We start from the raw sequence: 288,358 nt of genomic DNA on the forward strand, positions 1-288,358 counted from the left end.
AAAAATCGCACATACATGCATTTCGAATGACTTGGTCGTGTAAAGGTTAATGTTTTGTGGTCATCATGCTTTAGCTATAAATCCATTATATTTACCCCTTTATTTGGCAGAGTTTTCCCATAAAACCTTCGTGTTATGTTTTTGTTTGTTTCTATGTCGCTTTTGAAATAAATCATTAAATAAAACCACAAGTACATGCAACATACAGATCAATGACTATATGTATACATGTATGTCTGTGGAGGTATTTATCCATATGTACTTAAACATAATAGCAGCTGTATGCAATACTCATGCTCGTCGTACAAATACGTTACTGGAATTTTTTTCATGTGTGAACGATTTTTGTTCTAAAGTGCATTCTTTAATGCTAAGAATTTATTTTGTGTAATTTTGAAAATATTACTACGATTTCATAAAACAACAAAAAGTTGACTTTAATGTATTTATAATGCCATGGCATTGTAGTGTAAATTCACGTATTCGTATATAAATTTATCTTTATTTATGTATCCCGGTATGTCTGGCTGAGTTTGTGTGTGTTGTCAAGTTATAATTATCACTAATTGAACAATGTACATAGCAGATAGGTCCACATAAATCTGTAGGTGTAAATGCGGTGGTTATGGTGAATAATGCCTTAAAAACCAGCTTAAAGCCATAATAAGGAATTATGATAGTATTTTCGTAAACTGTTAAGCTTCAGTAGTATAGTTTAGGGGAATTCTCAGAAACAGTTTGCTTATAATAATCAAATTCAATTGAATAGTTTAATCTTACTGACCGCTATGAAATAATTAAAAACACTGTGCTACAGCAAATACTCATTCAACTGTAGATTTGAAATTATTTGTATAAGTTCTTCATTGTTTGTGTAATTGAAGGATATATTGTGGTTATATATTTTATTTAGTATCATAGTGTAATTGTAACTTCCGGTCATTTAATTAATTTTAATGAGTTGAAAATAGGCATAATTACTACCTTGACATGACTATGAAATAGTTTAGGATATAAATCGAAATTTTCATTTGAATTCCACACTTTTACATTTCACATACAAATATTCCATTTTATTTCAGTTGTGTGTTGTATATTTTTAATTACAAAACAAAATTCTACGAAAAATGCAAGTATGTATATTGTTTTAACAATTTACCTTAAGCCCTTTGTCCATTAAAAAAATAAAATAAATAAAATCCATGTCAGTGATGTACTAGGTACATTTATGTATGTTAACTTTACTACCGGAAGCAATTTTTGAAAACAAAATAAATAAAATAAATGTTTATTGTGAGATTTATAACCGATTTTTGTTTCCAATTCATTGGCTGTTCGCAAAGTTGTAATAAATATTTGTTACTTTTTGACATTCAATGGCACGCACGGCAATGAGTTTGAATACTTTTTTTCATTCGATAGTTTTGTAATTCGAATTTTAGGTGTTTTTAAGTTTTTAATTTGTTGGTTAATGAATAGCAATGGAAAATATCATATTTAAATAACGTGAATTGTTTCTAAAAGTTATAAAATTAGATTTTAGTGGTTATTTTAATATTTCCTATACGTTTTTAAAATGATAATAATATTGTTATTGTTTAGGACTTCATCAAATTTTAAAAATGATAAATAAAATGATAATCAACCATCATTTTATTTGATTTAAATATTTAATATGCTTGAACTTTGTAAATATCTATTCGATTTCAATTCAACACTGGACATGAATAATTACAACTATGCTAGAAAATACAAAAAATATTATTCTCTCCACGTAAATTAAAGGTTGTTCCATATAGTTGTTTTCATATAAAAATCACTCGTACGTAGTATGCATAGCTTCTGTAAATGGTTTTGCTACACACGTGGCGTATGAGTTATTTATATTAATCTGCTGTTTTTCAATAGCGAACGAGTACTTTGAGTGAAATTTAATATGTGTTTTGTTATTGTAACAAAACCAAAATACATGATTCATGCAGACCTAGTATCTGCAGAGGTAGGAAAAAACCATCAATGAGGCCAAGAGACTGGGCAACTGGTCTGTTTACAAGTCCTCTGTGAATAAATTCAAGAACCTGGTTAGGAACGTGAAGCGCAAATCCTGGAGGTCCTTCTGTAGCGGCGTTGAAGGTTCCTCTGAGATGAGTCGCTTGCGCAGGATCTTGTCATCTTCGGCCACTGTCCCGAGCTATATTCAGAAATCGAGCGACAGCTGGACTACTAGCGGAAAGGAAACCCTAGAGGTTTTGAAGGACGCTCATTTCCCTTGCAGTGTTCCCCTATCTGAGGGTAACACTGCGATATCTTATACTGGGCCTTTTGAAGTCACAATTCTCATAAATGAGGAGAGACTAAAATGGGCCCTGCGTAGTTTTGACCCATATAAATCTCCGGGTCCTGATGGCATCATTCCGGCGGATCTGCAACGGAATGAGGATTTAATTATTCCCTGGTTGACTCGTATATACTCGGCCTGCTTGGCTTGGTCATATATTCCGGAGTCGTGGACCAGATGTACTGTGGCCTTCATTCCCAAGGGAGGGAAGGCACCTCAAGGACTTTAGGCCTATTAGCCTATCGTCCTTCCTCTTGAAAACTATGGAAAGGTTGATTGATCTACACCTTCGTTCATCGATTAACCCGAACCGACTATCCTTGTCTCAACATGCATATATGAAGGTAGATCTGTTGAGACTGCTTTACATTCGCTTGTGGGATTCGTAGAAAAATCACTCGAGCATAAGGAATATGCATTGGTGGCCTTCTTGGATATTGAGGGGGGTTTTAACAATGTGACGCCAGAGACGATCCTTTCGGCTCTAGGCGGTCTGGATATAGATCAATCTATTATCTGCTTCATAGGTAGACTTCTGACTAATAGAGTCATTATCTCTTCTATGGGAACTGCTACTATTTTTAGATTAGCGAACCGGGGCACTCCACAGGGAGGGGTTTTATCTCCACTCTTGTGGAATCTTGCCATTAATATGTTACTCATGAAATTAGATTCCATGATGTGCAAAACTGTTGCATATGCTGATGATGTTGCCGTAGCTGTTTCTGGGAAACACTTGGACACATTATCACAATGCCTGCAAACTTCACTCAGTACACTCAGCCAGTGGAGCACTGCAAGTGGACTAGGTGTGAATCCTGGGAAAACGGAGCTTGTGCTGTTCTCCAGAAGGTACAAAATCCCTCCGTTCCCATTACCGCGCCTTAACGGTGTGGAACTTAAACTCTCGGACAGTGCTAAGTATCTGGGAATTATACTCGACTCTAAGCTATCCTGGAGCCTTAATATTCATGCGAGAGCGTCCAAGGCGGCTGTCGCTATCTATGCCTGCAGAAGGGCCATTGGGAGTACCTGGGGAATAAGCCCTAGAAATGCGAAATGGCTTTTCGATATGGTGGTTAAGCCCATACTAATATATGGAGCACTAGTTTGGTGGAAGGCTCTAAGTAAATCCACCTACTGTGGGATAATTGAGAGAATCCTGCGAATATCCGCACTAATGATCACGGGTGCGCTGCGCAGTACTCCGTCTCGTGCTTTGTTTGTAATGATGCACTGGCTACCGGCTGATCTGATGGCAAAACAATTGGCCATAAATTCGGCGGTTAGGTTAAGTACTGTTAGAGCATGGAGGTATAGTTGTACTGGCCATGCGTCTATTTTGGGCAGTATATCTTATCTCCCTGTTAATATTGACTACTGCACTCCCTTACCCTTTATTGACAGACGCTTCTCTGTGTCATTGACGGGCGGGTCTCCTTCTTCAATGGATACGTTTGTCATATACACAGATGGCTCTAAGTCTGCGGATGGGGTGGGTGGAGGCTTTTACATTCCCCATCTTCAGAAGAGGGTGTGTTTCAGGCTACATGATCAATGTAGTGTAATTCATGCTGAGATTTCAGCGATCAAAAGGGCGGAACACTGGATGAAGTACTATAGGCTATTTGGTGTGAATCCCTATCTGGCGTCTACTCGACATCCAGATTGGTACATGAATGCCGGGTATCTCTTAATGAGATGGCGAGACATTCTAACCTGGTGTTATTCTGGGTGCCTGGTCACTCTGGTGTACCTGGCAATGCTATTGCAGATGAACTGGCCAATGTCCTCACGGGGTTACCTCGGGCTAGGCTACGAGCTCTGATGTCAGTGCTCACGGGGCATTGCTTGATAGGTGAGCATGCTAGGAGAATGAATACTCCATATAATGACTTCTGTAGAAGTTGCCACAATGAAGACGAGAATGAGACGATTGAACATCTCCTCTGTCTTTGCCCTGCCTTAGCAGCGGTGCGGACTGCGACAATAGGTAGTCCATTTTTGCACGGCCTAGCGGATCTATCTACTCTGGATGTCAGGAAGATGGATTCGTTCATTCGTGCGTCAGGTTGGTTCGGCATTGAACCCAGTTCTGACATGTGAAGGATCTCTTGAGGTCCTGAGCATGATCTTTAGGGTAACACAAAGGGACCAATTTCATGGACCCAAGTGAACTGGTTGATAACTAGCTGCCTTTATAACCTAACCTAACCTATGGGCAACTTCTTAAGTATATACAAAATTTCACACTGTTCAATCCTTTTAAATGGCATTTAGTTATTTGAAATTTATTAAGTTACATTTGTGTTTTCATCATTATTAAAAATCAGGCTAATAATTGGCAAAATTAGTTTCCATTCATGTTCATTTTGTTCACTGTCTGCAAAACATTCAGAGAAATCGTTTGAGCATTTAGTTCAGTCAAAAACCTCAGAATATAAATAAACGACTGAGTTAAAAGATCAAACTTGTTCACTTATTTGTTGTGAAAAAAATTACCAATCAGTAAAATAATTGTTCATGCCTAACTCTTAGAGATGGACAACATAATTTCAAATATAAAAAAAGTGGTTTTTAAAACTCGATGTAGAGTAGAGACATTTAGATATATTTATACGAAACTACATGAATGAATCGGAATTTAGTCGTATTGGATTCTTTTGAATATTTTTCCCGAAGTTAAAAGGCCTAAAATAACAAACCAAAAACCTGGTAAACTAGTGTAATTTTATAGAAGCCTTCAGTATTTTGTTTTAAAGGAATGCATATGAAAAATTTCTTAAAATTGTCATGAATTTATATTAATGAAATATTTATTGTATATTATAATCTGTTTCTGTGTATCTGTAATTTGACGAAAACATTTCTCTATTTTCTTTCGAAATTATTTTAAATTTTTGCATGTTTATCAGAAAAAACATTATTTTGAAAACTGCCTCTTCATTCTCGCACAAGTATGGTTTACATGCATTTGGAAAATGTCATTACAGTATATTAATTTCCGAATAATTTTAACTAAAATTTATAAGCATATTAAATATTTTAAAAATTTGTTCACATAACTATAACTTTTCAGCATATTAAGAAATAATCATTTAACCCTTAAAAGATATCAAATAAATATTTTTCTAATAAATTTTCTAAAAGAAATTGCATAGGATTTTTCCAAAGTATCAATTATCTTTATTACAACATTCATTACTCAAGTCATTTGCTAAGCAATCTATGACATTTATCTTTTTTCTTTTTCTGTTTGCAATATTTTACTCCACATTCAATTTAACTAAAATAAATGATCTGAGGCTAAAGAAAATGTATCCCATTTATAATATCCTGTACAAGGCATTCAAATGTAAAACCATTTAATCAAACAATTGACAAAATTTCTAACAAAAACCAAATAAACAATGGATTTAATTAAAAAAAGAAAGAGGGAAAGAAAAACAGGCCAGAGAAAACAAAACTAAAAATAGGAAATAAAATACATTCAAATGCACATACACATATTGTAGATACATACAAATAAACAATTAAAATTCTACTTAATTTCTTGGTACACCAATACTATTATATACTCACACACTCAAACATAAAAAAATACAATTTGTGTCCTTTCATATGAGGGTATGTTTATACTTGCCGAATTTTATAAAAACTTTAATTTTAACTTGACATTATTTTTGTTTTTAGAATTTCTTTTATTGTATGTACTTTAGTATAGAATAGAAAAATTAAAAGTATGACATGAAAACTATAGTTATAGTTGAGAGCAAAACTGTCAGCAATAAGTAAATGTAATGGCAATATCAATCTGAGTACAGCTTTGAACACCGAACACTAGAACCAATAGAATGTAAAACTCTTAGTTGGACTAGTGTCACCTCAGAAACAGTTCCAGAGTGGTCGGAAAATTAGTTTGATGTATGCAGCCAACAATTATATTTTTCATCGGAATCTTCGATATCGTCATCAGCTTATACCAAAACTACACAACTCCACCCTCCCCTCCTCATGGGCAGCACCTAAAATACCTACCACAGCAACAATAGCCTTCGTCACTATCAGCATCGATTTCACAACGAAGATTTGTTGTGACATCCATATTGTATTTCAACTGCAATGTCCTCCAAGGAGGGATTTCAGACATTATGCGATTTATAGGACAACACAACATTGTAATTTGGGAAATTCCAAAAAAGTGGAATATAATCTGTAATTTCTAAATGGATAGTCTAATATTAATAAAATTTCACATGGCTTGTTATTTAGGTTTTGAATTTATCAGATTCAGGGCCCCTCATCAGGCTATCTAGGGTATATGAAAAATTATGAAAAATTATAACATTTTCATCACATTTTCGAGGTTCCCCCTTGAACAGTAACAGACGCCGAGAAAACTCAGTCTCATAAAATTATAGTCGTTCTGGCACAACTGAGATCATAATGGAGCAAGGATTAGATTAATTCATTGTGGTGCCGTATAGACCATACCGAACATATGACCAGCATGTAACTGTTTGGAACTATTCAGTCATCTCTACTTGAAGGAAATTGTATGCCATCAGTCGTGGCTTAAACAGACTGAAGAATCGTCTTATATATACTTTCAACAACTAATATTGTGATATGTTACAAACGGAATAAAAAAATCAATATACACCTCATATTTTTGGTGAAGGGTATAAAAGCAATGTTGAAACGTACATATGTACTTCTATATGGCAAAACTGAGATCATAATGGAGCAAGGATTAGATTAGTTCATTGTGGTGCCGTATAGACCGTACCGAATACATGACCAGCATGTAACTGTTTGGAACTATACATCCATCTCTACTTCACTACATACTGTGGTTTATAAACTTTACGTGTTGCATAATCATAATTTAATGGAACTGACATCTATTCGCAACCTCTAGATTAAATATTGTAAATTTATTTTAGCAGTTACAGTAATGGAAAGTTTTAAAATTACGTACAAAATTAGTAAATTATTTTAATCCTCACTGTAACCTATTATCTCTTGATATGAATGCATTTTACTTTCTATAAAAATTTGTTATTTTAGTTCTACGTAACCAGACTAGTAGGAACAAGTAAGTGTTTTATATTCAGCTGGGCCGAATCTTATATACCCACCACCATAATATAATACGAGCACCGACTGCTGTTCATTTTCTGGTTCTTCCGATTTGGGTAGTTTCAAATTTTATATTACTAGAAAATATTAGTGGTAAATTTCACTTTGTAAGATTCATGCATTTATGTGTTATTAAGATCCGAACAATGTTTTTCATATATTTTGATCCAAAACATTTTAATGAGTCAACCAATTATTGACTGATCGTCACAAAATCTAATACTATAATTTTTGCTGATTCCAAAATCTTCAAACAATTAGGTATGTGTGGTTTACTGGTGTCGAATTTCAAACTGATTTCGATATTTGATTTAGATTAATGTATGTTTAAGTGATTTTTAGTGGACCTTATATGAGGGGTATGATTAAATATGGACTTATATTCCCAAAATAAAGAAGTTTTCCAAATTTTCAGTACCAAACTTTATCAACAAAGAATATTTGAAGGAAATTATATGCCAGACAGAAGGATCGTCTTATATATACTTTCAACAACTAATATTTCTATATGTTACAAACTGAACGATAAAATCTATATACCCTCCATCTTTTGGTGAAGGGTATAAAAGCAATGTTTACACGTATGTACTCCTATGTGTATATAGGTTTTATAATTAACTTCAGTTATCTCAATAAAAATTACAAGAAAAAAGATTTTATTTTAAACTACACTTAACTAAATGTGGGCACAAATTTTTTCAAATACATAAATACATACTATCATTTTCTATGGAATCCTTCACGCACACCCACAATTATAGACAGTGGGTTTTAAGTTTTAAGTTTCTCTTGAAATGGTAACATTCATCAGATTTCAACTTTTACAAATCATTGCTATAATCTAAAGGGTAGTGAACATCATCAATAAAATATGTATATCTAGTAAACAGTAAATAATTTTAGTTTTAAAAGATTGAAGGAAATGGCAAAGATTTTGGAAGATGAGACGTAATTAGTTTTTACTCCAGAAATTCCTTTATAAGGTCCCCAGCAGAAAACTGTATCTTGAAAAAAAAAAATCGAAAACAATGCAATAGGTAGATATAAATATATCACTTAGTCATATTTAACTGGAAACAAGTTTTTGTTATCAATTTAAAAGCAGGTTACTGCTTGGATAAATAACATCTAAATAACAAGTATTAATTGTTAGCTTTTGTTTTTTTTTTGTTTTCAGATTATGTTTATGTTAGTTTATTTGGAAAAAGCAATAGGGCCAAACTTGTTACGGTAGTTTTCAATTATGTCACATAACTTTTCAAAACATGATTTTCGGCAAATTTGTTTTACCCTTCACTATGAGTGGCTACGGTATATATAAGTTTGTCATTCCATTTGTAGTTTCTACATTTTTCATTTGCGACGATAGCCTTCAAATAACTTACATACATGAATCACCAAACCGGGTTCGCTCGCTATTTAAAATATAAGAAAAAAAAGCCAGGACAATCTCGGTTTTTGATCTATATCTGGATTATATTAATATAGACAATATTAATATGTAATGATAGATATATCAAAGACCTTTGCAACGGCGAATATCAAAATTGGGATAAACATTTTTTAACCCGATTTTTTTTTTCACCATAAAATTTGTTTGTCATAAATTTTTTTTTACTAATAAATTTAAAAAAAGAGAACATTTATTTAAAAAAGAAATTTTAAGCCATTAATGCCTGACCCCCTAATCCGTAGTCCGATTTTGATGAAAATTTACACTGACATTACTCAGGGAATTTATATTGCCGAGACAATTTTTAATTTTTTTTTATCTGCCATACCTGAGCCTGCAGGGTCTGGTTATTTTTCTACGGATGTTTTATACAGTCATGTATTCTAATACCCCCAAATGTTTATTATGATTTTCTAAAAAAAAACTAATTTTTTTTTTTTTGAAAAATGAAATTCATGTTTTATATGCTTTGGAATACATACATATATGCCAATCCACAAAATCGTACTTGTAGCTTAGCAAAGTGGGCTATTTTTGGATTTCGATCTCCAAGAATTTTCTAGAATTTTTCTGAAGTTTTTCTATTTTTGGGTATTTTTCTACCCATTCGGCGTTAATGGGTTAAAACCCATAATGGTATAGTGGGCTAAATAAAAAACATTACAATGGAAAATATATGGAAATTTTGAAATTCATTATAATTGACAAACAATCAGGATATAATGAAGTTTTATGGTGTATTTTTTTAAAAGGTTTATCTTATATAAAATCCTAACTATATAGCCAATGTAATTTATTTTTATTCGTACCAAATGAATTTGTCATTTCCAAATTCCACGAACATGAAAATGTAAATTGAATGCGGCCTAGAATGCTTAGTTTCTATTTATCTGAGTTAACTTTTTTTTATAGAAATACAGGCTAGTGCAAATTACAGTAATAAGAAAATTGCTCATACTTTCTCATACCTTCTCATATTACCATATTTCTCCTAGCTACTTAGATTATTTAAATTTCACTGATCTAATACTGCAATAAATCAGACCAAACCAGACAAGCTATTGTGTTAAAAACCTGACAAATAATTTAGTGGCGGCAATTTACTATATAGTAAATTGTAAATGTGGCTACATTAATGATGGATATGAGTTTTACACCACTAACATTAAGTTTCTTTTATGATTTAAATAATAAATTTAAAATAAAGAGCCACTGTGACTGTGTGTATATATGTTTCTATATAAATTCATATAGAACCAAAGAATTACAAATAATAATATAAATATATGAGACGAGGGTCAAATTTAAAGGACTTCGTTGGAAAGGCTCCTATCTTTATAAAGATCTAGTTGTTATTACTATTAGCTGTCAAGAACAAGGCCGACACTCTTCTTTTTGAAGATGATACGCAATTATTTTTTACTCCAGAAATTCCTTTATAAGGTCCCCAACAGAAAAATGTATCTTGAAAAAAGTTGAGTTTTTATATGGACTCAAGGTTCATGCGTGCAAAATACCTAGATTAAAACTGTTAACAATTTGAGAAATGCAAGTCAGCTTTTTTTAAAAAAATCCGTTTCTTGTCAAAACAGCATTGAAAATAAGTCAATTGGTTACTTTATATATCCCATGTACTAAGAGTGAAAACAACTTTCACATAAGTGTCTCTAATCTAGATTGTAGCCACTTTAAAAGTTAATTCTGTATTGCATTTTTTTATGAGTAGTTCGTTCATTAGGGAAGCCATTTATAAGGCCACTCTAATGTTTTCTTTTTACCGCTGGCATGTAGTCATGTAGACGTACAGTATTGGCCATAACTAAAGCACCCCCTCAATGGATTTTTTCAAATCATTATTTTTTTGATAAAAACGGCTTTTTTGGGATGTATTTTGTATATATTTTATTAACTAATATTGTTAATGTTCATTTAATATTCATTTAGTAAAAGATAATTTTATTAAAAATTAATTTAAATTAAAAAAAATATAAAAACTCAAAACGCAACGGACAAAACAAAAGCACCCTCTTATAAGATGTTTAAAAATTTGACTCGGTACTGCATATTTGCAATGTGAGTTATCGGGAATCACAATGAATGGACTTAAAAATTCCAAAAGTTAAAAATATAGGAAGACGTAGTGTGCAAAATTTAAGTTTTATAGAGTTTATTGCGAAAAAACAATGACAAGGAACAAGTACTCCAGTAAATTTAAAATTAAAGTTATTGAAGACGCGAAGACATGAATTTAGTAAAAAATATTCAATTAATAGATCAGTTATTTCCAGGCTCGTTTCAAAATTGTTTAAGACTGGTCGAAAATCTCCGGTGCATTCGTTCGCGAAAAAAAACACCATATTATGATTCCTTGATCAAAAGAGCAATACAAAAAGATCCACAGCATCAGCTATTCAAGTAGGAACAAGTTTAAGATTATGCGTTAGTGAAAGAACAATCCGTAGAAGAGTAGTAGAAGCCCGATTATTCAGCTGACGACCAGCAAAAAAACATTTCTATCAGCTAAGAACAAGAAAGCTATACTGAAATTTGCCAAAGCCCACATCGACTGGAGTGTCCAAAAATGAAAGACAAATACAACTTAAAAAGTTCCGCTGGAATAAGGCGTGTACGCAGACCAAAAGGAGGAAGACTGAATCCTAAGTATTGCAAAGGAACAATTAAACATGGAGAAGGCAATGTATTGGTCTGGGGTTGCTTTTCTGGTCAAGGATTTGGGCCAAATCATAAAATTTATGGGATTATGGATCGGTTCATGTACCGTGATGTATTGAAAGCTGTAATGTTGCCTTATGCCAGTGAAGAGATGCCAATTATAGGGAGCTTCCAACAGGATAACGATCCTAAGCACCCCTCCAAAGTTTGTAAGATTTGGCTACACAGCAATAAGATTCAAGTTCTTCATTGGCCTGGTCAATCTCCCGATCTCAATCCTATTGAGAACTTGTGGCACATTGTTAATATGAAAATAAATCGTGTAAATTGTTGAAATAAGGATCGGAAATTTTCACGATTTCTTTCATGCCGTTAAAATAGTCAGGGAAGGAATATCGAAAAAAAGCCATAAAAACATATTATCTTTTATGCCAAGAGATGTTCTTGTGCCATCCAAAACAAAGGATTTGCAACAAAAAATGAACTACATTTTTTTTTGTATTATATCCTTGAAGGGGTGCTTTAGTTTTGTCCGTTTCATTTTCTACCTTAAAATATTTTTTGATTTTAAGTTACCTCTTATAGAAAGGTTAACTTTGAAAGTATTTGTTTATCAATACTAAACATATTAACAAATTAAAATAATACATAATAGATATTTAAAACTTTGATTTTATACAAAAAATACCATTTGAAAAAAATTCATTGAGAGGGTGCTTTAGTTATGGCCAATACTGTATGTGAGTTTATATATTTAAAAAAAGAAAGAGTTTATGTGTGATTAAGGTCAACATATTTTTCATTTTTTTCTAAAGGTCTACTTTATAAAGAATTACATGTGTGCGTCTGCACAAGTGTGGAATGGCCACTAACCATGATGAGAACTATAAATGTTTATATCTGTGAGCAAAAGTAAAGTGAATGTGTAAAAATATGTCCCCATATATATATATATATATTGGGTCAAATAAGAATAACTATGTATGTACATAGGTATTTGCTTATGTGTCCAGGAAAGTAAAAAATAAAATACAAATACATATTAGGAACTACATATGAGGAAAATCAAAAATTTTTAAAATTTGAACTAAAATATTTTTAAAAATTTTGTAGGTTCTATATGATCCCCTCTCCCTGTAGATCCACTAAGAAGAAACTTTTGGAAATTCCATGATTTAGGGGGTAAATTCGGTAGTATTATGGCTTCTGAACTATTACAGATACCAAAAACATTTAAAGTGCATATTTATCTAATTAAAAAAATTGCCGACTGGTGTTTGGTAATTTGGTTTTTATGTTCCATTCACGGGGTATTAAATTAAAAAAAAAACAAGTAAGAAAGTATGGTCGGTCAAGCCCGACCATATAATACCCTACACCAAGTAAATGAGTAAAAATATTTTTCTTTTAAAATATCAATAATTTATATTCGTGAGTGATTTTCGGAAGTGGGCGTTATATGGTAGCTATGACCAATTATGGACCGATCACCATAAAATTAGGTCGTGTGATTTATGTCTATATGAAAGTTATTTATGTTGAATTTTGTGTATGTACCATAATTTTTAAGAGATTGAAGCATGTTAAAGTAATTTTCGGAAGCGGGTCTATATGGGAGCTATGACAAATTATGGACCGATCGTAACAAAATTTGGTGACATTAATTTCGTATATATAAAACTTATTTGGAGCGAAATTTGTGTAGATACATAGCTAAATTAAACATTTATGACTGATAAAGTCCAATTTCAAGAGGACATTTGTATGGGGGCTAGGTGAAAAAATGGACCGATTTCAGCCAGTTTCAATAGGCTTGGTCTTTGGGCCGAATATATCGTACGTGACATTAAACGGAAGTAATTTTAAGGTACTTGTAGAAATATGCAAAAATTTGCGAATCCCTCTCAAGAATTTTTGCATATTTCTTATGCAAAAATTTGTTTTCTTTTAATTTTATACACTATACCAAATATTGTCCCCTTACTATCCGTCATATTAAAATAAAAACAAGTAAGAGTACTATATTCGGCCGTGCCGAATCTTAAATACCCTCCACCTAAATATGATAGTATAAAAGCTGAAATAATATAACAATTGTTAGAAAGACTAGTTTACGCAGAAGATATTTTGTTTCAAATGTACAAAAAATTGTATTACAACGTTTGACACAGTTAATTATTGTCTTTTAATTGAGAAATTGTCGTCTAAATTAAATTTTTCTAAATCTTCGTGTAAATTATTATTTTCTTACATAGGTAACCGTAAACAGTTTTTTGGAACTGGGTTAAACGATCTACAATATCTGAGTGTTAAAGTGGCGCACAGTGCGCAAAGGGGAAGTGTTGTCGAGTTTAAGTCTGGACCTCATGAAATGAAATTTAACAATTTATACGCTTAATAATTACTTAATATGTTTGGATCAACATTTATCCCTTTTAACCACAAGTGAAGAAACAGAGTATAAAAAAGGGTATACAAATATATTTAGACAAATTTCAAAATATCTGGTTGTGGGACTTATGAGGGAGCTATGACCTATTATGATTCGATTATTATAAAATATTTTTACGTGATTTTTATGTATTTATATGAGAGCTGTGGCCAATTATGGACCAATATTCACAAAATTCAGTATTATGATTTTTGAATACAAATTACTGATCTGTGTACTATTTTGGTTTAATATATGGACCTATTATGGTCCTAAGTATTTAAGGGCCATTTTTGTAGAATTTCAAGAGTGGACCTTATATGGGAGCTATGCCGAATTATGGACCAATATTTAAAAAATCTTGTAGTACGATTCTTGGATACAAATTACTGATCGGTGTAAAATGTTGGTTCAGTATAGATTTTTATGGATATTTATGCAGGTTAATATGTTTTCCTGAAGTGGTTCTTATATGGAGGCTATGACCAATTATGAGCCTGTCATCATAAAATTTGGTACATCGATTTTTGTATATATTGAATAAATTTGTTTTGAATTTCAACCTGATAACTATATTTGTAAGAAATTTATGAGGATATTAGTGATTTTCGGGAGTGGACCTTATATGGGAGCTATGGTTAAATATGGACTGATATTCACAAAATCCAGAAGTATGATTACTGTATACAAATTACTGATCTGTGCGTAATTTCATTTTGATATCGATATGTTTTTAATATTTTTTAAGGTTAATATCTTTTTTCGGAAATGGGCAGATTGGGCGGCCAATCTGCATAAAATTTGGTACACTGGTATCTACATACATGAGTATAATTTTTGTATGAATTTTAGCATGATAGATGTATTTATAAGAGTTTTATGAGTACTTAACTGATTTTTGGAAGTGGACCTTATATGGGAGCTATGGTCAAATATGGACCGATATTCACAAAATCCAGTAGTATGATTTCTAAATATAAACTATGGATGTGTGTGAAATTTTGTTTTGATATTGATATTTTTTAGATATTTATGTAGGTTATTGTGTTTTTCGGAAGTGGTCCTTATATGGGAGCTATAACCAATTATCGGCCGATCTTCATAGAATTAGGTACAGCGATTTTGGTATATATGAGGATTATTCATGTCGAATTCCAACTTGATAGCGATATTTGTAAGACATTTATGCTTATTTAAGTGATTTTCGGAAGTGTACTTTATATGGGGGCTATGGTAAAATATGGGCCGATCCACGAAAAATTTTGTAATATAATTTCTTTTACCACGGAACTTATTTTTGCTGAATTTTATGTGGATATTCCTATTCTGTAGGCATTTATAGACCATAGAACCATATTTCGGGAAGAAATTTGTATGGGGGCTAGGAGAAATCATGGACCGATTCTTATAATTTTCACCATAGTTACTCCTTTTGTCATAAAAGTAACGAGTGCAAAATTTTATGATATTAGCTGCAATATATTTACAAAAAATGTCCAAAAATATGTGAAAATTATCAATTTTTTTTTGAGGTTGTCCCACATTTTCATTCATAACTTTGGTTCCACTATACCGACTTCACTGATTTTCAATACCAAACTGCTTAGGACAATAATAAACATTTTTCTTGCAACTCTACTAAGTTTGTTTGCGTATTTTGGACGTGAGCGTGTTTTACACAGACGGACAGACGGACAGACAGACGGACATGGCTCAATCGACTTAGAATTTCATAAGGATCAATAATATATATACTTTGTTGGGTCTCAGATGAATATTTCTCAATGTTACACACGGAATGACAAACTTATATATACCCTCATTCTCCACTTATGGCGGTGGAGGGTATAAAAATAGGTAATGCAATATCAATAATTAACCTGCAGCAAAAAGAAGACAGAAATATTTGCATTGAAGATCATAAAAAAAATGCAAACACCAAAATTATTACCATATATGGTCATAAAATTTGTCTTGAGTTGAGAGTGCAACCGAGTAAACACACAATTATACATACATATGTATAATAATCTGTGTGAATGCAAATGAGCTGGCAGAGAAACTATTTTCTAGCATGATAGAAATTGATGAAGAACCCTTATCACCATAATTCAAAACTAAATGAATGCAAATGTATGTAAAACAAAAATATGATGCAATTATGAAGTATAAAATACAAATGTAAAGTTTTATAAACAAAAATCATTATTGCTAGAATAGAAATCGCAACAGTATCTTATGTTCTAAAAGTCATAGACCAATAAGACCAAAAGAAGCGCATTCAAATTTTACTACAAAAATCCTGTAAAATTGTCTTACCTCGAGAGAAGTCGTTTTGTCAAATGTCCACAGATATGTGTACACAAAAAGTGAAATATTTTCGTTTATGCAAATATGTATGTATGCATGTGTAATGTAAATACACACTTATGTATGTATATTAAGGTGGCACTTATATTGGACTTTTTTCATTTTATATGGCAGTTATTAGATGGCGTATGTTTAAAATACATGTATTATTATTTACTAATTATACATGTATAATGAATGTTATAAAAAAAAATTTCTTTTATATATAACATTATTAATTTTTTATGAGTTTTATATGAAAAAAACGTAAAAAACTATTGTTGAAATTTCAGTACAAGTACCTTTTCACACGTTCCCGTACTAAACACATTTAAATCTTAATAGAAACTAAACTATTGGTCGGATTGCTTTGATTTTTTTAAACGATTCTAGATAAAATTTCCTTGGAATACATGTGGAGGCGGGACCATCAAGGAGTGATTTCAGTTTGAAAATTAAAAAGGTCCCCAGGGACCTTCTCACCCGCCGGAGGGTTAATTTGTAAAAATGGTGCCGCTGAAGCACACTGATTGATCACCAAAGCTTATGGTGAAAGTGTTCATTGGTAGCTACTCAAGTAGCAATTTCAAAATGTTTCGGAGCAGCAGGATTAATCACTTGCGATGAAAACTGGATCTACTACAATTATCCGAAGCGTAAGAGATCGTATATGAAGCCCGGCCAGCCAGCAGAATATCCATGACACTAAGATAATTACTTGTATTTGGTGGGAGCAAATGTAACAACTCATAGTAACAAATTATACATAGGGTATAAGAAATTTCAAATGACAACGGTTGCCGTGTTAAAAATGTCCTAAATATTCAATACACACACAGATAAAACAGATTCGTAGTAGCAACCGAATCGAATGATTCAATTGCACACATAGAATTTTTCGGTTCTAGCAACAGAATGTCAGTACATAATGCAGAAATTCGGTAAAAGCAACAAAACTTTTGTTACCACTTCTAAAATTTTGTTGCCACAACTGTAAAATTCAGTCACTAATGCAGACTCATTCGATTGGCAACAAATTGTGTTGCTACTACGAATCTGTTTTGTCTGTGCGCATTCAGTACCTCAAACTATATCTTAAAGTAATTGAAATATGTGTTCTCACAAAAAGGTTTTCTAAACTTTTTGACTGTGTATTAGGGTATTCAATTAATCGGGTTTCTGGTTTAATCGGTTAATCGAGCAAATAATTTATCGAGGTTTAATTTAAAATTATTCGATTAACCTAATAATTTGTATTGTAATTTTAAATTGAAAATACAACAACGAATTTTTTGTACAAAAACATAAATAACAGCAAATACGGTATTTGAGATCATTTTTGTAAACATATCGCCTATTTGCTGCAACAACGTCATCACTTAAAATCCGTGTTTTTTGAACTGAGTAATATGCGCCGTTCTATAATCTTTATCAGTTTTCAAAAAAGTCAATTATTTTTTGTGTGAGAGTGTTTTTTGTTGTATACATCAAAATTAAATTCATGTTTTCTCGTATATCTGATAAGTATATCTGATAAGTAAAAATTTGTTTTAAATACAGATTAGAAAGATACTAACATGTACTATTTATATTTCTGAAATCGCATGATTTGTTGAAAATATATTTAAGAAATAGTAAAATGAGACGTTTTTCTTGAAACGACTTTTTTTGTATTATGACATTGTTGCAGCAAATGAGCAAATGATTTTTTTAGGGTTTTAATGAGATCTTCTGAAATAATCGTTTATAAAAAGAATATAATTTAAACGATTTTTTTCTTTATATTTAATAAAACTTTTCTTGGAAAAAACTCTCTCGCTGATTGTATATGTTTCAGAAATCAAAAGCATGATAAAGAATATTCCTTTTTGGATTGTTTTAGATGTTGATTAATTTAATAGTTTTGTTTAGTTATGATAAAAGACCCATTTCCAAAAAAGTTTCGTCTATACATGTAAATACAAACAAAGTTTCAAGTACATGTAAATTAAATTTATCAGTTGTTATGCATACTTACTAATCATATTTATTTTATGTTCAAAAATATCTAATTTTAATTTGTATTTGAATTGAAAGGGAAAAATAAATACAAAATAAAAATTTTAAAGTGCAAAAAAAAGGAATTTCGGTTAATCGGTTAATCGACAAAAATTAATCGATTTATTTTTTATTTGAAAATCGGTAATTTTAAATTATTCGAACAGTTAACCGTCAAAAATTAATCGGTTAACCGATTACCCTACTGTGTATTCACCACAAATGTAACAAAACACATTTCTGTCATTGTTAAAATCAATTATATTAAAGAAGTACATTTTTAGGCTTCGAAAATCTACAGAGTAAAATATAAGGGCCGCCCTAATATATATGAGTTTTATTTGCACATACGTATAAATGTGCAATTAATGAATAAGAGAAATTATACTAGCAGGAGTAAATAGTATAAAGAAAAATGTAATTTATAAAACAACAAGAACAATATTAATGCCATCGAATGCATAATTCAGTTTCTCTTTCATTCCTTTTATAAAAATATTTACAGAAACGAATATTTAAACATTAGTAAGTATGCATGAAAACATATATATACTTACATATATATAATTATTAAATGAATAAAGGTACAATGCCTGGCAAATAAATTGTACTGTGTTACCAATTAAATTACAAAAATAATTCTATGATCGTTATATCTCATATATAAGTTCATATCAACTCCCTTTATAGAAATTTACCAAAAATCTGGAGTTGTGATCAAAAATAATTAATTTGAAACATTTCATTTTGTTTTTATTTAATAAATCTTTATGCTTATCTGTAGATACCAATTCGTAGCATTACAAGTGTATGTTAAAATATTTAATAAAGGGCTCCTCGGGAATAGTATTACTTTTATTGTATAATTTTAGCACACTGAATACAAGTATGTCAAACATTTTAACATTAACCGTACTAACACGGGTACCCCGGTACCCGAACGAACTTTGATATCAAATTTTTCTTAAACAAAGTAAAATACAAATTTAATGTTCCTCAAGTTCCTTCAGATAACCATTTTCTAAAGTTTTTTCCCATCCAACGTACTCTTGATTCGATTGGATTGACTCTGGAGCCACACAAAGTGGCGACCCTTTATTGGCAACCGCACAGTTTTATATCGGTTATTTGTATCTGATGGTACCGCAGTATTATGCCAAACATCTTTAGGGATGGTTTTATTTGCCAAAAGCTCTAGAGCATCCCGGACGTTAGCGTATTTGATTATTGTCTTTTGTCAATATTTTTATTTGCTAACTCATATTCTTGATCACAACAGACAAGTTTTCCGTTTTTATTGACACCATATCGGGGTTTACCTATATCGTACGTTGGGTTTTGCTGTAGCTCTTTTGGAATATAGGCTTTGTTTTGTCGAAGGAACTGACGAGACTTATTCCTCTAACTTGTAGTCGATTGGTCAAAGGGGAGAGGTAAAATAGTGTCTATTGTTACAGTATTCCAGATTGTTTTTAGAAATCTGGTAGATCTAGAACGATGCTTTCTCCTACATTTACCTGTCGCTGACCAACTGGTGGCTTGCCTGTGTAAAAGGATAGCTGTTGGCTGTATTACACAACCAAAATATTTTAATCTATGTATAGCTGGCTTTGAGGACATATAGAGTGAATCTGGTTCTACCTCTAAATGGAAATAACTGTTTGTTTGCTGTCACATTTCAATCTGGAAAATAATTTTAAAGTATCAAAATATTCCAGACATAAACAGAGCGTGTTACGCGTAGGATTTGTGGAAAACTATTGAGACTTACCGATGCTTTGTATAAAGGATGACTGTAATTTCTGTGAAGAACTGGAGGAGGATCTTCGTTGCCACTCTTTATACCCATGATCAGAAAAATTCCATTAAAAGAATCAAGTTTTTCCATTGAAATCAATAATTTAAATAATAATAGACAAATAAATACACACGGGTACCCCGGTACCCTTGTCAGGAGTCTGCGTTTGTAAATGTCACTATGGTTAGTGTTAAATTCGTACGTGCAGTTTTCGTTTTTTTTTTTGATTTTTTTGGTTATGAATAAAAATAAAGAATTTTAAAAGCTATTTATGGAATTCAAACATCAATATTTAGGGATGTTTGTAGAATTATGCAATTAATTGCTGATTTCAAATTGAGTAGTTAGTTGTCAGCAGTTTTTAACACAGCTACTATATTTAAGTTTCTTTTAAATACTGCAGAAACTAGACAATTTTGTAAGTAATATTTTGCATTTGGTTTGCAAAAACCTTAAATGCTACTTAAAATATTGAAAAAACATAATTAATTTTTGAGAAAAAATTATTTTTTAAAGTTAACATTTTTTAGCTAAACAAAATTTAGAGATTAGTATCCAGAAATAGCGCTACTGGATCCTATGAATAAGGCCCACATTTAACGCAGATATATCTCTGATTTGCTGTGATATACTAATTTCAAAATGCAAAATTGGGTTAGCTAGTCTAAATACATATAATTTTGTATACCACTTTATAATCTTTTTCTTAATTTGTGGTGAATAAGGATAAATGTTGAGCCAATCGGGTAATATAAACCAATTACTAATCCTATAGATTGTTCAATTTCACAGAATATTCTTATGATTAAAAGACAAACTCTGTAAAAGATGGTAAGAATCTGTAGTAATTAGAATCTGTCGATAAGTTTGAAATAATTCGGTATCTCAAGAAGTATTAAATAATTACGAAGTTTCACACAGTTGGAGCTGAGGAATTTTCGAGTTGATGTATTAATGAGAGCTAAGGCGTGCCTTCTCAAAGTTGGTCTCCTCGGTTCTCAAATTTTCTAAAAAAATCGCCAAAATCCATTTATGATTCGAAGGAGCTGAAATTTAAATATAAATAGTCCTTGAGAGGAAAAGATGCATACAAGTGCAGGTTATGTCCTTATTTTTAAATTATTTATATATTTAAAGATATTTAATGCAGTTGATCTTGACAATAGTTTATTCCGAAGATAAAAATTATGTCAAATTTAAATTTTTATTCTAAAAATTTTAACAGTAATTTTCACTTTTTATAGTCTGCTTTTACACACAGCAAGTTTTCTTGAAGCAAATCTCTTCGATTCCCTTGTAGACTAGCTCGTCTGTTTACACACAGTGTTCAGTTTTGTATGTCAAAACCTAATAGACGCCATAGTGAAAATGATAAAACAAAAGAGAATTGAAGAGATTTGCCAGTACAAGTAAGTGTGTACCCCTCTTCTTTCTTCTTGCCTCTCTCTCCTATAAGCTCAGACTTGCGTCAATAAAACTTGCCCTGTCTAAAAGCAGACATACATAATCTGATTTGTCGCTTGCTTATAACATTTTATTAATTTTCTTACTTTTTATTTTGTAACTTTTAATCAAATCAACATTGTAACTTTTCGGATCACGTATGTGTTTTGACCGACACTGAACATCATTTAATCGACTTTTAAAGACTAAGATTTTATCAGATTTTTTGTAGGTTCCTTTATATCTTCATTGGTTCTTAATTGTTCATGAATATTACCTACACATTCACATTAATATTAAAAAAATTCACGACTCAGTTCATTTCTGTGAAATTGAATGAATACAATATTCTACAATAAAGAAGATTCCAACAACCAATAAATAACTTAACAAGTACAAACTCGAATGAACGTTAAAAACACATTAAATACTTTATGGAATTGTTTTTCAATAAACATAGCCTTTATGTATACATTTTATGTTCATTTTGAAAGGTTACCTGTGGATGTGTATACAAAATAAATGAAATTGTTTATTGGCTGTTTTCTCATTTATTAATTATTAAATATGTATGTGTGAATTAATATCAAATACTACTCTTACATATATCTGCATACATAATTGCCCATATGAATTACAAGCATACTGCATGCTACTGTGTTGATACACTTGTGTTTACAGGCTTTTTTTGAATGAATACTGGCTTCAACATTTCCGTTTAAACATTATTTATAGTATGACTTTAATAAGGTTAATAAAATTCATATCAGTACATCATAAATACATACAAATGCATAGTACGTACTTATAGTACTTAAGTATGTATACTTTGAAATTCAAACTGTCTGTAGCTGTAGCAGTACTTTCAAATATTATTAGCCCGACAGTGATTTTCTATACTAGAAAATAGTTCAATGAAATTTTAAAATAAAACGTTTAGATAAAGGTTTTTGTTTTCAAAGTGAAACTTTCCTTGAGGCTAGCTAACTGAATGGATGACTGGCTGAGGGATGGTATGAGTGTGTAACCAAACTGGAAAAGTAAAATCTAACTTTAGTTTTTCCAATTTTAAATTTGAATGAATTGAAATAAATGCTTAAAGTTTTTGAATTTTAGTTGTAACTACTCGTATTTATAACAATACCTATTTATTGCAAATATATGTACAACAATTACTTTAGTGCATAGTCTTAAATATATTACACAGAATTGTCCATATGTACTTATTGTACTTGAATTATTTGTTTATATTTGTGTTGCAAATGTTAAGAATCGGTCCAAAATACCTTCTAGTACAAATACAAATATCTTCACGTAATATGGCTGTATGATATATAAATATCTATATTAAAGTGATTTCCCAAACTCTTACCTTTAAAAATATAAACACATTTTATATTTTGTTTTTAAGTTCTCTATAACTAAACATTAACGAATTACTCTTTTCGAAAAAAAAAAATCGGTAAGAAATAGTTTTTATAATGTGTTTATTTTAAATTTTGACTTAGTATCGATTTGAAATATTTTTTTATGAAAATATATGTGTATTTGAAAAAAATTGGAAGAGACTCGGATCCGCTATTAGCAAAAATGTAGGTAAAAAACCTGAAATTATAAATTTCAAATGTGTATACATATCTCGTAAACTATAAGAGATAAAATATAGTTTTAGCTATGATCTCTCTTCTTGTAGAAATCTTTCAAATAGGATCGAGAACAAACACTTGGCATCATTTTAAATTTTTTATATACCCGATATACAATACTTTTCGGTCTTGAGGCTCCGCCCCACCTTAGTGTTTAAAGTCTAATTTCAAAACTAAAACTCAGCTATACCACCTCTATGGTCCTGGAAGGTTTAATTGAAATAAGATTATCGGTTTAGAAGTTACATATTTATTTCCACTTTATTCATTTCTCCACAATGCACAGTGTCAGATTTCATTGTTTTAGCTGGATTTAATTAAAAAAACAAAACTCCTTTTTTTGAAAACAAAATATGTAAAGAACAACAATATACTGGTATCAGAAAGTGAGATGTTTTATTTACCTTAAACATTTTTAATAGTTCTTGATAAAAATAATCAATGTTTGGATACAATGAGTTTTGTTGCTTTTTGATATTTTTAAAATTTTTTTTTGCATATTAGACTACAATATTTTCACTACATAAAAGTTTCATTGCATTTTAAAATAAAGCCTTCTAAATTTGTTTGGCAGTGATATTCAAGACATTCATTTAAGGTAAGATTTTTTTTTAATTTTAAGTTTTTAATAGAAAAAAAGTTATATAGTTCAGTTGAGTTCAGTGACATTTTTTTTACTATAGTGTTTACTATCCTTTCTATTTCTAGAAACAAAAAAGAAAATCTACCCCAATTTACTCCCGGAAATTTTTCACCCATAAAAGCATCATGACCAAACAAGTTGTTTGTAGTGAAATTTTCGAAATTTGGCTTTTAACAAAGCAACAACAAAGCAAAGACATGACCGTATTTTCGATTTTATATGTGGAAATATTAGTACTGGAAACGACAAAGTTGTAGACTTTTGTTTATGAATTTTAGATAGTCCATAAAGTCTGGGAGCCGTTGCTGCTGATTTTCGGAAGTCGGCTTCATATGGGAGCAATGACCAAGCATGGGCCGATCGTTATAAAATTTGGTGATATGACTTTTGCATTTATAACATATTTGTGTTAAATTTTATTGCAATACCAATATTTTGAAGAGATTTATGCTAGTTAAAGTGATTTTCGGAAGTGAGCCTTATATGGGAGCGAGTTTGGCTTATACAAAACTTATTTGAATTTGGTTTGGATATCTATATAACTAAGATATTTATGAGAGTTTAACTATTTTCAGATAGGGCAATCGTATGGAGGCTAGGAGAAATAATGAACCGATTCTACGCAAATTCAATAGGCTTTGATCGAAATATCTTTAAAACTGCGACCTGTAGTTTGATTACAAGGTTTATATGGACGGACAGACGGACGGACGTCGCTAAATACACTCGGAAACTGATGCTGAGCAGATTGGTGTATGGTATAAATATTAAAATTTTGATTTTAACATTTGTATGGGAGGTAGGCGTAATATTGCCACGCCCACCTCAAATTTTTCTCCAAAAATGTATCAAATCTTATTAAACCTGTGTTTCAAAATTCATTGAATTATCTTTACCCGTTTTTAAAATTCAGACTTTAGTCCCTCTAGATTACACAAATCTGACACTGTGCAATGCTTCGAAACCGCTAAACAGGCAGCACTTTATTTGGTTATACTTTATATAAGATTCCTCATACGCCCATGTGTGCCAAGAAATTTGATACTGGAATTGTACAAAAAAAATATTGCATACTTTTTGGTGTAAAATATATAATAATGCATACCTGCGTATACTTAATATGAAGTCTAACATATTTTGTATGGTACTCATACGACGTGTAATACAGCCATAGTCGTATCTATTTACACACACTGAAAATTTAAGTATTCTTCGAAATAAAACAACATTTTGGTACTTTAAAGATACATTTGAAGAAAAAAATGTTCATTACTACAATCCTTAAAGGGTGTAGATCACGTTCGTTAAAAAATATTACGAAGAAAGGTCCTAGTTATTGCTTAAATTCGCAAAAGTAGACCTAACCTTCAGTTTTCAAAAATATTTACACAAATTTATTCTTTTTCAAAAGTATTTACACATTCCTTAAAAGCGACTAAAACCTCTATAGTCTTGGAAAAAACGTCATGGTTTTTGCTAGTCAGTTTTTGTTATTAGTTAAATTCAAATGTTCTTAAAAAAAGTCTATAAAAAGCATTCAAAATGGTGAAAATAAGGGAAATTCCCCTCGAGATGCGAACTGAAATTGTAACCAAATTTAGAATGGGTGTATCGGCGTTGGAATTAGAAAAAGAGTATGGAATATGTCGGAAAACAGTATATAATTTAGTAAAAAAGAAAAATACATACGGAAGTCTTCAAAATAGAAGTAGAAGTGGTCGAAAAATGAGAACAAACAAAGAGGAAGATTGTTCAATTGTGAAAGTATTCGCTGAAAATCCAGATGCAAGTCCAATTAAAGTTGCTGAGGAGTCAGAAAACATTATTGGAAAACATATAAGTGACAGTACAATACGAAGAAGATTAAAGAATTATGATATAAGGACTTATGTTGTCCGAAAAATAATAGATATATCTCCCAAAAACAAAATAAAACGTCTAGAGTTTGCTAAGGAGTATATCCATAAGCCAAAGGAGTTTTGGCAAAATGTATTATGGACAGACGAATCTTCTTTCCAATTTGAAGGTTCATTTGGAAGAACATATATGCATCTTTCAAAGGGATCAAGGCAAAAAGCATTGCAACCTTTTAATAGATTTGGTGGTGGCTCGGTAATGTTTTGGGGATGTGTCTCTTATAATGGATATGGGGATCTAATACCAATTAAAGAGACACTAAACCAATCGGGATACCTGGATATATTAAATGACCATGTGTTTCCATCCGCACGAAGACTGTTTGCTAGTGAAAATTGGATTCTTCAGCATGATAATGCTCCATGCCACAAAGCATGGTTACCAACTACCTTTTTAAATAGGGTTGGACAAGATGTTCTTCCGTGGCCACCACAGAGTCCTGACCTAAATATAATTGAGAATGTCTGGGCAGCCATAAAAAGGAGGAGAACATTGAAAAATGGCCGTAAACGAGAGGAAACAATTGAAGAAGTGAAATGTATATGGAATAGCCTGGAAATTGACTTTGTGCGAAAATTAGTTGATTCAATTCCAGATAGACTACAAGCTGTTATAGACGCGGATGGAAATTTATCTGGTTATTAAAAAAAAACGTTACTTTTTTGTTGTTTTATCTTATTTTTAATGATGTGTAAATAATTTTGAAAGGAAATAAATATGAGTAAATAATTTTGAAAACTAATGGTATGAACTTCTTTTTCGATTTGAACCACTAATTGGTAGATTTATTTATAAAATTTCTTAGCTATCATTATCTATAAAGTCTATGGATTGTGATAGAAATCTTTTTTTTCCAATTTTATTTACAAGGCCGCAAAATTTTGATTTTATCCTAGCTTACTTAATTTTTTTAGTGTGTGTAAATATATACGACTATGGCTGTATAATGGAGACTTTGTATACATATGTGGGATACTAAAATAAAGTTAAAATAAATCTGTAACTTCCAAACGTATACTCCGATTTCAATAATATTTCCCATGGCTATAGAGGACGCATAGTTGAAGTTAGGTTTTGAATTTGAACTTTAAACATTAAGGAGGCGATGCTTCAAGGCCGCAAACTAAGATACCTCGGGTATATGAAAAATTAAAAATAATGCCAAATTTTTGTTCTCGATCCGAATTGAAAGATTTGTCTATATATGGAAAATACTACAAGAGATCTATAATATCGCTATATCTCAAGATATTCCCATTTTTTCTTCAGTTTGTTTTTTTTTTTGTTCATAGCAGATTCAAATCTTTCCCAATTTGTCTTAAATACTTATTTTTTGTTAATAATAAATATATAAGCACTTATAAGTAAAATTGTTCAGTCAAAGTTATATACATTGCTGATTCAAAAGTTGTTTGCATTGAGGGATCTCTGTGTATTGCCAGTTATTTTTTATTCTGGAAATTAAATTCATGGTTTCTTCCTGGATTTTGTCATATTTTAAATTGTTTCGAAATGGCTAAAAATCAATACTATTTAAAATATTTAATATGCCATCTACACTAACGGAAAACTAGTAGTTTTTGCCTCTATTCGATTGATTGAAAAAATTACTAAAATATCTTTAGTTTTTTCTTATAAACTGCTTTCATATAAAAATAAATCAAAATGTTTAAACATTTTTTCAAATTTTACAAATAAAATTGTGGAAAATATAATTTTTTTACAATTAAAAATAAGTTTTAAAACCACTTCGAACATAAAATGGTTAACATTTTTTAAAAAAATATAATTAAAATTCTGTGAATAGTACATTGAATTTCATATTGTTAATTCAAACTACACTAATTTACAATCAAAGACTACAAACAGCAATGAGCTTCCATTGCTCTTTCTAGTCTTTGAATGTATATATACACTTTAAATCACATAATCACAAAAACTGGCTACGAAAATAGTGCAAAGCAAAATATTTTCTTTCTGTAATCAACTGTTTATTTCCTATCGGTATAAAAAAAATATTATTTTAAACACATATTCATGACTAACATACATACATATTTAAACTATGTAAATTACGTATGTGCTTTCACGTAAATAAATTTTTCCGTGTAAAAACTACGTGAAAATGAAATATTATATACATACGTAGTACGTACTCATGTATGCAAGTAACATGTCTGCTTTATATTTAAATTCTCCAAATTAATGTTCATTAACTGCAGTCAACGTCAAAGGAGTGAATGGTTGCAGTTTGCAACTAAGGTAAACATATTTTAGACTGCAGTTTTTTCTTACAGCTAAATATTCCGTGATTAAGGAAATATTGGCTTTAAAATTCGGTATTCTGGTGCACTTTGTCTTCTGTATGCAAATCAAACAATTAATTTAATTTTTTTTTTAATTATGTTTAATTTAGATTTTAATTGAATATGTTTAGCGGTATAGCAGCATTAAAACTAAATGTACTGTTTATATATTAAAGCTGATTCAGAGGCATATAGAAAAAAACAACACACTATACTTCCACTTAGATTATTTGTTTCAGTTTCTAATTCCGTTTGTAGCAATTCAAAATGCCAGAAGCAGACCCAGAAAAGTCTGAATGTTTTGCATTCATACAGAATACTAAGCTCAGTTAACAAGTTACTTAAAAGCACCATAAATCCTCAGTGCAAAAGCAACACTAAGAAAATAAATCCGTTTTTCAACTGTGTTCAAAGTTTTCAAATTATGGGCGTATAACTTAAAAAAGGGGAACTTTTTAAAATTTGTAGCTTTTATTTTGAAACACTTGTACAATTTAAATTCACTCATAGTATTTGCCATTGTTAGCTATGACCTTTTCCCATTTTTCTGGCAACATATGGATTCCAAACCAAATGATCTACATATCTTTTCAGGCCAAGAACAAAGCAAACCAATATCGGCTACTCTGTTCCAAAGTGGAGTGTTTTACAACGATCGAAACAAATGGTAGTCGGACGGGGCAATGTTTTTACTATAAAGCGGGTGTGGCAAAACTTCCCAACCACTTCGGATTCAATGGTCAGCGTATCTGCTATGGTCAGCAACTCAAAATAAATAGGAGTCTTTTGCTCTCACCAAATACAGAGAATTACCTCAGCACCATGGGTATTTGGATATGGTATCGACTCGGCTGGATGGCAGAGTTTCACATACAATCTCTTACGTTTCGAGTTATAGTAATGGATCCATTATTCATCGCCATCAATAATTCGGAACAATTGTCATACAGGATTAGGTTTATATACATAAAAATCAAAAGCTTTTTGACCATTTCACAAAAGCTTTTTGACCATTTCATAAAAAATATCAAGTATGTGGAAAAGAGTTTATTTTATGACCACGGGAGATCTTTGCGAATAGCCAAATAAAGTCAAGGTAAACATCGAACATTTCAAAATTTAAACTGAAATACGTCTTACCCCCATTAACACGAAGTCTGGTTATGCCTTAACTAATAGTTATACAGTCGGTTAAAATTATTTTTGTATGAAAACTATCAGTATAACTACTTATTAGCTAAAACATAACCAGACTTCGTGTTACTGGGGGTTAAAGTATAAGAAACAAATTAAAAAAATAAAAGTATATTCTTTGTTACCATATTTCCTTTATACAAAAGTAATATAATCTCTGTCCATATTTGTACAAGGTAGGAAGGAAACCGCAGCGAACATATATATGCACGATGTTATATTCATACAGTAGGCATCGATAAACAAATCAGAAATATCGACGATATCTCACACACACTTAACTAAAGACCCTTTATTATAAATCACCTAGTTAATACATTGCATTCAAAACCAATTAATCAAATTGTACGTATTAAATCGTTTTTCATTTTATTTTAAAATTTAAACGTAATGAAGCAGTTTTTCTTTGTATTTATTTATATATATTTTTTAAGTTGATGTAAAAAATCATTTAGCATAAATATTATTAATTATTACAGCAAAAACTCATGATTTTTTAAAATAAAATCTCATATTTCCGGTTTGGGCAATTGCAAATTAAAAAAGTGCAATAAAATTAAGGCCAAATAAAACAAATAATATTAATTAAAATTCTCACACACAGATTAACTTAAAACAACAATTTTTATTGCCAACTGAAATTTGTGTTTATTTATTATTTGTTTGTAGTGTTTTATTGTTCAGCGAAATACCTATTATTAGATTTTGTTTTTTTTTTAGTGCCTTGATTTATTAATGCATATTTTTTTTATCTACTGAAATGTGTATTTTGTTTTAATTTTAATGTGGTTTATCGGTTGTGGTTAAAAAATGAGCATATATAAGTAAATTATGCTTATTGAAGTTAATTTTGAGCTACAGTTATTTAATATTGTTGATGCTTAAATATATAATATAAAGGGTCTTCCAATAGGGACTTCCTAACTTTGACAGTTTATAGCTTCAATACTGCTGAAACTACATCTGTCGAATTGGCTGTCATTTATTCAATTTTTATATTCAATGCAAATGATGCAACAGTTTTAGCAAAACTGGTGTTCTGTTTAGGCAAATTTCCAAGGAAATTTAAACAAAACATCATCGATGATGCCCATTTCTGTATGTATGGGACATGAGATCTATGTCACAGCTTGTAGTGTATTATTGTTTTTTGGCTTCATCGGTCCATATGTAGAGTAACTTCGGGTAATGTGGACTACCGTTTTGTTTTTTCTAAATTTTGGCCACAATATATATGGATATTAAAAGAGTTGTGAAGCAATAAATTAGCTAATGTATTCTCTAATGGTTTTTGCAGTTGAATATTTTTTCCGTTAAAGGATAAAAAATTTATGTGAAAATATTGTAAGGAACCCAAAAATCAGCATTAAAAAAATTGGAGGGTAATATGGACCACTATATGAGGGTAATGTGGACTAGTATTTAATACATAAAATTCATGAACCAGCTAATCATGAATGATTAAAAAATTTAATTTCAATATATTTTTATTAATACCAACTAAAAAGTCGCGTACTTGGCTTAGATAGATTGCTTACAAAGTACATAGTTATTGTCGGGTAATATGGACCAGTAGTACATAATCAAGTAATTTAAGTGGTCCACATTACACGAACTTGGGTTACAGTGGTAAAAAGATATTTTTACCTAATAATCTAAATGTGCTTAAATTCTTACCAAATATATGCAAAACTACGTGTCCACTTTAACTATATAAAACAACCAAACATTAAATTCTACCAAGTAACTGTACCAAATTTTGTTTCTTACTTGAACCGAAAAAATGTTGAGCAGGCGCATTAATTTCAATACAAGAATAAAAAGTCAACATGAAAGTCATGAAAGCAAATGTGCAATTGTCGTTTCAAACAAATTGTAAAATGTACGACAAATCAGTTTTATCATACCTTCAATAGTTTCTTTCACATTAGACGCATAGTCAACAATACCCGAAGTTACTCTATTTGAGAATGACTTCATCAGCGAGCGCTACAGGTTGATGATTACTAAATTCGTTTGGTCTGAATTGGACGATATGGTTTCAGAAGAACGACGCTACGTCCCACACAGCTCATGCCATGTTGGATATTCTTCACAATCAATGTCAGGGTGTAGTCACCTCACATCGGGTGTAGTCATCCACAGTCGGTATTCTTCAGCGGCCCTCAAAGCCAATCGATCAAAGCATTTGAAGGATGTCATGGGTTAGCCATCGATCAAATGCATCTTGATCTACGAGCCAGAGTCATATACAATTGGACATTTCGAATGAGCACCTCCTAGTGAAGCCGACGCGGACGTTTGCTCGATATTATATACTCCACATAATAACATCGACAGATTTTTCAATTTGTTTTAGTAACATTTTAAGATAGGAAGCTCTTAAATATAGACCCTTTAATATCGATATATGAATCAAAGTTAATTAAATTTTTGTGCAATCCATTATTAAGTTATTTCAGGGAAATATTTCTGAATGGCAATATTAGCTGTTATTCGTAATGGAACGATTTGAAAAAAATGTATGCATTCATTTAATAAAATTTATTTAACCTATAATTTACATTAGCGTATATATAAGGCAGTTAAACTGGCTATCAATTTCCCTGATTATATTTATTAAATTAATAAACAAACATTTATTGTTTTTAACTTTTTCTAGAACATGTTATCTAAAATACCAGTTTACATCAATTAAATTCAAATAATTATGCAAAAATTTAACATTTATTTAAATAAAGATAGTTTTTCCATCTCCCTGTCTGCTTTTTTTTTCTAAATGTTGAAATTAAAATTTTGCTGAATGAATAGAAATGAGGTGAGACTGTCAATAAAGAACAAAAAAAGTGAAGAAAAGTTTGCAACATAAATATTAAACAAAAATTTGTATAAAGTTGTGAAAAAAAAAACTTATGAAATTCTTATTTAACAACTGAGCACCACTATACAGAGAGACAGACGGTGTTATGGTTCTAATTTGTTATGAATATGATGGTACAATTTAAGGTACTTTATTACAGTACAACTAATAAAGTGTATTACAATCTAAGACTTGTTTCATCATTAAAATATTTATAATGGTTTTTTGTCAAATTACATATAACATATTCAAATTTTCAGACCGTTTTCAAAATAAGCATTTTTTTAATGTTTTTGAATGATTTTTTATGAAAATGTATATTATTTCGCTATATATCCCCTCACATACCACCAATCGACCAAAAAGCTCTTAACCCATTCCTGCCTAATGGGTATTTAAATACCCAAAAAAGTGACGACAGTAAAAAAATTCTACCGAGTGCCATATTATAGATTATGACTTCAACTTGCGTTTTTATTTAGAAGAAGAGATTGATTAGCCCAGAAATAATTAAAAAAGTAAAATTTGTTGCTTTTTGACTTTATCTTCCGTATAGGTAAAATGGTGATTTTCTTCATGTCGGAAAATTCTCGGGAAAAGCGTTGCCAAATAAAGGAAAATGCGAAAAACCAAAAACACGCAGTGGATTTAGATAGCTTTAGACATCACATCTATAATGTAAAATAGTAAAAAGTAGTTTGTAAACACACTTGCTCCACACACGGTGTATAATGTAAATGGGTATTTAAATACCCAAAAGACCTAAATGAGTTCCAAATATAACAAATTTTTCCATATCAAAAAAATTTATATTATCGTAAATAAAAAGAAAATTTGTATTTTTTATTTATTTAATTAAAGTTATAAATTATTTAGCCATTAAAATTTTAGATTTATCTGGAGCTGCTCCATTGTGGTATTGCTGGATGCATGGAGCTGGGTGCAAATTCACATTGCACTTCAAACATCCATATTCGGTTTTCCATTGTAATGTAGACAACGATGACGAGTGGATAGTTTTCCCATTAAATGATCATACCTAAGCCCCATTTATGCCCCGGAAGTCAGCCTTTTCCCGGAATTTTGATGATTTGATTTTACCATACCTCTACTGGGAAATCAAATTGCGACATTTTGGACTTTTTCTCATATTTGCGACAAATACAATGTAGCTTCCATGCATTAACCATCGAAAGAATTTGTAATAATGAACAATACCACTTCTTTAACCGAACCCGAATGCGATATTTTCATACAAAGTTTTACATTATGTCATCGTATCATCAGAAGGCAACTTGTAAAACTGTTAGTTTAGTCGCCCAGACCATTTTGGTATTGTTTCCTTATCGATTTTAGGTCCCTTGAACCCTTACTAGAGCTCCTTGCTGACGTATGTCCAACATTACTAGAGGTTGAGGTCACTGGTACATCATCGTTCTCTCTTTCACTCGACCGCATTTCCTCATTTCAATTTTGCGAGTTAGATTGTCATTTAATTTCTCATTGTCACTAATGGCATTGATATCATCAGGTGGAATTATATTGATATCAACAGTATCTGGTTGTCCGCAAAAATTTTCTTCTGCATCAGACCAAATTTCAACAATGTCTTGTATTCGACAGTAGTAAGGATTTTCTGATGACGAATCAATTTTATATTCACCCTTATCGTGGTTGTCGTATGTAATTTACGCCTAAGACATTTTCGTACTAGATTAAAGAAACAAGTTACATTTTATCTTTAATCCAGTACGAAACTGTCGTAGTCGTAAAACACACACGCCAACAACGATAAGGGTGAATATAACAAATATTCCAATTTACACTTTTACACTTTGCTTTACAATATAAATATTTTTAAAATATTCCAAAAAAATATCCCTTTAAAGCCTGTTGGGTATTTAAATACCCATGTCCTATCCCGGGTATATAACGAGGTAAAATTTTTATTTCACTCCAAAGAAATTCTACGGGTCACCAGGCACATTTATAAAAATTAAGTTAAAATCGTACGAGCGGAACTATGGTCAGGCATTAATGGGTTAAAGGAATAGACCTTAATTTAACTAAAAATGTTTACAGTAACCAAGATATTGTTGAAATTGAATTCAAACAAAAATTGTATGTATAACACAACAATATATTGTTACGTTTTAACCTTTTCAAAACGTTTTGTTTATTCCCTTTAAATAAACCGGATACTTTTGATTGCAAATAAAAGCCGTTTAGTAGTTTAAAAATTGTAAAAACTCTTTATTTATTTAAAATGTACAAAAACCACAGAATTAAATAGTCACTCAATGTTTTTTTATACACGTTTATAAATTCTCAGAAATACAGACACAATTTAAAATATACACGAATTTACTTGAAAAACACAACACACTTTAAGGCACTCAGTTGATGTGTATTCGAAAAGCGTCTCTGATAAACTCACTTACGACTGCAACCTCTGCCACTATTTATAACACTGCTCTTTAACTGTCAAAGTTCGAATATTCTAGATCTTACTAATATATACGCCATCTGTGATGGGTGTACTTTCTACAATGTTCTTTAACTGAATATTCGAATTCAAACAGCGTTGCCAACTTACGATCAATGGTCAACTGAAAGCTTTTATTTAATAATGCCCACAGATATGTTACAGTTTGCTATTACTGCACTGTTATTTGAAAGTATTATGCTACTTTTAAATCAGCCCTTAAAATCGTTATATTTGAATTCAAGTACAATTTCGTAACAATATTGATACAAAAAAAACAGTATAGTTGACGCTACCATGCCGAAACAAGTTTAATTAAGCCTAAATATTGCTACAATTAAGTTCCAAAAAGTACATTTTATTTCCACATCATTGGTACTATTTGCAATTTTCGTTTTATATCCCCGCTGCAGACTGCACACACAGAACACAAATACCAACACGAAAGTTATGATTTCAAATATTTCTGTGTTCTTTTCTTTAATTAAACTTTTGGTTTTTTAATTGATAGTTTTTTTTTCTTCTCGAAACTGTCCTCAGTATTTTTGATCTATTAAAAATTTTACGATATTTTTCTCTCGCTTTCTTCACAATTATTTTTTTTTACTTCTAATTACTTGTGCTTTAGTTTTTATATATTGTCTAGAATTTATGGCACTACAAGAAAGTGAAAAGAATGAAAAGTTGCTTGAAGAAAAAACGGCAATAAATTATGGGAAATTAAGTTTGTTTTTGTATGTGTTTAAATTTGAATGGAAGTATGAAAATATTGTATGATGGTATGTGTGTATCTTAGAATCTGTGTCTTGTAACTCTTGTATGTAATAATTTTACTTTTATGTCAGTTTCTAGTTTTTTTGCTTTTACTTCATAGTTTTTTGTTTTTCACCCACTTTTTGCTTTTCATAGAAATAGAAATCAAGTCACTAAATTAAGTTTACTTGGTTGATTTTTAAAAAAAGGCTTGAAGGGTTTTCCTAGAATCAATGTTTTGTGTTAATTACGAAGCGTTAAAGATAAGAAAGATGGCAAAAACATACTAATACACAGAAAAGGAAAACTTTTTCAAACTAAATTTTGTAATTTGGTGTCAATGGGTCTATGCCATTGAATTTCTTTAGCTTTATGAATGAATGAGTGCTCTTGCACAAGTGATGAGTTTTTAAGAGGCTTTAAAATTATTAGATTTTATTTTAAGTAATAGTTGCATATAAAATAAATTGTTATATGAAAAGGTTAATATAACATTAATAGACTTAGGGCCATTATTACAACTTGCCGTTATAGTTAAAGTTAACTTTAAGGGTACCTTTTTCTATTGCTTAAAGTTATCTTTAACTATAACGGCAAGTTGTAATAATGGCCCTTAAAAACTACAATAATGTTTTGATTGATTTTTTAGTTTAAAAAATATTCACAATGGAAAACATTCAAACGCTTCTAGTGCCTTTAATTTTGTTAGTATAGCCATAAATATTTGCATATTTGGTGCTTTTATGTAAATTAAATATTTCTGATGTACAATTTCAGTGATTTCATTTAGTAAAATGATTTGTTTATGATTATATAATAAAACTTCTACATAACACTTAAAAATTTGGTTTTATATTTGGTAACGTTTTTGAACTTATTTTCATACGTGCAGCTTTGTATCTGACTTCATTTTTCAATGAAGTCACGTACAGCCGTCATAAGTAAATTCATGTGCCTGTTTCGAAATCGTATATAATTTGAAGTGATAATGATTCACTCCACTTTTTTCACAAGAAGCATTAAGTGACTTTATCGGAGACCTTGACCTTTCGAAGGAGAGGTCTGAGCTGCTAGAATTTATACTCAAATAAATGAGACTTTCGTACTCAAGGTACGAAAGTCTCATTTTATCGATGTCTCAAAAAAGGACTTCTTCCATTATTTACCTCAGAAAATTATGTAGTCTTTTGCAATGAAATTGGTATCCTTTTAAACAAAATGGGATTCACAAGCCAATATAGCAGAGTTTAAAATGTGTTTTACTATGTAACTAGCATGCATTTGTATATATGTACCTATTGATCATTTTATGAAATTAAAGGAGGAGGATAAAAACGTAGATCTTGTTTTCAAAAAACTTAAGTACTCAGAACACCCATGGGGTAGATTCGTCGATTTAAAAATTTTTAATTTCTTGTTAGGTCAACAAAGTGGGTACACTAAATTTAGTTTGTTCGTCACCAAAATCAGTGTAGAGCAGTATTATAATCGTATCACTGATTTTTAAAATCAATAAAAGTAAATGCTTTCATTAAAAAGTTATACGTTAATACAAAATTAATATTTTGTTAAAAATTAATGTGCTGAATTCCCAATTATTGATAAATTCTAAATTTATTTTTGGGGGATAAGCTAGTTCCTATGCACATTTCACTGGTTTTTTTTTAGGCCAGATCGTCAGGAAACCTTTCGCTTTCTGTTTTTTATTTTCCAAAAATTCTATGTAAAAAGCCCAATGTATTTGGCATTGCCGAATAATTTTAGAGTCACTCCTTTGATACTATGGTAACAAATTGAGTGATTTTGTGAATAGTACTAGTAATGTACCACTGTCACCATTCCAATAATCATTTTAACTAGAGTTGTGTAGCTCATGAATGACCTAGTTCAATTGAACGATTCACTCAACTGAGCGAAGTGAATCATTCATCATACTGAGCGTTTTCAGCTCAGAACTGAGCGTTTTCAACTGAGCGGTTTCGTTTTATGCTCATGTTTCTTTCAGTACTCATGCAAGAGCTGCACAAGCACATTCATTTGTCATCTTCAATGTTTCACATGTTTCACTTTACTCGTCAATTTTGTAACATTCTTTCGCTCACTGACATTGAAAAGTGATACAACGTTTGTATGAATTGTTTCAAGAATTATTAGAGTTATTCAAATTGTTTTTGTTTTCATGAAGGAATTTTTATATGTGTGCTCTTGAATGAGTGTGAATTTATTTATGGTATGGTGATGTAGAATGAAATAAAGAAAGAGTATGCCTACAGTTTGTAAGTAAGGAGTGAGATCGAAAAATTCTTAACATACATATATGTTTATAAAAAAGAAACCACTAAACTTACAGCTTTAATTTTTTTTTATTTGATTGAAATTATTATTACAATTTACAAAAAAAATTATTTTTATAGTTTTAATCACTAGTGATGAAATTTTGAACCTTTTTCGGAAACCCTTCCATTAACGTTTTTATAGTGCTTTCTGTCACTTTGCTCGAACATGTAGTCCATCTCCGTTTAAAATCTACCACACTTTTGGACACCTTTTTTGTACTCTTCAATTCTCTTTTAACAAGAGCCCAATATCTCTCCACTGGCCTTAGCTCCGGGCAGTTTGGAGGATTTGCCTCTCTTGGTACAAATACCACATTATTGTTCTTGTACCACTCAAGGGCTTGTTTGCCATAGTGACAGGATGCCAAGTCAGGCCAAAAATAAGTGGACACATTATGAAGTCTTATGAATGGAAGCAGCCTTTTTTGTAAACATTCCTTGATGTAAATTTCGGTATTTATAGAGCCCGTTGTAACAAATGAGTGGCTTCTTTTGCCGCAACTGCATATTGCTTGCCATACCAAGAACTTTCTGGGAAATTTTGTCTGCTTTTGGGTCCTAAACTTTTCTTCAACATTCCCTCGAGCATCAGCAACATAAAATTTTTGACCTGGAAGTTGCGAAAAATCTGCCAGAACATACGTTTCGTCATCCATTATGCAGCAAGAATATTTTTTTATAAAACTTGACTTCAATTTCCGTGCTCTGTTTTTGGCCTCTAAATTTTTAGTAGCGTTCCTGTCAGGAACTTTTTGAGCCTTGTATGTTTTTAAACCTGCATTAGCTTTAACTTTTCGTACCAAATAGTCCGAGCACTGAGCTAACCGGGCTGCTTTCCTACCGGATGTGTTGGGAGCTCTTTTGAAAATGCGTTCTATTTTTTTGGCTTTAGAAACATCATGTGGACCATTCCTTCTACCTGAACCAGGTTTTCTATCAACTGACAAGTTCTCCCGGTACTGTTTAATAACATTGGAAACAGTTTGACGGCAGACCTTTGTATGCTTGGCCAACTTTTTGTAAGACCAAGTTGGGTTTTGTTGAAAATATTTAATAATTTCAGTACGCACTTTTTTCTGGTCACTCATTTTAATCAGATTAACAAAAAAATTAATATAATTGACATTACACATAATAACTGACATGTTTTTCAAAGGTAACTTTATCAAAAAAAAATTCAAATAATACTTGGGTTAAAAAATGTAATGAAAAACGTGTGTTAAGAATTTTTCGATCTCACTCCTTATATTTCATAAAATATAAATGAAAAAGGGAAATACATAATTGTTATTGTTAAAATAATAATTGTAACTAAAGTATGTAATTAGTAAAAAAACACTATTTCAAATATACATTAGTGGGATTATATCTACCAAAAAACATAATTAAAGAAATACAAAGTACTGATATTCTTAATTAAATTAGTAATATTATTTCAATCACTTTTTTTTAGAAAACATATATCTTATGCACTTTTTTACTATACTGCTACATCAACGGAACATTTGTCAGCTGTCATGAGCGACATATCGTGGGTTTTCGCTGTTTTTTGGAATGATAGTTTTACGTTATTTTTTATTTCGTAAAACAATAAAATCTTATTCCTTAAATTCAGAAATTCTATTTATGTATATATTGTTATATCTTAAAATAATTAAGTTAATGTTGAAAATATTTTTATACCAATTTTTACTAGAAATTTTGTTGATCATATATATATAAGTTGTAAAAAACAGGTAAAAAATATATATTTTGAAATTGATAACTAACATTATGTAAATGGGAAAACCCCCAAAAAATTGCAACAATATTAATTTTGGTTTAGTTATTGTCACATTTTTATTTTGGATCAGAATTATCAGATCATCAAAATATTTTTCCTTTTTTAAGTTCCAGTTTATATCTTGAGTTTTTTGTTAGTTTTATTATTTTGTGGTAAAATAATACCTTAGAGTTAGTGAATGTTCTGCTTAACAAATATTGTGTAAACATTTGCTTACCATCGGAAATTAGAAATAATAAAAAATTAACTCTTTTTTCCGCAAAAATATTAGTTTAAATAAAATACAATTTGATTTTTTAAAATTTTAATCAATTATTTCACGCATAAATCTCTAATTGTCAAAAGACTGTGTGTTTTTACAACTAACAACAGAAATAAATGATTTAATTCACTACAAGCAATTCTCAAAATGAAATGGTCATTATACAACATACTGAGATAATGAGCTAAAAGAGCGACCTAGTTCATTTCAGTGAGCTGAGCTGAAAAGAGCGGTCACTTCACTGAGCTAATAAACCCAACTCTAATTTTAACACAACCGTATATATTTGTATCTAAGCCCGACAGTTTGCAAATGTTCAATTTGGGTTGATGTAGAGATTATACCTAGGAAGGCAACTAAAGAGTATTTCTATATGACCAACCATTGATCGCAGTCAATGTTGACCAGCATCAATCCATTTTCGTAATAAATGATGGTATTGTTGGACTTGATCAACTCTATTCTACAAAATTGAAAATAATCAATAAAGTTTTATCACAATTTCAAGTGATATTGGTGAAAGAATTTTTCATCTACTTAAAAATTTCGTGTAATTTCGATAATATTTAAAAAAAAAAATATAAGCAAGTTCCATATAGTTATCTGGTCCTTGTAAAAAGTTACACGTATTCAATATCGAAACATCTACAATGAAGGAAAATTTTGTTCCGAATTTGGACGCGCGTATATTGTTATAGGCACAAGATAACTGTAAGCAGCTTGCTAATATTATGTTTTTATATTTACCTCGTATTTACCACATCCATTGATTGAGGGGTATTTATTCTACGGAATTCTACTTCATGTATTTCAACATTCATCAAGTTTATCCACATTAAATGACAGCATTAATTGTGAAGTACCTTTAAAAGATCTATACACAGAGAAAACAGATTCGTGTTCACAACCGAATTTGTCGCCAATCGAATTCAGTCGGTTGCATGTACTATCGACTGAATTCGGTTGAAATTAATGAATATATGGTACTCCCAACCGTTTAAAAAAATAATTCGGTGATAACGACTGGTACGATTCTTTTATTTTTGTGAATTGAAATAAAAACATTTTTTTTTTTTAAATTTATTATAACATACATAGTATATGCTTCAAATACAAATGGTTTATCAGATGCAATTATAAGGGACAATAATTGTACATTGTACATATAATAAATGAATTGTTCTTGATGAGATTCAGCTTGGCAGGATTAGTAGTTGATTCTACGCTCCATCATTCATTTCATGATTAGCTTAAAATCATTATGTATGAAACTGCGTTTCGGAATTAAAAGTAACATCCTTCGTAGAGAGTTGATAAAAAATAAAAAATCTATGTATGGATGTAGAAGCATAAATATGATTAAAATTACATTTGAAGATACTGAACTTACCTATGTATTTACTCTGATATATCAAAATATTAATCACCAATTAATTATTTATATTTTTCTATTTTCTGATGTATTTTGTATTCTAAAATTTTCAATTAATTTTAATTTATTTTATTCTGATGTCAGAAAATCAACACCATTTCATTATTGCTTTCGGTAGAGAACATCGAATTAATTTGTATTGTAATCAATTGTTCAGGTAGAGTAATCGAATATTTATTTCTGCAGTTAAGGTTTTTATTACAAAAAATTTTATGATTACAACAACCAATAATTTGGATTTGGAGCGAACAATGCTAAATTCAATTCAGTTGTAATTTTCGAATTAGTATAATAAAATTTAGCAAAGACACATATCGGTTAAAGTGAACAATTTTTCAATTGTTGAAATCATGATTCGATTGCCATTGTGATTTTGCATTTCTAGACATTGAAAATGGGTTGTGTTTATATATTTTTAAGATTAGCAACTAATTTTCGGTTTATCTTATTAAACCTTAATATTAATAACCCAATTCCGACCAATCTTTTTTCTGTGTGTATGATCATTGTGGAAATAGAACATTCTCGTTTTTTCATTTGATAATTCACGAAACTGCTACAAGATGTCAATGTGTATATAAATAGTAACAGTGAGCAGTCAGTGTAACTTAGGCGCTGTTAGAGTTATATTCAATCGTATTACTAGTATGTTTTTAAAGTATGCAATTTTAAAACTACTCTGTGCTTTTATTTGCAATTTAAAAGAATCCGGTTTATTTAAAGGAAATAAACCATCGTTTTTAATAGGCAAAAACGAATACTAATACCATTATATACTTTCAAAGCACAAGTTTTATAAAATAAATTGACCATTCACTTTTTTTTTAATTTTGTATATTATGGAGAAGGAACCGATTTGCTAGATATCAAATATATAAATTGATGTAGTATTGAAAAAATACTAAGGGGTGAAATGTAGCTCTTTTCAAGCCTTGAATAGCAATATGTGATATATTTTGGGTGGTATTTTGAGGCATTCTAGGGGGGGACTACTGACCCACTCTAATAAATAATATCAGGATTTTTGAAAATCACAAGATAATTTTTCTATACTATCGACGACAAGATCATGTACCTGTTATCATGGTATACCCTTAATAACTGTAAAAAAATTTCGTTATTAGTTAGATTTATTTAATTTATTATAAAATTCCTTACTTTACTTTGACGGCGTTAGTGAAGCCCAACTATCCAGCAGTTAAGCAAATAGGAAATTTATCACTTATAGACCGTAATTTAAACCACTTCGCTGACTTTAATTTATATATTTTCGGTAATTTGACACGTATGTGCTCCTTTTAGTGCAGAGATTTGTTACTTTATACATCCCATGTAAACTAGCGTAAAGACAATTGTCACTTTGGTGTCTATAAGTAATCTAGTGGTGGTGGTATTTTGTTTATCATAAATTGAAAGTGTTTTAATTTATTTTTCTTATCTTTAATTCATTTTCACAATTAGTTTCTATAATTATACACGCCTAGCTATTTGATCTGACACTCTAATTCATAAATTCACTTGAAAAATGCCATTACTTTTAAACAATATTAAAGCTGTTTATTTTCCAATTCATTTTATAAAATATTTACACAATTTACCCCTCCCCTTCAATTCCAAGTAGTTTTAACTTTTCTCATAGAAGTGTAGTTTGCCAAAAGACATTTTTCTTATAGCTGGTCCCTTAATTATGGCTAAGTTCTTCACTACATTTTTTTTAACATGCCAACACCAAAATACTTTATTTTCAAGTTTAGTTTTTTTCGTTCTCGCAAATTACTACAAGCTGTTAATACCCCTAGGGGAATAAAAAAGTTGTTTTTTGGTACACAAACGAAAAGCGTAAATAATAAATAAGAAAAAATTATATATAATTTCTCATTTGTCTTATTTACTGTTTTCATTTTCATATACAAAAGTGTTTGTTTACTTGTCTATTAACAGAGTGAATAAAATGTGGAAAAATATTTACTCAAAAAATAGAAAGAAACGTGGTATCGTATTCAAAACTATAGAAAACTAAATTAAGTTGGCGGAAAATACGTTATTTTTTATGTTTTGCTGTAACTAACAACAACACTTGTGATGTGAGTCATGTGCCGGCATTTGAATTCATCATTTCTATTAAAGGCAGAATTGCCAGGAAGTAGCGATGAATGTGGGTTTTAGCAAAAAAAAATCAAAATTAGTTTTATGTTGAAATATGTCGACAGATCTACCTTCATGTATCTTCAAAGTTTGAACAAGGTAAAGTTTTGGATTATTTTAAGAGCTTCATAGTTTTTGCATATGGTAACTAGACAAATATTATTTGCAGGATTTTGTTTATAAAATTTATTTGCTTAAATATTTAATATGTTTTAAGTCACAGTCTTATTTAGACTGATTTAAATTTAAATAAAACTACAGCCTTTAAACTTCTTCAGTAGTATTTACACCATTCAGTCATTTTTAAAAAACAGACAAAATTCTTAAAAAAATATGATTTTTTTTTAAACATTCAAAAAATAATAGTAAAATTTCAGGTCCATGCCAATTTACACAACATTTAAATGCGAAAATAAATACACAAGGCCAATTTATTCATTCATCCACTCACTCATTCATTCAACCATTTCTATTTGTTGTGTTTCCTGTTAAACAGTTTCTATAATTCTCCATTTAAAGTGGTCAATAGAGCGTTTTTTTGTTTTGTATTTTCTGTTTGCTTGTGCATTGAAAATGTTTATTTGTTGCTAGCTCCCAGAGACGACCTTGATGTGTTCATCTTCCTGTTGAAAGCTAAACAGAGACAAATTACAAAAAAGAAAATTGTGAAAAAAAACTAGGAAGTGAAAAATTGTTGATATTCCTTTGTCATTTTATCTTTTATTTTTTGATATTTAGCCAATAGAGTTTTTCTGCTATTTAAGTGGTTGCCTTATGTTTCTGCAAATCCCTTATGTTTCTCCAAATGATTTTCTGCAAATCCGAAAAAAATATATATTAAAAATCTTGACCTAGAATTATGTTGTTACATCGTTTGTGGGGAGGGTTGTAAAAGTTTTGTCGGTAGGTGTGTAAATATAAAGATTATTCAGCGTTGCAACTCTGAAGCAAGCAAGATAAAACTGGACGTGCGAAAAAGACGCTTTTTTATACCAGCAACGCTTAGTGATTAGCCTCGTGCCCTGTTTATTAACCACTCAGTTTTTACTCTTGTAGAAATATACTTGTCTGATTTGCAACCGAATACTGAAACTAATTAATATATCGGATTTAAAACTCGTAATTGACTCGTTTTGGTAAATTTTTGTCCCTCGGTAGAAAAAAAACATATTTTTTTTATTAATTCTTTTTTAATGGAGTTTTTGGAGGATTACATTTTTTAAATATTTTTATAAAAAAAGTACCAATAAGAGGGATCAAAATTTTACATAAATTTAGATTAAGTTGGATTTTTGGTGCTAATTTTATTAATTATGGAGATGTAGAGATACCAAATCGGGAGAAGTGCCTAAAAAAAAATAAATTTTAAGACATACAAATTTTCAAAAGGGAAAATTTCGATAATCGTCCTCACGAATCGACGTAGTGCAGTGTTTTAGGTGTCTAAAACTATCTTCACATAATTGCATTTCTAATAATACCATTTTGGACCTCATCGGTTGATTGGTTTCTGACTCTATAACGGACATATGTAGAATTTAATATACAGGAATTTCATGTCAAGTGAACCAACTTTTGAAATCGATGTCTTCCGATCGGTATGAAAGGAAAAAAGGTTAGTCCTATTGGATAGTAATTCAGACAAAATTGTTCAACAAGATCGGTCCAGAAGTCTCCGAGTTAGAGAGTTTGATATTTTGGCCAATTTATTATTCTTAGTCAAATGTGTCCCAAATAGTAGTTTAGATACATAGCTATTTTTTCAATATTTCGAAAAAATTAAAAAAATATAAAATTAAAAAAAAAAATAAAAAAAAAATTTGTAATTTTTTTCCGAAATCTGAAATTTTTTTATCAAAAGAAAGCTTAGGTCTATTCCTTTATAAGCTTTTGGTCGCTTAGTGGATGCGAGTGGGATATACATATATCAAAATGAATGTTTTGTAACTCTAAAATTGAATGCCTTGAGTTACAAAACATTTATTTTGATATATATCCCACTGTCATCCCACAAAGCGACCAAATTCCACCTAAATGAATGGACTTAAGCTTTCTTCTGAGCAAAAAAAATACAAAAAAGTTAGATTTTGCCAAAAAAAAAAAATGTAGAACAAATCAAAAAAAATTTTAATTCGGAAAAAAAAATCAAAAATTTTTTCTTTTTTTTTAAGATAGAAGAAATAGCTAACTAAACTATTTGGGACACATTTTGCTAATAAGTTGGATGACAAAAAACAAGTGTTTAACCAAAATATCAAATTTTGACAACCTATAACTCAGAGAGTTTTTGAGCCGCAATCGAGAGAGAGATTTCTCCATAGAGGTTTAAATCAGGGACCGTAACAATTATGACATTTATAATAAAAATCACAACATAATTGTTATTTTCTGAGTTTTATTTTTTTTGTCAGAAATAATTGTTATTTTTGATTTTTATTTTTTTTTGTCAGGAATATTTGTCAGACTTTGAGTTTTATTTTTTTTTGTCAGGAATATTTGTCAAACTTTGAGTTTTTTTTTTTTTTTGTCAGGAATATTTGTCAGACTTTGATTTTTATTTTTTTGTCAGAAATAATTGTTATTTTTTGATTTTTATTTTTTTTGTCAGATATATTTGTCAGACTTTGATTTTTATTTTTATACCCTTCACCACGAGTGGCAAGGGTATATATAAGTTTGTCATTCCGTTTATAATTTCTTTCATTTGCGACCCCACAAAGTATATATATTCTGGATCGTTATAGATAGCGAAGTCGATATCGCCATGTCCGTCTATTGAAATCAACTGTATGTTGAAATCAACTTTCCGTAGCCCCCAAATAACTTACAAACATGATTGATACGTCAATATATCGGGAATTCTTCCGGCTCGGTTGCCATTTAAAATCGAGAAAATCGGCCCACAAATGGCTGAGATAACGGGACAACCTCGATTTTTGGCCTATTTTTGATCTATATCTGGATAACTAAGTCATTAATATAGGCATTTTTTTTACCAAAAAATTTTTTTGGTAAAAAAAAGAAAAATGTAGAAATTACAAACGGAATGACAAACTTATATATACCCATGCCACTCACAGTGAAGGGTATAAAAATAAAAATCAAAGTCTGACAAATACATCTGACAAAAAAAATAAAAATCAAAAAATAACAATTATTTCTGACAAAAAAAATAAAAATCAAAGTCTGACAAATATTCCTGACAAAAAAAATAAAACTCAAAGTTTGACAAATATTCCTGACAAAAAAAATAAAACTCAAAGTCCGACAAATATTCCTGACAAAAAAAAATAAAAATCAAAAATAACAATTATTTCTGACAAAAAAAATAAAAATCAAGAATTTAAAAAGCATGTTATTTTATGAAATTATAGTTGAAAACAATCAAAATGGTATGCTTGACTTGACTCTCCGATATTATCCTGTGATGGCTTTTTTCCTTAGAAATTTCAAGAATAATTATTATTTTCGGTCCCTGGTTTAAATAGCGAGTAAGAATTTTGTGTAGAAAATCTGGAGTTGCAATATCGAGTTTTTGTTATGGAAAACTATAATCAATAATCTTAACAATGAAAACTTCCACATTTGGTTTGTGCTTCAATTATTCAATTATTAGTAGGAAATCTTAAGCTTTAAAAACTTATATATATTGTCTATATGCTGTGCACATAAATTATAGTTGTAATAAATAATTTAATAATTTGTAGCTCATGGGCCATATATTTATTTACAAGAAAACTTTAGCATTATGATGCTTCATTTAAGTTTTTAAAACAAAAAGTTTTATTATCCATTTTGCACAAATATCTCATTCGCATATTTATTTAGCTGTAGGAACATAAACAAAACTATTATAATAAATTTTAACGAATAGCCCACTATCATCCAGTTATTACTTATTATCAATTCTCTATTTCCGCCAAATCCCAACCCCCATTATAATGAAAATTTTCTATGTAGCACAAGTAAAATAAAAAAAAATTTATCGTTTATGATATGATTTGTTTTCTTTACTTATGATTTGTTTTTCATTCGCATTAAAATAAAAATGAAATAAAATATTTGTTCTCACAGGGCCGGCTTTCAGTGGTTTAGTGTAAATCTTTTTCGATAATAATGCGGCTAAATTATGCCAACCATTATCGGATTTTGTAAATAATTAAAATAACATAAACAATAGGTTTAGAGCATGTTATAACAATCGATGGAAATATTTTATACACAAAATATTTTGCACATCTTTCCACACATTCATCCAAACAGGAACAAAATACATTTATTTTAAATGATCGTTTTGATGTCCTTAAGAATTTGTAATAAAAAACTTTAAAGAAAATAATTTTTCCAGAGACTTTATTTATGGTTTTAAACAAAAACAAACTGTTGTTTTGACCTATAGCCGTACATTTAAAGGAATTTTGATTAAGGTGCGTTGTGTATGGTAGTAATGGCGTCATGTTAAATATAAAAAGATTTTATCATTTTCCTATTGAATTTTTATAGTATTGTAGATTAGGTTACTTTTTGCTGGCCTAAACAGAATACTAACTAGGGTATTCAATTAATCGGGTTCCTGGTTTGATCGGTTAATCGAGCAAATTATTAACCCGGGTTTAGATTTAATCGGTTAACAATCGGTTAATTTTAAATTATTCGAATAACCGAATAATTTGTATTTTAATTTTATATTGGAGTTCTTTTTGGATTTTTTTAGATTTTGAATACTTTATTAGTTTCGTCAAGTTCTGATTAAAGACTCGTTTCAATAATGGGTTCAGTTTCGTCTATTTCCATGTCGACCTCGGACTCATTAGGACAGAGTTCATCATAGAAACATTCTACATAAAAGGTCATTTCCTTAGTTTCAGTTTTCGTACAATACTTCAAAAAACTATTGCTAGAAGGAAATGTTCACGAGTTCAGAAATAAAATTTGTGCGTTTTAAACTATATTTCTATATACAGTGCAACAAAAATAAATTTCGGTTAATCGCTTAATCGCACAAACTAATCGGTTTATTTGTTATTTGAAAATCGCCAATTTTAAATTATTCGAACAGTTAACCTACCAAAATTAAACCGTTAATTGATTGAATACCCTAATACTGAAAGATTTAACTAAGTTGACTTATTTATTCCCTTGATATTAATTTCAAATAGCGAGAAAATCGAAGCTTCCATAACGTGAGAGATTTTTCTCTAAAATATATGGAGCTTCAGTAGCAAGGATTTCTCTTCATAAAATCTTGCATTCCAAAAGCGAGACAGATTTATTTATACAAAAGCTTGAGCTGCAATAGCGAGAGCAATTTTGCTAAAAAAAAATCATAAATCAAAATAATCTTTATTTAATTTTAGCTGGAACAATCGACAACTTTTGTAAACCATCACAATGTGTAAATGTGACCAAAATTATAATAGTACAAATATGTTTGTTGCTATCATCAACAGCTTTACAAAATACGACCTTAGATTCAAATTACATCATAAAATACCTTTCAATTTTATTATTATCTCATGTAGCCTGCAGTTACACATGCTACTAACTTGAATCGAGTTGATAATACGTTTTATAATAGAAAATTTTACAAAATATATATGAAAGTTTGAGTGCTACACACACACAAGTTAAATTCTAAACTTATATTGAAATCATAGTAAAGCGATTGTCAAAAAACAAAACAATAATAACATTTTAATTTTTCATTTGTTGTTTATAATTCACATTTGTGGTTTTAAATGAAATATTATGTTTTTAATTAATGAAATTACAGCAATAGCCATTTGAAAAATAAAATTCCTGAGAAAAAATTAAATTGATATTTCAAAAATTTACAAAATATATTATAGTGGTAATTACCATTAAATATTTTTTTCACAAACCAAAGTTATTACTAGGTTACACTGTTTTTATAAACTACACCACCATAGTCATGCGTTTGTGCTGATGCTTGTAATGCCGAAACATATTAGTCTAACACCCACCTTAAAGTTCAACGATCGATTCAAAATCACGTGCTGAGTAAAGCTTGTGCCTATTGAAACTGGCTGAAAGCGGTCCATTATTTCATCATTCATAAATGTTTAATTTATATAGGTATCCACACTTAATTGTATGATGATCAGTTCATAATTAGTCATACCTCCCAAATAAGGTCCTCTTTGGAAAATCACTTTAACGAGCATAAACCTCTTAAAATAGTCGGTATCGAATTAGAATTCAATATAAATAAGTCGGTCGGCCTAGTCTCATGGCGATGTTTACTTAATTACTCATATCTGCAATATAAGGCCCACTTCAGAAAATCACTCACGAAAATAAATGATTGAATTTTGAAATGAAAAATGTTTTTGCTCATTTACTCATGATGAATCATAGGATATATGGTCTGTGAGAAAACAAAATAGCTACATATTTGCAATTAATCATTGTTTTTATTCGCTAATATGAAAGACCTTTTGATTTTTCAAGTATCTCTATTGATTCGGAAATGATTTAGCCATCTATGTATAATTATTTGGTAATTCCCACGGTTAACCAGAACGATTCAGGGCGAAAACTATTAAAATACGCTGAAATCGGTCCATTTTCCTCCTAGCTCCAAAAAAACTCAAGTCATTTTTGTAATGGTATTCTACACAAAATTCCAGGATATCCACGAAGGATGTTGAAAATTAATTCTTTTCAGTTTCATCCTTATAAGTTTGACCTTTGGTTCAACGATGCACAGTATTATAGAAAATAAAAAATGGAGGGAAATAAATCTTGAACTTCTAAACGGTTATTTTGAGCTCATGAGTCCACCTTTGGTGCAGCCAGGAGTCCCCAAAGTAAGAAACTTCGGGTATATTACATTTTTAAAACCATCCCATTTATTCGTTTGTTTTCCGATTTCAAAAATTGCATATATAGAATCTGCTTGTTGATCACTACATAAAACATTGTCGCACAGTGGCGCCCGTAGAACAAGTGAGGTTACAAAAATCAAAAATTGCATGTGCCCCTTAAAAAATATTGAATAAACTTTTACAGTAAATTGTCCAACAATTTTAAATATGCTACTCTAATTATAATCTGATTTTTGGCGTAGATGATATAGCCCTTCAAAGTTGACTGATTTTCAGTTTTCAAAAAACAGACCATTTTTAGGTAATTTGGTCCGCTTTCAGATATAATATATCGAAAACTATTCACTAAACATAGAACAAACAAAATTAGTGCTGTTTAATTTGCATTTGTCCAGGTGAATAGGTTCCAATCGATATTTACCAACTATACATTTTTTTCAATATTTCTCAACTTTAATGGAAAATAAAAAACTATCAATTTCTATATTTTCAAAATAAGTTCCTTGATTATTCCTTTATCTGATGCAAAAGTTTCCAGCCGCCCGTTCTTGCCGCATTTTTTGCTATAGGTAAAATTTTGAAAAAAAGACACATTTCCGTGAAAAAACCAACCAAAAAAACTTTTTTTTAATCTTTTCTGGAATAATTTTAAATCACAAAAGCCTTTAAAAAGAAACATAAAAAATTTAAAAAATATTTTATTTTACTTCCCATTAAATTGATTTTTCCACAAATTTTAACTTTGCTAACCCAGAAGTAGGCACCTGCAACTCGTAGAGCCATTTTAAAACACTCATTTCATAGGCCGATCAAGTATCTATCATATGCTTTTTAAATATTTTGATTGTCTCATTTGGTTCATAAGTTATGATTTTTGCAACAAAAAACTCAAATGGCGCCAATGAGCTTCGCACGTTGGCTTATATCTCAATTTCATCGGCCAAAAGTCCAACTTTTGGTTAAATCCGATTTCAAACATTTTAATGCCATTCATTCATACATTGAAACTATGGTAGCCAAAAAATTAGATAAAAACATTGTCAATTGTGTACGTGGCATGCTGTTAAAGTCAAATATTTTATGTCATTTTATAAAAAATTTGATTTTTGTAAATTTTATCAGAAGTAAATTATCATTACTCGCAAACTATTTTCGATAATTGGATGAATTTTCTTTGTTATGTTGGTAGGATAATAGTTTTTAAGAGCTGATCTGATTTGTCACTGTACCCTTTATACCTTATGTGTTATTAATTTTTTTCTCAGGTACTATAATTTAGTCAAATTTGAATTTCAGTGGAAGAAAAGTGCTTAGGGTCAAAAGGTTTAAAACAAATTTTACTACCAGGAGAAAGGCCAAAGTATCCTCTTTAAGCGTTACGACCTTTTTGTTGAACACATTTTTCATTTGAATGAAATTACTCCGAAATTTTTTTTTCTATTTTTATTTTACCTGTTCATATGACTATCGCAAAGTACAAGTCGCAGTTTTGAAGATATTGCGATAAAATTTGGTATGTCCCGAGGATGAAGCATATTGAAAATGACTGAATTCGGTCCATTATTTCACCTAGCACCCATACAAATGTTCTCCCGCAATTATACTTTATCGGTCGTAAATGGTTAATTTATATAGGTATCTATACAAATTTTGCTCCAAATAAGTTTTATATAAACTGAATTAATGTCACCTAATTTTATGATGATCGGTCCATAATTACTCATAGCTCCCGTATAAGGCCCGCTTCCAAAAATCACTTTAACGAGCATAAATCTCTTAAAAATTGTTGGTATAAACACAAAATTCACATCTTCATACTAAATTCTATAAAAAATTAAAAGTTCAACTTTAACCTTAAACTGCTCACCAACTGCTGTATCGATTTTAATGAAATTAAAACTGGAGAAAAATTCAAGAAGTTATCTGTGTACCAAAAAATTTCTAAAATATCTCTATCGGTTCAAAAGTTACAGAGTTTTGGCTGATGAAAAACGATAATGAGCCACTGTGCGCCCTACATTATAAGAGATTAATAGCACGTAAAAATGACACGTGTTTAAAAATTTTACATGACGCGGGTACCCTACTTTAAGCCCCATAGCGCCGCCGCTGTGATACTTGTAGGGCCCATTTTAATAGCTTAAACTCGAATACTCCTTGGCTACGCTCACGTCAAATTTATATCGATCGGGCCAGCCGTTTAGAAATGACAGATTTGTTTCCAAATAATTTTGATTCTGCTCCACTGTACCGTGTTAGATGTTAAAAATAAAAATGATGTAAAAAAGTTAACAGAGACCACACATAAGCTAAAATTTTAACAAAATATCGATAATTGATTAGAAGTTGTATGAAATATAGTTTGATTTCTAGTAACAGTTTGATTTTCTAGTAACAAAAAATCAGTTAACTTCTACTAAAATTGTTCATGTACAACAGAAAAATTTGGTCATTAAGACTAATCATTCTATTAGTAATAAATTCGGTTATCACAACCTAAACAGTTTTCTCAGTGTAACAAGAATAAAAAAGGATATTAATATTTAGAGAAAATAATGACAATAGTAGTGGTTTTAATTTGTTTGTATATATTGTGATTTCAAAAATTTAGTCTGTTTGGAAAATAAATGAAAAAAAGAGAAGATTTCATAATTTCCGCTATCTAACATGGGTACAATTTCACTGGTATATTACTAATAAATTAATTGTCGGGGTCAAATGTATAATTTTTGAATTTTTAGGATCATTCTTTAAAATATTACAGGTTTAGAAATAAGTTTGTAAGTAAAACAGATGTAAACTAAAACTTCCATGTTCTTGAAACCACAACCAAATGTGTTGGCTTCTTTTGACTCCAATTACCCAAAATTAAATCTATTATAAAATTTCACTATGTTTTAGCTAATAAATTAAAATTTTCAAATTTATTTTGTAGATGCTTTAAGTGTAAATTCTTTTACCAGTTGAATTATATGAAGTGGTATGGGGTGTGAATCATTGAAGACAACCAGCATGCTTTATGTTATAATACAAATTTTGTTCATGACAAATATAACAATGAGGACCAGCAACTTCTGCTTTATTCAATTCCTCAAACTAATATTTCAATGAAAATTGCTGTAAAAACTAAACATATAAACAACATGACAACAAGTAAGAAAGTATTTGTATGATTTCATCATTTATGGTAGATTAACAAAATAAAAGTTTTCTTTTCATAATTCTGTCTATGAAATTTAATACATGTTTTCCCTAAAAGCATAAAAATCCATATAAAGAATAAAATTGAGCAGAATATAAAAGAAAAGTTTTTTATGTTAAAAAAATGACAAATAAAAGTTGCGCTGGTGGTGGTCATAGATTTACAAACCTTAAGGGAAATTTAAAGTTTTTGTTTGAATAGAAAAACACTTGTAACTTTTTTTTATACTTTATTATATATTTTTATATTTATTCTTAGCTTTATATTTTATTTTTATTAGTTTTTATTAGTAATAACTCATTTCTATTTAATCTGCTTTCATAAATTTGTATTCAGAAGTGGCTGAGTTATTTTAATAATATTTTCATCTTTTCATTTAAATGCCTTTAAGTATTAAATATTTTCTTAAATTAAACTTTTTATTTCTTTAAAATATTTTCTTTTTTTCTTCTATTTTATTTTACTCTGTGCGTGCGTGTGTTTTTCACTGCGCTGTATGTAGGTCAGTTTAGGTGACGTTAGAATTGCAACAACACAGTTTCATTAAAACGTTGTGGCACAAACAAGAATTTTCATGAAAAATTTTTGTTTTTTTTTTTCTTTTTCTGCGTTTTTCCCGCTGGCAATAGTGGTTGCCTTAACGAAAGTTAACGACTGGCAGTTGCCACTTAAGATGTTTGAAACTGTTGGATTTTTGTTTAAAAATTGTGCTTTTGTTGCTGTTTTTCAGCGCTGTTGATGCTGCCACAGTTTGATGTAAACAATTATTTGATTTTGCTTTGAGCATTAGTTGAATTGCAGGAGATGTCAGTTTCAAAAGTAAATAAATACTCTTTTGAAAATCTCTTAAATTGTAAAATTTTAAGAGAAGTATAATTTAACAAATCTAGAAATACAAAATCCTTGTTTCTCTTTATTGTGGACTCTGAATCCATAAACCTAAGTCTGCTGTCAAAACCCTAATTCATGAGAATGTATTGCCATGTATCTTGTTATTGTATCAGTCGTATGTGTGGAAAGAGAGTAATTTTTTCCATTGTTATTCCTCTCTCCTTCCGTTCTATAGGTTTATTCTATGCCATAAACATTTAAAAAACTGTTAAACTTCAAAATTTATGTTATAGTTTCCGAAAAACTTTTATTGCCATAGAAATATTGAAATACATAGTTAAAACTTTGTATTTAACGATTATGAATGGTTCTATAGTAGTAACAAAAGCGTTTTTTTTTTTGCTCGGGATTTATACAATTTATTTCATAATGCTTTGGCAGAATTAAAGATATCCTTTATAACATTCTTTTTTCAGCGTAATAGGGAGAAGCTGTGTTAAATACAATTTAACTCATAATCAGCATAAATAATGTTAAAGTGTTGCAGCATCATTGTTATAAATTATACAATTTATGTAAGGTAACTTTTTACCATTTCATTATACAATAGCTAATTCAAAGATGAAAATGAGGATAATTAAAAATATTTAAAATAATTTCTCAAGAAGTTAGGTTTTGTGTGTTTTTTTAGTTATTTGAAATATATGTATTTATTTCTTATTCTTTGGTTACAAATAAATATTAATTTGAGTAACCCCCAGTAACACGAAGGCTGGTTATGTGTTAACTAATAGTTATACTGACAGTTTTCATACAAAAATAATTTTAACCGACAGTATAAATATTAGTTAAGGCATAACCAGGCTTTGTGTTAATGGGGGTTAGAGATTTAACTAGTTTAATATTGCCTTGCGGTTTCCATTCTATTGCATAACGTATAATATTGTAATTTCGTTCTCAATATTTTAATATTTATTTGGCATGCTTGGCCGAATGCTTGTCAATGTGCTTAATGTGCTATTAAAAAATTCAAAATATAAATTTATTGTATGTATTTATATTAGTATAAATTTAATTTAAAATCCAATTTTTGTTTTACACAAAATTGTATAAATTTAAAAATTTTTTCAAAAAAGGCATAAAAGAGAATATTATAATTTTTTAGTACTGAATAATCATAAATCAATAAAAACACAGCACTTTAGAAAAAAAAAATTTTTTTAACCCGTTAAATGCATTATTGTTTTTTGGAAATTAAAGCATACTTCATGTGCTACTAAAAAAATAAAATTATAAATTTATTATATGTATTTATATTAGTATAAATTTAATTTAAAATCCAATTTTTGTTTTATACAAAATTTTATAAATGTACAAATTTTTTTAAAAAAGTCACAAAAGAGAGTATTATAATTTTTTCGTAATGAATAATTATAAATACATAAAAACACAGCATTTAAAATAAAAAAAAATTTTAACCCGTTAAGCGCATTATTGTTTTTTGGAAAAAAAGACCTTAGTTCACAATTTATGCTGTAACTATGGAATGGAAAGCGATAAATTAATGAATTAAAAAATTCAAAACATAAATTTATTATATGTATTTACATTAGCATAAATTTAATTTAAAATCTAATTTTTGTTTTTCACAAAATTTTATAAATGTACAAATTTTTTAAAAAAAAAGCCACAAAAGACAATATTATAAATTTTTGTAATGAACAATCATAAATACATAAAAACACAACTTTAAAAAAATGTAAGAAAAAAATGTTTTAACCTATTTTGTATCAGAATATGTTTTTTAGCAAGAGGAGTTCTTTCACTACAACTTAAATAAGTAAAAAACCTCAATAAACCCGCACGATTTTTTTCTGTATATAGAAGCTGAAAGTTCATATTATAAGAGCATTTAATGGAATTTACCCGATCTCGCCCTGATTTTTTTTAAACTCAATCTATATATCGAAAAAACCCCAATAATGGAGAACTTTAAAAAAAATCTTAAAAAATATTTTCAAAACATTTATCTAAACAAAAATTATTTATTTATGTTCTCAAATACCTGAAGTTGATGGTTCCATTTTAATATTTCTACTTTTAACAGATTTAACAAAAAATATAAGCTCTCGAAATATCACAATTTTCAATTTTAACCACAGCACGCAAAATTTGTAAAAATTATTTGACTTTGACCGCTTACTGCCAATAAAGTAAGTTACTCACAACTGTAATTTTAGCAGTTTGTGGTGTATTATTTAATGCACTTTAACCCAATACCAAACATGGCTGAAACAGATAAAGTTCAGCTTTTGAATTAATCGCCACTTTTGGTACATTTCAACCCTCTGTGCATCATCTGCAGAACCTACAATAGTTGGATTGAGAACGTTTCCAATGCTGGCAATAGTTCGTGGCGATAGATCAAGCATATTGAAATTGGTCCATGATTTCTAATCATCCCCTTGCTATATTCTTCATATAATAACATAATTATGCCATCTTTCACTATGGACTTGTTTAACTCAAAATATACAGTGTGGAGCACACGTGAGTACATGTTTATATTTTGTGCACTTCTTATAGAATAGAAATAAAGCTAATAAAGCAAATCCAAAAGTTTTTTCTATCTTTTATTTTATGTTTAATATGTAACAAAATTAATTACAATTCAAAACAAAAAACATCCAGTTCTAAATAAAAAAACAGACAAAACTAAAATAACTCGCATGTACTCAATTTTGCACTCCACAATAACTTTATAGAAGAATTATATTTTTTAAATTTTTTTTCAAAATCCGTTACGTAAATAAATTTTTACACGCATTGGCATATTTTCTACCAATTTTTCATTATGTTTAAATTATCCGGAAATTGGATATATCGTGAAATGTGTGAAGAGCTCGGAAGGCTGCTCAAACTCTTTGATAAAACGATTTTATCATTTCCATGTGTTGCTAAACGCTATATCCGCTATTGATATATAAACGCTACTGCATTGTCAAAACAATCCGAATAGTTCGACAGATGTAGCTTCAACAATATGACAGCTGTCAACTGTCAAAGTTCGGAAGTCCCTCCTACTAATAACGCCATTATAAATTTAGTATAAATTCTAAAATTTCGAGAATAATAAAGGATTATTGAAAACAACATTATTGAAAACAAACATTTCAATAATTTCAATAATTAAATCATCAAATGAAATATTAATAAAAATATTTGGAATCTGAATATGTCCACGAAAGATACCATAGAGATTGAATCAAAGATCAAACAGAATTCTTAATATTCTTTTAATTATAAAACTTTAACTATACTTAATTTGAGATGCATAAGGCTTCCACAATTTCTCGCACTTTCAATCTGCGATCGGCTAAAACCATATCATGAATTTTTTCAATTATTTCGGGTCTCCAGAATGTTCGGCAACTTACGTGTTTTGTAAGCAATAGCAAAATACTATAAACCACCTTTTTACCAATGAAATTCATGGTGCAGAGTCAACATATTTCCACCAGGGGGTGGAAGTTAAGGTTTTTCAGCAAAAAATAATGCTTAATTAATTTTTTTTCCAATTTCTCCTCAAAGATCGCCCAGGTCAGCCAAAAAAGTTTGATGATCTAAAATTAAAAAAATTACTCCATAAAGATTGTTGTGAAACTCAACAAGAGTTTGCAAAATCATTGGCAGCTAGTCAATCAGTTATTTTAAAAAGTGTCAGAGTAGCAGGATTCTTGCCGTGAAATTGGGTACCATACGAACTGAAGCTGAGAGACCTTGAAAGACGATTTTGCATGTGTGAACTGTGTTTGCACTGAATCAATACTTGCGATAGAGATCGTATATGATCGTATGTACTACTATTTTGTATATCGATCGATGCAAACTTCTCTCTCTGGGATACGCTTCACTTTAGAACAGAGTATCAGAAGTTGGCATGATTCGTCCATACAAAAGGTAATTTTAGAATACCGAATTTCAATTTGGCCAAGTTTAACTCTGTGAAGTCCTAACGTTTGGCGTTGTTTAACTCTTCCAGCCATGCTTTTTTGTGTATAAGTTTAATATCCAAACAATTGCATTTTTACTTTAATCAAGGTTAGTTTATTATAAAAGGTAAGAAAAACTTAATCAAAACATGAAAAAACCACCCCATTCCAAGGCTTTTTGTGGAGTGAAGTGGTTAGTTTACTAACCACGGGGGTTGGCATTAAAAATAAATATGATACAAATTTTTGTTTCGTATAAATTTTATTTTTGACTAAATTGTCTGACCGATGAACAATAAACACTCTGTGCTTTATTTTACTGAATGAGTGAAAGTCTCTTAAGTCTATTTATCTAAACAGAGGACCCTGACGGCAAAGTTTTGCAAAAAATCATAAACGATGACTTCAAAAAATATAGTTGTTTAGCAAAATGGCAATAGATGCCAATAAACTATGTTTTAAAGACTATAGAAAATGTGGTTAGTAAACTGACCACCCAACCGCAAAGAGTTAAAGTTAATCATACATGGATATTATACTTCTGGATTTTTTGCGATTACCCCATGACAGCGAATTAAATATTTTAAAATTGATTGATTCTGGTTCTTGTAAAATTCAAAATCTATCTTTTCTTACATTTCCTTACTACAATTGGTAGATTTCTTGTTGACACAAACTGCAGTGTGTAAGTGAGTAAAGAAAAAACAAAAACAAAACAACTTGCATTATTGTTTTCGCAAGAAAATTAAAATAAAGCGAGTTGCCAGTTTAGTCTTGATGCACGGGCACCTGCATATTTATCGTTAAAAGGTTATTCGGTAATACAAAATTAATATTTTAGTAAAATTGTTTTTATGCTAAATTCCAAATTGTATTGAGAATTTAGCATAAAAATAATTTTACTAAAATATTAATTTTGTATTCCCGAATAACCTTTTAACTATTTTATTTCCATTTTAAAAATATTTTCATTAAACCGATCAAGAAATATATTTCTTCCCTTATACCTGCATTACTTATGCACTCATTCAATGCATGTTGCTATTGTTTGCAAAAACTATATTCTTAGTTGTATTCTTTATTTCTCATTTCCTATTTTTTTAAATAGTGTTCCTTCATTAATGCTCTATAATGTCATTTTGACATCTTCTATGATTTTTAATCATTTGTCTGTTGAATGCGAAACTCTCCAAAAACACAACAACGCATGTCCTCTCTCCTTGCTCTCTTATTATTTAAGATTTTAACATTTCACTTTTACTCTCACATTTATTGTTCACTCACTGATAACAACATGCATACTTCCACAGACAATAATTTGCAGCCGTATACGCCAAAATGTATGCAACATATAACAAGCCGTATTATTTTCTGTTAACTGCTTATTAAGCCTGCAGTCATTAGCAAACTGTGTGTGTCAGAGAAGAGCATAAATGCATGTTTTTGTGTCAAAATGTTAGTGTGTGTAAGAGTATGCGTATGTTTTGTAGCGTTGAATGTCTGTTTGTTTGTGTTAGTGTATTGTGTCATGCAAATAATAAGTCTGGTGTTAACTAGCTAAACTGTTGTAAAAGTCATTGGAAGATTATGTTTTGTATTATTTTTTATATACATGTACTTGTGTAAGTATGTGGTTGTGTAGATTTGTATGTGTGTGTGTTTGTTTGTAAGCTTGATGGTTATTTTTTATCTTTTACTCAGTTCATCATTCATTTTATTTATTTAATTTTTTTTTTTTTTGCTCCTTCGTTTTAATTTTGTTTGTGTTTGTAAGTGTGTATGTTTTGTTATTTTTATTCTTTAGAATTGTATGAGTAGAACACATAAAATTTACGATTCTAAATGCGCATTGCATTTGTTGTTATAACTGGGATCCTTCTGCTCGATTCCATTTACGTGTTTTTTTTTCTTTTCTTCTTTCTTTTTACTTCTACATGTAGTTTTTTCCGTTTATATATAATTTTTTTGTATTTTCCTTTTTTTGTTTTTATTTCAAGAATCCTAGTGTTATTGTTTATTCCAGTACAAAAGGATTTTATATGATTTAATACTGGAGGGGTCATTATGTACAGTTTTATTTCATTGCTGGCATTTGTTTTCGATTTCAAATGAAAAAAAAAAATATTTTTATGTGAAATATAAGAAACTATGTATGAAAAAATAAAAAAAAAAATAAAAATTAAAGGAGTCATTCTAATGAAAAATTCCGTTTCTATCAAATGATTTTCGTAATTAAAAAATGTGAATTTTACATGTTTATTACACATTCCAATGGGGAGACTTTTTATACCCACTACCAAAAATATTGGGCATATATTGATTTTGTCATTTCGTATGTAACACCTTGTCATAAACCCACAAAAACCGATATAGCTATGTCAGTCCATCTGTCCATCTGACTGCCTGTCTGTGTGTTGAAGGCACAATAGGGCTTTCAGGAAGGACTTAGAGGAAAACAGTTTATTTAAATATGTTTTCAGAACTATCTGGTGTTAAAAATGGGCAGAATCGGTCCAGGAGATCCAGATTCATGGACCAAGATGTCAGACAACTTTAAAAAAAGAGGATATTTTTTTTTTGCAATTTTCTTCAAATGCATTGCTGATAAAATTATTGAAATTTTATACACGTTTTAAAAGAGCATTTTTTGTTAAAAATGGTAGGAATCAGTTCATGATTTCTCCTAGCATCCATACACATTTTTTCCTATAGATTATTCCACACAACATTCAGCAAAAATAAGTTCTACGTAAAATGAAATCACATAACTATATTTTGTTTTGTTTAGTTCCCATATAAAATCACTCTTTAAAATCACTTAATAACGCATAAATCTCGTATAAATATCACTTTCAGGTTAAAAGTTTTATGGGGATCGGCCTAATAGTAATAGTTTTTACATAAGGACCACTTTCGAAAATCAGGCAAATACGCATACAAATATTTTATAAACAACGCTATCAAGTTCATAATTTTGTATTGCAAATGTGCAAAATCTGATAAAATTAGGGACATGCAATAAATAAACAAAAAACGTACACAATTAATAAGGACCATACATTGATTATTCATATGCAAATTAGGGTGGCTTCTTTTCTATAGTAAACGTTCCCTTCTAAAGTTAATATATGGGGATTTCATGTCAAGTGAACCAACTTTCGAAATCGATGTCTTCCGATCGAGATGAAGGTTAGTCCTATGGGATAGTAACTCAGACACAATTTTTCAACAAGATCGGCAAAGAACTCTCTGAGTTAGAAAGGGTCAAAATTTGACATTTTGGCCAAACTGGTGTTTTTTATTCATGTAACTTTTTTCCTATTTCTCTTAGCAAAATGTGTCCCAAATAGTTTAAATATCAATTACTTCAATCCTTATCGTGTTTTCAGCATACAAAAAGACGGACAGATTGACGGGCTAGATCGTCTTAAAACCTGAGACCCAACAAATTATATAATTTGACATTATTGTAAACCATAGGATATATAGATATATTTTCAGTTATTTTAACAACCGCTGTAAAAGTGTCTACGCCTCCAGTCACCATGGAAAATTACAGACATTCAAAATGTCCTAGAAACATTGAGTATCTTATCAAAGAAAAGAACACTCAGACTTCAACGGCAACAATCGCCATCTCTGAGCGTAATTGTTAAACGTAATCAATGCTAAAAAAAACTTCACATCGCCTTAAAGATTTAGTATCTGAGATATTTTGGAGAATGAGCTCAATTTCCTTACTGTTATAAATTTTATGTTAAACCTATTCAAAATATTATAAATATACTCTGAAAATTTTACTTAAATCGGAAATCATTAACTCCTGAATCGTGAAGGTCAAAAGTAAAATGTTTCAACATTTAGAATTTCAAATGGAAAGATAGCGAAATGCTATATATTTTTGGACCGATTTTAATGAAACTTGAGCAAAATATAACATAGAGTCCAGCATTTACAATGACAGCACAATTGCAGTGGAGGACTGCATGTACCTTGAAACTTAAATAGCAAAAGTTGTTGTGCTGCCCAGCTGATGATGGTGATGCTGACTCTTAGTTACTTTGCCCATTTAGAAAAATATGTTGTTGTGTAAATATGTCCTTACCCTGATGCCCTATCGTGCCTTCAACTGACGGATGGACATAGTCGGAAAATTTTACCAGGACCCAGAATATATATGCCTTTTGGGGCTAAGACCAATATTTCGATGTATTACAAACGGAGTGACAAACTCAATATACCCCCGTATTTTTGATTTGCACTTCTACGTAATCCTTAGGGAAAATATGGCGTCTCAAAACATTTAAAATTTCATAATATAGATACATATATCTTATACTAAAGATACACAGTAGTCATTAAAACTATCGTTAAGTATTACATACTTTAGTCAAAACCAAAATACATCTCTCTACTCTATACATACTGCAGAGACTAGCCTGTCATGTGATCACTAGAAGTGATATTTTTCTCAGAAACACTGTAAGCAGCAACCAAGTCTCTCAACTGTATAAATTACCTAACATAGCAATTTGTGCTAAATCAAGCCATTTTGAAGTAATCTTTTAAAAAAATAATAATAAAATTTAAATGCTTTCCATTGAAACTATTTTGTTTTTAGTCTTAAAAAAACTCTCTCACTGATTGTAGATGTTGGAGAAATCGAATGTAAGACATGATAAAGAATATCCAATTTCTCAGTTCTTTTTTTAGTCTTTTCTAAGTATATAAAATCCTCCATCATACCATTTAACAGTGGGTAATTTGAGCTACTTTTTAGGCTATTATTAATTTCAGCCAAAATTTTGGACCGATATGGCTGAGATTTGGCATTTTAGAGTTTTTCACAGCTGGGTTTTTCGATTTTTGTAATAGTGAATATTTTTATGGTTGCCACCATATGAAAAAAACAGTAAAAACTGAATATCTCGATACATTTTTTTCGAAATTGAGCAGTATTAAAATATGCAAGGCGGCTAACGAAATGGAGTACAAAATCTTGCTTTAAAAAATCGTTAATTTTTCCATGAACCTTGTGCCATCTTAACGATGAATTTTTACAAAAAGTTTGTACCTTTTGCTTTAACAAAGCCAAGTCTTGTTTTGAATCATTATTTAAATTAATTTCACTTATAATAAAATTGGAAACAGCATCAGTTTTTTTCTTTTTATTTTTTTTTACAAATCAAAACATTAAAAAGTTCGCTATGTTTTAAGTTGACCCAAAAATAACAAAAAATAAATTTAGAACTTTTATATTAACACTATAAAGTGCAAAAAAAAGAAATTTCGGTTAAGCGGTTAATCGACACAAATTGTTTGAAAATCAATTTTAAGTTATTCGAACCGTTAACCGATCAAGCTTGACCATATACCCTCCCCACTATGGTGGTGTAGGGTATAACTTCTACACGCGAACTACTCCACATTAAATGTTATAAAATACTAAGCTTTTTAACTTGTTCTGGTTTCATATAACATTTTATAATAAGGAGTGCAACTTAAATTGTAGTTTTATATGTAAGAAGCTACTTCATGTGAACTTCTCAACAGCAAGAAGATTTGTAGCTTCTTCCGGTTTCATATAATAGTTTATAATAAAGAGACCAAACTAAATTTCATTATAGAGAGACATGAGATGAAAGTAATTGCAAAACCAATCCTAAAACCAATTCCTAAATTGACACATTTTTCAGGAGCCAAGTGAAGCATCTAAATCTAAAAAGGTTTTCCCATTCAAAATGAAAGTCAAAAATAAATGTTTGATTTAGAACGAAACATGTTTTTTTGTTCATTTATTTATCATTCCATAATATATGTATTTTATTCAATATGCCTAAATTTATATGTATGTTAATATGTATATGTAAGTGTGTTTGTGTAAATTATGAATTTGTTATTGTTGAGTTTTTGGTGAATTTAGAATCAGATTTAAATTAAATTACTTTCATATGCGTCTGTCACAGTGTATAAATGTGATTGTATGTGGGTGTGCATTGAGTAGTCATTATTTTGCTTTATTTGAATTCTCAACATTTGCAATCTAAAAACCAAATGTTTAACTTGACCAATTCGGATACATTTGCAAGTTTAGCAATATTTTGATCTCTCCACTGCGGCGGGGTAATCTCTCCACTGTTATGGCTTATCGCTATTAACTCAATTCCCATTGATCTAGACAGAAAAGGCATAATAGTTGTCGCTTATGTAGTCGATGTGGTGATGCTTGTATCAGGATTGTTTCTGAATGTGATTAGTGATATTATGTTCACTGCTTTAGGGTTGATCGACAACTGGGCCACGAAAAGTGGTCTTGGGGTAAATCCAAGCAAAAACGAACTTGATCCTTTGACTTGATTTGTCACTGTTAATATATGGCTAAGTTACTGGTGGTGTTAGTTGGCAGTTGACTGTAGTTAATCAAAGAAAAGTGGATTTTATATTACTTATTCCTTTAGCTTATTACATATTTTGTTATTTTTATGCCATTGCAGCTTGCATCACGGCATTATTTAGTTCCCAAAAAAGTAGGCAGCTGTAACGTAAATTCAACGTAATTGTATCAATTCTCGTAGTACAATAACAGCTGCAGCAGAATTATATTGTACAACTGCCGTTAAATCACCTGCAAAAAAGAAGACAGAAAAAAACAAAAATTAAATCTTGTAATAAGATTTTCAAGTATATATGTGTTTATTTGTAAAACTTTATAGAAAATGTGAACAAGTTTGAGGTGTTAAAGAAAAACAAATGCAACCATTACTAATAGCTAACTTATGTATTCAAAAATATATTGAATCGGCAAAAAGTTTTGGATTAAACAAAACACAAAATTACCTATTCAGCTCAAATATCATTATCACTAAGCTACTGTTACCGACATAACTGTAATTACCATTACAGATACATAATTGTAAATATCATTATCGACATTCTACAAATAATTTGGAATTATTGAAATCTAAAGAATTTAAAGTATTAAATACCAACTTTGTCAACTTATTTTTAATTTTTGTAAATTTTATTAATAATTTAATTCACGATGAAAATACCATTATTATTAAATACCCATTCCGAAATAACAGCAAGTACCATTACCGAAATAAGCTAAAATACCGTTACCTCTAAATATGTTTTATATAAAATGCAGAACAATCGGTGCCAGTATTATATTGGTGGTGGGTAAATAAGATTCGGCACAGCCGAATATAGCACGACTTTATATACGACTCGACGAAGCTTATTCGATTAATTTGATTAATTTTAGATACGTAATCAAATTATTCGAATAAGTTAAAATCTCTTATTCGAATTATTCGTTTTATTATTGGTTGTATGACTTTAAAATGTGGTATTTACAATAGATGGCGTATATTTTGCATGTGGTTTTAATTTTTAATAACATTTGTATTTCTATAATTTGTTCTCACATAGGCCCTAATTTTGTAAATCACTTCACAAAGTGATATTTATATGGAAAGCAAAAACAAAATTTCAAAAATTTTAAAAATTTGTTTTTGTTTTATATACAAAATTTTCAAATTATGAAAGGCAAATCAATGCTTGAATTTTGGTGCGTTTGTTCTGTTAAGAATTTGTATATAAAACAAAACCAAATTTTTAAAATTTTTCAAATTTTGTTTTTGCTTTCCATATAAATATCACTTTGTGAAGTGATTTACAAAATTAGGGCCTAGTTATTAAACATTATGTCACCAAAAATAATAATTTGCAAATCAATCAACAAAATGCATGCCAGCATCTCTTATATTCATGAATGATCTCTTCATATTGCTCTCGTATATACATTTAATACAAACGTGTCACCTTAGTTAAAAGTTTTGTGTGTGTGGATTTTTTTGGTTCATTTTTGTAAATACTATTTCTATTTCTAATACAAACTCGTATTTTACTTTTTGTATCAATGTGTGAATGTGTTCAAATGCGGTTGCATGTATATATCTATGTATTTATGTATTAGTGTGTTGACAATTTTTCGGAGGATTAAGCCATTTTAAATTTAAAACTTAATTTGCCATTTTGACAGGTGTATTGATGGCGTAGTTTCTCTATCTCACATATCTTAACAATATTACTCTTTACTATATAGTATATGTATGTATGTATTCCGAAATAAGAATATATAAAGGTGCCTAAGTATAAAGCATTTGTGTATGTGTTCAGTTCACTATACATACATATATTCAGTAATTGTAGCCGCAGTAAAGTGCGGGTTAGGTAATGTAATTGAGATTGTGAGAACGTGAGAATATTTGTACTTACCTAATTTCACCACGACTGGTGTCATAGTTTAGTAAGCGCGTATTGTGTCGCCAAGTTATATACGATGACGGCAGAGGAATTTTCAATATGACACATTGTAGTTCAATGGTACTGCCAGCCTTATAATATTTCTCCGGTATAGTTGAACCACCTTCATCAAGTAATTCCACATGAGGAACTGTAAATACAAGTAACACAGCCATATAAAAGAAATTAGTTTAAACATGGTGAAGTTGAATGGTATCTGTATGTGAGTATTTGTGTGGACTTGTGAGTAATGAGTACACTTGTATGCCAGTGTAAATGTGCGGTTCTGAGCCCTAAACGAATACAAACAAACCATTTAAACACTATATCAACAAATTGGTAATGGTGCAAAATGTTCATATGTATATAAGTTCATAAATGAAGGCTGTTGATTTACTTGAATGTGTATATCTATGTATATTTCTTTTTTTGGAGTATGGTATCCTGAGGTGTATTTGAATATGTCATCGTATTTCATTTCTTTAAATTGTATTGTATGATATGGGCTGTGGAACGGTTTGTTTTTTGTGCGTTTATTTACAGAGTTTTTGTATTAAGAGTTGTTATTTAACAAAGATGCCCTCTTTAAGAAGTTGTGCTAAAAACGTTTGAGATACTAAAGGTCAAAAGTCAAAATATTATTGAAGTAGTGGCTAATAACACCACTGTATAAATATCTTTGTTTGAAAGCGCTGCTGAATTGAAATCTGGATAAATGTTTAAAATTGTGAGTTTGTTTGATATTTTATTTAATTATTGTCTTATTGAACAACTAATATGAACTGTTAGACCAACAATTGATACATAATAAAATATGATTAATTTTGTTAATTCTGGAGCTGAGGAATCCGAAAAATATTTAAAACTAGTTGATCGCCCCGGCTTCGCCCGGTAGCATTTACTAATGTTATTTTTTCAAGTTTCTCCAACCCACGCACACCAGCCTGTTCTTATTTATTTGCAAATAAAATATCTAAATTTGTACTGCATACTTTAGGGAGCTTTTTTATTACAGTTGACTGGACTCACAAAAAAAGAAATTCCGAGTTTTACCTGGAATTTTTGAATTTTTTTCTTTACAAACCATCTCCTGAAAATGTCGAATCGAATAAAAAAAATCAGCCCAATCGCTCCAGCCGTTCTCAAGTGATGACATTACATACATGAACCATTTAATTTTTAGATATATAGATATTTTTCAATTGCAAATAATTATACATTTTTTATATCATCTTATATATAAATATGCCACACGTTTCTTTTTTGTGGTACACTTTTAAGTATGTCCACCAATATTGATAAAATATATATGGTTAAAAAGGTTTTTTCTCTAGATGTGCACAATATAAAAAAATATTTAATGATATCTTTCCATAAAAGTGGTCGAATTTCGACCACCAGGCGATCCTGGTTTTGATAAATATATAAATGGGAAAATCTGAAGAATATTAATTTTATTATAAGAAAGTAATTACTAAATTTCAGCATCAGTTAATCTCGTTGAAGCACTATAATTTTTGGCAGAATGGGAGAACAATTTCATTGCACAATCTGAAATCAGCTAAATAAACAAATCTGTAATAGTTATTGCCTTGGAAAAAATGTCTTGAATATGTATCTAAATGTCTTTGTCTGTCTATGAATGCCTTTTTTTCCGAGATAGAAAATTTCTAACCAACAGATAAATTGAAATTGTTAAGTATGTGAACTATGAGTAGGTAAGAGTGAAGCATTTTTTTTCTTTACAATTTTTTTTGCAGGTTTTAATTTATTTTAGCACATAAATGTTGCATATAGCTTCATGTTACAGACACTTACACACACATAAAAATAACAAAAATGAAAGAAAACAAAATATCATCATGTTTATATAAAGTTTGTCTAATTTTTTATGACCAAATTTCAGAATTCAGGCAATACAATCAACATCTACAGCATCTCTAATGCCATAGATACAGATATACATATCTCAGCAGTATCGACATGTAACATGTAACATCAACGTCGATACACATATACACAAATACTTACAGCACTTGAACACATACAAACCATAAACAATTATACAAAGGAATAGGAAAAAATGTAAAGATATTTTGATTTTGGGCAGAGAAGGTTGAAAATAATTGTTATTAGTTTGGATTTAAATGGTCAAAGGGTATATTTTCAAAGGAATATTTAAAAATATATGTATGAACGGGTAGTTGTACTATTTGCTATATTTTTCCTTCGTCTTTAAATATATTCTTTCAAAGATAATAATGCATCAAAACAAATTTTGGAAAAGAAAGGAAATGAAAATAGTTACAGGAGTTTTATAGTTAGAGATGAAAATATAAAGTTAGGGACGTTTTATAATATAATACACATAGTTGATATTATTATTTCACAAAAAAAAAGTAAACCAAATATGGCTAAATCCCCAGATATTTTCACATCACCGAAACTGACTTATTCTGGCAAATAATTTATAAATTAGCGAATTTTAATAAATTATGTTTACTCTATTGCTATGGAGGGTAAATAAGACCATAATTTTTTAATTTCTCGCCTCTTAACTTCTCCTATCAACAGGAATCAGTCAGTAGACTTCTGTTAAAATTTGCTGCATCTTTTAGTTTGTGTTTGACAACTATTGACAGGAGACTATAAAATGGAATTTCACCTGCTCATTAAGCATTTTTTTGCCAAGACTAAGCTTGATAAATACTATGGAAACTCTACACTATCAATGTCATTGGTAAAAAAGTGTATTATTGAATTTCGTTGTGGCCCTACAAACACGGAAGAGGACGAACGTTCCTGACGCCCAGTTGAGATCTCTGCACCCGAAACAATTGGAAAAATTCATGATATGGTGTTGACCGATCGGAAATTTAAAGTACGAGTGATTATGGAAGCCATAGGTATTTCACAATTCTTCAATTTTGAATGAACACTTCGGTATGAAATAGTTTTTCGCAAGATGATATGGTGTTGACGGATCGGAAATTTAAAGTACGAGTGAATGAACACTTCGGTATGAAATAGTTTTTCGCAAGATGGGTATCGTGTTTTCGCACAATCGACCACAAACTCAATCGTGTGACAATTTCGCCGGTGTGTTTGGCGTTGTTCAATAGCAATATGGGTGAATTTTGGGGCCGTTTCCTAACAGTGAACGAAACATGGATCCAACACAATACAAACAGACCAAGCAGCAGTCAAACCAGTAGGGTTTTTGGGGTGAATCAGCGCCAAGGATGACCAAGTTGGGTTCGTCAACCAATAAGGTCATGACGACCTTTTTTTGAGATGCACATGGTATAATCCATATTGACTTCAAAGGGGTAAACAATCAATGGCGAATATTGGGAATTTTAAGAAAAACAAAAATCCATGAGTTAGGCTACGAACTACTCCTTCATCCTTCCTATTCCCTTGATAGCCCCGACTTTTTCTTCTATTTCAAACCTGACCCAGCAAAAAATTGTGCTTCCTCGGAAGCAGGTTTGTAAGGCAGAGAGCACTTGTATACTGCTGCCACTTCGCATGAAAGATTACATGATTTTTATATGGAATTCCTCGCGTAGAGGCTCTGCATAAGGAATCCAAAATAAGCATATTTCACAGCTTTAAAATTAACCTGATTTCATCGAATTAAATATGTGCAAACAATTGTGCACATAGATTTTAGAGCTGCTGAGAAGCAATAAAATCATACGGACCCAGTGATTGCCTAACAAGAAGTGCTGATTTTTTCTTCACCACCTATACGAATACCTTAATGTATGCCTTCCAAAATCATTTTTGTAAGGCAATAATTTTAGGATGCAATTAATGTAGCAGTAGAAGACGCAGTAATCATATTTATTGCTTCCAAATCCAAAATATGTTTTGCTGGGGAAGAATTGGGAGATTTGATTCCAATGAAGAAATCATCTCACAAACCAATACCTATTTTGATGAACTCGACAAATCTTATTTTTTAGAAGGTATAAAAAAGTGGAGAAACGTCTTGAGTTATCCACATATTGATTATGGACCGATCCTCACAAAAGTTGGTAGAACGATTTAGGTTCATAAAAAACTTGTTTATCCAATTTCATCACGATATTAATTATGATAACTCAAGGGGACCTTGTATGAGAACTAGGGATAACTTTTGCCCGATTTTCGCGATACTTTACAATATAATTTCAAAGTACTTAGAACTAAATTGTTCAAAGTAGTTATGACTGCTCATTCCGGAAGAACATTTGTATGGGGGCTAGGTAAAATCATGGATCGATAGTGCCCATCTAATCTAAATCTATTTTTTCCATGTGTATTATCTAATGTTTTACAGATTAATTCTCTACAAACATCTGTTAATAAATGGCGTTAAAGTCTTATGTTGTAGCCTAGTCTAATGTAGACGTAAAAGTTTCGTAGTTTTCACTGTTTTCGAAGGTTAGAGCCCCAATCTGGGGTCAGTCTAAAAAAACTGGTAGTAAATCTGAATCTTCTAACTACTGTTCCGATTGCAAAATGATGTATAAGCCAATCGTAGATGGGGATATAGGCAAAGTCGAAAAATCACAATACAAACATCGATACAAACATCATTAGAAATGTTGTTTTATTTAAAATTTAACATCGATTGAAAAACAACTGTGGACAAGAACTCTTTAACGAAGTCTGGTTATGTTTCAACTAATAGCTATACTGACAGTTTTCATACAAAAATAATTTTAACCGACAGTTTTAGTTAAGGCATAACCAGACTTCGTGTTAATGGGAATTACTCTTCTTATATAAAGATATATCAAAATCAACTGTTCTTTAAAATCTTTATGTCCAGTATGTATACAATTTGGAAAATCGGGACATGTGGCAACACTAGTATGCATCGAAATAAAACAAAATTTAGCTTCTTTCTGAATAAATAAATTGGCAAGAAAAACTTGTCTATTGCAAGTATTAAAATATTTTTACATAGTTTTATCTATGAAGTTAAATGATAAAGATACACGAGGACTATAGCAAGTAATAACAATATATAAAATGTATTTATTTTCAGAAATTATAAAAAAAAATATTTAAAATAATTGGTTTATTTGTTCACAGTTTTATCCATAATTTTCTTTCAGAGGTGTATCACATACATATTATTAATCTAGAAAAAATTTTCTTTTCAACAATACTAAACACATATGACACAAACTGATGCAGCGGTTGATTAACCCATTAATGCCTGACCATAGATCCGCTCGTACGATTTTAACTAAATTTTTAAAAATGTACCTGGTGGTTCGTAGAAGTTGTTTGGAGTGAAAAAAAAAATTTTACCTCGTTACATACCCGGGATAGGACATGGGTATTTAAATACCCAACAGGCTTTAAAGAGATATTTTTTTGAATATTTTAAAAATAGTTATCTTAGTAAAGCAAATTGTAAAAGTGTATCTCTGTGTAAAAAAGCAAACAATATAACTATAAAAAGTGAAAAATTGGAATATTTGTTATATTCACCCTTATCGTGGTTGGCGTATGTGTTTTACGACTACGACAGTTTCGTACTAGATTAAAGATAAAATGTAACCTGCTTCTTTAATCTAGTACGAAACTGTCATAGGCGTAAAACAAATCATTTATAAAAATTATTCGTCATCAGAAAATCCTTACTACTGCCGAATTGCAAGACAGTATTGAAAATTGGTCTGATGCAGAAGAAAATTTTTTTCCGAACAACCAGATACTGTTGATATCAATATAATTCCACCTGATGATATCGATGCCATTAGTGACAATGAGAAATTAAATGACAATGTGCAATTGTTGCACGACGAACAAAACCTGACTCGCAAAATTGGAATGAGGAAATGTGGTCGAGTGAAAGAAATGCATGGAAGCTACATTGTCTTTGTCAAAGTCCCAAATGTCGCAATTTGATTTCCGAGTAGAGGTATGGTGAAATCAAATCATTAAAATCCCGGGAAAATGCTGACTTCCGGGTCATAAATGCGGCTTAGGTATGATCGCATTGATCATTTAATCGGAAAATTATCTACTCGTCATCGTTGTCCACATTACAATGGAAAACCGAATATGGATGTTAGAAGTGCCAGGTGAATTTACATCCACCACTACCACAATGGAGCAGCTCCAGAGAAATCTAAAGTTTTAAAGGCTAAATAATTTATAATTTTAATTAAATAAATAAAAAATACCAATTTGCTTTTTATTTACTATAAAATAATTTTTTTTGATATGGAAACATTTGTTATATTTGGAACTCATTAAGGTCTGTTGGGTATTTAAATACCCATTTACATTATACACAGTGTGTGGAGCAAGTGTGTTTACAAACTACTTTTTACTTTTCTACATTATAGATGGGATGTCTAAAGCTATCTAAATCCGCCGTGTGTTTTTGGTTTTTCGCATTTTCCTTTATTTGGCAACGCTTTTCCCGAGCATTTTCCGACATAGAAGAAATCACCATTTTACCTATACGGAAGATAAAGTCAAAAAGTAAAAAAAAATATTTTTTTAATTTTTTCTGGGCTAATCAATCTCTTCTTCTAAATAAAAACGCAAGTTGAAGTCATAATCTATAATATGGCTCTCGCTAGAATTTTTTTACTGTAGTCACTTTTATGGGTATTTAAATACCCATTAGGCAGGAATGGGTTAATCGTGAATTTTGCTCATGTTTTTTCCTATATACATTGTGTAAATAAATAATAAGTATACGTACACGTGTACCACATACATTATATGTATTTCATCCTTAAAGTATGCAATTTTATATAGCTACATGGTTGATAGAACTTAATGCGTATGAGGAATATTTAAGTCAAGTAAAATGTGCATGAAAATATAAAGTATACGCAAGAATTAAATTTTGTCATATAAGAATTTTAAAAAATCTCTTCACAAATTTTTTAATGAAGTTTGCTGTAACAAAAATACGACTTGTAATTTTTTTATTATAAGTATAAAATATTTTGTACAATTAAAACTGTTTCTGTCTTTAATTCAAATAAATGTAAATAATTTTTACAGTACATCAAAAAAGTAAAGTAAATCAAAGCAGCCCCATGTTAAGCTTATAGTTAAATTACAAATATCATCATTCATTTTTGGGAAGGGCTACCATGGCTAGCTTACTTTCGTGATACATTCTTTTGTCCACATGTCAAGTCAAACATCTTCAACACTTCATTATAGTCTCCATCAGCCAGTCACTCAGCAAATGCTTGAACATGATGATACATCAAAAAATTTGTTTCAGATTTTCCATAGGAATTTCCCAAAAACTAATTTATAATTTGATGGGGAAACAGAAAAAAAATAAACGTAATGAAAGCAAGGTGGGTGCCTGCGTTATTATCACTGATTTAATGTATCCGATCGCATAATATACTATTTAAACAGTAGTTTATTCAGAGGGAAATCTGAAAAGTTCCTTAATTTTAAAATTTAAGGGAAGTCAATAAAATATCAAATATTTTAAAACTAAAAAAATTATTAGTAAAATCACGAAAATTTCCAAAACAAAACATTTTAATTTGTTGAATAAAGTTATATTTCAAATATTGTTTCAATAGATTTCAGAAAAACTAAATTAAAAAAAATAAATTTCCAATAAATTTTGTAGAATCCCCACAATTTTAAATCCCCAATATTATACAAAAAAACGTAATTCTAACAAAATTTAAATTTTTACTAACAAACCTGCAGAATGAAACGGTAACAAATAATTTTACATTATATTGACTAAACGGCGTTGCTCTGCAATGACTTTTCAGCCTTCTCAGCAATCACTTTTCAGCCTGCCCTTGTAGCTATGTGAAAGCACTTGTCATTTAGGTCCATCAGTAAAATACACGTACCGTATAATCTTGAAGTGAAATCACAACAGTGGACTGTTTTTATTTCCGCTTTAACTTGACATATTTAGAAAGGAGTTCAAGAACATTGACAATGTGACGATGATGAACAGAATGAAAAATAGGTGTGATGCGTTAAGAATATATGTGAATATGTGTGCAATGGCAACATATCAACATGATTGATTGTAGACAATAATACGAGTATATGTATTCACAGACATACAAATACGTATATATGTATGTATTTCCTCACATGAATGACATATTAAGTGCGGGTACAATAAATATTTTGGTTTGATATACTAGCAGTATATTGATTATTGGATTTTTGCTCAACATTTAATTTCAAAATTTGGATTATAGACGACGGAGGAAAATTTTCGAATCTATAATTCAAAAAGAGACACCCTAATGTACATGTATGTATGAATGTATGTATATCCAAAGGAAACTTACCAATTACATAAATAGACTAACAACACTAAAGGCGGATGTGATGAATCTTCACACTCATAAATATACTCGTCACGTTCGTTGGCGTATTGGATTAAAAGTTTTCAATCGCTTGGTTCTTCAAACTCTAACGAGTATCTGAGATCACCGCTATATGTATGACGACCAAATGAAATAAGTACCAGTTCGTCGCCTCTTCAATGCATCCATGATACCTTTTCTTGTTTCATTTATTGTATTTGTTGTTGTTATAGTTGTATTTTTTGTTTTCGTTCATCGAAGCAAGATTGCGGAAAAGAAAGAGAGAGAGAAAAAAAAAAACAAATCAGCATAAGAATAAGAATAATAAATAAATGAACGAATGAATAAATTGAACAAAACTGAGTACATTATGAAATAATAAGAAAATACTGTTGAATTAGTTAATATTAAATATTTCTCGGTAAGTACGTGCTTGTGCCGGCAACTTGACTAAATCCAGCTGCAGCAGCAGCCCAACCAAAAACCGAGTAAGCAAAACCAGAGCATGTGGTAAAATTGTGGTTGGATTATGTATATTTAAATGTCTAAACAGCAACAAGAAGCGTCGCAGCAGACCTCACAGTAAGTGTTTGATTCTTGTTATTTTATTTAAATATGTTTATACATATTTATTTTTTTGATGTGTTCCCATAATAATTTATCTTATTTTTAAAATGCAGAGGAGTGGTTGATATTTTTACAGAGACTGTTTTAAAAGTTTCAGGTTTGTTAATAAAAACTAACCAAATTCTCTTAGAGCTGGATTTTTATTTTGGACCAAAAGTTAAATTTAATTTAAGTAAACAGTAAAAGAGTATATTAAAAAATGTTGGAAAATTTTACTAAAAGTTTTTAGTTCAATTTTTCGAACTTTTCACACCCTTCACCACCAAAAGTGGTGAAAGAGAGTTTATGTAAGTTTGGTATTCCGTGTGTAACATTGAGAAATATTCATCTGAGACCCAACGAAGTTTATATTTGATTGATCCTTATTAAATTCTAACACCCAGTAACACGAAGTCTGATTATGTTTTAACTAATAGTTATACTGACAGTTTTCATATAGAAATAATTTTAACCGTTAGTATAACTATTAGTTAAGGCATAACCAGACTTCGTGTTAATGGGGGTTAGTCGATTAAGCTATGCCCTTCTGTTCGTCTGTGTAGAATATGTCATAAAGCTCAGGTTGAAATAATATCGTAACTGGGGTGAAACGGAATGTTTTGAAAATAAAAATTGTTCATGACAGCAAATATTGGTGAAGTAAAATAGAAACTTTAAGAAACACAATGGCCCATAATCATAGTCAGAAATAAAGTATATTTTAATAGAAATAAAGTCGTCTTTACTTAAGAGTAAACTTTAGGTCTACCATAGACAAGTTAAAGTATATTTTTGACGTTAAAGTCGACTGTAAATATAAAACAAGCTGAAGCTGTTATTAACTCATTTAACAACAGCATCAGCTGTTCGTCGCCATGTAAAAAAGTTCGGCAAAAATTAAAAAGAAATTTGCAATTATTGGACAGTTATCAATAAAATTAGTACCAAAATATTCTAAATATGATATTAATCTTATCTTTTCCATTTTTCCACCACAAAAAACTTTTTTCTTTAGTTGTCCCGGTTACTTTTATTGTTCACCTTTTTTGTTTTAATTTTCTATGTCAGCTGTTCAGCGGTGCCACTTGTCTATATTTTGTTGCATATTGTATGAAAACATTTTCTACATTTGAGGTGGCACCCAGTTAAAGTCGGTTCAATTTAAAACATACTTCAATTTTGACTATAGTTGGGAAATAATATAAAGCGGGTTTTTAATTTAAAGTTGTTTTTAAAAAGAACCGACTTTAATGTTTGACTATGATTATGGGCCAATAATTTTAAAGTAAATTTTTTAAGTTCAGGATTTAATATAAACAAAAAATTTGGAAAGCATCTAAGATAATGATAATCAAAAGCAACATAGAAATTTTTGTCACAAACACTTACATAATTACAAAAAATATGTATATAAATGAATGCAGCAGTAGTGTAAATAGTAACTTTAGCATATTTTGGTTGCCGCAATCATATAAATAATAAATTTGTAATCATGTTAAAAATGGCTGTGATCAAACTACATATATTTTTTCTCTGGTTGTGCAAATACAATTTCTCAATTGGACTTTAAGATTCACATACGCACGTACATATGTTTAAAGTTGACCAATTTGGGTGTGAAAATCATTTCTAAACATTAACTTTATATTTATTTATTGAATCTGCCTATATCATTAGGCCTTACAATAAGTTGTTAAATCTTATAACTAAAATTAAAACTAATTGCTCTCCGACGAGAGCATTTAAAGATAAATGGACCTCATCTTATCGGGGTGGTAGATCTCCTCTACGAAGACTTGATTTGTTTTGGGTCTATGTGAGATGCCGAGCAAGCGGATTCGGGTGGCATTGTAGTTTCAGTATATATCAGTCATGGGCAAACACATACCACAATGAGTATATTTGTGTGCGTTAAGCAGCAGAGAGATGACTGACTGTACTGACTGTAATAAAAGAGAGAAAATCATAAACATAAAAAAATCCGCAACATAACCTTGCTTCTACAAATGCTAAACAGCAACTGATTTGATTTTGATCTCTGCGATCGTAACAAAGCAACAAACAAGTGGTCATTTCAGTAAAACACAGACACACTAATACACACAAGCTTATAGTGTAGGTGTGTCAACAAAGCGTCAGCAGAATTTTTTGGCCTATGCACGCGTGCATTAGAATCCCAATTTTGCTCGTGACTGGTATATATTTATCACGTACTTTCTTAAACTCATCCTTCACTAGTGGTACTTCCAAGTCCCTGTGGATATTCTCATTTCTTCTTATTTCGTCATGGTCCTAAGAATTTTCGATTACGCCATCTGTATAAGTTCAATACTGGAATCACTGGCCGTTCCCCACAATTGGATTCTATATGTCCAAATTGGATTTAAAACACTTTTATACAGGATGACTTTATAGTCAAGGCTTAATTTTGGTTGGTCATTGATTAACAGTGAAGGCTAGAGGAACTTAACTTCATGTTAAGTCTCTTGGCTTCTATATGACGACGCCAAGTGAGTCGTCTATCCAAGTGAAAACCAAGATATGTAACAGTATCTGTCTGTGGAATGTTTATATTACTTAGTGTGATAGGTGGACAATCACCCCTTCTGAGTGTAAATGTGATGTGTTTGCTCTTGAGTTCATTTACTCGTGTTCTCCAGTTGTTGAACCATTATCTCCACGAGTCCTAGATAATTGGCCAATTTCATAGAAGCTACATTTGGATCTGCGTGGGAGCTAAGCGTTGCCATATCATCAGCAAATGTCGATATGGTAAGTCTATCGCACACAGGTAAATTAGATGTATATATGTGGAACACCAGGTTTAACTGCATAATTTCCTGTTACATAATCGTAATATTGAACTCTAAAAACTCGATCTGATAAGTATGACTTGGTGGCAGTAGACATTTAATTTTGTGTATTAACCCCTTATGCTATGCCTTGGGCGATTTACTTGCTCGATTTACTAGGATAACATTTCGGTTATTTAGATATGGTATAATTTTACATTGTAATACTTTCTCAAATAACTTTGATAAGCAGGGCAGTATACTTATAGCTCTGTATGAAGATGGCATTGTTAAATCTATTCCTTAGGTATCATTATAATCTGAGCAATTTTCCAATTTGTTGGGAAGACGCCTAGACTTATGATCGCAGAAAACAGTACAGATAGCACAATTATAGCTGTATTAGGAAGATTTTTAATCATGGATGGTTTAATTTTGTCATAACCTGGAGATTTTTTTGTATTTATGTTATGCTTGACCTTTCCTAAGGACTCACTCTTATTGGATCATACTCTGTCTCATAAACAGGAGGATCATCCAGTACAAAATCATTGTTGGGTGGGTTTGGCTTGAACACGTTACTCAGATGCTCGGCAAAAATTAATGCTTTGTCCTTAGCATTTCTTGCCCAATTACCACCGGCTTTTCTCATTGGACTTGTTCCATCTACCTGTGTTTTGATGTTACGTGTGGCTTTCCAAAGAGAAAAGTTCGTGTATTTAGTATTCGTCAAAATAAAGTTTGTAGACACGATTAATAGCTTTCCGAATTTCATAGGATTCGACTCAGAATTTAAGAAGGTCCATTAATATAATTTATACTGCAATCAAACACATGTAATAATAATAATTTTGGAGTAGTCAGTCAGGCATTACCTGTAATAAGTCACTTGGCGATTGTTTTTTCGCTGTAACATAATGTTATTAAGACATTTCAAAATTATATTGATTTTAACGACCACTTTACGTGTTTTTTGGAAATTTTATTTCCCAATGAAGTTTGTTTTGTTTAAGATATTTATAGCAGTGCAACATAAGTACACTGTTAAAAGCCATTTCAATGTTACTGTCACATATTTGTGTATCATTAAACATTTTAGAATACATCATTTTGGGTATGTCATTCACATCCTGCCTTATGGCATCAATCTATCTACCAAAGGTATGACTTAAGATTAATGACTACAAATATTGTTCAACAGATATGTTGAAGAGTGTTTATGGTACAACATACATAATTTACAATTATTTTTTTTTTGCAGAAAACAAAATAGAAAAAGTTAAGTGCTTCTAGACACTGTGCTTTAACTTGCAAATATTCAAGCAAAAACTAATGCTTGCTTTATTATACTAATTCTTTTTGTAGTAGGATTTGGTATATTGTAAATCTATAAGGGCATTTACTTCCCCAACATACTACGTAATTATATAAGACTTCAAACAATTGTTTTTCTTCGTCAGTCTGTGTAAACATTTATACTCATCTTCATCAGCTTCATTCAAAGACTTTATATAAGAATTGTTACGAACCCATCATGTTGTGTGATTTAACTGCAGGTTGTTCCTGTGGGTTTTGGCATCAGAAATACAAACATATTCCATTTTCTAGTTATACCTACACATATAAATTATGATGGACTTGTTTGTATGGAGGAAAAATAAAGTGTCGTTCCCTACTAAGTGAAAGTTTAGCTTGTTTAAGGAGGCAATATCTCAATATTTTTTTCATATTTCTCACAAAGGGATCATCTGAATATTGGTGAAAGTGTTTTAAAGGGTCCTTCAATTCATCTCTGAATTCTAGTGATAGTCCAAAAAATATTCGAAGTTTTATAATTTGTGGTACAAATTTTAAGTATTAGGTAAATGATTTAAAAATGTGGATTAGCTTTTATTCTAAAACAGTGTTAGTTATGACCGAGCCAAAAGAACTGCTCATCTTTTGAGGCCAAAAACGATTCAAGTTAAGAAGCGTATCCCAGAGAGAGCGCTTTGCATTGATGGAAACAAATATTAATAGGACGGAGCCCTATTAATAGTTTTAAACAGGTATTTTATCCGAATTTTATAATATAACTTATCATCCTTCAGGGGAAAATGTAACCCTTACAAGATGCGTCCCCAGGTGCGTATAGGAGATGGGTGGTAAGACGGAAATAAAATTACGTACACGTAGCTGCATATGTCTTAAATTTAGCGGTAGCAAACTGCGCCTGTACTAGGGATAAAACGATGCCACTAGGGTATCGATACATGTACTCGATACTGTATCGGTAGTAAAGTATCGATACTTACTTGTATCGGCTAACTTCTTCACATGATAAGAACCAGTGTAAAGCTGATTTAAAGTATTGCCAAAATACCGCACGCTTTTGAAGCATTTTTTCATCTTTTTTTTGTAAAATATAACCACACAGCCGATTTTGTGGGTCCCATTTCTAGGTATTTTTGATCAAATTAAAGTTTTACGACACAAATTAAAAATTATATTGAAAAAAAGCATTTGTTTTGTTTACTAATATGAAACGAGTATTTTTGACCGATACGAGTACTTTTGACCGATACCTACTTGGTACACGGTGCTAAAGTATCGATGTTAAAAGTACTTGGTATCGAAACAAAAGTATCGATATTAACTTGTAGTTACTCGTATCGTTTCATCCCTAGTCTGTACTCCAAAATCGAATAGATGAAAATATAGTGTGAAAAACGATTTATTCCATGCTAATAAAGCTCAAAACTAAACGAACCACTTATCTGCATCCCCTTAATATACTTATTTTTGTATTACTTATATATAGAATATAAGTACATAGTTATAAAAGTGTAATTTATTTAAATCCACAAAGGATTTATTAATTACAGATAAATTGTTTAACGTAATACAGTTGTTACCTTGTGTTGTCTAAGCATTTGAATTTCTTAATGAGTGTTTCTTTTCTGTGTTTTTATTTTGATTCTTAAAAGTGGCTGATGAATCTGAGGTTGTTTGTTTTGCTGATAAATTGATGTTCATAGCCAAGCAATGTGTAGCCAATGTTCTGGCATTTGTTAATAAGGGTTATGAATTGGGTTTCAGGTGCACTTTGGGCAAAAATAAATTACCTTTCAATTTATTAATTAAATACATAAAGAAAAGAAAGCAAACAGATTGTAAGGGAGAAGGTGCCAAATATTCACTTTTTTTAAACAAATTTAAAAATTTTAGTATTTTATTGCTTCCATACATTTCTATTGCATCCGAATGAGAATTTTTTGTAAAGTAAATACTTGCATGGGAAACAGTGCTGTTTTCAGTGTTTTCTAAAACTGTCTACAAGGCAAAAACTTTAAGCGTCACACACAGTATCTGAAAGTGGTATACCAGAAGAAAAATTAATAGACTGGCAAAATAACACCAATGGAATTCTAAACTATGCACTTCACTTTAAATCACAGAAAACTACAAAGAACAAACATTAAACAGTCAACAGAAAATAAAGAAACACAAATGTTTCCTTCACATCACAGCCAACAGAAGCTAAAGAAACACAAATGTTTCCTTCACATTAAGTTCTAGACACAACTGAAATTAAAACATCAAAAAAGTAGTGGATAATTAAGATGACCCAATAAAATGAAAATAATGAAACATAGAAAGGAAAAAAACTCGGTAATATAGAGTAAGACAGGCAATATGGAAGAAATACAAAGCTACATGCGTCTGTCAAAAGTGATCATTACAGTGATTTAGACAATAGAAAATGTGGCACAATAGACACAAGCACAGGAAAAGTCTACAAAGGCATATAAAAAAACAGAAAGGTATCAAATGACGACGGTATATATTTACTAAAAACCGGTAAACAAATGTCTGGCTTATTATGTTAAAATTCTGTAGAGAAATACACGTGTAAAGAAGTGGGTCAAACTAATAATAAGACGCAAGAAACGTACAACATAACCTAAACTTTAGATTCAAAAAATTCTCAAACGAAATCTTAATGAATTCCAACATTTCATTTAATACCTATTACATATTTATTTTTGCATATACGTTTAAGAGAACTGCGTCTTTTATTCTCTTTACTGAGACGACATAGGAGAACTTCTCTTCAATCAAGACAACAATACGACCCTGGACTCCACTGAGACTACCCCAGCAACCAGCGGAAAAACGTGTCGTTACAGTACATAATTGAATAAATTAAGGTACATATTAAATTGGCAAAAGTTAATTTTCTACTATTACGATTTAATTTACTATGTATTTTATCTTGGCATTTAAAAATAATGTTGTACAATTAAAAGGGATTAATACATAAAAATCCACCCACACCAAGCACTTTAATGAAATTATATACGCGAACCTTAAACCTACACATATATAACGACAATAAATGGTTTCGGCAGTAAATTATGTAGAATTCACTTAACCCCAGAATAGTTTGGCTGTTATTATGGTTGTTGTATATTTATTCAACATATTGTTGTTATTATTTAGTAGAGGTTAGAATATACTATTTGTTTAGTAAATGATTGTAGACCAGTGATCGGCATAAAAAGAGCATGGTATATGTATTATAATAACCTGCTATGTACTTTATTTCTATTTCATATGTCATATTTCATTACGATATTGGGCGGCATGAAATAACCCCCCACGAAATAATCCACCAAAAACAAAATAACCCCCCAAAAATTAGTACAGAGAGCAACAACAACGATTTCTGGGGAGTTATTTAATTTTTTGGGGTATTATTTAATTTTTTTAATTGGGGATTATTTCATATGATTTTTTATTATATGAAGTTAATACGATATGAAGCTAATGGCAGATGCTATTTCAAATGTCTCCCAAAATTGAAACTGTCCATGTTGTTGGATTACAGTTTTTATTTACAGTATTTTATTTTGTCAAAAGTAAATACAAACATTTAGGGGATTCAAACCGTCTGCTATTAAGTTATATTGTCATAAGGTCCTAATATATTATGAAAGTTTAAACAAATTGTTGTTGTGCTTCAAACAAAAAAAGTGTTATTTTATGATAAAACAATCAAAAAAATTCAAAAAGTTTTATTTGTTTGAAAAACAACAAAAATGTGTTTAAACTTTAGCAGACCGGTTGAAACCCCCAATTGTTTTTGATCACCTTCACTGTGTTTGGGGTCCTATTTCATTTTAAAAATTGGGGTTTTATTTCATATGAAATAAGACCCCAATAATGGGGTGTTATTTCATTTCTGTTTGGGGCATTATTTCATTTCGTTGGGGTTTTATTGCATATTAAATAAGGCCCCAAATTTTGGGGGGTTATTTCATTTTATTTTTGGGGTGTTTTTTCATGGGTGGTTATTTCATGACGCTACGATATTGATTATTATAAAACAATTCTGAATGTTCAAGTCTTTTGTGTTGCCCGTTTTTTGATACACAATAGAGTGTAATTTCAGAGTACTTAGAACTAATTTGTGAATTTAGGTGGATAACCGCATTATCAACATATTTGTGACAGCTCAAAAAGTATTCAGACTACTGAATTTTGTGAATATCGGTCCATAATTGGCCACAGATCCCATATAAGTTCCATTTGCGTTAAAAACTATAATAACCATAAAACTATTGTAAAAATTAAATTAAAATACATAGAAATCACGTTAAAATATTTTAAGACAATCGAATCATAATAGGTCATAGCTGCCATATAAGTCCAACAAACCAATATTTTGAAATTTGTCTAAATATATTTGTATACCCTTTTTTATACTCTGTTTCATCACTTGAGGTTAATCAGAAAAATTGTTAAGTACTAGCTGACCCGACAGATGTTGTCGTGTCCTAGTTAAAAAAATGCTTGTGTTCGATTTGTGAATTTGTGAGAAGCGGTTTGAAAAGGGTAGAAATAGTTAAAAAGAAAAAAACGTATTATTGAATGCTAATTTTAATTCATATAGGACATAGAATAACATATACATAGAAGCGCTACTGAGCGACAAAGAACCTAAGTTTGTTGTCAAAAACGTAAGTCTTGCAACAACAGAATATATGTAAATCAATGTACATATTTTGAGTTTTTATATAAATAATCGAATTTTGGTTTGAAAAATGAGTGATCACAGATCTAGCCCTTTTTCTTGATTAAACGCTTATTGGCCAAGTTATTAGCAATTTTAGATATTTTGAGTTTTAATATAAAAAATCGATTTTTGGTCAGAAATATGAGTGATCACAGATCGAGCTCTTTTTCTTCATTAAACGCTTATTGGCCAAGTTATTAGCGAATTTAGATATTTTGAGTTTTTATATAAAAAATTGATTTTTGGTCAGAAATATGAGTGATCACAGATCGAGCTCTTTTTCTTGATTACACGCTTATTGGCCAAGTTATTAGTAAATTTAAAGATTTTGAGTTTTTATATAAAAAATCGATTTTCGGTCAGAAATATGTGTGATCACAGATAGAGCTCTTTTTCTTGATTAAACGCTTATTGGCCAAGTTATTAGCGTATTTAGATATTTTGAGTTTTTATATAAAAAATCGATTTTTGGTCAGAAATATGAGTGATCACAGATCGAGCGTCTTTTTTATTAATAATTTAAGATATTGTGAGTTTTAATATAAGTAATCGAATTTTGGTCTAAAATATGGGTGATCACAGATCGATGTATTTTGCAGATGTATTCAATAAGTGGGCGTATTAGTGGACGGGGACAATTTTTATTTCTATAAAAACTTTCGCGGACTATTGCGAACATTAAAAAATATAGTTAAATCGGTCCGGGCGTCCTGGGATTTTAGACATATCGAAAGGAAATTGGCGTGGTCAACTTTTCTTTCAGTAAAAACTTAAATTGGTTTACTGTGAACATTTAAACAAAAAATTAGCGAAATCGGAATAGCCGTTTATCGATTTTAGATAAATCGAAAAAAGTGGTCGTCAAGGTGAGAGTGGTCATTATGACACTATGACCAACTAGAAAATCGTGTGAATACCCCAATTGTATATACATGTCCAACTATATAGACAGCCAATCACTTACATACACAAGTTAATTATATATAAGATTACAATTATATATTTTCAGAGACTACATATACTTTTTATTACTGATAATTTAATTAATTTTTTTATGTAAACATATTCAACACTATAAATACATATATACCTGAGTGTGTATTCGTATGCAAGCACATATTTACAACTCATGCGGTACGTACGTGTGTGTGCATGTTTGTATAAATATTTATACTTTTTCTTGATGACGATCTGCGTGATGTGAAGATGTGTCTAGTACATACATATGAAGTGTGTAAGTGTGGGTATAAGGATTCAGACCACAATGTTGGTTGTTTGCGAAAGGTAACAGGTGAATACGATAACAAGTTTTTTTTTATTGTGCTGTTTTTGCAACCAATTTAACCAAAAATTTATATCTACATACGAAAATATCTATATATAGTGGTTATGGTATTATTGTATTTTCTAGATGATGGAAACTGTTAGGGGGCAATCGGAATATTAGTTTCAGGAATGATATTCATAGACGAGTGTTAAATTTGCAGATATGAACAGAAGAAATTTTACACATCTTTAGATGATAAAGAGTCTGTTCAATTTGAAATTTAAAGTATACATAAAAGAGAAACCAAGCTTGCAACATACGTTATCTGTCAAATTTAAAATTAAGGGGAACTGCAGTGTATCAGTTTTTAATACAGAAAATGTTATATTTTTTACTAGGTTGTTATAATCTGTACTAGGTGCTTTAATAATAGTACTTCTCAGTCTGCCCTCATAGATGTATATATTAGTATATTTAATACAAGGATAATCAAATTCATGTACGAATATGTGTGAGTATTGTTGTTGTATTATAAATATATGTGTGCATAAACTTTGGGAAACCATAGCCAATATTTGTTGTAAATAACCACAGTACAAACTCATACACAAATAAAAAGTACAAAAAACTATCAGTGCACAATGGTTCCGCCCATAGGCCAAAAATAAATAAAACCAAAATAAATAGACAAAATGCAAAAAAATTTTCTCTTAAATATCCAATCTTTTTAATGTCAAACCGATTTTTGCTGGAAATCTAACGGGACTTTTTAAAAATAAAATTAAAGCATGAGCAAATATTCATTTGCAAAGCGCAACTGGAAGAATAATTCAAAGCAAAAGTGCACTTCAAAGCGGTCTTGCAATTGCTGTAGTCTACAAAATTAAATTATTTTCAATGGATTTTGAAGTTAAAGGTATGTATTTTATCTTTAGAAAATAATAAAAACTATCTTGTGTTGTAATTCTTGTGGAATTAATGTTTAAACTTCATTATGTTTACTTAAAGTTTTAGTTGTGTTCCCCCAAGATTCCCCCGTAGGTTTCTTTTTCTGATTATTAATCTGATTCTTAAGATAATAAAAGTGCTAAAGTTAGTTGCGGAAATTTGCGGATGGGCGTGTAATCTGTAATATACTAACCCACTCCACAGAGGGATGGCTTCATAAATTTTTTAGCAAAAATTATAAGGAGTGGTCGCAGAGCGCTGCAATTTGGCACCGAGAATTATATGGACTAAATTAAGAAAAAAATTAAATTTTATCAAAATCGTCTACGCCCAACGCCCACTGCCCATACAATCCAAATTGATTTTTTCGCATAAAATTGTTTATATCTAAGCAAAAGTCTAGAAATTTGGTATATACATTTACTGAAACCAAAAAGGAACGCATGCCGAGTTTCAATAAAATTTTTTGGATAATTCGTTTATTATTCGACAAAAAATGTTAAGTTTTCATCCTGTTCCGAAAACTTCCGAAACTATTCTTTTTTTTAATCGAAACAAGACACCTTTCATTTTATTAAAAAAAGAGCTTGGAGGAAAGTGGGGCTACTTTTTTTTTCTCCATGGAAAATCAAAAATACAATAATTATTAGAGACTTATAGATTTGGGCATATCTTCTTAACGGTTTATGGTATCCCCATAATTTTTTTTATTGATGTAGAAAGATTATATTTTTAATATGTTAAAAGTAAATGGTATTATTAGGGAAACTATACCACTGAATTGCGTGAAAATATAAGTAAATTTTTGCTTAACACACTTGCATGGACTTTACTTAAATTTTTTAAAAATAAAATAATTTTTTCTTAAAACTATAAGTGTACATTTCATCTCTACAAAACTGCATCATTTGATTGTTGAAATTAAGCGTTTGAAAAATTGACTTTTTCACACCAAAATCCCTCTGTTATTTCTGCATCGGTACATAAAAATCTGATCCATGGAGCTGAGGTAAGCAAGCATGTAGTAGTGTCAATAGGTGAATTATCGGAGGAAGCAGCTGAAGCGAAAAATAAGCATATAAAATAGTTTAGATTGCACATACCCGAAAAATTTCGCGCAATGCTACAAATACACAACTTTTAAATAGCCTGTTTTAAGTTCAGATCCATTTATTTCTGGAGGACAAACTTACCAACAAAGAAAGCAAGTAGTTTTAAATTTGATTAATATTTGATATACGTATAATAATTATACGTATATTAGTCTTATTTTATCTTACTACCTTATATTACTTAATACCTTATATTAGTAATACCTCATATTACATTGTATAACTTTATATAACTTTTTAATTTATTTTTTTTTCAGTGTATAATTCAAATGAATTAAAATGGAATAAAAATTTACTAAAATTGTTTAAAACAGACGAATTTTCATACTGAAATATTTTATTTCAAAAATTCATAAAACAAATCTAAAAGCCAATTAACCCTTGAAAGATCATAGGGCTACTGTGGCTACGGTTGTTAATATTTTTTCTTAAAAATTTGCAAGCTTTAAGTTATTCGGGCATGCTATGAGCTGACAAATTTTGAAGATCCTAGCTTTTTTAGTTTTGGAGATATTGATTATTGACCGCTTGTTCATATAAGAGAAACCACTGTGCAGTGGTGAGAATGTACATATATCAATATGTATGTGTTTAGATATTTTGGTATGTATTGATATCTATACATATTTATACAGCTACCAAAACAATGTAAACAAACTTTTCAAATCTACTTCAACTTATGAAGTGATGCGTGACAAAGTGTGGTAAACCACAAAAACCGGTTAACTTTCTATGTACAAATAAATGTATAAATGTACATTTATGTACGTATGGTGTATAGGTAAGTGTTCACACATACATAATACAAAATTCTGTGCAAAGTGTAACTGTTAGTTTATAAAACAAATTTGTAAAATATACTGGGTCAAGCCATTTTATTTTGACCCAGTTTGGATTTGTACTTGCAATATTTTGCGTTGATTTACTGCAGCTTTTACCATATTTGGAACAGAAAGGACTTTTCATTGATAATTTTGGTTATAGAAAAACTACCGTTACTTTAGGACCCAATGAATCTCATTTTGTAATCTCCGTAAAATAATTTAGCTATGCATAGGCAATTGTCAGATGCTACGATGTTGTCAGCTCTGTCAATGTACATGTAATGAAAAAAATTTAGCAATAGGTAAATGGTGAGATACAAAACTCGTTCGTTACAAAAATTGAAAAAATCGAGATAACGATAGATTCTGGAAGTCCTTTTAGAACTTTATAGTAAGCAATAGAGATTGTATGGATACATATTCTTTTCTATATTTTTACTTGACTTAAAATTGCAGTTAGCAGCAAAATTTTCAAAACTCTCTCATTACATATTCCGCAGCAAATCTCGCTGGTTTAATGTTTTAATCAGTCTATTTGAGGTACGTTAATCTCTAAATTGTCAAGATTTTAATTACTCCAGTTTTGGTAATGGGCGAGGTTCATATATATGATAGGAAAACTGCTGTATCTTCTGTCACCAGGTCAACTTCGTTTTAAATTCAAATTTTCAAAGGACTGTTAAATCAGCTAGGGAGATTAATTACAGGTCAACCTTTGCACTCTTAAACCTTTCCGCAAAAGACAATTAATGAAATTGATCCAGCACTGCTTCCCATCAGTGTGGAAATTAAATACGAAAAGAGGAAAGATGCTGAAACCCTTTTATCAAACCACTTTGGGACAAATAGGTGAAGCAATAATGACCTGCAATTTTATGCTATGATATGGATAATAAAAATAATATTGACCATGATATGGAGAAAATTAACGAAGAATACGGTGAATGTCAAGATTTCACCTTATCAGTTTAAATATTTATAGGTATATTTCTTTTCTAAAACTTCTAAAAATGCACTTTAATTACTGTTTTACTACTGCTACCATAACTTTAATAATTTAAAGTAAATATTAGGGGTCTGTTAAGTCGGTTTCGGTTATTTTGAAAAGCTCAAATTTCGAATATCGTAGAAACCGGTTTATTCTCCTCGAATAGCCGGTTTTTTCTAAAAGTGCGTTTTTAAGAGTTTTAGTGTATTAAAAACTTTAAAAAATATGTAAAATCCAAAAAACTTGTTTAAAACAAATACTGAGTGAAAGATCATTTCAAATGTCTAGCATTATAAAAACAAAAATAAAATCGATTTTAATCCAAACATTTAAACAGTGTTTTATTCCTAAGATATAATTTTATCCTTCAATTTACTGACATTAAAGATCTTCGGGTAAAATTTGACCCAAATAGAAAAAAGATATATTTTTTCGATTTTTTTTTTCGTTTTTTTAAACTTGACGTAGAGTTTGACATTTGAAATTTAATAAAAGTCATAAAATATCAAAAATATAAATCTCTCATTTTAGAAAAAATTCCATTTTAATTTCAAAATGGGGAGAATTTAACCCAAATACTTGTTATAAAGGATAACAAAAACATAGCTTTGGTATTTTCCCGGGTTATCCCAGTTTTCATACAAGTATAATGTTCAGAGACAGATACATATATATTAGTGCTATCAAAGATATATTGTACTGCTACAAAAGCTCTGAAAACATTTCACTTAATTGTGCGTAACAAAAATTCATGATTTTTACTCCAGGTCAAATATGACCCAATGACAACATTTTTTTGTTTGACAATTTATTTTTCTAATAATCTAACATAGTTTTTGACATTTGAAATTAAATAAAATTCATAAAATATCAACCACTCACTTTTAGAAAAAATTAAATTTTAATTTTTAAAATGGGTCAAATTTGACCCGAATACCTTATGAAGGTTAAAGGAAGCAATCAAAATTAGAATTAAAAGTTTTAAAAAGGCTTATTTTTTGTTATTATAACACATGTATGTATATTCTTTATCACAATTATATGATCCCTTTTTTGTTTTGTTATGTTTTTCCACGAACTGTTATTGTTTAAATAACTACTTTAATATTTTTCCAGAAAACCGGTTAACCGGTTATTATTAAAAAAACACAAACCGGTTTTTATGAAATTAAAATTTTTCGAAGAAACCGAAAACCGGTTTCTAAAAAACGTTGAACAATCAATCACCCTAGTAAATATCAAAATATAGAAAAGTAGAATGATAGAATTTCTTTGTGGGCTATAGTGTGCTGTAAAACTCATTCGAGGATACATGGTTTGTAGCAAAACTCGTTTGTGTCGAAAATTTGTTGCAAAACTCGTTCGTTCAAACTTTTATCAATTATTTCTCTATGTTTCAGTTTATTTAAATTTTTCAACTGTTGAGTTTTAGTCAAGAATGTAATAACATCTCAAGATTTAAAGAATTCAACTAATTTGGTCCATTTAATCAGCCGCAACAGGTTTTTCGCATTTTTCCAAAATTCAGTTTATGTGTAACGAGCGAGTTTTGCATTTCACCTACTCATTTTTACGATGCTTATCTAAAATTAGCGGGATCGGCTTAGTGAGAATGATCCCTCTCGTATAATGAAAATAGTTATAATAGAATATCGGGATAAGTATAATAACACTGTCCAACAAATAGAGATATTTTGATTGGAACCGAGTCTGAAATATATCAATTATATTCAAAAATATGCCACTTTAAAAATCCTTTGATCAAAAATATTGCACTTTTTCATACTAAAAAATTTGTGGATCAAATTGTTCCTAATATTTGCAATCCTATTTATTCAGCAACGACATAAAAATAATCTTATGATATTTGTTCGTATATATTTTAACACACAACTGTAGTCAAAAATATCTTAAAAGAAAAAAAAAACTCATTTGCTCAGTAAATTGTAATAACGTAATTCGCTCATGAATATTCAAGATACTCATTTACTCAATATATTGTAATATCAAATATTGTAATATATTTTTCGCCGTATACATTTTGAAAATTATCTGTGTGTTTGATTTCACGGCAAAACACTATTAAAATTTTGATACAAATTTTAGTTTTAGAATCTCAAGGAATATATAATGTGTAATAAAATCTTTATTTATTAACAAAACTCAATGAAATTTTCAACGTTTTTTTAAAATTGTCATTCTAAATAACAAAATGTAAAAAAACTTGTCAAAATGTCAATTCCTAAAAATTGGACCGAAAATCCCAAAAAAATTTTACAATTTTGCCTACATTTCCTTCTGGGCTGGGAAAATACTTTGGCGATAAATAGGGAACACATCGAGGTTTCTAAACCTGCTTCCCGTTTTTGATCCCAGCTTTGGGATTTTCGAACATGTGGCCCAAAGTTGAAATTTTGATAAAAAATAGGTCACATTCCGAAGGACGAAGGGGCGACGTACTCGAAAAATAGGACATGCTTTTTATAGTAAAATGTTCTTCGTAAAGATACCTTACAGAAAAATATTAAATTGTTATATATTCTTAAAGAAAGTTTATTTGTAATAAAAAAAGAGTTAAGCCACCTTTTCGGCCAATCAACAGCAAGAATTAACTATTTTTTGAATATTTAAATTGAAAATCGTTTATTTTTGGATCCCAAAATGATATTGTTCTGAAATCTTTTGTGTGTTATTCGTAATTTAGTTGTCTAACAAAGGTATTGCAAAATTTAAAAATTTCAATTTTGAAATGCCTATAACTCGGAAATTATAAGAGATAAATAGCACACGCAAGCAAGCGCTTTCCAAAAATATAAAAGCTAAATTTAAATCGGATGGAAAACAAAAAAAATGCAAGTGTTTAAAAAATTTACATGTCGAAGGTACCGTAATTTGACCTTCGATAGCGCCGCCCCTGGATAAGTTGTAGGGCATATTTTAATAACTTAAACTCGAATACTCCTTGGTTACGCCCATGTCAAATTTTATCCCGATCGATGAGCCGTTTAGAAATGCCAGATTTATTTCCAAAAAATTTTGATTCTGTCCCACTGTGCATCGGTGAGTCATTGTGTTACTATTGTACGTAGTTGAGATCAACTGAACGCAAATGGGTGGCATCAGAATATACAAATTAAATCTAATATCTATAGCAAAAATATTCTTACTTTTTATAACTTACTTTTCTTTCATTGTAAGTAGTTTAAATAAAAATAGACTGATTCGTAACATGTCCACTGTAAAAACATACGATATTACAGCGTACCGAAATTCTTAAGAAAAGTATTAAATTTGTATGAAAATTGTATAACCTGTAAAAGCATGGTATACAATTAAAAACTAACAAGATTCTTTCATATCTTTTTATTTTTTTACTACCGGGTCTAGCTAGTATATATATAAAAACTCACAAAGGTTCAAAAATTCATTTGGTTTCACGGAATTTTTCGTTTCGTCACAAAATAATTTTTTTTTTAAATTTCTTAAAGTTTCTAGGTAAACATTTTTTTTCATAAAGTCGAAAAATTTGCTCTAATAAGGAACTTCAATGATGTTCCTTTTTGTTTCTGCTAAATCCAAAAGAATAAAAAAAAATATATTTTTTCATTTAAAATTTTTGGAATTATTTTACGTACGAATTATTTCAGGTAAGGTATGTAGTACATATGTTAGTACATATTCTATTTCTATAAGTATATATAAGTGGATATTAGAGCTTATAAGATTTTTTCAACCAAATAAATTTTATAGGGTATTCCACTCACGAATATGGAAACTGTCAGCAATTCCGCACACGTTTCAACACAAAAAGCATTGAAAACAGCATGTGATTTTGGACCACTCCAGTCAAAGAAACGTTATTATGAGGATGTTCTTGAAAGTATATAGTTGTATTTGATGTCGCTGATGTTGACGATGTAGTACCGTGTTGTACGAGTAGCAATAGTAGCAGCAACATCAATAACCATCAGTGTTGCTACTAGCAACATGCATCAACATAAATAGTATTACCACTCTATTTCATAGACTACACCACAGCGGGAAAATAATACAGTGAAGAGGATTTCCTAAGGGCCTTATTTTGCTGACACAAGGACCCCCAGCCGTATTCCCAAATCGTTTTAATATAACATGCTGTGTCATTGGAAACCAAAGCCTTCCTTACTCTCTTCTTGTAGCTGGCTGATAGAAGTCCTACTTAAGAAGGACAAAAGAACATGTCGTTGGTGTGCCAAAAGAATTTGTTAATCATCGATTTATAGCGTTCGCCGATGATAGTAATAGCCAGCGAATTCGACAGATCTGGTTTCAACAATATTGATGGTATCAACTGTCAAAGTTCGAAAGTCCTTATTGGAAGCTCTTTATATAAAAAAATACTTCATGTGAACTTCAAAACATAACATTTTATAAAAGATTAAAATTTTTAGACGATTTTTGTAATAAAGAGCGCAAAATAAATTTTATTATAGAGAGGAAGAATTGCAAATCCAGTCTTGTTTGAATAAATGTTTGTTAGGCTTTGTTTTGAAATCCACTTCGGCATTTTAAGAAGGAAAAGCTAAGTTTTTCTAGAACAACTTCTGAGAGAAGGCAAGTTGCTTAAAAGGCCTGCAAAGTGAGGTCCTAACATTTCCCCGCTGGCTACTTAAGCTAACATATTTAAATTATGTAAATAAATCAGCAGCTGCACAACTTGTTTGCAAAAAAAAACATAAAAAAACAAAAGATCAACAGGGTTGTTGATAAAAAATTTATCAAACTCATTGCCCAATGGTAAAAGTTGCTTTTTTTCCTATTTTTTTGGATTATTTTTCCTTGGTTGAAATTTTCCTCAAAATAATTTGAACAGGTTTCTGCAATTGCTCAACAGATTTTCTGTGTGTTTTCCCGTTCCCATATCTTAAAGGCAAAATTTTGTTAATGGACTTTGTACAATCATGGAATAATTGCGCTGATGCTGGCATTTCATTATCCTGTACTTTGATTGAAGAGAGAACAAGATGTTTTTTGAATGGATATAATGTATGTATTTTTTTGGTTTGGTTGTATATGTAAACTATCAAAGCTAAAGTACAAAATTGATATTAAATGAGAAAAGTTAGTGGTTGATATCTTAAATATTTGGTATTAGTGGCCATAAGCTTATTTTCAATATGCTTGTTTTATCAGATAAAGTGTTTGTTGAAAGAATGTAAATCAAATTGTAAATCAATTGGAGTATTAATGAAATTTACAAAATTATCAAAATCTGCATGCATATCTCTAATCCCAAATAATCCCAAACAAATTTTCTTGATTTTATTAAATACTAAATGGGTAATAAAAACGCAAATTTTAGCTGTTGCACCAATTTTAAATTATGTTGCAAAGTAGTAACACACATACGCAATCATTATCATGTAAACTTTGCGGGATGCTTTACTTTAAACTACACTTCTAAATGTTTATTATTATGTCATGTGGAAAGCCATTAACAAGTTATACATCTAGACGAATTTATTTAATGATAGTCCCAATTCAACAATAAATACAACTCTGCAAAAAACAACATATATTTTGTTTTTGTTAAAATATTTCTTAGCTGTCAGACTTGAAATATTTCCTAACTGTCAAAATTTAAAATTTCGGGAGGACATTTGTATGGAGGCTAGGTGATACAATGGATGGATTTAAAAAAAAGGTGGGGGTTAGAATAATATTTTTGACCGTTAAAAATATAAAAAGGGTTTTGAAATTTGCTTCAAGGTTAGTCCTATTAGATAGTAGAGCCGTAAATGAATAATTCTTTTTCTTCTTCTTTTTTTCGTTCAATTGAAACGAATAAGGCAGAAATGAATTGCAATTCATTTACAATTCATTTGACTTGAATTGATTTTGAATTAATTCAAATGAATTAGAAAAAACAATTAGAAATTCAAATAAATGAAGTCAAGAGTGAGTTGCAATCAATCAAATTCAAGATCTCTAGGGGGAATGACAAATTTCTCCTACCAAAATGTACAAAAATTGTTCAAAAAGCAAACATCTAGGCGAGCATTTAATAGATTCTGACGATGTTGATTCCAATAGTGTGCTGCTATCCGTCAGATCTGCAAGAAAAACGCGCGAGATTTTAAAGGAAGATGGTCCGTCTTCAATTATATCATCAGAATTAAAAATCGTTTTCACGTTATTTGTGGAACAGAATATGTAGGATCCATCGACTCATCACCATTTGAGACAAATTGTCCAAAAAAAAATTTTCCACAATATACAAATATGAGATTATTTAAACAAAACATGATTGTTAAAGTTTAAATCTAAGAAATTTTTGTCTTTGGGCTACATTAGGTTATAAACAAAACGAGAGTAATGCCTGCTGTTTTTACATAAAAAATTAGTTGAATAAAAAAACGACAAAACGATTGACTTACAAAATCAATACAAATGAGTTAGAAATGAATTGCTAATTCTTTTTTCTAATTCGTTTTGATTTATTCAAAATTAATTCAATGCAAATGAATTGGAAATGAATTGCAATTCATTTGAATTGACTCAAATTTCATTCAATTAATTTTTTTGTGTGAATAATTCGCGAATTAATTAAAAAATTCATGATTGATTACAGCTCTGTTGGATAGTATTTCAGACACAATTCTTCAATAAGATCGGTTAAGAACTATCTGAGTTACAGTTGGTCACACAAACAGGTGTTTTTCCCATTCACGTAACTTATTACCATGTAGCTTATTACCTATTACTTATTCTTAGCAGAATGTGTCCCAAATAGTTTAGATAACTATTTTTTCAATCTTTCGAAAACAAATAATAAAAAAAAATATTTAACATTTTTAAAATTTTTTTTCCAAAACCAAAAACTTTTTTGAATTTTTTTTTAAGAAATGGGCACTTTTTTGTCAAAATAAAGCTTTTTTTTTTTGCAAAATCGAACATTTTTTTTTTTATTTTGTTTTTTTTTTTCAAAATGGTATCTTTTGAATATCCCATTCGCAACGCACAAAGCGACCAAAAAACTCTTAAGGGAATAGACCTAAGTTTTCTTATGAGAAAAAAGTGCTCATTTTTTAAAAAAAAGTCAAAAAAGTTTTTGATTTTGGAAAAATTATGTCAAAAAATTTTTATTTAAAATTTTTGACTTTTTCAGCGTCGAAAATTATTTTTTTTATCGTAGCGGAAATTTTTTTCTTCATGGCAAATGCTATCGAAAATTCGATGTACATAGGTACACGTATACTTAATATTGTAATAAATATCTCTCATACGTACTGTCAAATATGAGTTATAAATCTATATATATATATATATATATATATATATAAGAGTCCATTTTGGAAAAGAAAAGTCAAAAAGGTTTTTGATTTTTCAAAAAAAAGTAAAAAATTTTATGTCTTGAGTTACAAAACATTTTTTTTATAGATATCCCACTCGCATCTCACTAAGCGACAAAAAGGGTGTTAAAGGAAAACACATAAGCTTTCTTCTGAGCAAAAAAAAAAATTAAAAAATGGGTCCATTTTTTTAAAAAAATTCAACAAAGTTTTTGATTTTGCAAAAAAATTCTAAAATTTTAAATCTTGAGTTACAAAATATTTTTTTTGATAGATATCCCACTCGCATCCCACTAAGCGACCATATAGGTCGCTTAGGAAAAGACCTAAGCTTTCTTAAAAAAAATAAAAAGGGCCCATTTTGAAAAAAAAAGTCAAAAATATTTTTAATTTAAAAAAAAAAAATCAAAACTATTTTATTAAATTTTTTTAATTTTTTTTTCGAAAGATTGCATAAATAGCTATCTAAACTATTTGGGACACATTTTGCTAAGAACAATAGGTAATAAGTTATATGGATAAAAAAAACACCTGTTTGGCCAAAATGTCAAATTTTGACCTCCTATAACTCAGAGAGTTCTTGACCGATCTTGTTGAAATGGTGTCCGAATTACTATCCAATAGAACTAACATTGGTGCAGATTTCATCGCGATCGGAAGACATCGATTTCAAAAGTTGTTTCACTTGACGTGAAATGCCCCATATATAAAAGTGAATGTGTGTTTATATGTATGTATATTTATTGGTTTGAAGTCTATAGACGGCTAAACGGCTAACCAGATTTGCTTGACTGTATGTTGACAATAGAATACTTATTGTTTTGAATTTTCAAGTGGGCGTGGTACCTCCCATACAAAGTTAATTTTAAATATCAAATATTTTGGAAACTATAATAGCTATAGTCCTCAAATTTTGCATGAGCAATACCACCATTTGTATAAATATATGAGGCCAAAATTGGAGTAGAAGCCACAGAGGGAAAGTTATAGCAGCTATCCATATTAATTTCTAGTACAGAAGTGCGCGGACTACCAACAATATTAAGTAAATGTTAAAATTTGTATACACTTGAAACCCTTATATTTATAAAAGGCAATGTGTGTTTGTTTGCTTATCTGTAATGACACTCGACCCACAGTAAGGCAAGTAATGAACAGTCTAATCGGAGCGACCTTTATAACTGGGAATTATAACTTCGGAAATGTCATTTGATTTTAATCGATTGCAGTTTCCTATTTGCTTAGTATTTGCAATGACAACTGATAATTCTTCATTTGATTTTCGATTTGCAAAGTTGTTCCAAAAAATATATTTTTCTTAATGGTGCGACATCATTTTCAAAGTAAAAATAAATTTCTTGCAAAATTATTTGTTTAAACGAGTAAATAATAACTTTTTAACTTAATTTAAACTGTTTTTATTTTTAAATTAATAAAATAATATTTATAACAATTAAACTAAGTTTTTTTACATAAATTTCGCAGTCAATTATGATTTGTTTGAAATTTCTTCTTTCTTTAATCGCGCCAGCTAAAACTCAAATGCAAACAATTGCTAAAGTTTAGTGCCTTAAAAAAAATAAAAACTTATAACCTTTAATTAAGTTTTTAAGCCCTCAGCAAATGGAGAAGATTTTTGATTTTTCAGTTTATTTTCCATTGTTTTTATCATATTTTGTGACGGTTATGCTAAAAATTTTATCACAGTTGTTAAATTACTGCTTTCCAGCTTACCACTTTCTCTTAAATCTGAGCCTCTCTTAAGTTTAAGTAATTTTTTTTCTTATGTCTTCTTTTTATGAACGAAATGTATAAAATTTTCAAGGGCATTTTTTATGATTGCAATTTTTTTTTTTTTTTCATGCACAATCCGGTTTTTTTCTTCTTTCCCTTTTATTAATTAAATTGTTGTTTTTTTTTTCGAAGATGATTTCAAAACGTCTTTAAAAATAATTAATATTTAACTTGAGTAATTCATTGATCTAGAAACAGTCAAACTGCAAAGTACTCTGTACTTGAGTTAAAGTAAATTTTCTAAGATAACAAAAGTTAAATAGGAAGTGACCCAACAATATAATTACATATAATTTGATCTGGTCCTGAATTGTTGAAGGATATTTTAAAATCTGATATCCACGGAGTACAGAAGACCTCGTGCTCCAACCTTTCTTCGGGACAAAAGACCTCGTGCTCCCACCTTTCTTCTGGACAAAACACCTAGTGCTCCAACATTTCCTTTGGACAAAGCACCAGAAAATTATTTTGTGGGAACTTTCCTAAAACGGGAGTATAATCAAATAAAATGTAAGTTATTGACACCTTCACCAACTTATGTCATAATCACTTCACATGTGTAAACTTCAGTTTCCTAATATTTGAAAATCTTAGTTATTCTGATACCACTTTTAACTATAAAACTTTTTAATCCCACTTATGCTAAATGAAAAATAATTTTTTTTTTTGAAAACAAAATTTTTTTACAACTTTTCTAATATACTATACTAAATAAAGCCAAATATAATATATAAAGTAATTAAATAAAATAAAAACTTTATTTATATATATACAAAGAATAAAAGAATATTTAATAATATAAAAAAAGAATTCAAAATAAGAAAATTGTTCAAAATATAAAATAATTTAAATTTTTTTCACATAACCACATGTGTGAATTACTGAAATTTTTCTTTTAATCCAAAAGAAATAAAAACTTTATTTATATAAAACAATAAAAGAATACTTAATAATATAAAAAAAAAAAAAATACTAAATTTAATGAAATTTTTTTAAAATATAAAATAATTGAATCTTTTTACGTAACCAAACGTGCTGTACAGCACTAACATTTTTTCTTTGAGTTTAATAAAAAAAAAAAAAAAAAAAACACATTGTAGTAAATTATTATTCATTCATAATTTGACTCTTTCATTTGTTTCATTTCTTTTAGTATCATTGATCGATTTAGATCAACTTTTACTTAAAAAGAGAGCTCTCGTTTTTTTATAAGTTCTCATTGATAGCAAACATGAATGAATGAAACAAAATATGAATGAAGAGTAACTTACAGAAATATGTATGTAAATTGTAATTTAGGTTTATAGTAAGATTTTTTTTTTTTTGCTGTTAATATTTAAATATTCACTTAAAGCTTTGAACTGATTTTGTACAATTTAAGATAATATAATGTCACAGGCCTGAAACATCAATACACTCATAAAAAATTGTTAATTATTAATGAAATAATTAAAAATGTTTGATGCTAAATATTTTTTTTTGTAAATAGAATATAGAAAATTAATAATTTATATTTGAACATGCGATATGAATTTAAAAATTTTACTAATATTTTAAATACCTGTTTGTGAAAAATCTATGAAAAATGAATTGTGAATAAAAACTACATAACTTAATGTAACCAAACCACTTCTGAATTGTATTTGGGTTACCAATAGATTTCATTTGGAAAATGGTAACATGGTAGGGATAGGGCTTAGGGAAATATAATATCTGATTTTCCCGCATCTGATGTAAAACCAATTTTTGTCATCTTAGAGAGTAGCTTAGCACGTGATATCTTTTTGTAAGTGAGGTTTCAAAGTGACCTAACAAGACCCCCTCCCCATCCGTCGAGCTAGACCCTTAAAGCAAGCACGTGCTAAAGGTTATGGTCATTTTGAAAGAAAATGCGGTAGCAACCCCAGTCAATCACAGTATCATTACAAAAGTGGCGCCCAACGTGGGGCAATATGGGACAATTCAATATTTCACACCATACAATAAACATTTATTGTCAAACATCTTGGTACCGGGAAAGCCACATATTGTTCCACAATTACAACTTTAAGTGTACGTAGACTCCAATCCAGTTTTTAGCTTTGGAAATTATAATTAAATAGGTTATAGAACGATTTAAATTATACCAGGTTGAAACTGGTTGGGAATTTACATTTGCATAAGAAGTTTTCAAATTAATATTATCGAGTGAATCTATTGGATGATTTGGTCTAGTTGGTTAATATCAGGAATACCAGAATTTCGTTCTTAAAGAGCTGGTTACTGGTCCGAATTAATTCGACAGGACGGGTTTCAATCATTAAGGGGAAATATTATAGAATCACAAGATAAGAGATATATATTTTTGGGGTGAGTTTTACAATTCAGATAGTTTACAACAGATTTGGTTTGGTTACTATATTAAGTTATGTTTTAGTCATTTTCGAAAAGAAGAAAATTTAAAATTTCGTTGGTTCGATTTGTTTTATCGAATAAAATTTAACTGATTTATTATTTAAATATTCAAAATGGCAGTTAGACATAGTTCTGATAATCTAGTTGCAGATTTACAAAATGAAAGCAATACTTGTTTAATTTGTGGTATAATGTATAGTTCAACTAGTACTTTAGTTTCTACAAGATGTAAGCATATATTCCATCGTGAATGTGTTTTAGAGTTCCTTAAAACTAATCCTTATTGTCCAATGTGCAATAATGCAGTTACAAAGACTAGCTTATTAGAATTCGTTTTTCCGGGAACTAATATTAATATACGACAAGATACAGGAACCATTAATAGAACCGAAGAAAGAATACTATCAGGAAAAAAGAAAAGCAAGAAACAATTTAACGACAATAGGAATGTTTATGTCCAACAGAATAGTATTGAAGAAGGCGAAGTTATTGACGATTACCCAGACATAACTCTTTTAGAAAATAGAATTCGTTCCAATGTTCAAGATAGTTTACACGAGGAATTAACACAACTTAAGAACGTGGTAGAACGATTGTCACAGCAATTCCTTGACCTTAACTTAAATAAATCTAGAGAGCCAGAATGGCCTAGAGAGCCCTTTCATATACCTTCAAATAGACAGAACTTTACTTCTTATCGTTCAGGTATACAGAGCTCGACAGCAGCCTCTGCGCATATTATTCAAAATGAATATACTTTTCCTCCTCAACGAACAAATGTTACCCATTCAACAGATCCACCAGTAAATGCAAGTCGTGAGAGACCATCACTCTCCATTACCTCTATTAACAACAGTGGAAAGATTGCCAGTCTAATAACAGGCTGGAATATTACTTTTAGTGGATCAAACATGCCTGTAGAAAAATTCATTTATATGATAACATCATTGACAAAAGATTGTTTATCTGGAGATTTTAAATTATTATGTGAACATAGCCACGTATTATTTACTTCAAAAGCAAAAGAGTGGTATTGGCGGTACCGAAGTACTGTAGCTCAAATGGAATGGAATCGATTATGTAGTGCTCTTAGAGTACATTTTAATGATCATTTGTCAGATCTTGATGTTAGAGAAATGTTAAGAGAAAGAAAACAAAATATGAACGAAAGTTTCGATGATTTCTATCATTCCATTTTACAACTTTGCGATCGACTTAAATATCCATTAAGTGAACAGGAATTAATTGAAATTTTAAGAAGAAATCTTAAGCCTTATTTAAGAAGGGAATTATTTTATCTGCAAATAAACAGTTTTTCCCATTTACGTCAATTGATTTTGAGAAGAGAAACTTTGAACACAGAATTAGATAGAAATAAAAAAGTATTTAGAAGGCAAATTAATGAGATTGATTTGGACGGAAATTTGGAAGATGACAATTTACTAGTAGACGTATGTGAAATTAGACAACAAAAGGTAGATGGAAGAAATGAAAAAACAATTTGTTGGAACTGTAGAAAGGATGGCCATAGGTATATAGATTGTTTGGAAGACAGAACAATATTCTGTTATGGGTGCGGTTTAATTGGTGTTTATAGACCTCAGTGTGAAAAATGTCAGGGAAACGCCAAGAAGAGCGTCAGCACCAACATCAGCTTACGCTCGAAAACCCAATAGACGTACTACCTGAAAAGGTAACCTCTGTTCAGAAAGGTGAAGTTCTGAACAATTACAAATTAGATTCTAGTACTCAGACACATCCATTACAAGAGAGAGCTAAACCAATATTGTTTCCGTTAAAACCGTACCATGAGAGATTGAGATTATATGAATTAGCAAGAAAACGAATATTCTGTGAATCCATAGAGAAATCACATCACAATAATACAGAAAGAAAGATATGTAAAAGAAATACACGAAGAATAAGACAGTTTTATAAAACTTTGAAACAGAATGGACACAAATTTAAATCTTGTATTGAGGCTATCGGAAAATCTGAATCTGACATTAGACCCTACATTCAAGTAGACATTTTTGGAATGAAATTACTAGGACTATTAGATTCCGGTGCTTCATTATCGTGTTTAAGTGGTTCTGCAGCAGAAAAATTTATTAAGGAAAATCATCCATATAGAAAATTCTCTAATTTTGTTCAGACAGCAGGAGGACAACAATATAGAATCCTGGGATATGTAGATACCAATATCAATTATAAAAATATGAATAGAATAATAAAATTATACATAATACCGGAATTAAAGCAGGATTTATACTTAGGTATTGACTTTTGGAATTCATTTGGACTTACGAGCATGATTTTTAAGAATATTTCAGTTGAGATCGAAGAACTTAATCAAGCCTGCGAGGAAAATTTGTTGACCCCAGAACAGAGATATAGGCTTAATAATATGATATCACTTTTCCCAGATTTTGGTAAAGAAGGACTAGGAAAGACGACTGTTTTGGAACATAAGATCAAAGTTTTTCCAGGAACGAAACCCATTAAGCAGAGATATTTTTCTGCGGTTGAAAAGAGAATACATGGGGAAATAGATCGTATGTTGCAACTCGGGGTGATAGAACCCGCTCCACCTACTTGTTCTTGGAGTAGTCCTATAGCTTGTGTTCAAAAAGAAGGAAAATTTAGACTATGTCTAGATTCCCGCAAACTAAATAGTGTGACAGTTCGAGATGCTTATCCGCAGCCCAAAATTAATGGTATATTATCAAGATTACCCAAGGCAGAATTAATTTCTTCCCTAGACTTAAAGCATGCTTTTTGGCAAGTAGGTTTAGAGGAATCATCTCGTGATATGACGGCATTTACTGTGCCAAATAGACCGTTGTATAGATTCAAGGTGATGCCGTTTGGCTTAACAAATGCACCTCAGACATTATGCCGGTTGATGGATATCATCATTCCACCTCATCTAAAAAACAGAGTTTTCGTGTACTTAGATGACTTGCTTTTAATAAGTGATTGTTTTGAAGAGCATATGTCCTTATTGTTTGAAGTAGCTAATGTAATGCGTAAGGCTGGTCTCACATTAAATATTGACAAGTGTAAATGGTGTGTTAAAGAAGTACGTTACCTCGGATACGTTATTGGAGCTGGTTGTATAAAACCTGACAAGGAAAAGGTGTCAGCCATTAAGAAATTGTCTCCTCCTCGTTCGGTTAAGGAAGTTCGCCAGTTTTTAGGCCTAGTAGGCTGGTATAGGCGCTTCCTGGAAAATTTCGCCTCTTTAACTAGTCCACTTACAGACCTTACGAAAAAGTCCAAAACATTTCAATGGAATGCGGAAGCCCAAAAAGCTTTTGACCTTATTAAAGAAAAATTGACGACAGCTCCCATCCTAGTCACACCAGATTTTGACCGTCCGTTTATAATTTCTTGCGATGCATGTAAAACTGGAGTGGGTGGTGTTCTTGCTCAAGAAGATGACAGTGGTGTTGAAAGACCCATTGCATTTTTCTCCCATAAATTGAATAGGGCTCAACAAAACTATTCAATAACTGAATTGGAATGCTTAGCCGCTGTTTTAAGCATAGAAAAATTTCGGGAATATGTCGAAGGCCACGAGTTTAGCGTTATAACGGACCATGCATCGTTAAAATGGTTGATGCGACAATCCGATCTAAATGGTAGACTCGCGCGCTGGTCCTTAAAACTCCAGGGATTTAGTTTTAGTATTTTTCATCGTAAAGGAAGTCAGCATGTCGTACCTGATGCTTTATCACGGTTACCATCTGATAATGAAAATAGTTCAGTACAAAATGACATTGATAGTATAGATATTTTAGAACCTGAGATAGATTTATCCTCCCCAGAGTTTGCTTCAGAACAATATATTCAGCTTTGTAAGGAAATTAAAATTAAGCAAAACAGTTTACCTGATGTTAAAATTGTAGATGGTTTCATCTATAAACGCACGGAATTTGCTCGTGATGATTTTTCAGAGGCTCGATCATGGAAGTTGTGGGTCCCACAGGGACTTACTTCTTGTGTGATCGAACGCTCTCATAACCCCCCTATGTTTGCACATGGAGGAATAGGCAAAACGCTTGAAAGGCTGAGGAGAAACTTTTACTGGCCTAATATGGCTTCTCAAGTTAGATCATTTGTTTTAAACTGCGAAATATGTAAACAGAGTAAATCTCCAAATTCTATATTAAAACCACCAATGGGTTCGCAAGCAAAATCATATAGACCATTCCAACGAATATATTTAGATTTTATTGGACCATACCCACGCTCCAAAGCTGGCAATGTAGCCATTTTCATAGTTCTAGATCATTATACGAAATACCCATTATTAAAAGCTCTTCGTAAAATGTCAACTTCGTCCATAATAGAATTCTTGGAGAAAAGTGTCTTCCATTTGTTTGGAGTGCCCGAAACAGTTGTAACGGACAACGGCTCACAGTTTCGTTCATCACTATTTGGAAGTTTTTTGACAAAATATGGTGTTAAGCACATGTTTACTGCCATTTACTCTCCACAGGCTAATAGTTCGGAAAGAGTAAATAGGTCAATAATATCAGGGATAAGATCGTATCTAGGCAAAGATCATAGGTGTTGGGATACGCATCTTAGTCAGATTGGAGTGGCCTTGAGAAGTTCCTACCACAGTTCATTGGGATTTTCACCTTATTTTGTTTTATTCGGACAACAAATGGTCACACATGCCAAATCTTATGAACTCTATAGAAAGCTAGATGTAATAGAAGAAGGTTTATATACCATAGATGACTCGGACAAATTACATTTTATTCGACAGAAAGTCCAACAAAATTTGGAGAAAGCTTATGAAACTAATAAAAGGGTATATGACATGAGAACTAGACCAAATAATTTTTCTGAAGGTGAAATAGTTTATAGACGGAACTTTTCTCTAAGTAATAAAGCCTTAGCATATAATTCCAAATTAGCTCCTAAATTTTTAAAATCTAAAGTCTTAAAGGAAATAGGTTATTGCAACTATAAAATCGTAGACATGAATGGTAAAGACGTCGGAGTGTATCACGCTAAGGATCTACAAAAATCACACCAACCTGAACTCCAAACATAATTTCACCGTTTCCAGAATCTTTTTCATATAAAAATTAATTTTAATTCAAAATCTTCTGCTTTGTGACGGTTATGCTAAAAATTTTATCACAGTTGTTAAATTACTGCTTTCCAGCTTACCACTTTCTCTTAAATCTGAGCCTCTCTTAAGTTTAAGTAATTTTTTTTCTTATGTCTTCTTTTTATGAACGAAATGTATAAAATTTTCAAGGGCATTTTTTATGATTGCAATTTTTTTTTTTTTTTCATGCACAATCCGGTTTTTTTCTTCTTTCCCTTTTATTAATTAAATTGTTGTTTTTTTTTTCGAAGATGATTTCAAAACGTCTTTAAAAATAATTAATATTTAACTTGAGTAATTCATTGATCTAGAAACAGTCAAACTGCAAAGTACTCTGTACTTGAGTTAAAGTAAATTTTCTAAGATAACAAAAGTTAAATAGGAAGTGACCCAACAATATAATTACATATAATTTGATCTGGTCCTGAATTGTTGAAGGATATTTTAAAATCTGATATCCACGGAGTACAGAAGACCTCGTGCTCCAACCTTTCTTCGGGACAAAAGACCTCGTGCTCCCACCTTTCTTCTGGACAAAACACCTAGTGCTCCAACATTTCCTTTGGACAAAGCACCAGAAAATTATTTTGTGGGAACTTTCCTAAAACGGGAGTATAATCAAATAAAATGTAAGTTATTGACACCTTCACCAACTTATGTCATAATCACTTCACATGTGTAAACTTCAGTTTCCTAATATTTGAAAATCTTAGTTATTCTGATACCACTTTTAACTATAAAACTTTTTAATCCCACTTATGCTAAATGAAAAATAATTTTTTTTTTTGAAAACAAAATTTTTTTACAACTTTTCTAATATACTATACTAAATAAAGCCAAATATAATATATAAAGTAATTAAATAAAATAAAAACTTTATTTATATATATACAAAGAATAAAAGAATATTTAATAATATAAAAAAAGAATTCAAAATAAGAAAATTGTTCAAAATATAAAATAATTTAAATTTTTTTCACATAACCACATGTGTGAATTACTGAAATTTTTCTTTTAATCCAAAAGAAATAAAAACTTTATTTATATAAAACAATAAAAGAATACTTAATAATATAAAAAAAAAAAAAATACTAAATTTAATGAAATTTTTTTAAAATATAAAATAATTGAATCTTTTTACGTAACCAAACGTGCTGTACAGCACTAACATTTTTTCTTTGAGTTTAATAAAAAAAAAAAAAAAAAAAACACATTGTAGTAAATTATTATTCATTCATAATTTGACTCTTTCATTTGTTTCATTTCTTTTAGTATCATTGATCGATTTAGATCAACTTTTACTTAAAAAGAGAGCTCTCGTTTTTTTATAAGTTCTCATTGATAGAGCAAACATGAATGAATGAAACAAAATATGAATGAAGAGTAACTTACAGAAATATGTATGTAAATTGTAATTTAGGTTTATAGTAAGATTTTTTTTTTTTTGCTGTTAATATTTAAATATTCACTTAAAGCTTTGAACTGATTTTGTACAATTTAAGATAATATAATGTCACAGGCCTGAAACATCAATACACTCATAAAAAATTGTTAATTATTAATGAAATAATTAAAAATGTTTGATGCTAAATATTTTTTTTTGTAAATAGAATATAGAAAATTAATAATTTATATTTGAACATGCGATATGAATTTAAAAATTTTACTAATATTTTAAATACCTGTTTGTGAAAAATCTATGAAAAATGAATTGTGAATAAAAACTACATAACTTAATGTAACCAAACCACTTCTGAATTGTATTTGGGTTACCAATAGATTTCATTTGGAAAATGGTAACATGGTAGGGATAGGGCTTAGGGAAATATAATATCTGATTTTCCCGCATCTGATGTAAAACCAATTTTTGTCATCTTAGAGAGTAGCTTAGCACGTGATATCTTTTTGTAAGTGAGGTTTCAAAGTGACCTAACAAGACCCCCTCCCCATCCGTCGAGCTAGACCCTTAAAGCAAGCACGTGCTAAAGGTTATGGTCATTTTGAAAGAAAATGCGGTAGCAACCCCAGTCAATCACAGTATCATTACAATTTTAAAGTTCAAAGTTGCTTAGAAACAGCTTGATTGTACATTTCAGATGTAACATGTTAGAAAACTGTTGCAAAACAAAGTTATGATGTTGCTGCTGTCGTTTGTTTCTTTGTTTGTTTGTGTTTTCTTGTTATTGTTATTAACTACATGGCAAATTGTATGTACATGAGTATAAGTGCCACTACATGTTTCCTAAAATATCTAAACACGTGCAACGGTACAACACAGCTAAAGCTACATAGAAATATTTATGTACAAATAAGAATAACAGCAAAATATTACATAGAAACACAACCTACACTTAAACATTTTATGAGTACATACACTCAAATAAAAATGTTCGTATAAACATTAATATGGCCCAAAATTTAAACTCAAAGCTGGAATATGAAGGAAAGCATTTACCTCTTTCACATTTTTACTGAGGGTGAATGCAATAAATGCAGTATTGAACAGTTATTAACTGCCATACATTGAGCAATTACAAGCTTCACGTACGATTGCTAATGCTTCGGGTTATCGTAATAGATCTATTTAACGATTTGGTGCAAAAATGATTTTCGGATTGAACGTCTTTGAACCCCAATTCCCAGCTTTCTGATGAATCTTCTGCTTCCAATGATTTTGGATGCTCTTGTTGAGTAATGCCTCCAGTTGTTGGTCTTCTAATTTCTTTGGTTTTGTATTCCGTGTCAGACTCACCAATTCTGAACCGAAGAAACCATCGATGGAACACATTCGCCATAAGCTTTGGTGAGTAATCGTTGTGCTTCAGCGGCACTTTTTAATTAAAGAAGTAAATCAAAACTTCCCGCATATGACGCTTTGTTACACAAAATTCGACATACATATTTGATAAAAAAAACCTTGTTGTTTATTTGATAGAAAAATCAATAATTTTTGTTTCTCCTTTAAAATGACACAAGTCTAATGTAAATGCTTTAGATAATTCTACTGAGATTGTTTTCTACAAGTTTGAGTTTTCTTTAGAGAAATTTTTGATATTTGTTTCCTTAAGAATTGTTGCTGACTCAGCTGAATAACAACAAAAAAAAAATATTAAAAAAAGATATACACAAGAATTGTAAACAATTAAAAATTTATTTTATTTGTGGAATGATTAACGAAGCAACTTAATCTATCCATTAAATTGTTTAGCTAAATTTAACTCTGTGGTGATTAAAATGCGATTATAGGGGCTATGTTACTTGTTTTAGATATCCTGCTAGGGGTAAAACCCCATAAAGAACCGGAAAAAAGAACTAGACAAACTAAGTTTTAAAACAATATTTTGATTCTCTTTGGGCTTAGTTCTAGGTAGCCTTTATTTTCACATATTACTGATATCATTGATTTGCTATAGTTTTGAAAATGGTATTGATATTTAACAGAAAAAAAAGAATAAAATCTTAACATTATAAAACTTTCTATTAAATCAAACTATAATCTAACTCTTTATCTGTTTAAATTCGCTTTAATATTTTTGAATTCCCTTACCTAATAATCGTAAAGAGTCTATTATGTTAAATGATTTGTAATAAATGTAACAATATTAAAATCTTAGAAAATGTTATGTAATGATTTGGAAATATTACGCATACACACCAACCTTTATCCTTATAAACGTATACACAAGCACACTAGGGTGTCCCTATTTCGCTGGTTTTAGATATTCGATAATCCTATGGTCTAAAATTATCTAAAGCGTCTTTCTTTAAAGTTTTAAAGCGCTTCCTATCATTAAATTTAAATAAAACAAAGTGCGTGTGAGATATTATCGAAATTTTTTATTCGTTTGAAAGGAATGCAACATCATGCAAATGTCCAGCACGGCTTCGCTGTGTGACGCGCATCCGAAATATGAAAGTTTCCATGACTGTGGCGCATTTCCATGAGTATTTGAAATATCTATCATTAAATATCCATATTGTCTATATTAATGACTAATGCCCATTTTTTGACTTGTTATTTAAATATGTATTTAGTTAATTTTTACTTAAAACAAGTAAGAAGTATGGTCGATCAAGCCCCATCATACAATACCCTACACCGAGTAAATGAGTAAAAATATTTTTCTTTAAAATATCAATAATTTATATTCGTGAGTGATTTTCGGAAGTGGGCCTTACATTTGTATGGGGGATATGTGAAATAATAGACGAAGCCTAGTGAAACTGGCTGAAATCGGTCCATTATTTCATATAGCCCCCATACAATTGTCCTCTCGAAATTGGACTTTATCGGTCATAAATGTTTAATTTATATATGTATCTACACAAATTTCACTCCAAATAAGTTTTATATATACAAAATTCATGTCACCAAATTTTGTTATGATCGGTCCATAATTAGTCATAGCTCCCATATAGACCCGCTTCCGAAAATCACTTTAACTAGCTTAAATCACTTAAAAATGTCGGTATATACACAAAATTCAACATAAATAACTTTCATATAGACATAAATCACACGACCTAATTTTGTGGTGATCGGTCCATAATTGGTCATAGCTATCATATAAGGCCCACTTCCGAAAATCACTCACGAATATAAATTATTGATATTTTAAAAGAAAAATATTTTTACTCATTTACTTGGTGTAGGGTATATTATATGGTCGGGCTTGACCGACCATATTTTCTTACTTGTTAAATATAGAGAGTTTAGATATAAATAAATCTTTTCAACTCAAAAATAGTATTTTGTCTAACTAATATAATAAGGAACAAATAACAGTTTAGATCAAGAGGAAAATTAAAAAGACCCAAAAAAAAAAAATTATAAAAATATTTTATAAAATAAATTAGCAGTTTTAGATATTAAAAATGAAGTAGTTATGTTAGCAAACTGAATTTTTGTGATATTTTAGTTTTGATTTAATAAAAAATTATTTTTTTTATAAAATTTTTTTTTTTTACTATTTGGGAAAGGCACTTGCCCACCCCAGAATAATAGTCTAGCTACGCTTATAAGTGTTACATAATTTGTCTTATTTAAATAAGATAAAAGTATGGTAACACTACTAAATATTAAAAATTTATCGATAGTTGTGCTTAAAACAGCTGTTCAACCTAAACAAAAACTGATACATTTTGCACAATAAGAAATAAAAGTTTATTAAAAAATAAAATTACTGGTAGGAAAATGCACAAAAGAAGCTCCAATTGCCCCATATCGGAATTGTAGTTTTAGCAAGACGCTGTTTTTGGATTTTTCACTCTATTGTAGTGAAAAAAACCAAACAATAAAAGTCAGCTGTCAAAAACATATGGTAGTTTATGAAACTTAAATAGAATTTAAATGGCCAACTTTGGCCATTTAAGTATCATTTAAAAAAGCACTGAGAAACTCATCTAACTATAATCGACTCCGCTAACTATAAGGATACAGAATATATATACTTTATAGGGTCGGAAATGAAAAATGTAGAAATTACAAACGGAATGACAAACTCATATATACCCTTATCACGAAGGTGAAGGGTATAAAAAGGCATTTTGAAAAAAAAGTCAAAAAAGTTTGATTTCGGAAAAAAATTTCAAATTTTTTTTTATTTTTTTTCCAAAGATTGATGAAATAGCTATCATATACCTAAAAGTGCCAAATTTATATTTAGTATTCTTTAATAAGTAAATAATACGGTATATTATATTTTAATGTGTTTAAAATATACATAGGATGTCTAACAAGTACCAAAACAAAGGCTACGAAATTCAAAAAAGTACCAAACAACTTTATAAAAGCTCATTATTTAAGTAGATTAAGATTCATATTAAATATTTTTTCTATCTGTATTAGTTAAGAAGATATAATGTTACCGAATTTATCCGCTAAATCTTTCCAAAAATTCATTATTAGTAAATCTACATATGGAGAGGGGAATCTATAGTCAAAATTTCATGTCTCTACCTTTTGGCATTTGGGCTGGGCGGTGTGGTATCAGTTTGTGACGTTACTCAATTATGTAGATGTTAAACATCTATAGATGTTGTTGTAAGTAATGGAATAAATTCATAAATCCTGTCTTTGAAATCGAGTGGCTTACTATATTAAACCCTTCAATTTAATCATTTTTTTTACTCAAAACTAGAAACATAAAATAAAATCTGCAAATAAAAGATGACGAAGAACAATTTTAGATCTAAAGATCTTCAAAAATCCAAAAGTGCAAAATAAGGACTACCCTAATACACTAACTCAAACTCATCGAAAATATCCATATTAATTTGGTCTATTGTGTGGGTATAAAAGCACAAGTGTAAGTATATCTGTATAGATATTTTATATATAAATAGCTTTAGGAAACTAGTTTCGCTTAGATAAGTGGTGAACGTACCTCCATAATTTTACATTAAGAAAGTAACTACTGATAGTTCATTAAGTTAGAACTGATGACCTGTCAAAGTAGAAATGTTTTCTGAGTAATAAATACCTTTAAGTGTGCAGGGTACTTATATATATGAACAACACACCTTAAGTAGGTTTCTGTAATCAATGCACACACATTTGTAACGTGACCAATAACTTTTTAATCTTTAAATAACTAAATCACTTTTACTTTTAGGAAAACATTTTCTCTTTTGTGCGATAAAACAAAAATCATGATGGGCAGGTAAATTGATTTTGTTTGGTCTTAAAAATTTTTTCCTAATTTCTTCTGAATTAAATAGTGATACCGACATATTTATGATTTTAATGAAAAACCTACTGCTTAGGGAATATCATCAAAAATATTATTTTTGTCATATAGCGTTCCTAGATGTTGTGGAAGCATTTGATTTAGTATATGATAGTTTTATCTTTGAAACAATATAATCAGAACTCCAGCCAAAGACTAAATTAAACGGGTATACACTACATCTAGTATCAATTTCTCAAACGATTAATGATAGTCAGAGGTGGCGAGTTGGTCATCTGGACTTCCACAACACCAAGATGTTCAAAATTAACTGGAAATTGCTGCTTCAATCGTGTGCACTCTGCATAAACAGCTAAAAATTTGTTTCTGTGTCCACTAGATGACAACGGAAACTGAAACGTTCCGTAGTTATTCGATAGGAAATCAAGATTACAGGTCACTCTATAAAAGTATGATGGTAGGGCCAATCTGAATTTGAAGGAAAATCTTATTTAGAAGTTAATAGATTATTTTCATTACGAGCCGTGCTGATTTCTCTTCTTTATGATGTACTGACCGTCGGCCACGTCATGATACGTAGTATAAATCAATGGACTGACGATATCTTGTTCGGCTTTTTCCATGGTTTTGAGCTAGGGAGACAATCCTAAATAGCAACAGGGTGAACGGAAGAGGTTTTCGGGCTACAAACGCTCTCTGTTGTACTACAGGTCTTTAGAGTTAAGAGATGCGACGACTTTGACTACAAGAAAAGAGATTGAAGTGCAAATATATCTAACGCATTTAGAAGTATGGGTCTATGCTCAATACTACTGTTGTGGAAGAAATACAACAAATACCATGGTTGAACAAAACAGAGGAAGAAAGTTAACACGGCTAACCCTGTACCAGCTATTGACCGAACACAATCCAATTTTAAAGAGACAATATAAATCTACAAAAAGAACTTTTATCATCTCCCTCTATTATTGTTTTCGCAACAGCTACCAACGGTTGTGCAAGCTTACCGAGTATCAAGCGGCTACAATAGAGTGAAACGCATGAGTCTGAGGATGAGCTATTGAAACCTTCACTAGCATGTCATCACTAGCTTAGATACAAGTGGCCATTGATGGTAGTCAACCTGAGTGTAAAATGACGACGGAAAGATGGCTTCCTTGGAAGATCTGGCTGACGATGATTGACAAACTTACATACGATAGAAACCGTTTCCTTGATTCAAGTCCATTTTGGAACCTATAATAGCTAGTGTGGACAAAGTATTGAGAGCTGCTTATATCTTCCTCTACTCGAGTTACTGCAAAAGTTACCAAAGCTTTTGCAAGCATACCGAGTATTCAGCGGCAATGATGTGTCTTAGGCAAAATGGCGAAGACTTCTGATGGGACGTTAACTTATGAACTCACATATAGTGGTTACTTCACTGCGTTCGATGGTGCAAAATATCTGAAGGGTGTCAGGGTTATCGGTGTGGTAATGAAAAGGCCTTAGGTTTCTTCACAACTGGATCTGAGGAGTACCTTAACTCTGTGACAAATTCAATGTGGATCCCTTTCGAAAGAGAATGGATCCTCCACCTTCTCTGGGGGATGAAGCTATATTAGTAGTAATAAAATGTCCTCTTGGTAAGGATTAATGAGAAGTTCTCTGGATCAGAATTAATTCAGAATTGGTTCATAATCTCTTTATCAGCTGTGTTCCTCTGAAAGAGTGATAAAGTACATGATGAATCAAATTGAAATAAATATTGCCATAGAGAAATGCAGCGATGCATATTAAAATACAGAACTCCGAGGCCTCAACGCATTACTTGGTATATTTCTTGAAGAAGCAAATTATGTACTTGGCAGTTATCCAAGAACTCTGGCTTGTAGATAGTAAAGTTCGTGAATTATGGACAAGAAATAATGGATTCCTTTCTCCAACCCTCGAATTTAATGTTAGAAACTGTATTTTGGCTCGGACAATTTGAATATTGAAGCGCTTGAGGGAAGGTTTACCAACCTTGATAATACCATTACTATATGAACACCTGCGACGCGGATGACTTTCTCCCACATGCCGTTCAATTCTTGGTAAAATGGTGCAGCACAAGAACAATGGTCTCATCTTTGGGTACCCCATATTGTAGATCACACTGTGCTGGAATGCATTACTATAGGAACGAAAAAATGTTGACAGTTTTATAAAAATTGGCTAACTAGATTTGATTTTCCCAAAAGTGCTGAGTGGTGAGTCAAAAGTCTGATGATTGCGGATACGATTAACGCCAAAGCGTCTGGGTGTTTTAGGAGACAAGCAAAAAGGCTTCGCAGTATGAGTCTATTAAAGAAAAAGTAACATTCTATGTAGAAGCTGGAATATAAACAACCATAATTCATCAAATACATAATATTATGTACAGCAGCTGTTATATTATAAATAATTGTTTAATTTTTTTTAGTATTATTATTAAAAATCATATCTAATTGAGTGATCTCTTCCAAATAAAATAATAATTGGGTCATAATACTCAGCAATTCGACTTTAACACATGTATCTCTTAACATACATAAACTAAATTTAGTTTTACTCATAATAAACAGTAAATAATCCTGTTCAGCTTATAATTTAAACTCTCCTTATGATTTTCTAAGAACGAAAGCAAATAATTCAATCATATTCATTTTCCTAAATGTTTTTTTTTTTACTTTTTGTCTACATTTTTGAAACGAGTGTTTAATCTTACAAAAGCATGTTACATCATGCGATTGTTATTATTTGTTATGGAAGTAAACAATGTTAAAAAGCAAATTGATATCGAGTAGTAAGTAGCATTCTTCCAAACCATACAACTACTATTATTTCTATCAATTTCATTTTTCTATTCTTCTTATAAAATTTGTTGTTGCCTCAAACAGATGTCTATTTATCATTGTTCGTTAAAAATGTAGATGAGTGATATTGTGTTAAATGGTAATGGGTGAATTCGTGGAAAGTGACGTGGATATGAGATTGGCAGACATGTGGATGCATGTACAATAAAAAAAGATTGACAAAACGATTCCTTCGTTTTGATAAAATTCTAGGAACTATGGTAGGATAACTAGTTAAAAGGGTATTGTTTGGTAGTGTGAAGGATGCAAGCTGAATTGCTGTGAAACATTTGAATGAATATATTGTCTTAGTTACTTCTTACATTAAAAAAATGGACACATTATATCAGTATATTCATTTACAGATGCTCTGCTTTTGCTTTCTTCGTTGTTTTTAAAAAAATTCCCTGCAACAATTGAAATAAATAAAAGACTTACTGTTTTGCCTTGCAAATCATTGACGCGACAATGCAGGTAAACATTTGCTACCAGTTGTGTGCTCACATTTACGGTTGCAATTGGATCGGCAAAGAAGGGAAATGGTTCATGTGTGGTTGTTTCCGTTATCTCTAGTTCCTCATCTTCCGGTGTGTCTGTGAAGGGTGATGAGAATTCTTGCCAAAAGTTCTTCGGAAATGTATCAAAAGGATCACCAGTCCGTGGTCGTTTCACTAGAATTGGATTAAAATCAAATAAAGAGTAAATTAAATTTTAAAATTTAATATAAGTATTAAATGGAAATTATTAATTAAAATTAAATGCCATTTTCATGTTTGTTTAAGTTATTTATCAATTCACACAATTTTCTTATTTATTCATACATGTACACAAGCAACTAACAGCCCTGCAGTTTTAGGTACAACATCCGAACTAAAGATTTTTTTCATGGACCAGTACTCAGAGGATGACCCCTACTCATGCAAAGTATTATGCTGGATCTAAGAAAATATGTTATGGAAGAGAGGGAAGAGGTAGTAGAGTTTGTGGACTTGGGATTTGAACTTTCCTACATTGAAAACAAGTAAGAGTACTATATTCGGCAGTGCCGAATCTTAAATACCCTCCACCTAAATATGATGGTATAACAACTGAAATAATATAACAATTGTTAGTAAGACTAGTTTGGTTTACGTGGTAGTTCACTACGTGCGAACAATCAATTAGAGTCGAACGGACCCCGTTTTTGATGGTAAGACTAGTTTACGCTGAAGATATTTTATTTCAAATGTACAAAAAATTGTATCTAAATCAGAAATTTATAATTGAAATTCCTATTAGAACGTACGAAATTTAACAATTTATATACTTAATAATAAGTTAATACGTTTGGATCAACCTTTTTTCTTTTAACCTCAAGTGAAGAAACAGAGTATAAAAAAGTTTATTGAACTATATTTAGACAAATTTCAAGATATTGGGTTGTGGGACTTATATGGGAGATATGACCTATTATGAGTCGATTGTCATAAAATTTTTTAACGTGATCGTTATGTATTTATATGGGAGCTGTTGCCAAATATCGACCGATATTCACAAAATTCAGTAGTATGATTTTAAAAATGACTGATCTGTGTACTATGTAGGTTCAATATATGGAAGCTATGACCTATTATGGGCCTAAGTATTTGAGTGCTATTTTTGTACAATTTCATATAAACAACGCCATTAACAAGAGTGGACCTTATATGGGAGCTATGACGAATTATGGACCAATATTTAAGAAATCTTGTAGTACGATTCTTGGATACAAATTACTGATCGGTGTAACATTTTGGTTCAGTTTAGATTATTTTGGATATTTATTGTTATTGTGTTTTCCGGAAGTGGTTCTTATATGGAGGCTATGACCAATTATGGGCCTATCATCGTAACATTTGGTACATAGATTTTTGTATACATATATTGAATTTTACAAATTTTAACCTGATAACTATATTTGTAAGAAATTTATGAGGAGTTTAGTGATTTGGTGTTGTGATTTTTTTAAGCACGACACTTATTTTTCCTGTATTTTGTGTGGATACTGCAATTTGGTAGGCATTTACAGACCATAGAACCATATTTCGGGACGAAATTTGTATGGGGGCTAGTAGAAATCATGGACCGATTCCTATAATTTTTACCAGAGTTAGTCCTTTTAATATAAAAATAATGTGTGTAAAATTTGATGGTATTATCTGCAATATAACAAAAACAAAAACAATTTTAAAATTATCATGTTTTTTTAGGTTGTCTCACATTTTGGTTTATAACTCTGGTTCCACTGAACCGATATTGCTGATTTTCAACACCAAACTGCTTAGGAAAACAATAAACATTTTTCTTGTAAGTTTACCAATTTTGTTTGTCTATTTTGGACGTGAGCATGTTTTACACAGATAGACGGACATAGCTCAATCGACTTAGAATTTCATAGGGATCAATAATATATATACTTTGTTGGGTCTCACCACTTATGGTGGTGGAGGGTATAATGACGGGAAACACATCAGCGGGAAGAGTATCGGGAACCATTTCCCAAATTTCATCAGAAAACATTCCATTGCAGTACCGATAGAACAGTGAAACTTCTCAAATATTTGTCACATCATCTAAACCTCAACTGGAAAATACAGCCATGAAGATGTGTTGTCACAATGACATAGTTTTCTCTTTGTAATTACTTCATGACGTGTCGATTAAGTTACTTGACATAAGTGAAAAATAGTAATTACATTATCACTACCAAAACTCAAGGGAAACATTCATATAACCACACACAATTTAGTAGTTGAAGTTTGTGTTTGTTGAAACATAAATAAATATACTTACAGGGTGCTGAATAGGATACAAAATGCTGGATTGCTGAATAAACAATGCCAAATATCCAAATTGTTTTTGATTCCATATCTTAATTATAGAGAGAGAGAGAGAGAGAGAAATAGAATATTAGAAACATATTAGATTTTATATTTTTGTAACTATATTTATAATATATACATTATTTTAGGTAATTAGAACAATTTAATTAATTGAAATGTACACAATTTGTGGAATGGAAAAAAGTTTTACTAAAAACACTTTAACACAACTGAAAAAATAAACAATATATATTAAATACGAGGTCAGCGTTAGAAAGTAGTGTTTATGATTTGTTAATAATGATTTGCTTTCAATAACTTATGTGTCATTTGGAAGGGTAAATATCGGTAATTTATCCTCATTTGTTATTGAGCATTATGTTGTAAAAAATAAAGCTTTTTTTGCTTAAAAAATGTCGAATTTTATCGAATCGTCATATGAGGAAGTTTTTATTTACTTCTTAAATTTGAAAAAAGTGCCGCTGAAGCACACCGATTGGTCACCAAAACCGATGGTTAAAGTATTCCATCGGTTTTAGCGTGCTATTCAGAAGTGGTGATTTTGACACGGAAGACAAAGATTACCCAGGCTAACCAGAAATGTTTGAAGACCAAGAATTGGAGGCATTACTTTATGAAGATTGCTGTAAATCTCAACAAGAGCTTTCAAAATCAAAGCAGCAATTTCAAAATGTTTGCAGCAGGATTCATCCAAAAGCAGGGAAATTGGGTACCATACGAATTGAAGCCGAGAAAACTTGAAAGACGATTTTGCATGTCGGAAAAAGAAAATAATTTTTCACGAAATCGACGCCAATCGTCGCCAGTGCCAAATAACTATGGCGCTAGGGTAATTCTCTGTATTTGGAGGGAGGAAAAGGGTTCTAAAGCTCCTTTTCTTTCCATTAGAGTTGTAATATAACTATCTATTCGTCCTCTTGGCAAGTGTACTCAACCAGTGATTACCATGTTCATTAAATGCAATCTTCCAGAGAATAAAATTTAACTTATTTTTTCAACGACAACGGAAGTAGCCTTTCTTGGATGGCTCATCTGCCTTTTCACTTGCCATGTTTGCATACTGTGTCCTGATAAACTTCCAAACATTAAATATTTTAGATTAAACATGACTGATTCCCAAATCACACATCAAAACGATGTACTTAGATCAGTCACAGATGCTGGTGAACCATTTTGGGGAAGGGGAGGGATGTTGTTACATAAAGTAAAATTTAATATACATTTTTCTATTTTTCTTTTATCATTTCATTAAAACTTTTCGGGTTTTTCGTCTTCCTTTAGGCATAAGAGATACAATTGGAAACCAATCTAATTACTGTTCCATACAGAATGTTTGAGTCTGAAATTATCAAGCAGGAGTTATTAACTTCAAATGAAATTATATGAGCTGCCCCATGCAATAAGGCAATCGATTTAAGTTGCTGGGTATAAATATCGACAATCTGGAGAATTTGTTGTGCAAAGAGATAACAGATTCGTAGTAGCAACCGAATTTGATTCCAATCGAATGATTCTACCTTAGTGATCGAATTTTATAAAAGGCATAACAAAAGTTTTGTTGCTTTAACAAAAATTCTGCTTTATAAACGGACTTTCTGTTGATAGAGCCAAAAAATTCTATGTGTGCTACTGAATCGTTCGACTGGCTACAAATTCGGTTGCTACTACTAATCTTTTTTCTCTGCGTGCTTTATCAATGGCCTAAACTGGCTTAATCACATTGTAGTAACATATTCCCTAAATTTGTCACTGAAGTGATTCATAATGTAGGCATTGTGGGACTTCGAGTGGAGGTGAGCAATATACAATATCCTTCCGAACTAAACTAAGATATTTAAATATCTATAGTTTACGTTGTTTGATTTGAAGTTCTGAATTTAAGGAATGAAATCGAAAATTACACATTAACTGTACATGGGCGATACATCTACTAAAAAAAATGCACGTGATATGTGTAACTTACTCTGATTCACGAATACCTCTACTTAAAAAAAAAATTAACGAAATTTTATTTTGTAAACTAAACGGATTTGAAACATTTCTATACAACATTCCCTTAGTTTTAATAAATTTAAATTAAAACCAAGAAAAATTTAAAAATTTTGTGCATATAAAAAACTTAACGAAACCTTATTTTCTAAACCAAAAGGATTTGAATTATTTCTGTACTAAATTCACTTATCTTAAGTAAATGTAAATTGAAACCTGGAAAAATGTCAGAATTTTGTGAATTTAAAAAACTTAACGAAACTTTATTTTCTAAACCAAAAGTATTCAAATCATTTCAATACCACATTTCTTTTGCTTTAAAAAATCTAAATTAAAACCAGTGAAAATGTCGAAATTTTGAAAATTTAAAAAACTTAACGAAACTTTATTTTCTAAACCGAAAGGACTTGAGTTATTTAAATTTTACAATCGTTTAGTTTAAATTATTGTAAATTAAAACCAGTGAAAATTTCGAAATTTTGAAAATTTAAAAAACTTAATGAAACTTTGAAACCGAAAGGATTTGAATAATTTCAATACCATATCAATATGAATTTGGAAAATCTAAAGAACTTTTCATCCAAACCCCCATATACTATCGAAATTGCTAAACAAAGATGTCCATCTGTCTGTACATACAAAATTATTTCCATGTCTATGTCGTTCTTGCTAAACAATCAACCAAAATAGATTTATTTTGTTGCCAAAAATGTTTTGCTCCATTTTGCTATTGTTGTTTTTTATTGATGCCATCTTGTATTGTGTCTTGACAATTGATTGAAATTTATGGCAAACAGTAGATACATATTTATTTTTATTAATTTATGCATACATGATTTTATAGCTAAAATTTAATTAAATTGAATTTTGGTTCATTTAGTTATTTTGAATTTATTTAAAGAGCATTTTTAGTTGAATATGTAAGTATTGCAACAATTTTGTTAAACGTTATGTCAATAAATTGTTTCCGATTGATTGGTGTTTAATTTATAAATGGAGTTTAATAAGTAATTTTAATGATTTGATGTAATGATATTTTTTGACATACATCAATATATGAGTTTTAAAGGCTAAATTTTATACTAAAATGCCACACATTTTATGAAAAAATTCAAAAACAAGCATGGTCCTGTAAGTTGTCAACAATAACTCAAATAATATTTTCTATTCCAATGAAAAATTAAGTTATCCGATGTGTTTTTAGTTTCCATTGTTTAAAAATCCATTTGTGTTTTTCAATTTATGTTAGTAAAATAACTGTCTGGTCATAAAACGTTTACATTGAAAATCCTCAAAAATAAAAATATAAATATTTAGTATTAAAAGGAATAAATTTTAATAATAACAGATGAATATTGTAAATGAATATCCCCTTCTACTCTATTAACAACTTTGGATTTTGGTGCTTTATTATTGATTGATTACAGCAAACTTTGTCATAAATAATATTACTTGTAAATAATCATTATCATTAAATTAAAATAAAATGATAATCATCACCATGTGCATTCAACAATCATGTGCAGGATTTTATCCATTTTAATATAACAAGCCATTTATTATTTTAATAACTATAAACATTAAATTCATAATTATTCTGCAAGGATTGAGCTTGTTATCAATATTATTGATTTATTTATTTTATATTTTTATTTGCTGTTATTGTTTTTTGAATGTAAGTTTAGACTTGTAATTAATATTTATAATTTTGTGTAATTCTCTTGAAAAATTAAATAATTAATTAAGTTTAAAATGTATTAAAATTTAATTCTTTGAACTATATGGTATATTTTGTTAATTAACTGTAACAGCTGTTTAAATGTACAGTAAATAAAAAAGTTTTGTTAGACAATTAAATGTAAAACTAATCATTGAACTAGTCTTTTGTGATAATAAAAAAAGATATTGATGCAAGCAAAATGTTATGCAATGGAATTTAATAATTTAATAAAAGTGCAGAGTCTAAAGGTAGGGTCACAAAAGCGTAGCAACTTTTTTATCACAAATTTGTTTGACGTTGTTGAATCTAACAAGTGTTTTGTAAGATCAGGCATTATCAAATTAAATAGAGCAAAATATTTGTTTTAAATTGTACTAGATAAAAAGAGCATTTGACATAACTAAAAGAATTAAAATATATTTTATTTAGTGGTTACATCTGTTTCGTCAAATATTTCCCATGTGTGACCCTATCTTAAGTCTAGGCAAGTCTAGGCTCAATTTAAGGTTTATTTAGTTTACAATGAGCCACAGTCATAGCATTTTACCTACACTCGTATTTTAAACTTCATGACAATGACAAAATTATAGCAAACATTTGACTTGTTTTGTTTGAACATTGTTATTAAAACCATTTTTTTATAATTTTGTCATTGTTATTTGGAACGTGATGGTTAGTCTATGTTTAGTAGTTTTCATTGGGCCTAAGTCATTGACATTTATATAGACTAAAGGTAGACTCAACGTGGCAAATATATTTGAACTAGCTGAAACCGGTCCGCGTCGCTGGTCCTTAGAAAACATCTGTTTTATATAGCATCTCGATCTAGATATTGTTATACAGTGTTGGAAAAAACTAAAGCACGGATTCCCCCGACCTGACTTCGCACCCGAAACACTTATTGTCTGTAGCCAGATGACGGCGGATGTGTTGGTCATATGACATCGTTGAAAAAATATAAAATTGGCCGTGTGAAAAACATGAATTTTTCAAATATATGACGGCAATAGTCGACGATCGGCATTGTGCTTTGTTAATAGTTACAGTAAAGGTAAGACGAAATGGGAACTGGAGCCGCATAATTTCAAATGGTAGGTCGTTAGAAATCATCGGAAGATTGTTGCCAATTTTGTCCCGTATCATAATCAAACCTTCAATATTAATAAATGTTGTGGTATTCAGTATGATAACACTCTGCTACAAAATGAAACTTTTTGTCAGAACTTGAAAAACCACCTAATGGAGTTTGTAGGCCTAGGTGAAGACATACTAAAACCGTTTTCAAAGATTTGGAAACACCCTCAAAATTTTGAGATATTTTGAAAAAACTGTTCTAGAGTAGGTGGTAGTACTTTAGCCCCTATAACTTCACATTTTTAGACCGATCTCAAAATTTTAAACAATTAAAGTTAGGTAAAGAACTAAGCTTTCATCAAATGTATGTACAAAATCTATATTCCTAGAAATTGTGTCAGTTTTTATAAATAGTTTCGCTTTCTTTTTTATTTTTTTCGTAATTTTTCAAATTCAACAATAGTTATTTTAATTTTTTTTATGAAAACCTATTTTTCATTGCAAAGCTTTTTAAAGACAATTTTATATAGACAAAAATGAGACATTACTTATTAAAATCGGTTTATACTTGCAAAAGTTATTAAACTTTTTCGAAAAAATTTCCACAAAATTTACCCTGTAAATTAAAAATTGTACAACATTTTTTTTTGTTTATTTTTTTGTTTTTTTTTTATTCATATGGGCTGGGGGAGAAAATACTAAAGAAGGTGTTAATGAAAATTTGAATGACTTTTACAATTTTCATCCGATTTGAATAATTAAAACGATAGTTTGTTAAGAACTAAATTTCCTTTATATATTGGTATACACTTTTTTAAGCTTCCATATCAAAATAAGCAATGAAAAGCGACTAAAATCAGAAAAGTTGATAAATTTTGTTTTTCTTTTAGGTATTCTTAACAAAAACAATACTTATGACTTACAAATGTATCAATTAATGCACGTCATTGTAAAGCGCATTCAGTTTTCCAACCCCCTTTAAGAATTTAAAGTCGGACAGAGACTGACTGAGTTACAAATCGATAAGTTGACGAACATCACGGAAAACGGTTTTTTCAGAATAACTTCTGATTTTGAGGGTATTTCTTAAATTTTTTGATACAATTTCTAATGTACTCGGTAAGCCCTATAACCCACGCTAGGTCGTTTTCCAAGTTTTATTCAGTCGTAGCACCGTGTAATTGACTGCCTGTTCATGGTTCATTACTGTCTCAATCGAGATTCAATTGAATTGGCGTTGGCTTTTTTAGCTTCATTAGCGTTTGGCTTATTTAGCTTCATTTCCAGTGAAATAAATTTCAAGGAACTTCGCATCATCCTTGGGAAGTGGTAGCAATGATCCAATTCGGTGGTACATTTGGTATTGAAGTTTAAAGGTGGGCATGATGCCGATGATGTTTACGATATTAGTTGCCCCGTACGACGTCATTTGAAAGTATGAGTTCTACTTTCGGATAATTTGAAGTAAGTACTTGGAAATCGAAGTGGCGTCGGAAATGTACTTTAGAAGCGGTTCAGGCGGCTCAATAATTGGTGGCAGAACAATTGGTTAAGTTCCCAACAATTGGTTTGGGAACTTAAAAGTGCTTCAATGTAAGCTAAGTTTGTTTATTACGACAGTCAGATGTCCTTACGCTTTCTGTAGTCATCATTTTATTGTAATGATATGCTCTTGATTGAGCCATTCGGGAGCGATTGACTTCTAGGGAAGTCTTACAGCTCTAGGTGAAGATGAACTATGACGCATTTGCTGAATCCATGATTCGCGTTCTCTTACAGTTGCTACGACTCTAGATGTAGATGCCCTTTCCCGATTTTCCTGGTAATGGGATTGGCGTTCCGCAGCTGCTTTAGCTCCTTTTCTTTCCCTCATCTACCGTGATTTGGTTGTGTTTTTACCAATGCCTGTTTTTTTGGTGGCCTTTGTGAAAATTTTATTTTTAAAAAAGTTACCAAAAATTAAATATTATCAATTTTAGTTTTTATTTTCAACCAAAGGTACGATTGTAATTGTAGAGGAGCTTGTAGTCGTATAAATTTATTTATAGATATTTTTATTGAATTTTTACAATTTGTAAATAATTTGTTTACTTTTTTTGAAAAAATTTTGTTAAAATAATTGCAGAACCATAGTCAATTTCAAAAAGAATTTCTCACAATTATGACCCTTATTAAGCGAGATTTATTTTCAAGCGAAACAGTATTTTTAAATAAAAATAATGTTATTAACATTATAACGATTAATGAAATACAAATCTGTGTTTGTTCATGCATTTATGTGTGGATAATGCAGTAACGAGTATTTGGGGTGAAGTTAGGGGTTTATGCTTTATGCAAATCTTATGTATGTATTTGTGGTAACATTATTTTTCCAGGATTTCAGGATTTTTTTTTTGTATATATAGGCTAACGCAGTTAAAATTTGTCTTTTCCTTTTAATCATCACCTGGCGTATATAAGTGTGTGTTACACATAAAAGTGCTAAATTTTTGAAAAATAAAGTTTCTTTTTTTTGTAACCGGCGCAACGATTTGTTTCTTGTAAGTAAATTATACTGTCTATTTTTGTTTGCTAAATATAGAGTTATCAAGGTTTTATTAGATAAATATTTTTTTTTTGTTTCGCACATATTTTGATTAACAAAATATGTATAAAACCATTGATAGATTTTATTATGAGCAAGAAAAGATTTCTCTGCCTAAAGATATTTCTTTCACATAATTAGGTATAATTTTCAACATCAGAAACTACAGAAACCAAAAAGGAAAATAAATCTGTTTAATTGGCCCTAACGTAGTTGATTGGTAGCAAAAGAACTCGGTGTCATTTGGCGTAATTTCTGTACCTTGGAGATCTCAAATCCTGCAGCTCGATTTTTTTGGCCATCCCAACGTTAATCTCGGACGGGATAATTACACAAGAGTGCTAGGAAAAGGCAAATTCAAAGTTTAGAGTACACTGAAAATAGTATAAATCTGTGAGTAAAAGTTTTCCCAGAAGAATCACAAAATCTGTATGCTTAAACAAAATTTCCACATCAAGAAAACAAGAAAAAAAACGTAAGAAAAAAATTTATTTAATTGTGAAAAATTTACAAAGAAATTAAAAATTGCAAAAAGGGAAAATTTTTAATTAAATAATAATAAAGAACCTTAAACTACATAAAGACAGTGCCAGAACTTTTAAGTGATTTTTGTGAAGAACATTGAAATATTAGATATCTAAAAAGAAATAAAATCGCAAATTATAAAAATAACAATATATTAAATAGTTACTTGCGTTATTTCCCCGAAAACGGCAAAAGTACCACAAAAATCCATATTTGCGACGGGCTTAAGACAATTTTTTAACTTTAAATTAATTTTTTTTAAATATTTAAGTAAAAGTGATATAATTTGACTATTTTGTTTCTATATTTTTAATGTTTACACTGTGAATGCAAAAATCACGATAAAATTAAAGAAAATAATTGAAAATAAACGTCAAAAAAGTAAAAAAAACTGTCAATTTAGTGCCAAAACAAAATTAAAAGAAGAAAATAAGAACAATATTGTTTAAATGATCTAAATTCTATAAATAAATATAAAAAGAGAGGCTTTATAAATGATATCGTAAGTCTCAACTGAGATAAGTGAGCAAAAACAATCGTTGTCAGTTATAACAGTACAGTGCGGGTAAATAAAATAAGGGTGACATAAAAAAAATAGAAAAAATTAGAGAAACGAATTTTATTTGTATAAAATTACATACGATTAATCATTTTTTATTTAATAACGATTAAAATTTAAATATATAAAAAAAAAAAAATTCCCTTTTAAATCCTATTTATACCTAATCCTGTTTCCACACCACTACAACCTGAAAGATCTTTCATCGTTGGAGTTCCAGTATACCCATACCTATGTAAGTGATTCGTTTTTTTTATTTCCTAATCTTATATATAAATAGGCCACACGTTTTTTTGTGGTACACTTTTAAGTATGTTATTGTCCACCAATATTGATGAAACATATATGGTTTAAAAGATTATTTTCTATAGATGAGCACAATATAAATTTTTTTTAAAAAATTATTTCCATAAAAGTGTTAAAAAGCGTTCTAAATTTGCTTGAAAAACAACAACAACATGTTTATGCACATCTAAATACACGTGTATTTGTACAAAAACGTGAAAAAATATTTTTGCGTATAGTAAAAGTAACTGTATAATTTCGTTATTAGTGGTCGAATTTTGACCACCAGGCGATCCTAGTTTATCTAAATGCCTAAAAGAAACAAAGTTATAATAATGAAAAACATTTGTGTTGGTGGCTATGCTAACAACATTTTGTATATATGTTAAAAATTAATTATGTTAAATTTGTTACTTTAATTCCTAAAATTCCCTTTTCCTTTCCCCCTATAAAAAAAATAATATCACATTCAGTTGGGAAATAAAAAAACCATTAAAATAAGTGCAAACATAAATGAAAAATATTAAGAATTAATGCAAATATTAATAAAAACGTTTTTAATTATTTTATTCATAAGTCAAAACAAGTTTTGCTAAAAATAAACTCATTTTAATTGGTCAATATGAATTCGCCGCAATTTGTCAAACTCACCACAGTCTATTTTTAGATCACAACGTTGCATTTTTTTTCATTTATTTGCTTGCACAATTTTCATTGTTTTAAATTTTAATCAAAACGTTATTATATTAATAACTTAAAATAAAAGTAAATTTATGATTAATTTGATATGTAAATCTAATATTTGATTAAAATTTCAATGTTTTATAAAGAAAAGTGCGTTATTGATAAATACTTTATAGTCGGAATTCTGACACAGTGAAAATTAGTTGTCCGGGTTCGAATTTTTAATTTTTTATTGAATATTTAATATTTGATATTTAATATTGGATATTGGATTTTTATTGGAATTAATTATTAATAAAAAGAATAAATCAAATACAATAACAAATAAGAACATCCAATACCCGTATGTTTATAGGGGGGTCAGACGGCATGTATTGTGACATGTATTCGATACATATGGAATTCCATGTGTATGTCAAAATTCACGTTATACATACGATTCATAATTTTCACGTTCAAACGTACATATGTAATTACATGTGACATAACCTCTGTTTGTTTATAACAGCTGATGTTGTGTTTGTTGTGAAAAATTTATAAAATAAATAAATAAAAAACTAAATAAAATGGATTCAACATCGTCTCTAATTGTTATATGTAGCAGCATCATATCAACGATAATTGCACTAAAAAAAAAAAAAAAAAAAGATAATCAAATACTTAAAAGAAATCGCTCTATATGGAGCCATAAGTGGTTGCTTCGAAGAGATGCAGGTCTAGGTTTCACCAATGCATTCCGAAATTTTACAAGAATGTCGTATACTACATTTTCAAAACTACTTGAAAGAGTGTCTCCGTTAATAATGAAACAAAACACTGAGATGCGCGAAGCAATTTCTGCTACTGCTAGGTATTTGCTTTGACCATGTATCTGTACACATATTGTCTTAAATTAACTTTTCCATTTAGATTGCTTTTAACTTTACGGTTTTTATCGACTGGTGAAAGGTACAAGCAGTTGTCATATGGTTTTCGGATTTCGCCAGCATCTATAAGTGTTATTATACCGGAGACGATTGACGCTATTTACTCTGTTTTAAAAGACGAGTTTTTGAAAGTATGTATAAAATTGTCGAATATATATACATATTTAACAATTAGGTAAATATTTTAGTTTCCTCAGAACGCTAATGAATGGAAATGCATTGCCGATAATTTTGCAGAGAAGTGGAATTTTCCCTTTTGTATGGGTGCCATAGGTAAGAAGCAGATAAAAGTTATGTTATATAACATTATTTTTAATAAATTTATTTATGAAGATGGAAAGCATATTGCTATTCGAACCAGAAAAGGGTACGGATCTTACTACTATAATTATAAAGTCTTTAATAGTGTTATACTGATGGCCATTGTGGACGCAAACTATAATTTTTTGTATGTAAACGTTGGAAGTAACGGAAGAGCAAATGATGCAGCAGTGTTCAACGAGTCCGCACTATGCGACGGAATAAAAAAAAATCTCTTTGATTTTCCTGCAGATGCTGAACTCCCCGGTACGGATAAAAAAGTCCCTTTTGTTTTTGTTGCTCTTCACAATTTTTTACGAAAATATGAGGCTTTAGACACAGAGTTAGTGGATGTTGAAAATACTAGTGCCCTGACTATTCAAAGTGGATCCTGGCGGAATGATGTTAGCATGACAAATCTTTAAAAGTGTCAAGGTAATCGTACAGTTGATGAGGGAAGGAAAGTGAGGGACACATATTCCGAATACTTTAATACAGTTGGTTCTGTTCCTTGGCAAGATAACGCCATACAAAAGTTTAACTTTTAAAATATGTATACTAATTTTGAAAACTCAATAAATAAATAAAAATCTATAATTTTTATTTTTAAATTTTATACAGATTTTCTAGTTTTATTAAGACAATTGTCAAAAATTCAAGCAAATTGCAAAATAACATAACATTACTTTTTATAAGTTTACAGGAGAAGTAAAAAACGATATAAAATGAGATATTGAAACATTTTCATATCTTGATCACAATGAAACTACACAGAAAAAACTATATTTCAATTCAAATATTTATCGCATATTGAACAGGTTTCAAATATTTCATAATTGAATCAATAATTTTGATAATTGAATATACAACTTTCGTTATTGCTTGAACTTTAATAAAAGAAAAATTATTGACAATACGTAATTGAAATCACATTTCAGTTTTGTGTTTTCAATTACAAAAAATGTATTTCAATAACTTTTCTAATTAAAATTCAACCAATATCGAAAATTGTTTATTCAGTTATCAAAATCAAATATATTAGAAAATTTTGTTTTTGAGCACATGAAGAATACTTGTTTCAATTATGAAATAATTGAAACCAGTTCAATGTGCGATAAATATTTGAATGAAACAGTTTAGGAAATTTTTTTTCTGTGTAGAAATATATTTTATAAAAAAAAAATAATCTATTAAAAGTACACTTTATGCTATGTGTCTTACGTTATTTTGAATTGTTGTTTTCTGAAAACAAAATAACGTATCATCTATTTGTATGAATAAATAAATACTTAAATTAAAATATATTTTTTATTTTAAATAAATAATTACAAATAACTACTTATTAAAATATGCCACTTCATTAAATTTTCATAAAGACTTAAAAAAATACAAAATATTGAAATTTATTAAAAAGGTATACGTTATTTTCTGACTAATGAAAAAACACATAACTGTTACGATTCCTCATATTGTAAAAATGTGCATAAAAAAATTTGTACATAACCAGTAATACTGACAGGATTATTTTAAAAATTGGAAAATTGTTGGTCTGCATTGTTATTAAATAACATCATTTCTTTTTTGGAATCAAAAATAGCTAATGTAATTTTTTCTATTAGTCGATCTTTTATGGCCGTATTTGTTATTTCATTGAGTTCCATTTTAATGTAGTTACAAAATGCTTCATCCTTTTCGTTAACTAACTTCTTTGCATTGGTCGCAATACTCTCTAATGCGGTCGCTGCTGCTGCAAGCTTGATAATGGAGTTTCGCTGGCTGATCGAGCTCTCTTACTAGGCTGAGCAGGAGATATATCAGTATCAAACTGTTGCAAGGAGTCCCAGGAGTCTTAAAGCTGTGGAGAGTTCGGATTCTGTAAATATAATATTAAAAATTATTTTCTGAAAAGAAAATAATAAAAGTACCATTACAAGGTAGAATAAATGCCATTAAATAACTGTCAGTAGTTTCTCATTCATTTATAGACATATATCGCACTCGTTCAACAATACTGTATTAACTCAAAATTTTTGAAATTTCACTTTTTGCAATAAATCAACTAACAACATCAATATCTATCTACTGTAAAAATGTCAACGTATTCCGATTCCGTATCCTCTTTCAACTCGAAAACCACATTTGAGACCATTTTCGTGAAAATTAGTGACTACCTTTGTATCAACAAAAAGGTATTATTTTGAGTTAATACAAAAAATTAAGTAGAAAAAAAATATTATTTTGAATTGAGCCTTTATTCAAGTTGAAAATAATCAAATTGTTTTATTTAAATTTGGTTGTATTTTGAGTTAATACTGTTTTGTTGATAAAATAATACCGAGAAGTTTCAGAAAAATGGTATTAACTCAAAAAATAGATTTATTTTGCAATAATTGCAAAAATTTTAAAGAAAAACAATGCAAATATATTTTCAAATGGAATTTGCTTACTATGATGTATTCGGATTTTCAAATTCTCATAAAATGTAACCACAAAAAGTTTTTTCCCTCTATTGAAACTTTTAAAATTTTGAGTTAATACAGTATTGTTGAACGAGTGCGATATGTTTAATTTCATATGTGTAGATATATTATTATAGATAATTGTAACTCATTAAGGATCATGTGTTTATAATTTCATGATTCCGTCAGTTTCAATAGGCTTCGTCCTTGGGCCGAAATTGCATTTACCAAATTTTATCGAAATATCTTCAAAATTGCGACCTGTACTTTGCGCACAAGGTTTACATGGACAGACGGACGGGCGGACAGGGAATTACACAAATCTGTCCAAAATCACATTCGCCATCACTTTCAGCACCACTTTAATTTAAGTTAATATTTTGATTATTAATTGCGATTGTGCCGCCCCGTCATGTTTATTATTCAGCCTATTTTTACTAAGTAACAAATATTTTATTCCGTACCTTTTATATTCATTGGTTCAAGTCCTAAATTAAACATTTTGAAAGACTTGTTTTTAGAATTGTACATATATGTACATTTATTCGTTTTATTCGATTATTCTACATAAAATTGTTCGAATTATTCATTATTCGAAAATGGTAATTTTTAAATTGTTCGAATAATTATTCGTAAGAAATTATTCGATTAATCGAACGATTATTACTCGAATGAATAGCCTAGTATATCTAAATTTTGTTTACCTAAAAATATTTAAAATTTTTATTTTGAAGTATAATTTGGTGAAGGGTAATAAGATTCGACACAGCCGAATATAGCTAGCTCTCTTACTTGTTTTATATATGGGGAATTTCATGTCAAGTGAACCAACTTTTGAAATCGATGTCTTCCGATCGGGATGAAATTTGCACCAAGGTTAGCTCTATTGGATAGTAACTCAGACACAATTTTTCAACAACATCGGTCGAGAACTCTCTGAGTTATAGGGGGTAAAATTTTGACAATTTGGTCAAACAGGGGTTTTTTCTTATCCATGTAACTTATTACCTATTGTTCTTAGCAAAATGTGTCCCAAATAGTATAGATAGCTATTTCTTCGATCTTTCGAAAAAAAATATTTAAAAAAAAAAAAAAAAATTTTTAATATTTTTTTTCCGAAATCAAAAACTTTTTTGACTTTTTTTTAAAATTTTTTCTCTTTTTTTTTTTTTTTTCTTAAAATAAAGTTTAGATATTTTCCTTGAACACCTACTTGGTCGCTTAGTGGGATGCGAGTGGGATATCTATCAAAATAAATATTTTGTAACTCAAAACATAAAATTTTTGACTTTTTTTGCAAAATCAAAAACTTTGTTGACTTTTTTTTTCAAAATGGACCCTTTTTTAATCTTTTTTTTTAGGTCAAACAAAAGCTTAGATATTATCCTTGAAGACCCTTTTGGTCGCTTAGTGGGATGCGAGTGAGATATCTATCAAAATAAATATTTTTTAACTCAAGACTTACAATTTTTGACTTTTTTTTTTGCAAATACGATTTTTTTTCCAAATGGGCCCTTTTTTTAAAATTTTTTTTGTAGTCAAAAGAAAGCTTAGGTCCATTCCTTTAAGATATTTTTAGTCCCTTAGTGGGATGCGAGTGGGATATCTATCAAAATAAATGTTTTAACACAAAAATTGTATGTCTTGAGTTACAAAACATTTATTTTGATATATATCCCACTCGCATCCCACTAAGCGATCAAAATCATCTTAAAGGAATAGGCCTAAGCTTTCTTTATAGCAAAAAAAAAATTACAAAAAGGGCCCATCGGTGTTGCAACATTTGTTGATCGGGTTCAATATCTAATGGAGGCAAAGTATTTTTCTAATTATTTTTTTTTATTATTATATATATATTTTCTTTTATTTTTGTTTTTATTGGAAAAAAATTAAATAAATTAGGGCAACCGAATTAGACGCCTAAAAATAATTTTTTTTTTTTACGTGATTTTTGCATATTTCTTTTCATATTTTTTTTTATTAATGAGCTCGAGAATAGGATTTGTTGTAAACTAGATTTAATTTATTGTTGGCATAAAAATAATGCTTAATCTAATTTTTATTTTTATTAATAAATATTGTTAAAAAGATGAACTAAATTCACTAATTGTTTGATTCCAAAGGCTACTGATGGTATAGGTAATGCAGTCTGGGATCATGTATAATATCCACGGCAAAAATTACATGATCATGGTTGGGAGGGGATTTATGTTGTGACAACAACAATCATAACTTGGTCAATAGATTGTAGGATATCGAATAGATTTAAATTTACTTATTTTCACTCTCTTTTCTAATATTACAAGCATGCACATCAAAATTATCGAATATGTAGTTTTGTCTTCTAACAAAGGGGTCTAAAAAGCTAAGAATCCACCCAATTGCCGACGAGAAATTAGCCGGAAACAAGTTGCATGCTATTGCTGCTTTTAACCTCCTCAAAAGAAAATAATATTATTGATTTTTACAAAACGTTACATGCTACATAATAGTAACATCTCAATTTACTGCAATCAATAAATTTCATCACTTTTAAAGATGCCCAAGGGAACTTTTTTGTCCGATCAAGAAATGATTCAAATAAAATTTGTTCACGACCAAGGATGTTCCAAAAGAGAAATTGGAAGTAAAATCGATCATTCGGAAAGTGTGGTGCAAAATTTCTTGAAGAAAGGACAAAATTAAGGAGTTCGCAAACTTACAAAGGGAAATACAAAACTAACAAGAAGACAACTTAATCTAATAAAAAAAGAAGCAACCCGCAACAAATTGAACTCCACACAAATAAAGAATAAATTGAATCTTCCAGTGACTTCCAAACACGTTGCACACATTTTACGAAACGGTGAAAACATAAAATGAAAAAAGCCGAAATGTAAACCAATGCAAAAAAGCACCATAAAGAAAATCGTCTAAAATTCGAAAGAAAATATATGAAATGGACAGATGAGTGGAAAAAAGTAATTTTCTCTGACGAAAAAAAACGCTATTTAGATGGTCCTGACTCATACTCATGCTATTGGCACGATTTGAGATCAAACGGATGTCAAAATGTAATTTCGGTGGTGGCAGTGTTATGGTTTGGTCAGCGTTTTCTGCAGTTGGCAAGTCAAAAATATGTTTTGTTCCGACAAAAATGAATAGTGCGATTTATAACGACCTGTTAGAAGATGCCCTTCTCTCATTTATGGATGAACAAATGGTTGAAGATTGCATATTCTAACAAGATAATGCTGCAATCCATGTTTCTAAGCAATCGAAATCTTGGTTTAATGAATATAGCCTTCCTCTGTTGGACTGACCGGCTTGTAGTCCGGACTTAAACATAATGGAGAACTTGTGGGGATACATGGACCGTAAAGTTTATGCAAATAATGCCCAGAATGAAAGCATAATGACTGTGACAGAGGCGAAACTAAGAATTAAACAAGTCTGGGAGGACATTGACTCCAATCTGCTTAAAAAATTAGTGGAATCAATGCCGGACCGTATTTTTGAAACAATCCATAACAAAGGATCATCCACACATTATTAATAAATTAAAGTGCGTTTATAGGAAAATAGCCCTTAAAAATGTCTGTTAGTCTCGAAAATTAAGTAAAAAAAATAAATAAAGTACAAATGAATTTTTTTTGTAAACAATATTTTAACTGAAGTCTTAACTAATTTAAATTGAATTATTTAATAAACAAATTTGTAGCCCCCTAAATATGTTCATGTTTAATTTTTACAATCTTTTTACAAAAAAATTAGTGTGCGTTTATAGGAATATGCACCAGTGTACATAAATACTTTTTTTTTGATTCCAATTACTCTCAATGGCTCTTCTAGACAATATATTATTTCCAGATTGAGACATGTGTTGATAACTTTTTTAATTACTCATGCCTAACTGCAGTCCCTGCACTTAATCTTCTTGACGATTTTCCCAAGTTTTCTTTTGCTTATTTTTTGTATATCTTCATAGACTACAAACCATCTATCTCTTTGTCCATTTTGCTAATCAATTACATTCGAAAGCGCATAAATTATGTTCGAAAACTAAATTACACTGTGTCTCAATTAATTTGTTCAGCCACTGTGAATTTGTAGCAAAAAGTAAATAAAGTGAAAACCTATATACAAATGTGTTAGCAAACATAAGAGTTGTCAAAAAAATTCTGGTTTGAAAAATTTCTAAGTCTGTTTCTCATATTTAATGATATTAAACATAGACTGTGTTGTGAATGAGTAAATGAGGAAAACGATATAATATTTATATATGTAAGTACATGTTTATTTTTAATAAATAAAACCTTAATAAAATGCCAATATGATGTACATGACATATGAGTGCAAATGTTTTGTTCTCTTTTAAAGTGTTGAGTTACATGTGCAAGTTATGACGTTAATAAAAGTATAGTAATAAATAATACATATATGTTTGGATGTTTGTACATACATATATACTCGAATATGAAAAAAATATAAGGGAACAGTTGAACAGTTGTAAGTTGGCATTATTTCTGCCCTGCTAATGTGCACATGTTTTATTGGTTCGTTTAGAAATGGAAATATCGTTTCACTAAAACCATAAAGGTAATTTCAGTTCATTAGTTCAATAATTTTAAAGCTTATATATGAAAGAAGTATTATATTGATATATTGATACTATACTAAAAAATGTACAAATATTTATTTATGAAAGGATGCGTTAGAATGATAGGGTATTTATTTTTATATGTTCTTTTGTCTGTGTACTTAATATACGTTAAAATGTGTGCGAATATATAAACATACTTTTTAATGTATTTATGTAAGTACAGTATTTCTGTATAAGTATAAACAACAATATTTTGAAATAAAATTGAAAAATAAATAAATAAATTTATGTGTATATTTATACCCTACACCACCATAGTGGGGAGGGTATTATGCGTTTGTGCAGATGTTTGTAACGTCCAAAAATATTAGTCTAGCACCCACCTTAAAGTATACCGATCGACTTAGAATCACTTTCTGAGTCGATTAAACGATGTCCGTCCGTCCGTCCGTCCGTCCGTCCGTCTGGTTGGCTGGCTGGCTGTCCATGTAAACCTTGTGCGCAAAGTACAGGTCGCAATTTTGAATATATTTCGATAAAATTTGGTACATATAATTTTTTCGGCCCAAGGACGAACCCTATTGAAACTGGCTGAAATCGGTCCATTATTTCATATAGCCCCCATACAAATGTCCTCCCGAAATTGGACTTTATCGGTCATAAATGTTTATTTATATATGTATCTACACAAATTTCGCTCCAAATAACTTTTATACATACGAAATTCATGTCACCAAATTTTATTACGATCGGTGCATAATTAGTCATAGCTCCCATATAAGACCCGCTTCCGAAAATCACTTTAACGTGCATAAATCGCTTAAAAATGTTGGTATACACACAAAATTCAACATAGTTAACTTTAATATAGACATAAATCACACGACCTAATTTTATGGTGATCGGTCCATAATTGGTCATAGCTCCCATATAAGGCCCACTTCCAAAAATCACTCAAAAATATAAATTATTGATATTTTAAAAGAAAAATATTTTTACTCATTTACTTGGTGTAGGGTATTATATGGTCGGGCTTGACCGACCATACTTTCTTACTTGTTTTGATATAAAATTACGCATACATTTATACACTCATACATGTTTTGTTAAGATAATATGTTTTCTTTTATTTTTACATCAATTCTTCAACAGCGTAATGAAATGGGTTTTAAAGATACAGACTATTTTTGATAAATCATCATCTTATTGTGAATGTAAATGTAGAGTGAAAATGTAAATATATGATTATTGTCGGCAGCATACAGTCATTGTTATAAGTAGTGTATATTTATTATAGTGTGAGAGAAAAGTGTTTAACATATTTATACCCTACACCACCATAGTGGGGAGGGTATTATGCGTTTGTGCAGATGTTTGTAACGCCCAAAAATATTAGTCTAACACCCACCTTAAAGTATACCGATCGACTTAGAATCACTTTCTGAGTCGATTAAACGATGTCCGTCCGTCCGTCCGTCTGGTTGGCTGGCTGGCTGGCTGGCTGGCTGTCCATGTAAACCTTGTGCGCAGAGTACAGGTCGCAATTTTGAAGATATTTCGATAAAATTTGGTACATATTACTTTTTCGGCCCAAGGACCAAGCCTATTGAAACTGGCTGAAATCGGTCCATTATTTCACCTAGCCCCCATACAAAGTCCCCTCGAAATTGGACTTTATCGGTCATAAATGTTTAATTTATCTATGTATCTACACAAATTTCGCTCCAAATAAGTTTTATATATACAAAATTCATGTCACCAAATTTTGTTACGATAGGTCCATAATTAGTCATAGCTCCCATATAGACCCGCTTCCGAAAATCACTTTAACGTGCATAAATCGCTTAAAAATGTCGGTATACACACAAAATTCAACATAGTTAAATTTAATATAGACATAAATCACACGACCTAATTTCAAGGTGATCGGTCCATAATTGGTCATAGCTCCCATATAAGGCCCACTTCAGAAAATCACTCATGAATATAAATTATTTATATTTTAAAAGAAAAATATTTTTACTCATTTACTTGGTGTAGGGTATTATATGGTCGGGCTTGACCGACCATACTTTCTTACTTGTTTTTTTTAAAGTTATTAGTTCAAAAAATGTATTGAAAACAACATAATACAATTTTGATATTTTTTTTTAATTTTTTAGTAAAATTTTTTAAAAAAAAATTAAAAAGTAATTTTTAAAGAATATATTTGCATTCTTAAAAAATAGTAGCACTTGTGAATATTCATAATCAAAATAAAAATTGTAAAAATTTTGCTTAAAACACAAGTTATGGATTTTCAAAGTTAAAATAATCAAAATTGGAGGGGAAGTTATAAAATACATTTAATAAATCTTTGGTGTTCAAAATACAGAAAATGTTAAAAAAAACAAGTAAGAAAGCTATATTCGGCTGTGCCGAATCTTATATACCCTTCACCAAATTATACTTTAAAATAAATTTTTTTAAATATTTTTAGGTAAACAAAATTTAATTTTTTTTTAAATTGTTTTTCAATATTTTTTAAATTGTTTTAAAAAAAGGTTTTCTCAAATTTTTTTTAAATTTTTTTTTTGGAAGAAAAATGTATGACAAAAAAAATTTTTTGATGAAAAAAAAATTCGGTTTAAAAAATATTTTTCCCGATTTTGACCCATTGTAGGTCCAACTTACTATAGCGTTATCTACATCGTTGCAATGGACTTTGAAATTTCGATCATTAGATATCCATATTGTCTATATTTATGAGTTAGTAATCCAGATATAAATCAAAAATAGGTCAAAAATCGAGGTTGTCCCGGTTTTTTGCTCATATCTCCGTTATTTATGAACCGATTTTGCTGATTTTATATAGCAAACTTCTCGAAAGCATGTCTGACAGAATTATTGAAGATTTGGATCCCGAAGATATCTGGGGTCTTCAGAAAATTTATTTCAACAGACAGACGGACGTGGCTTAATGGACTCAGCTATCTATAAGGATCCAGAATATATATACTTTATAGGGTCGGAAATGAAAAATGTAGAAATTACAAACGGAATGACAAACTTATATATCCCTTCTCACGAAGGTGAAGGGTATAATAAAATTTGATTTTCTTTTAAAAGATGTAATAATCAGTTCAAAAAATGTGTTAAAAACAACATAATAAAATTTTCGATTTTTTTTAAATTTTTAATAAATTTTTTTTTAAAAAAAAAAATTATTTTGAAAGAATATATTTTCATTCTTTAAAAATTTTAAAATTTAATTTTGTTTAAAACACAAGTTATGGATTTTTAAAGTTAAAATAAACGAACACTTTTTTTGTAATTTTTTGTTTAATTTTTTATTTTAAAATATCGTCTTATAACACCTAACGGCCAAACAATAATATAATTTTGGTGTGCCAAAAATTTTATAATCGTATTGTCAGTTTTCGGGATATTTCCACTTTTAGGTTTTCGCTACTAATTCAGTTTTTTAGCAGTTTTACATTAAGAATGATTAACAGTTTTTAAAACTGAATGTTTTAAAAACTTTTAATGGCTTAAAATACATGGACGTTAATAATTAATAATATGAACTCTGGGAAACATTTCCATTATTATTATTTATAAATTCCGACAAAATAAAAAAAAAATTTTTGTTTTATTTTTTAAAATATATTTATGTAATAAAATCATAATATGAATTTTTGTATCTTTTTTATATTTTTTTTTAATAAAATTTTAATATTATATTTTTGAAAATTTTGTTTAGATCCCAAGATATGGATTTTTAAATTTTTTTTAAAAAAAAAACAAAATTGTCGGGGCAGTTATGTTTAGCTATGTCATGAATTTCACATATGAACACAATTTTTAACATTGGCTCTGAGGATTTTGTTCATATTTGGCATATATAATTTTGTAAATATAAATAAATTTTCTGTTGCTCTTTCAAAAACATTTTGTCAAGATTGTGACTAGTGCAAATAGATCTGGTAAATTTAGTTCACAATTTATTTTCCAAATATTTCTGTTAAAACAAATATGACCCCTTTTTTATCAACATTGTATTTTGGTCATCAATTTTTGCCATCACTGATAAACATTAGCGTAAATGGTAAATCACTATTTTCCTATGTTCTTGAACTTTCTGACACATCAAATTCCACTTGGATTTGAACTCTTTTTTAATTGACAGGGACATTCCTGTCTTAGTTTAATTTATTTCTATAATTGACAAATATTGCTCTATTTGTAGTAATTCGGCACTATTAAGTGGATTATATTCTTTTGAAATCAAACCGATTTCGTTGTGCTCCTAAGCCATTTAATACAAAGGTTACCTTTTGTCCGCATTGCTCATTGACACCGCCACTTTCATATTTTTTTGCGATTACGAAGAGTTCATTAAATCTTTCAACGTAGGATTTGTTCATTTAATATTTTTGGCTACAAACGTATGTAAAGACTATTTTATTTTACGATTTATTACAATTTCTACGTTGATTCTCTGTCGCCAGTTTTTACAAAACTATATTAAATATTAACAGTCGTATTCAAAATTATGAATTGTGTGCTAACTAACTAGCTTTCACAAGCATTTTCCGAAAAATGTCCAGAATATGCTCGACCACATGTTACAATACCTGTCAGACTACTATTTGTTTCAATTGATGCAGAACGCTCCCTCTGGCATACGCTTCACTTTGGATCAGAGTATCGGATAATGGCTTGATTTGGTCTTGACCTCAAAAGATGAGCAGTTGTTGATGGGAAAAGGTTATAGCTAACAATGGGCAATAATTTGAATTAATTTATATTGTACAAATGTTTCAAAATAAAATCACTTAAAAGTATGGTGGTAGTAGAAATGTGATAATTTTTACCTTTGTAATTTTCTTGGGGTTTTAATAAAGTCTAAAATAAAACATTTTATGGGAATATTAATAAACCACTATTTTGTATCACAGTGTTATCTACAATTTCTATCCAGGAATTTTTTTTATTGTTAAACTTTTAACTTCAAATCTGTACATACATATGTATATTTAATTTCACTACAATCTGATTGATATTTTCAATTGTATTGTCACTCACTGTTAGCATACATTTGTATACGCAGATACATTTACAACGTATTGATATTTACTTGAATGTAGTAGATGGATGGCTGTGAGTAGAATGACTGTATATATATGTAAGTGTTTGCTGTTGTTTGCTGCAATATGTCAAAGGAGTAGGAAACGTCCTTAACATACAAACACACCAACACACATTCAAACACCTGATAGGCAATGGCAATCAAGAATTCATCACAATCGCACACACGCACACACATTCAGAGTAATAAAATTTTTACAAATATCAACATCTTAAAGCCAGAAGGAGAAACAAGAGTATGGGAAAATAATTAAAAGGATATTTACCCTTGTATTTAATATGAAAAGTAGTATTTCTTTTCTCTTTTCTGGTTTATTGCTGGGATAAATACATTTGAAGTGCTTGTATGACATAAGAACTACTTACAAATAGGCAAATTGTAAATGAAATTTTAAGAACAGGAAATTTAAGATGAATTTTTAAGAAAAGTATTAAAATTGTGGGTATTGTTGAAAGGATTTCGTATAAAAATGTGTAATAAGCAGTATTATTTCAAGGAATTTAGTTAAGCTGGTATGTATTGTAAAAATATTGTTATATTAATAAATTATTGAAAATAAAAAAATCTTGCAATTTTGAGTTTAAATTCAAATGTATGTCAATAATAAAACGTTTATTTTGTTGAGTTCATTATATTGAGTAGATTAATTCCTTGTAAAAATTTTAAAATTTTGGTCCTAATGATGCCCATTGTGTTACCCTTACACTATTGTTTAATTTATGTAAATATAATATATATAGAGGAAAGATGCAACATAAAAATAAGATGGCGTAATATTAATTCAATAATGTTCATTATAATATACAAATTATATTGAAATACGATAAATCAATTATTTTCACTTTAAATTAATATTTTTCCATATTAAAATAAAAAAATTCAACATTACTAGACATTTATGTAAATTGCCGGAATTATAAACTATCCGTAACCTGTCATAAATTTGGGTAGATCCATCAGTGCCATACCAATGAAATACTCCAGATCATGAAATCATACAGTACCTAGTAATTATATCTATAAAAAGTCTCTACCAATTATGGCCTGAGTAGTGCTCAGATAGACTAGACGATAGTGTGCTGGAATATCAATCCAATGTTTGCGGGTTCGATTACTGCCAGATACTCTTTGGGTGTTTCTGCAGACAACAAAATGCTTCGCAGTTTGTGATTGTTTTTTTTTTAAGGAAAAGAAAGTGATCACTTTTGCTGAAGGATGACACATAGATTGAAATTGTTTTGTTCATTTCATCAAAAAAAATTTCGATTAAAACTATGGAAAAATCCTGGTTTAATCAGAAGTTCAAAATTGCAATCAGATCTAGAGAGGAAGCATGACCCGGTGGATAAAGCTAATCTTTTTGCTGAATTATTTGCACCTCAAGGAAGTATACTGGGTTCCTTCCTTTCTTCCTATACTTGTGATATGCCTACAAACAGTCGAACCCACATATCTACTTTTGCTGATGATACAGCTATACTAGCTATTCATGAAAACCCCCAAGAAGCATCTGTACTGTTAGAAGACCATATACTCGACATAGAAAGGTGGTTAAAACAATTTAGAATAAAAGTAAACGAGCAAAAATGTATACATCTTACATTCACATTGCGTAGAGAATCGTGCCCTCCAATCCTAATAAATATTCATATAATACCTCAACAAACTGAAGTTAAATATCTAGGTCTGCATCTAGATCGACGTTTTACCTGGAAAAAGCATATAGATACGAAATTGACTCAAATGAAGTTAAAATTACTACAAATTTACTGGCTAATTGGTAAAAACTCGAGGTTGAGTTTAGATTGGAAACTTTTGCTGTACAGCTCAATAATAAAACCCATATGGTGCTATGGAATTCAATTATGGGGCACGGCCTCAGCTTCTAATATTGAAAAAATTCAAAGATTCCAAAATAAAATATTACGAATGATAACAGCAGCGCCTTGGTATGTGAGAAATATTAACATTTATAAGGACCTAGGTGTCTCCCTGGTGAAAAATGAAATAAAAAAGCAAGCGGAGTCATATTTTAAAAAGTTAGAAGTTCACCCAAACCCACTTGCACGAACATTGATGAGAAGTAATGGCTACATCCGACTAAGAAGAGGGAATCCAACAGACCTGCGCTAATGATAGAATCTATAAATTAAACAAAATTTTCCGTCCAACTGTGGTGGGACGTAAATAAAAAAATAATATTTAGATTTAAGATTTGAACAAATTATTGATAGTTCACATTATTTTGTGAAGATACAATAAATAAAATATGAAATAAAAAAAAAAAAAAAAAAATTTGCAAATAATTCGAACTTACCGGAAAGCAATCAATCACTACCCGAGCTCGATAGAGTATCAGTTACTATTCCGTATATATTCTTTCTCGCTCGCGCAGTTAAAAGGGTTTTAGCGGATCTCAACATAAATAAGTCTTCTGGGCCTGATGGTATACCAGCACTGGCCTTGAAGCAGTGTTCTTCGATGCTAGCTCGGCCATTAGCTAACCTTTTCAGCACTTTATACCGTGCTGGCAAATTTCCTGTATGTTGGAAGGTTGCTAATGTAACGCCAATTCCTTGAAAATTATCGCCCAATAGCAATTTGTTCTGCACTTTCCAAAGTTATGGATAGTATCGTTAACTACCATCTTGTGAAATTTATTTAGAGTCCACAAATTTACTCAGCGACCGTCAGAATGGCTTTCGTAGAGGACGCTCTACGGGAGACTTACTAGCCTTCCTATCGGAAAAATGGTGTCTTCCATACACCGTTTTGTTGAAAGTAAAGTGGTGGCTCTAGATATTTCTAAAGTGTTTGATAGAGTATGGCTTGGTGTGCTTTTTGCAAAACTTATTGATTTTTGTGTCGGTAATAACTTCTCTCGATTTATATCGAGCTTTCTCAGAGATCTCACTAAACGAGTTGTTATAGATGAAATTTCATCAAACGAGTTCAAGATCAATTCAGCTCCGTCCTTTCTCCTACACTATTTCTTATCTTTATTAACGACCTTCTAAGCCTGTCGGAGATTGGGACAATGAGGCAAAGCATGAATGATACGCTCAACCAAGATCTTGTGACAATCTCTGAATGGGGTTGTGCGAATAGAGTAGATTTCAATGTACGCAAGACTCAATGTTGTATGTTAACTCACAAACGCACAGCAGATCATGTTGCTCCATCTGTTTTTATGGGTGGTGTAAATATTATGGAATTAGAAGCTCTTGATGTTCTAGGCATGAGTATTCAGTGCGATGTCCGCTGGACAAAACACATTTTTCGAGTGTCGAAAGAAGCACTCAAATGCCTTGCCATCTGATCACCTTACTATTTACACCACTTATATCCGATCTAAAATTTAATACAACTCTTATGTGTGGGCCGGTGCTTCAAAGTCTATTTTGGAGTTACTCGACCGCATACAGGAGAGGGCGAAGATGCTTATCGGTGACAGTAGGTTATCCAGCTCTATTGACTCACTGGAACATCGTCGCAATGTGGGTTATGTTTCACTGTTGTACAGATACTACAATGGTATGTGCTCTGCAGAAATTAGGGAATTTGTTCCCGAAACCCGTAGTTTTTTACGCAACACACGTTCTTCGGCAAGGGCTCATCGTTGACTTGAAAGTCAATCGCACAACACATTACAGAGAAAATTCGTTCTTTAGCCATACTGTCCGTATGTAGAATAAGCTTCCTTCTGAAGTCTTTACTGTCACTTTCAATATAGGAAAATTCAAATCAAATATCCACAAACACTACTCCCTCTATCCTCCCTCCCATAGCCTATTTTCCAAGTTCCAACACAATGCTTTGCATAAGTAGGGGTCATCCCCTGAGTGCTGGTCCAATAAAAAATAAAATATATGGTTGCAGTAAACAAGTATATTTTTGTGACAACCATTTTTATGATGGTACCCAGGGAAATTGGGTACTTTACAAATTAAAGCGAATCATTACTTGCGATGAAAAATGAATTCATTGCGATAACCGGTATCGCAACAAATTTTATTTTCGAATTTATTAAACAAATTTTATAATTTTCAAACGAAATTCTAGGAAATTTTGGCATAAAAAATATATGAAAAACTAAGGTACGTTATATGTGGCGTATGATTAATATATATTATAATCATACGCACTGTTGCAACATTTCTTTGCTACCAATGTGCGTACTAAATGATGGCGACTCATTTCTAGAATTGAAACAAACATGTTTCATTAGTTTGTATGAATAAAAAATTTAAGTAAATGAAAAATATAAGCTTTAACATACATTGTCTTGATGCATTTTGTTAATATGTTTATCATGTGGCTTTCTCTTAAATGAAAATAGTTTTTGGGTATTTGACTAAAACAAATTTATTTACTACAATGAATTTTTATAACCTGCATCAAAAATATTTGGAGAATTTGTCTAAAAATATTTTTAAAACTGTATATCTTATAACTTGAAAGCAATTTTGTAGTTGTATATATGTATACAGATACAGCTTTTGCTTAATTGAAATTAAAATTATTAAAATTCATAGAACACTCCAAAAACTATCAGCGTGTGGTAAAATATTTGTTTTATATTTAATAGTTTTTAATATGCAAATTTTAATTAAATTTTTTGCACGAATTCGTTAACAAATAGATATCTATCAATTATTTTTAACCGTAGATATTGGTTTGAAATTAATATCAAGTTACCTTTTATGCAAATTTATATGGTGGGTATGTAAAATGTAGATATGTTTTTGTTTACGGGCCTATTTTGTTTAAACAATTTTTCTTCACATTACATAAAAAACACAGTTTGAGTTTTTCAAAAAATAATATTTCGCTGATTTTAAAATTTGTATTTGGATTAAATATTATTTTTATTCGATACTTTCAAATTTGAAATGTAATGTGAAATATTAACTGATATCTGCTAAGGATTATAAAATTAAAATCCATAAATATATTTTAACGCCATCATGATTTTGGTTGCCAGCGAAATGGAAGCTTTCATTCGACACTAGTTTCTATAGTATTCATACATTGCGGCAATTGCATGAATACAAAATGTGCTTGGAGATCCATGCTGTTGTGACGGATTTAAGTTTTGCTTTACTTCTTTAATTTGAAAAAAAGTGCCGCTGAAGCACATCGATTGCTCATCGAAGCTTATTGATTTAAACGTGCGATAGATGGTTAAAGATCGCCCATGAATAATGTTGTCAAACTCAACAAGAGCTTGCAAAATCATTGGGAGCTACTCAAGCAGAAATTTCATTTGCAAGCAATTGGATTCATCCAAAAGCAGGGAAATTGGATACCATACGAACTGAAGATAAGAGTCCTTGAAAGATGTCTGACGATCTTGTATAAATAATTTTTGGACAGAATCATTACTTGCGATGAAAAATGTATCCATTACGACAACCCGAAGTGTAAAAGATCATATGTGAAGCCCAGTCAACAAGGCGAATAGACACCAAAGCCAAATATGCATGGCGCTAATATAATGCTCTCTATTTGGTGGGACCAAAAAGTTCCTATCTATGTGCCGCTAAAATCTGATCAGACCATCACAGGAAATAATGGTACCTAATGCAACAGCATCTGCGTAAAAATGCCTAGACATGAAACCATAATATTGCATCATGAAAACGCTCGGCCACATGTTGCAATACCTGTTAAAAAGAATTTAAAATTAAGTGGTTGGGAAGTTTTGCCTCACCCGCTTTATAGTCCAGACAGTGTCCCTTACTACTAAGTACTATTTGTTTCCATCGATGCAGAACGCTCTCTCTGGGACACGCTTCACTTTGATTCGTTATTGGCCTCAAAAGGTGAACATTTCTTTTGGCTCAGAATCCATATGTTACCAGAAAGATGGGAAATGGTCATAGCTAACAATGGCCAGTACTTTGAATAAATTTATTTTGTACAAATGTTTCAAAATGAAAGCTAAAAATTTTAAAAAATCTCGCATTTTTAAGTCATATACCGAACGACATCTGAACAAAAAAATTCAAATAAATGTTCTTTAGTTACTCAAAAGCGTTTGCATTTTCATTTTTCGAAAAAATATCTGATGAATGTTTTGGTAGTGTAGTAAATTCTTAATAGTTAATGTTAGTATTCAAAAAATATTTTTTTTTTATCAGAAAATTTTACAGAAATTTCTTTCTCAATTCTAGAACATTTTATACTTTCATTCGATATAGATACTAATATTTAAAAGTCAAGATTTAAATCATTTGCTAAATCCTTTGATAATTGAAAAGTCCTTTAAAAAACACAAAAGATCTGAAAATTAAAAACTGAGTAGGGAGTTTCACTGCTTTTGGTCTATAGATGGATGATGATGTCCAATCATTTAGGACCAGAAATACTAGGTTCTGCCCTACAATTGTCATATTCCCATTTATTCGTAGGTTTGGTAATTTATAAGTTACATAGGTATTTATAATCCTATTTTATGTTCAGTGTTGCGCTAGAATTAATACTGTCATTATCATGTGGAAATAAAAAACTCATAAACACTTCTTCTAGTACAATATATAATGAAATACTAAGTCTTTACACGGGATTACTTCAATAATAGCTATAAATTTGTCTTAATATATTTTTGTTAAGTTTTAAGCTAAATTTAAAATTAATTGGATTAATTTTGACGTAAAAATGTTCATACCTAGTAACAAACATAACAAGCAGGATATGTACATAAAATATTTTACTGACTAGACTTTTAGCATTTGGTTAACAAAGAGTTCTTGTTTGCTGGGTTACAAACACAAACTCAAACATACAATAAACTCGTTTACAATAAAATATGAATTCTTGAATATAGAAATACAATGACAACGAGCCTGTCGGAATTTTCACAAGAGTGTATAGGGGTAAGCACGTGTGTTAAGGTGGCCCTTATTTTTATTTTTTTTATTTTCGATGCTCTCAAGCTCCACAATTGTTCTAAATGATCTAGAAACCAAATGCTGAAAATTTGAGCAAAATCGAATAATTTCATTTGAATTTTCGAGTAGAAATTATTTCAAAAAATATATGTTGAAAAAAAATCAAATTGAAAATAGTTTTATTATTCGTTTAACTATAGATGTTCAAATACATGTATAATATAAACGTTTTGTGAGATCAAAATTAACAAAAATTATCATTAAATTGCATGCATATTACAAATCCCAAATTTTATATTATCAAAAATTAAATAAATTGTTTTTGATGCTAATGAAACCTACGTGAGGATTAAAAAGTGATAATTGTACCTGATATGGGTTAACGTGGGACCGATTTGACAAATTTATTTGACAAATTGAGAGAAAATTTGATCACAAATTTGTTAAAATTCTATTATTTAATTTGAAAATTTTTAGGACTTCATTATCTCTTAATATCTAGAATCAAATCTATCTAAATCTAAATCAATAAAGCAAACTGATACTAAAAATCTTAATGTTAACCAATTTGGCTCAAATTTCCTGCATTTGGTTTTTATACTTTGGAGGCATCGAATGCAATATAACTGCCACCCTAATATACATTCATATATGGAAGTACTTGTGTTTGTTTATAAGCATGTATCAGAATTACTTACTTATCGTGTAAATAAACTGTTTCTTTACGTTAAAACCCCGAAAGGGCACAACATTTCTAAAATAGCAAAAATAGCATAAAAAAACACAACAAAAAGGGAAAAAGATTTAAAAAGAGGGGAGCCTTTTTTTCTTAAAAAACATGAAAACAAACAATAACAAAATGCCTTATTTAAAAATTTACCCAACGTTTGATACGATTTGCAATTTGCGTATTTTTAAATAAAGAACAGCAACAAAAACGAAGAAAAAAAGTCGAGTGAAAACAAAAAGTTTTTTTTTTTTATTTTTTTCTACAACAGTAAAGAAACTCGTAAAAAAGAAAAGTTGTGATTTAAGATGAGTGGTAAATGTAAGGAAAATAAAAAAATACAAGAATTTAAACACACACGCAACGAAACGCAGACAGTGGCAGACAAAACAATTTGACTAAATTTCGAAAATGTTTAAATTGAAATTTATCTGATTACAAAGACAGTTTTGAAGTTGTTTCTTAATATAAATTGCAAACCAAACATTTTTTGCTAACAAAACGTAAAAATAAGAGTTCGCATGAAACTCTTAGAAAAAAGAGTTAAATAGCCCTATTTGAGGAGTTTTATTTTTCCCTTCAGACAAAAAATTCATTTGAGGAGTTATATTTTTTTTCGTCATAAAATAAAAGTCATTTGATGAGTTTTATTTTCCAATCAGAAAATAAAAGTCATTTGAGGATTTTATTTTCTAACGAAAAAAATAAAACTCCTCAAATGATTTTCTGACGGAAAAAATAAAACTCCACAAATTTGGTTTTTTCATGACGGCTATTTAAGGCTTTTTTAAGAGTTTCATTCGAACTTTTATTTTTACGTTGAATAATTGTTTTAGATGAATTTTTATTTTTGAAGTCACAAAATAACTGTTATAAAATTACTTTTTTGATATCACTTATATCCGTTACGGACCCTGTCTGAAACTGTATAAATGCAACTTTAAATTTGGTATCGCCATTAGTAAACTGTGTATGAAGTTTGAACGACTTTGGAACGTGTAAGGTTTGATGTCTTGTCGAAAATTTCTGTTTCCTCCCTAACCAATTTTGTTATACACTGCTCTTACATTTCAAGTGAGTGAAGAAAACCCATCTAAACAGTAAAAAAGAAATATAAAATACAACATGCAAGACGAAAGACTAGAAAAAATATAAAGAGAAAAACAAACAGAAATAAAAGGAAAAACTGACACAGTGGTAGGCAATTTGTCATTAGATCCCAGGAGTCGCATTCTAAACGTCATCGACCATGTTTAAGACTGGGTATTTGTGCACACCACTTGTATAAGAAAGAGTTGCTCTTATAAATTCTACCCAACCATCACTTGCTTGGCTCCATGCAAATTGTATTCATACACATCAACAACAGTGTAACGAACTGGGCCGTGCTGTGCTATAACTTTAATACCGGCGGGACTTAAATTAGAAATGAGAATTTGTTAAGGTTTTATAAGTAAATAACTACGACATCAATTTTCAAGCCTAGAGAGTAAGTTTATGTCTGTATGTGCTTGAATATCTGCATGATTGCGTTATAAAAAGGTTTAATCTAACGATTGCTTCAAAAATATTGAGGTGTTTACTTTAAAGATCTTCTTAGAATTTTAATAAATATTAGAGACATATTTGAAAATATTTAGTTATATCGTAAAAATGTCTATGATTATTAAGTGAACACAATTTTATTGTTCAACCTTCACATTTTATGGCGTATGTTAATATTATATCGTAAGTCACGTCAGATTTGTTACATGAAATTTATTTAACTTGATTTCTAGTATTGTGTCTTGTTATAAATAATAAATTAGTTATAAAAATAATTATCAGAAAGCGATTTTGAAAGCAAGATTTGGCTCAGGGGATTATGGCTGTGTAGTTTGTATATATTTATATATATGCACCTCTACAACTCATTTCAAATGATGTCATTATTGTTGTTTGATACATACTTTATAATCAAACAAAATTAGAAAAAATACTTTTTGTCGTTTGATCCATATTAGCAATACAATTTATTAAATCAGTGGTAATTGTTTTAGTTTTAAAATTAATTTATATGACAGATAATTTTTAAGTTGTTTGGAATAGTTGTACGAAAATGTTTGTATTGAAAAATCTATTTTTTTGGCAAAAATTATGAACTTAGGAACCAATTAAATGAAAATCCATACTAATGTATTGAAAATCGTGCTTCTTTTTGCGTCTTTTCGGTTTGCGTCTTGTTTCTCCAGGCCCAATTAGCGACGCAAACCGGGGTATTAATGTATTACATAAAATCAACATTGTGTGAAAACAACAATGTATAAATAAGTTTACATCGCACATTGGCTCAGTATCGTTTTTCATCGGCCAAAACTCTGTAACTTTTGATGGACAGACAACTTCTTGAATTTTTCTTCAGTTTTAATTTCATTAAAATCGGTTCAGAAGTTGTTGAGCAATTTAAGGTTAAAGTTGAACTTTTAATTTTTGTATAGCATTTAGTATGAAAATGCATTTTTGTTTGTTTTTTAATCAGCTATACTTATTAAAAAAGTTATCAGAAGATAAGAACAGGTAAGGAAGTATGTTCGGCCAAGCTCGACCATATAACGCTCTACACTATAATTTATTTTCGTGAATGATTTTCGGAAGAAGGCATTATATGGGAGCTATGACTAATTATGGACCTATCGCCATGAAAATTTCTGTATGGAAGTTATTTCTATTGAATTTTGTGTTTATATCAACATTTTTAAGAGATTTATGCTCGTTGTGATTTTAGGAAGCGGGCCTTATATGGGAGCTATGACTAATTATGGACCGATCATCATAAAATTAGGTAACATTAATTCAGTTTGTATAATACTTATTTGGAACAAAATTTGTGTAGATACATATATATATTAATCTTTTACGACCGATAAAGTATAATTTCGGGAGAACATTTGTATGGGGGCTATGTGAAATAAAGGACCGATTTCAATAATTTTCAAAAGGCTTCGTCGTCGCACACTGTGGTAAATCATAAATCTAGCTGGACAAAATTAAAAAATAAATGTCTGGCAACATTCCTTCTGATCATTTAATGAGCTGCTCAATACAATAGGGAACTGTAATTCATGTTTTGTTTTTTTTTGGTTTTTAGCTCCGATTAGGAAAATCTAAGCTTTAAAGTCAGTTCTTGTCAACAGGTACATTAAGATTTCAAGATAAGTGTATTTTTTGTGTGACTTTGGTTTATGATTAAAAAGGCTACGGTGATTTTATTGTCATAATTTTTTTATATTATTATTAAGTTCTATTTCAAGGAAATATGCAACAATTTTCATTTAATTATTTCAATTGTAACTATTAAAAAAAGCTATTTTTTGTGAGAAGATCAGAAATTGGAAAAAATAAAATATTTCCTTTTTTCAAGTAGAGTTAAAGCATAGTTCCGCATAGTTCTGCTGTAAAACTATATTTGGGTTAATCTGTCAAGTGTCCACTTTAAGGTAAATCAAAAACATCTTGCGCATTTTTGCGACCGCCATACATTTTTTTCACTTTTCCAGTATGTCCTACACAAAGAAAAAATTAAATATTTCCTTTTTTCAAGTAGAGTTAAAGCTGTTTATTCCGGATAGTTCCGGTGTAAAACTATATTTGAGTTAATCTTTTAAGTGTTCACTTCAAGGTAAATCAAAAACATCTTGCGCATTCTTGCGACCGCCATAAATTTTTTCACTTTTCCAGTATGACTTCTACTTTTTCACGAAAGAAAATTTTTGAAGAATGGGTAAAAACTCCCAAAATACATTGCGAAGAAAAAGTTGGTTTTTTATAATCGTTTATATATTTGAACTCATTTTTTATATGATTCATAAGTGAGAAGTGAACCCAACGTGATTTATTAATTTTGTCCAGTTAGATTTGAGTTCTACCACACTGTGCATCGGGGCGAAAAAAATTTATGTATGATATGAACAGGTAAAATAAAAATAGAAAAAAAATTTGGGAGTAAATTTCATTCAAATGAAAGAAGTGTTCAAGAAACTGGTCAAAAGAAACTGGTCAAAACTGTATATAGGCTTAAAGGGGACACTTTGGCCTTTCTCCTGGTAGTAAAATTTGTTTAACCCCTTTTGACCCTACGCACTTTTATTCCACTGAAATTCAAATTTGACTAAAATATAGTACCTGAGAAAAAAATTAATAACACATAAGGAAAACGTGAGGTTAGTGGTTCGCCACCTGTCAAAGCCATTAATTTTTTTGTTCATATCATATTCATTTGTATGTTGATGATAAAACTATTGTTAACTTACAATAAAATAACTCGTACATGGAGCAGTGAGTTAGCAGCTTGACTATCAAACACAAGCAAATAATGTGACTGTTCGATTCCCACACAAGGCAATATTTTTTGTGTTTTTTTTTTTTTAGCTACATATTCTTGTTGTGAATTTACTACTTATTTCTTAACCGATTGTAAGTACATTTGTAAGCTTGACCCATGAATATTTTAAAAATCTCGAACAACGGTAAGTATCGTTTCAGTCAAATAATAAGTAGTTATGCCTTGTCTCCAATGTTACTTGCTGGCTTACTAAGTAAGTAAAGTTTTTGCTGGGAATTGACAATATTTTTATCTAATTTTTTTTGGCTACCTTTGTTTCAATGGGTTTGCTATTGAATGGCATTAAAATTTTTGAAATCAAAACAACAACAAAAAGTTGGACTTTTGTCCGATGAAATTGTGATATGAGACAAGATGTCAAGCTTTAGTTTAATTAACTGTTATTATTCTTTAGATAACTAAAGCTATTTGCTTTATATAATGGGAGTAATTCCTACTAAGAAAATTGATTCATACAAAGTGTGAAGACTTTCATAATTATAGTACTCCAGATAAAAAAAACCAGTGTATACACAACATTTAATTAGGTCCAGGAATACTGGGCATCCTTAAATAGGATGGCGAGACATTCAACAGTCGTACTCATGTTTGTACGGGGACAAGGAGACACTATGAGCAACTGCTTTTCTGATGATTTGGCGCAAAAAGGCGCCATGCTACCTGACGGAGATATAGATTTCCAAATGCAAGCATCACATTAGTAACTTCTGAGCTCTCAAATATGAGGCTAGAAGGCTAAATGCCTTTATAAGGTTAAAAAGACCAGACATGGGGATCTCCTTAGAGTGACCTAATAATCGCCAACTCATTGGTACGCAATTTAAAAAATGTCCTACCTCTCTCCTTCTTTGGATATCTTTCTCTTAACTTTTCAATCTTCCCCTTCTCTCTTTTCATTCCTATCTGTCCCTCTTTTTCTGATTTTCTACTTTCAGGTAACACAAAGGAACCTATTGCTTGGACCCATGTGAGCTGCTCTTCTTTTCTTCACTTCGCGGCTGCCTGGAAACCTTACCTTCCTTACTCCAGATATTCGAAAATAACTATTTACCTTGCATGATATATGCTACGCCCACTAATCCAATATTCATACAAAGTTTAAATACTTTTACTATTAAAGTTTTTCAGATATTCGAAATTAGTCATTTACATTGAGTAAATACAGATACAATACCGCACATTTTCAGTCAAACTATGTAACATAGTGTAGCATAAACCATATGTCAACTATACCGACAGAATATTGAAATGCAAAAGATTAATATCATATTACAGAAACGACAAAACAGTAAACACTTTGTGTGTTGTACTAATCGTTACTTAATTTTTATGTGATTCTTGCGTTCAATGTTCTGTCCAACTGCTACATTCTCCACTTTAGGTTAAAATGCAATGTAAGCATTAATTTAGTATATAATCAATAAAATTTTAATAAATGGACACACTTTGCATTACCAACTCTGAGCTGTAATTTAGCTCGAGCAAAGTGGCATAAAAATAAAACAACTTTTGATTTTCTTCTCTTATATGGCGATCCTGCCAGTCTTTTGGAGTGCTAGAAAATAAAAAAAGCACCCAAAAGCATATTGGCATATTTTTGATCCTGCCTGTCCTTCGGTGTGCTTAATATTAGAGCACCCAAATTGTAATATTTTATTTACACCAGTCTTTTGGAGTGCTTAACAAACAAAAAAAAAGAGCACCCAAAAGTAATCTTGTGGTTCCTGGCGGACAGCCAAGTCTCCGCCAGAGGTTCTGTACGGCCAAAGTACAGAATGAGATCGCCTGGCCCAAAGGCGATCACTATAGAAGAAGTCCTAAACCAAAGGAAGATCCTGCCATGTGGTTAAAAATCGACCGGATCGATATCCTTCTAAAAGCCTCATCAAAATAAAATGTATATAAAAAGAAATATAGAAAAAAATATGTATATAATAAATTTAAAAAAAAAACTACTGTGCATCCATTTGCACGTATAGGGTCAGTAGGCGTTAACCGCCATTTGACAAAAATTTAACCATAAAAATATAGAAAAAATAAAATGTAAACTATAATATATAATAAATAATTTTTAAGAAATAGAAATTAATTACATAGTTCTTATTAAGTCTAATTAAGTAAAAAAAAAAAAAATTTTTAAGGTCCTTTGAAAAAGATTAGAAAGGATAAAAAAATGCATATTTGCACAGAAATAGTAAATCTTACAAGATCATTAGAAAATGCATACATATCGGACGGTTTGTCATGCGAATTGGCAAGTAAATATTCTACACAGGTTGCCGTAAAGGCACTTGCTAAAAACTGCACCATTGATAAAGTTAAACTTATCATGGAAGCAGGACAGTTTAACAGCATGAATGAAGCTGTCAGTAAGTTTGTAAATAGCTGTACCGAGGCAACAGGTCAGCAGAATGCCATACTATACTATGGCCAAAGACAGAATAATTATGATAGGAGAAGAGACTATAACAGAAATAACAATAACTTTTATGCCAACAATGACTTTAAAAATCCGAATAGTAACGGAAATAATACTAATGACAGCAACAGAAATAGATGGCGACGTGCTAACAACCGCGGAAGTTATGTAAGAGCAGCCAATCTATCTGATAGCGATTCGGAAAACCCGAACGCTCCCTAGGATCGGAATAGTGTACAATCTTAACCTCAACTTTAGCATTTTCATAAGACTACAGATTAATCAAACTAAAGAATTATTAACATTGCTAGTGCAGACATATCCTTGCTAAAACACCAATATGACTAAAAAATGAAATACTAAATATATAACAAAATTAAGTGGAATAGGTGAAGGCAAAATTAGATCTATTGGTACGATGTTTTTTTTTTATCTAAGATACAAGTAGTTTTTAATACCTCATAACTTTCACGTTGTGAGAGATGAATTCCCCATACCATGCGACGATATTATAGAAATGGATTTCATTCAAAAATATAACTGCGTTCTTGAATTCAGCCAAGACCAGGATTGTTTTATTTTAAGACCTGAAAATTTTCCACAGCAGATAGAAGTACCAATTATAAGTGCTTACGGCGATATTACGTTGTCTGCCAGAGCAAAGGTGATTCGTCAAGTAAGATTCACTCATGCTGAACAAGAAATAAATTGTTCCAAATCAGGAGCCCCAAGAAGGTGTATTTAAAGCTAACACGTTGGTTAAATCTGACAAAGCCTTTATTAGGATTTTAAATACCAATGAAAAGATAATTATGTTGCTGATGCATTATCACGTATATCCATAAATGACTTGAAAAAAATAAACAATGAAAATACCAATATATACAAAATAAACACACGAGCAATGGCAAAAGAGTCACTTAAAAAGTCTCCAGTTACAATAAACAAACGGCATTTAGAAAATGAAAATGAGAAGCCCAATATATTTGTACCAATTATGAATTCTGACGTCAGAAAATTTTGTAAGTTTTGTAAAAGTTTTATATTAAACGTGGCAAATCTACATTAGCATGTATACAAATGAATGAATTGTTTATTAATGGGAAATTTGACTTTGGACAATTTTTCCCAAGGCTCGAAGAAGTGGCCGGTAAACTAAACATTAATAAATTACAAGTTGCACCTAGTGAGAAAATTTTCGAATTTATCTCTATTAATGAATTTAAAGAAATGGGCAATAAATTATTAAAAGTAGCGCTACTTAATGAGGTGATCCACGTAACAAGTGCCAAATTAATAACAGAGATAATGAAACGATACCACGATGATCCAGCAGAAGGAGGACATTCTGGTGTTTCAAGAACTCTTAATAAAATAAAAAGATATTATTTCTGGAAGAATATGACTCGTGATATTACGAAATATGTTAAAATGTGTCAAAAATGCCAGTCGGCTAAAATTACAAAACACACAAAAATGCCATTGACTTTGACAAACACACCGACTAAACCATTTGATACGGTAATAGTGGATACTATAGGTCCACTACCAAAATCTTATAACGGAAATTCTTATGCTGTCACAATAATATGTGACATGACAAAATATCTTGTAACGGTACCCATACAAGATAAAAGCGCAAAATCAGTTGCGAAAGCTATATTTGAACATTTTATTCTTACTTATGGTCCGATGAAGACGTTCATTACGGACATGGGTACAGAGTACAAAAACTCAGTACTTAATAAATTGTGTAACCTTTTAAAAATAGAGAATATTACATCGACTGCTTATCATCATCAGACACTAGGAACTGGAAAGAAGTCATAGAACCTTCAACGAATATGTAAGATCATACATATCCGTTGACAAAAGCGATTGGGATGAATGGCTCAAGTATTTCACTTATTGTTTTAATACTACGCCATCTACGGTACATGACTACTGTCCTTATGAGTTAGTTTTTGGTAAGCTTCCTAATGGGTTTCAACAATTTAATGAGATTCAATCAATAGCTCCTGTATATAATGTAGAAGATTATGCTAAGGAAGTTAGATATAGATTAGAAGTGGCACATAAGAGGGCCCGAGAACTAATTGATAGGTATAAGTTAAAACAGAAATTAAATTATGATAAGACATTGTTAGATTATACATTTCAAATAGGAGATTTAGTTTTAGTTAAAAATGAAGCAGGTCATAAATTAGATCCACAATATAAAGGACCTTTTGAAATTAAAAATATAGATTTAAGAAATAATGTAACAATAATAGATAAGAAAAATAACAAAGAGCAAATAGTTCATAAGAATAGACTTAAGATTTTTAACAATGAATAGAATTAAAATTTTCCATTATAAAGTCTACGTAGACATATTTTAAATTACTTATAAGATATATATTTTGTAATAAAATTTAATATTAAGGTTATTGTAATCATTTGTTAAAGAATGTCCATACACTTAAAAACTGTATGAACATTCTTCCGTAAAAGGGAGGTGTAGCATAAACCATATGTCAACTATACCGACAGAATATTGAAATGCAAAAGATTAATATCATATTACAGAAACGACAAAACAGTAAACACTTTGTGTGTTGTACTAATCGTTACTTAATTTTTATGTGATTCTTGCGTTCAATGTTCTGTCCAACTGCTACATTCTCCACTTTAGGTTAAAATGCAATGTAAGCATTAATTTAGTATATAATCAATAAAATTTTAATAAATGGACACACTTTGCATTACCAACTCTGAGCTGTAATTTAGCTCGAGCAAAGTGGTATAAAAATAAAACAACTTTTGATTTTCTTCTCTTATAATAGTTGATTTAGTGGCGAAAGCTAAAGATAAATGTACTTGAATTTTGTGAATTTGTTAAGTTAAGTTTATTTGAGACTTTTTAATATTCATACATATTATAGGTGTAATGGATCTGAATATAAGAAAACTTAAAATTATAATGTGTTGTTTTAATACAATATATTGTTTCACAGCAACAAACTTGTCCGGTTAAGAAAAAAATTTTTTTATAATAGAGTGTGGTGCTTGCTCCCGGCACAACATAATTTGAAAATTTGATTAATGGTGTACTTAAAACTAAACTTAAAGCTAAAGTAAAAAAAAAAAAAAACTTAAAATATTATAATAATAAAAAAATCAGCCTCTAGGGGCACCTTGAATTTTGTGAATTTGTTTAAGCATAAACTAAATTTTATAAATGAATAAGTTTGCTAAATCAAATTTAGTTTGAATTAAACTAGAAATTCAAGAGAATTACTAGCGGAGTTCAGTATTAAGTGCGAATGGGATTGCATCATTGCAAATGCAAAATTGTAAATGTTTTTGTGTGTATTTTGTTATTGGATTACGGTAAAATTTTGCATTTGCAATGATGCTAGCCCATTCGCACTTAACAGTGAATACCGCTACTATGAAATGTTTAAATTTTAAACAACAATGGATCGTCTGATTTATGTTGGATTTTTTCATATAAATAATATCAATCATACGCTTACAACATAGAAAAATAAAGAGAGAAATAAAGAAAAAAGAGATATTTGTTAATGTGCTCCAAATAAAACATTGATTTTTTTTAAAATTCTTATACAATTAAGCAATCTAACATTGATTTGATTGAAATTTATGATTTTATGAAATTTATTGAAACACAAGAAAGTACTTTTTAGTTTTTTTTAAAAGTACTTTTTTTCAAAAAGTACTAAATCAATAAGAAAAGTATTCTTAACTATTTTATAAAAAAAATCCTATAAAATTAAGCAATGCAACATTAATTTCAATGAAATTATTAAAAATAAACACAAGAAAATTTTTTTTTAAAACAATTTTTAAAAAGGTATTTTTTTGTAAAATTAATTCTTAACGAATTAATATAAAAATTCCTTTAAAATTAAAGATTTTAAGATTAATGTTAACACAAATCAAAAAAAATATAAAAAAAGGACTTTTTTATATTTTTGGAAATAAAAAAGTACTTTTTTATACAAAACCTTTTTGGAAAAAGTACTGTTTATGAAAATTACTGTTAACTAATATAAATTAATTTTCTTTAAAATTACCAACTTTAGAATTTTTTCAAGGAAAATAAAGACCAGTAGTTCTTTTTTGAAAAGTACATACTTTTTATAAAACAAATTATAATATTTCATTAAATAAATTTTGTTTTCAAAATAGTACTTTTCTAATAAAAGGGAATGTCAGAAAGTACTTTTTGTTAAAAACATAATTGTTTTGTAATTAAAGTTCATATCCAAGGGAACAAAATCCGTCTTTCCAATTTTAAATAAAATTTTCCTTTAAGCCCTTTCTTGCCAAAAAGTGTTTTTAGGTACTTTTTTGTATATTTTCTTTTTTCTTCTTAATTTTTCATAAAAAGCATATCAAAACCGTTTGAAACATGAATTAATATTACTAAAAAAGTATTTTCTTGAAAGCTAATCGGACAAAGTTTGAAGACTTCAAAAGTTATAGTTCTGCAGATATTCTAAAATATCTACTTTCTTTGTATGGGTGCCCTGTTTAGATCCGTCCTCTTTTTGGTTGAACTTTATGCATTGATACGAAATTGATTCGTGTAAAGTTTGTAGACTGTTACAATTATAGTTCTATAGATATTCGAAAATAATTATTTACTTGGTATTGGTATTACCACGCCCATTTATTTAATTCCGCCCATTTTTATCCAAGATACGCTCAATGGTACCTAAGTAAATTCCGCGAAGTTTTGCGGCTTTCACGATCATAGTTCGCCAGATATTCTATAATAACTGTTTACAAATTTAAAAATAAAAATCGTATTGTTTAGTACAGATGTGGTCTCTATATTTTCTTCAGACCTGAACATGAAACGATATAGTAGACATTTTATGTAATTGCATTATATTTATTATCTGGTGTACATGGGCAATTCTATTATGTCGAACGGGACTTTCGTACACATTTAAAGTGAAAAAATGTCAAAATAAATCAGATTTTTATATTGACAAAAGCCTTTCTTTCATATTTATAAACAATTTTTAAATTTATTAAAGGTTTATAAAATATAATTTTCATACAAAATTTGATTTATTAACCTTTGATAAATTTAGAAATTGTTTAGATATCAAAAGTCAAAGTATAATATCTCACTTTAAGAAATAGGTAATGAATTAGTGTTTAATTTCTTTACATTATTTAAATCTGATTAGTTCCCTCTGAAAATATGATAAAACAAAGTGTTTTCAAAAACTTTAAATTTTCTGTTCTAGGTGGACCTTTCGGTAGAAATGCAAAATATAAAAGAAATTAGCAAAATATTTTTGAAAAATTTCAGCTTTTTTGGATGCTGTCTCACATTATGGTTCATAACGCGGAATTTATAGACCAGTTTGACAGATTTTCAATACGAAACTGCTAAGGAGAATGGTAAACAGTTTTGTGTAAATTCGGTTGATTTTGGTTGTGCAGTTTGGACGTGAGAGTATTTTATACAGACATATGGCTAGACTGACTAACATAACTCAATAGAACTGGAATTTCATAAGGATTATTTTAAATATTTTTTTTTTAATTTTTTCAGAATAAAAATCGATCTTCAAGTAAAAAGTGCACTCTCTTAACGTTATCCGATTTTGCTAAAATTGTCATCATTTGTTTTTTATATGATGGAGTGGTAGCGAAAATCAAAAATGTACAAAAAAAGAGGCACACTGCTGTAGGCAGATTTTTATTTTTTTTTGAACCAAAACTCGAAACTTCAAAATAAAAATGTGCATACGTTATCCGATTTTGATAAAATTTTCATAGTTTGGTTTTTAGACGCAAATCCTAAAAGTGAATAATAAGAGCCACCTTACTGTATATTTATTGTTGATATTTTAAGGATTATGGCTTCTCTTTTCATATTTTTAAGATGTTGTGAGTGAATTTGAAGTACGCGAAGTAACAAAAAAATTCATATTTTACCATAACTATAAATGGTTAAGTATTTTAAATATTTCAATAAGGAAATATTTTATTATTTAATTTTAATCTATGCTAACGATGTGAAACAAAAATATTTGTAAAATATTCATTTAGAATTCTAATATAAACCCCTTCCTCTTCTAATGTAATTTCTGCTGTTTGCAACTTTACACTCAGCTACATGAATTGTCAATTTTACTCACACCAATTAAACAAATTTGTGTCTTATTAATCAAATATTTTCCATAGCATTGAGTGTCACAATTAGTAACGACTGTTGTATGTCAAAAATTAACAAGCAGGAAGGATGAATAGAAATCCTACATATATATTTTTAAGATAAATTAATGTTTGCCTTTGATTGGTAACAGAAAACAAGTAGGGTAGGGTTATATAAGGAATTTGTAAATTAAATTAAAGGAAAATTTATTTAAAAAAATTATTTATTATTTTAAGGAGTGATATTCATTAAATATGGAGTGATATTGCTTCAACTACTAAACTCCCGATCACAAAAATTAAGACAAAATATAATATTTCTAATTAATTCAAATATATTAAAGTCTGTATTATATTCCCTTATGTTTTCTTAAATCTTATAGTTTATGTAGCAGTGTTTTGTTGTTCTATTTTAAAGAAACATTATCCATTTTTTTTAATAGTTTAAATCAACTCCAGATCTAAACTTCTTCCCATTCCTTTAGGTTTCTTTTATACATTTCCCTTGTGGAACATTTATCAAATATTGCTGTAGGAAAGAAAACTTGAAAACCTGCTGTAGGGTAAATAGAATTCGTCCCCTACGTATAAAAATTTGTAAAATGAAAACAAAAACAGAAAAACTCCTTGAACTCACTTGTACATGCTAAATATTCTGATTTGTGTTTATTTATTTCTATTTTTTTTTCTTCTTCGTCAATTTCATGGAAGGAGCAGCTTCCCTAGAGCCTTATATAATTTATCCCCTAATATTTTAAGACTTTATAATTTACGAAAACATGCGTATTAATATAAATACTTTCTTTTTTCATTCTTGAAATGTTGCGTTTTCTTTTTTCTGTTGTTTGCCAGTACAATGAGGTATAAAAAGCAATGGTTTCGGGTAGAAAATTAATTACAATGTCAATTAGGGTTTGCCAGAGTTTTGAATATAAATTAAATGCATATACTTGAGTACAGAACAATTAGAAATTAATTTAAATAAACATAAATATGTATAAGAAACCTGGTGCGAATTAATGTTGCGTGTAGTAAATTATGTGGCAAGTATTTTATTAATTAGATTAAATATCAACACAAGGACTTATTAACATTTTTCTTTAGGTATTTAATAAATAAAGAAAATAATTGTTAACAGTTGGATAGAAATGGAATTAAGTCAAGGTAACTTTTGATTAATTTTTTTTTGCACAAGTTTTTTGATAATTTTGATTCTTGAAGAAAGGGCATAGGGGAATGAAATTTCCAAATAATCTATGTTTGATCGGAAATGATTGGTATTGAAACTGGCAAAAATTGGTCAAATAGAACCAGAGTTACGGACCAAAATGTCAGACAACCTCCAAAAAAGTTTCACAAAATTTAGAATTAAAGCTCTTGCTCTTATAATGTTTCATATTCCAATATAGTTCATCAAAGTAAAATATATTATTGTTAGTCGAAGAAATATACTTTTTTATTATGTTATATTTTTGCAGTAATTTTCCCCTAACCTGCCTTAAAATAACTATAACTCCTTAATCGTGCTGTGTCATGTAAACAATCATTTGAAGCAACTGGAGCATAGCTCAACATGAAAAAGACGCTAGACTTCAAACAAAAAATAACATGCTACACTATTGCTATTTGAGAAAAATTATGTCATGTTTATATGAACTTTCATCTCTAGAATAAAGTAAACAATTTTGCCACCTGTAGTGTTTTTAATAATACTTCCTTGCTGGCTTATTGTCAGCATGAATTGTTTTGTGAATCCTTTGACGCCTTTTTGCCATTGAATTATAATTTGATTTACAGTTTGGTTTTTGTAATACATTTTCAATGAAATAAATGGGAACAAAGCATTGAACAACAATTTCAATTAATAAGTTATTGACGATATCGCGATTTATTTTTGCTTTAATTAGACAATATTGTTGTGAATTACATTTGGTTTTAACAAGAAAATTTTGTCAAATTCTCTTTCTCTTCGGTAACCATTTAAATTCATCCACATTTATCCAAGATGATCATGGTAAATTTGACAATAGTTCATGCTTTAAATGTCATCAACAATGCACAGTGGGGCAGAATCAAAATGTTTTAGAATTAAATTTGTCATTTCAAAACGGCTAGTCCGATCGAGATAGAATTTGACGTAGGCGTAGCCAAAGAGTATTCGAGTTAAAGTGATATAAAATGGTCCCCATAAATGTTTCAGAGGCGGCGCTATAGGGTCTCAAATTAGGGTACCTTTGACATACAATATCTTTAAACACATGAAATTCTTTTTTTCCATCCGATTACAAATATTTTTATATTTTTGAAAAGCGATCTGAAAGGTCTTGGAAAAACGTTTTGCATTTTTATATTAAAAATCATTTATTTTTGGATCCATAGAAATTCCCAAAACATTCATATTATCTTTGCTGAATAAAAAAGAAAACGGTCTGTCGCACAATGTTATTTAATCATAAACCAATCAATAAAATAAATCCAATTTTAATATTACTATATCACTATGCAATAAATGAAGACTTTTGAAAAAACACACGATTATGACAGTATAGGTTTGATTCTACTACCAAAGGGTAGTAAAACCCTATACTCAGTTTGTTCATTTTGGTGACCAATTTTTTTTTATGGGACCTCAAAGATTCTAAAAATCCGTGGGCCCTCAAAAAATGGTGTCATCAGTTTTTGGCCAACAGATAATTTAGACTTGGTGATACCGCTTAACTTGATATTGCAATAATAATGCTAAGAGTCCGCCAGACAAATTCTGTTAACACTTTTTCCCCAAAAATAGCTTTTTCGTGCACTTTTTTGGAAAAAATATAGGAAGAAACATTTTTTTTTAACTTTTTTTATAATAATTTCCAGGGACTCCTAATTTTTCATTAACAATATTTGGCAAAGTTGTAACTGCGGTAAATCTGAATAACTCTTGTGAACATATCAATGCAATCTGAACACATCTAGACACTCTCAGTAGCTCACAAAGATCACTTTGTACCTTAACATTTTGCGTTTTTTACTATTTTTTGACGCTGTGGTTAGAGTCGAATTTATACTATCATGATCGTGTGTTTTTTGCACTGTGTATTTTAAGGGTAAAATATGCAAAAATATGCACTAACAAATCGATGCCAAAATTCTTAAATAGTTCTGAAACGTGTAAATATCTTATCCATGTGATCATTAGACTCACCAGAAAAAACATGCATTTGCATATTTTGGTTTCCCTGTAAATAAGACTAAAATTACTCATACGTAAAGTTAAATACCCAGTCAAAAAATAAATTTTTAAAGATTGAAGTGCTGAGAAATAGAATTTGAGAGAAATGAGATAGAATCCATATCAAAACGTACAGAAAATAGCTAATTTCGGATTTGACATCTTCGATTTTAATGAATTTTACCACAAAGGGTTCCTCAAGTTTATGTCTATTTCATCAGAAAACCTATTCATTTGAAAAATATAGCGATTTGAAAACTGAAAAATTGTTTAAAATTGTCTAAAATTACACACACATAATTGCCCATAACTTTGAAGCTACTCAATGTTCAAGATAATTTTTGATTCCATTTTAAAAGCAAAGATATTGTCCTTAAAATGGTGTGAATAAAATTGTTTATTTCCAAAAAGGTTAAAGGTCAATTTTCAGAGTATATATTTCAATGTAAAAAATATCAAAGATGGCGTTGTTAAAAATTCAAAAAGAGAATAGTACGAGGACACCTAAACTTTTACTATATTCGTACAAAAAAATGTCAATTGAGACTCGATTAGTTCAGCAGTTATAAAGAAAAACGTTATTAAAAATACGATTTTATACCCTTCACCTTCGTAAGAAGGGTATATATAAGTTTGTCATTCCGTTTGTAATTTCCACAATATAATTTTCCGGCCTTATAAAGCATATATATTTTGGATCCTTATAGATAGCGGAGTCGATTAAGCCATGTCCGTCTGTCTGTCTGTCTGTTGCAATCAATTTGATATGAGAAACATATTGGATATATTATGTATGTGGTAAATTTCATTAAAATCGGAGATGGTAAATCCGACTGCTGTCCGCTTTGACATGGATTTTCCCATGAAATTTTTGTTAAAAATATTGAAACATTTTTATTTTAGGCCACCCTAATATGCATATAGCTATATCTACATTAACTTGACATTTCTCAACCAAGATTCATTTAAAATTGGTTTTTCTATATTTCGTTCCACTCACAAACAATAAAAATCAAAATTATTTATTTTATGCAAAATATTTGATTCTGTTTTTTTGTCAACAATAGTCATGCAACATATTGCTGTGATTACCTTCAATTTATTATTATACAAACATTTTTTACAGAGAAAAAACGAAGTATTAAAGCGTGAAAGAATTTGTCAGTTTTTTTTACGTATCAAATAATTTTTTAATGCATATTTAATTTTGTTTGACTAGTACGCGTTTTGTTTTTTGTAAGCAAAATCAAAAAGTTTTTGTTTTGATTTAAGTTTAATATGATTTTGTTAAGATAATTCAAGCTGGTATTTATAGAAAAAACTTTTAATATTTATATTATAGAAATTCTTAGTTCAACTAACTATTTTGTGAGAAGATTTTTATAATAATAACAACTAAACGATTTTGTAAAATAAATAAAAATAATTCGACAGTAAACTTCTACGGGAAAACTATTAAATATGTTTGATTGTTTCTATTTATGCAGTTAACACAAGTTATGAAAATATAAAAATATTTATAAAAAAATGAATGAAACTGATAATTTTTAATTGATCTAAAAACCCCCAAACAAAATCGTGCATAATTAAAAAAAAATAAGTAAATAAACTTGAGATATTTAGGATATATTTGAAATAAAAGAGATAACTTACATACGTATGAATTTTTCGTTTAGATATCCTTAAGGATTATTTATATTTTATACTTGGATTTTTGGCGATTTTTTTTTAAAAATATGAGACTCGAGGTGGATTGTAATTTTGCCAATAATTCGTAAGGAACATTATTTATAAATTTGGTATCTTTGGCAAAAATTTCGTAGAATATTTTAATCCTTAAATGTCCTTTTTGAAAGCACTTTTTTTGATTTTCTCGAAAATTGTGGTCAAATTGACGCCTAAAGGGAGGAGATAGAGAGTTAAGATCTTCCACAAAAATGATCCCCATAAAATTCCACAATATAACTCGGACAACAAGAATTCTCTTAGACATTGTAAAAAAATATTCAGACCAGGTAATCTATAAGTTTATTCTACAAAAATTATCTACACAACATGCCCTTTCAGAATTATAGGGTCGCTATTCTGTACCAAAAATGCTGTTGGACAGTGTAATTATCTCAAAAGTTTTAGGTCGTGGATTTTTTAATAAAAAAATTCATTTATATTTCACATCGTAAACAAAAACCTTGTAAACTAGTGTAACTAGAGCATCATTCCAGAAATATCACTTGTTGTTTCTTATCATCTAGGGCTTTGTATGTTTTGTTAACTCTGTAACATAATTTAATAGGCTGTTCCTTGGGGACCAGCAATTTTGAAATCATGTCAAGTCTCTTTATTTTCAACTAAAGTTACCTACTAACAAATAATTTAAATTAAATTCAAGTGATTTAATAAATATTAAATACACTTTTGTTTCAAAACAAACATTTTTCAGATTGGTCATACCTGCATGATATTTTCCATTATGGTACTTAACAAAAGTTCTAACAGTTTCAGTTGTTGTCGCCGTTTCTTTTTAAGTACCATGCAGCCTACAAATTTCTCGTAGACTTTGTCATCTATTATTTGTATATAATTTTATTTCTCCCCTCGACAAAATGCACCGGAGAATGGCAATAAATGTACTACATCCATATATTAAGCCAGGAGGAAAATAGAAAAAATGGCAAGCAATAAAGAATAACAATTTCTTTTTTTTGCTTGTTTCATATCCAACTTTTCAAAATTACTTTCTCCACAACAATTTTATATATTTTTTTTTCTGCAGAATTTATTCTAGTAATTTTTTGCGTGTTTTCCTTTTTAAGTAGAGTAATAATAAATATGAATATAAAGGAAAAAATCTCCGCCAACAAATCCAAATGTTAACAGGGGAGAATTATTGTCATGTTTGTGTTTCGTGCATAAATAAAAACCAAGACATAGGAAAAGAAATTGAAGCAAAATAAAAAATATAATAAAAATGAAAATAAAAATAAAAATCTGTTGTAAAGGATACACCTTAATTAGAGGAACAATTTTAAAGTTATGTATAATTCAGTCATTGCTATTGTATTCCTTTGTGTCCGGACTACTGAACTCAGTCTGTTTTGTTTGTAACTTACTTCCCTCATTGTCTGTCTTTAGTCCCTTAACTCTGCCCAGTTTTAATGGCTTTTTGTTGGAAAGTATGTCTGCTTGTTTTGGAGGGGAGTAAGAGGCTATACATAAATGTGAAGACACATTTAAATACATTTTAAATATGTTTTTTAATACTAATTTCTCAAAAATTTACATAAATACATTAAATGCGAACACGATTTTATACTACAACCAACAACAGCCTAAAATGATTTAAAAAATGTTTATGTCAGTACAGAAAAGGTATTGCCTCTTGGAGTTGTCAAATAAAACTTGTTTCAAATAATCTTAAAAAGTGTTAAATTTATTAAATCATCAAACTATTTTTAATAATTTTTTATATTCAACACCAACACCTTTTTCAACACAAAAAACTATTTATTTAAATTTTACAAAATAAATACAAAATTATGTTTACTTTTCTCAATATTCTTTTTGATTTATTAATTAAAAATAGACAATACATGTGCCATAAACAACTTTATTTGTAATTAATTACTAAAAATTAGAGATTTTAATAATATAAAAATTTTTCAAAATTCTCCAGGGAGAAACTTAAAAAATAGTTTTGAAATATGGATTAATGCAATTGTATATTGAATTAATTTTTAATAAAATATGTATTTTTTATCATTTAGTTTAAGTTGTATAAATTTATAAAAGAAATACTGCCTGTTCCACGATGTCGAAAGAAAAATGAGTCGAAAAAATTTGTATGAAAAACACTCAGTTTTTAAAATTCTTTCGAATAGTTATACCCTACACCACCATAGTGGGGAGGGTATTATGCTTTTGTGCAGATGTGTGTAACGCCCAAAAATATTGGTCTAACACCCACCTTAAAGTATACCGATCGACTTAGAATAACTTTCTGAGTCGATTAAACGATGTCCGTCCGTCTGGCTGGCTGGCTGATTGGCTGGCTGTCCATGTAAACCTTGTGCGCAGAGTACAGGCCGCAATTTTGAAGATATTTCAATCAAATTTGGTACATCTTATGGACCAAGCCTATAGAAACTGGCTGAAATCGGTCCATTATTTCACCTAGCCCCCATTCAAATGTCCTTCCGAAATCGGACTTTATCGGTCATAAATGTTTAATTTATTTATGTATCTCTACAAATTCCGCTCCAAATAAGTTTTATGTATACCAAATTCATGTCACCAAATTTTGTTACGATCGGTCGATAATTAGTCATAGCTCCCATATAGACCCGCTTCCGAAAATCACTTTAACCTGCATAAATCGCTTAAAATTTTTCGTATATACACAAAATTCAACATAAATAACTTTCATATAGACATAAATCACACGACCTAATTTTATGGTGATCGGTCCATAATTGGTCATAGCTCCCATATAAGGCCCACTTCCGAAAATCACTTTAACGTGCATAAATCGCTTAAAAATGTTGGTATACACACAAAATTCAACATATATAACTTTAATATAGACATAAATCACACGACATAATTACATGATGATCGGTCCATAATTGGTCATAGCTCCAATGTTAGGCCCACTTCCGAAAATCACTCAAAAATATAAATTATTGAAATTTTAAAAGAAAAATGTTTTTGCTTTTTTACTTAGTGTAGGGTATTATATGGTCGGGCTTTACCGACCATACTTTCTTACTTGTTTTTTTTATGGGGACCACCTGAAGGTTTGGAGATAGCGGTTATGTTTGTTCTAGATAAATATTGGGGAACAAAAATAATGGGGGTTCCTCATATATTTTACCTCCTCCCTAGGTGTGACTCTTGAATAGATACGAGCCTTTTGCTATCCATTTTCTCCCAATTTCATTCTCATGAACTTTAACCCTCGTGCGGCACGCCAATTTTTAACCGAACGAGCTCAAATTGTGGTAAACTTTTCACACAAAACTGCCCTTTGTTTTTGAAAAATCAAAAAAAAATAACTTAACATACATTAATTGGGTAAAAAAATATTTTTTGGTGAAAAAACTTCCCGATTTTGGCCTGTCAGTATTTCTATGGTGTTATATACGTCGTTGGAAAGGTCTTTGAAATATCGATCATTAGATATCCATAATTAGGTTATTCAATAATCAATCTGGGTTTAGATTTAAATGGTTAATAATCGGTTAATTTTGGAATAATTTCTATTTAAATTTTAAACTGAAAATAAAACCGCGAATTTTATGTACTTATTTAGAAATGTTATTAATAAAAAGAACAAAAATATAAAAAATAAACAAAACATAAGAATTCTTTATTTTTAAAGTACGGCATGGTAAAGTTTTTTTCTAAGCATATAAAATCCTCCACTATACCATTTGATTCCTTTTTGGATTTTTTTTTAGATTTTAAATACTTTTAATAATTACGATAGATCTGATAAAAACTCTTTTCAATAGTGTCTCCAGTTTTGTCTGTTATCATCCGACAAATAAATGTAAATTAAATACATATGTCAGTTGTTATACTCATTAAATATGTTTCTTGGATGTTCGAAAAAATATGTAATTTTACTTTGACATTTATATCTGTATTAAAATTTGGAAAAAAAATAACAAAAAAATATGTTAAAGTGAAAAAAAGAAATTTCGGTTTATCGACACAAATGAATCGGATTATTTGTTAGTTGAAAATTGGCAATTTTGAATTATTCGATTGCACACCATACCCACAATGTTTACACGCAGAGAAAAAATATAATTGGGCATGGTTACTGTAACCATTTAAATAGTGTTACAAGATTTTTAACTATATTATAGTCACAGTAACCATTTACATGATTGTGGTAACCATAATATGGTTAATTTATGATTCACATGATTGTAGCAACCATATATATGGTTACAGTAAACAAATATATGTTTGTGGCAACCATATTTATGATGAATAATTTTATCATAATATGTTGTTCTGAGATTATGATAAGCCTTAAGCCGAGAGCAACATAATATGATAAGTCCTTCATCATATGAATGGTTGTCACAAACATATATTTGTTTACTGTAACTAGGGTATTCAATTAATCGGGTTTCTGGTTTAATCGGTTAATCGAGAAAATAATTAATCGAGGTTTAGATTTATTCGGTTAATAATCGGTTAATTTAAAATTATTCGATTAACGGAATAATTTCTATTTTCATTTTAAATTGAAAACACAATTTTGTGTACAAAAACATAAAAAACAGCATATAAGGTATTTGAGATCATTTTTGTAAACATATCGCCTAATTGCTGCAACAACGTCATGACTCAAAATCCGTGTTTTTTGAACTGAGTAATACAAAATATGCGCTGTTCTATAATCATTCATATAGTTTTATCAGTTTTCAAAAAAGTCAATTATTTTTTGTGTGAGTGTTTTTTTGTTGTAAACACCAAAATTAAAATTCATGTTTTCTCGTATATTTGATAAGTAAAAATTTGAGTTAAATACAGATTAGAAAGATATTAACATCTACTATTTATATTTGAAATCGCATGATTTGTTGAAAATTTATTTAAGAAATAGTAAAATGTCATAAAATATTCAAAGGCGTTTTTCTCGAAACGATTTTTTTTGAATTATGACGTTGTTGCAGCAAATGAGCGATGTTTGAGTTTTTTAGTGAGATCTTCTGAAATAATCTTTTATAAAAAGAATATAATTTAAACGATTTATTTCTTTAGATTTAATAAAACTTTTCTTGGGAAAAGCTCTCTCTGATTGTATATGTTGGAGAAATCAAAAGAAATCATGATAAAGAATATTCCTTTTTGGATTGTTTTAGATTTTGATTAATTTAATAGTTTCGTTTAGTTATGATAAAAGACTCATTTAAAAAAAATCGCCTATATATGTAAATACAAACAAAGCTTCAAATACATGTCAATTAAATATGTCAGTTGTTATACATACTCACTAATCATGTTTATTGGATGTTCAAAAAATATCTAATTTTAATTTGAAATTTGTATTTGAATTGAAACGGAAAAATAAATATGTACATACAAAAATATTTTTTAAAGTGCAAAAAAAAAGGAATTTCGGTTAATCGGTTAATCGACACAAATTAATCGGTTTATTTGTTATTTGAAAATCGGCAATTTCAAATTATTCGAACAGTTAACCGTCAAAAATTAATCGGTTAACCGATTAACGGTTAATCGATTGAATACCCTAACTGTAACCACATACATATATGGTTGCTACAATCATGTGAATCGTAAATTAACCATATTATGGTTACCACAACAATGTAAATGGTTACTGTGACCATAATATAGTTAAAAAACTTGTAACAATATTGAAATGGTTACAGTAACCATGCCCAACTATATTTTTTCTCTGCGTGTATGTTAAGAACTTAGTAATCCATATTATAAGCCATTGGTGGGACGATATTGCCGAATTGAAATAGCAACCGAACCGGGACTACGGCTATTTGGGGGCTTCGGAATGTAGATTTAAACAGATAGACGGATAGGGTTATATCGACTCCGCTAGTTATATCGAAACACAATACATATGCTTTATGGGATCGCAAATGAAAAATTTTGAAATAATAAACGGAATAACAAACTTATATGTAAATGTACAATATCCTTATCCCACATGGTGATGGGTGTAAGAACATAGCAGATCATTTATGAAACTAAGAAAGATTTCTCACCTTTCTGAGCATTTGTGTAGTTCTATTCCTATATGAATTTTTAAGTTTTTATTTTTGATATAGCCCTCAGTGGTGCTGTCTGTTTAGTTGAATTGCAAATGCAACAAAACCCAAATATGAAATGTACTTTCACACCTATTAATGCAAGTATTAACACTTTATGATGTGTATTTATAATTTCGTCCCATAGTATTCCATTTTTTAAAGAATTTATCTCCTAATTGGGAATTTTTCATATGAATTTCATTTTATATACTGTACTGCCGTGTATAGCACATTAACATGTTATTTTAATTATATTTCTTAAATATTTGTATAGCTCTTTTTAACGCTCAATGGCTTCTTTGAACTATTTACTCGATTTCTAATTAAAGGTTCAACGTTGATAGACAGATAAATGAATTAATACAAAATTCTCAATGTCACACACCGTATTTGCGGTGTGTGAGTGAGGCAAAGAATTTAATTTAAATTTTAAAGTAAAATAAAACAAAGAAATTTGTTTCTTATGAAATGAATTTGAAACACTAAAGGTCTGAATTGCAAAAGTTGTACTTTCTATCTTTATGTTGTTATTGCTGCTACTGCTATAAAAATGGGTCGAATTTCATTGTCTGCTGTCGTTGACTTGTCTTAAGTTTATTTCATTTTATTCTATTTATTTAACTTTACAGCAACACTTACAGCAATACAAACTGAAAGAAAAACAACAATTTCTTTTCTAATTGTTATGAGTGGGTTTTAGGTTAATAAATGATGATTATGTTGATGATGTTGACGATGATGATGGGACTGAAGATTGTTGTTAGCTGACAGGTTTGCTGTATGGTTGACTGGCTGGCTGGTAGTAATTTCTACTTTCAACATTCCAGTGCGAGGTTTTCGTATTTCGTATTTTTGGTCAAAAGTTACTCAAACCACATAAACAAGGATTACACAATTTTGATTGTTTTTCTTCATTTGTTACGTTCTTTTTTTTTATTTTTTTGCTATTTTTGGTTTTAAAGAAACAAAAAAAAAGGATTGTTAACCAAAATAATGGAAAAGGGGTTCAAAATGTAAAACATTTTATTACCGAAAGGCCAAGATACGAGTAATAAGCAAAAAGGAATCACAGTCAAAGAAATGTTCAGTTCTTCTCTTTAGAGAGATTGTGCTGATGGATGTAGTTGTTTCTAGTTGATGCTGTTGTATTTACTTTCCTAAAGTTTATATCTTTCCGTAATTTTGCTTTGTAATGAAAAACTCATTAATTTTGTTTTTGGATGTTCAATAATTCGAGACAGTGGTGAAATTGATGTTGAATTCTTTTTGGGGAAATTTTCAACAGTTGATGCGGTATTTAAAACTGTCTGAAGAATGATTATTTATAGCAGAATGATGGATGATTCATGTACTAGCAAGCAGACAATATAAATTGCTATTATTACAATCATTTAAAGTAAGTACAAAATCCCATTGTAGTTTAACTAAAAATATATTATTTTTATCGTTTAACTTCACCCACTGTAGCATCTACTTAATGGTTGTTTTCACCCTATACCCTAATGATTTTAAAACAAACCACAAAAGGTCCATTTCGAAAACAAAAAATCGAAAAAAAGGAGTAAAAGCATTTCAAAAGCCATAAAATTAGTTGTTTTTCGGTTTTTACATTAAGAAACATTTAAAAATTGTATGTGCGTGTATAAAATTCTATAAGTATTTGGGTATTTCAAGTCAATAGGTAGAAGCCAGCAATCAGAAGGATGAGTTACATGATTTGCGATTAATCAAAAATAAGGAAAAATAGAAAAGGGAAATGAAAATGCTGCTCTTCAAATTCTTGTTCAAATATCTGTATGTTGTACTTGTTGGTTCTGTTCTTGTTATTGATGATTGTGTTGATTTTTATTCTTTTTGTTTGGTTGTCCGTTGCCAATGAAATATTTCAATCATTACTGACATTTTAAGTTTTCACTACTTCCGTCAAAGTTTTTATCGATGTTACTACTTGCTGGATGGCTGGCTGTTTGTCTTGGGTATGAGTGAAATTTATGGTATTTTAGAAACACTTTGTTTTGAACAGTATCTGGCCAGGTTATGGATAAGCAGGTGTTTGCTTGATGAAGAAAGTCGATAATTTACATAGCGTTATTAATTAATCCGCTAAATTTTTTATAATAATTTAATTCTTAATTTTGTCACTAGATAAATACTTTAGATTTAGATAATTGTATCGCATAAGAAGTTTAATAGAGGTTTTGAATAAAAGTTAGTTTTTTTGTATGGATTCTAGACAATTTCCTCCATTTGGTACAGTTGACAGTGTTCAAAAAAAATATTGGAAAAAATACAAAAATCAAATTTAATAGGAATATGTTTCAAAATTCAAGCAAGATTTGAATAAATTGGGCAACATTTAGGCCTAGTCCCCATTCAAGGTCCCCCTCAGATGGTGGGTATTCAAGATTCGACACATCCGCGATAGACTAGACAAGTGGTGCGCGTTAATACTGTTCAGGTTACAAACCTTTTGTCAATTTACTCGAATACATCCCGAATGTAAACAATAGAGCGTAATAGAGCGTAATAGAGCGTAAAAATACAAATATTTCATTTCGTTCCTTGATGTTGTTGCGGATATTTAATTTTTTACCATACATATTAAATTTCTCTATTTGCCTACCAACGGACTAGACTAGAGTGTACTGGGCTATCAATCGTAGGACAAGCAAAAAGCATCGCATTTTGTGTTTGTTTAAAAAAGCTAGTTTGTTGTAAAATGCAAAGTTCGATTTGACGATTTTTATTCTCAAAATGACGATTTTATAAAAATTCCATTTAAAAACAAGTAAGAAAGTATGGTCGGTCAAGCCCGACCATATAATACCCAAACCAAGTAAATGAAAAAACATTTTTCTATTAAAATATCAATAATTTATATTCGTGAGTAATTTTCGGAAGAGGTCCCCAATTATAGACGGATCACCATTAAATTTGGTCTTGTGATTTAGGTCTATATGAAAGTTATTTATGTTGAATTTTGTGTGTATACCAACATTTTTAAGAGATTTATGTACGTTAAAGTGATTTTTTGAAGCGGGTCTATATGGGAGCTATGACTAATTATTAGGGTATTCATTCGACTAATGATCGTTCGATTAATCGAATAATTTCTTACGAATAATTATTCGAACAATTTAAAAATGGCCATTTTCGAATAACGAATAATTCGAACAATTTTATGTAGAATAATCGAATAAAACGAATAAATGTATTTAAATTTATTAACTTGCTTAACATTTTTCATAATTTCAAATTTAAACAAGTAATAATGACTCACAAAAATTGTATTGTTTCTGAAATTCGTCAAATAACTAAAGACAAACGGACTTTCGATCACTGATGATGAGTGTTCCGATAGCTCCTTCTATCTATATATAAATATTACTGCAAGAAGTTACAATTCTAAAAACAAATCTTTAAAAATTTTTAACTTAGGACTTCAACCAATGAAAATAAAAGGTACGAAATAAAATATTTGTTATTTAGCTGGCGAAATATTTCAAGAATCGCAATTAATAATCAAAATATTAACTTAGATTAAAGTGGAGTTGAATGTGATTTTGAAACGGTCGTCGAAAGTGATATTGGGATGACATTTTTTTTTTTTTAAACAAACTCAAACTGCGAAGCGTTTTGCTTGTCTGCAGATACACCCAGAGTCTCTGGCGGGAATCGAACCCGCAACACCCAGATTGATAGTCAAGCACACTATCGTCTGTCTAACGGGGCAGTCTGATGATGATGACTCTAATGATTACATTGAAATAGATGAAGGCATGATCATAAAATATATGTATATAAGTGATGTTATTAACCGCGTACGTAAAAATATTTAATAAATCGAATGATATACACAAAATATTGCAAACTAACGTTTTGTTGCAAGAAAAGCATGGAGTTCATCTTAAACATGATAATAAACTTTTTGCGTATTTGTAAATGCGTCAATCATGCACTGCCTGACTTCAAATTAGCCATGTTCACTGACAATGATATCAAACTATGGACATATTCCCTTTATTGTGTAATTCCCCAAGACCACTTTATTAAGCAAAGATTCTGCAACGTTGATAGAGCTTGATGTATAATACAATTTGTTATAAATAATTTATCAAAAGGGAATAATTAATTCACCAAAGAATTAATTACTCAATTTAAAACCCGACATAAAATGAACGACATAAAAAAGTTCTTAATACGTTTATATTGTATTTGAATTCAGGATCATATCCAACTTTTTTTAAAGCTAGTAGCTCCAAAACGGAAACTAAAGGGTTTGCTAATCAATTGTTTTGTATATTGTTCGGGAGTTAATCTGATCAGAATATTTCTGTTGAAAACTTAATGATGGACTTTGTTTTCGAATGTTTTTTAACATTATCAATACCTGATTGTTAACTTTAACGTTATTTTTTGTTTTTCTTTAACAATAAAGTATTGAAAAACCGACATCAAAACTTCATGCTTTTTAAAAAGTAAAAAATTTAAATTATTCGAATAATTCGATTAATTTTAAACGTGTGATCGAATTATTCGAACAAGTTAAAATCTCTTATTCGAATTATTCGTTTTATTCGAACAAGAGAAACATCGAATAATTCGTATACCCTACTAATTATGGACCGATCGTAACAAAATTTGTTGACATGAATTTCGTATACATACATAAAACTTATTTGGGGCGAAATTTGTGGAGATACATATATAAATTAAACATATATGACCGACATTTGTATGGTGGCTAGGTTAAATAATGGACCAATTTCAGCCAGTTTCAATAGGCTTCCTTGGGCCGAACAAATTGTATGTACCAGATTTGATCGGAATGTCATCAATATTCATTGAAATTGTTTACACAAATAGTGACTTGAAAGATTTCTTATTATGGCAATTTATTTTTCTCCAAATTCACCCATTGTCGCACAGTGGGAGAAAACCCTAATTTAGTGTAACTAAATTCGTATCTTCTAAACTATTGGGCAAGGAGGTAAGCTAATAAAGTAATGCAAAATGGGTACTGCTACCTCAGTAGAATGAGCGGGAGAGGCTGCTAAACTACACTACCTCGGAAGAAATTCTATACTATTTTCAATTGTAAGAAATTATTTTAATATATCTTTCAAAAAATTTAAATTATATAAGTAATTTTATTTATAGCAAGTAACTATTTAAATCTATAGATTTTGGACATTTACCCTATTGCCGGCATAGGTCGAAATATTCATATAAAATTAAACTTTTTTTGTTTTATTAATAAGTTTATTTTTAACAAGTAAGAGTGCTATATTCGGCTATGCCGAATCTTATATACCCTTCACCTTTGTTGTGGATGCATTATTATTTTTTATAATTAGTATATAGGTATGTATGTACATTGCCCACTTTCAGCGTACAGCATCCTAAATTTATCAAGAACACAAAAAACAACAACAACGCCAAACGAAACAGAACACCAAAAGAAAAAACAAAAACAAAATACGAATCCCTTTTACAGACTAATGAGAAACACGAATTTCAAATACTTTAAGATGAATATTAAGGCCATGAATAAGCAGTGGGTTCTAAACATTGTGTGTAAAGTGTGTAGTGAATATCTAAGACAGTGGGAAAGTGCTAAACGCAGTCACAAGCGCTAAATGTAGTCACTTGAAATTTGGTATAACTATCATTTTAACAGAACCGAAAAAAGTGATGGTCTTCGGACAGCAGAACAAAACATGATCAAGGAAGACTGGCCTCTGAGAGAAAACATGACAGAACAACGTTTAAATCAAATGTTATAAACGTTGCTTTGCTTTCCATATATAAGATTACACATCTAATTGGGACTTGTGAAGCAGTATGTGAAAGCATTAGATAAAACTCAATCTTTTGGTTTTATTTTAAGGTTTGAGTACAGAAAAACAACATTTAAAAGTGTACTATCCCCATAATAAGTTAGACTAGTTTACTGAAAAAAAGAGAACAACAAGGATAACGTTTCCATCAAGACTTAAAAGTACTGGAAGATGGATACCGAGATCGCTGGGCTGAAAATATGGTGGCAGATTACTGTTGGAGTATAACACGGGTGTTTCTTAAAATATAAAAAAGAAGATATCAACCTGTAGAATAAAAATGTAATCATTCATTTTCTTTTTTTATCATTGTAATTTCCACAGAAATAAGTATACAGTTAGGTATGAATTTTTATTTAAAATCAGTTTTGTTTTTGGCGGCAACAAAATCATTGTTGGCCTGTGTAATTTTTACTTTTGAAACTGCCGGGTACTTAATATCTGTATAACCAAGTGTAAGTATGAGTGTATATGCACAATACAATTCAATTTCAAGTCTTAAATAAGAATTGTTGTGTTGATCAACATTTCATCACTTCTATCCTCTTATCAATTTCTTATTTGTTGATTTTCGATTTTTCCTCCCCAGTTTTTTTTTTTGTTTTTTTTTGAAAAATGACTTACCGTTAAAAATTCCATTACTTGATTGGCATTACATTCGTTTTTAAAAACTGCAAACATATGGTGATTATCATTATCAACATTATTCTTTTGAGAATTTTTCGTACTTATTATTATTTTATTTATTGCTGTTTATTTTTATCTGTATCGGTATCTGCTGGATCTGCAAAGAAATAAAACACACACATAAATATGTAGAAAACCGATGTAAGATGTGCGAATAAAATCAAACGTAAGTAAACATGAATGAACAGGTAATATAAAAACACACTTCCACACAGAGATATATGAGGAAAATCAAAAATTTTGCAGAAGCATTGAAACACATAATTCAGATTCAAAATTAAAAAAGTAAACCATAGAAAAAAAATATGAATCCAAAATCTTAGGTTACTAAGCTATCACCATACAAGTCGGATGGTTGTTGAACATTTTCAAAATGTAAATGTTTTATCTACTTTTTAAAAGTTTTGCAAAATCTTGAAAAATTTTTATTTTACTCATATGTTTGGATGTGAACTTGTACCACCACATAAGTATGAATATATGAAGGTATTTAATACTACAAGACGACTTTTACGTTTAAAGGAAAACAATAATAATGAAAAGAAAACAACCATTTATTTATGCTCAACAAATAAGTCAGAAAATGTATAGCTTATATACGAAATATGTATGTATTTGCAGGTAGATATATATAAATGTGAATTTGTGCATATACATAATTTTTAAGTTCGACGTCTACGTTGTCATTGTCTACTGCTGGTATTTCCTTCCTCTGCTGCTTCTGCTGATCCCATTGAGTGGTTTTACTCCTCTTTAACAGCGTTTTTATTTATGTGTGTATAATGTACCATTAAATTGTACATAATTTGTGCTCATCGAATGGTTATTAATGCGAAAAAATATTTATATATGTAAGTAAAATCGTAAGACGATGTACGTAAGAGTATTTCTGTGCCTTAAGGTGGTACTTAGTGGGTAGAATAATATTGTTTTATATTATTATACTCTTTGTTGATTGATTTATAATACAATTTCTTTTGACAATAAAATGGAAGTTTTAAAAATGCATTTCCTATTAGGTTTCTTATTAATTTCCTGTTTTCTGTAGTTGCTTATTTGCAGCTAAATCCTTAATGTTAAAACAAGTAAGAAAATATTTACTATACGATACCCTACATCTGTAACGATTACTTACATAATTGTTGTACCTTTTTTGTGAATTTTAAGCAGGGACCGAAAATAAAGATTATTTTTGAGGTGGGTATAAAAAAGGCTTCGGATTTTATTAAAATCTAGCTTTTATTTTATTAACATCTTGGACACTTCGCAACAAAAATGACGAAGGATTTGGTAGAAAAGCCGTTTTTTATTCTAAACTTGGATTCTAAGGAAATTACCGTTGTAAAATGTTGCGTGGAGTTTATATTAACTAACTCAAAGGTGGGAAGGATAAAAAAGATAGGCAAATTAGATAGGGCACTTCTAACGTACTATTTATACAACGTCGATCCAATGGATAATACAAAAAAGTTATACAATATGGCTGATGAATTACAAAAACAAGCAGCTATTTTGGAAAACCCAGTATGTGTTATCACCGACTAAGGTACATCATTTACCTCGAACGAATTCGAAGAATACTGTAAAAAGAAAGATATTCAATACTTGTAAATTGCTACCAGAGTGCCAAAAGGAAATGGCTATGAGGCTTCACGAACAAAGTCCCCAAACCACAAATGAATTAAAACCCCAAAATTGGGGACTTGAAATAAATCCCCATCCAAACGAACTAAACTCCCAACCAAAATGAAAAAAACCGGCTTTGCCCAGAATGCGCAATGCAAAAATACTTTTCTGAGCGAAGTAGGTTTTTGATACACACCAGAGTAGAAAACCTTTTCTGAGCCAAGCCAGTTTTTGATACACTCCAGAGGAGAAAACTTTTGCTCCCGGCCAAATTCCGGCAAAATGGAAAACAACTTTTCTGAGCGAAGCCAATTTTTGATATACCCTAGAGGAGGAAACCTTTGCGCCCGACCGAAGGTCGTCAATGCAAAACAACTTTTCTGAGTGAAGCCAAGTTTTGATACACCCCACAGTGGGGCAGAATCAAAATTTTTTGGAAATAAATCTGGCATTTCCAACCGGCTGGTCCGATGGGGATAAAATTCGACGTGGGCGTAGCCTAGGAGAATCCCAGTTTAAGTTATTAAAATGGGCCCTACAAATAATCCAGGGGCGGCGCTAAAGGGGCTCAAAGTAGCAATTTTTTGGTTTCCCATCCGACTTCAAAGATTTTTATATTTTTGGAATGCGCTCGGCTAGTTCTTGAAAAAATTTTGCAATATCTTGGTCCACATTTTTAAAAATATAGGTCGTAATTTTGTACCGAATGGACTCCAATTTTTATGGTTAGTTAGACAATTAAATTGCAAATATCATACAAAATATTTCAGGACAATAACGATTATGGATCCAAAAATAAACGATTTTCAATTTAAATATTAAAAAAATAGTTGATTTTTGCTGTTTTTTGGACAAAAAGGTGACTTCACTCTTTTTTTATTAAAAAAAAACTTTCTTTAAGAACATATAACAATTTTATATTTTTCTATAAGGTATTTTTACGGAGAATATTTTGGTGTAAAAAACACGTCCCATTTTTGGAAAATGTCGCCCCTACGTCCTTTGGAATTTTACCTATTTTTTATCAAAATTTCAACTTTGGGCCACATGTTCTAAAAGCCCAAAGCAGCTTTGGAAACCTAGATGTGTTCCCTATTTATCGCCTAAGTATTCCCAGCCCCAAGAGAAATGTGGAACCTATAGGCAAAGTTGTAAAAAATGTAATTTTTGGGATTTTCGCTTAAATTTTTAGGAATTGCGGGATTTCCTTTGACGTTTTGATAAATTTGTTTACGCCTTATTATTTAGAATGACAAACTTAAAAAACGTTGAAAATTTAATTGAGTTTCGTTAATAAATAAAGTATTTATTACATATTTATTGATAGTCTAAAACTAAAATTTGTATCAACATTTTAATAGGATTGCAAATATTGGTCTTACAAAAAAATTTCAAGTCAATATCTCAATTAGATTCAAAAATATTCCACATTAAAACTGCGTCCTTCAAAAATATTGCTCTTTTTCATACCAAAAAATTTGTAAAAATTTGTATAAAAAGTCGGATTATTTATCCGTTGACGGTGATTGCAATGGTTAACGGCGTTCTCAAAGAAATAAGAACAGATGACGCCGCAACCCCAAAATCCTAACCAAACAGTGTCTTTTTCGGGATGCATTGGACACTCTTGTACGTTATGTGGACAAATTTGTTTTCTGGATTACACATTCATCCAGAAAACATCCAGTTTCCAACTGGTCCTGTCTATGGTTGTTTACCTTCAGCATTTCTGACAGTTGAATTTCGTACGGGTGAAGGCCCAAGTCAAGACTCAAAATTCGCCAAGTTGTCTGCGAAAGGTCGAGTTCTTGTGAGCGTGAAATCGACTGCCTCGGATTCTCAACGTAGCACACTGTGGTAAATCACAAATCTAGCTGGACAAAATTAAAAAAAAATGTCTAGCAACATTCATTCTGATCATTTAATAAACCTCTCAATACAATAGGGTACTGTAATTCATGTTTTGTTTTTTTTTTATTTTTAGCTCCGATTAGGAAAAACTAAGCTGACTAAAGTCAGTTGTTGTCAACAGGTACATTATGATTTCAAGGATAAGTGTATTTTTGTGTGAATTTGGTTTATGATTAAAAAGGCTACGGTGATTTTGTTGTCATAATTTTTTTTTAGGATATATACAACAATTTTCATTTAATTATTTCTATTTTAACTATTAAAAAAAACTACTTTTTTGGAGAAGATCAGAAATTGGACAAAATAAAATATTTCCTTTTTTCAAGTAGAGTTAAGGCTGTTTATTCCGGATAGTTCCACTGTGAAACTATATTTGGGTTAATCTTTCAAGTGTTCACTTTAAGGTAAATCAAAAACATCTTGCGCATTTTTGCAACCGCCACACATTTTTTTCACTTTTCCAGTATGACTTCCACTTTTTCACGAAAGAAAATTTTTGAAGAATGTGTAAAAACTCCCAAAATACATCGCAAAAAAAAAAGTTTTTTTTTTATAATCGTTTATATATTTGAACTCATTTTTATATGATTCATAAGTGAGAAGTGAACCCAACGTGATTTATTAATTTTGTCCAGTTAGATTTGCGATCTACCACACTGTGCGTAGTTTAGAAAAGTTTTTTTTATGGAAATAATTCAGTATATCGGGAACTATTAGTGATATTCTTACGAAATGTCACATGGTTTGAGCTGAGGTATATTCGAGTTGATTTACGATTGTTTAGCTTCCTAGCGCTTATGGGGGCCTGTGCGTAAACCCTCAAATTTGGTCACCAAGGGTCTCAAATTTTAAAAAAACCCCAAAAAATCCATTTATGATCCAAATGAGCTGAAATTTTAAATATAAATAGTCTTTAAGAAGAAGAAGTCAGCCAGTTCGATAGATGTAGCTTCAACAGTATGGAAGCTACGGAAGTCAATAATGGAAGACCCTTTATATTATGATATTGGATGATAACTAGCTTTATCAGTGGCTCCCTAATATATCCAATACAAAAATATACCTGTACTCTTAATATATCTACGTATGTATGTTAATGGACACATACATACAAACTTTCTCACATGTTTACTTAGAAATACTAATATTTTGTTTAGTCATTTTCTTTGTTTAAATTCAACAATATTTATTTGTCTTTTATTTTATTGTTTTTGTTGTCATCGTATTTGTTGTTGTTAATATTGTTCACTTTGTTGACGCCGTTGTTGTTGTCGTTATTGCTTTCTTTTTCAATAAACATTTATCAATTATCGTATTTTCATTATAGATATTATTTATGTATGAGTGCGTCGTCGTATACTATCTGTGTGTGTATTTGTGGATATCTGTGTTTATACTACATACTCGTATGCATAAATTATAATCCTTATTGTCACCATTTCCATCCACCATTGTCTTTAAGGACATTAACGAATTTATGTCACAAATTTTCGAAAATTTAATTAGCATTTGAGTTTTAGGCAATAAAATTATTTAATGTATATAAGTGTGTTGATGTCTAAAGTAACTTTGCGAATATGTGTACATATTTGTTTGTATCTATGGCTGTTAGAGAGTTTGTGTGAATTATAGCAACAAATATATTTATACTGGCTTTTTAGCCGGAGACAAGAGTAAGCATCTGGAATTTTGCATAAAATATGTTGATAATTTTAACTGTGAATAACAGTCGTTGTTGGTGGTGCGCTAATATTTGAAATTTTACAAAAAATAAAACATGAAAAATTATTAAATTATTTAAGACATTTATTTGCTTATTTTTGTGAATCTTCAAGTGCTGATGAGAGTAAAAGAAATATTGTGGAATATGATTAAGAATAAACATGATGATGCTGAGGTTTTTTAGGTTTGATATTTTTAGAAATTTTATGACCACTTTAGCATAAATGAAAACTGTTATATTTATTCAGACTTTTTTCTACAATTTTTTGGCATTCGTGCAAAGATTTTTTATACCCTACACCTAATATTAGTCTAGCACACAGGACGTTGTATAATTGGTACACATACTAGAAGACTAGGCCTACGGTACAACGATTACTGCAGGAGTTGACATAATAAAGATGAGGAGGAGACTGTGACTCACCTATGTAGGCTCTGATAAACCTGAGGGAATATATTAATAATTTTTTTAGGAAAATTTCGAATTTTTTGTTTTTTAAAACGGCATAAAAAATTTTTGAGTTATGCGAATATATGTTATGCAAAATATGAGCTAAACTAAAAAAACGGTTAGCACCACTGAATTCAACGAATTAGTTTAAGCCGCTGGGTGCTCCTCTTGACAGAAAAAGTGTCAATTTCATGCTCAGCAGCAATTTTAAAACTCTTGCGACCAGCAGGATTAATATAATTTTTGCACCGAATCATTACTTGTAAGGAAAAATATATCCATTGCGATAACCCTAAGCGTAACCTAAGCGATCGTACGTGAAGCCCGGTCAACCAGCCAAATATCTATGGCGCTAAGGTAATACACTGTATTTGATGGGAGCAAAAGGGTCCTATCTATTATAAGCTGCTGAAATCAGGCAGACAATCACATGGAACCTGTACCGAACGCAACTGATTCGTTTGAAGCGAGCATTGGCCGAAACTGTAATATTCCATCATGACAACACTCGGTCACATGTTGTAATACCTGTTAAAAAGTATTTAGAATGAAATGGCTATGAAGTTTTGCCTCACTCGCTTTATAGTCCAGAGAGTGTCCGTCCAACTACTATTTCGATCGATGCTGAACACTCTCTCTGTGATACGTTTTATCTTAGAACAAAATTGGCCTCAAAACATGAGGAGTTCTTTTTGCTCGGAATCCATTTGTTGCTAGAAAGATGGGAAATTTCATGGATAACAATTGCCCAGACATTGAATAAATTTATAGTCTACAAATAATTTAGAAATAATATCTAAAATTTTTTAAAGAATTCCGCATTTTTAATTGAACATTTTTAGTTCAACATCAGTCGTAGCTATTAATTTTTTGCTCATATTATAATAATTTATATGTTTGCATGTCGGTTCGATTCCCACACAAGCAATTATTTAATTTGTTTTTCATAAGCTACATATTCCAGGGTTAAATACATTTGTAGACCAAAGCAACAAAGTGCAAAGTAAACAAATTTCTTTTGCAGGAGAAAAATATTTCGGTAAGTCCTCCTGAAGTATCTGCCCTTCAACCAATATCCGATTTTCTGGTTGACGAATCTAAATACGTAATCGTTGCTCACAACATCAATTAGAAAACTTGAAGTGGATTTATCTTCAGAAGATGAGGAAAATAATATATCACTAGAGTTATATACAGCTTTAAGCCTGTGAGACTGGACGTAGAAACCGATTTGTTGCAATATTGGGAATAATTTTACTTAAATTGTTTCATATTGTCCATGTAGTGACGCACAGTGCTTTGTTTTCATATAGGCAATGGACAAAAATAGAAGGAGTTATTGCAGACGAATAGAAATTAGTGGAATATTACCTTTTGGTAAGATTAAGAAAAAATATAATTCTTGAAAAAATCCGTGAAAGGACACGGGTACCTCCCATATATCCTGAACATATAATTTTGAATAAAATTCACAGTTATACTCCTAACATTTTAAAATTTGGTTATAGTCATTTTAATAAAGTTATTGTTGTTTGTGAAAATTTTTATCACAATCGCAGCACGGATTCGGGTGGCTGCCATACATCCTTTTCCTTAAAAAACCTATAAACCTGTATAAAATTATTAATTTTCAGAAATTATTGTTGTCTTATAATATTAGATGCAAAGTTATGAAAATTTTATCGGAAGGATATTCATAATTCCAAGACATCAAGATTTTAATATCCTGTATAACATCTAATTTTTTTTTTAAAAAATTCGTAAAAATCGTTTCTTATTTTGGAACCAATTTGGTTATAATCATTTTAATAAAGCTATTGTTGTTTGTGAAAATTTTTATTACAATCGCAGCAAGGATTCGGGTGGCTGCCATACATCCTTTTCCTTAAAAAACCTATGAACCTGAATAAAATTATTAATTTTCAGAAATTATTGTTCTCTTATAATATCAGATTAATTTAGTAATTAACATTTTAATTCTAGCAAGGATTTACATAACTGCCAAATATCCTTTTGTAAAAAAAATACTGAAATATTTTATATATTTTCTAAATTCGGAAGGACGGATGGACGGACATTTTCAAGTATTGATAGCCTTATGGTTCAGCTGTAAAATTAGAAACTGGATGTTGGATTATATTTTAAGTGTTCCTAATATCAGCAGAAGCTCATATTAATATCTCAATCTAAGGCTATGTAGGTTATATTAAATTATTGAGTTACTTACATATACGGTAAAAATGTATTATTTATGGGTGCCATCAAAAACCAATTTTTTTTAAAGTTCTAGTCAAAACGGACAAATAATGATTTCACATTATAATAAATAAGAGATAGGCATTAGATAAAATTAAAGAAAAATTAAAATTGATTAACATGTTTTTTTTCAAAATTAAATCAAACTTTGGATTTTTTTTTTGATTTCAGCAAAAAAACATACAACATCAAGAACCAAATAAAGACCTATTAATACACTTTATGCCATTAAACTACTTTTGTTAAATAACGCAATATTTTTTAGTTATTTAAAAGAAAAAACGGTATTATTTTATAAAAAACCAAAAATCTGGAGCTATTTCCCAAAACCATCAAATTGAAAATTTACGAAATTGTAATTTATACATTTAAACGAAAACAAAATTTTAATAGTTTTCATACGAAAGGACAACTAATGATTACATTTTCTTATAGATAATACTTATGGCTATTCTATAGTAAAACATAATCAAAATAGATTAACACGTATTTTACTAATATTCCAACAAAGTTTTAGAATTTCAGGCTTACAATAAAAAAAATTTTAATTATTAAAAATTGCGCAGATTAAACTGTTAAAAATTTTTTGACAAAAACAGTAATTTTCCATAATTCCACATTCATATTCTTTCATTTGCAGCCAATCGCGAGTTTATATCTTTTAAAACGAACTTTTAACAATGATTTTAGTTAACCATAAAAAAAATATATTTTTCTCCATAAAATTTATGTTGAAAATGTACTAACTTTAGCGACCTCTAGTGACGACAAAAAGAGATATTTATAAAAATGTCTTTTTTACACGAATGAGTTATTTAGTTGTCTATTGAAAAATATAAATTTCATTAACATCAAAGACATAATCTTGTTTTTGATTTTTGTCCATTGAACAAAGCACTGTGTGACGGCTACACAGGTTTCTGTTTAAAGAGCATTTTCTGCTTTGCGTCTTTTGTTGACTGATAAAAGGTGCAACTTGATGGACAATGCTATTGCCAAAACATTGTTTGTGAAACTAAAGTCTTCGTAAATAAAAAAAACAAGTAAGAAAGTATGGTCGGTCAAGCCCGACCATATAATACCCTACACCAAGTAAATGAGTAAAAATATTTTTCTTTTAAAATATCAATAATTTATATTTTTGAGTGATTTTTGGAAGTGGGCCTTATATGGGAGCTATGACCAATTATGGACCGATCACCATAAAATTAGGTCGTGTGATTTATGTCTATATTAAAGTTAACTATGTTGAATTTTGTGTGTATACCAACATTTTTAAGCGATTTATGCACGTTAAAGTGATTTTCGGAAGCGGGTCTTATATGGGAGCTATGACTAATTATGCACCGATCGTAATAAAATTTGGTGACATGAATTTCGTATGTATAAAAGTTATTTGGAGCGAAATTTGTGTAGATACATATATAAATAAACATTTATGACCGATAAAGTCCAATTTCGGGAGGACATTTGTATGGGGGCTATATGAAATAATGGACCGATTTCAGCCAGTTTCAATAGGGTTCGTCCTTGGGCCGAAAAAATTATATGTACCAAATTTTATCGAAATATATTCAAAATTGCGACCTGTACTTTGCGCACAAGGTTTACATGGACAGCCAGCCAGCCAACCAGACGGACGGACGGACGGACGGACATCGTTTAATCGACTCAGAAAGTGATTCTAAGTCGATCGGTATACTTTAAGGTGGGTGCTAGACTAATATTTTTGGACGTTACAAACATCTGCACAAACGCATAATACCCTCCCCACTATGGTGGTGTAGGGTATAAATACACAATAAAAACTAACTATCACATACATAGTCTTTTTTACAACTTTAAAGGTAAAATACAATGTATGTACTAATAAAATGCAAGCAAAGCGACGAAAAAACTTCTTTTGAGTTATGAGCAACGACATAAAAAATATACTTGAGAATAACTGTTATTAAGCAACGTAAAAAAATATAAATTGAAAATAAAAGTTATGAGCAACGAAAAAAATAAATATTTTGAATAACTCTTATTGAAAAACGTAACAATTATTCACTGATTTATACCTTTTTTTGAGAATATTGCTACTTTGATCCAAAACTAGAAAATTCAAAACAAATGTATTAAAAACAGACCTTTTTAGAAACCGATTTATTGGTTAACCAAAAATAATCACATTTCTTTTGTGCAACATCTAAACTTTAGAAAAAATTATATCCGATTCTGCTCAAATTTGTTAGTGTTTTGTTTTAAGTTCATCTTTATTTAAATCTGACGTTAAGAGACGAGCTAAGGTCACTATAAGGACTTTGTATGTTTCCATTAATAAATTCTAATTGCCAAACTAAAAAAAAATTATGCCAACATATTTCCTTGACAGGTGAATGAAAAAAAATTAAACAAAGGAAATTTACATAATTTTCATTAAAGGAAGTGTGTTTTATAGAAATACAACAAACAAACAACAAAAACAAAAAGGAAACATGTGTCATAATCACATACAATTTTAAAAACAATCACAAATACATTCATAAACATTGTTTCTCTGTATTTGTACCATTATTTTAAAATTTATTATTTGTACTGTCCGAAGTTATAATTTGTGCTCATAAGATGACTGTTCAAATAGTCAACAAAGTAATTCCTGCTTATGTTCTAACTCTCTATTTTAATTGTCAATACATTGTTAATCGAAACCCTCCTGTATTATATTTTGTTACCACATTAAATAAAATTATTACTATTGAAATACACATTTATTCTTGCATAAAATATAAATATATTTAATAGCGTTATCATTTATAATATTTGGCTAAATTCGTTGTTTATAATAGTATTTTATAAGGAAAGTAATAATTAAAAAGCAGTGTTTAGTTTGCATTAAATTATCTTTCAGTTGATGTACTTAAAACCGTAGAAAAGTAGCCCAACGCATAGGATCGCATAGAAACGCATGTTAACGCAACACATCGCATGCTTGTTTCAACTCGATTATTCGGTAATCATTGTGTTTTCCAGGAATTTATCGATTTTTTTTTCTCTAAAATATCTTCTTTAACGTAAAGAATACCGTTGAGAGATTCTTTTACATCTTACATTGCACGAGGAAAGTAGTGGCTTCAATTGTTCGGAAACGCACACCAAATTTATAGTGTTCCTTAACCACAAATAATTGTGTAGTTAAGTACAAAGCCTTTATAATAATTTCCTGGCATTGGCGTCAATTGAATTATCGAAAACCAAAATTCTAAACATAACTTGCAGGTAAATTGCTAAAATATTATAGTTTTCAACATTTTGCCATTTCATACGTTTTTTCCTCACAGCCATATTTTCCAACTTTGGCTTAAAATCATCCTTACTGGAGCTCCTAAATATATTTCCAAAAATCTACGTGTAATTTTATTAGTTTCGAGTAAATACTAATTTACAATAAATTGATTTTTTTTAACTATTCTAATTACACCATATTACCAATAAATTTCAAGGTAAGCCAGCTTAATGACCAATAAGTTAACTATCTTTCGTTTTACTAGCATTTTTATATATTTTTTTAACATAGATTTTCATTCTGTCTACCAAACTTGACAAATTTGCGTATAAAAAGTGGTGGACTCATTTAATGAGCCACCACTGTACTTTTTCTCACGATATCATATTTCAATCAGCAAAAATCTGTGATCTCGATTAATAAACTGGAAGAAAAAGAGGAGATAGAAGAACATAAAAACACATTGCACATTTTACCCATTTAAACTTGCTAACAATACCTAAAGCGGACAGTTTGTTAGCTAAACAGCTAAATTATATATATTTAGCAAAGAAAAAATTAGAAGTAAAGTCTGAAAATATTTCCAAAAATCAAAATACCACAAACAAAAAAATATTCCTATATAACATCTCATCGAAGTCCAGCGGACCTAACCTTCTCCGGCTGCTAGTGGTCAGAATTACTAAGGTTTGCCAGAAGTCGTGACATATACGAGCCACCAACATAAGCTATTTTTCCATTTTATATATTCTGGGTGAACTAAATCAATTTTTTTAAAATACCTACAGTGCAAATTTAATTCGTAATTAAAAATATAATATTAAAAGTTTAAAAATTTTATTAGTGTCCGGAAAAAAAAAAATTATAATCAAATTTACATGAAAAATTCGTCCAGACAATATTAAAGTGCCAATTTGAATTTTTTTAAAATTTTAACTAAACAAAACTTAAACTATTAAACTATTCTAATTAAAATCTTACGAACTAATATCACAGAAAATTGTTTGTGTCTTAAAACTAGTATTGCATTCAGTCTACATTGCACTGTCAAAAGAAAAATGTATTTTAAAACTATTGAAATTTAAACGAATTAGCTTATTCTATATTAAACAAATTCTAATCATCTTAAATTTTCTTTAGATATTATAAGCAAGAGTTAATTTATACGGAAAAAACTATAATTGCAAAGCATATCTACATTTTTTTAACACCTTTTAATCAGCAACCTTCAGCAGTTTGAAAAGGCCTCTTCATCCAGCAGTTGCCGAAATGTTTATATAATTGGTGAGTGATTATCGTTTTTATATATCATCATTGTTTTGCAATTATTACTAATTTTGACATGTATACATATTATTAAGTACCTCTGAAAAATTTACATACAACAAGTTGAGAATTTATAACTTTAATTTAACAATTTTTTTATCACACAAAATTTTCATACCGTGCTTACTGAGGGATGTCTGTTTGTTAAATTTCTTTGTTTTTATTCTTCTTGATCTCTTTTTTTTTTTGTTAAATTGTTTTTTCTTGTATCTGAACAACGATACCCACAAAAAAAAATACACTTGTTCTATTTTTAGAATTTACTATGCTCATTCATAAATTATTTTACCGAGAGAGCAAATTCATTGATCAACAAAGAAAGCTTTTGTTGTTAACAGTCTCGGTACTTTGTAAGTAGCTTGCTGTTAAAGTTATAAATTCGATACATCTCGTTACAAAAAATAAGACATTAGGAATTTAAACATTTTATATTTACGAATTGTTAATATCATTTATATAAGTTTGTTTAATGATTTTTCACAAATCAGGAATATTATAAATGAATATAGGTTAGAATGTACTATTTAGTTATATTTTACATGAATTTATCATTTTTGCTTATTCTTTGAATAAATTTTGAAATTTTTATAATGGAACTTTAAAGTTTCTTTAATTCTTACATAATGTGATTGGTTTTGAATATGTTGCGTTAGGGATCTTAGACTCTACATAAGGCGCCCTAAGATCACAGGTAGGGTGGGTACAGAGGCGTCAAACCCCCAAAAACAGCTTGGGGAGTTTTTTCCAATACAATTTTATAATCATGAATTGACCCATTTTCCGTTTGTTATGTTGGTTAAACAGGGGTATCTTTCAACATCAATTCTGAAATCAACATCCCAGTCCACTTCATAATTCAATTTGTTAAGGGAGTCTAAAATAATATTTATGTGTTGATTTCCCATCGGTAAGAGAAATTGGCAAGACAAGAACCACCCCAACCGGCTGATTGCTAGCTTTCTAAATGGCTCCCGATAGTCTTGACAATCTCTGAATGCCAAAAGAAAATCACCGATGCAATCTCTGAAGATGTACAGTAATTTTGTTTTCATCGTTTAGAGAAAAGAGATTGGTTCATTACATAAATTGGCGCCCAACGTGGGGCAAGAAAAACTGAGTTGCGTAAAACATTTAGATTTTTTTTTTGCTCTAAAAACATCATTTACATTTTCTTATCATTAAATCATAATTTGTAAATAGGCATATATTTTAAAAGGTATTTAGCAAATATAATTTAAAATTCTTCTGGATTTTCGATTAGTTGCGAGATAGATGCGACTAAGTCGACCGAAGATATATTTAAAATATCTTTTACTAAATAACTTGAGATATGTATGTTGCTTTATAAGTTGTGTAAGTTTTTAGAATTTATTGCACTTTATAAATTGTTTTCCTTAGTTATTGATATCCTAATTTTGATTCGGATTACAAAATATCTGCGGATAGTGGGTTTTTGTCCAGTCAAAATTAGTTAATTTGAGTAGAAAAAAAAAGCATATCGGTTTGTAAAATCTTCTTTAAATGCAATAAAATTTTAAGAATTCCATAGCCCAATTAGAGTACTTCTCGGTCAATTCATTGATTGTAAACTTTCATTGCTTATTCAAACCATATCACATTAATATGTAAGATAGATAAACATATTTGATGTCTTTTGAATTAATTGCTAAACTGCTATTTGTTAATTTGCTTTTGTAAATAAGTAAATTAATTCTTTTTAAACTTCGTTTTCACGAATATTTTTCGCATAATTATATATTGAGAGAAAAAAAGAAAAAAAACAAAATAATTTATACTTTATTTTGTTGCATACTATTACATACTGTGGATAATACTTTTTGAATAATTAATTTTATAAGAAATTATAATGGAACGTTCACCTACAGGAGCTCAGGCTGCTGCTTCACAAGTTCCTCTTCCAGAGGCGTCTGTTTCTCAGCCCTCGGCCACACAGTTATCCAAAAATGACCAAAATTGTAGAATTTGTAAGGATAAAATGTGCGAAGGACAAGAATTTCTGATAATTTCGGAATGCAATCATGTTTTCCACAGCACTTGTATTGAGAGCTATTTGTCTCAGTCATCAGAATGTCCAATATGCATGAGGCCATGTGCACTTTCTGAATTGAAGAAAATTCAAAGTCTTAACAAGAATCAACCAGTAGAAAAACAAAAGACTAATCGTGGTAAACCCCGTGGAGCACTTGCTCAACATTATAATACACGTAGCTATAGTCGAAATTTGTTTACAGATTCAAATAGAAATAATTTCATTGATGTTAGTATCAATCCTGAGAATGAAAATCCTTCAACCCCGGTTGGTATACAATATCCTCCAAATTTATTACCCAATGTACAACAAAATACTCCAGTTAGAAATTTTTCAAATAACATTCAACCTAATACTGATTATTCTCAAATCAGTCAAATGATTGAAAACACTGTATCTCGCTTGTTGACCAATTTTCATTTGTTACCAAATACGTCTCAAAATTCTGGTATACAAAACCAATCCTTCCAACAACCACCTCAAGTTGCATCTCCAATTCAACCGCAAAATAGTAGACAATATGTTCCACCACAAAATAATGTACCAATTACTCATACTCCACCAAATCCACACAATATATGTAATTCTCGTGGAAACGGTAGTAGTTCGTTTGATGAACATTTTACCTTAAGGTCTGACAAGATAACTTCTATTATCCAAAATTGGCACATTAAATTTGATGGGTCTACCCAAGGCATAAGTGTCGATGAATTTCTGTATAGAGTCAAAGTTTTAACCAGTGAACATTTTAATAATGATTTTTCGGTAATATGTAAAAATTTACATATTTTATTAAGTGGTCGTGCCCGTGAATGGTACTGGCGCTACCATAAGCAGACCGAAACAATAAGCTGGAACGATTTTTGCGAGGCTCTCAAATATCAGTATAAGGATTTCAAATCCAGCTTTGATATTCACGAGGAACTCAGAAATAGGAAGATGAAGAGTAACGAGACTTTCGAGACATTTTATGAATCAATTTCCGCCATTTTAGATCGAATTGAGAAACCAATTCCTGAATCAGAATTAGTAGAAATTCTATCCCGTAATCTCCGTCCTGAAATAAGGCATGAGTTACTATATGTACCTATTTATTCATTAGCCCATTTGCGTAAACTCGTTCAAATGCGAGAAAATTTGTTAGGCGATGAATACTATAGAAGGAATATGACACCTAAAATTGCACCTTACCCTGGTATGCGTCGCCAAGTGGCCGAAATTAGTTTCTCAGAAGAACAACCTGTTCAGGATTTTAATAATGAATCTGAATTGTCTATAGAGGCAATACAGCAACCTCCTAAATGTTGGAATTGCGAGCAGTTAGGACACTTTTGGGAAGATTGCTTGGAAAAGAGAAATGTGTTTTGTTACGGGTGTGGTGAGAAAAACACCTATAAACCCCAATGTGCAAAATGTTCATCAAAAAGATTATGTTCAAAAAACTTCCAGACTCAAAATCTACCACGCACCAGACCCTAGAAAAATCATTATCTAATACTGATTTTTCTAACTCTTCACCTGCTTATGACTTCCTTTCTGATCATACAATTTATAAAAATGATGCAGAATCTATAATTAGTAACAATAATCATAAACCAAAATTACACCCTATCTTGCCTTACCATAAAAAATGGGAAAATTATATGAATAAACGAAATCTTATATTTAATGTCTCAACAATATCTAATACTATCCCTATAAAACAAAAGCGCTCAACAACTCGATTGCGACAGTATTATAAAAATCGTAAATTCACCTCAAAGTTTATATTATCGTCAATTGTATCTAACCCTTCTGACAAAAGATATTATGCCTCAGTTAAATTTTTGTCATTTACGGAGCTTGGTCTATTGGATACAGGGGCCAATGTCTCATGTATAGGCTCACAGTTAGCTAGTTTTGATTTTTCCCATTTTCATGAATTTTGTAATCTTAAAACTTATGTAAAGACTGCTGATGGAAATCCTCAGAAAGTTATCGGTTATTTGAATGTAGATGTTTATTTTAAGGATAAATGTAAAAAGATAAACATTTTAGTAGTGCCATCAATAAGCCAAAGGTTAATTCTGGGCTTGGATTTCTGGCAAGCTTTTTCATTAGCTCCAGAGGTGTTTGGGAATGTTGTTGTTGCATCTGGCAATAAAGATTCGCTGAACATTGATTCAGAATTTTCTAGTTTTAGCATAGAATTCGATGTTTTAGATAAATTTCACAAAGATTCCAAAGATTTTAAACTTGATACAGAATACCCCTTAACTATAAATCAACGTCAGCAACTCACGGCTATTATTCAATTATTCCCAAATTTCGAAAAGCAGGGATTAGGTCGCACTAGCCTTATCGTACACAAGATTGATGTGGGCAATAGTACTCCTGTAAAGCAGCGTTTCTATCCTGTTTCTCCTGCAGTGGAGAAACTTATGTTTCAGGAGATAGACAGAATGCTTGCTTTAGGAGTAATAGAACCATCAAACTCGCCGTGGAGCTCGCCCATGAGGTTGGTTGTAAAACCGAACAAAATACGATTGTGTCTCGATGCGCGAAAAGTTAATCTGGTTACTAGGAAGGATGCCTATCCTTTGCCCAGTATTGAGGGTATATTCTCCAGATTACCAAAGGCAAATATAATTTCCAAACTAGATCTTAAAGATGCGTATTGGCAAATTGCCTTAGCCGAAGATTCTAAGCCATTAACAGCATTTACGGTCCCGGGGCGTCCCCTCTATCATTTTGTTGTCATGCCGTTCGGCCTCTGCAACGCTCCATCTACTATGTGTCGCTTGATGGATCAGCTGATACCAGCAGATCTACGACACTGTGTGTTTGGCTATTTGGACGACCTGGTAATTGTCTCTGAAAATTTCCACACCCATTTGTCAATATTAGTTCGAATAGCAGACGCTTTTAAAACTGCTAATCTTACACTTAATATTGAAAAATCTAAATTCTGTGTAACAGAAGTAAACTACCTAGGATATATTATTGGTAATGGTGGGATAAAAACCGACCCAGAAAAGGTAATTTCTATACAAAACTGGCCAGTGCCTAAAAATATAAAGCAAGTCCGCGGTTTCCTTGGCTTAGCCGGCTGGTACCGTCGGTTTATTGCCAATTTTTCAACCATAGTACATCCTATAACAGAGGTTTTATCTACGAAGAAAAAATTCAACTGGACATCTGAGGCACAAGAGTCATTTGAAAAAATAAAGGTACTTTTAACATCTGCCCCTGTTTTAACAAATCCAAATTTTGAGAAAAAGTTTTATGTGCACTGCGATGCCAGTGACGTGGGCATCGGGGCTGTTTTGGTGCAAATTGATGATGAGGGAAACGAGCGCCCAATAGCTTTCATGTCTCGTAAATTAAACAGTGCTCAACGCAATTATAGTGTTACAGAGCGTGAATGCTTGGCGGCAGTTGAGGCGATAAAAAAGTTCAGGTGTTACCTTGAACTACAAGACTTTGAAGTCATCACCGATCACTCATCATTAGTGTGGTTGATGAAACAGTCCGAATTGTCTGGTCGACTTGCCCGCTGGGTCTTCAAATTACAGGGTTACAAATTCGCAATATCTCATAGAAAGGGAAAAGAGAACATTGTACCCGACGCCCTTTCTAGAATACCCTATGAAGAAGTCAGTAGTTTAGAATTTTCATCCCCAGAAATCGACCTCAATTCACCCCACTTTGCTGATAACGATTATGTAGAATTGAAAACAAAAATAAGCCAAAATTCATCAAAATATCCAGACATTAAAATAGTAGATAGTTTTGTGTACATACGCACTGAGCACTATAATGGAGATAATGAGCAAGAGAACAATTGTTGGAAGCTTTGGGTTCCGTACAATTTAAGAAAATCAGTTATTCATACATTCCACATTAGCCCTGTCGCCGCACATGGTGGTATGGTAAAAACCATTGATTTAATCCGCCGTCATTTCTTTTGGCCTGGGTTAGTGCGAGATGTACGTGATTACATTCGCTCTTGTGAAATATGCAAAACTACCAAGCCCACTAACTTTATAACAAAACCGGAAATGGGCAATGCTGTAAGAACTTCCAGGCCTTTTCAACAAATGTATGTAGACATTTTGGGTCCCTATCCCCGCAGCAAGCAAGGCCATATAGGCTTGTTAATAGTGTTAGATCATATGACAAAATTTCATTGGCTTTTTCCCTTAAAAAAATTTACTGCCAGTGTTATACAGAATTATCTGTTAAAAGATATATTTCACATTTTCGGTGTACCTGAGATTTTGTTAAGTGACAACGGATCTCAGTTTAAAGCCAATGACTTTAATGCGTTTCTCACTTCGTTAGGTATCCGTCACACATATACTGCGATATACTCTCCGCAATCTAATGCGTCAGAGCGTGTTAACCGATCCATATTAGCAGGAATACGATCGTATCTGAAGCAGGACCAAACACTGTGGGATCAGAATATTAGCGCAATTAGCTGCGCTTTACGAAACTCATTTCACCAGTCAATTCAATGTTCGCCTTATAAAGCTGTGTTTGGGTTTGAAATGATCACACATGCTAGCTCATACTCTTTACTAAAAAATCTTCAGGTGTTAGACGAGCCAAATATGAGACTTAATAGAGAAGATGAACTTTATTTGATTCGCAAAAACTTAAAAAAACACATTGCTAAAGCATATGAAACGAATAAAAACCAATATAATCTGCGAGCAAGACCCATTTCGTATAAAGTAGGTCAAGAAGTTTACCGCCGAAATTTTGCTCAAAGCAATTTTGAAAAGAAATTTAATTCAAAATTGGCACCATTATTTCTAAAATCAGTTATCAAAGAAAAAGTAGGAAATAATTACTACATTTTACAGGATCCGGATGGCAAAACATTAGGCACATACCATGCCAAAGATCTAAGACCCTAGTACACAAAATTTCCCCCTAATACTGTTGCTCAATAAGCCAGTATTATGTGGTTTGTACTGTCCGAAGTTATAATTTGTGCTCATAAGATGACTGTTCAAATAGTCAACAAAGTAATTCCTGCTTATGTTCTAACTCTCTATTTTAATTGTCAATACATTGTTAATCGAAACCCTCCTGTATTATATTTTGTTACCACATTAAATAAAATTATTACTATTGAAATACACATTTATTCTTGCATAAAATATAAATATATTTAATAGCGTTATCATTTATAATATTTGGCTAAATTCGTTGTTTATAATAGTATTTTATAAGGAAAGTAATAATTAAAAAGCAGTGTTTAGTTTGCATTAAATTATCTTTCAGTTGATGTACTTAAAACCGTAGAAAAGTAGCCCAACGCATAGGATCGCATAGAAACGCATGTTAACGCAACACATCGCATGCTTGTTTCAACTCGATTATTCGGTAATCATTGTGTTTTCCAGGAATTTATCGATTTTTTTTTCTCTAAAATATCTTCTTTAACGTAAAGAATACCGTTGAGAGATTCTTTTACATCTTACATTGCACGAGGAAAGTAGTGGCTTCAATTGTTCGGAAACGCACACCAAATTTATAGTGTTCCTTAACCACAAATAATTGTGTAGTTAAGTACAAAGCCTTTATAATAATTTCCTGGCATTGGCGTCAATTGAATTATCGAAAACCAAAATTCTAAACATAACTTGCAGGTAAATTGCTAAAATATTATAGTTTTCAACATTTTGCCATTTCATACGTTTTTTCCTCACAGCCATATTTTCCAACTTTGGCTTAAAATCATCCTTACTGGAGCTCCTAAATATATTTCCAAAAATCTACGTGTAATTTTATTAGTTTCGAGTAAATACTAATTTACAATAAATTGATTTTTTTTAACTATTCTAATTACACCATATTACCAATAAATTTCAAGGTAAGCCAGCTTAATGACCAATAAGTTAACTATCTTTCGTTTTACTAGCATTTTTATATATTTTTTTAACATAGATTTTCATTCTGTCTACCAAACTTGACAAATTTGCGTATAAAAAGTGGTGGACTCATTTAATGAGCCACCACTGTACTTTTTCTCACGATATCATATTTCAATCAGCAAAAATCTGTGATCTCGATTAATAAACTGGAAGAAAAAGAGGAGATAGAAGAACATAAAAACACATTGCACATTTTACCCATTTAAACTTGCTAACAATACCTAAAGCGGACAGTTTGTTAGCTAAACAGCTAAATTATATATATTTAGCAAAGAAAAAATTAGAAGTAAAGTCTGAAAATATTTCCAAAAATCAAAATACCACAAACAAAAAAATATTCCTATATAACATCTCATCGAAGTCCAGCGGACCTAACCTTCTCCGGCTGCTAGTGGTCAGAATTACTAAGGTTTGCCAGAAGTCGTGACATATACGAGCCACCAACATAAGCTATTTTTCCATTTTATATATTCTGGGTGAACTAAATCAATTTTTTTAAAATACCTACAGTGCAAATTTAATTCGTAATTAAAAATATAATATTAAAAGTTTAAAAATTTTATTAGTGTCCGGAAAAAAAAAAATTATAATCAAATTTACATGAAAAATTCGTCCAGACAATATTAAAGTGCCAATTTGAATTTTTTTAAAATTTTAACTAAACAAAACTTAAACTATTAAACTATTCTAATTAAAATCTTACGAACTAATATCACAGAAAATTGTTTGTGTCTTAAAACTAGTATTGCATTCAGTCTACATTGCACTGTCAAAAGAAAAATGTATTTTAAAACTATTGAAATTTAAACGAATTAGCTTATTCTATATTAAACAAATTCTAATCATCTTAAATTTTCTTTAGATATTATAAGCAAGAGTTAATTTATACGGAAAAAACTATAATTGCAAAGCATATCTACATTTTTTTAACACCTTTTAATCAGCAACCTTCAGCAGTTTGAAAAGGCCTCTTCATCCAGCAGTTGCCGAAATGTTTATATAATTGGTGAGTGATTATCGTTTTTATATATCATCATTGTTTTGCAATTATTACTAATTTTGACATGTATACATATTATTAAGTACCTCTGAAAAATTTACATACAACAAGTTGAGAATTTATAACTTTAATTTAACAATTTTTTTATCACACAAAATTTTCATACCGTGCTTACTGAGGGATGTCTGTTTGTTAAATTTCTTTGTTTTTATTCTTCTTGATCTCTTTTTTTTTTTGTTAAATTGTTTTTTCTTGTATCTGAACAACGATACCCACAAAAAAAAATACACTTGTTCTATTTTTAGAATTTACTATGCTCATTCATAAATTATTTTACCGAGAGAGCAAATTCATTGATCAACAAAGAAAGCTTTTGTTGTTAACAGTCTCGGTACTTTGTAAGTAGCTTGCTGTTAAAGTTATAAATTCGATACATCTCGTTACAAAAAATAAGACATTAGGAATTTAAACATTTTATATTTACGAATTGTTAATATCATTTATATAAGTTTGTTTAATGATTTTTCACAAATCAGGAATATTATAAATGAATATAGGTTAGAATGTACTATTTAGTTATATTTTACATGAATTTATCATTTTTGCTTATTCTTTGAATAAATTTTGAAATTTTTATAATGGAACTTTAAAGTTTCTTTAATTCTTACATAATGTGATTGGTTTTGAATATGTTGCGTTAGGGATCTTAGACTCTACATAAGGCGCCCTAAGATCACAGGTAGGGTGGGTACAGAGGCGTCAAACCCCCAAAAACAGCTTGGGGAGTTTTTTCCAATACAATTTTATAATCATGAATTGACCCATTTTCCGTTTGTTATGTTGGTTAAACAGGGGTATCTTTCAACATCAATTCTGAAATCAACATCCCAGTCCACTTCATAATTCAATTTGTTAAGGGAGTCTAAAATAATATTTATGTGTTGATTTCCCATCGGTAAGAGAAATTGGCAAGACAAGAACCACCCCAACCGGCTGATTGCTAGCTTTCTAAATGGCTCCCGATAGTCTTGACAATCTCTGAATGCCAAAAGAAAATCACCGATGCAATCTCTGAAGATGTACAGTAATTTTGTTTTCATCGTTTAGAGAAAAGAGATTGGTTCATTACATATTAAGGTTGAATTGTGTGTTTGATTTTGTTGCCACAGCAGCAATGTCTACTATAAAATTCTTATTAAATAAAAATAAATATTTTTTTTGGTTTTATTTTTAGCATAAATATTTTTGTAGATTTTTAATGAATGAAAATACATATTTGTCGTTATTAAATTTCTAAAAAATCTAAGTAAAATTGTTATTTTTACAATTACTTTGTATTTTTATAAATTCCTATCAAATTTATACTTGAACTAAGTAAGAAAACCTAATTAGTTTTCATTTTCTTTTAGTAAAAGTCTCTTCAAAAAAACATTATTTTGACTATTTCAGGATATGTATTAGGGTAGGGTGGGTCAATTTGTTCGGGTGAGAGAAAACGTAACAGGCAAAATCGGAATATACACAACATTGTAAGAAAATTAAAACCTAGCTCCAACCGAGAGACATAAATATTTAAGATTTGTTTTTATAAATTTCTTAACTGTGTGTTTTGAAGTCTCTCTGCGGGAGCAAGTTTTTGAAAATTTTCCATGGTTGGGGAAATTTTCTTAGAATTTATAGTAGATTACGTTTTTGCTATAAGCCTGTTGATCAACAAAATTGACCCACCTTAATGGATATGTATGTTTTGATTTAACTATTGTATTTGGTATTTGCTGTCAATTGTAGGACTATGGTAATTATACAATTTAATTGTTACATACATTTTTGTTTACTAAAAATCTGTACAGCAAGTACCACAACAATTATTTTTGAATTCTACATGTCTTAATTTATATAAAAATTAAAAATATGGTAGCTTTTTTTCATTTCAGATATTAACGAAATTTACCACAATTCTGTAATTTGTTATCACTTAGTTATTGGAACATTATAGTGAAAAATATCGAATTTTGCGCCAATAAGGAGTCATAATTTGAACAAAAGTGCCAATTGCTCATCAAAGCGTATGGTGAATGTGTTCCATCAGTTTCAATGTGACAGAGATGGTTTGTGCAGTTCACGGAAGACAAAGATAGCCGAGGCCAGCATGAAAATTCTACACCATTTTTCATTGACATTGAGAAAATTCCAATTGAAATTGAGAAACATTATATAAATTATTTTAAATAAAAAAAAAAACAATATTAACGATTATATCAGATGTGGAAAGATGTTGTGGTCTGGATAGAAAGACCAATTTAAATTTATTTTGTCGTAGAAAACATGGTTGGTCTCGTGTTGGATCCCGAACAGTTCTTTCGATATCTACTTCCCCTCGCCCCAACATCCACCTGATAGGTGCAATTGGTACCGCAGGCATTATTCAAATGGATAGTCACAGAGGTTCGTTCACTGCCGAAAGCGCAAACAAATGGGTCAAAAGTGTTGATAGCAAGAGTTGGATAATCAGTTACCTGAACTTGTTCTGGAAAATTTCACAGTCGTTTACGTGAAATTTTCGACAACTCTCCATCAACACTTTTACGATTGAGTCCCATTCACCAATGCTTAACCCTATTGAAATAATTTGGTAGGTTATTGTGTTTTTCGGAAGTGGTCCTTATATGGGAGCTATAACCAATTATCGGCCGATCTTTATAGAATTAGGTACAGCGATTTTAATTTATATGGGGATTATTTATGTCGAATTTCAACTTGATAGCGACATTTATAAGACATTTATGCTTATTTAAGGGATTTTCGGAAGTGTACTTTATATGGGGCTATGGTCAAATATGGGCCAATCCACGAAAAATTGTGTAATACAATTTTTTTTACCACGAAACTTATTTTTGCTGAATTTTATATGGATATTCCTATTCTGTAGGCATTTAAAATATCATAGAACCATATTTCGGGAAAAAATTTGTGTGGGGGCTAGGAGAAATCATGGACCGATTCCTATAATTTTCACCAGAGTTACTCCTTTTATCATAAAAGTAACGAGTGCTAAATTTTATAACATTAGTTGCAATATATTTACAAAACTGACCAAAAATATGTGAAAATTATAAAATTATTTTTTTTGAGTTTGTCCCACATTTTAATTCATAACTTTGGTTCAACTGTACCTATTTCGGTGATTTTCAATATCAAACTGGTTAGGACAATAATAAACATTTTTCTTGCAACTCTACTAAGTTTGTGTGCGTATTTTGGACGTGAGCGTGTTTTACACATATTTAAATCCCTCTAAATATGCAAATTTTAATTTACTTTTAAATTCCACTTCATTTGCATGTCTAATTACAGCTCTGATTTTTAAATGGGTTAATTTTGTTTTTCTACTGCTAGTAAAAGTTGTTTAGAATTTCTTATTAAACATTTAAATTGTATTCTTGGTTATTGTGTTTGTTCTATTCAATTGTGTTTTGTATAAACAACTTCAAATAAGTATTCCCAGACGTTTTGCAATTCAAGATAAATTTTATTTTATTACAAAGCAAAATATAAATAATATCTTTGCAAATTTTATTATTCTTTTTCAAAAAAATGTGTATTTATTTTTTGTTAAAGAAAATAGCACAAAAGCACCACTTGTGTTTTCTTTGAAACAAAATAAAAAAAATGTGAGTCTCCCAATGCGTCCAATAGAAATTCGAGTGTGAGTATATTGAATTTGTCACTTAATTTGTAACAAATTGGAAAACAAATGAAATTTTATTTTAACTTATGTTTGAATATTGTTTTGTTTGAAGTTAGTTTGGATTTAGGGGAATGATTTGAAAAAGATGTTCTAATTTGCAATTTAATTTTTGGTGACAATTTGAATTATTTGTTTATTTTTTGTGTGGTACTATTTATTGTGACCAATGTCACAATTAATAAATTAAAAACGAACCAAATTAAAAAACGACAAGCAGTATAATCTAAAGGGTCTTCCAATAGGGACTTCCGAACTTTGACAGTTGATAGCGGCCATACTGTTAAATCTACATCTCTCGAATTTACTGTCATTTATTCATTTAGTTTTGTCAAATCATGAAATATGGACGAATATTGCGTTCAACAACAAAACATTGGTTAGAAACTTTTTTTATAGAAAAAATTCGGCATCTCGAGAACTATTGGAGATATCTCAGCGAAATTTCACAAAGTTGGATGTGAGGTGTTGTTCAGCTGCGTAGGTGGAATGGGGGTCATTAGTGGCCTCTCAAAATTGGTCGCCATTGGTCAAAAATCCATTTATGATCCGAATGAGCTTAAATTTAAAATATAATAGTTGAAAATTGAAGGTCTACAAAAAATATTCGTATGTACATGTGTAGGTTATCTCTTTTATATTATATTTTAATTTTCAGCTCATTCGGATGTGAGAGACAATGTGAAATATCACCAACATAAGTTGAAATGCTAGCTTCTGGCACCCATTCCGCCTGCAACGCCGAACAGCTGTAAATCAATTCGAAAGCACATCAGCTCCAACCTTGTCAAATCTCCAATAGTTCCCAAGATTCCAAAAACAAATATTTTTAAACCACTGGTCGACATGAGTTCTCTGAATGGAACCTGAAGCAGTTGGAAACTGACCCTAAGTTTCATCCAAAAAATTATCTGCAGCGATGAAGCCCATTGCTGGATGAAACAAAATTGTCGAATTTGGAACTATACCAATCCCCATGAGATCCAAGAGTGTTCCATGAATCCCAAAAAATACACTGTTTGATGTGGATTTTGGGCTGGTGGCGTAATCGGTCCATATTTCTTTGAGAACGACGTTAGCCAAGCCATCGCTTGAATTCGATGATATGCACGCAGAGAAAAAATATAGTTGGGCATGGTTACTATAACCATTTCAATATTGTTACAAGTTTTTTAACTATATTATAGTCACAGTAACCATTTACATGATTGTGGTAACCATAATATGGTTAACTTACAATTCACATGATTGTCTCAACCATATATATGGTTACAGTAAACATATATATGTTTGTGATAACCTTTATATGATGGAGGACTTATCATATTATGATGCTCTCGGCTTAAGGCTTATCATAATCTGAGAACAACATATTATGATAAAATTATTCATCATAAATATGGTTGCCACAAACATATATATGTTTACTGTAACCATATATGGTTGAGACAATCATGTGAATCTTAAGTTAACCATATTATGGTTACCACAATCATGTAAATGGTTGCTGTGACTATAATATAGTTAAAAAACTTGTAACACTATATAAATGGTTACAGTAACCATGCCCAATTATATTTTTTCTCTGCGTATGGACACCAACGACATGTGGTTTCAACAGGACGGAGCTACGTGGTTCACAGCTTATGCCACATTGGATAATCAGCATGAAAGCTTTTAAGGCATGGTCATCTGACGCAAAGGTGATGTGAACTGGCCACCGCAAACCACTGCGGCCGTCAAGGTAAACATACCTCATGCCATCGGTTAAATTCAGCTTAATTTATGCGACGAAGTCGTTAAAATTGGAGCCGCGGAGTACATTTGCACGATGTTGTATTCCATACATAGCGACATCGGAAGGGTTTTCAAACGAATACAAAATTTCGATTATATCTCACACACACTTTGATTTATCTTAAATTAAATATAGGAAGCGCTTAAGGAAAGATCCTTAAGTTTAGTATTTTTTATTCTTAAATTCAGATTAAGATATATTAAGATCTTTACTGATTTTACGATTAAAAATAATGGGAATAAATCTAAATCTTCTAAACTATTGGCCCGCTTTAAGAAAACTAAAAAATCTTTGTAGATTTTGAAGCTTGTACAAATATGGACAGATTTCAATAAGTGAAAAGTTTAAGTTTAAGTTTAAATTTGAGAAATTTTGTTTTTAGATTGACTTTATTTATTTGCACTTTTATTTCCATTTCCTCCACTGTGATACAAAAGCTCGATTTTAGGTTCTCACACAACCAGGAAATAAGATTCTTTAACTATCCTCTGGTGAGCATAATCACTTTTGTCAAGATTCTCGATTTTAATTTTAGACCCATAGTTTCTTTTGCAAACCTTCTTAAAAGTGGTAATCTACCCATTTTGATAACCGCTTGGTCAAGAAAAAAACTGACCCACTCTAGTGGTCACACATTTAGTTTTCTTAAAGGCTAAATGCTCCGCTCTGATTTATCATGCATCATTTTGCAACCAACAGTGTAGAATATTCAGATTTACTACCACTTTTATTTTCGATTGACTCCACTGTGTGTTATTATTAACAAATAATGTTGCAAGAGCGTATGTCTTTCTTGTTCGTGTAAAGAGTTAGCAGTTTAATAAACTATAATTTAGTTTATGTTGACATAAATGTTAATAAAAACACACACATATATTGCTGTGCTATTGACCCTACTGCCATAACTTCCTTTTATATAAATGCACAGGATGACTAAAGAACAAATAATTATTTAAGGATTTCCTCTTAAATCTTATGATAATTGACTTAATGTGTGTGTGATTAATAATACGGAAAGACAGAATTGCATATACTTATTAAAGTGAAGACACACATACTTATTATTTTCACAACAATGTGAGGTCGTATCAGCTTTTAAATGTAAAAAATAAATACTAAGTATTAACTCATACATGTGTAGATTAGGGTAGTGCTAAAAAATATATATAAAGGTTTACAAAAAACATTCAAATTATCTTGGAACAGCATATAGACAAGGAAACATAATGTCTTGGAGACACAGAATATCCTTCTGTTATGTAATCGGAGGAGTCATCCAAACTGCAGCATGATATAGTTTGGAGTCTTCTCAGAAAAATGTGACCTACTTACTCGCTTTCAACCAGAGTAGTTGAGTTCGGGATGAGGCACACTTAATGTATACTGGTACCGACCTTGAAATTGTTAACTTACATATATTCGAATTTTAACTTAATTATAACCAACCTAATGCACATGCATGTAAATGCATACAAAAACTATGCGAAACATTTAATAACTATGATTAAATCTATGTATCATGTTCCTGTTTATTTTTTTTCTTTTTGAAAGAAATTTTCTTTGGGATTCAGAAAATATGAGTATTTAGTAAAAAGAAACCAAAAAATATAAGTTTGTCATGGTTACATGTGTTTTGGTATTGGGTGTGTGTCTTAAAAATGCGGGATTTTTTCAAATGTTTAACTTTTATTTAGAAACATTTGTAAAATATAAATTAATTCAGGGTATTGGCCACCTTTCTGGAAACATAAAGATTCCGCGCCAAAAAAACTGACTCTTTTGAGGCCAAGAACGTGGAAAGCCAATGTCGGATACTCAGTTTTGAAGTGAATCGTATCTCAGAAAGAAATATTAATCGGACAGTAGAAGGTCTTGAAAGATGGAATATAGCGGTTTCATGTCTGGACGCACATTTTGAACGTTTTTCGGTCAAATCTTACTTCAAATGAATCAGTTGCCTGTGATGGTCTGGGCAGATTTCAATAGCTGATAATAAATATGACGCTTTCAGTCCCACCAAATACAGAACATTAGCTTAGAGCTCTGGTGTCAATTCGCCTGGTTGGCAGGGCTTCACATACGTAATGGATCCATTTTTTATCGCAAGTAATGATTCGGAGCTGAATTGATTTCCTTTTATTGCGTTAAAGCATTATTTAGGACCCATCATAAGGTACCCAATTTCCCTGCTTTTTGATGAATCCTGCTAATTGAAAACGTTTTGAGGTATCTGCTTGAGTGATTTTGCAAGCTCTTGATGAGTTTGATAACAGTCTTCATAGAGTAGTGCCTCCAATTCTTGGTATTCAATATTTTTTGGCTGGCCTGGGAGATCTTTGTCTTCCGTGTCAAAACCACAACTTCTGAACCGCACAAAGCAACTCTCTCATGTTGAAAACGATGAAACAAAATTATCATAAGCTTCGATGTGCGGCACTTTTAAAAGTACTTAAAGCAAAACTTCCCTCATATGACGCTTTGTTGGCACAAAATTCGACATTATCGATGCAAAAAAAGCTTTGTTGATTACACTGTCAGATATGTACTCAATAAAACCGCGTTCAAAAAATACGTCGTCTATTGAAATATTGAAGTCATACTAGCAATAATTATGATAGTCAAAGTCAATGGAAAAAAAGCCATTGACAAAAGTTAAAAATAACGATGTCATTCACCGTCGACATTTTACTAAACAGGATTCTTAACAGGATTCTTTATACAAAATTCGAATACAAGAATTAAAATTCTTAAAAATTTTATCGTGATATACACGATTTTTAGAAAATATGAAAGTATTTTTGAATTAAGCTGAATATCTGCATTGTGCAAGAAATGAAGACTTTTGGATAAACACACGGACTAGATTGTATAAATTTGATTCTATCAACAGAACGTCAGTTGATAAAGAAGAATTTCGGTTGAAGCAACCAAACTTTTGTTATCCCTTCTCAAATTTTGTAGCCATAACTGTAAAATTCGGTTACTTAGTTGGAATCATTCAATTGGCAACAAATTCGGTTGCTATCACGAATCTGTTTTCTCTGTGTAGTAAAATCCTGAAAAAATTAGTTTGTTAAAATTGTTTGCCAACAAAATACATCTTTCATGCAATTTTTTTTGGAAAAAATATTTTTTAGAACAACTTACAAGGACTGCTAATTTTAAACTAACAATATTTAACTGCTATAAGGCTGATCAACTCTTGTGAACATATCAATGATATCTTAACGTGGTTACGCTCTCTAATGCTCTCTAACGCTCATATAATCGCTTAATAAGTAATAACGCATATAACGTATTGCTGCTCTATTTATGCTGATCAGTTCATTTATACATCCAGAGTTTTTAAAAATTAAAAAAATCTTGTTTGTTTCACTAATTTTTATATTTGATAAGTTACCCGGCCTATAAGTAATAAAAAAATAGGCTGTGGATTGTAAAACTGTACAATGTTGTGCTAGTAGCGCCATAGACATAAAATTATTTGCTATTTTGTGAAAATCATAAACATTAACGAAATAATGAACAATCAAAGTTTGTTTCTTAGATTTTTAAAAAAGTGTTATTGTCCATATACATGTGCCTATTTTCCTAATATACCGAGATGTACACCGACAGTGAAGATAACATGGCTGGTATCAATCTGACACTAGTTTTTAGCCGATGCTCACAGACTGGAAGTTCTTTAAACAATCTAATGCAAAAATTTAAACAATTTTACCAATGGATGCATCGGTCTTAACCACTAAACCAAATAACAATCATAGACAAAATTTAGAAAATTATATCAAAAAAGATGTACTGCATTGAACCATTTAATTAACACATTGACTGCCACGTCGGACACATGTGTGTGACACTGCACTATGCGGTTTACGCCACGTCGGACACATATGTCCGACACGACTTTTATTCGCTCTAGCCATGTCAGACAATAGTGCTGGATTTCAAGACATATTTCGGACACATATATCTGACACGACTTTTATTCGCTCTAGCCATGTCAGACAATAGTGCTGGATTTCAAGAATTTTTTCGATGTTGTCTGGAAGTTCCTCTTCAAAACTGTAATCTTCACATTCTTCATCACTTTCTGAAATTGTACTGAGTATTTTTTCTAACTCAGTATCCAATAAAAAATTCTTTTTCGCCATTTCATAAGACCCTCTTTTTTATAAAAAAAAATCTATTTCTAAGCAGTAAATATTACTGACAGTAGCCTAAATTCCAATATTGACGTTTTCGAAGAGATTACGTGGCCACCAGCATCTTATTTGCTGAAAGTGCCTTGGCAGTCAATGTGTTAAGCAACACGAGTTACGTTCACAAATTCAAATTCATTAATGTAGTGTACTTGTAATGCTTATCAAATAATCCTTTCTATAAAATTACTCTTAAGTATGAAATTAAGTTATTAATTTATAAAGTAATTTGCTCTTCAATGCCTCTTAAAATTTCTCACCTTAGTAAAATATTTGCTTTATTTTATCACTGCGAATAAATTCTAATTATTTTTAAGTATTTATAAATCATACTCAATTTCTATTCTAAAAACGTACTAATTTTAAAAAATTTTAGTATAAATACAATAGCATAACCACGAATATGCAGTAGAGAATTTGTCATATAATACGAGTAAATATTGTTAGCGTTTCCCCAGGAGTTTGTGTTATGTGAACAACTAACAGCTGATTCTATCAACGCTTTTATGATAATCATCATAGTGCTTCATTTACATTCATATGACATTCTCAAATAAATGAATGACACACACTATTGATAGCTCACATACTCACACAGATACTCGCACATCCACGCACATTGTATAGATACGAGGAGGAAAGTTTAACACTGAAATAAAACACGTATCCATAACAATTCGTCTAAAGGATCTCACATACTCTGTGAATTCCTCGAGCACTACATTGCACTGGATACATGTTGTTTGTTGTTGTACAAAGATATTCATTCATACAACTCAACTCATACATATTTATTAATTATATAAAAATCCACGAATCATGTGCTTTCTTTTATCATTCGTTTCACGCGTTTTTAATTTTGTGCAAAGTTTTCACTTTGTTTTCGATGTCTTCATTAACCACATATGACGGAGTGAGGTCGTCGAGGTTGGCTGTTGAGTAAAATTCTGATTGAATTTTCCGGCAGGTTTTATTTTTTTCTTTCTTTCGCCTGTATTATTTAGCAGTTTCAACAAGAAGACTTTATAACCAGACGATTATGCGATTAAAGTGCGTTGCTTGTTTTTTCACCGTCATCTTGGATGTTTCTAATTGAATTTTTTTTTTCAACCAAAATACAAAATGAATTTACGTTGATATAAAAGAAATTTTGTTACTTTTTACAGACATGTTCTCAGTTCTTTTTTCTTCATTCGTGTTAAGACTGTTTAATAAAAAATCCCCCAAAAAAATATTTACATACATAGGTTCGGTAGCAAAAGCCATTTCTTTTTATTCTCGACTCAGTAGGAGGTCGGTTTATTATTTTGTTTGTTGCTAACCGAAATAGTTATTGGTGGGTTTTATATCTAGATTTAAAGTTTTTATTGTCTAAATGGTCAGTGTGGTGAAAAGCTTAAAAAAATTTGAAAAATTGGAGAATGTTTTAATGGAGTTTAGTGTTCTTCACTAAGAAATATTGCTGTGAACATTTAATGATGGCGGTAATAAAAATCCAAGGAATTAATTGCGATATAAAATATACAATATCTATATATTGTTACGTTTTAACCTTTTCAAAACGTTTGGTTTATTTCCTTTAAATAAACCGGATACTTTTGATTGCAAATAAAAGCCGTTTAGTAGTTTAAAAATTGTTACAACTCTTTATTTATTCAAAATGTACAACAACCCCAAAATTAAATAGCAACTCAATGTTTTTTATACACGTTTATAAATTCTCAGAAATACAGACACAATTTAAAATATACACGAATTTACTTGAAAAACACAACACACTTTAAGGCACTCAGTTGATGTTTATTCGAAAAGCGTCTCTGATCAACTCCCTTACTACTGCAACCTCTGCCACTGTTTATAACACTGCCATCTGCATTCTAGATTGCTCTTTAACTGTCAAAATTCGAATATTCTAGATCTTACTAATACATACGCCATCTGTGGTGTACTTTCTACAATGTTCTTTAACTGAATATTCGAATTCGAATACAGCGTTGCCAACTTACGATCAAATCAACTGAAAGCCTTTATATAATAATGCCTACAGATATGTTACAGTTTGCTATTACAGCACTGTTATTTGAAAGCATTATGCTACTTTTAAATCAACCCTTAAAATCGTTATATTTAAATTCAAGTACAATTTCGTAACAATATATATAAAAGAGTAATGCTACTAACTGGTTGATACATCATTAACTTATATCATTTAAACTTGCACAGATAGAACAAATTTTTAAATTGAATTTTGGTACTTTTTTATACTATTTTGGTACCTTTGATGCTAATAATAATATAAGTATATTTTAAATCGTATTCTCAGCTTACTTAAAACTAACAAACAAATTACGTTTGGTACTTTTTTGAAATTCATACCCTAAAGGCCTCAAATTTGGTTGCGTTTTTAAGCACTTTTTGACATTTTTGATCAGAATACTATGGCAACTCATTATTAATAGATTGACGCTTGAACAATGCCACTAAATTATCCAATTTTACTTCAAAAATCAGGTATTGATTCGCTTAACTTATAGACGACTATTTTATCGCAAAATTGTGTACAGCGTTGAGGCTCATTTTTGGCTTAACGGATTTGTTAATAAACAAAACTACCGCATATGGAGTTAGAATAATCCACAACAGACTCCATTACATCCAGAACTAGTTAGAGTGTTAAATTAGGCTGTACCTTAATCGCATATATCCACCGTCAATATGTGACAATAAAATATTTTTCTGATATAGGCGTTACATGACGGGTATTTTTAGTTATGGACTGATCGTCACAAATGTTGGTAGAAATCTTAAGGTTCATATAAAACTTGTTAATGTGCAATTTCAGCACGATATTAACTATTATAAGACAATTATGAATGTTCATAACATTTTCTGAGGGGGACCTTGTATAGGGACTAGGTACAAATGTTGCCCGATTTTCTACATACTTTACAGTATAATTTCAAAATATTTAGAACTAGTTCGTGTAAAATTTTATCAGTACTGCCGCATAATCAACATTTGTATGGGTGTAAGGTGAAATCATTTACTGATATTGCCCAGTTTCAATACCTAACAAACCTTATCAACAGATAGTATTTCAGCCACTAGGTCCTTTCGTCTGGGCCCTATCTTGAGTTCAACTGATTGGCAGACGGTCAGAAGAGCGGGCGAAGCTAGATACCTTAGAATATTATGAGGACTAAGAATATATATTAGAGTGTCCCTTAGAATTAAATGTTTTGAAATGTTGACACGGTACCCCCTGAAAACTTTCGTAATGACCTAAAATACCACCAAACAAAATTTTATCTTGTTAAGAAGGGCAACCCGTGCCGACTTTCGATTTAGTTTTGAGGTGCATTTACAAGCTGAAAAAAATTATTTTTTTGGTTTTTTTTTTAAAAATTTTGATATTAAGTAATTACTTTTGCAATTGAATTTAAAATAATCGAAATGTGTACTCAATTATCGTTATAATGAGATATAAAAGACAAAAATGGATTAAAAAATTTTAAAATTATTAAAAAATCGCCAGGAATGTAGGAACAAAATTAACATATTTTGAGAAATTACAAAAGACATTTTTTCCCCTTGTAAATGCACCTCAAAACTAAATCGAAAGTCGGCATGGGTTGTCCTTCTTAGAACAAGCTAAAATTTTGTTTGGTGGTATTTTAGGTTATTACGAAAGTTTTCAGGGGTGCCGTTCCAACATTTCAAAAAATTGAATTCTAAGTTACACTCTAATATATGTATATACTTAAGTGGTTCTCCGACAAAAATTTTGATGCGTTACAAACCGAATGATGGGTATAAAACTGTATCGTTTGATACCACCATGATCAATGAGTTTTTGTTTAAAAATATGGATGACATTGATCCGGGCGAGATATGTTTTAAAAAGGATGAATATGTGCCATACGGCGAATGCCACCATCTATTTATTGAGATCAATATTAATCAATATTTGGCAATAATTTAATTTCTTTTCATAAAATATGTCTTTCTATAAATTACACATGCGATAAAAATAGGGAAGTGATAATATTTTTCTGGTAGGTGTTATCGAGTATAACAATACTCTGTTTTTGAAATGTTCCAAACACCTGCTAAATCTTGAGTTATGTTGAAAAATCGATTTTTTTACCTTTATGTACTTATGAGTCAATAACCTAATTGAATATAAACTTTTTTAAAGTTTCTCTGTGCTTAGAGTTAATCACAGCTATACCAAATATTATGTGTTTAGAGAGTATTTGAATCATTGCTCTTATGGAAGCAAATATGTAACCGAAAATTTTATTTCAAATTTAAAAAAAAAAACATGACTAAACCTAATGGCAACTATGCAAATCGGAAGGAAATTATGTATTGTAAAGTTGGGATTTTCCGTGGACTAAAATCGAAAAACGTTAACCCTTAAATCGTGAAGGTCAAAGCTTAATTTTTTCTATATTTGGAATTTCTCATGGAAAGATAGCGAAATGTTATATATTTTACGGCCGATTTTGATGAAACTGAAGAAAAATATAACATGAGGTCCCTTATGTATAATAACATCAGAAAAATTAAAATTAACCCTTAATAGCACTTGGGGTTAAAATTAACCTCAACTTTTAAAATCACGAAAAACACTGTCAATATGAATGGTGCTAACTTTAATGTTTTCAGAATTAAATAAACTGAATCATTCGAGTTATTTTTTAAACCTAATAAATCAAAAGTAATCTAAAGGGTTAAAATCAATTTTATTATTCAAAAATCCTCAATAAAATATTAAATACGTTATTAAAGCAAAAATCAGGTATAAAAACAATATTTTTCCGTTTGAAAAATGTGTTGTCAAAATTGAACATAAATGTGAACCTTTTTTTAAAATGGCTTAGTAATACTATTCTCTAATACACAATACAATATTTTTAAGTCTGTTTCCTATAAAATGTTATTTTTGATCAGCACTATTGAAATTGACAATTTTTTTATGGTTTTAGGAGTTTGGGGTCATTTTAACCCCAAGTGCTATTAGTGGTTAATTTTAATTTTTCTGCTGTTTTTGTAAATAATAAGAATTTGTGTTATATTTTTCTTAGGTTTCATCAAAATCGGCCCAAAAATATATAACATTTCGCTATCTTTCCATGAGAAATTCCAAATATTGAAACAATTTACCTTTGACCTTCACGATTTAAGGGTTAGCGTTTTCCGATTTTAGTAAAACTTTCAGACTATATTTAGAATTACCTGAAATATAATATAGAAAATAGTTTTTCTCGAAAATCTCAAAATTTAAATCGCAGGTATAGGTACTATAGGAGGTATTTTTATACTTTTTTCATATTTTTATTCCATATTATGTTCTCAATAAATCCCAATGTGATGACCAAAAAATTTTGAAATTTGTTTAACAAAATTTTTAAAAATTTGAAATTGGAGTTTTGAAACTGTCGTTAAAAAAATTAAATTTTTTTGGTCATACCTGCGAATAGGTTAAAGATATCCTACGAAGAGAAAAACTCATATACAAGTAAATATGGATACATTTTAAGTAAAAATGTGCTTTTGTTTTAATATTTCTCAAAATATGTTAATTTTGTTTCTACATTTCCTGTTCTAGTGGCCTGAGCGATTTTATAATAACTTTAAAATTTTTTAACCAATTTTTGTCTTTTATGTCTTATTAGAACGACAATTACGTGCACATATCGATTCTTTTAAATTAAATTGCAAAAGTAATAATTTAATGCCAAAATTTTTACAAAAACTGAAAAAATGGCATTTTTTCCCCTTGTAAATGCACCTCAAAACTTCAGCGTCTTTGCGGCACCATTTAACGTTATCCTATCATCCTAATATTTTACACAACGTGTTTCTACAATACATAGAACCATTCTAGAGGGGGGGGGACAGTCAAAATTCGCAATTTTATTTTTTTGGAGCACTCTAGTGCCCATATACTAACTACAGTTTGATTTGAGATATATGATTAACACACTTTTATTTGAGATCAGCGCTATTGTGAGCTGTAATTTATACTTACTATTGAATTATATAAATTTTATATCAATTATACGTCACATATGCAAAATTGTTTTGTGTAAGGTTTTGTCATATGTGACGTATGATCGATATTTTTTAAGGAAATTTGCATATAGGTCATACGTATAGTAACAAATGTGTAATGTTGAAATGTGAAGGCTAGGGTTCCTAATTTCCTATCTTTATTCATTCTTGAGAAATAAAAATAAGTAAGAAAGTATGGTGGGTCAAACTCAACTAAATAATACCCTACAATTAGTAAATGAGCAAAAACTTTTTTTTAATTTCAATAATTTATTTTTCTGAATGATTTTTGGAAGTTGGTCTCATATGGGAGCTATGACCAATTATAGACTGATCGTCATGAAATTAGATCGTGTGACTTAACTATGTATGTATGAAACTAATTTGTGTTGAATTTTATGTGGATACCAACATTTTTATGTTATTTATGCTCGTTAAAGTGATTTTCGAAAGCGAGCCTTATATGGGAGCTATGACTAATTAGGTACCGATCATCATAAAATTACATGAGACGACTTGCGTAAATATAAATCTTATTTGCAGCGAAATTTACGAAGATACCCATATAAATTAAATGATTATACCCTCGCCACTATTGATGTGTAGATTATAAATATCTCATTATTTTCAGGGTTTTTTGAAGCTCAAATATTTATCGAAAAAGCAGTTTTCATAGACTTTTCATTGCATCTACAATAAGTCACGTGGTCTCTTTGCATCGATTTAATGCTGCACAGATGCGCGTAGATATGATTTGCGCGTAATATTATAGTCAGTCGCATTCGCTATCGTACCATAATAGATGGAAAAACTGCATTTCAATAGACACCTTACGGATACCAATTTTGCCTCAATTAGTTTTTAGCAGTAAAGTGCTAGTAATTTAATGAGGTTAATAAATCCAAATACGAAATATGATGCTTTTTTGCACTATTATGTGAAACTGGTTAAGATTAGGTCAAATATAAGGGTTAATATTCGGATTTATACCGATAAACATGCAGGCCTGAAATTTATCAGGGATGTCTAAACGTAATTCAATTTGGTACAATCTGGTACCAGGTAATCACGTAGCGGATACTCTTGCAAAGAGGGGGACTTCACTCTTATATGTGGAAATTGATAGTTTTATTGTGGTACTGTTTCGATGTTGTAAGTGTGAATTTCTAATCAGTAAGAGGAGGAGACCGGCGGATCTGAGATCCGTTAGTAGTCTCTTTGTTCAAGGAAGGTTTTTTTAAGGATAGACGTCAGGATAACTGCATTCGTTTGTGCAACTGAGAGGTTTAGTCAAGAAATTACTACTGTTGAGGGGGTACTGACTCGACAGACATTACACTGATGCTGTTGGAAGAAATGTTTTTAAGATGAATACATCAAGGGATTTCTAATTTCCAGATCAAAAATGGAAGGTGCCATGGCGTTACGCTGTCAATTCTTCGTTTTCCCACAGACTGCTATTTAACAAGATGCCATATATCTGGTCAAATAATTGACTGATTTGAGCAGAAGTTCAAGAAATTATCCAGCTTATTCAACGCCGAAAAATCTTAGTTGGATTTTATTTGATTTTATTGAGTTATATTAAGTTATTTTAAAATCCTACAGCGATAGAAAATTTTAAAGTTTCTTTATTAAGAGGTAACTTTTAATTATTTATTAACCTTTTCTTATATACATATTATATGATATATTCAGTATATTTAAATCAGAAAAATATAACAACTTAATATATAGTTATTCCTAAGAAAACATAATATTATAGGTTTTCGAAATAGATGCCTTGATACAGCCTGTAACAAATTTACACCTAAATTGGAAAGCTGAACGACCACGGCACCATTGTGCTAATGTAGGGTACTTCATTTTGTTTCATGTGACCATGGCCCTAATATAGGGTACTTCATTCTGTTCCTACTATCATTTAGCCACAACTTCTTTTTTAGTGAAAAACGAAAAAAAAAAAAAAAAATGAAATTAAATTTTAGCTTGAAGAATTACAATATTCATTCAATTTATTCCGAAGACCATTTGTTCGCTCTACCATTCCTTATAACGCTTTTACTTATGGACATGGTGAAATGGGCCATAAATTTTATTATAATTTAATAATAATGTTTATGTATAAAAACAACAGCAAAAAATGAAAAAAAACTGTATGACTCAAAAAGCAACAACAACAAAAAAGGAAGGATATAGGGAAAACCATTAAACTCGGGATAAATGGACAATACACCAGTATTGTACGTACTATAACGCATAATTAAGTTCAAAAGAATCTTTTGCTAAAAACACACTCATACTCATACAATTTTACCATTGATGTTGTTTTTGTTGTTGCTGCTGTAATTTTAATTTTCTGAAAATTAAGCTTGATGCAGTTGACAGGTTTGTTTCTGGTTTGTTGCTCTTTCTTCTTTAAATTACTGTTATTGTTGTTTTTCTTTTTGGTTTTCATACCCTACATTGTAGTGTGTGGTATCCAAAAATAATTGTCTAAAAATTTAGTTGGAATTGCAATTTCTCAAGGCGAATTTATACAAGTTGAAAGCAGTGGCGAATATATTCAAATTTGAACAAATTTTGTTTAAATTGAAAGATTTCAATACATTCTTAAAGCGTAAAAATTGAGTAGTGTGTGCATTTTATCGCTGCCAGTTATCAAGTTATAAGTATATGAAAATTCAACTTTAAAAATTTCCCTATAGCTTAGTCCCATTTTTTATAATATCGGACACAATATATTACCGATTTTATTAATCGGCTAGTTAAACAGCAAATTAAAAACTATATTGAAAAAGTTGTGAAGCACTATCTCTCGAGTCCAAACATAATCGATTTTGAATTTGAAAATTAAGAAATTTTTGAAGTTTCGTATTTTTTGGAGAAAAAATTCCTAGAAAAAAAGTTGCTTAAGGAACTTGTAATTGTTTTATATTTGGTTTTATAAAGGTGTCCCAACGAAAATAGTTATACAATAAAAAAAACTCTTAAAATGTTTAAAAAAAACTCTTAAATAGGGCTGTTCCTAAGCCATTCGAAATTAACCTATTTTTTAATAAAAATCTTGAATTTAAGCTATTGTTCTTAAACTTCCAATGATGGGATTCTAAAATGAGCAACAATTGTAGATACTATGATATATTCCAAATCAGACTTATTAGTATTTATTAAAAAATTCAGCCACTTAGCTCCTTTCGTTTGGATCTTATCATGTTTTCTATAGACAGACAGACGGACAGATAAAGCTAGATTTATTTAAAAAAATGCCGCTCAAGCACACCGATTGGACACCAAAGCTTATGGAGATTGCGTTCTATCGACAGATGGTTTGTGCAGTGCTGTAGTGGTTGACATGGAAGACAAAGATCGCTCAGGCCAGCCGAAAAAGTTTGAAGACTAAGAATTGGAGGCATTAAATCATAAAGCTTGTTGTAGAACTCTAACTAAAGCAGCAATTTCATAATAAAGCAGTGAAATTGAGTACCATACGATTGAAGCTGAGACCATCAAAACCATTTTGTATGCCCGAAATGATACTTGAAAAAAAGGCAATGGATTCATTACAATAACTCGACACGAGCCGAATCGATACTAGGGTAATTCTCTGAATTAGGTGGAAGGAAAAGGGCCCTATATAATAGGAGCTGCTGAAATCTGACCAGACCATCACAGGGAACCTATATCGAAGGCAACTGATTCGTTTGAAGCGAGCATTGGCCGAAAATATGCGACCAGACATGAAACCGTAATACTCCATCATCGATCGATGCAGAACGCTCTCCCTGGGATACTCATCTTTTAGAGAAAGTAATGTTCAAAACACAACATATAAAACTAAAGAAAATAATTCCCGGGAATTCGCGAACAATTTCCCAGGATTTCTGCATTGAATAGTACATTTCAAAATTAAAGACAATAATTTAAAAAAATCCCGCAGTTATAAATCATAAACCTAAAATTATGTTCTATTATGAAAACAATAATGTATACATTTTAGTAATATGTATTTTAAACTAACCTTGCTTCAAAAATATTGTTCAAATTTATTAGAATTTTTCGGAAAAGTGTTTTTGGTGATATACCGATAGACAACTAAATAAAAATATATGCCAGACAATTTATTTAAAGTTTTTTGTTTATTCTTCTAAGTATTAGGATATTTTTACTAAATGTTTAATATTTCGAAATGTCCTCATGGCCCCACTTTTAATTTTTTATATGTACACAGAAAAAACTATATTTCAATTCAAACAATTATCACATATTGAACTGGTTTCAATTATTTCATATTTCAATCAAGTATTCATGTGCTCAAAAACAAAATTTTCTGATATTTTCTATTGAATTTTGAGTTTTGAATTTGATAATTTTGACAATTGATACAATTTTCATTATTGGTTGAATTTTAAATTCAAAAATTATTGAATAGATAATTTTTATACCCTCCACCACCATAAGTGGTGATTGAGGTTATATATAAGTTTGTCATTCCGTGTGTAACATTGAGAAATATTCATCTGAGACCCAACAAAGTATATATATTACTGATCCTTATGAAATTCTAAGTCGATTGAGCCATATCCGTCTGTCTGTCCGTCTCTGTAAAACACGCTCACGTCCAAACTACGCAAACACACTCAGTAGAGTTACATGAAAAGTGTTTATTATTGTCCTAAGCAGTTTGGTATTGAAAATCAGCGAAATCGGTACAGTGGAACCAAAGTTATGAATTAAAATGTGGGACAACCACAAACAAAATTTATAATTTTCACATATTTTTGGTCGTTTTTGTAAATATATTGCAGCTAATATCATAAGATTTTGCACTCGTTACTTTTATGATAAATGGAGTAACTCTTGTGAAAACCATAAGTATCGGTCCATGATTTTTCCTAGCCCCATACAAATTTCTTCCCGAAATATGGTTCTATGGTCTATAAATTCCTACAGAATAGGAATATCCATAGGAAATTCAGGAAAAATAAGTTTCGTGATAAAAAAAATTATATTACTAAATTTTTCGTGGATCGGCCCATATTTGACCATAGCCCCATATAAAGTACACTTCCGAAAATCTCTTAAATAAGCATAAATGTCTTATAAATGTCGCTATCAAGTTGAAATTCGACATAAATAATCCCCATATAGACCAAAATCGCTGTTCCTAATTCTATGAAGATCGGCCGATAATTGGTTATAGCTCCCATATAAAGACCACTTCCGAAAAACACAATAACCTACATAAATATCTAAGAAATATCAATATCAAAACAAAATTTCACACAGATCCATAATTTATATTTAGAAATCATAATACAGGATTTTGTGAATATCGGTCCATATTTGACCATAGCTCCCATATAAGGTCCACTTCCAAAAATCAGTTATCAGGCCGATAATTGGTCATAGCTCCCCTATAAGGCACATTGCCGAAAAAGATATTCACCTTGACACATCTTCACTTGAGATTAAAAGGGAAAAATGTTGATCCAAACGTAGTATCTAATTGTTAAGTACATAAATAGTTAAATTTCATACGTTCTAATAGGAATTTCAGTTATAAATTGCTGAATTAGATAAAATTTTTTGTACATTTGAAATAAAATATCTTCTGCGTAAACTAGTCTTACTAACAATTGTAATATTATTTCAGTTGTTATACCATCATATTTAGGTGGAGGGTATTTAAGATTCGGCACGGCCGAATAACTTGATATCAGCTTATCTGAAATATATCCATTGACTCTGGTTTTAGCTAACTTAAAGTATCTATGAGGAATAATAATAAAATTCAAAACAAAACCATATAAATTATTTCATAATATAAACGTGAACTTGTATAAAGCACTAACATGTCGTTCCTGCCCGACTGTTTAAACTTTCTGACTTGTTTTGTATTGTTTTGTTTTCCTTTTTTCCAGTTTGGTTTTATCCTGCCGGTGATACTGTTTAATGCGAATTACATTTGAGGTTTTTATGGTGTTTTCTCCCAACGAAACAATGCAAAGGACCAAAATGTCTGGAAAAAAGTAAAAGGAAAGCAACAACAATCTTTCATTAATTTAATTTTTCTACAAGCTTTTTCATTTGAGATTTCCCATCACCACTGACTGCCACGATAATAATATCACCACAAGAACAACTTCAGCAGCAGTAGTGGCAATAACTGAAATGACTCCTACAGCAACTATTTATTCGCTTGATACTTTTGTGTTTTTGTTGTTGTTTTTGCTGTATTCTGTACAATAAATTGCTAAATTGGTAGCTGATAAAGAGACAGAGCTCGAGTATGGTAAGTGGATTTTTTTGAACTTATTCCATTTTAAATGTCTGTCTTGCTGTCTTTCTTTTTGTCCGTCCCTCCAATTGTACTCAATGTTTTTATATTGTTTCATTTTTGCGACTTTCATCCTGCCTCACAGTCTCGTCCTTATTAAAACGCCCATGTTGAGAATTCTCGAAAAATGTTTTTAAGTATAAATATCAGTGAAAAAATAAGATAATATTGAATTAAATCACAATGCATGATGATAGACTTTTGTTGATACCTTCATTACAACTGTGACAACTACTTGTAATCAGTGACTGACACATTCCGGCTTCGCATTTAACCAAATTGGGTGTGATCATAAAGAAAATTACAAGGTTTCGTCGTTATTTATTAAAATGGTTAGAATTTGCAATATTCACGTATACGGAGATTATTTCATTTATTTTTATATTTTAAGTAGAGGAAAATAAATGAAATTAATTATAATGGTCTTGTTGAAATGAGATTATGAGAGTTTGTCTTGCTTACATACATTTCCGTACTTGGATGAAAGATTTTATGTCGTAGTGGTGTTACGGTAAGTGTTTATTATGAAGACTACTGTCTATATTTAACAATTAAATATTGGAAGTTTATATATTAAAATAGAAAACATAGGGGAGTTTTGGTAAATATAGTTGATGCTTGGACTTTCATATACAGCCAAACTAAAATTGAAAAACCAAATGATAATGTATTGTCTGTCATGCTCAACTATATGTTACCCTACATCAGCTATGAATATACAAGTGCTAAGAAAAATTATGTTGGTGACCACCGTGTTGGAAGACAACGAAAGATACATGGTGCAAAATTCGATCACCTCTGGTTAAGAAAATTTGGTACAGTTTCTAACTTTGTAGTCGAAATGAACTATTTGCGTTTTTATTTTGGGAAGAGAAGGGATTTAAAACCCTATTCTAAAGTGTCTAGTAGAGAGAAATTATTCAACATATATGACTCTCTTACCTTTCCATACAAGATATTGAGACTAGCATGCCTCACTACCTTGATCTGCATTCCTCATGTCAGTTTTAAAACGATAATATGCATATTTTCCCCTAATATCTACATCAAATTAATTTATATTAATTCATCTTTAAGATTCAAAGGGACAAGCAGTTTAAATTTGTTACGACACCATGTTACAAAATGTAGACGTGTACCGAGCTATGGAGCTTTGAGATCTGAATAACAACATGAGATGACTTAATATTAGAACACGTTTATGGGTCGGAGAGGCAAACGAATACATGTTCGGGAACTTTTCGAGATATCGGCAACTCTAGGACATGAAGTCTTCCGGGGAAGAGACCTATAAATAATATTTGTAGAATTTAAATAATTTTGGCTAATAATTGTATACTGGAACGATGCCGTCAGATATCTCCAAAATTTGTGATTGTATCAAGGGAAGTTATTTTATTAAAATTGCTTCGTATTCCATTCCACTAAACAGTATTGGCCACATTTGAAAATCACTTAAGTATCGGTTAAAATTGTGAATGAGATTCGAAAAATTTACTGGAATAATAGAAATTAAAAAGTAGTTGTATAAATTACAAACATAATCTAATTTAGTCCAGGAATGCAGGGCATCTCTAAACAGGATGGCGAGACACTCAACAGTCGTACTCAAGTGGGTACGGGGACATGAAGATACTACGGGCAACTATGTTGCTAATGATTTGGCGAAAAAAGGCGCCATGTTACCTGACCGAGACATAGATTTGCTATGTGGGATTCCGTTATCCAAATGCAAGCTACAAATTAGTAACTTCTACTATGAGCTCGCTTAGACAAGATGGGGATGTGAACCCACATGCACTATAACCAGAAAGATATGAATTGGGGCTTTAAACGCTCACAATTGAGTGGTGTAGTGGCGGTCATTACCGGATTATTGATTAATTATATCTAGTATACTCGAGTATAATCTACTATATTGAATATAAAAATACTTATTAAACAAGAAAACATGTTATATTTGACTGTTCCGAATCTTATATACCCACCACCAAAGATTACAGATTAGGAAACATTATATAAAACCATAATGAAATCTAAACTAATGCTTACAGTATTTAGTAGAGTTTCCAAAAAAACAAAGAATTTCAAAACCGCGTTTACGGTTTTAAAAAATTGAAAACCGATCGGTTTTGGTTTTGTGATAATTTATTAAAAATTAAGTGTTATAGAAACAAAATCAGTTGATAGTATAGGAAATGCTATACAAATTTAAAATTCAAACTTGACGGGTATTCAAGAGGATAAAGGAAAATTCGTACTTTTTTCTTTTAATGGTACTTTTTTAATATATTTAGCTTATATACATTAAAGTTGGCTAATATGTTTCTCAGTAAAGAAATAGTCAAGAATATATGGCTCAAAATGGTACTTTTTGAATTGTCTTTAATATTGAAACTAGAATCATTAAATTACTTTGAAAATAAAACCTAACGGGGGTTCAAGTGTGGAAAATTTGTACTTTTTCTTCTAATGGTACTTTTTGTTATATTAAATTACATATTTTACGTATATACAATGAACATACGTAAATTGTACATAACAGTTGGCTTATTTGCTTCTGAGTAAAGAAAGAATCAAAAACAGAAGCTATTTGTACTTTTTCGTTCTTCGAATGGCAGAAAATTAAACACGTATGATCCTGTCCGATTAAAAATCTAAAAAAAGGTACTATCAGGTACGTTTTTTTCTATTAATATAATTTGTTTAATACTTTTTTTTTTAAATTTAAAGTTAATGGATTATATTGATCTCAACTTATGGGATGTCTCAGATTCCTCGCATCGACTTCTAAGATTTCTAACTATTCATATGAATAACTGTGTCCTAATTTTAAGTCGTTTATGGAAAGTCATGCGGTTTGGTTCCATTAAATAATTTTCCAAATTTTTACTGTTATTTTATTCAAAGTATTACATATTTGTTGTAATACAATACAATTTGTACTCGTATTAACTTTTAGTTTTAAACAATACCAACGAAATGGACTTTCAAATATTTCTTTTCCAACTTCTTAGTTAGTAGTGCCCAATAGCCATTTGCAAACAAATTATTTATGTTAATGAATGTTTGCTTTTTAACACTTTTTGTTTGAAATTTGGTTTTTTCTTTCATTATTAACTTTAAAATTCGCTTGTGCTAGACTCATTAACTGACTCATTGCGTGAGTGTAATGACTTTATTGACTATCTTTAAGAAAAGTTTTTGTTTTTGTAAAAAAAAGATGTATAAGTAGAGTTGGTTTAGTTATGCTGCTCTTTGTAGTGTTAAGTAAGAATAGTAACCTGCCAGAAACTATACAGAGTAAACTACTAATGAATTCTTGGCTTTACGAAAGCATTGTTAAAAACATATTAATTAATCTACTGAAACGTAGTTAAATTATCTTACAATTTCAGTCAATTATAATAAGATTAAGTCTCTTCTAAGTAGTTCATGATGTTACAAGCAAAAGAAAAACACATTACAATAATTAAGAAAACAAAATAAAAATGGTGGGTATTACTTCATACTTTTGGCTCAACATCCTCAGGCACTTTTTATGTGTTTTTCCTATTCCCTTTTTAAATGTAGTAAAACTGTAATTAAGTTGCTATAACTATTCGAAATTTTAAATTTAAAGATGTAAGAGAATGAGGCTTTATAATGCCTTTTAATTACACTATAGCTGAAAGTTTTTAACGCTGCCATGATTTTGTCAACAAGATTTTGGAAGACAGATGTTTGAGAGAATGTGAACTTTGATTGATTTTTGAATAACAGATTAATAGCACAAAATATAATTTAAAAAAGGCTCTTAATTAGAAACACGTGTTGATTTAAATGTAAATGTTTTGAAAACCTACAAATGTCTTCTAGAGTAAATCTGTCTTGGTTATCCTTCGAAATCTTTTCTGTATAAAAATAAACTTAGTTAATATACACTTAAATAAATTTACAAACATCATGTTGAGGTTCCCTACCCTTTGCCTTTTCTAATATACGTTTGTTTACTTAGTTTGGCCCAATTCCATATTCCTTTAAACCTCTGTCCAAATGACACAAATTATGGTAAAGAAAAACAACATAGGAAAAATTAAAAACAAGCTGGCCTTATTCACTTCACTGTGTGGTTCACAGTGTCATTTTGGGGTTCATGAAAACACTTTCATATTAAACCAACTTTTAAATTAAATTCTCACGTTTCTAAGTCCTTTGGGGTGTTACAAACATCAACCGCATTTGACAAACAACAAACAATATGCTGTAGGGTAAAGGCAGGGAAGAGTAAAAATTTGCCACTTTATGTTTATTTTTTATTTTTCCACTACAAACGATGATGATAAGCAGGGGAAACGGGATGTATTAAAATTAAAACAAAACAAACGAAAAATAAAACAACTGAAAGACAAATAAAAAGGATGAATAACAAGGTATGAATATAAAATAAAAATGCCAAAAACATGAGCAGTAAAATCATGCAGACAACAATGACGACATCAGGCGTAATATCAACAAAAATAAACGAGGGCAGTCGAAAAGGCAGTGTCTAATAGATAAAATGTGTGTGCCAAATTTGATCAAAGAATATGAAAAACTTAAATCAAGAGTTCATAGAATTTAGAGACTAGATATGTATGTAATACAAAGATTCAGAGATTCAACATTGATTCAGTAAGAATCTAAACAGAAAATCTTTGTCGAGCAAGTCAACAGTTTGATAATGATTGCGTTGTAGTCAGGCAATTGTATAACAACTCTTTACCTAATCTTCATGAACTTTCAGAAAGCTATCCCTTGAAACTTGTAAAGCTGGTCAAAGGTTTATATTGATAATCACATAATGAGGGATACAGAATAACTTACGAGAAACAAGTAAATAAGATTACTTCAGTAATTAGCGGTGAGTGGATTTCCAATATATTTTTGGAATTTAACCCTTAAAAGAATTAAAACTAGTAAGAAAGTACAGTCGGTCAAGCCCGACCATATGATACCCTACACCAAGTTATTAACAGATAGTTATTAACAGTTTTCATTAAAAATTTATATGGGAGCTATGACTACTTATGGACCAATCGCCATTAAATTAGGTGGAATGTCTTCTGTATATATGAAACTTATGTGTGTTTAATTATATGTGAATACCAAAATTTTTAAGAGATTTATACTAGTTAAATTGATTTTCTGAAGTGGGTCTTATATGGGATCTATGATTAATTATGGACTGATCATCACAAAATTTTCTGGTGCGATTTCAGCTTATATAAAACTAAAATTTTTAGCTTTTATTTGGAAAAATGTTTGCAATATAAATTTATTCGAAGTATTGGATATTGTAAGCTATGACCTTTTCCCATCATTCTGGCAGCATATGGATTCCGAGCCAAAGAACTGCTCATCTTTTAAGGCAAAGAACGAATCAAGCCAATCGCTTTCTTCAATCAAGAGTACTATAGTGCTATAGTACTCAGAAGGGGCAAAGCCTGGACCACATATATCTACATTACTTCAAACGAATCAGTTGCATTCATTACAGGTTCTCTGTGAAGGTCTGGTCAGATTTTAGCATAACCCTTTTACTCCCAACAAATACAGATAATTACCTTAGCGCCATGGATATTTGGAATTGGTGTCGATTCGGCTGGTTGGCCGGGCTTCACATACGATCTCCTACACGTCAGGTTATTGTAATGGATCCATTTTTCATCGTTACTAATGATTCGGTGCAAAAATGCTTTTATTTTATAGCGTTGACGCATCATTTAGGACATGCAAAATAGTATTTCAAGTTTAGTTCATTGAATAATCTGAAAAAAGACGACATTCCGCAATAAAATTTGAAAATAAATTTGAAATTTTCCTAAAAAAATATTTTTGTTTGCAAAAAAAAAAATATATTTTTAAGGGCCATTATTACGGCATGCCTTTATACTATATAAAGTTTATAGTTAAAGGTAATTTTAAGCAATAGACAAAGGTACCCTTAAAGTAAAGTTTAACTATAACGACAAGTTGTAATAATGGCCCTAAAACAACTGCGCAGATTAAAAAAAGTTTTAGACTTACTTTAAGGTAATTCTATTGCGGAATTTCGTTTTTTAGTTTATTCAATAAGTTAAACCGTTTTTGAGTTACGCGAATATATGTATGTTGTGCAACCTCCTCCAATTTCGAAATAACGGTATATCTCGAAAATACGAGCTAACCTAGAAAAACGGTTGGCACCAATGAATTCAGAGTACCCGAATTAGTTTAATACACTTGGTGCCCCGCTTGACAGTTTTTTCAACTAGCACAGTGTTATTAGTTTACTAATAACTAATATTTATCACAGCGCTCTTCTTCTATGGTATAATATTGTAACCCCACGGAAGTAAAATAAATAAATAATGGCGCTGCAACCTGTACTAAAGAAACACAATTAATAAATAGGCATTAATTGCCTGAGCGTCACAGTTCTTTTTTTTTAAATTATTACATTGTAAATTGAGGAAAAAACAACAGACAACATTGCAATGATTTTTTAAAGTTGGAATTATATTAAACAATCCAAATATTTCTTGGAGTGATCTTAAAAAAATTAAAAACTAGCAATACACCCGCTTATCATGTACATTTGACGCTGTCTCAGTAACTACTAAACACAAGAGAATAAGAATATGTGTGTTGTTAGCAGGGATGCCAGGTACTTTTGATGCCTGTCCTCAACCAAAATTTTAAAATATCCCCAAAAATCCCCAAACATTGTTTTTCTTGAAATTTTTCCAAACACTAAACTTTATATTAAATTAATTGGCCAATACCCGATCAAATTAGTTGTTAAAATATTATGAAGATTCCTTCAAACCAAAATTCTTATAAATTAGTCAAAGTTTCTTTTGAAAATATTTATTCCAATTGGTTGAACATTTTTTTCTGTGCATCTCGTAACATCGTTTCAAATCTTGAAACGAAAGATTTTTTTTGCATAAACCGAGTTAAGAACAAGTTAGTGAGCTATATTCAGCTGTGCTTAATCTTATATACCTTTCACCAAATTATACTATAAAATAAAAATTTAAAATATTTTTAGGTAAACAAAAATTAATTTTTATTCCTGTTGTTTTTTTAATTTTTTTCGAAAGTATTTTTTATTTTTTTTTTAATTTTAAAATTTTTAAAAAAAATTTTTTTATTAAATATTTAGTAAAAAAAAAATTTTGGTAAAAAAAATTCGGGTTAAAAAATATTTTTTTCCGATTTTGACCCATTTTAGGTCCAACTTGCAATGGTCTTTGAAACATCTATCATTAGATATCCATATTGTGTTTATTAATGACTTAGTAATCCAGATATAGGTAAAAAATAGGTTAAAAATCGAGGTTGTCCTGGTTTTTTTTCCTTATATCTCAGTCATTTGTGGACCGATTTTATTGATTTTAAATAGCAACGGAAAGTTGATTTCAACAAACTATAACGATCCAGAATATATATGTGACCCGGCCTATGAAAAGGTGGCTTATGACTCAAAACAAATTTTTCCACTTTTTTTTTGGTTTCGATAGTTTTTGAGACGCTCTTTCACGTGGTGAAAACTAGAAAGTCCTAACTTGCTTTTGGGCATGACTGTTCATAATGCAAAAGAAAAACTACTAAGAAACTGATATGCATTGTTTATCTTTAACAGCTGTTTCTAGCAATTTCTTTTTGGAGTTATAAGCCACCTTTTCATAGGCCGGGTCACATATACTTTTTGGGGTTGCAAATGAAAAATGTAGAAACTACAAACGGAATGATAAAATTATATATACCTTTGCCACTCATGGTGAAGGGTATAATAATCGATTGTAAATTCAATTTAACTTTACCATCTAAATTTGTTGTGATCTGCACATAAAATTCGACAATTAGAAAACTTTTTGGAGATACCGATTTAAAGATTGTGTCATATTATGTATTATGGTACGTACATTTAATAGCATTATACATCTCAATTTTCAATTCAAAGAACATGAAGTAAAGTTGAATTATTGGTAACTTATTGCTACTACCGTTAATAAAAATAAACATATCCTAAATAATTTATCCCCATAAAATCCCCGAAATATTTTAATATATTCCCAATAAAATCCCCAGTCCCCAAACGAAATTTTCTATCCCCAAAATCATTACAAAATCCCCATCTTTGGGGACAAATCCCCAATACTGGCAAGCCTGGTTGGTAGTCAGCGTGAAATTACAAATTTTTAAAATTTCTTTTAAAAATTTTATCAAATGTAAAATTTGAGATAAGTATGATATTTTATGATTTTCTTTGGTATTAAGATCTAATGAGTTTATATTTAATACTAGCTTGACCCTGTGGGCTTCGCTACCTCTGTCGTAGTAAAATAAATGTGAAAGGATTTTATAAAAAAAGGTAATGATTATAATTAATACCGAAATTTCTTCAAGTTTCTCCAAAAAATGTATATTATTAAGAAAAATGAGAAATAAGAAAAGGAGGCAATATATTAGAAAGTTTAAATTTCCGAGTTTTATCAAGAATTTTTAGAAAAAAAACTTATGAATTCTCAGACATCTCTCTTACATATATGCCAGTACAACTACAACAACTGTTAATTAATTTTTGTACATTGTGGTGTTGTTGTTATTGTTATCTCTGGTGAGGCAATTGTTGTTGTTGCTGTCGGTTTGGTCCCCAGCATAACAACGATATTGAGTGTCCTTTACTTGAAATTGTGACACATTAAACAGTGTTTTTTTGTTATTGTTATACTTTTACTTGTATGAGGTAAATAAGTGCATAAATAGGTAGTAGTTGTATGAATGTTGCTCTGAGAGCACGAAAGAGCATTTGTTTGTTTGTGAGTGTGATTGTTTTAAATATAAATAGTTGGATGTGTGTATATTATAAGGATGACTTTTTGTGTTTAATATGGCTGATTGTGTTGCTGTGAGGGTGTAAATTAAAATATGGAGAACAACAACAATAAATATAAGAAGGTCAATATGTACATTGTTGTTTAATACTGGCTGGTGTTGTTGGCATGTTTATTTTTTTTTGTTTGGTTGTTTTTTGTTGCGAATATCTGTGTTGGTGTGTTTGTCTGGCTGATAGAATGTAGCATCTCTGTGTCTATATTGGCGTTGGTTTGTTTGTTTATTTAGTTACTGGCATATTGGGTTTGTTGTTCCTTTTTGTATATGAACGAGCATATCCGCTTATAACTTTTTCTATTAAAACATGTTCCTCTGTATTTGTTTCCCCATTTTCTTCTTTTTTTTATTGTTCATATTTTTTGTTGTTGTTCGCCGTCAATGCTATAAAAGATGGGAAATTTTTATTTAACAATTTGGTGTTGCTGGTATTGTTGTTATTATTGCTGTTGTTGTTTGTGCTACAACTATAGCAAACCATTAATGGGTATGACTGGTATAATGATGCTACTTGTACTACTCTACCATGACGACGATGACTAGGTATACTACAGCCAATACAACAGCCATAGCAGATACTACTCATTGTTAATGTTATTGTGCTTTATTTTCCTATAAATTAGGAGGGCCCAGTAAGAAGTCCTTTCAAAATATTGTATCAACTTAACTCAACTTAACTATTAAGCGTTTGAAATCTGGGTTTTTGTTTATTGTAGCTCTAAAAACCAAAATTTTAAGGTTGTGTTTATCATTTTTAAACAAGTAGTACAATTTTTTAACTCCTTTGGACTTCACATATGTATAAGCAGGTTGCACGATTTAAACTACGTAATGAATGGAGTCCGAACATGAAATTTTAGTTTTCCCTTACTGAAGTAACTTTGACATGCTCCCATTAGCCGTTCATTTTGAATCTTCGAAAAATTTGTTGATGTTCCAATGTTCGTGCGGAATAATCCCAAAATTTGTCTAACTGTGGGTAAAGGAAGTTTGAAAACTTAAATTACCTTCTTTTTTATTTATAAGGTTTTCCAAAGCGACCCTCGTATTAGCGTTCAAACAAAGTGAATCTATGCGTAATAGGGGTACCCTTATTTTAAACTTTATGAATTTTAAATGCTCCTAAAGTTTCAAATTATTCTCCGTTCACTAAAAACCAAATGCAGACATTTTATAGGTTGCACATTTTATTTGAGGTTTCGAGCTTTGGGTCAATTGTATAAGTTGAAATTGAAAAATTTCCAATTAAAAATAGTTATTTATTTAATTTACCCATAGATGTTTGAATATAAAATAAAAAAGATTTCTAACATATTATTAAAACTAGGTACCTAGGTTCTTGAACTTGTTCATCAATTTTTAATTTACTTTATTAAGGTTCAAAATATTTTTTAGACAGTAAATTAAACCAACAAATTGTCCTTGAAGAAAACAAATCTTCACACTTAGTTATTGAACATATATAATATATGCGGAAAGTTTTGCTTTACTTCTTTAATTTGAAAAAACGCACACCGATTGCTCAGCAAAGCTTATGGTGAATTTATTCCAACAAAGTTTGAAGGCCAAGAATTGGAGGCATTACTCCATGAAAATTGTTGTTAAACTTAACAAGTGCTTGCAAAATAATTTGGAGCTACTTAAGTAGTAATTTCAAAATATTTTCGAGCAGCACGACAGAAGCAGCGAAATTGGCTTCTATACTAGTTGAAGTCAGGTCCGAAATGCTGCTTGAAAGCTATAAAAGAAAATCATATCCATGGCGGTAAGGTAATGTTCTGTATTTGGTATGACTAAAAGGGTCGTATCTATTATGAGCTGCCGAAATCTGGTCAGAACATCACAAGGAACCTGTACCGATCACAACTGACACGTTTGAAGGGAGCATTGGCCAAAAACGCCCAGAATATGCGGCTAGACATGAAACCGTCTACATCATGACATCGCTCGGCCACATGTTACAATACCTGGCAAAAAGTATTTAGAATTAAGTGGTTGGAAAGTTTTGCCTCACCAACTTTATAATCGAGAACGTGCCCTGTCCGATTTCTTTTTTTTTTTGATCGAAACAGAATGCCTTCTCTTGTATACGCTTCACCTAAGAACTGGCTTGATTCGTTCTTGTCCTCAAAAGATGAACAGTACTTTTGGCTCGTAATCTATATGTTGCCAGAAAGATGGGAAAAGCTCATAGCTAACAATGGTCAATACTTTGAATATATTTGTGTTGTACATATGTTTCAAAATAAAAGCTTAACCATTTAAAAATTACCGCATTTTTAAGCATACACCCAATAGTTTTCCAATTGAAGATATAATAATATTCTCATTATATCACCAAATGCATTTTCCGAGGATTTAAACAACAAACTTCAAGCAAGGACATTTTAAATTACATATCCCTGAAGGTTGTAATGTATTTGCAAATATCCTTCTTTTTTTTTTTAAAAAAAAGAGAAGTAACACTCAGGCAATTAATATGCCTATATATAATTGTGTTACTTTCTTTGGAAAGGGGATAGAGAGTAGAAGAAAAGGTGGTGAAAGGAGAAGAAAAGCTTTTTAATTGACAACTCTGCAATTGCGCGTTATGTTTGTTATTAGTGCAGGTTGCAGCGCCTGTGGTGGTGAGATGTCGCATTAGTCAAGCCAACAACCTTTATTTAATTATTTTACTTCGGTGGCGTTTTAGTTTTATACCACCGAATGAGGGCGCTGTGATAAATATTAGTTATTAGTAAACTAATAATTATTATAAACTGATGTTGTTGATTGGCAGCGGCTGGGAATCGAACCCAGGCCACAAATACCATATCATGCTTAATGATCAAACGCGCTAACCAATTAAGCCACAGCACCCTCAAAGTTAAAATTAATTAAATATTAAAATTAAATTAATTCTTAAGTTAAAATTTTCCACTTTTTGGCATGTTTTTCTCAATTTTCAGTAATTCGTTTGGAAAATTTGTTATATAAATGTACACGAAAACGAAAAATAGAATATGGCTTTCTTGAGATATTCTTTGTTCGAGGACGATTTTTTTGCTATTTATATCATATTGTGGTGAAAAACGGATTTCTAGAAAAAAAACTTTAAAATCTAATATGAGATCAAATCTATGAAAAAATATTAGCTTCGAACCTATATTAAAACCAAACTAAAGCGAATTTCGAAATTCTGTAGAACTTTAAATTTTGTTTGGCCATGGGAAACATGTATAGCAAATATTATATGAAATTCAGAACAGTTTTTACAGTTTTAAGTAATTTATGACAAAAAATTCCTATTTTGGACTAGGTGAAATAATGGACCGATTACAATAGGATTTTTCCTTGAGACAAACAAATGTATGTGCCAAATATTATCGAAATATCTTTAAAATTGCGATATTTTCTCTGCGCACAAAGACTATATGGACAGTCTGCCAACGAGCCTTATGGACGGTCATCTTAAATAGGCTAAGAAAGTGATTCTGATTCGATGTATATTTTTGGCATTACAAACATCAATAGAAATGCCATATATATATGGCGGATTTCCAGAAAATTTAATTTTTGGGGTACAAATTTGTTAAAATTATTTCCTTCCAACTTGACCCGGTGCGCTACCCCTGTCGAAGTAAAATAAAAAAAATGTGAAAAGATTTTATAAGCAATTAAATGAATATAATTAATACCGGAATTTCTTGTTTGTGATTAATTGCATACTATGCCGTTAAAGGTATAAAAAATATCCTGTGATTTTAAAAAATCTTGAAGCTTTTTTTTAAGACATTCGCCTATTTTTAGTCAGACTCCTTACAATGATATGAAAGCTATTTATAAAAAGTTAGAAGACTCTAGCTATAACAGTTGTTTAGATATCAATTTTCAATACGTCGAGGTACCAAAATAACACATACAAAGTATTGAGAATTGCAATATTAGAGTTCTCCAGATATTCGATAATAAACATTTACTTTGTATTGAAGGGGGCACGTCCCTTCTTAATTTCTGGCATAACAGGACACTGGCATCAACGTAGTTTACACAAAGTTTAAAGACTCTTACAATTACATTCACTTGATATTCGAATATTTATATATTTTATCTACAATGGTAACAAAATTAGTCATTTGAAGCATTACTTTAACTATTTTAATTCTCCAGATATTCAATTATAACTATTTTCTTTATATGTAAGAGGTCATTCCCACTAAGCCGATCCCGCCTACTTGTCTACTTGGCCCGTATATGATGCCAACAGGACGAATCTACTTATAGAATTTCTTCGTGAGCAAATAAGGCTAATTGTTTCATTCATTATAGGACACTGTATAATTGGGACACATGCTAGGAGATTGGGCCTACGGTACAATGACTACTGTAGGAGCTGTCACAATGAAGAAGAGGAGGAGACGGTGTCCCACCTATTCTTCCAATGCCCGGCTCTGATAAACCTGAGGGAACGCATCCTCGGATTACCATTCCTATCATGCTTAGATGAGCTATCAGGATTGAGTCTTAGACGAATCTACTCTTTCATTAATACACAGACGTTTACCCCTTGGGTATCACAATGGGATCAGTTTTCTTAATGGACCCAAGTGAGCTGCTTGAAGAGTGGCTACCCATGGAACCTAACCTAAGCCGATCCCGCCCAATTTCAGCCAAACATCTTAAAAATATAAGAAATTACAATTTTCTTTGTAATGTAGGTCCCTCTGTTCCGATCTCGACCATTTTTTGCTAAACTTCGTTCAGTGGTACTAATCTTAGAGACTTTAACAATTATTGTTCTCCAAATATTCGAAAATAACTAATACATTTTCAGCCAACTACGTACTATGGTAACGAAATAAATCCATAATGTTTTATGACCTTCTCTAATACAGTTCAACAGGTATTCGATAAAATATTATTATTTTGTATGTTAAGTTCCATGTCCACTATTAATAACCCGCCCGTTTTCAGACAAAAAATTAAGTAAAATTATAAAAATAGGTTGCGGACAAAATTTGAAGAGTCTTGCAATTTTTGTTATCCATATATTCTAAATTGATTAAGTACTTTATATGGAAGGGCCCACACCCATCGTTCCTATCCCAGCCATGTTTAGCTAAATTCCGTACAGTGATGAGAAATTAATTTATACAAATTTTGAAGAATTTTGCAATTATAGTTCTCAAGATGGTTAGAAATAAATATTTACTGTTTAGGTAGGTGACTCACCCCCGGTTCGATCACTCCTATTTTGGCTAAGAAACTGAATCATGTAAAGTTTGAAGACTTTTATAGTTATAGTTCTCCAGATATTCGAAATACTATTTACTTTGTATGGTAGGTGTCCCGCCTACTAATCCAATTCTTCATATTTTCACCTAACCTCCATACAGTAATAAGAATATCTGGAGAATTATAATAGTTAAAGTAATGCTTCAAATGAGTTATTTTGTTACCATTGTAGATAAAATATATAAATATTCGAATATCAAGTGAATCTAATTGCAAGAGTTTTTAAACTTTGTGTAAATTACGTTGATGCCAGTGTTATGCCAAAAATTAAGAAGGGGTAGCACACCCCTTGTTCCCATCCATCCCATTTTTGGATAAACTTCATGTACTGATAAGAAATTGATTCGTATAAAGTTTGAAGGCTGTCGCAATAATAGTTCTGCAGATATTCGAAAATACTATATACTTTGCATGGGAAGTTCCACGCCCACTTATCTACTCCCACCTATTTTCAGCTATTCTATGTAAAATGATAAGAGAGCTATTCGAACAAAGTTGGAAAAATCTAGTAATTATAGATCTCAAGATATTTAGAAATAACTAATTACTTTGTATGGGAGGTGAGTCACCCCGTGTTCCGATCCTTTATTAACTTCTTACACTGATAAGAAATTAACTCGTATGCAAATTTTGCCCTCTTTTGTCCCTTTATGGTCCAAGTTAAGGTAAACTATATAGTCTACTATTGCTTCCAAGCAAAGGAATTTATGTTCCAAATTTCAATCAAATCGGTGCAGCCGCTACTCTTGATTGTTTAAGAACTAAAGATACCAATTTTACCGGTTTTCCCCCAAGAATTAAAAATAGATATAGCCTATTGACGCTTCCAAGTAAGGATCTATTTATGTTCCAAACTTCAATAAAATCGGTGCAGCCGTTTAGGCGTGATGCTCAAAGAAACCAACAAACAAACAAACTTATAAAGTTTCCATATTTATATGGATAAGTAAGAGTGCTAGACAGCTATGCCGAATCTTATAAATCCAAGTATACTTTAAGATAAATATAAAAAATAATTTTCGATTAAATTTTTTTTTGTAAAATAAATTTAGGTGAACAAATAATAAGGTTAAAAAAAATGTTGATCAAATTTTTATTGGCGAGCAAAACAATTGTTGTAAAATAATTTCTTGAAAAAAAATGTTGGTGAAATCGATGTAGTTATTTGTTTATACATATCTCATTCATTTATTGGTCGATTTTCTACATTTTAAATAGCAATCTAAGTTGGACTAGTTGATTTCAACATACAGACTGACAAACGGCTATATTGACTCAGAAATCTATAACGATCCAGAATATATACTTTATGGGGTCGAAAATGTAAAATTTGCAAATTACAAACTAAGTGAAAAAACTTATATACCCTTGCCACTGATGGTTTCTAACATTTAATATACGATTATTTCTTTGCGCTTTCAAGCACTTGGTATTTAGATGATGGGGAACAAGTTTAGACCTTTGTAGCATCGAAAAAATTTAAAGTGTAAAATATGGGTCGCCCTAATGCGTACTATTCTGGACTAAATAACAATGTTCATTATTCCAGCCTCTATGGCTTTCGTGTAAAATCATGATGATGCGGTCGTAGCTTTGTATTGTATTTTATACATACATACATACATATGTATATGAATGTATGTAATACAACTACATTGCTATTTATGTTATATTTGTTAGTGTATATGAATTGCCATGTTACAATATAAATGTACTGCTACTACTACTATCTGTATATTAGCCATGGCTCGTTGGAAATTGCTTCTAGTATAGAATATTCATTAACCTTGTTGTAACAACTTTGCACATATACCCGGAAAAAATAGCAGTAAGAAAATAATTTGAAAAAAAACACAGTAAAATACAACGTATATTGTAACGTACAACATGATGAGTTGAGAGTTTATCATCAGCATAACGGTTTCGCAATAAACCCACCAGAACAGAAGAGAAAAGAAAACACTGAAAAATTAAGGGAAATAAAAATTATATGTAAGTATGTTAGTTGGTAATATGCCATCAAAAGCATGTATACATGTTACCTCTAAAAGGTCAATTCCAACTTACTTTATGGCGGTAAAGAATATGTGGTTAATTAAAGGTTTCATTAGATAAGGGGTCAGTTTTTACTTTACAGTCACTAATTCCATTATTGTTGAAAGTCATGTTATATAATTCTCTTTAATGTTTAAGACAAACGCACATATGAATGTATTTGATGATTTAAAATAATTTAAAAGCTAATTTATTTTTAAACGTGTAATTTGCAGACCATAAGTCAAGTTAATTTTAAGTTATAGTGGTCATAAATTGTATGGTTTTCATATAGAACGTAGTAAATTTCATTAAAATCGTTCAATGTAGATTGCAATTGGTTAGCGAAAAACCATCTTTGTGTCCATGTAGACTATGTGGACAAGGTAGAAGTTGAAATTGGTCCATGATTTCTTTAAGGAAATATGTAAATGTCCTCTCAGAATTAGAATTATAATGAAAAATACCACAAATTGTCAGTACCTAATTTTATTTCTAAATATGTTTAAAATTAGTATATAATTTATTGGTCCATCCGTAGAAGCACAACCCCTTTTAGGAACGCTTACACTGCGCAGATGATGAGTTGGAAATCAAAGATTATAAAGGTTCCCCACCCCTACACCAAATACACATAGGGCGTTGTTTCTAGGCAACGACAGATGAAATCCCCATTATCCTAGGACCTGCTACAGCAGACCAACTTAGCTGGAACAATAACCGATTAACGAAACTGATACATGGCAAAATTGCAATATAATAGATCTTATGGCAATATCGTACATGGAGATGCACGTTACTCCAAGAACGAAGAGAGTGAAATCTTACATGGCAAAGACGAGAAAACAATTCTAACGAATCTTGTAAGATAGATATGCTTTGTGGAAGCCATAAGCTCCCAAGAGGGGTAATGGTGAAAAAAGTTAATATATAAACTCAGACTACATTAACACAGTTTTCAAAGAGAATATAATCGTAATCTTGAAAAATTCACCAGGTAATAATAGCTTGTCTGTCGAAGCTATTCGAGAAAATATTTCGGAAGAAAATTGTACCATTATATTAGCTTATAATGTTTATATTTACGATATTTACGATATCTATGAAATCTTTAATACATTTAGATAGGAGAAGTTGAATTTATCGTCTCAGAAAGTGATCCTGAGTAGATTGACATAATTTAAGGTAGGTGCTATGATAATATTTTTGAACTTTACAAGAGCAGTACCTAAAAACTTCAAACTAAAACTTACCTATTTTGCGATTTACCAAGGAAAATAGATTAACAAATATGGGACATATGGGTAACACAAAATAGCTAAATATACCGAGATAGGAGCTAAACCAGCAACGATCGTCACAAATTCAAGAATTCAATGAATAACATTCATCATCTTTAAAAAGCAATTAATATTCCATATAACATTTGTAAGAGGCTCCAGAATATATTGGTTCTATACTGTTTTAAATTAAATGCCATTGTAAAATCAATAAAAGCAAAGTTTTAGCTTTTATTTTAAAACATTTCTTCAATATGAATTTATTCAAAGTATTGGCCATTCTTAGCTATGAGGTTTTCCTATGTTTCTGTCATCATATGAATTCCGAGCCAAAAGAACTGCTCATCTTTTGAGATCAAGAACGAATCAAGCCAATATAGGATACTCTGTTCCAAAGTGAAGCATATCCCAGAGAGACCGCTCTGTATCGATCTAAATAAATCGTAGTCGGAGGTGGCACGGTCTGTACTATGAAGTGGATGAAGTAAAAAGGTCTAAATAGTTTTAACAGCTATTGCAACATGCTAGCTTCAGGCGTATACAGGTTCCCTGTGATGCACGGCCCAGATTTTAGCAGCTTATAGTAAATCGGACCCTTTTGCCCCAAAAATATATACCTTAGCGCCAAGGATATTTGTCTTTGGTGCCTATTCTTCCGGGCTTCATATGATCTTCTACGATTCGGGTTATCGTAATGGATACAATCATGATTATGTGCAAAAATTATTTTATTTCACAGTGGTCAAGCATCATTTTGTACATTTAAAATCGTCTTTGAAGGTCTCTCGGCTTTATATCGTATGGTACCCAATTTTCCAGATTTTGGATGAATCCTGTTGCTCGCAAACGTTTTAAAATTGCTGTTTAAGTAGCTCCCCATGATTTTGAAATCTCTTGTTGAGTTGCCAACAATCTTCAAAGAGTAGTACGTCCAATTCTTGGACTTCAAATTTGTTTGGCTGGCCTGGGAGATATTTGTCTGCCGTGTCTTAACCTCACAAACCATCTCCCTCTCATTGAAACCGATGAAACGTATTCACCATAAGTTTTGGGGAACACTCTGTGTTTTTTCAAGTTAAACAAGTAAAGCAAAACTTCCCGCATATGAAGCTTTGTCGGCACTAAATTCGTTATTTTCGAAGCAAACAAAAAATTTTGTTTTTTTATAACTAGGTGTTAAAAAGAAACTGATATGTACCCTTCAAAATGACATATATCATATTTATACCCAATATTAATTTATAATTAAAGCACTTCTTCTCTTGGTGATAATTTCATATTATGTTTGATTAGCAAAAACATTATATATCAAAAAGTTTATTACTACAATTTGTTCCAATGGACAACATTTTTTTTCAAGTATATATTCTGTAAAAATAACTTAGGTCACCATATGGTTGACTTTAATTAAAACCTACTTGGCCATGGCCAAACACTCTTCCCTCACAGCAGTATTTAAACCTATGTTAAGTTATTGTAGTCCTTGTGTCTCTCTGGCTCTATGTGAACAAAAAAGAGCTTAACACAGATTTAAATGGATTTTGTTGAATATTGGGGAAGTTAATTTAATAACTTGAAAAGTGGTTTTATGGGAAGTAACTTTGGTATTTTTTTTTTGCACTTGTAACTTTGAGTGATGTTGTGCCCTTAGTGTGCTCGTATGTTTACATCAATGTCAACAACAATAAAAATAAAAATTATAATCTTTGTGATGACCAGGAATGATGTATGCACAATGACGAAGTCACTGTACATATCCACAGGCCATCAGCAGCTGAAAGTTCAGCAAACAGCAATAATGAAATCAATTGTTCACTTTTGAAATTTAACGAGAAAAATAGAGGAATGACATACAATGAAATGTGTAATGAAGACAAATATGACAAAGGTGATTGTAGTATTTTGCTGGGGTAGATTTTTTTGTGTGAATTAAGGTATTTATAAGGTAGATGGTTAGTGGAGTTATTTTTAGTTTCGATCACTAAGATGGAGATTGCTCTCCAGGAGAAAAAAAGTAAAAAATCTAAGTTTTCAAAGCATTTTCCGATTTTGATATTGACAAGAGCTATAACTTTATGACAAGAGCTACAACTTTGCCTCAGAGGGTAAATCAAAATTCCGAACGGTTTGCAAGACATGAACCTGAGAAAATTATTACTTTTTTGCAAAAATGACACCGCGGCCTCAAATCTTTGGGGGGCCATAAAAAAGTGCATGACTTTGGCCAAAACTGGGAGACACGGGTCTTTTATCACATAGTGGTGTCCGTATATAGTTATATTTTTTCGTGTTGCACTGTGTAATTATTAAAATGAACTATGGTTGAAGTACAATAATCGAGCTCAAAGTTTCTGTTTCAGTACACTACTCCAATCAGAGATGAAACATTTATGAAGAGAAAAGAACTAGTTCATTCACGAACATTTTTTTTTTAAAAACAGGAAATGTTATATTTTGATATGTCTCACTGTTTACTACATATGCTCTGTCAAATTGAGCATTCTACTTGTTAAAATCGCCACTCAACTCAACTGTCTGATGATGGGTTTTAAAAAAGCATTTTCACATTGATTACGAAAGAACATATACATGCACACATGTTCATGAGATCAACATAGATAGATACACACACAACAAATGTAATTGGTTGAAAATGAAAGTTTGATTGGTTCGTTGGATAAATGGATGGAAGGATGGATGGATGAATGGTTGGCTGGTTGGTTGGTTAAATCTATGAATAAATGAATGAGTGAATTGGTATCATATTGTTTTTTGATATTTGCAGTGTATTTATTTATTTATATCTATCTAGATTTTCAGCTTTTTATTATTACAAATTTTGAATGTTTATAAGAAGACTAAACTCTATTTTCAACCATTTGCATTTAATCCGTTTATTTTTCTGCATGAATTGTTCGAGAAGGTCATAAACGAAAACAACAACAAAAAAAGTTACTTATTAAAAACTTTGCTATTTTTGTTAACAATTTTTTAATATTATTATATCGTATTTTGCCAAGAAATAAAGAGAAGTATTTATGTATGTTTTAAAATTATATTCTTTAACGAAAATTTTACTTTTCTAAAAGAACACAGTCCCTGCTATTGGTGCATTGCGAGCTTTATTTGTTTATTTTCTTTTTCATTGGAATTTATTGTGAAATAAATAAATAAACAACTTTCTCTTTTGTTGAAAATGTTTGTATAATTTCTATAATAATAGCAGTATTTAAAACGGAATTTGGCATTTACGAAATGTTCTGTTCTATATTATGTATATAAAAATATGTTTTTTTGTTTGCATAATGATCTAGCAATAAAGTAATCATTATTAAATAAATTATTGAAGTAACTTTTCAAAAGTATTTTTAAAAGAAACATACACAATACACACATAAGGACTGAAATCGAAAACATCTTTTTTCGGAGGTAAGGTAAATTAAGGCACAGTTGTTTAGAAACTTTTTTTTTTGGGAAATAATTCGGTATCTTGGGAACTATTAGAGATATTGTTATGACATTTGAAATGGTTTGAGCTGAGGCATTTTCGAGTTAATTTACGTTTGTTGAGCTTTCTAGCGGGAATGGGGGCCAGTGCGTAGCCCCTCAAATTTGGTCACATCGGGTATCAATTTTTTTAAAACAAATCGCCAAAAATCCATTTATGATCCGAATGAGCCGAAATTTTAAATATAAATAGTCTTTAAGAAGGTCTACATAAATGAGCATACAAGTGTAGGTTATCTCTATTAGTTTAGGTTTATTTGTTTTAATTTTGCTCGATCTTTTTATGGGTTTTAGATATGGCGGGCCTACGGAGGATCGAAATTTATTTCTAAAATATCAGCTTTATTGGCGATAATATTCTAAATAAAATAAAAAACCTACTAACAGTTATCTCTTCCCTATAAACAGTTATACGCATCCAAATTTGGAACTTGTAAAAAGGGCAGTATTTTTTAATTTTTTTTTTCAAAAAAACCTATATCGAGGGCTTATATTCAAATAGTGCTATACGAAATTTTCTCGAAAATTAGATTTTTATTGCAACGTATTCCCTGACTAATTTGTCATCTGTCATTTAAATTAAAAACAAAAAATGTCCAATGGTTTTTTTCATAAAATTTGTATTGTGCTATCTAACACACAATTTATTTTGTTAATAAAAAAGTGCTAAATGCATATGAAATATTTGTGTATATAATAAAATATTAAAAGTGTTTTTTATAAAATATAATAAGGGTCCTCATGTAAACGCCTCGCAAACTGTGCAATCTGTGCATTTTTACACTCTCGCAAATGAACTGTCAAAGAATGTATGGAAATTCGTTTGCACAACTCCGATAAGTTTGCGCGACAATTTAGACTCGCAAACTTGAATTTATTGTGCATTTGATGAATCAGCTGCTTTTGTTTACTTTTATTAATAAGAAATAAAAATCAAATAAAATATAAAAATGTTGTGCATGTGAAAATTGTGTAACTTTGGAACAGAATGATTGTATTAAATGACATTGTGTATGAAAACATTAACCAACAGCTAGAATAGAAACAAAATCTTGAAAACTCTGTATATCACCGTTTGTTCTAAAGATTTTACTTTCATTCAACATTTTTAAAATTAAAATTTATACAATTTGAAAAATTGTTTAAGGCTTTTGTTGAATTTATTTTTATTTGACATTTATATCAAATAGAGAGAAATTTAATGTATAAACTTGCACAAAATTGATAAGGTGGGTTCATGAAACAACAAATTTGCGCAATTGAACAAATGGGAAACTTAAGGGTTTAAATGAGTACCCTTAATATAGTATGTATATTACACGTTTGTATTGCTTCCAACAAGACAACGATCCCAAACACACATCTAGATTAGTAAAGTAATGTCTTATTTATAACGTTCCTAAGCACTTAAATCGCTCAGCTAAGTTCCACAAACCTAGATCCCATTTTTAAAAATTTAAAGTCTTTTTATATATTTCATGAAAAATGTGTTTCAGAAAAAACGTTAAAAATACTGCCAGTTTTACATGTTCCAACTTTAGATGCGTGTAACATTTGATGGGGAAGAAATAACTGTTAGCAAGTTGTTTTTATTGTATTCGAAATTTTATGACAAATATAGATGATATTTTCAAAAAAAATTTCGAACCTCGGTAGGGCCGACGTATCTAAAAAACCCAAAAAAGAACGAGCAGAATTAAAAAAAAATAAATAAATAAACCTAAATATCTTTTGAACTAAAATAGTAGATATCTTACTTATGTGTGCATGTTTTTTATAGATCTCCTTAAGTACTATTTATATTTTAAATTTTAGCTCATCGGATCATATTTTTGTTTTTGGCGATTTTTTTTAAAATGTGAGACCCGAGGTGGCGTATAATTTTGATAATTAAGCGTAAAGAGCTTTATTTACAACTTTTGTATGTTTGAAATTTTCCGACAAATATTTTCGTGGAATATTTTAATCTTAAAATGTCCTTTTTGAAAGGACTTGTTTTGATTTTCTCGAAAAAAGGGTCAAATCGACCCCTTAGGAGTGGAGAGGGTTAAGATCTTCTACAAAAATGATCCCCATGAAATTCCACAATATAACTTTGAAAATAAGAATTCTCTCAGACATTAATATACATTTTTTTCATTGAGTCGCTATTCTGTTCCAAAAATGCTGTTTGACAGCATCACAGCTAGACTAATGGAAAAGGATTCAACATTTTACAAAATATCTACACATTCTTATCGTTTTCTCCGTAACAATGACTGATTAACACGCACAGAAAAAATACAGTTGTGCATGTTTACTGTAACCATTTAAATAGTGTTACAAGTTTTTTAACAATATTATAGTTACAGTAACTATTTATATGATCGTGGTAACCATAATATAGTTAATTTACGATTCACATGATTGTATCAACCATATATATAGTTACAGTAAACAAATATATGTTTGTGACAACCATAGCTATGATGAATAATTTTATCATAATATGTTGTTCTCAGATTATGATACCCATAAGCCGAGAGCAACATAATATGGTAAGTCCTTCATCATATAAATCGTTGTCACAAACATATACATTTTTACAGTAACCATATATATTATTGATTCAATCATGTGAATCGTAAATTAACCATATTATGGTTACCACAATCATATAAATAGTTACTGTAACTATAATATTGTTTAAAAAATTGTAACAATATTGAAATGGTTACAGTAACCATGCACAACTATATTTTTTCTCTGCGTGTAGACAAGTAGATAAAACATATTTATGTATGTTGCAATAATTAAGTTATTTAACCAACTATCAACTGACCAATACAAAAGCTGAATATGATAATAAGTGCTTAAGTGTTCCAGAAATATGTTAGAGATTTGACAGCAAATTGTATGTAAATACTAAAGAGTAATTTGTAACAATAATATGAATTGGAGAAACAATGAATGAATTCTGATGTATGTTTTGGAAGTCTGTTTGCTAAGTGTATTTATAACCAGATAAATATACTGATTGCAATTTCATACTTCCTATTAACTTAGATAAAGTTCTTAGGAATATTTAACAAGAATAATAAAACAAATGAATATTGTATTTAATTTACATAATTAATTTAACATCTTTGTAATTTCAACATAAATCCTGTTTACTTTATCTATATACATAAATTAAAATATCTTGCATTTGCTATTCTTTAAAACATTAAGAGTTAAGGCCAAAAATCTCAACCCTCGCACTCATCAAACGATAGTAAGGCAGAGTGTCGGGGCTAGCAATTGAAAAGCAGCCAGCGTTAAGCATTATTTATATAAATTCACTTGGAGCAAAAAATTTCGACGCCATAAAATACACAAAAATTAATGCATTTATTTTGTTTGTAAAATGTGGAACCATTTTCAATAAATTTATTTATTTGTTTTTAACCATGAATGTTGACGGAGTGCAGTGAATTTAATTTCAAGTGCGGTTGCATGTGTTGCTGGTTTTAATGCCCAAATCGAATGGGAAAATTATTCAATGGAGGACAAAAAAACTGTAAAAATTCATTTACACATACATAAAAACTTAAATAAAATGTTAAATGCATTTAATATTGAATAACAATGTTTTTTGCGTTGTCCAATTTATCCCTACAATAAAATTGACAAATGGCTGCCCAAATATTTGTTAGGGAATGTGGCTCATATTATTGAAATGGATAAGAAGTGGTAGTAGTTAAAAGGAAAATTTGTTAAAGTGGTGGTAGCATAAGTCTCTTACAAATGTTGGCATGCAAATTTAACAGAAAAAAAGTTCCAATTACTAATTTCATGATGATCGGTTTATGATTGGTAATAGCTCCCATATACATAAGGCCCACTTCCGAAAATCACTCACGATTATTAATTATTGAAATTTTAGAAGTAAAATGTTTTTCTCATTTACTTAGTGGTCGTGCTTGACCGACTATACTTTCTTTCTTGTTTTTTTTATTATTTAAGTGATAAAGCATACTTAAGTATCTTTGGCTGTTCCGAATTTTTACAATACAATATTTTTCTGATATAGGAGTTATTTGTGGGCTAGAGTCAATTATGATGCGATCCTCACAAAAGTTGGAAGAAATGTTTAGGGGACATTTGTATGGAGGCTAAGTGAAATCATGTAGCTGTATTGACCGGCCAAAAAACCTTATCAACAGAATGTATTTGTGTTGGTCCCAAGTGTGTTTTTAACACACAGACAGACGGATATAGCCAGATCGCTTTAGAACTTTATAACGGCTCACTCAGAATATATCCAAATTATCGTAAGCGACAAAACACAAATTTTACAGGAGAAGGTTTTTTCGATTATTTTAAAATTTATACATAGAATTAAAAATGTTATGATGCGATATAATATAATTTCGTTCAAGCTATTTATCTATTTTTCAAAAATATTTATAACTTTTGGCAATTAAAAATTCATGGAATACTTTATTGAAAAATATGACAAAAAATGTTTTTTATTGAATTTTTGCATAGATAGAAATTTTCCGAATTGAAATAAAATATTTATTTATGAATAGTTTTTAATGAAATTTCACAGTTATGTAAAATTTTGTATTTGAAATGCAAAAATAAAAACGAGTTTTGAAATTTATTATCAGCAATCCCGCAATTCCCAAAAAAGTGTAGAAAAATCCCAAAAATGAAAATTTTTAGTTTTTTGGCTATAATATCCATACCATTGTCGGAGTTATCGGAACCCTTTAGAAAATAATAAAAATCATATTGGACCATCTAAAATCGGTTACTATATTTTGATATCGAATATGCGATTTGAGAATTTTTGCCCTAAAGTTTAATTTTACATAAAAAATAGTTGTTTTTTGAATGGACCGGTCCCCTCGGTAACAAACTGTTTTAAATTCTTTTTTCATTTAAAATGTTTTGTGAAAACTTAGCTTTCAGAAAGTATAACTTCTTTGTACATTTTTATAGAATTTTTTTGCGATAACTTAAAAAGAAAAAAAGTTCTTTTTTCACAAAAAATTAGCAAAAAATCGTCTTTTTAAATTCAAATGCATATAACTTTGGACTTAGTCATTATTTTTAAACAGTTCTTTTTATATTTGACAAATACATATTTAGTTAGTCCGATGAAGGAAAACTGGAGAAAATCGGAAAATATTTGGATACGATGTTATCAAAAAACTGGAGTAGGTTGGGTAAAAATGTTGAAAATTTAATTTTCAAATGCGATATCTCCTAAGCTATAATATATTATTGATAGCTACGACTTCATGAAAAGATTTTACATGTGTAATTTTTTTGAAATCGGAACACAAACGAAGATATAGGATCGTTTTAAAAATGTAACATACCCGAGGTGTCCTAGTTTGAGAACCCTTGGTCGCGCCCCTTGTATTCCCATGAGGTCCACGTTCAGAACTTAAACTCAAAAACACTTCTTCTTTTTGCATGTGAAATTTCATTCAAACCAATTTAACTATTTAGAAGTTACAGATTTATTTCCCTCTTTTTTTCTATACCACTATGTGTCGCTTACGATAAAATTCGTTTATTGTAAAATGTAATCATAGACTTACGATAAAATATTACCCCCTATAATTTAGAAGTTATTAACAATTTTGATATTCTGAGAACGCTAAAACATCTGTCGGTCCATAAAATTTTAATTTTTGCAATAAAAAAAATTTAGAAAATGTCGCTTACGATAAATTGGCGCTAAGGGCCAAATATATCGATTCTTTTGTGGGTCATTTTTGATATATTTTCATTAAAATGGGAAACAAATTTAAATGTGCATACCATTTTGTATTTATAATAACTCTCTTAAATAAAATTAAAATTGTTTTTACTTTTTCGAATCGACTTAAATTTTACCTTAAAACCATTTAGTTTTTGAATATTTGTTTTCATTTCTTACAGATTTAATTTCATTTGGTTATGAAGCTGTGTTACATACCTGAAAAGAAAAAAAAGAAATGATTTACATTAGCTAAATATCAAATAAACATTTAATTAAAATATTGATGATGATCATTCCATAATAAATACCTAAAAAAGGAAATTTTTTGGGCATGAAGTTTTCTAGTTTAAAACTGAAACGAAAAAACATATTTAAATCATATTAAAGTTTGTGAAGAACTTATCATCTCAAAAGGGAAACAACTGCTTACTTTATACATCCCAGAAAATCTGTCGTGAATTCAGTTTTCACTTTAGTGTCTCTATGTAATCTAATCTGAAGTCCCTTAAAATTTTTATTTTGTACCATATTTTAGAATGAAGTCATAAAAATCAACAGATTTTTTCAGCTCATTAGAAAAAATTTCTGAAAATAATGCACCAGGTCATTGCCAATTTTCTAAAATAAAGAAGCATAATATTGCATGTCCCAAAATGTATGAAATGAAACAACATGCTAAATTTTTCTTTGTGATATTTTGAAATTGTTTATACTAAATAAAACAAAATTTTCATTTTTACTAGATTTCTTTCTCGAAAATATTTCGAAACAATATATTCATTATGAAAAACGTGAACAGTTTGAATGAGTCCTTATTTATAAAATATGAATTTATTAAAGCTTTACAAAGTTATTTTTCAAGGGAAATTATGTTTTATAAAGCTTTCACAAATTGAAATTTTTTTATTAATTCTGAGTATTGAAAAATAATTTTTTTCCTGTTAAAACTTGATAGAAATGTACATTTTCACGATATGACTGCTCATTCAAATGGTGATATGTAGTAAATTACATGCATACAAATCTGCTAGTGACATTTTAAAATCCTAAAAATATGCTACATTTTGTTTATCACACGTTTTTGTGTAAAGTGTACAGTAGGCGTATACTTAATATCGTTTATGCAAACTGTGTGGATTACACATGAACATGTTACTACCTAATAATTATATGTAATTACTTTTTCCTTTATGCTTAAATGTGGCAACAAATAATGCACTATATATTAAAATGTGGGATTATTAGCCATATTAATTCAAAATACAGTTTGGTAGTTTAGTTGTTTTTTATTCAAAAAATTATTGCGAAATGTTTTAGATTTTTATTGCAATCAGCTCAAGCTTTTAATTCTTGATAATTCATAGTTTTAGGATATTGCTAATATTTTTGTGTTAATTAAAATAAAAAGATTTTATTTACTTCATTGAATTAAGGATAAAGTTTACCAAATCGTTATTGCTTTAAAAATGCATAATAAAAATTATTTGAATTTGGTTTTCCTACTAAACAATTATCATTTAATTTCCGAGTTTGTTATTGCAATAGCAATAGCAAAACATATTTTATTTTAATGCAGATTATGACAATTTGCAGCTAAGTGTTATATATAGATTTTTTTCAATATGCAATCAGTTTTTTTCGTTTTTTTTTTACCCCCTATCAAAAAAGATCGAAATATTCATTGCAGTTTATATTTATTGTGGGTTCCCATGAAATTCTAAGACGATTTAGCAATGACAGACCGTCTGTCTTTTGAAAACCCATAAGGTTCAAATAAAAGGAGGTAGCTGGCTGAAATTACTCTGTGTTGGTAAGTTTTTTTGGTATTGAAAATGTCTGTCTGTCGAAAGCACGATAGGGCCCGAACAAGAGTTAAGTTTTTTGGTTTTTAAAATGGGAAATAGATATAACTAACTATGAATTAAAATAAAAATTTATTGTGATTTTTAAAGTGGATACACATGTATGTAAAATTTAAACATGTTAAAGTTAATATTGATTTAGTTGAAGCCTTAAATATATGAAATAAAATATTAAAGTATTACTGCTAATTTTTTAACCTTTTGCTTGTTTATATATTTTTGCTGCAACAAAACCAGTTTCATATTTTAAACAAATTTCCTGTTATTTTGCAGATTTTTTTACAACAGAAAAATGCATGTTTGTATATTAGCATGATACAGAAAAAACGTAATAATGTTTAATTTGTTGCATGAGCCATTCAATTGAATTTTGTTTCATTGGAAGAGGTATGAAAAAAATACAGACTAACTGCTGTGTTTTCCTGAAAACCTAGTTAGCAAGGAAGAATAAATTTGTTAAAATAATTGTATATAAAGCTTTAAAAATATAATATAGCTGTTGAGCCACTTGGGGCACTTTCTATTTGTGTTACAAAATATTAAGTTTTTTCACTTGTTTTTAAAAACAATTACTATTTTCACACTGTTTAAGTAAAACATATCGAGGTTTTATATTCAGAAGCTCTATCTGCAGGTTTTACAAACTGGGTGTTTGATGCCAAACTCTTTATTCAGTATTATATTCTTTATTAATTTGGAAGAAAAAATGAATTTGAATAATCTTTTGGTTGGCTTTTTTATTGATCTACTTACAAAAAATATTGAATAAATACATTTTGAATATAAACTGGGCTAACTGTAAGTTTTTCTTTGAATTGCAAAGTATTCTACTGTTAAAAATCTTTGAACAGTGGATGTTTTCTTTATTTCAGTTAATACATTTTTATTCGCAGACTTCAAATCATATGTCAAATTTATTTTGCCTTATCAAAGTCCTACGAAAAATGTCATTTATTTAGTAGAACTTTAATTATACATTGATTTGCAGGCCTTTTAAGTGGCAGGTCTCTTTACAGGCCTTCAACGGAAGATCTTCTAATATGCATTCTTAAGTAGGCCTTCTATCAGCGCTAGGGTTTGGGGTCCGAGAAATCCCGGGATTTCCCGTAAAATTATTGTCGGGAATTTAAAACGGGAAATTTAAAATTAATTAAAAATACTTTAATATATTTAAATATGACATCTCTGCTTGATGAATGGCTTGTTCCAAATATTAGTGGAGGTTTTAAATACCATTAAGGATACAGTAGAAGCATTAAGCCGAAATGAAACCATTTTTCTGATAGGTGATGCTATAATGAACACACTTTATGAACAGCAGTTATCTAAAAATTCTACGATTTCTCAAACAACGGTTCATTCAATTAAATTAAACCTAAAAACTTCAACATTATAAGATAAATTATAATATAAAAACACAATGTTCCCTCATCTGTTCAAAGCGTTGATGATGAGGTTTCCAAAATACAAATGGAGCAACATTTTAAAAACCTATTAGAATACTCAATCAATATTGAAAAGGAAAGCCCTAAACATTTAAAATCAAATGCTGAAAGTTTTAAGCGGGAATTAGATTTATTTGAAGCAAGTAACAATCGGAGAATACATTTTGATTGTATTTATAATGCTTTAATAACGATAAAGCCAACACATGTTTAAAACGAAAGAGTTTTCTCATCGAATGACTTATTGAATGCATTAGTAATTTTGACAAATCAATTTTTTAAAATAATAGTTCTATGACGGACATATAACATTATTTTTATGATATAATATCGGTATTCATAATGTAGAGTACTTTCTATAGCAAAGTAGCAAAAGAGTTTAGCAGAAAACAAAATACATTAGAACTACTTTTTTACTGCTTTACTCTTTTTAAACTATTACTACGTTTATACGCAAGGCTTATTCGCAAATAAAAATATTGTAATTAGAAACATTTGCCGTATAAACAGTGAATTATTTTTTTATTTGCAAAACGAAAACAATTCCTGATTAACGACACTATTTGCAAATAAGATTTTAAACATTGCCATATTTTTTAACGTTTTTAGTTTTTCTTTCGTTTTTTAAATATTTCATTGCGTTTTTGCATTAATTGAATTGTAAGACAAACAAGAATTTTTAATTCTTTCATTTTTGCATTTAAAAAAATAATAATTTTCCGTAACCAAAGTGACATATAAACAGAGAGTTAGTTAACTGCAAATAATTTTTATTTGTGAATAGGCTACGTATAATCGTAGTATATATGAGGTAATTTTGAATTTCATATTTTTGTTTTGAAATGAATTTAGTTTTATTTTAAAATATATGAGGGGCTTAGAGCACAAGGGATTCAAGTGACTAATGTTTAATAATGAGAAAAATGAGGTTAAAGTTAATTTACAATAAAAAATTTTAGATGCTATCTGGAATATTGCTTTTTAATTAATGGAGATCCTGAGATATATTTTAATGTAACACGATAAAAAATACCATGTTTTACATATACAAATACCCAAAAATTACCTTTGAAGTGAGGAAAGTCAACTTATACCTTATATGCTTTAATTTTTTTCAAAGTTCTGAATTACCTAATAAGAAAACCACATAGAGTCAATTTTTTTATTAACATTTTATTAAGAAAAACTTTTATGGTTCTTTGTTACATTTTTTAGTCGTCATAATCAGATTCCATGACATCATCGGGGTCATCCTCACCTTGACTTTCTATTCTTTCCGGAATTTATTCCATTCCATCGTGAGGAAGTGCTTTAAACCATTCATGGTAAATTGGTGGTATATAGCAAAGAAGATCCTGTAGGTTCTTGAATTTCTGGAATATTATTGTTTTGGCGCTGTTTTTTGGAGGAAGTTGTGGTAGTAACTACATGACTCGGTCAACATTTCGAGCTTTCAGATTTAGTTTGGTGAAGTTTTCTTGCACATTCATAAGATCATCTTTGTATAATATGATCAGATTCAGAAAATTCGTAAATATTATTTTCAGATTCACTTATTTTTAATGATTTTACGTACCATAAATAATAAAAAATCACAATTATTAATATACTCGATTCCAGTATTTTGTGTTACTTTTTCTTTTTTGGAAAATAATCCACAAAGGTATTTGAAACAGGTGTTTTGAAAACAAGTGATGGAATTAATTGCTAGATTTTAGCTGATCACTCGTCTGAATTCACTAAATCAGTCCATGTGAAAAATGAATTTTAATATTTGCTTAGAGCACAAGGGGTTGTTATGCGCCGGCTATTTTTTTGTCGAGTAATAAAAATTGATAAGTTTTTAAAACATACTGAAAACCGTGAGAAATGAACATTGGTTAATGGCATGAATAGATGTACCAGCTAGCTCTACGTTGGGTATGTATGGTTCTTAACCCGTTTATTAACAACGCATAAATATATAACACTGTCCACATGCTTGTAAAATACCCTGGACTGTGTAAAAGAATGAACAATTTAAAAAAAAAGAAAATTATGTTTTAACAAACAATGTGACGGCTAGATATTGCGCCGTGTAGGGTATTAATTTCCCACCCAGTATGACTCATAGTCAAACTCCTTGACAGACTGTCACCCTAACTAATTTTGTATCTGTCCCTAATTACATGATTTACACTTACATTAATTCACTTATTTTGTTTGGTTATCCCTCCCATATTAATAAGACTTTAGAAATACATTTTTTTATATTACAAGTTCATGTGAATATTTATTAAAAAAAAGAAAACAAAATCAAAACAAAACTTAAGATAAAAAAAATAGGAATTCTGATCATTAATGAATGAGAAAATAAAGGAATGAAAAGGAAAAAAAAATAATATTCAAGAATAGGGACAATTTGGAAATGAACCAATTTGTTACTAATAATTGTTAATAATAAGAGTAATGATAAATACAAAAAAAAATAATTGGGCGTAAAACATAAGAGACTTACAAAATGTGCATCCAAAATCCACTTGTATGATGTGTTGGGCCCAGCATTCAGACAGTGTTGTTGTTGTTGATGTAAGTTTTTTATATCTTTTGCATTTCTTTTTTTTATAAAAGAAAACAATTTGCTAGACACAAGACAAAAGTCATAATATTTTACACTCATAAAAAAAAGTTAGTAAATACGAATAAAATAATATTATTTTTAATAGTTACTAATAATATTTACATGGAACAATTTATAATATTCAGTTAAATTTTCGAACAATAAACATTAGTATATATAGTGAGCCTCAAAAGTGAGTAAACAGCAGCGAATATTTTGATTTTTTAAGATCATGAAAATCATTATAGTCCGACTTAAATCTATATTTTTCACAACCAAAGATATTATTCAAGCCAATCTCTATCAAACCGAAACTTTAAAATTTTAATCATGGATAAATTTTAGAATTTTCATTATCTTAAAAAATATCCAATAATTTTTGGTGTATACTCACTTTTGCGGCTCACTGTATATATAATTATAATTTTAATATTGAATCAAATATAGAGTTTAATTATTTTAAGAAATATTTTGTAAGGCTTTTAAATGCAGAAGTAAAATATAAACTGTTGTTTTTTTTGTAATTTATAGGCTATTCAATTTGTTTAAAGTATACGATTTTATAATCATATTGAAAAAATTAAAAGTTAAGCAGGTTTTATTTTAAGTATTTCACTTTTTAGTTTAAGTTAATTAGTTTAAATTTATTTTACCTCTGCATGTGATAGTATGTAGTTAGAAAAATTATTGTTGAATTTAGATAATTTTAAAAATAGTTTACATAATATTTATGTTTTTTTTTTTTTTGTTGTTTAAATGATAATTGTTAAATGATTTTTTTTTTTTAATAGTGATCAAATTGGTAGTTTTAAGAATTAGAAAATTTTTAGGCAAACTTTAAATTATGATAAATGTTACATAATTTTAATAATTGTGATCAAATTAGTAGTTTTTAGAATTAGAAAAATTTTAGGCAAGTTTATAATATTCATATTTTAAAAGATTTATATAACTTAAGAACACTTAGTATGTAGAAACTTCTGGAGTTATGTAATCTTCAGCTTATCGAGTATTTGATTATGTAAGGCCATGTGGTTTCGAATTATTTTTGTGGTGTTTTTTTGCCTGATGATGTCAGACCTGGGTTTTGTGGCTTGGTGCCACAAATTAGATTTCTTGTGTATTTTAGGAGTCCTCTTAGATGTGAGCTCCTGAGGATAATTAGAAGTATGCTGTAACAAATCACCCACTAGGAACATGTGGGATTTCCTACATAGTAAAAACATATAATTGATACTAGTCCTCTAACCAAATATTGAAATTTTATTACCTTTTTTTTCTCCAAGTACCACAATTAATTTAAATTTAAATTAAATTTATTTCTCAAATTGAAATAATTCAAAATTTTAAGTTGATTTTATTAATTTTTTTATTTTGCAATCACGTTTTATTTAATATCGCACTTATTTGTAATCGAATATTTTACTGAGCACTTTACTGTACCACTTCTACTCTAGTAATAAAATCAAATTAGAGACAATATGAATATCTACCCATATATTAATTAATAATTGCGTAATAACTTTAAACTCGTTTTTTAAGTTAATTGAAAAGATCATGTAAGTTAAAAAAGGACAAACAATGAAATGCATCTCAAAGAAAGAAGGCAAATAGTAAAAACTGCAATAATACAATTATTGAAATAAATACATTGCATGCGATAAAAAAAAATATGTATATCCCGTGAGAACTTTTCATAAATCAAGGGTTTTACATTCGAAAGAAAAATAAGTAATTGCAAAGTTATGGTAAACAAAAAAATATCGTAACAAAACTGTTTCGACCTGAGATTTAAGTCATCGAAAGGCGAACAGGAGACCGATTTTTTTCTTAATTTGTAATGAGTTATCAGTGGAGACAATTTTTATTACTCATTTAGAATAGGGTGTGTGGATCGACCCACGAAAAGCCGGGTAGAAATTATATCTTTAAATCTGATGTATGGTATTTTCCCACATACTTCCCTTTCAGATCTTCAATTTCATACAAATTGTTTCCAATCTTGGATTTTATTCGGCACTTTATAAATTTTGGCGTAAACTTTCTATTTAGTTGCTTTGACATATCACTCAGAGTATGGTTTTTCCTAAACACTATTTGATCTTTAGAGAAACTAATAGGCCTACTTCTTAGATTATAAGTTCGTGAGGCTCTTTCGTGTGCAATACAAAGATTATCCTTAATATCATTGAGTATTTTATTTAGTTTGTCAATATTGTTTTCTACATCAAAATCTTCACCTGATTGACATCCTAAGTTATCTAAAATTTTATATGTTGCGGCATGTTGTATCATGTTTTGACCGAATGTGGCATAATAGGGAGAACATTGAATAGATGTATGGAAGTCACTCCTTAGTATTGTTAATATTTGAGGAATGTACTTATCCCAGTTTGTGTGGTCCTTATGGTCCTTAAGAAAACATCTTATCTTGGTGACTATTTCCCGGTTCACCCGCTCGGAAGCATTAGAATGCGGGGCATAAAATCCTGTGGTGATGTGTGTTATGCCATATTATTGAAAGAAATTTGTCATTTCTTTTGAAACAAACTGTTTTCCGTTATCAATGTGGACAATGCGTGGTACGCCAAAGGTAGGGAAAATTTCAGTTTGTAAGAAAACAATGACATTCGCCGAAGTAGCAGCTTTTAGGGGTTTGAGAAAAATAAATTTTGTAAGGTGGTCTAGACAAATGAAAATTACTGAATTCCTGGCTTTGGTAAACGGATATGGGCCAAGGAAATTACAATAGAATCGTTCAAAGGGCCTATTGGTAATAAATTGATTGCCCATATTAGGTCTAGAAATTTGATTATTAGATTTAATACTCTTACAAACCTCACAATTTTTGACGTATGACCTAATATCGTTTATCATAGTGGGCCAAAAGTATTTCTGTCTAATTCTGTGTAAGGTTTTTAAAAAACCACCATGGCAAGAAATTTCTGAATCATGAACAGATTTTATGACCTCTGGAATAAATGATTTCGGTAACCAGAGCCGCCAAAGGCTGTCTTCTTCATTTTCGATGCCTTTCCGAAATCTTACACGTTTTAGTATAACATTTCCAGAAACACAAAGATCCTTTCAAATCAATATCAAAATTTGTGTTCGATAAAGTAACCTCGTCAACATCTAATCTGGATAAGCAATCAGGTACTACGTTAAGAGATCCTTTCCTATGCTCAATCTTAAAGTCATACCCCTGCAGCTTAAGGCTCCAACGCGCTAACCGTCCACTTAAGTCCTTTTGGGACATTAACCACTTAAGTGAGGCGTGGTCCGTAATTATTTTGAATGGTAACCCATCTATATATGGTCTAAACTTACTTACGCAAACAATAGCCGCCATGCATTCCAGTTCTGTTACAGTATAATTTGTTTGTGCTTTATTCAGCTTTTGTGAAACGTAGGCTATTGGATGCTCTTTGCCTTGTTCATCATACTGAAACAGAACTCCTCCTACACCCACTTTAGAAGCGTCGCATTGAATAATGAATTCTTTATGAAAATTTGGCTGTGCTAAGACAGGAGAAGACGAAAGTGCTACTTTAAGTTTTTGAAAGGATTCTATGGCTGCCTCAGTTAACGAAAAAGGTTTTCTAGATTTTCTGAGACAATCGGTCAATGGACCAGATAGGTCGGAAAAATTGTTAATGAATGACCTGTACCAATTTGTCATTCCTATAAATCGACGAAGTTGTCTTGGGCTTTTTGGTATGGGAAACTCTTTAATAGATTTAACCTTGTCAGGGTCAACTTTTAGACAACCATTGCCTACAATATAATCGAGATATCTTATCTCTTTTTGACAAAACTTGCTTTTACTAATATTAATGGTTAATTTTGCCGCTTTGAGACATTCTGCAACTTCAGACAAAAGCTTCATATGTGACTCGAAATCAGAATTACAAACTAATAAGTCATCTAAGTATATGAAGACATTTTCCCTGAAGCGCGAAGGTACCACTTTGTCCATGAGACGACTCATGGTCTGGGGCCCATTACAAAGTCCAAAAGGCATGTATTTGTATTGGTAAAGTGGCTTACCCGGTATGGCAAAGGCGGTCTTTTCTTTAGAGGATTCTGATAGCCGAATTTGTAAAAAGGCATCCTTCAAATCAATCCCACTTATATAGAAGGTGTCTTTCAGTCTACTGGGGAGCCCGTTAATGTGAGGGAGAGGGTAAGAGTCTTTTTTTGTTACTGCATTTAATTTTCTAGAGTCGATACATAAACGTACTTTCCCTGGTTTCCTAACTAATACGGCAGGCGAACACCAGGGAGAGTTGGACTCTTCTATAACCCCCATACTCAGCAATCGATCGATTTCTTTATAAGCCTCTTCTTGACGAGGGGGAGAAAGGGGGTAATGTCTACATTTAATAGGCATTGCATCCCCAGTGTCAATATGATGCTCCAATAAATTGGTGCATCCTAACCCTAATCTCTCGTAGGATGGAAACTTTAAAATTGTTTGTTCAAAAATTAATTTTTGTTCAGGTGACAAATTATGAAAATTTTCATTAGAATCAGAATTTTGTGTAAGTTCAGAAATATTAGCAGTTGATGAAAATAATTCGGGCGCTATTGCAAATTCCCGCCAAAAATTTGTACCAAAATAGGCCTGTTGGTTTAATGACGGTACTATATAAAAATCAATATTTCTAGTCACGCCTTTATAATGTATCGGTAGGCAACAAAAACCGATAACATTTTGTTTTCCACCACAAGCGGTTGAGACTGAAGAATTAATTCTTTTGAAGGCAATTTTATTTCTCTCTAAAAACGACAAACTATCATGACCTAGGACAGAGACATTTGCTCCGGAGTCTAGTAATCCGATTAAGGTTTCCCCAAAAATGTTCACCTTAGCAAATGGTCTATCATCATTATTACTAAGAACGGTTGATTCTAAAATCTTTTCAAAACGTTTACGCTTTTTAAAACGCAATCGACATTTTAAGATTTTATTAAAAGATTTTTTGAAAGATTTGGGAATGTGAGTTGAGTTTGAGGAATTATGAATAAAATTATAAGTTTGTGTTAGAATATTTTCTAACTTATTTGGGGTAGTGTCAATTTTAGTTGGGATTTCATTGCAAGACTTAGAAGTAAGATTTTGCTCTATAAAAGCTAATTTAAACTCGGGGTGGTCAGGGTTGGACGAGTGTCCCCGGTCGCCAGATCGCCCATTTTCTGGTTTCCCTGAAATGTGTGGATATTGGGACAGTTGGGAGTCAAAACACCTTTATGTCCACATTTAAAACAGAATGGCCTTTCAATTGCCTTAGAGCAATAAATATAAGAATGACCATGCAATGAACAATTCCAACACAAAATATTGGAAAAATCGTATTTTGTTGGTTTCTTTGAAAATTTTAAGGCTTCTATTTGTGGATCTTCTGACTCAAGGCTATCTACACCTTCCGACAAAATGTCGACTTCATTCACGTTGCGAATTTGTCCTATATTCTGAAACTTTGTATCACGAAGGACTTTTTCAGCCTTCCGTGCCTTGTCCCTAAAATCATTTAATTCACGAGATTCTGAATTAAATAATAGAAAACGCAAATTGGGATTCAAATTTCTCTTAATTATGTCTATCAGTGTGGCATCAGGCAATGGATTTTGAAGTCTCAGATTCATTGAAACTATAGTTGTATGATAATCATCATAACACTCTTTATATAATTGCTTACGCAAAGAAATTTTTAATATGACTTCATGATCTGACTCAATATGGCCGAATTCTTTTGTCAATGCATGGCGAAGAAGAGGGTAAGTTACCGTTCTATTTTGTTTGGTAAATAACCAATACCATTGTTCGGCTTTTCCATCTAAGAGAACGTGGAAATTTGAGAGTAAATGGTCGTCTGAACATTCAGATCGGTTTGAAAGCGTTTCCACTTTAAAAAGGAAGTCCGACACAGATCCTGTACCATCAAATGAAATCTTCCATTTCTCCAGTTTTACGTTATTCTCATGATACATAAAAGGGCCTTGTTGACCATTCAATGAATGATTGGTATTCACGGTTGGAGTGTTTAAATTTGGAATATATGGTAAGAATTCAGGGGGTCTACTTGTACTAGGTACATTTACACTGCCTATCTGAGATATGCTATCACGAATTGAATTTAGTTCTCTACGAAACTCTTCTCTGGTGTTTTTCATTGTTTGCTCCATTAGAGCCATTAGAGAATCGAATGAATTACTGGCATTGGTATTTTGAGCTGCGGTAGCATTATCGGACTGTCTTGCAGATAGTTCTAAAGGGCAATTTAAATTTGGATTTAAACCAGAAGTTGAAGTTCTGCCACTATCTGGCATATTGGGTTGTGGTTGTAATGACAAATTTGGGTTCTCCATGACTTGAATATCCTGGAAAATTGTCTGTGAGGACAAATTATTCAAACTTCCAGTTCGTTGTACGTTTTCAGAAGTTCTTACACAAGGAGAGTGTACCACTTTAGGTTTCGTACCGGTCCTAGTATCCTGTATTTCTATGGAAATATTATTACGTGAGGCTGAAGAACTTCGAGCACCTCGACCTCTATTCAATGAATTATTTTTCTGACCTACTGAAGTACTACGAGTATTCATAACGAATCAAATAAAATGTGGATCAACTAGCCTTATAGAAACAATTTTTATTGCAGAAAAAAAAATTATGTAATAAAATTCAAAAAAAAATTATATAAATGTTTGTGTATATAAGAGATAAATAAAATAGATTAATAGATAAAATATAAGTAAAAAAAAATAAATCGCTAGTAAACAAAACCTATACTTAATTGTTTTGTAAGATATGTTTAAGGAAAAAAAAATAATATTCAAGAATAGGGACAATTTGGAAATGAACCAATTTGTTACTAATAATTGTTAATAATAAGAGTAATGATAAATACAAAAAAAAATAATTGGGCGTAAAACATAAGAGACTTACAAAATGTGCATCCAAAATCCACTTGTATGATGTGTTGGGCCCAGCATTCAGACAGTGTTGTTGTTGTTGATGTAAGTTTTTTATATCTTTTGCATTTCTTTTTTTTATAAAAGAAAACAATTTGCTAGACACAAGACAAAAGTCATAATATTTTACACTCATAAAAAAAAGTTAGTAAATACGAATAAAATAATATTATTTTTAATAGTTACTAATAATATTTACATGGAACAATTTATAATATTCAGTTAAATTTTCGAACAATAAACATTAGTATATATAGTGAGCCTCAAAAGTGAGTAAACAGCAGCGAATATTTTGATTTTTTAAGATCATGAAAATCATTATAGTCCGACTTAAATCTATATTTTTCACAACCAAAGATATTATTCAAGCCAATCTCTATCAAACCGAAACTTTAAAATTTTAATCATGGATAAATTTTAGAATTTTCATTATCTTAAAAAATATCCAATAATTTTTGGTGTATACTCACTTTTGCGGCTCACTGTATATATAATTATAATTTTAATATTGAATCAAATATAGAGTTTAATTATTTTAAGAAATATTTTGTAAGGCTTTTAAATGCAGAAGTAAAATATAAACTGTTGTTTTTTTTGTAATTTATAGGCTATTCAATTTGTTTAAAGTATACGATTTTATAATCATATTGAAAAAATTAAAAGTTAAGCAGGTTTTATTTTAAGTATTTCACTTTTTAGTTTAAGTTAATTAGTTTAAATTTATTTTACCTCTGCATGTGATAGTATGTAGTTAGAAAAATTATTGTTGAATTTAGATAATTTTAAAAATAGTTTACATAATATTTATGTTTTTTTTTTTTTTGTTGTTTAAATGATAATTGTTAAATGATTTTTTTTTTTTAATAGTGATCAAATTGGTAGTTTTAAGAATTAGAAAATTTTTAGGCAAACTTTAAATTATGATAAATGTTACATAATTTTAATAATTGTGATCAAATTAGTAGTTTTTAGAATTAGAAAAATTTTAGGCAAGTTTATAATATTCATATTTTAAAAGATTTATATAACTTAAGAACACTTAGTATGTAGAAACTTCTGGAGTTATGTAATCTTCAGCTTATCGAGTATTTGATTATGTAAGGCCATGTGGTTTCGAATTATTTTTGTGGTGTTTTTTTGCCTGATGATGTCAGACCTGGGTTTTGTGGCTTGGTGCCACAAATTAGATTTCTTGTGTATTTTAGGAGTCCTCTTAGATGTGAGCTCCTGAGGATAATTAGAAGTATGCTGTAACAAATCACCCACTAGGAACATGTGGGATTTCCTACATAGTAAAAACATATAATTGATACTAGTCCTCTAACCAAATATTGAAATTTTATTACCTTTTTTTCTCCAAGTACCACAATTAATTTAAATTTAAATTAAATTTATTTCTCAAATTGAAATAATTCAAAATTTTAAGTTGATTTTATTAATTTTTTTATTTTGCAATCACGTTTTATTTAATATCGCACTTATTTGTAATCGAATATTTTACTGAGCACTTTACTGTACCACTTCTACTCTAGTAATAAAATCAAATTAGAGACAATATGAATATCTACCCATATATTAATTAATAATTGCGTAATAACTTTAAACTCGTTTTTTAAGTTAATTGAAAAGATCATGTAAGTTAAAAAAGGACAAACAATGAAATGCATCTCAAAGAAAGAAGGCAAATAGTAAAAACTGCAATAATACAATTATTGAAATAAATACATTGCATGCGATAAAAAAAAATATGTATATCCCGTGAGAACTTTTCATAAATCAAGGGTTTTACATTCGAAAGAAAAATAAGTAATTGCAAAGTTATGGTAAACAAAAAAATATCGTAACAGGGTTTAAGTGCTCATGTACCCCTTGTTCTCCAACCGAAACAGGTATTTTAATGACAAGTGCTAGAATTGGTCGCCATATCTCGCTAACGGATGAGAATCCCACATTCAACTCTTGTGCTATGAACTTCTCTAAACTTCACCTACTAACTCCATATGTTAACTCAGTTTGAGAGTTAAAGAAAGAATCTAAAAAGTGCATTAAAAATCCCATTAACATATTAATCGACATCGAATTATAAAGATACGTTCACAATTTAAAAAATTTTGTGACACTTAATTGCTGTTTTACTCTACCATATCATGAATACGGCTAATATTTAATTTTATAGTACCAAGTGATCTCCAAATATTTTAACAAACTTATTTTGGTTTTATGTGGGTACAATTGAATTGTAATGTATTGTTTTTCTTTTTTTTTTAGTAAAATGACACAATTTTATAAAACAATTTTCTTCTTTACTTATTTTCTAGTTAAAAAACCAGGGAAATGAAATTTTTCATTCCCGTTTCCCGGGAAATTAAATTATCCGAGAAACCCCAAACCCTAACCAGCGCTCAAATAGAAGCATTTAAATACATTTACGATTATAGTTCTTCAGACATTCGAAATTAAGACGCCCACAAATACAATACAGCTAAACTTCGTAAAATTATAAAGGAACTGTTCAGAGTTTTAATAATACCATAATTAAAGTTCTCAAGATAGATATAAATAACAATTTATCCCATTTTAAGTTAAAATTAATGCACTGATAAAAATTTAATCATATGAAATTTGAGAACTTTCACAATTATAGTTATCTAGATATTCATTTAAGAGTTAAACCAAACTTTATAATCTACTTGCCAACTCCTCACTTTAAAGTGTAAGTAAAGTAGACTTTTAATTTAAACCATAAAATCAACTTATTTTGTTTCAGCAACACAAACTACCAACACATTTATCTAGATTTCTCTTTCGTCATTCATTAAAAATAAGTTAAAAGGAATTAATGCATTAAGCGCGAAAATAAAACTGAAAACATTACGCAGCAAATGTTTGACAAGTACTTTAAAACTGTTTACATTGGCAAAGGATAATGGCTGAAATACAGTAAATTTAATTTTGTGCGCGATTGCATGTGGCGATTGGTTTTGATGTCCTTTTTCAGATAAAAGGAAAAAAAAAAATTAACCGGAAATGGAAAACCAACATTAAAAATTTAATGTATTTTTTATTTATTTTATTTGTTTTTTGGGGAAATTCAAGTGTTAAATCGCATTTGTTAAATTGCAGCTTAAATTTAACGAAAACATCTACCATACAATTTGTTGATTACATACAATTAAAACAGGCTGGATTGTGGGCAAAACTAAGCGTAAATACTAAATTAGTAAATCAGAAATAATACAATGAATTAATTGATTGATATATGCAGAGATATAAGTAATTAACATATATTAAATACATTAGAATATGATTGATAGTTTTAACCCTCATTATCGCTATCGATGACATCATATTATATGTTGTTGGCTTTAACTATTAATTACTTAAACAAAAACTTTTAAATTTAATTACATATTTGTACCACTTCCATAGTTTAATTTGCCCACTTAATTATTAATTATTCAAAATTTGTTGTTTCCATCATTAAGCTCATTTTAGTTAACAAACATTTCCGTTTACTTTTTTAAGACTTTAACAAATATCCATAGAATTCCATTTGAATGATGAGTTTGGCGCCATTAAATATTTCTTTTGTGCAATTCAACAGAAATATCTCTACTTAGCAAAACAAACAAATAAACAACAAAGCAGGGTTTCGATATTCAGTTCTAGCAACATATTTCTTACATTTGACTATGCAATAAATATGGAATTATCTCATTTCATCACAATCAGCTAATATAAATATTCATACTGTTCGTTCGTATTACTATTAAAATTGCAATGCTAGTCTGCAATTTTTAGTAGCAAACACAATCCATTGCATATCCACCAAAATATATGTTCGTGCTTTAGTAGCACACACAGTTTTTTTGTCGTGCTAATATTGCACTCCATTCGTTTTATTTTGTTGTGCTGGCAAACTTTTCTAGCAAAAATACACACTTCTGTAGTTGTGCTATAGCACAATTGACATTTCTGCAATTGATGCTATCAGTTGCTGATCTTGATAAGTGCATAACAACATATCAGTAAACACACACAATGTACAGTTGGGCAGAATTAAAATTTTTTGAAATAAATCTGGCATTTCTAAACGGCTGATCTGATCAGGATAAAATTTGACGCGGGCGTAGCCAAGGAGCATTCGAGTTTAAATTATTGAAATGGGCCCTACAAATGCCCCAGGGGCGGCGCTATGGGGGCTCAGAATAGGGTACCTTCGACATGCAAAATTTTTAAAAACGTCCCATTTTTTTTGTTTCCCATTCGATTTCAAAGAGTTTTGTATGCTTATAAAGCGCTCGCCTATGTCTTGAAAACATATGCTTGCGTGTGCTATTTATCTCTTATACTTTTCGAGTTATAGGCATTTCAAAATTGAAATTTTAAAATTTTGCCATACCTTGGTCCGCTTTTTTAAAAATATAGGTCGTACTTTTGTACCGAACGGGCTCGATTTTTTTTTGTTAGTTAGACAACTAAATTATCAGTAATATACAAAATATTTCAGAGCAATATCGATTATAGATCCAAAAATAAACGATTTTCAATTTAAGAATTCAAAAAATAGTAGATTTTTGCTATTTTTTGGATGAAAAGGTTACTTAACTCTTTTTTATTAAAAAAAAACTTTCTTTAAGAACATATAACAATTTTATGTTTTTCTGTAAGGTAGCTTTACAGAGAACATTTTGGTATAAAAAACATGTCCTATTTTTTAAACATGTTGCCCTTTCGTCCTGCGGAATTTGACCTATTTTTTGATAAAAATTTCAGCTTTGGACCACATGTTCTAAAATCCCAAAGTTGGGATCAAAAAACGGAAAGCAGCTTTAGAAACCTTGATGTGTTCCCTATTTATCCCCAAAGTATTTTCCCAGCCCCGAAGGAAATGTAGACCCTATGGTTAAAATTACACTTTGTAATTTGGAATGACAAATTTAAAAAACGTTGAAAATTTCATTGAGTTTTGCTAATAAATAAAGATTTTATTACATATTACATATTTATTGAGTTTCTAAAACTAAAATGTTTATCAAAATTTTAATAGGATTGCAAATACATATTAGGAACAATTTGATCCACATTTATTCGGAAAATTTTTTTTTCTTGTTTAGATATTTTAATTTTTGGTCTTACAAAAAAAATTCAAGTCAATATCTCAGTTAGATTCAAAAATATTTACAATAATGAATAATCGTTATTTCGTATTACATACTTGACAATAAAATAACTAGCAGCATCCAAATATCCAAAAAACAAGAAATATCAATGCAACCATAGCAGAGCAACCAAAGAAATGTAAATTGCTGCCAGAGAAAATTGCTAGCACAACAAAACAAAAACGAATGCTGACGCGCAATATTAGTTCGGCAAAAAAGTATGTATGCTGCTATAGCACGAACATATATTTTGGTTGTTGTGCTACAATAACGAGTTGACAACTGGTTGTATCTGCTACTAGAAATTGCAAACTAACATTGCAATTTGTATAGTAATATATGAATAGTAACAGCAAATTTATATTAGCAGAGTTATACAAAATTATAATAGTAACTATATTTTTAGTATGCAGATTGATAAAAATGTATATTTACTGCAATTGACGGCTAATATAGTAGCAATTGTAAACCCTGCAACAAAGTAATCACCTAAATATTTACAATATAGTACGTATATATTTTTTTACCATTACTTTACTTGAATTTACTTTTTTATTTCTATTATTATTCTATGCCAGTGTAGGTTTTTTCCTTGAAATTTCGTTTTCATTTGCCTAATGTCAAAGCAATAACAATGCGAAGAGAATAATATTAAAGAATGATTGAATCTTTAAAGTCGCATTTAAATGATATTGATTGCTGTGTTTTATTCTGACATTTACTGAATAGATGTAAGAATTTTAAATATTGAAAGGATATTTGATGTTTTATTACTATGAAGGATTCATGCTTCTGCAGGAGATTGTCTCATGACCTTAATGTTGACATTTTTCAAACCTTAAATTTAAACGAAGTCAAGGAAATATATAGTAAACTGTATCCGTAGAGAATTTAATATATTCTAAGAAATTTTAGTGTTATTTAAAAATATATTTTCTTTTGGTGGGATTTTTATTTATAAACAAAATGTTCTTAATCAAATTTCCATTTTTTCCATGAAAAGCTGAAGGACAGTACTATAAACCAGCAAAACTTTTACTTAGCTAGTAAACCAACAAGTAATATTATAAATTCATTGGTCTCGCTTACAAATGTACTTACCGTTGGCTATAAAATATGGATTTGAAAACAAGTAAGATTGATATAATCAACTGTGCCTAATCTTATTACCCACCCTCACTATGCAGCAATAATATATTTTTATGATATAGGGTTTATATGGGGCGCAGGGTCAATTATGAACAGATCACAAAAGTTGATAGAATAATTTGAATGGTATTGCCCATTTGCAATACTAAGAAAACTTTAACAACAGAGAGTATTTGTGTAAAATTTCAGCCAGCTAGCTCCTTCCGTTTGGTCCGTATCGTATTTTAAACAGACATACAGGCAGACGGATGGACATATCAAGATCGTCTTAGAATTTCAAAAGTTCCCAGAATATATATCTATATATATAAAAGAGTAACGTTACTGAATGACTGACTTATTCATCATCCCACAGCCCAAACGACTGAAGCTAGAATCATGAAATTTTAACTGTGGGTTCCTCCCTCCCAAAAACGATCCACTAAGAAGGGATTTTTGGAAATTCGAACGTTAAGGGGGTAAAAAAGGGTAAAAACGGGTAAATCCGGTAATCTTATATCTTCAAAACTAATAAAGATAAAAAAAACCTTGAAATTGCATGTTACTCCATTTAAAAAATAAGCTGACAGGTGTTTCGTACTTTTTCGAAATTCGAACCTTTTAGGGGAGAAAACGGGTAAAAACTGTATTTTGGTATTTTTTTTTTTTAAATCGTAAAAATAAAAAATATAAGTTTGGTACTTTTTGGAAATTCGAACCCTTAAGGGATAAAAATTGTGTTTATTTTTGGTACTTTTTCATAAAATATGTTTTTCTATAATTTGACATAGACATTCGAATATTTTACTATGATCTTCCACCACGATACAGAAAATTATTTTAATAATATTTTAGCACCGCAATGGGGATAAAAAGGTACCAAAAAGGGGATAAAATCGGGAAAATACATAATTTTTTTAACATTGGTTCCTGGATTCATACAAAAATTAACTAACAGGTTGTTATTTGGAACTTGAGTGCCATGGTGTATTTTAGGCCAAATCCGGGTAAACAGTTTGGTACTTTTTTTAAAACATATTTATTATTGGGCACATTAACACAGATTTTAATCGATTGAGACATGTCTGTAGCATAAACAACTTTTTCAAAATGGAATATTTTTAAATTTCAAACTTGAGGGGCGTTCAAGGAAGAAAAGGGAAATTGGTACTTTTCTCCTAATGGTACCTTTTTAATATTTTAAATTATTTCACTTATCGACATTAAAGTTAGATGATATGTATCTGAGTGAAGTTAGTATTAGAAATAAGGGATTATATTTAGGTACCAAAATGTGAGAACTCAACTATAGGTACTTTTTCATTCTTCTAATGGTACTTTTTGAATTTTATATTACAATGGACTTAGAAACATGAAATTAAGCATATATGGTCCTAAGTGATTTAGAATTCTAGGGGGAGACTTTTTGGTACTTTTTCTTTTCGAATGGTACTTTTTGTAATTTCTTCACCAATGAACCTAGAAACATGAAATAAAGCTTACATGGGCTCGAGTGGATGGGAATCCACAAGTGGCTGCTTTTTGGTACTTTTTCAATATTCTAATGATACTTTTTGAATTTTCTATTATAATGGATATGAAATTAAGCGTATATGGTCCTAATTGAGTGAAAATTTAAGCGGATACTTCATGGTACTTTTTTTTATTATAACGGTACTTTTTTAAATTTCTATAATAATGGACTTAGAAACATGAACTAAAGCTTACATGGGCCCGATTGGGTGGGAATCCACAAGTGGCTGCTTTTTGGTACTTTTTCTATATTCTAATGGTACTTTTTGAATTTTCTATAATAATAAACATGAAATTAAGCGTACATGGTCCTAAGTGAGTGAGAATTCTAGGGGGAGACTTTTTGGTACTTTTTATTTATTCTAATGGTACTTTTTGTAATTTCTTTACCAATGAACCTAGAAACCTGAAATAAAGCATATATGGAACCGAGTGAGTGTGAAACCACAAGTGTGGACTTTCTGGTACTTTTTCTATATTCTAATGGTACTTTTTTGAATTTTCTATAACAATGGACTTAAAAACATGAAATTAAGCATATATGGTCCTAAGTGAGTGCAAATTCAAGGGGATACTTCATGATACTTTTTCTTTCATCTAGTGGTACTTTTTGTAATTTCTTCACCAATGAACCTAGAAACATGAAATAAAGCTTATATGGACCCAAGTGAGTGGGATACTACAAGTATATGTGGTCCTAAGTGAGTGAAAATTCAAGGGGATACTTCATGTACTTTTTCATTAATCTAATGGTACTTTTTTGAAATTTCTATATCAATGGACTTAGAAACATGAAATTAAACATATATGGTCTTAAGTGAGTTAGGATTCTAGGGGTAGACTTTTTGGTACTATTTCTTTATTCGAATGACCGATTTTTACAGTTGTGGCTACAACATTTTAAAAAGGGTAACAAATGTCTAGTTGCTTTAACAGAAATTCTTCTTTGTCAACTAACTTTCTGTTGATAAAACTGAAAAATTCTATTTGTCCAAAAATTTAAGTCTCTTCTATAGTCTCGTATATAGTCTCGTCTATAGTCTGGTCTATAGTCTCGTCTATAGTTTCGTCTATAGTTTCGTCTATAGTCTGGTCTATAGTCTCGCCTATAGTCTGGTTTATAGTCTCTATATACGATATATTCTATATTCTCGCCTATAGTCTCGTCTATATTCTCGCCTATAGTCTCGCTTATAGTCCCGTTTATATTCTCGCCTATAGTCTCGTCTATAGTCTCGTCTAAAGTCTTGTCTAAAATCTTGTCTATAGTCTCGTCTATAGTATCGCCTATGGTATCGTCTATAGTCTCGTTTATATTCTCGCCTATAGTCTCGTCTATAGTCTCGTCTAAAGTCTTGTCTAAAATCTTGTCTATAGTCTCGTCTATAGTATCGCCTATGGTATCGTCTATAGTCTCGTCTATAGTATCGGCTATGATATCGTATATAGTCTCGTCTATAGTATCGGCTATGATATCGTCTAAATACAGTTCCGTCTATAGTTTCTTCTATAGTCTCTTCTATAGTCTCTTCTATAGTCTCTTCTATAGTCTCGTCTATAGTCTCTTCTATAGTCTCTTCTATAGTCTCGTCTATAATCTCGTCTATAGTCTCATCTATAGTCTCGTCTATTGTCCCATCTATAGTCTCGTCTATAGTTCCGTCTATAGTCTCGTCTATAGTTTTGTCTATAGTATGGTCTATAGTCTCGTCTATTGTTCCGTCTCTCAGATATATGTTTGTACAATCGGTGTATATATGTAGTTATTTAAAATTATCATATTTTTCCAACTTCTTGTGCTGAGTTTATTTACAAAAAATGTAAGACAGTTCACATGAAAACCAATCACTACACAGAGAAAACATATTCGCGATAGCAACCGAATTTTTTGCCAAACGAATGATCCTATCTTAGTGACCGAATTTTACAGTTGTGGCTACAATATTTTAAAAGGGGTAACAAAAGTCTAGTTGCTTTAACCGAAATTCTTCTTAGTCAGCTGAATTTCTGTTGATAAAACTGAAAAATTCTATGTGTGCAACCGAAGCGTTAGATTCGCAACAAATTCGGATGCTATCACGGATCTGTTTTCTCTGTCCATAGACTTAAAAGTCCTAAATATTTTATATTGAGAAGAGGACCATAGACATTCGTCTAAGGGTGACTATTTGTGCCGAGTTTATATCAATTTCAGATCATGACTAAAACAAGTTGATGGAAACTGGTCTCCATTAGCTTGTGAGTTACACCGAAATGCATAGAAGAAGTTGTCTTTCTGGATATAAAATAATCTTTTAATAATTTCGAATCATATTCAAATATTACAGCCATGCTTGAGGGGAATTGATAATATCTGCGAAACAGTTGTATAAAATCGTTGCTCAAACTGCTGTATGTAGCTAACTTAGGGATGCCAATCCCGAAATCCCGATCCCGAAAATCCCGGGATATTTCGGGATTTCCCGAATCCCGGAATTTGTGAAAAAGAATCCGGGATTTTTCGGGATTAACGAATCCCGGAATATTACAAGATTTTTGATATTTTCAGGAAGATTTTTCAAGCTTCTAAAATACCTAGAAAGCTAAATTTCAGCATACTTATAATTCTAATCTCGCCAAATCTTGTATACCCACCATCAATGGAGACTTGATTAGCATTTATGAATGAATGACTTATATCAAAATTTATGTTAATATCATTATATACAAATTATTTATGGACTGGACCTCACAAAATTTGGTGGATGGGTTTATTTTCATATACAACTTGTTTATGACCAATTTCATCACGATATTAATTATTATAATACTATACTAAAATCCCGGGACCCCGAAAAATCCCGGGATTTACATTTCTAAAATCCCGAATCCCGGGATTTGTAAAACCCAGTCCCGTTTGGCATCCCTAATATGTACTCAATACAAAAGTTATAAAATTTTCAATTTTGTTATGGATTTATCACGGTTAAATTTATTTTAATTCAATGCATTAGTTTTTGCTTTGTTATATTTTTTTTTATTCATATTAATGAAATAAATAGTTTTTATTGTTGAATTTGATGTTTTTGTCGTTTAACTAAAATCCCGTAGTCCCGAAAAATCCCGAAACCCCTAAAAATCCCGGGATCCCGTAAAACGCGACAGATGAGAGCTTAGGATGACTGTGATATTGGAAGTAGTTGGATATGGGATTCATGAAGTGGTTTTGTCGCATGTCCAAAAATTTAAGTCTATTCTATAGTCTCGTCTATAGTCTGGTCTATAGTCTCGTCTATAGTTTCGTCTATAGTTTCGTCTATAGTCTGGTCTATAGTCTCGCCTATAGTCTCATTTATAGTCTCTATATACGATATATTCTATATTCTCGCCTATAGTCTCGTCTATATTCTCGCCTATAGTCTCGCCTATAGTCCCGTTTATATTCTCGCCTATAGTCTCGTCTATAGTCTTGTCTATAGTATGGTCTATAGTCTCGTATATTGTTCCATCTATAGTCCCATCTATCGTCTCGTCTATAGTCTTTTCTATATATTATCATATCGTCTTGCCTACCTTCTCGTTCGTAGCTGCATCTATAACCTTGCCTATAGTCTCGTCTATATTCTCGCCTATAGTCTCGTCTATATTCTCGCCTATAGTCTCGCCTATAGTCTCGTCTATATTCTCGCCTATAGTCTCGTCTATATTCTCGCCTATAGTATCGCCTATAGTGCCGTTTATATTCTCGCCTATAGTCTCGTCTATAGTCTCGTCTAAAGTCTTGTCTAAAATCTTGTCTATAGTATCGTCTATAGTATCGCCTATGGTATCGTCTATAGTCTCGTCTATAGTATCGGCTATGGTATCGTCTAAATATAGTTCCGTCTATAGTTTCTTCTATAGTCTCATCTATAGTCTCGTCTATTGTCCCATCTATAGTCTCGTCTATAGTCTCGTCTATAGTTCCGTCTATAGTCTCGTCTATAGTCTTGCCTATAGTATGGTCTATAGTCTCGTCTATTGTTCCGTCTATAGTCCCATCTACCGTCTCGTCTATAGTCTTTTCTATATATTATCATATCGTCTCGCCTACCTTCTCGTTCGTAGCTGCATCTATAACCTTGCCTATATCCGTTTCTATAGTCTGCCTATAATCGTCTACCGAGGATCACAGGAATACATGCTCCTGGATTAATCTAACAATTTATAATAGAATTAGGATGGTTTATATTAAATTGGATTCCAAGTTTAGGATGCGCCAAGGTGTTGATTTCTTGATAATGTTTTGATATAGAGATGTCATTTTGAAGAACATTTTACCAAATGTAAATGCTATTGAACAGGATACAATCTGGCTTGATGGCTTAAATATGAAGTGTGGTGGCTTTGAAAGAAATCAGAACAAATAAGTTCTGTAAATTATACTTTTTTTCTATAAAATTATCAGATGATCGTTCCGTAAATGTCCGTATGTACTATATAAGAAATACTAACGAAAATTTCATTAAATCAGTTTTATATGCACTACCTAGTGTTATGTTAATTATATTTTTTGTAATGATCGGACCATAATTGGCTCTTACATTCAGAATTAAAAAATATATTTTAATATATTTAAATATATTCAATGCATTTATTAACATCAACCAGTTTTTGTAAATTTAATACTGTCATTGTTTTAAGCTTAAAATTATTGTTAAAATAAATTGAAAACTATAAAAACTTTACGTTATTATTTCCATCCCACTTTTGTTAATGAATGTAGAGTTTTTTTGTGGCCAAATATTTATTTTGTTTTGTTTTTTATAATTTTGTATAGTTTTTATTTTAAGTAGTATAAACATAAATGAAATATTTAATTTGTTCTATAAGCTGGTAGCGAAAATATAAAACAAAGTAAATTAGATTGTGTACGATAGTGTTGAATTTAGTATATGCTACAGCTATAAACAGACTAAATATTTTAAATTAGAATGCCAAATGCTTTTCATGAGGCAATTGTTTTACAGTCAGAACGATAAATCTGTATCCACCTAGTTTTGCGGTATAGAGTAAAAAAGCAAATTATAGTGTTATTTGTTATGATTACTTTTCAAAAGTTAATAAATACAATAATATTAACGCCAAAAAAAAAAAATCGGAAATGTTTTTCCTGCTTTTCGTCGTAAATATTAAGTTTAATTAAAAGTGCACAAAAAAGCAGTTTAAAATTAAAAATGATATCAAAATCTGTATATGTATTAAGCAAACGGAAATTAAAATTGCCTAAGATAGCTTAATACAATATAATATTTATATTTAAACTAAAATTAAATAAAAAAACACATTTGATCTCTATCCATATATTGTATATCCCAAAATAATTTAAGTTTTATACCAGATGTGTATTTGCAGCGCAGCAGACACATAAATATGTTTTTAAATGTACTGTGCCTCAATTAAAGTTTACATATAAAACCTACAAAAAGGGTCATTTACCTACCCATTTTTATTCGGTTTAGAATAGAATATTTAAAAATCTTTTTAATGGCCCATCAACAGCAATAAATATTGGTCATTAGACAATATTTCAAACTCATATGTTATAAGGTTTAATTTTATTTTTTGATGATGCTGTTGTTTTTGTGTCATTGTTTTTATTACTTTTTATTATAATGTTGTGTTTAAGTGCATATTTATACACTTAAGCAAAAAATGTGTTAGATTTGCGAATGGCAATAGACTAGAAATAATTAAAATCTTACAAATTTGTAAGAAAAGTTGAAAAAATCATAGTTATAATTTGGGCTGCATCTCTTAAACTTGTATCGTGCAGTTACAAAAGTCAATCCATCAACTTAACATAAATAATACTTATACAGTACATATTAGTATTTTGTTGTTAATAATTCCCAAATAGTTTATGTGAATTTTAATATAAGACATCTAAGAAAATCGAAGTCCCCATCTACTTATACTTTAACGTAAAAAAGTATAGGTAGACGAGACCATAGTTCTTACATCGTATTAATACCGTAGACCCGAAGCAGTTACATATGTCGTCGGATTGTAATCAGTAGCTAGTTCGCCGATGAGAGTTAAATTAGTCGTTAGCCGACCTAGAGCCGAAGCGTTTATCTCGTCGGATCCTCTATTAGAAGCTTAGCCCATTAATAAGCTTATTTCAAAGATACTAGACAGCTCTGTGGTAAAGCAAATTTCAAAGTAAGAAGATCTTTCAAGAATATGAAGAACGGTATATCCTGTTGGTGTCAGGGCTCTAGTGTGTTAAATCTAATAACATAAACTTGGCATACATTTTTCGAAAATTTATGTTTTTTAGCGTAAATAAATTCTTTTGTTAAATAACGCCTTCAAATCGAATGGGCTTTACAATTTCATCTACATCTTCTACTTTATAATTTCATATATATTTTCGTCTATAGTATTTTTTATAATCTCATCTATAATCTTGTCTGTAATAGTCTAGTCTATAAACTTGTTTCGTCTATAATCTAGTCTATTGTCAAGCCTACAGTCTTGTCTATATTCTCGCCATTACCCTCATTTATAGTCACGCCTAAAGTAACGTCTATAGTCTTTTCTATAGTCTTGTCTAAAGTATCGTTTAGAGTATCGTATATAGTCCCGTTTTAGGTCTTGTAATCTATAGTATCGTCTCATCTATAGTAGCGTCTATAGTATCGCCTATAGTCTCATCTAAGCCTCGTCTATAGTCTCATCTATTGTCTCGTCTATAATCTCGTCTATAGTCTCATCTATAGTCTCGTCTATAGTCTCGTCTATAGTCGCATCTATTGCCTCGGCTATAGTATCGTCAATAGTCTTGTCTATCAAAGTCTTGTATATGGTCTCATTTATAGTCTCGTATATAGTCTTGCCTATAATCTTGTTTATAGTCTCGCCTATAGTCTTGTCTATGCCTCGTCTATAGTCTCATCTATAACCACGTCTATAGTCTCGTCTGTAGTCTCACTTAGTCTCGCCAATAGTCTCGTCGATATTCTCGTCTATTGTCTCATCTATAGTATCGTCTCGCCTATAGTCTTGTCTATGCCTCGTCTATAGTCTCATCTATAACCACGTCTATAGTCTCGTCTGTAGTCTCGCCAATAGTCTCGTCGATATTCTCGTCTATTGTCTCATCTATAGTATCGTCTATAGTCTCGTCTATCTCCACATTTATAGTCATCATAATCAGCACAAATAAGTTCTGTATTCTACAAATTATAGTAAAAAAATATTTTAATATATTCAATGCTTTTATTAACATCCACTCCTTTTTTGTAAGTTTAATACTGTCATTGTTTTAAGCTTAAAATTATTGTTAAAATAAATTCAAAACTATAAAATCTTTACGTTACTATTTCCATCCTGCTTTTGTTAATGAATGTGAAGTTTATTGTGATGAAATATTTATTTTGTTTTTTTTATAATTTCGACTATAGCCTCATTTATAGTCCTGTGTATAGCGTCCCCTCTAGTCCTGTATATAGTTTCAGCTATAGTCTAGTATATTTTCTCGTCTATAGTCTAGTCCATTGTCTCATCTATAGTATTTTATTCAGTCTCATCTATCGTCTTGTTTTTAGTATTTTCTATAGTCTCGTCTATAATCCCGACTATAAATTCATATATTCACGTCTATATTCTTATCTATAGTCTTGATAATAATATCGGCTATATTATCGTCTATATTCATATCTGAAGTCTCACCTATCGTGTCGACTATAGCGTCGTCTATAGGTCCATCTTTAGTCTCGTCTACAGTTTCGTCTATTTTCTTGCCAATATTCTCGTCCATAGTCGTATCAATAACCTCTTCTATATCCGCGTCTATTGTAACATCTACAGTCTCGGCTATAATCTCTTCTATTGTCTGGTCAATCGTCTACTCTATTGCCTAGTCTATCGTCTCCTCTATTGTCTAAAGACTGTTCTATAATCTCGTCTGTAGACTTATTCTTTTCTATACTCTCGTCTATATTTTTGTCTATGCTATCATTTATAGTCTCAAATATCGCCTTGTCTATGGTCTCATTTACAATCTTGCCTATCATCTCCCCATAGTCATTTCTATAGTCCCGTCTATAGCGTCGTCTATGGTCTCGTCTATGATCTTGCCAATAGTCTCATCTATCGCTTAGTCTATCTTCTAGTCAATATTCTAGTGGTCTCGTCTATATACTCTAAGCGAAGTAGTTATATCATAGATAAGGATCTTAGAAATTAAGTTCAAATTAAAGAAATAGTCACACACTTGTAAAGTACTTTAAAATCTATTTCGTATTGAGATACCTTAAACATATAAACCAAGCTAATATATAAGGACCAGCAACGCGGCTTGTGTTCAGCTAAGTAAATTAAAAATCTTTTTCGTTGTTTTCTGTGATGATTTTCTGATTTTCTGATTTAAAAACGTGTCTTGTTCGTCCCTAGTGAACGTTGAACAATAGAAAAGAACAACATTAACCTTCGCTTTACCAAAGGTTTTTTATGTACATGGTTTACCAATACCCACCCGGGTGACAGTACACTTCTATAAATATATGAGACGAACGAAATTTTAAAAAATTGAAAAAACCTTATAAAAAGTTTAAAATGTTTCTATTAAATTCTATAGAACTCTAAAATTTGATCAGTGAGTATAAATTTCATTTAAATCGAAACAAAATTAAAAAAAATATTAAACCAATAAAAACGATGTGGTCACCCGGGTGGGTATTGGTAAAGCGAAGGTTAAGCAGTATGTGAAAGAGCGACATTAAAGTACCTGTTACTTACTCCAGTTGATCCAGTGATTTTTTAAAAACGATACGAGTGAATGTTAAAAAATATAAAAAAACGAGCTTTAATAGTATATTGTAAAATATTAAAGAACGACTTAACTGTGATTAAATCACAGGTATGGAAACATCTCTCATCTCTACTTCAAATTTGTTTGCGTATAACTGATAAAATATTAATCATACGCAATGTTTCTCTAAGACCACGAATTTGTATTTGTTTAGAGAGTTATTGCAACACTGAAGGACATTAATATTATCAGATTTCAGCGATATTGTCATAATAACAAAAAGATAAATTAATTAAACAATTTCTATATATTTTATTGATTAAGTTGGTAATTTCGTATATTTACAATTTCGTGACATTATTTATTGCAAGGTGATTTACACAGATTTATTTCTGTCACATCTACAATACATGTCCAGCAATCGATTGACAAAGGTAAATACAAGTATTAAACATAAATCTTTTGTTTGCAAACACTGCACATAGTCCAAATTCTAATGTAGAATAACAAATCACTCAACTTTTTCTTAGTTTAGTGTGTGAGCAAAAACTTTTTGCTAAAATCTTAGATAGTTTATATTTTTTTATTATTCTTAGGAAATCTTAAGAGCGTTAAGAGAAAACTTTTTCCAAAAAAGAAATAAGTAAAAAACTGTTGTTACTCTAATGCTGGGCGAAGTTAATTTTGATATAAAAAGAATAAAACATGTTGTTTTCTGAAAGTGTAATAAAGAATATTGTTATCTCAATTTGAGATTTGCAAGGGTCATAGAATTCGAAACCAAAAACGAGAAAAAAAACACAAAAAGTGGAAAAACGTTTTTGAACACAAAAATAGACTGTTCTGCTAGCTGCTACTTTTTTGAAAGCATTAATTCTGAAACGAACTGCTAAAATGAGAAAAAAAGGGCGAACAAGAACAACAAAATGTTCAAATAAAGAGTACAAAACGAAATCAAATCTTTTGTAACAGTGTGTTCGGATGGACGGAATTGTACGTGTTAGTTTATGGTTAGATAAGTATGCTTGAAAATAACACGTTTTGTTTTAGAACAAATGTACGACTACATATGCATTTGCAACGCATACATTCACATTCACACTATAATCTAAAATACATACGTATGTTCCACACTCACTTTTAAACAAATTGCATACAAATATATTGGGGTGGCCCCAAAAAAAGTTGTGAATATTTACAAATAAAATAATAATTTTCCGATACCATTTCCAAAAAATTTTTTTCTAGTTACTTTTAGTTTTTTTTAATAAAAAAAATTAAATTTTTTAATTATACATATAATAATTTAAAATAATTAGTTTAAATTAGGGTATTCGATTTTTCTCATGTTCGAATTAAACGAATAATACGAATAGAAAATTTGAGCTAGTTGCAAATGAACATGAATTCAAATAACTAAAATATAAATGTTTTAAGAACCTTTTTATTTCGTTCATTAATTCGGGTTTTAAATTGAGTAACTAATTCTTTAGTAAATTAATTATTCACTTTTTCTAAATTATTTATAACAAATTGTACCTTGATCCATCAACGTTGCCGAATCTTTGCGTAATAAAGTGGTCTTGGGGAAATACACAATAAAGGGAATCTGTCCAAAGTTTGATATCATTGTCAGTGAACGTGGCTAATTTGAAGTCAGGCAGTGCATGATTGACGCATTTACAAATACGCAAAAAGTTTATTACCATGTTAGACAAGGATGTTTAACGATGTTCAAAATCATGTATAAGACGAACTCCGTGCTTTTCTTGCAACAAAATGTTTGTTTGCAATATTTGTGTTTATCATTCGATTTATTAAATATTTTGCAATACTTACGTCCGCGGTTAATAACATCATTTATATACATATATTTCAAGATTATGGCCTTCATCTATTTCAATGTAATCATTATAAATGTCATCCTCAATATCACTTTCGACGACCGTTTCAAAATCACATTCAACTCCACTTTAATCCAAGTTAAAATTTTGATTATTAATTGCGATTCTTCTAATATTTCGCCAGCTAAATAACAAATATTTTATTCCGTACCTTTTATTTTCATTGGTTCAAGTCCTAAGTTAAAAATTTTGAAAGATTTGTTTTTGGAATTGTAACTTCTTCCAGTAATATTTATATATTTATAGAAGGAGCTATCGTCACACTCATCTACAGTGATCGAAAGTCCCTTTGTCTTTAGTTATTTGGCGAATTTCAGAAACAAATAATTTTTGTGAGTCATTATTACTTAATTAAATTTTAAATTATGAAAAATTTTAAGCAATTTAATAAATTATAAATTATTCTACATAAAATTGTTCGAATTATTCGTTTTTCGAAAATGGCCATTTTTAAATTGTTCGAATAATTATTCGTAAGAAATTATTGGATTAATCGAACGATCATTAATGACGAATGAATACCCTATTTTAAATTAATAAGTTCTATTTCCCATATAATATCACCTAAACGAGTTTTTCCGTTTTTGTTGGAAATTGAATCTGAAATTGAACTTCATTTGAATCTATTTTTATTCCGATTTGCTGGACCTTTTTATTCATTGATCCACCTCACCCAATGCTGACGATAGGAACACAATATCATGAAATGGACTTCGCAAGCAAGCTAAACTTTCATTTTAGTTGGGAACATCGACACCTTATTTTCCATCCATACAAGAGTGCCCACCGTAATATATATGTGTATGTTTATAAGTTTATACATTTATTTGAGTACCTCTTTACATCTATATAAAAACGTTTATACATCTATGTCTGTGTGTATATTAGGGTGGCCCTTACTTTGCAATTTTTGGATTTTGAATGTCTCCAAGATCTATTTAATGTCTTTCATATAAAAAAATAAAAACAAAAATTTGAGCAAAATCAAAAACATAAAATAAATACATTTTCTGAAATTTATAAGTCATTACAAAAAGAATAAATCACTGTTGTGAGAGATGTAGACAAATTTCATGGCGTCAACAGGCGGTCGCACTCAAGTTACCATTGAATATGCCAATCAATGAAAATCCAACATTTCTAAGAACAGTGCGATGGCCAAAGTTTTCAGCAAAGCAAACTGATCGCGCATAAAATGTCTTTGGAGGCATTTGACAAAACGTTGCTGTTGGCAGATGATTTTTGGCAAACATTACCAGAGTTTCCACGGTCAACGCCAGCCGATGAACCTAATGCATGTTTGAAGTCGTCCATTTTGTGGAAACAAGCTGCAGAACGATCATTTGGAGAAGTATTTTCCAAACAATTGCTGGACATTGGCAAAATCCCAGTTGATATTTCGATCGGCTGCATCTCGTATGGTAAATTGTATGTCGCCTGTTCTCGTGTCGGAACCCGTGTCGGAATACCATCAGCATTATTTGTTTACGCGCCAGACAACAAGACAAAAAATGTGATGTATCATAGAACATTCCAGTAATCGAAATGAAGATATCACAGCAAGGTGATCGAAAAAAGTATTTCTTTATTTTAATTGGTTCACTAAACATCGATATTTCAATCAAACACCATAAGCATAGGGTAGAACTAGACTCTAGCTACTAGAGACGCAACTGAAAGTAAGGTGAGAGTTAAAATGAATACTCTCTCCAAAATTTTATGCCTGACAAAACAACAAAATACATTGATTAACATACACACAGCATCATAAGTGAGTAAACACCAGCGAATTTTTTTATTTGTTTAAGATCACGAAAATCATTGTAGTCCGACTTAAATCTTTCTTTTTCACAACCGAATCTATTATTCCCATTCTCCAACAAACCGATACTTTCAAATTTTAATCTATAGATAAATTTTTGGATTTTCATTATTTTGAAACAAATCAAATAATTTTTGCTGTATACTCACTTTTGAGGCTCACTGTATATTTTGTTGATGAAAGACTTGGGTTTTTGACAACAGACTTAAATAGGTCTTTTGTCTCTCAGTAACGCTTCTATGTATATTTTAATCCAAACCTATATGACACACAAAATTCTGGAAAAATAATTTTGGTGCTTAAAAAAAATCACAACACCAAATTTGTTTGTGGATCAGCCCATATTTGACCATAGCCCCCATATAAAGTTCACTTCCGAAAATCACTTAAATAAGCATAAATGTCTTATAAATATCGGTATTAAGTTTATATTCGACAGAAATAGTCCCCGTACATACCAAAATCGCTATACCGAATTCTATGAAGATCGGCCCATAATTGGTTATAGCTCCCATATAAGGACCACTTCCGAGAAACACATAAATACCTAAAAAATATCAATATCAAAACAAAATTTTACATATATCCGTAGTTTATATTTAGAAATCCTACTACATGATTTTGTGAATATCGGTCCATATTTGACCATAGCTCCCATATAAGGTCCACTTCCAAAAATCAGTTAAGTACTCAAAAATCTCTTACAAATTCCTTTATCATGCTAAAATTCGACACAAATAATACTCATATACATAGAAATCACTGTACCAAATTTTACGCAGATTGGCAGATAATTGGTCATAGCTACCCTATACTACTGGATTTTGTGAATATCGGTCCATATTTAACTATAGCTCCCATATAAGGTCCACTTCAGAAAATCACTAAAATCCTCATAATTTTCTTACAAATTTCGAAACAAAAATTCGAAACAAAAATCGATGCACCAAATGTTACGATTATAGGCCCATAATTGGTCATAGCCTCCATATAAGAATCACTTCCGGAAAACACATTAAACTGCACAAATATACAAAATAATCTGTACTGAACCAAAATTTTACACCAATCAGTAATTTGTATCCAAGAATCGTACTACTGAATTTTGTGAATATCGGTCCATAATTGGTCACAGCTCCCATATAAATACATAAAAATCCCGTTAAAATATTTTATGAAAATCGAATCATAATACGCAGTAGTTCCCATATAAGTCCCACAACCCAATATTTTGAAATTTGTCTAAATATGTTTGTTTGTTTGTCCTGCATCCAATAAGAAAAACAATTTGTGGTGAACTTTTTAAAATAACATTAATTTTTGATTAAATTTTCTGCACTTAGTTTTTAGATACCAAAAATAAAGGCCACCCTAATGTATATGTGTATATGAGCAATGTTTGTTTGTAAATTTGAATGTTGGAGCATTGAATGCATGAATAGATAGAAATTTAAACTCACGAAGCAAACACATAATCTTACAAAAACTATGAAGTTAAACTGTAAAGATCAAAATTTAACACTAATTTGTAACTGCCTTCTAGTTTTTCTATATTTGCAATTTTAAAGAGACTTACCATAAATGCTACACTCAGAAATTTCGGATTCTAAAATAAAACTTAAAAATATTTGGCGAAGGAGCTTTCAATTTTGTTCCAAATAATAAGAAGGAAACAGCTAAAAATGTATATTTAGAAACCAAATTTTACCCATCACTGTATTCAATTCGTACAATAAGTATGTGTATGATTGCATTTTCATAGAGAGTGTAGTACAATCATCCATGTCGAGTGGTTGTTTGTAATTGTGTTTAAATGTAGTATACAATTTAACATACAATTTCATAGGTATGTATATGAAATAGGGCTGCCAAAAATAGGTGTAACAGTTTTTCTAACAATCCGTATCTCAAAAATTTGGTTTAGCCGTTGTTGAACTTGATCAAAAAATATGTTCAGGTTTACATATACAATATTATTTTTGATTACTCTCGCGAAACAAACAAAATTCATATCATTATGTACAACTTTACGTATAATTGATAAAATATTAGTCATACGCACTGTTTCCTTAACCCATGAATTTATATTTGTTTAGAGTAAATTCATTTACCTAAATATATAGTATATGGGGGACTTTATGTCAAGTGAATCAACTTTTAAAATCGATGTCTTCCGATTGGGATGAATTTTGCACTAAAGTTAGTTCTATTGTGGTAAGTGGTAAACTCTTTGAGTTAGAGGGGTCAAAATTTGACATTTTGGCCATGCACTTGTTTTTCACATTCATGTAACCTATTGTTCTTAGCAAAATATGTCTACAATAGTTTAAAAAACTATTTCATCAATATTTCGAAAAAAAAAATTACAAAAAATATAATTTTTTTCCGAAATCTAAAACTTTTTTGAATTTTTTTCAAAATGAGCCCTTTTTTCTCAAAAGAAAGTCTAGATATTTTCCTTGAAGACCTATTTGGTCGCTTAGTGGAATGCGAGTTGGATATCTATCAAAATAAATGTTCTGTAACTCAAAACATAAAATTTTTGACTTTTTAGCAAAATCAAAAACTTTGTTGACCTTTTTAATTATTTTTTCTTGCTCAAAAGAAGCTTCGATATTTTCCTTGAAGACCTTTTTGGTCGCTTGGTGGAATGCGAGTGGGATATCTATTAAAATAAATATCTTGTAACGTAAGACATACAATTTTTGACTTTTCCGACTAACTCGATTTGTTGTTGTTTTTACTATGTATGGGGAATTTTTTTCACCAAAATTTTATTTTTAACCGAAAATTGTTTTCATATTTAGAGAAGGTGATATAACATTCAGCACATCCAAATATAGCACTCTTGCTTGTTAATATTTGTACTATAATAGTTCGCGAATTATCAAAAATTCATTGTGGCTATCAAAATGTTTGCTTTAACAAATAAATACTCGTAGCCAGATTTTGCAAAATTGGTCTAAAACACAACTTACCGACCCTAATGTTCATACATAATTCACCATATAGTATTAGTACTGGCGCTCATACTCTTTCGTAGTGCAATAAAAACATAATTTTTCGTTTGTTTATTTATTTATTTGTTTGCATCTACATACAAATGTACAGACATAACAGATACATAATACAGATGTGTTTTTTGTTAAATATTCGTATCTGTGTTATTGTTTGTTACGCTGTGTACTATTACTGTGGCATGTTTAAGACAAGTGTGTTTTGTAGTCAGAAACTGTGAAATAGAACTAGTTTCGTTTTGTTTTCTGTGTAACTTTATATTTCTTTTTTTGATAATTTCTTTTTGAGCATTATGCACCTATCGATTGAAATCCCATTATGATGTGATGACCATTGTTGCATGAGTTCTTGTAAGTTTATATGTATATTTTTCATTGAATGCAGATAATCGGAATACAGAAAACCAAATTTAATAATAAAATTTTTACTTTGTAGAAATATCATATCAATTCTTTTGCTGTTAGAAATTTGATATAAAAATATTTATTTGAATTTTGAGAATCATACATATGATTCTAGAATTATGCAGAAGAACATTTGTAGTTTTTTTTTTTGGCACACAGCACTGTGGTTCCAAATCAAAATCTAGGTGGACAAAATTATGAAAATCGGTATCTTCAGAATTTGGAAAAACTAAGTTTTTTCAGAAGCTGACAATCTGCTCTCCTCCAATACAGATGGGTTTCTCAATTGGACATTTCGTTTTCTCGACAGAAGCGCCAGAAGCTCAACAAGTTTTGAATCATTTTCGTTAATTTTTTTTAATATTTTACTGCTTTACTAAATTAGATATATCTCAATTGTTTTACCGTATAGAAATTCACACTTCAAAACGTAGATAAACATTGATATAAGCTTTTATTAAGTGTTTATCTTATATCTATGGGCCTCTCCGTTTTCATGTTATAGTCCTTTAAACTTGGGTCTCAAATATACTGATATTTTTTTTCGAAGAATGTTATATAGCTTGCCAAAAAAAGACCGTCGAAGACCGTCCAATGACTATATACATCATTTAAAGAAACTTCTGGGGAATGTCCTCGTAAAAAAATTGTAGCCGCCAGCACCCGCCGAAATACTTTTTTTTTTAATTTTTACGGAATGGAATTTTTAGAAATATTTCTTTATTTATTATTGATTTTTATATATTCTAGATTTATATATAGATAGATATATAAAAATCAATAATAAATGAAGAAATATTTCTAAAAATTCCATTCCGAAAAAATTAAAAAAAAGTATTTCGGCGGGTGCTGGCGGCTACAATTTTTTTACAAGGACATTCCCCAGAAGTTTCTTTAAATGATGTATATAGTCATTGGACGGTCTTCGACGGTAGGGGCTAGCCCTACTGTAACTTGAAAAAAAAGTTTATATTGATATTTTAAAGACTTTTTTGGAATCGGAGATACCAATTCTATATAAAACGAGCGCCAAATAATTTTGTCCACCTAGATTATGATTTGCAACCACAGTGCACAGTGTAGTAAGACATTTTGCATAGATGACAATTTCTAAGTCGGTTACTGTTGGCCACATTGACAAATATTTATTTTCAAAATATTGAAAAAATATCTATCTAAACTATTTGAGACACATTTTGGTAAGAACAATAAATAATGAATTACATGGATAAGAAAAAACTAACTCAGAGATTTCATAACCGTTTTTGTTGAAAAGTTGTGTCTGAACTACTATCCATGGAAACGGAGATTTTATGGAAATGTCGCACAAAAGGAGCTTTGTTTAGGCCCTATCGTATTTGCAATAGACAGACAGATCGAATAATTTAAAATTAACCGATTATTAACTGATTAAATCTAAACCCTACTAGGTAGCATATGAGGTCTTTTAGATGTACTTCACAATGTCGAGTAATAAACGGCATTTCAGCGGAATCTGAAAGAAAGAAATGGGATTACTTCGACCACAAAACGATTTGGTATGCGTACGATGTGACTGTAGCTCTGATGCATTACTTTAATGAAGGTTAGTTTATTATAAGTAAGAGTAAGAAAAAAAAAATCAAAACATAAAAATTACACCTATGTTGGCATTAAAAATAATTACGATAAACATTTTCGTTTCGTATAAATTTTACAAAATTTTCTGACCAAACAAATAAATGTGAATCTAAGAAAGATGAAGTTTGTG

General features: G+C 30.2%; 1 pseudogene; it reads right to left on the minus strand.

The window, feature by feature from the left end:
- Positions 1-64,847: 64,847 nt before the first annotated feature.
- LOC135958506 (uncharacterized) lies at positions 64,848-179,654 on the minus strand (annotated as a pseudogene).
- Positions 179,655-288,358: the final 108,704 nt, after the last annotated feature.

Source organism: Calliphora vicina, chromosome 4 (assembly GCF_958450345.1).
Source record: "Calliphora vicina chromosome 4, idCalVici1.1, whole genome shotgun sequence".
In the NCBI taxonomy this organism is placed as follows: domain Eukaryota; kingdom Metazoa; phylum Arthropoda; class Insecta; order Diptera; family Calliphoridae; genus Calliphora; species Calliphora vicina.